Raw genomic sequence first — 284,238 nt, 5'->3', positions numbered from 1 at the left:
ATTGTCCCCCAAAACCATGAAAAATGAAGATTAATTAAATTAGACTTTGAATATGGTATTTTGTAGTTTTAATAAAGTTAATCACTTCTGTAGAAAACAAATCGAAAAAAATCATGTTTTCACTTATAAAATGACAAAATAAATGGTTAAATTCAACCAAAAATCTATTTTTTGCTTTAAATTACAGTTTTTTTCAGGTATATAATTTTTTTTTCGATCTAAATTTTTGTCAAAGTGGATAACTATTATCTGAAATTAAAATGGCATATTAAAAAAAAATGTAAAAATTATTTTTCAGGGGGACAATACATCTTTAATTTATAATATGAATGAATGTAAACATTTAAAAAAATAAATATTTCAATATTTCTCTTTTTTATCTTATTTTTATGCAACAATAAGTCTTTAAAAGATAGATTATTACTGAGAAAGAGAAAGGGCAAACTACTACTCCGTACAGATGATTTTTTTATTTCCGTATTGTTTTTCAAACAATTAATATATTATTTACAATTTCAAATTTTAACTACATAAGTAATTGATTTCAAGACAGGACAATATACATTGAATTGGTTGTTCAACCACATTAAGTATACTAACTGATAACTCTTAGTTTTTTTTGCACATTTCAGTTTTCTTTCTGTCGAATTTTAACACGTCACGTCAATGAACTAATGAAATCGCTAATTCGTTACTATTACATTAGCTATTACAGAGGCCAAATAAACTAATTAATTAAACCACATTATGATGTAATCCATGAACCTACAATTATAAGCAGACCAGAATTCGCCCATTAGGATCAGCTGTTGGAACTTAACAAACCAACAATTATACACAAATATCAACCATTATAGGCCTATACACAAATCAACCAACCAACTTTTCTTCCCATAAATCAATCATTCTACACGTGCACACAACATCGACATTTTCTACACATAGTCCATTCTATTGTTCTACCCACATACACCATTCTACAGTTGTATCCACATACACCATTCTATTGTTCTACCCACATACCATTCTACAGTTGTATCCACATACACCATTCTATTGTTCTACCCACATACCATTCTACAGTTGTATCCACATACACCATTCTATTGTTCTACCCACATACCATTCCACAGTTGTATCCACATACACCATTCTATTGTTCTACCCACATACCATTCTACAGTTGTATACACATACACCATTCTATTGTTCTACCCACATACCATTCTACAGTTGTATCCACATACACCATTCTATTGTTCTATCCACATACCATTCCACAGTTGTATCCATATACACCATTCTATTGTTCTATTCACATACCATTCTACAGTTGTATCCACATACACCATTCTATTGTTCTATCCACATACCATTCTACAGTTGTATCCACATACACCATTCTATTGTTCTATCCACATACCATTCTACAGTTGTATACACATACACCATTCTATTGTTCTACCCACATACACCATTCTATTGTTCTATCCACATACCATTCTACAGTTGTATCCACATACACCATTCTATTGTTCTAGCCACATACCATTCTATAGTTGTATCCACATACACCATTCTATTGTTCTATCCACATACCATTCCACAGTTGTATCCACATACACCATTCTATTGTTCTAGCCACATACCATTCCACAGTTGTATCCACATACACCATTCTATTGTTCTAGCCACATACCATTCTACAGTTGTATCCACATACACCATTCTATTGTTCTAGCCACACACCATTCTACAGTTGTATCCACATACACCATTCTATTGTTCTACCCACATACACCATTCTATTGTTCTATCCACATACACCATTCTATTGTTCTATCCACATACACCATTCTATTGTTCTATCAACATTAATCGCAAACCAGCTGTTCTATTCACATACACCATAAATTAAGTCAAGTCAAAAGTAATATTTATTTCTCTTTAAGTTCATAATACAATATAATAATTTGATTAAACTAAGAAAAGTAAAATCCCAAAAAAGCAAGGCAGCAGCGGCCCATAAAACAATCAACTATTCCACAAATGTGTGAGACATACTAACCACTCTACCTACAAAATCGATCCTTCAATGCACAACCAAACCAATCATCCAATGAATAATTTCTTCTTTTTTTATTTCTTTTAAATTTACTGCAGTAGGCCTATAACACTACATTTAAAGAGACAGAAACATGACGGTGATTTGTTTTGTTTTTTAAATACAGTTTTAATATTCACAAAAAATTATGCAATCAATGGAAAGTGTATTTAAAAAAATATTAATCCATAGAAGGTATTAGCATTTCTTTATGGGATTATATTGTCCTGAAGCAAAGTGAATATAAATACATTATTAACACATTAATCGAATAATTTATCCTAATAAGTTTAATATAAAATGCAATTTCAGTTAATATACGGCAATCGTATTTTCTAATGTCTTCTTAATTCCAATTTGAGTTTATAAATGTTTGTTACCAAAAAGAAAAATGAAATTAGCAAAAAAAAAATAACATCGTACTAATAAAAAGTATATACAGAGTAAAAATGTATATCGGTACGGATGCTGTACAAGCTTCTAATTTAGATGTGTCTGATAGAATCTGTGCTAATCTGTAAATGTTTAAATTGTATCAAATACTTGCCACTGGTTATATCGAACGAACATTTTTATAATGATTTACACAGCAATACGTTTCCTATTAGATTTATCAATATTGCTTTTGATTGCATTTACAGCTCAGAGAAGAAATAGGCATGTCTGTAAGAACATGAAAATAAATAGGCACGGTGTACACTCCAGTAGCAGTCACTAAAATACAGTAGAATCTACATAAATTGGAATACCATTTTGTGTATTACGTATATCTGTTTGCTACCCATCAACATTTGTTTTTCTAAGTGGGTCAACCAATCTAGAAATTAATAAAATATTATCATAAAAATAGTCATATTAAAATGCTTAAATGTAAACATTGTTTTGATTAAATTAGGACTACTATTGTAGAAAATTACGCAGAAAAACATTGTTAATAATTATTATTATTATTATATTGATGTTTATAATATTGCACCTTATTATTTATTAGAGCGCCATTATTATAATCATGCATTACTGAAAGTGCATATTGCAAGCTGCGCGAGCAGAGCCCTCCTAAAAACACAAACCGAATAATGGACTATGAAGTGTACAGTCGTCACTCTCAATATATTTCACCCGCAGTGACCAGAATTCGTAAACTTAGGAAAGTCATCTTAGGCCAATGTTTTGTAGTCAAACAATGAACTTTCGGATCTGACAAGCAATGAAGCGTGACAGTAAGAAGTATCAATGCAAAACTTACCTAAAATAACTACTCTCTCTATCAATTTGAATCTGGTAACTCAGTTTTCTAATAGTCTATTATTGGCATTGTCCTTACATCGTGTCCATACATCTTTAAAAAATGAAAGTATAACCACTTTGAACGCAATACGAAATTGTATAAAAGTGAATTGTACAGTCGTCGTATACTTTTATTGAAGACCAATAATCATGTGTTATGTTCATGTGTATCTGTATTAGGTTCGTACAGTTTGTTGGCCTACTTTTAAACGCACCTTTAGTGACTTTCTTAGTATCATAAGTTTAACTTTACATATAAACATTTTATAGCGGTATATAATTTGTTAAATGATGTTTCTGGCGTGTTCCCTTGTCCACGCTGTTGGTACAGATGGGATCAGTGTATAATGGCGTGTTCCATTGTCAACTCTGTTGGTACAGAGGGGATCAGTGTATGATGGTGTGTTCCCATTGTCCACGCTGTTGGTACAGATGGGATCAGTGTATAATGGCAGGTCCCCCTGGTCACTGTTGGTATGGGATCAGTGTATAATGGCAGGTTCCCTTGGTCACTGTCGGTACAGATGGGATCAGTGTATGATGGCGTGTTCCCTTGTTCAGTCTGTTGGTACAGATGGGGTCAGTGTTTGATACGTACAAGGTCATCGTTGATAAAATACGAATTAATTTAATGTATTTTCGGTACGGAAAGGACTCGCGTATATTATTCTCAAGAAGGCAATTGATTGAACCTGAAACATCGTCTATCATTATAGCATCACAGTAATGTAATACTTACGTTTAACTTCTGGTTCATTTATTGATTGATCTTCACCAAAAAGAAAACCTATAACAACTTCCATCACGCACATTTTGCTTTCTGCTTGTGAAGGCAATGGCTGATCTGTATAAGAAATAAAATGAATACAAAAATGAAAGAAGGAATATACTTTGATGTCATGATAATGAGTCTAGCGTTAACCTATTCCACCATTGCGGCACTGCATGACTGAACTAGGCCAGTTAGGTTGCATGGGAACTTGCATCCCAGAATATCTTGTTCCAGACAACTGTGGTGCAAATTACACATACTACAGTTTGTGTTCTAGCTTCACGCTTTATGTTACTTGTGGTCCATATAATATTCCAAACCTTCAGGTAATAATGGGCATTCTACATTCGTGAACAGTTATTGGTTGTTATTTTTTAATTAGGGTTTTTCATCCCATTCATTCAATACTAACCAAAAAATCTTTTCCCAATCATTCCTCGAAATGCATGTTTTCTGTTATTTCTTTTGTTTTCTTTGTCCTTGCCCTCTACCAAGATATAAAATGTAAATTTGGTGTAAAGGAATAAGAAAACAATTGGTAGTTGTTGTTGTTAGAGTTAGTGAGTTAACGATTTCAATCTATATTGTCGGGTCGGGTATTGTGCACTTTGAAAATTACAATTCTCTTCACCAACATATGTGTATGATCTACGTTAGGCTACATTTATAGTTTCTATTCTGATACCTTTTCATGCCTCAAACACATCTTGGTGTATTTTTTTTATGTTCAGCAATCTCTTTTGTTCCGGTATCAATCATATCCTTATAACTATTATTTACAGCGGTAAGTATTTAAGTTAATTAGTGAAATTCTACCATTTATCAAAACACATTTAGACTGCAAAAACTGTGTATTACAAGTCACTGAGAACATTTCTTAAGGCAAGAGTCTAAAAGGCAATATTCAAAATTGAACAAACTACACTCTCGGAAACATAAGTGCTATCACCATACTTCATTTTTACACATTAGATCATTTATACTTATCGCCTTAAGTCAAGTCACCTTAATTTTTCCCAACTTAAAGACAATATATAAATGATATATAATGTCATCATAAATGCGTTGACGTCATCGATGCGACTATATATCGCAGTTAGAGTACTTTTTTAAAAATCACTTTCGCTGAAAATTATAAGTGAATTAAATAAAATCATCAGTTGGAATTTTGCGTCAAAATAAAAGCATGGGTTTGTGCTAAGTCTAAGCTATACAGTAGATACCAATCAAATTGAAAATCAAATTCTTTGAAGTCGAATTTAATTTCAATTGTGAAACCCGTTTCATGGATTTCATATTTAAAAAAGTGTAAAAAGCCTTCCAAATAAAAGAAATTCATGAGAATTCAGTGGATTTTGCAGCAGACTAAGCACATTTTTAAAACAACAGTACAAAATTAATAATATTGTTTTTAGTTTGATTGATTAAACTGCATATTATGGTCTTCTATAAATAGTATTTTTTTAAACAGATATGATAAAGATGTGTACTAGAGTTATCTGTTTTCAATTTGTCATCACATCCGAAAGATTAAAATAATTTATCAATCTTATCTTTATTTATAAAAAGAATTATCTTTATAAACGGATTTAAGAAGACGGCACACGGGCAATAAACAGCATTAATAATTCCAAAATGCGATACACTGAGGCTGTAATTGAACCTTAATGACATTGCAACGCCAACGGGGTTGTCAATTTGTCAATAGTATAAAAATAGACGCAAAGTAGCTACTTGAAAACATAGTGTCGTACACAACTTCTAACGTAATTGGGTGACTGTACTAATGGTATGCGAAGGCGTTTGACCTCCTGGGTCATAGAATTTTTTTTGGAAACTTAACTGGTCCCTTAAAAAAAATACAAATGCCCTAACTTTGAAGATAATCTTAGATATCATAAACCATTCATTTTATTAACGGTAAAAAAAGTATTATACGATACTACTGTATTATGAAACAACATTTATGTTTTGCTATTGTCCTTGGTACGACTGTAGGCCTATACACTAATCACATTTCCCCCTTTACTCTCGTCTCGATACTATTCTGCGCATGTTCGTTAGTTTTTTTAGCGTGTTTAGAACATCGTTTAGACTCGATAGTTGTGTGTCTTATTTGTGTTACTAATACTACTAGATACGTCGTCACCACTGTAGTAATACTATTTAATGCTGCGTATGTAACATTCTTTAATGGTTGGTTTACCGTGTGATTGGTCTCGTTTCAGATCTGTCATGAGAACTGCCTTCTTTCGCCACCCATAATCACTTAATATGTTATTGCGGTATAAACTATCTTCTGAAACTTCTGAAATGAAAACAAAGATTATTGACTTTAATCCTTGGAGTTTACGATACCGATTTAAGTCCAATTTTGTGACAAATGTAAAAAGTCAAAGGTTACAACAAATCATTGACTTATGAATATTCAAATAGCATTTCTTTTAGTGAGTGAAGATGAATGAAAAATGATTAACAAAAATACATTTTTCGGTACAAAACAAGACAACAGACATCCGTGTAATACAATAAATACCGTACAGTATTGACGATGTATGCTCTAAATTTGGATAATTGTGGATTATAAGTAGCTCGTTTATGGTGTTCAGATCGTTTACTTACTCTTTTCCGTAAGAATAGGAACGCAATTAAATTCTTAATGAAGGATAGTTTTAGCTGACACTTCGTTAAAAGGGATTTGCTGGATAAATTATTAAATCTCATAGAGATTAAGCGCATTGTTTAATGTAATATGACGGATAAGGTGGATTATGAACCTAAGCAGACTACAACACTGAATTTATCATCAGTGCATCTAGTACAGTGTACTAAGATCCTAATTAGAATTTGGTGTTAATGAAATGCATTACATTTCTTGACAAACATGGAAAAACATGAGATTGATGATAATTCAGAGCCGAATTCAAGTTTTAACTTTCAACCTTCTTCCATCAATAACAAAATTAAAAATTAGAAATTAAAATTAAATTAGACACGGACACGAACAGAATAAAACAATAATAATCACTTTTTCAAAAGTACGTTTTTTTTAAATCAATTTTTATCGTCATTTTATTGCCATCGACATATTTTAACTAATTGTATTTTTAAAAATGTATATGAATGTAAATGTTTTTTTTTTAACATCAAAATAATCTTAGCCTATGTATATACTGTTTAAAATATATGTATTTTTTTAGCAATGCACCTTATAAATAAGAGAAATATATAAATGTGCATATATATAATATTATATTTATAACAGAGAACTATAATAAAAGTGGGACGAACCCACACAAGACAAAAAAAAGAAATTAAAATTAAAATTGTATAAACATTTCATTAAGCAGAAAACATCATCAAAGATTAGTAACATTAACGTTTTTTTAAAGTTAACAATTGATGTACAGATTTTGACTAGATTTAGAATAACATTGTTTTGATATATTGGATGTTTGATGAAGCATTTGATGTTGAGTGTTAATACATTTGCCACAAGACTTGTTTAAGTGTTGCTTTTAACATGCCAGCGAGTTGATGCATAGTCAGGTTAGTTTTGGATGATACAGCAAGGTGACATTCAGGAATAATGGTTAATTAAATGGTCTTTTTTTTCTACTGTATGTTTTTTTTTAAGTCGTAAGCAACATCTTTTTACTTCTTATTTTTGTAGGATAGGATAGACAGATGTCTTTTTCACTCGAGCTCCTGTGAATTCTGTTATGAAGAGCTCTCGTATCTTCAAAGTGCTAGAGAACGGAGTGGTGTAAATGATTTCGCTGTTTCTTTCTTTTGTTGGTATCTTGAGATATTTAATGGATCATTTTGTGTGTAAAGCGCTTAGAAACATTAGTATTAGGCGCTATATAGGCTAAGACTTCCATTATTAATATTACTATTTTAATTTAAAATTAAATTTACAAAGACAACAACGAAAAACAGGTCCAGTTATATTAATCATAAATACCCTGTATAAATAATATTTTTCCACATTATGTATTTTACTTTTGACGGTTTTCATCTTAAAACAGCTTTAAATGAATGTATTCCATGACTAAACTTCTTAATATTGAGCATTGTTATATGCAAATGTGCTGCATGTGGTTTAAAGTTAATGAATTTAAGATTCTATATTGTTGACATTTTTATATTACATTTGCATGATATATTTATATCTTCAAGTGCTGCTATTTGGGAAAAGAGGAACACTATTTCTTAAGCTCTGTATACACTATCAAACTGTATGTGACCAAAAAAAATGATGTGCCCATATTTGGACACAGTGACGTCATATCACTACCGCACATCACAATTTTTTGTCAAACTAGTTTGATAGTGACCTTTAGCATATGTATTCAGCTCCTTTCTCTTGCCAACTCACTTCGAGGTCTTTGTTGGTTTTCTTTTTTATTGGCAATAAAGAATAAATAAGAATTTGCTGTGACGTGATTTTTTTTTCATTTAAATTTGAATTAATGAAAGCTGTCATTTTAACGTCATTCTACGTAAAATATTCAAAATTTAATAGATGTTTTTATTTTTTCCCAACTAATACATGCATACGCCTACAACTCAAATAACAAAGTCAAGTTACATTACCTGGTTCGTCTAAAAATCCCTCGTATGATTTTTCTGGAGTCACCTGTAATGGAATATATCTTTATCAGTGTATAACGATTGACACCTCCTAAATGTTCTAAACGAGAGTAGATTGTCCTAAAATATTATCAGTTATGTTTTCTTACCAATTTTGCTTGTTCCTATTCACCTGCAAAATGCTAGGTAATCAAAACATTACAACTGTATAACATCCTCAAGAACCCGGCCACATGCGTTCTTTATTATTGAAACAATTTGTATTCAATATAATCTTAGGACGAATACTAAAATAATATTAACTTAAGAGAGCTTCAATGAAATAAAAATATTAAATTAGTTCATAGATGATTGTCACTACACATCAATCATACAGGGAAGTAGATACAAATCGTATAACATAAAATAATTTTTAAAAAACACGCTGATACTCGCGGAGGGCATATGCATACAGTTGATGCAAGACAATTGGATTGGTTGATTTTGATATAATCAGGAGGAAAAAAATCTCTATGGAATAACAAAAGAAAAGGGTTAAAAACCTTTCGATGTTTTAAAGTATACACTGCATTCTGACGTCACTAACTATAAGTGTACATGTTTGTTATAAGATAATAGGTTAATCATCTTAATCTTTGAAATATAATAAATGATATTATTTTCCTGAAAAAATGCTATTTTTGTGATGAAAATGATACTTTAAGGCTATATGTGTCTTGAAATAATTGCATATATCTTTAATGCAGTATTATTATTGCAAAATATTTGACTATTAAATAATGACAATGCTTGTATTGTATGGATGAATTATACGTCATTAACAAAAAGAAAAACATTGATGACGTAGGCTACTTAAAAATATATAAAACAACTAAAAATAAAACTTAATCTATACCTGATGTTTTAATGTTTTTATTTCAACAAAACCAGGTCAAAATACAGTAGATGACACCTTGTCTCATTTATTTTAAAAAATCGATTCTGCCTGAAATCGATTGGCTAGATACTTATCGTAATTTTGAATGAATTACAACTTTTTATAAAGTTGTAATTATAAGTATATTTGATTGATTGTTTGCTAAAAATATGAATTTTCACAAAAAAATATGAAATTTGTTTTAAAAAAATACAGCAAATTAAGTGAAACTGCTGTATTTTTTACAATTTTTCTGAGGTTTTCCAAAAAGCATGAACAATTTATTATGACAAAATAGGTAATAATTAGGTGATAATTTCATTTGAATTTGTATAGTGTTTCATACAGACTACATCCGTACCATGTAACGTCAATACCTGTCCCTCTCCCTAGAGTTAAAACCGAACGTTCGATAAGATTTATCACTAATTTTTGTCTTTTCAATTCTTGGTAGTTTATCCCTGACCCGAGTGCCCCGAGTCTTTATTTTGTCGTTTTCTTTTTTTGATGTCCCGTATTTGTAAATAATGTATTTTTATATTAATTATGTTTTTTGAAGATTGAAGATATATTTTTATACGTACAGTTTATATATATTTTCATAATTATTTTTTTTAAACTTAAATTTCAAATGTTTTATTTTAGATTGCAATAAACGTTCCTCCTATCGTATTGTATGCAACATTAATACATTCATGATCCGTTACTTTAATACGGAAGGAGTCGTATCCGATTTCGGTTTAACGGTATTTTGGCAAATTAAATCATGGAGAAAAAATCACGTTTTTACTCCATCGATTAACTGAGAAATGAGTGTACTGCATTACAAATCAAGTATGGCAATACTGTTTGGTAGATAATAATAATTAAGGCTGAATTGTATACGATCGTCCTGTAGACGATGCTTATATATAGTCTTGAATCATAACTTAACTACCCGATTTTCAATGCTGTATTAATAAATATATTATTATATAATAAAATAGGCTATCATCAGTTCTTTTCAAACTCAGTATCCGACGACTAAAGCTCTGTCTACACTATCAAACTAGTTTGACAAAAAAGTGTGATGTCCCCAAATATAGTATTGATGTTACCAAATATGGTAGTAATATGACATCATCATGTCACATTTTGTTGTCACATAACGATTGATAGTGTAGGCAGAGCTGTTATACGTCAACCCAGGTGGATGATGTAACACGCGGAAAGAAAAAAATTACAGTATTCATTTCTTACTATAGGCCTATATGATATCTAAAGTACCGTAACAGCATATTTTATATCTGAATTAAATAGTGTACGTTCAATGGGAGTAAAGTTATAGCCTTAATTATACTTATATAATCGAATTTATAAGGAGCATCGTAAGTAAAATCCGATCTCAAACAATAACGTGATTAATGAGGCGTACGCTAAACCGAGATTCGTCTTCTTTTTCAATTTTATTTCACATATGGATTATCATTACATTATTTGTCAATGATTATGCTTATATTTCTGTAATAAATGTAAATTTTTATAGGAATTATAATTGAAAAATAATTGCTTCATAGTCGACTGACCTTGACATTTCAAAAGAAACCCCGAATAATTTTGTCATTAATGTACCATCAATAAGTGAACTTTTACTTGTAATTAAACAGTCGTTTAAATGGGTTACAATTATTGTTGTCAGCAATGCACTACAAATTAATAATTAATTATTGTTTAGTTAATCGTGTGTTCTTGTATTCACGCAATAAAGTGTTGTTTGTATAGGTTAGACAAGATAGCTATTTCATTACAAAATCGACACAATTAATTAATATGGTGTCAAAGATCTTTGAAAAGTGGTCGTCTCTAAATGCCTTTATTTGTGATTTATTTGTTCTCTTTAAAAATAACATTCCAGCTTTAATGTATTCTCAGTCTTTTGGAAGGTATCATGTCTATCGAAGCTAAGACAAGTACGTGGGTATAGTAGGGTACACCATTTATACTTATTTATTTAGTTACCACAAATAAGTTTGATTGAACGATACTTATAATACTTTAATATATTCTCCTGTAGATTCTTAACATAAAGACATTATGGTTTAGAACGATGATATTATATTATACAAAGAATGGTTTTCACGCTGCTGCTCTAGCCCGCTACGTCACAAGAGAAGACTGATTTATTAGATGAAAGCAAGCAGCAGTTATAGTACTAGACACTGACATTTTTGCGAAAAACGATTCTCGACTATAATTTATAGGTACCAGCTGCTGGACCAAAAAAACGTCTGGGAAAAGAGTCTAACGGTTGAACGACAAATCCAAAAGCATTTCAGCTATTTATGAGTCCCATGATATTATATAATACTGTAATTGGCTGTCAGATTGAATTATTATCAAAACAGTCCATGATTGAAGTATCTAGGCGTGATGAAGACTTGACCTTAGCAATAAAATAAACTAAATTGAGTCTGTGTTTCATATCAAAGTTATCACTTCTGTAACAAAATTCACATATAGAAAGAGAAAAGAAACGTTTAATTATAACTAAAAAACCATTGTCTGACAGACAATTTAAGTATTTTTTGCTTTAAATTACATTTTTTTCAGGTAAAATAACTATTATGTGACAATAAAATGACACATTCAAAAACAAATTTGAAATAAGAAATATTTTTCAGAGGGACAATATATCTTTAAAACTGTTACGTCAATAAGCGAGCAGCGTTTATTGTAAGAAATATTTCTTTTTATGTTTGTTTCATTGGAGGTAAAGAATTCAGAAATTATAGTCACTCCATGTCATATTTCTATAGGATACGTCAGAATCATTGAGTTACTTCTTCACTACCGTTCCTTTTGAACACTATTCAAGGGATACCCTATTATTACGGAGATTTTTTATTGCTGCGGCCAACCCCTATTAGGGAGACACCCCTATATAATTAGAGGTTCCACTGATTGAATTGGTTACTCTCAAATCACAAATTGTATAAAGCCACCAGCAGTTAATCAATACAATTATAGAAAAGAGCAAAAAGACAAACTAAAATACTGGATACCAACATGTTTTATTTCACTTACTCTGCCATGTTGTAAGGGCAGCGCTCGACTTGATACCAATATAGAACTCAGTGTAATAAACAGGATAACGTCTACAGCAGACCTAATCATAGTAATCACGATTTTTTCTGAAAAAAAACCCACAAAAATTCAAACGTATAATAACAATGTCATTCGATTCATTTATTCATTAAATAAGAAGAAAATCGATAAATACAGATTAAAATACATTAAAAGATGTAAATGATCATAACAAAATCTACAGCTTGTACAAAGTTGATGACCAAAAACTTAATTACAAATTCATTTTTTGTTGTTGCAATCTGCTGTAAGTTTATTTATATAGTTCAAAAGTTAAAAGAAAAAATATGGTGTTAGTGTTTAATTTCGTATCACGTTCCTTCAGTATTTAGTTATATTGAAGTGTAAAAGTTCTATTCAATGGTTATATTACACGGTAGTAATTTTTATTTTGCACAAGGCGAGGATGGTTACGAGTTACGTGATGCTGTGTCTTGTGCATCATCTGTGACTTTCGCGGCCAATCAATCTTTTGACTCATGCTTACATTCAACCCATAAACATTCATTTTTTTTGTATACTTACCAAACACAGGGTCTGGAGTTCAACTCATGTCTCACGTCTAGCATGGTACCGGCACCCGGGACGATTGCTAAACATTATTGTTGCGCCTACCCCCATGATGCGACTTTAACCATTAGTTTAGTTTTTATCACGTGTGACTGATTGATTTCGTTTTCATGGAGAAACGATATTAGACTAATAGAATGTCATACTACTAATTTTATATTATACACACATCGCTCAATAACTAGAAATATCGATGAATTTAAGTTTTATATAACTAGTTTTAAAAAACGAACCAAACCGACCAATCAGATACATTCATCCTCCACTGGGACATGAATTAATAATGTTTTCACTCACAAATATTATGCTACTTTGCAAGATAGTCTTTTGTGGTTGAGGCATGTCAAAACAGGGCTTAGTGCCGCGATTTATCCTGGGAAATGAGCTAACCGAATGTGCTTGAAAAAGCTATTGATATTCGTCATCATGAGTCGATAGATTAAATAAAAAACTACAGTCCGCAGACATTAAATGACTAGTAATGCAAACAAGATGAGGTGAATTATGTAAATAAAAGATGTATAACTAATTTTAAACCTGCAAGATCTATGTATGTATCTGATAGTAACATAACCGTACTCTAATGCCCGGTTCCCGAAAACGTTGTGCTCAAAAGACCTTCGGAACACGCAATTGATTGAAATTGTCATATTGGTATCAGTGTCTCTTATCTGCTGTTGTACGTTGTTCTTTCATGTTTTGAAAAAAACATGTACTTAAGTTCCTTCCGTCTATCGTCCGTGAGGTAAGATTACGCACGGTACGTGTTCAGAAAGCGAACATTTTTGGTGGACCATAACCAGTCAGACGGCTACATTGTATGGTTCCAATTGTCTTTTTTTGTCTTTTGTGAGATACAGTACACTCACCTTTATTTCCATTTCAGTAGATTTAGAAAGAATAGATATCATTGTAAACATACTATATTTCAAACGTTTCTTGCAACCGACATTACTGTTATCTGTTTTTTTTTTCATATTTAACTTTTTTATATATAATAATTTTCATTCTTAGAATTATAATAAAATATATATGTACATCATCAATAATTATACATAAATAAAAGATTAAAATATAAAAAATAAAACATACAACTGAGGCTGATTGCATATTATACTGTAATATTAACATTTTAAGCGACATTTTTATAAATACTGAATGCGAATATTTGATTTATTTTTTATGTCTATCTAATTGTTACACTAATTTCATTTGACTTGTTTACATGTATTGACAACCACAAAGAAAGATGGGCAACAAAGATTGAATCTAATAACATTTGAAGTAGGAAATGAAATTACAAATTAATTTATAGAATGTCGAATAGACTGATAAAGATTGACTGTACATGAAACATATTTAACAAAAACACAAATTTTAGAAATTTTAACAAGAATGACAGTGTTTCTAATGGCAGTAATTTTAAAGTAATATAGGTAAATACAATTTGGCAAACATAACAAAAATAAGATAATATAATGTTAAGTTTACACAATATTTTAATCATACTTTATGAAGTCATCTTGAGGCGTCAAGTAGCATTTAAAACCAAGGTAAACGCATCAACAATGATGGTAGAGCATTAGAGTTCAATACATGAGTATTATTGTATTACTCCAAGGATGTACATAAACATAATTAGTGGAGTACTTTTTTTTCCGACACGAAGCCGAGTAAAGTGCAATGCCTTTATAGTATTACAGTTTAATTCATTGATATTGTAATATCAAAAGTCAAATTACTGAAAATGACAACGCTGTGGATATCAGTGACTGGATCTGAATGAAGATACATACAATAAGCAAACAGCTAAATCAAAACGATAAAGTAAATGGCCAGAAAGAAAATACAGCCTTTTCGATAACACTCTTCCTTAGTGCAAATTTGTCTTAGTTTTCTAAAGATATAACTTTATTGAAAAAAAAACACATTGTTTATCAATATGATATATGATAATAATAATTTCTACAATAAAGCAATCTGTTTTCCTATATGTTATTAACTAGTAAATAATTAGAGAATCTGATCTTCATTTTTCCTGTGATATCGTGCAAATACTTTGAAACAAACAAATTAAGTTAATGACAAATCTTTTTTTTAAATTGACAATACAATTACGTATCACCAGTAACATACTATTTCTTTAGGATTCACTGCAAAATGAAGAATGTTATGGTGAAGTAATGTTTACCTCAAATATTAAGTACAAATATACTTTATGGAAATAAGACGCCTGAGCTGATTATGTACAATTTTAAAATTACAATTTTCTTTCTGTACTTATTTGTTATTTGTACTACAGTTTTATAATTTAAACCTGCTTTATATTCTATGTTGTTTAAAGCTGTGCAACACATGTAAAAAGGTTTGGGACACTTTTTAACAATTGAAAAACGTAACGACACGGACCATTACGAACCAAACGGTTATTGCATAATAAGTACACAGTAGTAGATACATGCATGGTATTTTTTGTCATCAAAGACAAACAAATTGAGATAAAAAGGTTACAAAATATAAAAGAGAAACTTACCAGGTATAATATACCACGCTTGAAAAAACAGTACCCGAACAACGATTATGAATTATGTGTAGTAGTTGTAATTAAATACAATAAAATATACTGAAATGTCTCCAACCAGTCCGAAAGCGTCTAGGTAAGCGGCAAGACACAATTAAGATAGATTTTCACCGCTGTCGGTATTTTAAGTCACTGAAATGATGACGTAGATGGCCTGTTGAAATGCAGATAGTCTTTGATTGTATTGATGCCTTGAAAGAATGTGTTGGTATCGACAATCATTCTCTCTGAAGAACACTACATGTAAGTGAAAACAATTACATTAATGCAAATCAATCTCCAGTCAACCGGAAATGAAATTCATATTTAATGATTAATCAAGTAAAAATTGAATCACGCGTAGGTTTTATGTGTGTACCCCACTCGATTAAACTGAATGATGATTAAAAGAGAAGGGTTTGTACTCTGTATTATTAGAACAAATATATAATTTATAGTACGTTTTATTAACTTTAATTACTCTACGACTAAGTCGGTATGATAATAGTAGCTTTTACGTTTTGCATGATACTATAACATCAATGTTAATCCGAACGACTTAAGGTAAGGGAGATCGTGTTTCGTGTTTAGTGTCGCTCTCAGCTCATCCGATTAAGTAAAACTAAGGGAAATGGTTCGAAAGACACATTAATTACCCGAATGTTATTCCAAACAAACACTCATCAGATGATATAAAACGATGAAAAAATGTTGTGATAGTGGACCATCTGAAATACTCATCAATGTAAAACATAGTCTAAGTTCTAGCCTGTTCATGTTTCGACTTAGCAAAAAGATAAATATTTTGGCACACATACGTACAATAACTACAGAATAGGGGCTAGTCTATGTACAACAATGCACTCATGAAATCATGCGTCGTTCAAAAAGGAAAAAAATAATCACACAGCCAAATCAAATATTAGCATACTGTAGAATAAAAAAATCATATAAAAATTAAAAGTATACCTCTTTTGTCTTTTGTGGACTTCACTGATGTTTATTGCAATACGCCAGTTTAGCAAAATTATACTTTTGTCCTAATCATTTAAATATATGTTATACCTGTCAATATGTTCAGACTTTCTGCGTTTGGTAAAGTTTTATAAATCAGAATAAGCACAAATTAACATTCGTCGCAATTTTTAAAACATTATTATTTTCTCTTTTATACAAAATTAATAAATTCCTATGTAGTAAATAATTTAAACTGATTAAAAGTAAATAAATACTGGATATTAGCTTGGTAAAATGTTAATTAAATATAATACTATGATTGGAAAATGTTAAAATGTGATTTACTGCAAATGGCTCAGAAGGACTGAAGACAAAACGATGATACGCAGACTTGGTCTCCGAAGTTCTTTTCGCGTATGGTGTGACTATACGAGCTTATAACGATGTGTTATTTCCATTGGTGAAAATCTAAATACAGAGTTGTCTATACGTATTGGGCTTCAGGCGATCTACAGAAGAGATTGATTATAATCAGTATTGACAAATTAACAACCTGTTTTGCACATATCTATCAAGTAATTATACTTGTTTTGCTAATCTAAGTTAGTCTGTAATAAGTTAAACATAATTTCAATTCCAATATTTTTGAAATTCATATTACTGTGCATGCAAATAGTTACGTCCATTATCTTAAATTAATCGTGTTTTTGGTCTGGCGTGGTTGTAATTGAGTACGGTAAAGTTTGTAACACACACGTGGTGTCAATATTATTGGTAAAACGAGTGTTTTTCCTATTTAAACATGATAGAATTAAATTGATTACGATGGACTCATAATATTTGTTTTTTTAAAAAAATATTTCAATTTAAAAATTATATTTAATGGCCTTATTATTAAGTTATGCTAATAGACCAAAGTAAACTTTTACTATTTTCAATCATTAATCTTGCTACAGTAGTCTATTTTTAGCAACATAAATACGTTTTTTGTATTCTCGATGTCATCGGCATGGTGTCATGAAAAAACTTCAGGGACAGAAAAAAAGAAAAGGTATTAGACCTAAAAAAATGATGTTTTTTTACAATTGTAAATGCGTTTTATTATATTAACTATTATTATGCGAGAATTGTCTATGAAAAAAAATATCTTATCTTACTTCAAATTTGAGGTATTTATTTACTGTCTTTTAGTTTAGTTTTTAAGAAAGAAGATGATTCATTCTGATAATGAGCGGAGACGGTTTAGCAAACCCTTTTAGAAGTCATCCTCTGCTTATCACGCCAAACTTGGTCATTTTTTTCCCATCAATTTACTTTTTCAACCAAATTAAACAGTGGCAATGCGGCTAACGAGCGAAAAATCAGTTTGAAATCCGTAATTTCTTTAACTTGTCGATTTTGACACTCTAAGAAGTTGTTTTTTGATCAAAGGAGAAACAACTATTTAATACAATGAATCACTTACCTTACATGTATATCAATTGCCAGACAAGAACGTATTGGAATTTTACATAATGCAACTATTAAATTACATTTGATTTACGTTTATAAGACACAATCAATTAAAGCTACCGCGTCTCTTACAAAAAAATGATTATATTCTCAATTTATTCTCAATCATATCAAAGAACACCAACGTTATTAGGTTTTATCAAAACTATAGATCGAATTAAATCAGGTGATTTACGGATATTTAAAAGTATATCATCAATCAATGATAATAATCATCTTATTGGTTAAAGTTGCTACATTTTTCTTTTCATTTTATTATATTGAAACTTCAATTCTAGCCTAGCGCATATTTAAAATTGCGTATTAATTAGGCCTAACTATTAATTCATTATTTTACACAAAGTTCATAACATGATCGTGAAACAATTCAATAATGGTACCGTACAAGTGGAAATAGTAAAACCTGACAAATTCACTCTTCCTTGGTCAAGCTAATCGAGCTTAGCCCGATTTTACATTAAAACAAATGTATATTATTATAATATATGTTATAATAACCTGATTTTCTGTATACACGGCGCCAATGAAGAGGACATTAGGGACATCAAAAGTATAATTCGACAAATTTAACCTATTTTTTTCAATCTGAAATTGTGGCATTTCCCTTGTTAATCCATATAGTGTGGATCACTAACTACTGGTGTACATTTTACTCAATTAGAACAAATTAATTCCAATTTATGTATACGACTATTTTATGAAATTAAAACTAGTAATCGTATTAGATTTTTCGAAACAGAGAAACACAATACATAAATCAATAAGAAATTGAAGATTTGATGACCTTTTCACAAATAAGATAAGAATGTATCTCTTCTGGGCATAACGTGTCTTGATTGGCTAACGTAGGACAATAAAATAACTGATAATTAACGTATGTATTGATGCGATTCTGTGAATTTACTATTTTGATAATTTGATTTTATTGGAAAGAATGTTTCTCAGTGGAAAGTTCAGAAATCCAGGCTAACTGCCAACATTAATTAACAACGTTCTAATTAACAATGATTATCATTTCCATAACAACAATATTATCAAGGCCAGCACAATCAGGTTTAATTTTCATCATACGATATTTCCCATCTCGTGTAAAGAACCTTTCCTTTGGGACAACCACTCCTTTGAGGGACAACCACTCGGTCGGGACAACCCTTATTCACAGTGGTCAGTGTCACCCTGTTAAGTGGACATTTCCGGTGAAGAAAGAACGATGGGTAAAAGATCTGAGACACTTTATCCAGGGGACAACCCTATCAGTCCCAAAGATATCCACCTAATATGATTGCGCCTCAGACATGTGGTTAAACAGGTATGCAAGATGAATAATATAAAATTTACCAGAAAATCACTACAGACGGTCTCATGTATAAGATAATAAAAGTGATGGTCAATTTGTCTAATATACGTCACGTATCTACGTCATGGCAGCGTGAAGCACCGGGTCGGTCAATCGGTCAAAAAATAACGTGTTAGCGAGCCTTTCATTTAATAATATATAAATATTTATATACACAGCTATATAATGCAAGATAGTAGGAAGGAGAGGAAGTCGTGTCAGACGAGAGTGTCCATAGCACAGTGGCAAACATTCTTTATTTACGCTCCAATATCTACCGTACTCCTTGCAGTGCAGAGGATTTCTTACCAGAAACATTTCGTCTGCTTTCTCTGAGTACAATAACCTTTGATTAGAAATTTGGGAAACTACAAACTTAAGCTACCCAATGGAAGTTAACATCAAACAGAGCAATGAAACACTAACATATGCTGTTATGATTAAAGTATTTGAACATTCAATCAAGTACAAAACTTATAGTGCAACATTACACTTAGGCCTAAAAGTACAATAATTAGCTTTACGAAGAATGTTACAATAAGCCTAAAGATAGTTACGTGTTATTATCATAGATCCATTTTTCTTTACCATAAAAAATATCAATTTTGTTTTTTTTATTTGTTTGGATATAACGTACTTTAGTAGTATATATGACAGTAAAATCTAGGACATGACCTATGTAACCAGGCCAACGAGAAATCACAAAATATTACGGCGTAACCATTCTATTATATAAACAGAAAACATAATCATTGCTTTACCATCAAAACAACTCCTCATTTATACACACTAAACAAACTATTGAACGTTTACTTACCCTATATCTGTAGATGCAAAATGCTAAATGTATTCCTATTATTGGAATAAATGTAGTTATAATATTCACTATATTCATGAGTGTTGGGATATTTAGAAAACTGGTTAAAGAATACTTAGTGAACAAAAGAGAAAACCGGTAAATATATAGAATAAAATAATTTAAAATCATAATACAATACTACTACTTTGTAACTGAACGCTTTTTAATATTCTATTGTCTTTTTAATAACTTGTATTTTTAATGACTTTTTAACTATGGTACTGAACGGTATTCTGTTTTAATGCTGTCTTTTATGCCATTTTAAAACCATTTTAAAGCCATTTTTTACCATCATTTTTTCCTTCTTTTTAATTGTGAGTCTCAAGTTTTAACTTTCTGTATTGTTACATTGTTATGTAATCATGTATTGTATGTTGATTTTGACCGAATAAATGAATAAATGAATGAATGAACTACTGTAATTACATCCTCTAAGGTCGGTATAATTAATTACCGTCAACTCGCCTTTGGTTCTTTTCGTATTACTATATTATTTCTTCTAACGCTTCTAATTTATAAAATGTGGAAGATTTCTACATCCTTTAAAAAAAACCAACAATTTACCATAACAAAATGTATAGTCTGATATTTTGACAGATGTATTATTCCAATTTGGGAAGTAACTAATTCAAACCGTAGTAAAATAACAATTCAACAAACATAAGGAAACAAAATTCAATTCAATACAAAACAACGTAGTTAAAAACATCTCGACTTTTACCGGCATTTCTTAAAAGCAGGAACACAAAAGAAACCCCCTTGTACATGTCAATAAGATGGAAAGCTACCGGGAATTTACATAGTTTATAGTTTTGACTCTATGTTGAGTCAGTTTAATACAAAAGCATGTAGATTTATGTACGTTAGAAACCGCTGATTGCTGACAGTAGTGAATTACTACCGGTATAGTTTATACTATCGATTACTATTGTAGTAAGTTCACTAATATGTATAAATTAAGTGATTAGATTTCTAATGACGTAGTTTCTACGTCATCATTTAATGTCTATTACTACTTCTGTGGTGCGACTGATACTATTCATCCTATTATTACTATTGTGCTACTATTGTGTGCTACTATATTAATAATATTGTGCTGTGCTATACTATTAATATTGTAGTACAGTTAACAGTGTGCTATGCTATTACGTTTTATTATTCTACTATGTCTATACTATTGATGATGTTACTAATACTGTTCTCGTCAAGTGACATTTGTATGCCATTATTATGTCATTTTTAAATCATCGAATACTTCTGTAGGCCTACTTACTGTTGCTACTACTTGCTGTAACTAAATTATTGAATTGCGACCATTATGCTACTGATGCTACTAATTGTGGTAGTAGACTTAGTACAACAATTCGATAAATGGTAACATCTTTTACATTGAATCTTGATTTTCATTCTTATTCTTAATTATATTTTACTTTCAAATTCTTAAAAATGATTAATATAGATCAGAACGTCGAATTCTCATCATTGATTGCATCTTTTTATTTAAAGTTACCTTTGTTTTACATTATTCAGTTGATTTTCCGGTAGTCTATGATTACAATTATTGATTGGACAATCACATGTACTTTATAATTGTGATTTGAATGAATATAAAGTGTTTCATGTTATAGATCACTTTAAACAACCCGAAATGACAGTTGTTGACCTTAAGCAATGCTTCTCAGCTTCAACCTGATTAGATAAGTACATGATGATCCTGGGTAAGAGCGTGTCAAGTGAATTAGTATGTTCTACTTCAAAACGTTTAACCTATCGTAAAATTGCTATCACTAATAATAATAATACTTATGTACACGCATCCATAGACACTTACTTATGACGTAAGATTGAGCCCTCCAAAGGCACACAGTAGCCTAAACCATGACCAGCACATCGGACGATAACCCCATCCCGCCCCTTCTTTTCGTAGTATCTGAGTTAACCTATGCTTTCAAGGCATACATATTCACCACCAAGAACGATCGAAGCAATTATGAGGAAATGTTTGTCCATCGGTAGGGATAAAAACTGTTTTCTTTCAATAAAGATGTTTGCTTCCTCGTACAGAATTGCGGTAGACACCTCTGGGACACACTCGTATTTAGGGGACATACGCGCCAATGAGGACACTTTCTCGTAAAACGAACGAAAAGCAATATATGAGATTCATAAAATACCTATATCAAAGGGACACGTTATACAGTTGACATGAGCTGAATTTCATTTAGATAAATACGTTTCGTCTCTTGATCGAGTTCCAATGAGGCCATATCGTGAGTATTAATTATGGAGTACGATTTATATATACGAATATCACAAATTAGAAGAATAATTATTGTAACCATGGATTCATTGTAAAGCAAATACAACTCAATTTCCCTTCATTATCTCTTTTTAAGCTAATGGAAGCTTTTCTTTTTAAATAATTAATAACACTCTGAAAATTAAATGAGAGGTAATCAGGAATATCAGACCTCCAACTTGACTCCTCGGCAGATCACAGATTTCTCCACTACAAATTACATAATTATTTATGATACTGGATAAATATATCTAAGTATTTCATATGTTAATTGCTTTCAGATAAAAACAATGTTGATCAACTTTCTGGTAAAGAATCCGACACAACGTCTTAAAAAGGAATACATCAAAGATGTACGTACATAGGCCTAATTATACTCCAGATAAATTTGATTTGTTGAAAATTACTGAAATAATCAATTTTACGATTTCACATAGCCTTAAATTAATTTTAATGTTAGACCAAAACAAACTGATTAATGTACACGGACGCTGTTTGAATGATCGGTGTCAAAAGGGAAACAAGTGAAAATGTTCAATGAAAAAGCTTTCAGGTTATTGTACAATCATAACACAGGTAAGCAATGCTATAATAACAAAGCTATTGAGACGGAAAGTAGTCTTATAAATTACCTAGCTATCAACACAATACCAAGTACATTAACTAATCTAAATGATTTACTGTAAACACACCATTTTGTGTTCCGGAAGCCAATATAATGATTTAAACAAGAGAAAACAGCTACAGAAGCAAGTGTAATAAACACATTTTATTAAAGCTAATGTTTAACCCACGTGTGGATATTTATTGAGACGGGCGTGCGCATTAAGCTTAAAGTATTAGAGCCGCTTAGACGCATATAGGCCTACGCCTTTTTGTACGAACAAGGTTCTTTGGTCAATGTTATAATATGGTAGTTGTTTATTGTTGGAGCAATCCAACTATTATTATTATCGGCCATTAATTATTACTAAAATGTATTTTTCTGTTAATTCCGTTATAAACGAGACAGTTTCTTGACATATTTTTTCACTGACACTACAGTAGCATATATTGAAAATTTAATTTTAAATCTATAAGTAGCACAATTTGACGTTGACAACCAGACACAAGGATCTGTCCATTGACATTAAATAACATTCAATTGCTCTTAGGCCTAAATCCAGGAAGATATTCATCTTTTTGCATAATGTTTGTCTGCTTATTTATAAATGAGTGCAAATATTGTTATTTTTCTGCTAAAACTGCCGGGAAATGTTATGGCAAAGATTATGGCTCATTGTGGCGTAACACTTTATGTATACGATATGGATTAATGATGTGAGAGACATGGGTTCGAGACCTGTATGTGCAGTTGTATAAGGAAAGATGATGGTCCCATATACATACAATGGACCGTATTTGCATGATAAAGAAATTGGAAAATATTCGGAAAGAGTGTCTCTCGGTTTGCTGATCTTGATAGGCGCTTCGTCCGCCATGGGCGAGAGGGTCTAAATCGAATTTTCTCAACTATGAGACAATGATATAAATTGTATGAATATCTAACCCACCAATACAGATAATATTTTCATATTATGCCATACAAGTCAAAACTAATTTCTCATATGTGCTGAAATTTGGGTTTCACACAAATACTTTGATCTAATTTTTCTGACCATTCTTACACTGTACATCGTTGAGCAAATCTCTGTACAGGTGCAATCTTAACTAGACCGGCATGTCCTATATAATGTCGTATTTTAATATTGTTCACTTCTACCAAATAAATAAATAAGAAACTGTGCGTCTATCTTTCTTCTTCACTCTAGTTTTATTTGAATACAAAACAAATAAAGTTTCTAGTAATCAATATCAATGTATGATGGTCAATTATTCAAGCCAACACCTGGTAAATCGTTTAAGCGTTAACTTTACACATCACTAGCAAATGACTTCGACTGGAGTTAATGAACTGTACATGACCCGTTCGATTGTGTAAATGTTTTATTATATTTCTGATTTTATAACCCGCACACGATTTAAATTTAGTGTTGACGGACAGAATTATCGAGCCGAAATTTCTCATTGTGGTGTATTACGAATATAAACGCATTTAGTTCTACAATGTGTTACTCGCCAAATGTAAATAAATAACAGATTTCTGATAGACACAATTGATTTTTACTTGCCGTAATATTAAATACATTGTTTTCTTTCGTTAAACATTCACTGGATTATATATTTTGTATTGGTTTATGGCCCTCTCAAGCTGAATCAACCACTCGGTTCCCTTAGGGAGTTGATAGTAAAGGTTAATTAAGGAGTTAAGAAGCATTGTATTCTTTTTCCTAATCAAGAAAATGAAACTACCTCCAATACAATCACGATAATCAACACGACAAAAGACACAGACTTCCAAAGAGCTGTCTTCATTTCTGAGGACAATTTCAGACAAAACATTAACATTTATAGGAAATGCCTGAACGTGCGTGCTCCCGGGGGCTATCCATGACTGGAAATGTTACACCTCAGAGTCATTCAAAGTGAATTATCAAGCATTATATTATTATACAAGAAATATTTCTTACAAAAAACGCTGCTCGCTTATTGACCCTATGAAAAATGCTAAGGTCAAGTCTGGGGGTCACTTCATCACGCCTAGATACTTCAAGTGTGAAGTATCCTATTACAAACAAAAACTTCAATGGACTGTTTTGATAATAATTCAATGATTATCTGACAGCGAATTTCATGGGACTCATAAATACCAGAAATGCTTTGGGATTTGTCATTCAACCGTTAGACTCTTTCCCAGACGTTTTTTGGGTCCAGCAGCTGGTACCTATAAATTATAGTCGAGAATCCTTTTTCGCAAAACGTCAGTGTCTAGTACTAATACTACTGCTTGCTTTATATCTGAATGATTTATCTCTTGTGACGTAGCGGGCTAGAGAAGCAGCGTGAAAAAACTATAATAAAAGGTTTTTTAGTCAGAAATTAGAATTAAATAGTATAATAAATATTCGTAGGCTCTGTCCGGTATTATCAGTATAAATTTATTTTTAAAACATGGTCAATAAAGTTCGTTAAATTTATATTTGGTAAAAACTCCAAGTCATTGTTCTGTAACCCACCCATTGCTTAACACGTAATAACATGCACTTACATTGAGTCACCTGATATATTAAAATAATTGTCATAAAAATGCTAATATTTATGACTAAGACCGCTTTGTCGTTATTATATCGATATACTATTGTTGAAATAGCACCATTACGGCATTGGACACTCCTATTTATAGTGCTTAATGGTGTAAGCCTACTGACACATTGTTGGTCAGATGAAAATGTATAACAAGAAGTTGAGGTTGATTTAAATAATCGTAAACTAATTAAACAATACAGTAGAACTGCCATTAAGAGACCTTTGGAATCCAACAAAATGTTCCTTTATTAAAGATGTAATCGCCGAATGTGTAGGTCGTACTGTTAAAACATATGCCTATCGCATATTTCCCCTCGTTTCTTTTATTGTACTTACTGTAGGCCTATGTACATTTAGAAGAATTTAACATGTTTGTATTTGTGTCCACAATTACTCCATCAATAGCCCTTCATGTACGTCAATGTAATACACAAAATCTATAGAAAGACGACAATATTTAACATTTTATTTTAAAAACTGCCGAAGTTTTTTTTTCTGGATATTACAAATCAAAATTCCAATAATGTCACTTTTGCAATCGATAAGACAATCAACCAAATGCATTTTACTTCAATAGCTATTTTAGCAATTGGTATGATGATGATGATGATGATATCCAATTCTGTGTTTATAATTCTTGATTTGAATAACCTAATTTCAAAAACACGTGACAGAAAAAGACAATTCTAAGAAAGTAATGACTATAAATACACAATTAAATATCATTGGGAATATTTACTCAACAATTATCCGTCTTTGTAAATAGGTACCATATAGTATATAGACGGCTTCTATATTCATTTAATGTGGCCTAGAGTGGATAGTCGGCTCTCAAGATAGTTTGGTGTATTATTTGAGTGTTTTTGCTGGCAATACCAAACGATTGTTTGCTTTTATCACTGGATTAAATGTTGTTCTGTAGAAATACAGAGGTGTAGGCTGATATTGTTGGAAATGGCCCTCATAATTTTAAATATGAACAAAATATAAAGAGACTCCAGGACCTCAGCCCACCATGATTGGGGTTGTATAAAAGTATAAAACCTTTATGCACGGACTGTACCATTTTTCGGAACAGTTTTTAACACACAATCTTTAACTTTAAAATTAATACTAGAGTTGGCTAGGCGATTCTGCGAGCCTTGTTAACCTATTTCGAATATAGTGTATAGTGTTTATTTATAAACAAGCAGGTATTTTTATGAACTAATCAAGTTCTGCAAGTCGCTTCATTACATATTTTTCAGGCTATATGAGGCCAACCACACGATCGTAAATGTACCATTGGTTATACTGTATGCATTGCAATGAGTAAATAGCAAAAATATTGTGAAAAATAATAATTTGTTTTCAATTTCTATGATAAAAATTAGCTAGTTAATAAAATTTCGAGACATCAAATAAACAGTAATATATGTAGATATTCTGCTTATTAATAATTTATTGTTTTTTCACTTTTTCCTCAGTCAAAAGAAATAGTTTTGTTTAATGGTTCTGACGTATGCGGACGAAAATACGTTTACTCTAGAGATCGCATAGACTAAGCTACGATACTCTTAATTAATGTTCAAATGTTGTGTTTATTATAAACGGATTAGTATTATTCTTATTATAATACCGTATGAGATTAGACCATACAAGTCTGTATATTTTAATATTATACTTATACGCGGTTGATACTTAGTAACTCTCATTTTTAGACCATACGTGGTATTACTCTTACAACACAGTGTACCATTAATACGTACAACCACTACCGTATCCAGAACACAGACGATCACTAGCTCCACAATTCGTTAGGTAGCCCAACAAAAATCGCCATCCAATCCATTATTATATAGGCCTAATTGGACCCTCATTATCACACATTATCATGTTGTCATAGAGTGTTCCAAGCAACAATGATTAAACCCTTGGCGCATACCAAATATTATAGAACCAGCAACAAGTATTTCTTTTAATACAGTTTGATTTTTAGAATCAAAATGTGATTTTTATACATATAAAGAAAACGGAAAAAAGACTTTGTGTTACGCTAGCGACCGGACAGGACAACAAACAAACACAGATAAACCATCATTGGATGGAAATGTCATTTATTAAAATGACGAATATTAAAACGTGTATATTGGTAAAACATAGATGACATATCACTTCTAGTATAAAACTTAATTATATTACATAATATAAAAAGGGGTTACGCCCTATAGGTTATGTCATCTGAAACCATAAATCAAATACTGCATAACGGATATCAGTAATCAGAATATTTAAACAAGGTATAAATCAAAGTATTAAACTCTACTTACTAAACAGTACTTAATATTATGTTAACAAATTTGACTTAAGCATCAAATATATACATCTATAAATCTACTTGAGTCTGATTAAAATACAATAAAATATGAAATTGGCTGTAGATAAGACATGAGTCTGGGTGTCAGCGCCAAAAACCCAGCCTTGGATGGGTTCCCACCCAGACCAAACAAAAGACCACGGACCTGACCCTTAAGAACTGAACGATGAAATACGAATGTATTTCTTGAAAACAGAAGATTTCCATCTCCCAAATTGTTGAATGAGGCTATCTGACATGCCTAATGACGCAGCATGTGTTGCTGCCCCAATACGAAAACTGTGGCCCTTGTAATGGCTCGGATTCAACCCAATAAACGACACTGCCGCTCTCAGTCGGCACGCCACAAATTGTTGTGTAACTGCCTTGCCATCAAGGTGCTGAAACAAGGGACCTGTGGACTGTCGGCAATGTGCGAGGTAGTTTGTTAGTGCGGCCACTGGGCAGTACTTTTCTCTAACCCATGGTGCAAATGATACCGAAACGGGGGGTTTTCCAACTCCAGTTTTGTGGTGTCGTATTATGATTAAGGCCCCTGTTTCGTTCAGAGTTAAATCGTTGCGCTGTATTACGTTCGAATCTTTGGCTTTTGATGCCAATTCTCCGAGCCGAAAAAAACCCTGAAACGCTGTAAGAAATAATGCTTCAAGCAACAAACGATGGGGGAGTAATGGTTCTACAAACTGCAATGCATCGAGTAACCTAATCAAGATCCCTTTTGTTATGGGAAGCCGAGAGTCCACTTTTGCCGCCCTAGAATGAATTCCGCGGATAATTTTTTGAACGAGGAAAAACCCGCTAGGATCCGGTAGGCCTACTAACTTGTGTACGAACGAGATTGCAGACATATGTGAGGAAATTGTTCCTGGTGCCAGACCTTTGTCAAATAAATGAGACAGGAAATTACAAATTGTACCTACATCCAGTGGTAAGGATACTTGTTTTCCTGACCAGGATGCCAGCAGTTGCAGACTACGTCTGTAAGCCTTTCTGGTGGCTGGTGCAAGGGAGGATTCGATTAAGGAGACCGCTGTCGGTGTCAGAGCGGGATTGGCTGCTCCTTGCTGTGGGTCTATGGAGAAGCCTGTAAAATAAACTATACAAATTAATCTTGTTTAACGTAAGTAAGTTATTGAAGCAGCTCCCGGCTGGACTTCATGTTTTGTGCAAAGTAATTTAGAAGCAGCCCAAGCTGGACTTCATCGTTCGTGACTGAGTACTTAGAAGCAGCCCAAGCTGAACTTTTCGTACTGCATAATGATCCCAGACCATTTAAATGTGAAGCAGCTCATGCTGTACTTCTGTAGGATGAGCGCTAAGAGACTTATCCAATGACAATGCTTTGTTGATTTGGAGCCTAGACAGTAGGTCAGCCAACACATTTTCCTTGCCTGGAATGTGTTTTGCTTTGAACAAAATGTTGTGATTTAGGCAACAAAGCACCAAGCGTCGCAAAAGCCGCAGGAGGGTAGCGTCTTTCGCGGTTTTTTTGTTAAGTATTTCGCAAACTGCTTGGTTGTCAGACCGAAATAGGATCCTCTTATTCGCGAGCCTGGGTGCCCAAGTTTCCAACGCAATCACAATTGGAAACAATTCAAGTACAGCTATGGACCTGCCTAAAAATGAACACGGCCAAGGAAACGCAAACCAATCACTTCCTAAGATAGCCCCGCATCCGATTGAACCCGCCGCGTCGGTAAATAATCGGATCGTATCCGAGGTGATCCATTTTTCCGGAAGAATGAGGGCTTTGCCATTGAAATGTTTAATAAAGGTAAGCCACATGTACAGATCTTGTTTGGCTTCTAAAATAATCCTAATGAAATGGTTTGGGTGTTTTGCAAGAGAGAGGAGGTTGATGAGTCTTCGCAGAAAGGTTCGACCCGGTAGGACAACTGAACAAGCATAACTCAAGAGCCCTATTAACGATTGTAGTTCCCTTAAAGTAACTTTTTTCCTTGTTACGAATGTATCTAGAATTGATTTTATTTTCGTTACTTTTGCCTCCGGCAAGCGACATATCATGTTGATTGAATCAACTTCAATGCCGTAAATGATGATATTCGTTGTAGGAGCGACTGTCTTAGAATCTTTTATGGGTAGGCCCTACTCCAATTCTGCGACAAAGGAATATGAAACTGGCTAATGCTTCGCGACAGGTTTTCGAATGCGCCGGGCCTACGAACCAGAAATCGTCTAAAATGTGCGAAGACTCATGAACCTGGAATTTGTTCCCCATGATCCATATTATTGCCCGACTAAATGACTCAAATATTTGGCAGGATCTGCTAGCCCCCATTATTGGTAGACACTTGTCAAAGTAAAGTAGACCCTCCCAACTGAAACCTAACAGATGATAGTCGTCCGGATGGATCGGGACAATGCGAAAAGCATCTTCGATATCTGCCTTGGCCATAAGGCATCCTATTCCATTGCGGAGAACAAGCATTATTACCGAATCTATTGTATCGTATGACACGGCAGAGGCTTCGGAAGGGATACCGGAGTTTACAGAGACACCCCGCGGGTATGACAGGTCTTGTATAATACGGAATTTTCCCGCCTCCGCCTTTGGAATGACGCCCAACGGTGATGCGACAAAATCTGAGAAAGGTGGAGAGACAAACGGGCCTGCTAGCCTCTTGCGTTGGATACCAATCTTAATAAAGTTTGTGATTTGCTCCGGATGGTTAATGGCGCTAGGATGGTTGCGTGCGATTCCCGGCGGAGGGGGAGTGGTGCAACAAAGTCTGAACCCGGCTGAAAATCCCGAAATTAAATTTGTAAAGAGGCGTGGTGAATAACCGGTTAAGTACGAGGCCAGCACTTTAACTTTTACTGGTGTTGGTAATGTTGCCTTGCTTGGCTGTTTGATTTCTGGCCGTGGTATGTCCGAATCCAGAGGGGCGCTGTTTCCTACAGCGGATCTTGGGATGAGGGAGGTCGCACAAGGGACAGTTGTGTTTGAAAGTACAGGGCTGTGCTGTGCAGGTTTTTCCTGTATGGAAGGCAAAGCAGTAGTTACTTACAGAAACGAGGGAGAATGCGTAAAATACAGTTGAATTCTGAAGAAATCACGAATAGTTAGGATGTGATACGAAAAATTACTCTCCAAATCTATAATGACCACGATGAAATGGAATTTGAAAATTGAGTTTTGACGCAGGACGTAGGTTTAGTCTTAATTAAAACAAAGGAGAGGATTAAACCACATGCGCCGCCGCTTATAAAGCCCCTCCGGCGATATGTTATGCATGACTTGGCAAATGAAACACCCTCTATCAGGAATTACAATTATACCTGTCTGCTAAGTGACACAAAACTATTTTCCTATATGCTTCGGAAAATTCTCTACATGTTATTTTTTTTAAAGAATTATAAAGATAAAACCATTATGTATGTATTTAAAATATAAAGAATTATATGAATCAAGGTTAAAATATATTATGTTGTTAAACGTGTATTTTAAGAAAAAAATTTTAATATCTTCTGTTATTTTCTATTTTAAAAATTGTTCATTCTTATAGTCTGATTTGCAATTTTTATTACAATTTGTGCGCATTCAATCTACATTTTGTGCAAAATCTTTCGCCGAATCTGATAAACCATCTCGTACTTTTATAGTTATTATATTAATTTCATTAACAAATAATTAATAAATAAACAAATAAATTATACTGCTAGAAAATAAAAGAAAACATTTTAACCAGAGGTTGCAATTTTTATTACAATTTATGCGCATTCAATGTGCATTTTGTGCAAAATCTTTCACCAATCCAATAAACCATCTCGTATTTTAAAGTTATAACATTACTTGCAATAACTAATAATTAATAAATAAACAAATAAATTACAATGCTATAAAAGAAAACATTTTAACCAGAGGTTTGAAATGACTAAAAACATACTGTAATTTGTTCTATGGACATAATATTATTCTTCTACTTTCAGCGCTTTCAATTAAGCTTACATTTTCTGGAAAACTGTAAATTAACAACCTCGTTTAGAATATCAACACACTTTTATCTATTACATCAGCAACGTATCGGCAAATCTATTTGTAGAATTTAAATTATAATAGCAAATTTGAGATACTTAAACCGATGTGGGTTACGGAAAACTTCACTTATATAAGTATTTCATCATGGCCGAGATTTAAAGAAAATTAAATCGGGAAAAAGAGGACAGAACATAACCAAAGAGCCAACAATATCGGCAGGGGTTCGAGGCCGACTCGCTCCTAGTTCTGGTGGTAGAACAAGTTCTTCTCAGATAAGGACTATAATACATCATAGGTCAAGTAGTTTAAAAGTGTGTGCACTTTAAAGAACTAAGTTCATAATTTAAGGCGTTACCCCGGTAAAATGTGGGAGGGGATTACCTCCTATCTAATATGACAGTGATTAATTTAAAATAAATAAAACATGTCCCTTTATCATTATGCATTTTTACTTTCAAATTTTTACAACCTAATTTGGTAACAACTGATTTAAACGATCATTTGTTGTCTACAATAAGCATTTTTAATATGAATTGTATATCAAGTAGATTGTACAATTTATTTTAGGGGGCGGAGTTTAAAAATCGACTCAAAACCCATTTTGAATTCGTTATAGAGGGCTCCCTATGAGAATAATAATTCACTATCAAGGTTTACTTTGTAAATCATGCCTTTAATAATATTATACGTATTTGTGAGTTACTCTTTGTCATTTTGATACTGAATAACGTACAATGTTGTCTTATAATTTCGCTTATTCGACAACGTGGTGGTGGAAAACTTACAGAATGTATTGTAATATTGTTTTGGAAGAGGCTCTATTGAACATTTTGCTATACCCCCTCTAAATTTTACTTCTACCATAACATAGAGGGCAGTATTTTTCTTCGTACTTACAGGTATACAATTTTAAACTTAACGCATACATTCTAGAGGGTGTGCTCGCTTGGAGACTTTATCATAATGCTTCGGTTAAACTTTTAGGCATGTAAAATGATAGCGCCGAATAAATCAGAATAATAATTAAGTTCAATTCAATTCAATTCAACTTAACATTTATTTCTTTATTCAATAAAATGAGGTAAACTTAATAAATTCCAGTAAAATATATAACGAGTCAAGAATGAAAAAATTGATGATTAAAAAGTATACAGTGATCAATACAAGGAAGTAGGCAGGTAAGTTGAGCCTGTCACATATAGCCTACCATCAGCCAAAAACAATGAACTATGCCTATTCATAGTAAAATATGTACGTATTTATACATTCATATTGATACATTCGGCCCTGCTATTGCAACACATTTTCGAAAATACAATAATAGCAAAAAGGACACGATCAGTAATTTTAAAACAAAAATCCTTGTTGATGATCATTTTAAAATAATTCTACTGAAGTTACTGCAGTAACTATTTTTTTATGCAATAAGGTAGTTTTTAGAATTTAGAAGTTGACGGACCAATCACTGCCATAAACAGTGTGTATAATTATCTAAAACAGTTTTCTAAATAATACATAAACAGGTTAAAAGAAAACAAAATGTAGTTACTGCAGTTCGGTTCCTACATCGTTTTATAACATTCAAACAGCTTTTTGCTAATAGCTCATTTGGTATCGGCTTACCTCAGAGCCCAAACCAAATACGTAAATGTAAACCTAGCCGGATATCGAACGGAGACTTGTTCCGTTTGGAAAGTAATCCTAGGCCCGCTAGCTTTGTCCAGCTAAAAATGACTCACAAAGGTAAACACGCTTAATGCAATTTCTCGAAAAGAAATAGTGTATAAATTTGAACATTATTATAAACGTGTTATGCATTTGTTTGTCTATCACGACAGATGTATAATTTTCTATAATTGTGCGTATGTAATACTTTAGTCGAATTCTATACTTAGCTTATTGTTGTCAATTTCAATTCCCCAAAGATGTTTCAACATCTATCATAATTCTTGTTGTACATTCGGAAGCGAGGATTTTAGTATTACTTACATATCTATTGTGCTTTACACATGCCAAAAAACGTATTAAATTGAATCTAATAGCAGCGATTGATTAAACGGTAAACAGGATTAATAAACGCAAGAATTCTCATATATAACAATCCATGCCGCCCGCCCTCATTCGGTTACTGAAAGTATAGTTTTATAATTATGCATTTGTAAGCAGCAAGCACATGCGCGTACGTATACTTTATAACTGAATTGAAAAAAAAAAACACAAACCGAACCGAAGTAGGATGAGCGAAATAAACAATTTGTTACCGTCATAACATCAACATATTAATTGTAATTTTGCATGAACTACTATCTTCGCGAACGACAAAATAAAGGGTTTTCGGTCGCAATCTTTCAAATTTGTAACGCACACAACGAGTTACTTGGTAGAGTCGCTTCCAGTTTCATCGAGTCACTTCCGGTTTTGTCGTTGTCACTTCCGGATTCGCGCCCTCTTGTGGCAGCCAAAATAATAACATCATCCAATAATTACTATACGTACGACGTCGTCCGTCAAATAATCGTAAATGTAAATTAAACAAGAAATATTTCTTACAAAAAAAGCCGCTCGACATTTTAAAATTAATCATTTTTCTTTTGATTAATTTATGATTAATTATTAAAAAGATGTCCTTTAATCGCAAAGATACATACAAATCACAGATAGTTCTTTAATTATGAATCACATGCCCATTTTTTCACTAGTTAATTGTACAGTATACACAGCATTTGAAAGAAGACATGTGTTCCTTTCCAACAATGTATTATTTGCCAACAAATATTAATCTACTAATTCAAAAATAGCATTTAAAAATGGTCAATTTTGAACTTTAATGTGCTGTAGCCTGTTTGTCTATGACCTCAACCTGAACTGTAGGCATGCAACTGAATTCTTCCACTATCTGTTGATTCGCGTCAACCAATCAAAGGGCAACAATCCAAAATCGTTCAACCGTGAGCCCTCATAGACTCTTTTCCCAGACGTTTTTTGGGTCCAGCAGCTGGGACCTATAAATTATAGTCGAGTATGCATTTTAGCAAAAAATATCAGTCTCTAGTACTATAACTGCTGCTTGCTTTCAGCTTATAAATGAGTCATCTCTTGTGACGTAGCGGGCTAGAGCAGCAGCATGAAAACTTTTTTATCATGAATACTATCTACAGTACAATAAATGTGTATCAGTATACGATTTTAACCTTTTAAAGATTTGTAATGTTACTGTTCTGTACTTTTACACTTTTGTCATGTTTTAGTCCGTTTAAGTATATGTATCTTTTAATCGGATTTGCTGACAACCGACATTTCTTTGTTTTTTACGAAGACAAATACAGTTTTGTATCTTGTATCTCAAATCAGTTTTAACTGATTTAAAAACTGGACTTAATATGTCGATGTTGCTTCACGTTCTTCTTCCAACAAAAACGTGTCACAATCATATAGTAATTATATTATTAATAAAGATTTGTAATCGGTACTTCTAAACCAAAGGTGCTCAATCAAAGCGTCATATGCCTTTCTATATAAAAGCTGTGCCAATATCTACTTGTACATTTGTTACGTCATAGGAATAATATTTTTTGCGATACCTGCGAATCATTCAGTCAAAATAAGGCAAAATCAAACTCATGTGGTCATAATAATTTTTCCAATGAGATATTAACGAGAGCAATACTGTGATCGTTCTAGTTAACAACTGTCTGTTTAACGCAGTTTTATTTTCTGTTTGAAAATGAAGGAACGATATTATGACAACTATCGTCATAAACTGCAGGACGAAAAGCATGAAGGAAAGTTATATTGCTAAATTGTATATTTTTATTATCTTGACCATTTATTTACAGACAAATCGGTAATATTCACAGCATGTCACTAGAGATTTGATCACACTACACTGAGTAAGTATCAATTTAAATGAAGAAGAATGCGACTAAAAGACCACTTATAAGAGTTGTTTATTCTAACAAACCTATAAAATGCTTTAAAAACATTATTATTAGTATCATCATTATCAATACTGTGTTTAAATAAAGGTGCCACAAAAGAGAATAAAAACATACGAAATCGCAGCTTAAAACTCTGTCTACACTATCAAACTAATTTGACAAAAAATGGTAGTGATATTGTAAAATATGGTAGTGATGTGACATCATGTCCATATATGGGCACATCACATATGTGAAAATTACCACGTGTATATTTAACTTCTCATTAACGATTGTGACATATAGGTGATCTAATTGCTCTGACACTGATAACAAGCAATTAATGTGTTTAAAATGTATTTCAAAGTGATAGATATGACTTCTTAAAAGACCAGCATTGGAATATCAAGGCAATCTAACCACATTTGAGAGACACAATTGGTTTGGTTTGTTAATTTTAATTAAGACAGGGAGTCAAATTATGCACATTTCTATGGGACATTCGGTTTCTGATCTGAAAAAAACGTATTCACTGTCATTTTATTGTAGTCATGGAAACAGTTTGTAGTATACGTTTTATTCCATTTTGTCGATCGTGACTACGATTTTCTGAGAATTATATGAGTGTTTAAATTTGGTACTTCCGGTTCATTTAATCAAATCATTTCGAATACTTACGCTTACTAATACTGCGTCACATTCTTTGTGTTCCCACCCACCCAATTTCAATGTTTCCGGTACAGATCAAAAAATCGATCGTAACACCAGCAACTAATTGGGCTGCATAGATAATCCCCTGAGGCAAACGTCTCCAGAGTGTACCTACATATATCTTCCATTAAAAATGACCTAAGCTGATCGATTCGCTTTCGATTCGAAGTAATTACCAGTGATTGATTGACGAAAACGACTATTATGGTATCAAAGTAAAAAAAAGGGAGAATATTTCTGAAGCTTATAATGAACACTGACTAGGAATCTCTATTAACTGTAGCTTCAAAATAGCTTCAAGGCTCTTAGAGTTTCGATTACTTACTTGCTTTCTTAATAGAATTACATTTTTCTATAAAACGGGATGCATTGAACTGTTTCAATTACTTGTATCTTTTGTGGACGGAAGAAGCCATGATAAGATACGAAATTCTATACCTCAAATACTAAAGAGAAATTGTTACCAATTATAGAATAGTATCTAGAAGTCAAAGTGCTTATTATACTTCAAAAATGAAATACGTGCCATAGAATGGTATCAATCACAGGAACACTTTTCCACTCTGACTTTTATAAATCAGCTTGGGGAAGATACACGAAAGATATATTCACAGTGTATGAATCAATCTATCTTTCCCACATACAGTTACCAGGTTGTAAATGAATACACAAGTAAAATCAATTTATACTATTATACGGTCGGACATAGTCAAATCAATTTTGTATGTCCATAGGCTACTAAGAAGACTCGTTTTTGTCTGTATGTCAATGCTGAATGACTCATTTGAATACTTTCTATTCTCATTAGATTATTTGCCAAATTATAGTAAAATTAAATAAATTAAAAATAAAATGCATACCAGTTAATGTTTTCATCACATTAATTAGAACAAGGTGACCGAATTTAAATTAAAACAATTACATTTGTTGAAAGAGTATTGAGAGTATATAATAAGTGCATTTTGACCAACTAAAAACAAATGGAAGATCTGAAGTAGAGAAAACATACTACTATTTGGAAAAACTACACAACAAAAAAGTTTAAATTTAAACATTCGTGTTTTTAATCGAAATACAATACATATGACGATATTATACAGATAATGAATGCTTATGAGTGGAATAGTACAAATAATGGCATGAGGTGTTTGACGAAAGGTTATATTTAAACGAAGGGAAGCCAAGTAGAAATAAAACCTTTCATCATTCACCAAATGCCATTTTGTTTTATATAACTATCTAAATAGATTCCTGTCATTTGAATCAAATTTAATAAAATGTAGGCCTAGGTCTACATTTGATTGGGATCTTTTTTTTTATAGTACTATTGAACGACCGTCCACTAGTGCGTACCATTGTATTGACTATTAAATGACAGGAATTTATTTAGGTGTTATATAATAGGTTTTATTTGTACCATTCCACTCATAAACATTCATTATTTATGTAATAGTAAACAAAAAAAAGAAAATGGATAGAAATCGTCCAGCGTTGCAATAATACTGAAGCTAAGTGGAAATGTATGTAAAAATTTCGCAAAAAATTCATACTCAGTTTGTTTCCTTATCAAAATGTAGAAAGCTATATCGGTAAAACACTTAGTTGGTTCCAGCTTGGTTTGATGTCAATTATTTTCATCAGTGCAATACAAATTAATATCGTGTCTTAAAGACGTGTGTTACATCTTAAGTGACAAATGTTTCCTGAAATTAGCAACTTATTTCCATCTCTGTATACAATTGCATGACACCCATACATTACAATCGTCATTAAAAACGTCCAATTCTGACGCTTCTAGATATTTTACAGTTAAAACCCACTTTATAATTAGGCCTAGCGGAGGATACTTTATGTTATGTCAAAAACAAACTTTATAATAGACTAAATAGACTATTCTGAACCAATGGATTCTCTGAAGATAATAGTTTTATGAGACTACGAAGCATATACAACGTATCACTCTTTTCTATTTTTACATACTTTAGGAAGAAAGAAGACATGAATGCTGATTTCATTTGACTAATGTAAGTTTACCTAATTTAAATCAATCCATTTATCTTCAACTTTTGATCTATGCCTATAACAGCGTCTGAATGAAGACCTATTGATACACAAGGGTTTTAACCGAAACTGTTTTGACATTCTGATTACATCACGTGACATTGACGCATTTGATCAACTTTTGATATATATCACAACATTGATCCTTTCTAATGCGTCTAATATGCACTTACTATCTATTGCAGGGCACATTTTATAAGTGTGATGACATGGAAGTTTTCTCGTGCGAATACAAATAGGATTTTAACGCTGCACCGCATGCGTCTTTTCGAGGTATCACTGAATTACAATAAGGCCTAAAACAATGCTTTTTAATAGACTGGTCTAGTTATAGCGTGACTCTATATTTAAAGCCAGCCCACAGTACTCCCTAGGCTGACATACTGATAAATTTCAGATTAGTTTAATAAAACATCAATTTGGACAGATGTGGATAAAATATTTAGAAATAACGTTGATTAATATTGAATGGACTGTTTATTTCTTGTCGTAATTGATAAAGTCCTTACTATAAAATCAATCATTTGTAATGGAGAATTGCATTATGTCTTCCTTGAGTTAAACGCCTCTAAAGACAATCTACATTTTTTGGGTTAAATTAAAAGCCAATATCCTACACAGTCTGTTGTAATTATACTACTCTTCTTTAAACTATGACTTTTTATGTTCAAGTATTCAATTTTTAAAACATGACATTTAATATTATTATTTTCCTTCCTAAACATGGTTAAACCAAGTAATGTATCTTAAATTCCATAAGTTAATAGTGTGAGTTATTGACGAGATGTTGCCTAATTTCAATAAGAATTCATGGTAGCACGCAATCAAATATATTTGATGCTATCTAATGTTCATTTCAAAACATATAAGATATAAGAATCTTGTATTTTGACTTAAGTAGAATTACTAAATGGTGTTTATGTGTTATATATTATCTTATCTCTACTGTCTGCCTTTAGATATAATATATTATAGTTTATGGTTCCCATCTTGTGAATTTAAGCTGAAAATAAAGGCGTATAGATGTTATTTCTGTTGCGATAGGCCTACATTCAAGAACCGTTAACATTGGTGAGTTGAGCTGTTTTCAGTTCTACTAAGCAGAAGACAAACATTCGAGTATAGTTTGGGCGACCTCTTCTCAACGTTTTTCTAGAATTCAACACATATCTTTTACTGAAAGTTTCCATCTGCGGCTTTTTTAATGTATTAGATTACCTAGATTTTGATGTGTTTGAAAAACCTAATTACTATTGTCTTTTAAGTCAGTCTCTCTATTTTCCCCATGAAAATTATCATATGCATATTATTTGATTCTTTAATTCACTTATGTTCTCCTTGTAATATATTCTTACTGCAAAGGCCTTGATAGTTAGCCTGTGGCATATACGTATTCTTACTGGCGCAAAAGGTTAGGAATAATTAATCAACAACGTTCTCGCAGTATATAAGTAACAATTATTTTGTCCTAAATTAAGTCTTGGGGATAGATAAAATAATAGGAAGCTTTCGATTTTCGAATATAGGACTTATATAAATTATGCATCCAAGTCGTCGTCAAAATCGATTTCACCCAAAAGGTTGAAATGCGCATGTTTGTTAGACAGAATCGTCCCCTAGACCTAAAATCTGCGAAATTGGGTCCGGCGACTTTACGAAAATTGCCAAACCAAATTGCTCAACATTAACATGATGTCATACTGTACGTCATATAGGTTGCATGTCGTCGAAAATCGAAATATTGCCATGTGATGTTTAACATTTGGAATGCAAGAAATCAGTGAAATAAATATGTTTGATCGTCAGAGCAGGGATCAGAGTGAGCGATATTTTCCAAAATAACGTTTAATGATCACCATAGGCGGCGCTGTAGGGTCAACACTCCAAGAGTAGTCAAAACCCCCACTATGAATACAGTAGCCATCAAATTGCGTCATCAAATTGATTGGGTTTGTAAGTTTATAACGATGATCACTAAACATAACATTGAGTACATAATAAATTAAAGGAAAACGAGTAGAGAGGTTTATGGCACGGGGTAGAAACGCGTGTCAAAACACTGTGTGTGAATGCTATTATACTTTTAAAAAACCATCATATACTTAACGATCACCTACGTTATGATTAGTTATGGGTTAGACGGTGTTAATTAACCCTCTAGGGAACATACAGATGTTTACATGTACTTCAGTTTTCCTCCGTGAATGACATTAAACCCACAATACCAGAGCACATTTCTGAGGATGAATTGATTTGATATCTTCCCATTCGTTTGGGAATGGCGTCTCTCAAGTTACATGTACTTCGAGTCGATATAGCAAACAAGCTAAAAGCGTGCTTAAATTACAACTCTATAAAATTGTTCAGAATGCATGAGCGATTACGCTGAGATTATCTCCAAGATATACTCTATGTAGTTTACACTGTATGTGTAAGTCTTGAAAAATATTGAGATTCACCCATGACACATCATTATAAAAAAAGGCAGAAAATATAGAACACATTGTGGGAACAATATACAAGGACGTTCTTATGCTGAGATATAAAAAGTAACTTTAAAACATAAACATGACTAAAAAATGTGATTTTGTGTTTGTTGCTAAATAGCAACTTTAAGAATATCAAGTGGCCATTTTAAAACAGAACCAAGAGAAGTCGCTTCGAAATGTTGATATATTAGGCCTATTATTATATGAAATTATCTTAAGTGTATAACAGGGGTTTTAACTACTGTCCTTCACGGCGTGATTCAGGTTTTACCTTTAATTATAATATCGACATAAACTTTCAATGCACTTTGAAATCAAATACCACGCCATATAATATAAATTTGCCAGTATGGAATGAACCATAAATTTAAGTTAGAAAGATTATTATTATAAATATTATTATTACTTTACTATATATACTATACTTTTCTAATATTATGGATTACACTGGAGGAGTGAAATTAAACTCTTCCCCTTTCAACATTACGGAGATTTCGATTTGCAACGATCTAAACCTACGCATTTTATTGTCAGTGATGCCTAAATCTAGAATCTACAAAAGCCGTGTCGAGGAATCGTGAAAGAAAGCAAGTTCCAATGTCCCGCATGCGCTCAATGAATTAACATGGCGTAACTCCATGTTGCGAAAGATAATGAATAATAAATTAACAGATAGAGTGAGTAACGCGAAAATATTAAAAATAACAAATTAACAAGAAGGGAGTAAAAGAATCAAACGAAGAGGATTAAAATGGTATGGACACATAATTAGACTACCAGATGATCCACCAATTAAACAAACAATGAATGAAACTAGAAAGAAAGTATAAAGACCATCAGGAAGACCAGAGAACTAGATAATCCAAATAAAAAAGATTGTAAGGAAAGAATGTAGACTTTAGCACAATAATAAACCATCCTGCCAAAAAACAGAAAAATGGAAAAAATCGTGGAAAGCGTATGAATGACGGAAAAAGAGAAAGAACTAATAGTTCCATAGGTCATCGCATTGCTTTTTTACAATTGCTATCCATATTATTGTTACGATAACAATAATATTAATAACTGATAATAATAAAAAAAAAAAATAACCAGACAACAACATGTTATGATGTATCCGGTACAAATTACGTCAGAGTTTGGCAAAACACCTTTCAAAATGAATTATACTCTATGGTACAGTATAGAAAATTACTGAGAAAATGACATGCTGTAGATCAATGGCTGGATCTCAAAACGGTAAAGTAAAACAGCCAAGAAGTGGAAATAATATAGTGGTGATATAATAAATAACTTATTTAGATATGAACTATTTCAGTGATACAGACAATTGCAAATACAAACTATTATTAGAATAATTAATAATAAAATGTGATTTATATTAGAAAGTAATAATGGTTTTAAGAAAGTGAATTAACTTATTTACAGGTTTCAGTCATAATGATTATACTAATCACTGTAAGGTTATAATGACTAAGGTTACAGTCTGTTCACATTAGCATCGCCGGCCTACAGCTTTCTATGAAATATTCTCGTTTAAAGGTCTGGTTTTATTCAAATGATATTGGTTTGAAAGGTTATCTTTATCCTGGTAAACATTAACAGTGATTGAAATCGATCTTACATTAGTAGTTAATTTAATATGAAACATACTTAAACACTTATATTCAACCTTTGGTAATATAATAACAGATAAACCACTGTGCAATATTTGTATATTGTCATAATGAAATCAAAAGCGTACAAAGATGTATTAGAAAACTTCTATTCAAATACGAGAATTGTGGAAATTAAATATCTGTCTAAATGAAATAATTATCTAAGTATCAGGTATCATATAGAAAGTGGCATTAAACAATTCCGAACAAGAATTCAAGGCCTATAATTAGCAATCAGATACAAATACATGTATTCAGAAAGCATGGCTTAACAATAATATATCAGATATATTTTATTACACCATCGTCTAACCATTTCCACGGTTTCCATGGTATAAAAAACAATTATTGACTACAAAATAATTTGAATTTAATTTTAAATTATTTAATTTCCATGATTGTTGGATGCTTATATACGAGAGAAAAACATAAATAATTATCTATAGTTAATTTACAATTATGATTAAATATTTATACTAGTATTCAGTTTTTTAATTGTTGTGCAACAAACATGTGTTTTTTAAAAATGTTGATTTTTGTTCTATGTTTATTATTGAACGGCTGGATCTTAAAAGAGATACAAAATAAAATAAGCACTGAAAATGACAATGCTGTGGGTATCAGTGGCTGGATCTCAATGGAGATACAAAATAAAATTAGCAAAAAAGCTAAATCAAAACTATAAAATAAAACAGCCAGAAAATTAGCAGAGTTTTCGGGCAACACTAGCCCTTCATCATACTTAATCAATATATATTTTTGTTTCTGGTGGTGTTAAAGCTCTTTAAGCTTATTTAGTCTCCATACACAATGGCGAATATATTTACTGCATTATGTTTACCATACTTATGAATATTGCTTTGTGTGAATAAAAGGAACTTGAACTTGAACATAGAAAAAATAAATAAAAGATTCGGATCATAACAGTGTTAAACAAACAATATTGAATAATAATTAGTAGGCCTATTTGAATTACAGAATTGTTTCTAAAGTCATACAAGACAAAATAAACAATAACTGTAATGATTTTGACATTGTCAAGTCTGGTATACTTGGAAAACAGTAATATTATTTGAAAAATTATTTACTTATCAACTCGTATTAATACAATACTAGTTCATACAATAATGCAAAATCAATTTTATTATATCAAAGATCAAACTTACAAACCGACTGCACACACTTTGTTTTAATACGCTTTTGAAACTGAAAGATAAGTCATTGCACTATGTATTATTTATTTATCTATTTTACAAATGTAAATGTATATCTTGTACACCTAGGCGCCAGCCAAGCAAGATGCTCGCGTTAATATCTAATCTCATTAGATTTATGGATTAGATTTGGTGTGTCAAAAGATTTGAACCAATACCTTGGGATTGGAAGGTGAATTTTACTTAGCATTAAGGCTGTTCAACTCTACATGGCACACTTAATCCATATAATATTCTGTGAATGTTTTGAGTTTAGTTTTATGAATACTTCTATAATTAAAAATGAGGCCTAAGGTGGTCTAGAATTACCATTGAAATATGCAAGTCTGTCGATCTGTTGGTTTAACATATTATTATATTACTAAATACAAATATACATCTTTATTAATAAATGATTAGAGAACTTTTGATTTGCGGCGACCGACAACCAAACTACTCATGTTATTTCATTGTGCGCATTATGTGGAGATATTGGGACGTGTGTCCTCGTTTCCCACCTCGACACTGGTGTGATGGTGTCTATGTCCAGGCGACGATTGACGACACATCGATTGACCAGACCTACGTTGGTCGTCGATCTTTGTAAATCGAAAGCTTCCATATTTATTATATAACTTTTAACATTTTATTGGACTTCGTTCTGATTGAAAACTGTATGGGTCTTTCTAGACACAATAGTGCTGATGTTTGTAACAAGTAATGTTCCATCTTTCTATGAATATTTTAGAAAAACCTGTTATGAATAGAGTTACAAATAGTAACAATTTTCTCGTAAAGGTTGATGTACAATCTAGTATGTTTGGATCAAAAGTTTGTGCCACTTTAGCACTTAGTGTTTCAGTTTGTTTTTTCGTACTTCCCATTGTTTTATATGATATATATATATAAATCCAAAGGCAAATTACTGAAAAAATGACAATGCTGTGGGTATCAGTGGCTGGATCTCAATGGAGATACAAAATGACAATGCTGTGGGTATCAGTGGCTGGATCTCAATGGAGATACAAAATGACAATGCTGTGGGTATCAGTGGCTGGATCTCAATGGAGATACAAAAAAAAGCGAAAACCTAAATCAAAACGATAAAGTAAAACAGCCAGAAAAGTTAGCAGAGCTTTCGGGCAACACTAGCCCTTCATCAGTGCAAGTGAAGGAATTTATATATTTATTTATAAATATATATATATAGTTTGAATGTTTTGCTTGCTTTTTATATTTTTATGTAATGTATATGGAGAAATCTGAAATAATAGAAATAGAATATACCAACATTACGTTTTTATAACATTAGTAATGTTCCGAACCATGTACGATCCCTACCAAATCGATTAAATTTATTTAACTTCTCAATTTGCCCTTTGTCACATATATAACAATACAAAATAGAAAATAATAAATAAATACAAATGTCTAAAAAGTACATTTTCAATATCATAAAATGGGTAAACATACAGTACACTGGTAATACTGAATCAATTAAAAGAATATACAAATACAACATAACAACATAAGATCAATACAATATTATAAGACTGAGACGGTAAACATTCAATAACAAAGTTATCATTCGGTTATTTCTCAAATCGAAAGTATCGATCGTGTTTTCAATATTTAATAATTTAGATTTGTACAGTACATATTACCATAGTCTTTCGTGAGATCAATTCGTATCTTACTTTAAGCTCCGCCTACACTAACAAAAAAGTGTGATGTGCCCAAATGTTAGTGATGTGGACAAATTATAGTGATATGACATCATCATGTCCATATATGGGCACATCACATTTTGTTGTCACAAAATGTTTGATAGTGTAGAAAGAGCTTTACAGATATCCCGTGGATGTCCATATTATTGGTCGACATAATTATATTTCGGTGTTATTTTATTCAGTTTATAGGACAAACTTGCCACGAAGTGTTTTGTGTGTAAGGAGGTATAAAGCTCTGTCAACACTATCAAACTTCAAACAACACGATGACGTCATATCACAACCATATTTGGGCACATCACACTTTTTTTGTCAAACTAGTTTGATAGTGTAAACAGAGCTTAAGACCTACTATTGCAGCAGTTGCGTAGGCTTATCTTTGTTCATAAAACAAATAATAATTACTCAAACACTGACTAACGTTACGTTATTATTTGTTATTGGTATTTGGACAATTTCAACACAATACTTAGAACAAACATTTGCAAGATCAATGTATACTTTTATTTACTTTTTATTTAATTAAAATAATAACTTGTGTAAATTAAATGTGACGTATTTCTCAAGCATCTCAAGACGTTAATTAAAGAATCTTATGGTCCAAAGTAACCCAATATAATTCACTTGCAAAACTAATAACTATGCATATATTAGTTAAGCTCTGTCTACACTATCAACTTTTGTGGGACACAAAATTGTGATGTTCCCATGGACATGATAATGTCATATCACTACCATATTTGGGACTATCACTACCATATTCGGACATATCACTACCATATTTGGGCACATCACCCTTTTTTGTCAAAATAGTTTGATAGCATTTCAAAAGCCCATTTTGTAATAAATAAAAAAAGAAATTCCAATTAAAAATAAAGATTTTCTGATTTAAAAATTATCATGAACCACACTGTTTGGGTTGTTTCCTATTATTTGTTTATTCAATTAGGCCTACATACAAATTTGAGAGTTATTTTTATATTATTCATCATTACTGTTAGGCATATAATTAACTCTTTTGAAGAAGTAGTATGTTAACTAACGTTAATTGAGTTTTTATGAATTATGCACACTATCAGCCTCAAATTTGAATAGTAAAATAGATGAATAGAAAACAATATGTTAATATGTTAATATTAATAATAAGTTGATCAAGTTGGTTGAGAATCATGTTTATGCTAAGCCTATTAATAATTGCGCGTGACCATCTGTAGGCCTGTGTTATAACTAGATTCTAAAAATGAGAAATGTTCTAATTTGATTATTACTGTTCGTTAAGATATTCAAGATTATTAGAACACTGCGCTATAATGTCTTTTCACATGGTACAGATTTAACCGGAACTATCACTCAGCAGCTATTGCACCACATCAAAATTAACATCTAAAATTATAAATTACATTTTAATTGAAATTTAGCTATATATTGATTCATTATATAATAATAATATTATTTTTTTAGGAACACGATGAGATGTATATTTCTTCTTTATTTTCTCAAAGCAGTTAAATGCAACCCTGTTTTTAAATATTACATGTTACATACATGTTTTAAGCAATCTAATTTATGCATTTTATAATGATTCCCTTTGTTGTATTGTGGAACTGAAAGCGATAATGGTTTTCATTATAGCGCCGAATATGCCTATAATTGCAGGAATAACCATCACCTTTATAGCTGACCCATTATTCCAATATTAAATCCAACTTATTATTTTACATCGGTGTCTAATCAATGATCGACATACTTCATACCACGTGTATCATAATGACGACATAATAGCAATATGTTCGGGTTCTATTTTAGCGTTTGCGGAGTGATAGCAACATTGCTCTGGTTCAACTGACTGACAACTGCATTTCGCAATTTCTTTCTCTCTCTTCTTTTCTTACGCGTTGCTATGGGCTATAAGGTATATAATTCTGTTACTGTGTTCAAAATCATCAGAGTAGAGAATACATTGAGAAGCATCGGAGTGGAGCAGGCGACTTGGACCAACCTCTATATTTATAGTTTATAAAGGTAAAATATACGTTCAAATAATATTATCCGTAACTTAAGTTGAGTGTGAATAGTGATTATACGTGTATCGGTAAAAGATACAGAAGTATCGAAAGGCAACGTACATCTTTTAAGTTTCTTTCATCAATATTTATCTCAAATGTCAATACTTAATATGTCTAAGTACCGTAATAATATAAGTAATACACTGCATGGTCTATAAACTTAGTTATTCTTTGGTTGCTTTAACCATATATCGAATGTTTAGCCTTTGTACCGTATTCTTGTATGTTATATTATTTACGACATTTGTATTTACACATACTGTGTATATCACCTAAATAGTGTAACGTCTGGGCATTATTATGTCCAACAAAATATTGTCTGTATTTCGAAACGATTTTTGCAAGTTTCTAGAATAATGTGTTTACGTAAGCCATGAACAGGCACAAATCATGCAGCGTCCGCGTACAAAATCTGTATCAGTATTTAATTGAAAGCGCATGTCAATACTAAACGTTAAAACAAATAATTTTCAATCAATTTCATGCGCTTACTGTTTATGGTTGAATAAATATTTATCAAACATTAAATTAATATTATTTTAATAATGAAGTTTCTTTTACGAAATTAGGCGCTTACTCATCGTTATCGACAGCAGCGTATACGCACAAGTTAACGCACGTGCAATGCGTTCTATCTTTTGTGTGTCGACCGTACTGTACCTAAAGGTTATTCCACCCTTAATTCCAATTCTCTAGCACATATTAATCTTCCTAGCTCGTTGTAATCTCTCCTACTTTGCCACTTATTAAAATCATCATCCTCTACAATGGTTCTTATTCTGACACTTATCAATGTTTATAATCATTCACTTTTCACTATTTTTATGATAACATTTCACAATGTCGGCTTATGTTGTGTACAATATTGTACGTTATATAAATCAATATAGATTGAAAGTACTTGGAGAGGCAACGCCACTAGAAATGTATTTACTATTTTCAATTATTTTTACTAGGCTTATTTGTTATTTTGAAGAGAAAAAATACTTTAGTGATGGAAATTTGTGGAATTATAAACGCGTTTCAATATGTTAAAAACGTTTATTTAAAACGCATTGCAAACGCATTTAAAATTGTTGCTAATATTCATTTTATTCCAATTTATGCAAAGTATAAAAAAAGAGTAGCCTAATATTGTAAAAATCTGAGGTTGAATCAACATATAAAATCCATAAAAAGTAATTATTAATGCATTATTTATAAACGCGTTTTAGTATGTTCAAAACGTTATTTACGTTTAACGTTATGTTATTTTAAACGAATTTGAAACGCATTTAAAATTCTTGATTTTATCTTATTCCAATTAAAATCCATAAAACGTAAATTAATAATACATTATTCATAGACTCACGTTAACTGGAAAGATTACTAGATTTTGATAACTTTGATTAGTTTGGCTGTTCCTAAGCTGTAATAATAATGACACAGATGATAATTGCTCTCATGCACTTAACACTGTTTTGAGTCTTTTTAAACAACCGAATAATCACATTAACGGCTCAACGTTTTGCGGTACGTCATACCTTACCTAGCAAATCGACCATTATGAATAATTGAATCAATCAAGACATTAAATCTAATTCCGTTCTCTATAAACTAATAGACAATTTGATTTCACTTATACATTCCGTCACACAATCATTAAATCAAAACGATCTGTAAGACCATTTTACTTAATAAAAATGTTTTATAAATACATTTTGCGATTTATGACAACCAAAATGTAAAAAATTAAAAGTGAATTGTAAAATTTAATTTGGGTCGTTTAAACATAAACTGCAACGCGACTCTACAGCTCACTATGTCGGTCAGTTGGTTGGTCGGTTGGTCGATAAACACTAACTTGAGCACGCGACTGCAGCAGCCATGTATATGGCCTTGTTAAATATATATATATATTTACCGTATATAAAACATAATAATTGTAAAACAATTAGTTGTATCTTTATGAGTGCGCAGCCCCAAAGAAAGACAACCAGTTGATCTGGGCCTCTGTGGTACGGTAAATTTGAATTATTTAATAAGCTGCATGCTGAATAACTGTAAGCTTGAAGGAAAAAAACGAAAAGTAACTGTCTGTCATATATTTAGTGAAGGTACCTTGTTTCTAGTGAATGTCCATTATTTAGATTAAAAGTATTTACATATAGGCATACGGTATTCTAATTTTAACAAATTTGAACTAGAATCAAAGCGATTACAATAAGATAAATAAATAAATAAATAAATAATAATAATTAATAACCGTAGTTTTCTACATATGTATGTTAATAAGTTGTTTTTACGAACACGCAAGTCACTAGATGGATTTGATTTATGATTTGTTCATATTTTATAAAGTTATTAATTAGTTATTTATGAGCTAGTCATTATTCTTAAATCATATTTCCGATTAGGCAACTAAGTATTATAAATTTCTATTCAATTACGAATGCTGAAATATAGGTAAACTCCACACTCGGCGGACGCTTTCTAATATATGGCCAAAGTGAGATTACACTCCCAATAATATGAATAAACTTTATATAAGGCATGGTTTATATCTACTATTTCTTCAGAATTGGTGAGTTTGAACCTGATTGAAAGAGCAATAACTGAATAATAAATGATTATTATGCGCTCACTAATACATGAGTAATAATGATTATTATTATATTTTATTATTGCGCATATGCACCCAGAGCCCAAGGCACTCCAAGTATTGGCAATAAAACAAATCAAATATACGAATGTCACAATTCTCAAGTTAATAGGTATATTCAATTATTTACCAAGAACAAGTTGTTCAATGGAATCAAATCAAATATGTATACTATACAAAACATCTTCTGGCAAACTTTGACATGACAGCAAGAGATGTTGATGAACACGTAACAAACCCGATATTATTTTTGTACAAGTGCAGTAATACCAATATTCATGGTACGCCTTTTTGTACTGATGTGTAGTATATACTACCTATTCAATTCTATACGTATTTTTTTACGAGCGCGTGCACTCCCAATATTCCAGGTACGAGCGTTTAATACTACCAATACGCAAGGTACGCCTGTTTGGTACAAGCGCGTAACAATACCAATATTGTACGATTGTGTAGTACATCGATAATCAATGTACGCCTTTATGGCACTAGCGCGTGCACTACCGATACGCAAGGTACACCCTTTCGGTACGAGAGCGTATCGCACCAATATTCAAGTATCTGTTTTTGTATACGAGTGCGTCAAATATTTTGAATCTAATGATTTAATACCAGTAATAATGTCCATCTTGGTGATTAATTGAATACTATACAACTCAAGAATCTGACAAGCGCATTACGTATTTGATGTAATACCGTATGTATTTAGTATACCTCAGAAGCGCTATAAATATAGATCAAATGTTTTATACGTGCATGGCGTATGTGTTATTTCATTTATCGTATAATTAACGAATTTGATTATTCAAACTTGGCATGAAACCAGAACAAAAAAATTAATTTCATAGTAAGCTGACAAGGCGGTCGAATGAATGGATAGAGGCGACATTATCAAAATAGTATTACTTACTGGAAAAAAATGATTGTTGTAGGAAATGAAAACTTGTTTTGATAGAAGCAGATTTTTACATAACATCAGTTCCTAAATAATGATGTCTGTTCGTATCGTATCCCTTAAAACTAAACACTTACAGGTACAGGTGCACCGTACACTGGTCAGCATACACATACAACATCGGTATAGCCAATATACGACCTATCTTAAGATCCTAAAACTCGAAAACTAAGAAAGACTTGGACTGAATTATTATAATATCATTAGGTATTTGTAATTGATATTCTTTCTATTATCAACCCCTTCTTTTGTGACACCGCTATTCATGGGCAACTTTAATAATGAGACACATTTCTTTAAACTCTGTTGCTCTGTCTACACTATCAAACGTTATGTGGCAACTAAATGTGATGTGCCCATGTACACGATGACGCCATATTACTACAATATTTGAGCACAACACACACCCTTTTTTGGTCAAACGAGTGTAGACAGAGCTTAAGAACCGATTCTCAGTGCTGTATTGTATCTCCCACATACTACAGTATACAGTAGCGAGAATCGGGTGAATACTGAGGCCTACAATTTCTATTTCTTTTCACATCCACAATAAGTTCATCATCCCAGGGAAGAGTGTAAATTCACTCCCTGATCATCCATTGAATTGTTGGTGGTTGTGTCCCGTAGTTTATTTTGTAAACCTCTTAAGCCTTTGAGGTGGATCTTGGATAAAACTACTGTAGACGTAAAAAAAACTGTCGCCTCGAAACAAAATAGATAATAAGCAGCTTACAAAGAATATAATTAAAGAACACTTTTCTATGAAATAAAAGAAAAAAGTCAGAAAAGAATGTATCATTCTCCTTATAAAGTCTATTACATGAAAAAAAAACAAGCAATATAATATAGAATAATATTAATAAATAAAAATAATAATTCAAGACACTTGGAATAAAAAAAAATAAAATTGCTAAATAATCTCCCTGATCACCGATAACACAAATCATCATACTTAATCTAATTGTGAAAACCATGTTACTAAAAACCACTAAAAAACAGATCTTAAAATTGTCCGGTTTTATACATGTCACATGTAGACCTATTTCTATTTGTTTTTAAAAATAATTGAATTGATTTGTTTCTTTTGGGTTATTCCCACGTTCACTACAGTACATTGTTATAGCAAATGGCCTTTCGTTCGGCTTAGTATATTCACATGAGTTCAATGTACCACTAAAAAGAAACAACCAAAAAACACCAGAATGTAAACGATTTATGTTTTCACTGTAACAAACGCGTAAAACGATTTTGAAGCAAATAATTAAACTAAAGAGTGAATCATTCACAAGAAGGAGGTGTCGTTCACAGCGATAAATCAATGTCCATTGATTGCAATTCAAACAATTAACAATACTTGATATCCATTTGAATTCAACTTGTTGACTATTAAATATTTCCTTCGTAAATTTCTAACGCTATTGTTACATCGTATTAAAGAAGAAATATTTCTTACAAAAAACGCCGCTACCGTCTACATGCATCTCAATATTTATCATCAAATGCTTTCATAGACTCTATTTTCCCAGACGTGCTTTGGGGTGTGCGCATGCCCAGTCTGAGTTTTCAAATACCTATTTTTTCAGCCGTAGTAAACTATAAGCTACCGCATGGTAACTGTATCCTAATGCTTCCGTTCTCTTGACCTTAATTAGATCTAAAAAATGTAGTCATCAAAATGACTTATGACCCAGAATCTCAACGGAGGTTTGATCCATCGAGTAGTTCAAACATTTGATTTGAACCCGGAATCCAACCATTGCAAACTAAATGTATACCCATTATACCAAACTCATTCAATAGTTGGTAGTGCAATCATTTGAATTGATTGATTGATATAATTAATCAAAAAATAAAGGTGCAGATTATTAATTTACAGTAGAATATGCATGTACTTATAAAGAGGGCTCAATCCAAAGTTGTAAACTTTTAGCGAAATTCAGGTTATTTTATCTAGGCAAATACCGTACGAGAATAGGAGGATATCATATATACCTTTGATATCATAACATGATAATCTCATCTGCAAGTTTTGATTTAATCCGTTTAAAGGAAAGCATAAAACGGTGAAATATTATTATAAAATACGACAGTTCAATGTATTACCAAATTACGACAGAGGCTTATTACAAAAAATACAAGTTTGTTACAAAATACGAGGTAACACACTGAATATTGTCGTTTTCATTTAATAGATAGTAGGGTACGAAACACGACGGTTAGGGGAGGACGACGAATATCATGTGTTCGCTAGAGCGACAATATCTCTCTCCCTCCCCTGTCTCGCGGCGTGGGGCCCTTCTGAATCGCTTGGCTCTGGTGGAACAGCATAGGCCTTCCTAGCTAGCCTCGCATTCAAACGCCGCGCAGAATGTATTGCTTTTAACACAGCCATTTTAACCCCCAAAAAATGTTATATTCTTAAACAATTAAATTAGAAGTTCAAATATTATTTAGAGTTTTGAAATGTCCACATTTAAGTGTATGAACTGCATATTTAGGGTTATATGTACATTATTTCTATTCGTTCTCCGTAAACGGGGAAAATGGAAACTTTATCGTCCTCAAAAAGTTAAAACGACGGAATTCACACTAATCTCCGCCCATCTTGTTAAAGCTCATGCATAAATTATATGAGCACCGTCCTGTGGCTTCCCGTCGTGCTTCGTAAAGTCCCTAGTGACTGAATAATAAACCCCGATGTTGTGTATCCAGTGACGACTTTTTAGACATTTCTGCTACGTACAATTCATTATATATATTAGGCCTACCTGTGAACATTAACGCAGAAATTATCTACGCTTAAAACTTTTTCATTATTTCTATTTGTTAACCGATAAACCATTTCATAATATGCATGACTATAAATATAGTGAAATTCGTTATGACGGTGAAATTCGTGTGATGGTAAATCTCATAACTTACGAGATTTAACCGCACTGAGTACTGCAATGCTTCCTTCATCATTAGTCTGATGACGGCAGATAAATTATCAACTTACATGTTCAATTTTTGTTCCATTTGTAACAAAATTCAGAAACGACTATTAACGTTTAAATTGATTTTGTACTTATGCCTACACCTCATTTGTTTCTATTTAGCGTTTGTACGACAGAAGTCAACGTTTGTGTGCCAGAAGTCACCAGATGCCAGAAGTCATTAGACATTTTTAACACTAGAGTACAAGCCCTATAACTAAAATATAGAAATGTTATGTACTAGTTGCTTTTACCGTCGCTGTATACAATTCCCCGACCGACATCGACTTTTGTACGCGCACCACAGCCTGTAATGTTACGTTGCAGCGCGCGGACGTGCGTCACTGACAAGTCACCATGCTTTCACTATCAAAGTGGAGTCAACATGTACTTCTTTATTCTATACTTATGAACGAACATCATATCACTTTATGATGCAGACAACACTCTTTACGAGCGTTTACGTAATTGTATTTTCACGCTTACCATCCTATTATGAAAATTGTATTCATTTTACGCGCGTATCAATGCATTAATAACAACCAATTTGGTTAAGTTAAGTCAGTTTCACACAGGCCCTTAAAACAATATATGGCATGCATGATGGGAAATGTATATATGCATTACGTTAACTCGTCAAATCTACTTAAAGAACGTCAAAATTAAATCAAAATATCTTTGACGAGAACATCACTGTTACCTACTTATTGTATGTACAGCCTTTTGAAGAATCAGGTTACGGGTTTAGTTACGTTTTCTCGTATGAACGTTACAGTTTATGATATCGCGGTAACATATGGCGCACATAAATCATTTGTTCACTTAAATAGATACCGACTACTTTATTGCTCATTTCAAAAGTCTACTTAACAGAAATCGTTCCATAATTTACTCCCAATGTTTGTTAATGATATTTATCATAATCATAATTGTTATTTTCGATAATCCGTACACTATTGTTCAAAACCATTATATCCGTTTTTTAGACTACAACATTATTGGCTACTAATAATATTATTGTTATTATAGTAGGTTTATTAAACATAACTATGGGTATTAACTGTAGTCGTGTTTTAAATGTAGTATGACTATAAAACAATTTGGAAACACATTGTATGAAAAGTGGTAAACGTTTAAACTGTCGATAGTTTACCAATATTACGAGCATCGGGCATTCACGTTCATTTTGCCAATTATAATGTCCACCTCTCATAAGACAATATTACAAGTAAAAGATTAGAAATGTTATTCCCGGAGCCCACCTTTAATATTAGAATTATTACTAAAGTATAGCAATAATAATTATTATTATTATGGACATTTTGCGTTTTTTGTTTGATGTATTTTATGTTTATTTTATCTCTTTTCCATCATGATAAATATTCTAAAACATTGATTAATTATCCTACATGTTTACTATAATTGTAATTTGTAAATGCACTGTCAAATTAAAAGCTTATTTTGATACAGAATATTACTATTATTAATATTATTATTCCTGTAGTGTTTCTAGGGTTATTTATATTTCAATATAGGCCTAAACTAAATTATTCTTGGACTGTTTGAAAATCAACCGATTTTTAATGATAACTATTTCTAATTCATTATTCAAATCAACAACTACTGGACAGTTCGATCATAACAAATTGTTTACTGTATTTCATATTGAAACAATTATTTGAAAGTTATGAATAAATATAGGTATAATTGCTTTATTGATAAATTGTCATGGTAAATAAGTTTTCCGACATATTCAATTTAAATGAGACCTCCCATGGTTCCATAATGAGGCTATATTCAAGGATTTTAATTATATAGACCAAAATTTCATATTAAATGGTAGGCCTATCCGTTGATACTATTGATATTCCAATGGTTTCATAATGGTGAAAAATAAGGGATTCTAATTATAGACCAAAACTTCTATCAAATGATAGGCCTACCCGGTATAGTAATAACCAAATGGTTTCATAATGGTTAATAAGGGATTCTCATTATAGACCAAAATTTCATATCAAATGATATAATAATTTAGTTATCCCTCTTGCTTGTCTTCGTTCGGCTGATCAAAACCTACTGGTTGTTCCTAGAATTAACACCAAATCTTATGGACAAAGGTCTTTTATGTTCTCTGCTGCTTCTCTTTGGAATTCTCTCCCTCGACATTATTACTGAATCAACATCTATTGCTACTTTTAAAAAAATAATTGAAAACGCATCTTTTTAACATCCAATACAAGCTTTGATTTTTACTTCGGTTTAGTTGATACTGGCGCTATACAAATACCTAAATTATTATTACAAATGATATACCCATCCCTACAAGTAATAATTTTAATAATTCTATTTTGTTTTTCAGTTAAAATGGGCATCAGTAAGATATACATTGGTTTGTTAGTTGTGTTAATATTACAAAGTATATTAACATCTAAAGTATCGTCGAATCCTGTTCGCAAACTGAACGAACCACCTTCACTAAGCAGATGGGGTAAACGTGCAATGACAAGTAAGCCACCATAAGTCATCTTGTTACCTTTATTAATGTAATTACGTACATCAATATCAGACACTTTAAGGGGCCTATCATGTTAAGTATACCTAGTCGGAAACTGCATGGTATCCATTGGTTCAAAGAACTTACGTACCACAGGCAGTAATAATGGTAATATAGGCCTAGATCATAATATAATTCTAAATAAAATCATCAAATGACCTCTGACCAGTAAAAGATATTTGCCGAATCGTGGAGATATTTGTCTTCAGGTATGATACGTATTAGCGTATTGTAATGTAGCGTAGTGTTACGTACGCAGTAGGCATTAGCTATTCCTCACCATGCAAACTTGCTAATATCGACTTGATATCTTATTATTGATTGACCTATTTTGGTAAAACACATACATTATGTATTTAGAATCAATTGTAAGCTCTTCCGAGGTTATTATGATTTTGAATTTTAAAAGGTCCTCAAGCAAACAAGTTTGAGTTTACATAACTCTCCGAATAATTTTATCTATTTTTGTACTTGTTTGATTTGGCTACTGTAAACTATGATTGGCCTTTGGTATCGTATTGCTAATTGTATCATTCGTAATTTGAAACAATTAAAGTAGAAGAGAAAAAACTGATCAATTAAAGAATACGGTAGTTCTATTCGATGACAAATAGCATTTTCTTCAGTTTTTCCCAATTTGTCTTATTTGTTTATTGTCTGTTTAGTTTCAGAAGAAGAACCACAAGAATTAACCATAAAAATGTTCGGAGATGAAAACGCATTTTGTGTACACATAGCAGCTGGTGGAATATATAGATGTGTTACGACGTAAGTTTCATTTAAAAAAAGAATAATAATTCGTGGGATTGGGACTGATATATATCGAACGTCACATCATGGAAAAATAAAGGAGCTTTTTACTCATGGGTAAATCCGCTAAATACAGTTCTGATATTTAGAGTGTAGTATGTACGGTATTGGGTTTACGCATGCGCAGATTAATCGTTCCTCATTTTATGTAAATTAAAAGTCGGAATGTCGCTTCATCTCAATCTGGAATTGAAATCGGCTAATTATTCAATGTAAAAACTGTTTTGTGTGTTTGCAAATGTGAAGTTGAAACTTACATTGGAAGGCTGATATACATAAATGTAATGTCAGTAACATTGTGAAAACATTTGTCTTCTTTTGTCAGTGTACTTAACCTGCCATGTTCTACAAATATGCGTTTGAAGCTTCATAAGAATAACACAAATTGATCATTGATTGTTATGTTGAATCGTTAGAATAATAGATCTGTAGTAACTGGGGCGTTCGTAGTATTTGTAATAAACCTGTCATTCAAAGTACTTTAATCTTGCCGAGATTATTCATAAATTTATATTTCAACAAAAAAAGAAGTGATCCACAATTATAGTGATAGAAATATCCATTAATCATTATTTTGGATATTTTTCAAATAATCAAAAGGTAATGGTATTTCACTGATGAGTACTGGTACTACAGTATAATAACAGTGCTTTATTGCGTGGGAATAATACTTTAGCCGTGAGCGTGACCTTTTGTCTTTTGAACAAAAATATTAATTTCTTTTACAAATCGGAAAGGAAGACGCACTTTGTTTATTTTAGCAGCAACTACCAAAAACCACGAGTTATGTACAAATGCTTAGCGAGTACGTGACTAAGAATACAGTAGCCTTTGAATATCATTTAACTAAAAATATATCAATTTCCTGAGAGCGTTAGTTTACGTGTTCATAAAAAAATCAATTGAAATTCACTTGCAACCACTGCAGCCAGTTGTGTATCAAATTACAAAAGCAATGTATTGCTATTTAACCAGCTGAACATGGGGATCGTTAAATGAAATCGAACAGCTAATTACGACTAATGATGAGTCTGTGTGACATTTAGTCGTGTGATTATGTGAAAATTATTCAAAGTGGACATACAACTTTCTACGAAGCCTTTAGGCAACTTTGCATGTAATTTGTCTCGGGCGCTATTAGCTCGTCGACTGTTGCATGGAAATTGTCCTATATATACCTGTTCAGACTAATAAACTCTATATATAGTAACAGATAATATAGTACTGTTTAATAATAATTGTGTGACGTATACAAACGAGTCATGATTGACAATTCATTTTATTCTCGACAGTTTATGTAATTGATATATTGGGCTGATCTATGCTGTCAGTATTACTAAATCGTGTAACTCTAATGTTTCATTTAAGCACTAACGTCATTCAGAATAAATAACTGACAATAACAATTATAGCAGTTATGTGATAACTTGGTATTGGCAGCAATATCAGTGACAGTCACTGCATTTCCAGTACTTAGACCTATCACGCGATTCAATTGATCAACATTTGGGGTTTTTCATGCCTTATAGATAAATAGGCCTGCGATAGAAAGAATAAAATACTAAATTAAATGTTACTAAACCAAAACAAAAATAATTAGTTTGAGAAAGGGACATTCAGTGTGACATTATTAGATGTAAATCTTGGCATTACCCTCAACAAATTTGTTTTCAGTTCCATATTTGTCAATAACACTGAATGAACTTGGGAATATTATGTAAAATGTATACTAAGCTAATACTTTACCATAGCAATTATGTACCGATAACCAATTCAGTTTTTAATAGGCCTACATGAATTCATTAACGGCCTACTACGGTCATTTGTGGTGTAGTACACATACAGTAGGCCTACCGATCTGAAAACATACGAAAAAGTTAAAATAACACAACTTACCGCCGTCAGCATGGCTACAGTATATTCTATCGATACAAACACTGTGTCAGATCGTTAAATACTTCCTTTTTAGTGTACGGAACATCTCCAAAATTGGCCTGTTCTTTTCAATAGACCATATCTGACCTTCCTACCGTTATTTTTTATTTTTTTCAAACGTAAATACGTCATTTTCTGAAGCGCCCTCAAATTAACTAATTTGCATGCGTAACAATCGTTTTCACGTCTTGAGATAATTGCCACATTTATCAAATGTTTTCTTTTGTTTTTCACAGTAAAGACGAGCGATACAACAATTACAGAAAATAACGTAAATTAAAGTCAAGTAAGAAGAAGACGTCAACGAGGGGTTATAAAATTATACAACATATGTTCCAACTTCCAATACCAATTCTTATGAAGAAAATAAGTTTGACGGTGTCGATCATTGATAAGATATAGCATAATTATTTTAAGTTGTAGCAGACGTAGCTTCCTGCTAATATAATACACCACTTTTGTTATTATGATTTTGTATATTTTAAAATTTGAAATAAGGGAAATGAATTTCTTCAAACCGAATGTACAAATTGTATTACTAAAGGGTAAAATATGGAACAGGGAATTATTTTATTACGCTGTTTCCATAGCTTTCGATAATTTCAGGAACTTGGTTGGTGATTTTATTCCCGATTATCATATTTGCTTTACTAGAAATTTAATCAGATTTATTTGTAATCATTTTATATGTTGACATACTTACGGTGGTATGATATCCAAGTTGTAATCATTTGTAAAAATATGATATTACATCGTTGTACATAAATTATATGTAAACCTATTATATTGCTACTAATAGACTACGGTACTTTATTTCGTTTTCGTCGTAAGTTCCTGAATCTAAAGTTCTGTGACGTCAGATGAGTGGCAAAATGGAAATAGGCAGTATATTATAGATATGCGCACTAACTGTGAATACTGGGTATCCGTGGAACTAAGAATGTCAACTGTTATGTATTGTTTTTAATGCACCCTATCTTGCGCAAATTATCATTATTAGACTATTTTTGCGAGTTCATGCTACTTTACAGAGGTACAAGCGTTTTAATAATTATTTTTAAAAGCCGGAATCTTATCTTTCCTGGTTCTATTACATGTATATATTAATTTGTTTAATATTGTTTGCAGATAATTAGGCCTACGTATAGGCCTATAAAACAATTATAGCTAATAAATGATATATAAAGATATGTGGATAAACTGCATTGGTATTTCATTAATTAATCTAACGAAAGTGGTCTAAGGAACAAAATTGTCAAGCAGGTCTTGTTGTATCAACACAATAATTGTATTTTTTATCAAAATAAAATATAGCAATTTTAAGTTGGTCGTGTAAATTTGTCAATAATTTACTTCGTTTCACTTTACCAGCAAACAATAGTCACTACTACTGAATGTTATATTGATAATAATACTGTACCTTTATTTAATAATATCAACTTCTTTGCCGTCGTCATCTTGGAAGTCGTCATCTTGGTCGTCGACATCTTGGCCGTCGTCATCTTTGCCGTCGTCATCTTTGTTGTCGTCATCTTTGCCGTCGTCATCTTTGCCGTCGTCATCTTTGCCGTATTCATTTTCGTAACGTCATGTGCTTTTTTTAGGCATAATTGATACCAAATGATGATTGACCTCAAAGGTAAAGACTTCACTCAATATAGGCTGTGAACACTAGAATATTTAAATCTCTGTCTACACTATCAAACGTTGTGTTACAAAAAATGTGATTTGCCCATATATGAACACAATGATATCATATCACTACCACATTTGGAAACATCACATTTCTTTTTGTCAAAATATTTTGATAGTGTAGACAGAGCTTTATGTACGATAGAACATGGTTACATTGAGATGATATTAAAATACCATTACTGCCGGATGAGTTTTCTGAATTAGTGATTTTTACGCCGCGCATTTAGGCAGTTATATTCAGAAGGACGGAGGCATTACGAAACTGTATCACGCGCGGAAGCTTAACTACGGCTGAAAAAAATGGGTATTTCAGACTATATTTACGTCACACAAAATGTTTACTACTGATTTTTAAACAAAAATAATTGATAATATATCATTATTTCTTAAATTATTAAATAGAATATCGATAAAAAAGCATCATTTAATGAAGAAAGAACGATAATTAAAACTGTTGCGCCTACAAGTGGAGAGGCGTTTTTTGTAAGAAATATTTCTTGTTTAGGCATAATGTAGACCTATTATTAAAAAATATTCTTATAATTATTGTTTACTAAATAGGCATACTATTCAGAGACGTATACCGATTTGTTTTGTCTGGAGAGCAGATTGGCAACAACATTCGTATGACAGCAGACCTGTGAAATGTGTGTTTCGAAAGTTCTCCAAAGACCCCATCATTCAAAGTGAAATAATTAAGATAGTCGTCAAACAATTAAAAACGATGCCGTGTCAGTAGCCTAGGCCTAGATCATGTAGTCCTGTTTCACGTTTTACGGCATTTGCATTCAATTCCATAAATACATGAATTAGGCCTTACATTATTTTGGCTTAGATCATTATTGTGCATATAAAATATTTGTAATGACATGTTTGTTCATTCATTTCTATACTTGCTTTGTTTCATAATGTACCGATACACATTACATTCGACAGAACTCACATTATGTTTTGAAGACGTACGTTTTCGAGGCTGTTTTGCTAAAATGTCATTATGTTTCGACTTCAAATCTAATTCACTGTATCTCCATATGACATTATAATGTCCAGTATTGGCAAATTCTTTAACAGTGTCACATGCATCTTTACATATGATGCACATATGACACTGTATCATAGCATTATGCCTATGAAACTGTATCATAGCATTATGCCTATGATACTGCATCAATTATCAAATTATAGTACTGTACCGAGAACATCGAATTCCATGACTTCTACTATTCATACCGTAATTCTTCTAATCGTAACCCACACTCTAATAGTAATCACCCCCCACCCCCCCCCCCCCCCCCGCACCCTTCTAAAAGTACCCCACCTTATAAGTCAATCTATAATAATAACCCACTACTCTAATAGTAGTTAGAGTCACAAAAACTATTGACAAAATGACATTATGAAGATAATAATGGAGATAATGCATATTGATCTCGGGAGTGGGGGTGAATTGAGTGCTTTTGAGTTTATAAAATAAAGTTAGAGTTCAAACAAATTATTTATTCGTAGTGTTTTATTATTTTGCTACAAGAACTTGCAATTTTTTATATAGAACATTATTCTATTATTCCATTCCTTATACCTTGCATCATCGTTAATTTCCAATTGATATTATTGAACTTCTTGTTAAATGAAGAAGAATACGGTAATAAGGTCAGTGGTAACCAATTACACAAGAAAATAATCTGCTCAAACTAATTTGGTATGAAAATTCATTTTGATCAATGTGTATATTAGCTTGTGTATAGTATTACACACTAAGCAACATATCGAGGAAGTGGATAACTGTACCTCGATACTGCAAGGTTAGATGTAAATGGAAGATAATTATTGTAATTCAATAAGATATCTAAGAAATGTAATAATGTTTTCGATCAAATACTTCTATTAGTTAGGAGCTTGCGCGCAGTATATATACTGATTTAATTAGTTTATGTTATTAATTTAAAATCAAACAACAATATACATAGAAAGGTTGTTCTACTCATTCACGACTATGTATGAATATACTGATTAAGACCAAGTAATGTACCAATGTATTACTGATGAAGAAGAAGCTTTTAAAGTATATTTCAAAAGCTTTTTAAAAAATAATGTAATGATCTACGTATCCACTATAACAATCCATTGAATTGAACATATCGTATTATAGAAACTACTTTAATCAGCCAGCTAATTATTTACTGGTGTTTGTTCCCTGTTGACAGACTACTTCGATTTAAATTGATCAATAGTATTCCAAGACTTAAGGAATATAGGCCCTACATATTATTATCTACAATATAATACATTACATACCGATAAATCCAATTGCATACAGCTTACAAATAGATGTAACAGTAATGCCATGATAGAAAACAATAATTTGATAATAATAATACGAAAACAAAATAATATTTAGTTTCGAGCAAAAGTTTATTTTCCTTCTTTGTCCAAAAATAACAAATTTCTCCGTCACGTTAATACATTTTCAAAATTATAAATATACATGGTACCGTATTCTCTACCATAACGTAATAATTATCATCTATTATTACTCCATGATTCTACCAAATTAATGACAATTAAAAATCGTCTATTTTGTGTCGACGTGTTCTATTCACAATTTTAAATTGTAAGATCGGCGTTATATAAACAGAGAATATTTACAGCTAAAATTGCAATGACTGGTTGAACATCAGCGCGTCGACGACGTGGTGTACGCGTCGACGACGTTGTGTGCGCGTCGACGACGTGGTGTACGCGGGTGGCATCTCGAATCTGCCGTCATCTTGGTACGTTTTTTTTCAACTGGAGCATCAAGTTATTATTTTATTGTGTTACTTACTTGCCATATAGAAGCTAAAAAATTAACTTAGGCCTATTTCCAAATAGCAGTAAAGGGAAATATAAATGGGTGCGGCGCTGAATCGAAAACGCAACGGTGTTAATAATGAGGGCCTACTTAAGAAGACCAAACATGTTAATGACATTATTGTTTTGTGTAATTCTGTAATGAAATAAGCATCAACAATGAATTACGGGATGACGCCGATGATTTTTAAATATCTAGAACAGAGCAGTATTCAAACTTCTTGATTTGAGAGGTCAATGAAATGTGTCTGTGACGTAATATCTTGCGTGTGTCGTGATCTGAAATAAAACAAAATTATTATGGTAATGTCGAATCATTAATCAAACTGAACTTTTGATCCAAATTATCTGTAAAAGAACAAATTAATCATTCATCTGAGTCAATAAATAAAAATGTCAAAATTAGATGAATGAGGGAAAAAAATAAAAATTCATAGCTTGTCAATCATGATAAAAATGAAATAAAAATATTAATTACACAGCGTATTAAATTATTATTTAAATTTAAAGTAGAATCATTAGAATACAACAAGGAAGATTATTTTGTGACGTACGTGGGCACCAAGCTAAAATGCATAAAAGGCAGTCGCTTGTTCAGCTCCCGTCAGGAATGTTAGAGTAGGTCTTTGTTATTATTTATTTCTATAATACTAAAAGCTTATTTTCTAAAACGCCAAAGGGGGATACACAATTAAGACCTTTTTGGCGTGTCATATTTTAATTTTGGTAAAAATGTATTAATGAATATTAGGCCTATAATAATAACAACAGCGGCACAAACAAATCGCAAACATACAATTAATAAAATACAATTAAAAAATACAAAAAAAATTAAATCATTATATCAAATACTTATAAATTCATGCCTTTTTGATATGTCTTTTACAAAACTTATCAACTACATCATAAAGAAGATTAAACTTTGGGTCATTAATAAATTAGTCAGAGTTACCAAAAGTTAACATTAATTTTACACCAGAAATAAAAAGGTATCAATGATTAAACTACTCTTGTGAGAACATGGCACTTTCAAGATTAAACAACATTTTGATTCACGGATATTACATTCAGACATAGTATATAACCAAGAAATTTTTCTTACAAAAAACGCTGCTCGACATTTTAAAATTAATCATTGCTCTTTCTTCAGATATATTTATGATTAATTATTAAAATCAGACTTCTTTTCATCATTATCACTCCAGTATAACGTCCTTTAATCTCAAAAATACATACAGATCAAAGATAGTTCTTTATGAATCACATGCCCATTTAAAAATGGTCAATTTTGAACTTTAATGTGCTGTGTGTGTGTGTGACCTCAACCTGTAGGCATGCAACTGAATACCCTCTAGAAACAACGTGACTTCACGGTGGTAGAAGTGAGAAATATTTCCACAATCTGTTGATTCGCGTCAACCAATCAAAGGGCGAGAATCCAAAATCGTTCAACCGTGAGCCCTCATAGACTCTCTTTTCCCAGACGTTTTTGGGGTCCAGCAGCTAGGATCTATAAGTTATAGTCGATTTTACAAAGTCGCAAAACTGTCGGCCTTAGATACTATAACTGCTGCTTGCTTTAGCTTCTGAAGGAGTAGTCCTCATGGGACGTAGCTGGCTAGAGTAGCAGCGTGAAAAGAATGGATTATGAGAATGAGAGGTGAAATAATTGGGCCTTAGAGTATTTTACAAATGCGATTGATTAGAATCATTGTCCTACAATAAATACATTATTACTTTAATTAGTATTACATAAATATTCCTAAATTTTATCAATTTCGTGAATATAAAAATGCAATCTAAAATATATATACTTTAATTTATATACATATCAATCATATCGTGCTAGTTTGTTAACTTGAAATAATGGTAATGTTGACGTGGTATTAAAACGATTGCGACATAACGCGTTTTTAATACGTACAATAAACCAGAATCACTGTGTCATAAAAGTGTCATATCCGATATAAACATCTATAAAAATGACTGTATTTAGCTCTCAGCAGCACTACATTCAAATTTAAACGAGGATATAATATGACGACCGAGAAAAGAAAGCTTCTTGAATCCGATCATTTTACACCGATTGTAATTGTAGGTTTTGTTCAGTTGTCTTGGATTGTTGTAAATTATTATCCTATAATCACAACTAATATTATAAACACCATAATACTAAGTAGAACAATTTCCATCATCAAGTAAAATTACACCCATCACAATCATATTGGATGTAAGCCCGTGTTTCCGCAGCCAAAACAAAATGATCGGTTAATATTTTAAACAATAAAGTGCGCATGGTCAGTCATTACCAAACAACCAGATGCCCAACCACAACGCAACGTTAACAATTATCACATTTATCCGATAATTATCCGATTTAAATGAGATAATTATCGATTAATATTTCTCGAGTGAATCGAAAATTGGTTAAACCCCGTTTCCACAGGCAGTTTATCGGTTAATTATCGGTTAATTTTTATCGGTTAATTTTTGGCTGCTGACATACGGCCTATAAATAAACCGTTATCGTACAACCATGACTATTGGACTAGGTTATGTTGAGTCAAAACAAGAGAAAGCCATTCTATACAAAGAATATCTACCGACAGAATAGGCATTTTATGTCTAAAACTGCATACTCTTCAATCCACACCGACTGTTGTCGTCGGTGAAAAAATCATTCTTCATTACGCTACCAAATCTACGCGAATCTACTTATACCATGGTGTTAATATAATATAACATAAGTCGTTTCATTAATGTATTATTACATAGTATTGTAACAGGGCCGGGAAAGGGAAGCTCTAAACTATCAGGCGACAATACTGCAGGGAAAATAGAAGAGAAAGATAAATCGATGATAACAATACAAGTGCGTATTGTAAAAATGATTTAAAATTATGATCAGACTATACAATTCTAATTTGTTTTTAGAATAAGGAAACTGAAATATTCAACATTTATTCTAGTAATTAATTGTAAATCACAGAATCTTTATTAGGCAAACATAATAATACCGTCTAATCACTGTAGCATCTTATTCCAGTTAAGAAGATAAGCACCCATAATATATTTAATAGTATATTTCAAATCTTCAACGTGACGACGATATAACAAAACGATGCAATAGTCAATGTCATCATGTAAAAATGTAATATATTTTTTATTTTTTTAGAAAACAGGTCTGATAATTAGTGTTTCCTTAAGATGCTATTATGAATCTGGACTACGATGGTACCATTATCTACTTGCTGATTGTTATTATTTTCAAACACTTAGAATCCTAGTTATCGTTAGCAATTTCTCTTTAAATCGAAATCCCGGTTCAAAAGCCTCTACTTAATGAAAATCACAAAGGTAGTTCTACAGACTAGTACGTCTTTGTTAAATACATCCACCTACCTCACTAAAGAGCAGTTTTGACTGGTTTAATTTTGATTCATAACGTGCGCTATCAGGGCTATAAACAGATTAATCATAATTCTGTGGATGGCTAATGTCTATTGATTCATAATCCTTCTTAATTCGTTCGCAACTTCCATAACTCATTGATAGAATAGGACATTTGATCTACGAATCTATGCGGTAAGCTTTCATGTTCTATAGAAATATAATCGTGAAATACTCATCTGAAGCCTATGATGATATAATAGCAATTATATGCAGGCCTATATAAGGAGAGTTTTTAAATAGTAAAATACCAAGAACAAGACTAACATTAGTAATGTTTGAATGATGAATAAACGATGATGGTGATGATGATGATGAAAAATGATGATATTGTTGTTAATGATGATGATGATGATGAAGAAGAAGAGGATGAAAAATGACGATGTTGTTGATGATGATGATGATGATGATGATGAAGAAGAAGAAAAAGAGGATAAAAAATGATGTTGTTGCTGATGATGAAAGAAGATGATGATGAACAAGAAGATGATGATGATGATGAAGAAGAGGATGAAAAATGATGATGTTGTTGATGATGATGATGATGATGATGATGATGATGATGATGATGATGATAAAGTAGAGGATGAAAAATTATGATGTTGATGATGATGATGATGAAGAGGATGAAAAATTATGATGCTGATGATTATGATGATGATAAAGAGGATGAAAAATTATAAAGTTGATGTTGATGGTAATGATAAAGAAGAGGATGAAAAATGATGATGTTGATGATGATGATGATAAAGAAGAGGATGAAAAATGATGATGTTGATGATAAAGAAGAAGATGAACAATGATTATGTTGTTGATGATGATGATAAAGAAGACGATGAAAAATGATGATGTTGATGATAAAGAAGAAGATGAACAATGATGATGTTGATGATGATGATGATGATGATGATAAAAAAGAAGATGAACAATGATGATGTTGTTGATGATAATGATAAAGAAGACGATGAAAATGATGATGTTGATGATAAAGAAGAAGATGAACAATGATTATGTTGTTGATGATGATGATAAAGAAGACGATGAAAAATGATGATGATGATGAAGGGAATGAAAAATGATGATGTTGATGATGCTGAAGATGATAAAGAAGAGGTCGTTGTTGTTATTGATGATGGTGATGAAGATGAAGAAGAAGAAGAGGATGAAAAATGATGATGTTGATGATATTGATGATGATGATGAAGAAGAAGAGGATAACAATGATGATGTTGATTATGATAATGTTATAGAAGATGATGAAAAATGATGATGTTGATAATGAAGAAGAGAATGAACAATGATGAGGTTGATGATGATGAACAATGATGATGTTGATAATGAAGATTATGATTATGATGATGATGATGATGATGATGATGATGATGATGATGATAAAGAAGAGGATGAAAAATGATGTTGTTGATGATGAAGAAGAGAAAAAACGATGATGATGTTGATGATAAGGATGATGAAGAGGATGAAAAATGATGTTGATGATGATGATGGCTATAGGTAAGAAGGATGATAATGAATAGGATAATTACGACAAGGATGATGATGATGTTGATGATGATGATAATGATGGTGACAAGAGTTGATATCGATATACTTAAATAAACATGATGGCAATAACGGTCAATGATGACGTGTTAAACTGTTTTAAAATTATATTATACATACATATACATTACGTTCAATTGATTTTACTCTAAGGATACTCTAAAGCAATCAGAAATGTCACCTAAAATTGAATACTTGAAGTTGTTTACGTCTGCTTCAAAGAAGGGAAGATGATGTTTGATGTAAACACTTTTTAGTTTTTCTATTTAACTGAATATATTAGATATATACTCGAGTTTTTTTTATGGACAATTGTTATGTAAACCGCCACTTACCGGTGATATGTTGTGTGTAAGCCTAATCTAAAATTGTTTTTGTCTTTGTGCAACGACATAAATTTACAACACTGTTCGAAGTAAACAAGATTCATATGACATTATTATATTTAGTATTTTTATTCATTAGCATTATCAAGATTTGCCAAAAGCGAAATTAATCAGTTGTCTATGTCTGCAGCAATGACCATATTATTTTTCAAAAACCACAATACAGTGCATTTTCTCAAAAACAACGAGCTTCTGGCAGTGCGTTTTCCCTTTATTCTATACTTTGTAGATTCGGAGAACTGGCAAAATGTAATTATTCATTCATATTTAATAACAATATATTGGTTATTTTGATCTGTGATAAATATTTGATTAGATAATACTAAAATGTCGAAATTTTTAGATTTAAGTTAAAGGTATTCACAAATCCTGACCATTATGAATAATATATAAACGTATTTATATATTATTATATATTTAATATTGTTGAAGAACGATAATTTATTAATATAAATTATGTAAATCATTAGAGTTGCTGATCGATTCTTAGTGGGTTAACTATGCTTAAAAACTAATCTACTGATTGCTTCAATCAATAAATATTGGTTATCGATTAACGATTGTCTTAGAAATACTGTACACAGCTGCTGCATTCATATCTAAAACTATAGATCTAAAAAAGAACCACATGCAACTAAAATAAATAAATATATTTATCTGTTCAAGAAAGTTTCATCAGCGTTTCCAAACAACTAGCATTTTTAACTTGTATGGTGCATAGAAAGATTGTTTATTTATTTTAAACCTCATTAAATTAAGGGTAATAATAATGATTATTTGAAGAATATAGGCCATTTTATCATAATTACTGTATGTTACCGTATTGTTTGTAAATGGAATTTGTTTCCAAATTATTTGGCATAACTGCTTTTTCGGGTATATAGCCTACATTTCAATTATCTGAACAATTCATCAGATATGATAAACAGTCCAAGTTATCTAGAAAACAATACCGGGGATATACCATTTATCTACATATAATTAACTGATATTAAGAGTGTGATATTTTGCAATGTACAATATAAGGAATTCTCCTCAAAACTAGACATTAAATAAACAAATTATCAGTCCTAAAGCCTGTATTTAGATCTAGTAGATCAGATAAAATAGTTATAACTAAATAAGTCACCAAGATTGCAGCAAACTGAAAATATATAATGGATAATAGGATGTCTCTGAGAAGGCCAGTCATTATAATGAACCATTACATAGTAATATAGTGTTATTGAAAAATCTATAGAAAATTCAGTAGTCCAAGGTTTAGTAACAAAACAATCGAAAAATATCGTTTAAGAAAATCAGTATGAATGAAGAAAGAATAAATACACGCCTACTCTAAAAAGAGAAAACACAATGATTATAAAATGTTCGTTTACATCAAATCTTGTTTTAAAAAAACCTGAAGATACAAAGTATAAATATGCACTATAAATAAATGCACGTCAAACAAATATCTGGTCAATTAACATCCTTTTCTGGCGATTGTTTGTTTTGTATCAAAGCGATTATATCGAACTACTTTGACGACATATCACCTGGGTCGTATTGTAGCATAATTCTGTTTGTCCAATATGATAAATGTATGATGTTGCCTAAGTTGCTGTTGATAAATCATTCATTTTTTATCCTAACTTGCATCTGGGTGAATCATTCAGAAACCTAAACAAGTTCAATTTACTACTATTTTCTACTATAATATAGGCGCGGAATCCTTCAAAGCTGACTCTGATTCCATTGGCAGCGTCTTCAGAATAAAACGGTTAGCAGCGCAAAACAACTATACAATTCTTTTTACAACACAACACAAATACTTTTAAAGAGTTTCTACGACAGAATTGCTTCAAAAGACGAAAGCAAGTATTGGAATATTAATGTAAATGGTTAGCTGTATATTCATAATATAATATCTTCGCCGTTTTTAGTAAGTCAGTCAACATTACTCTTTAAAACGTCATATTCACATTGAAACTAAAGAACTTAAAGATTATGTTTTCGGGTAGCATTTTCCTTCACAGAACTATGAAACTCGAGAAAAAAGAAACATAGCCAACAGCAGTGAGTGATATCTATCAACAGGAATAATGGAACGAAATGTATATGTCTATATAGGACGTCAAATGTCGTAGTGCGACATTGTACGCGCGCTTCCTTCATGTTTAAGTATTAGCCTCTCGTCACGTTTGCATTTGGCAATAATCTAACATTTAACATTAAAATTGTGTTTAAAACAATAGGGAATAGCACTAATAGTGTGCCTAGATAAGTGAGGAATAAATACGACCAAAAAAGGGGAATCCACGTCTATTTTATTTATTTATTTTTTTTATTTTATGTCTTTAGGCAATGTGGCCAAGGATTACCAATAGTGAATTAATCACTGTCCTATCAGATAGGTGATATACCCTCTGATACAGGGGCTATTTTGTGAACCAGTTCACTTGCCCCTACTCTTTTCGAATAATGAACTGGGTTCTTTAAAGTGCACACAGGTTATAACTGTGTACACTGAACCTACGGTTTATAGTCCTTATACGAGAAGACTTGTTCCACCACCAGAACTAGGAGCGAGTCGGCCTCGAACCTTTGCCGAAGTTGTTGGCTATTTAGGTACGGTAAACGGCGCCCCTGCCTTAACCGCTCGGCCATTTGACTCAAGAGAAAATGACGTCATTTTACTAAAATAGTTCCTATATTCATAATAATATAAAACCACTACAATGACAAACTCTTGTCCATTATAAATATGACAGTATACCGATATCCAATCAAATATAACGTTGCTGAACAACCAAACACGGTTAATAAAATGATCAAATTGGAGGGGGAATTTTAATAATTTGCTCTTTGTCTAATCTATACGTTTTACTAGGCTGATTGCTGAATGTATGTAGGCTTCAAATTCAACAGTTTTACAAAAATAATAAAACATCGTACCTTATAATACACTTTAGTCTCTTTAGAAATGGCCCAGCACATACACCAGGTGTTTCTATAAAATCAGTGTTATCTTTATTGAAGAGAGTGCTAAGTGTCGTAGATATGTCTAATAAGTCTTCTTTAATATCAACCATGTCTTTATTGGATTCTGTAAAGAGATGAGTATACATTATAATAACAGTATATTGACATACGTCATCATGCATATTTTTTACTTTTATTTTGCAACTTTTGTTTGCGCGATTTCCTTGATAAAAATTGTCTTTGTCCATACTATGATTGACAATGCTACACACAAACTTACATTGATTGTCAATACTATCCAAACTTTTACATTTTTGATGTTTTAATACATTTAACGTTTAAAGTATACGTTAAATGTGTTAAAACATAAAAAAATGTAAAATATTGTTACAATTTTATTGCTGACTGGGTTTATTTTCTATTGAACATTGTGCCTCTAGTTAAAATTGTAATTGTGTATGTTCTCGGCTCAAGGAAAAAAAACAATCATGAATTTATCTGGATTTTCGTGGATAAATTGAATTAAAAAAAATGAAGTACAGTGGTATCCTTAGCTGATTGTTAAATGACAACTGAAGTCAATTGCCCTAGGTTCAATTCCCTATAGCTGCAACTATAGTAATGTAAAAACTGGAATCTATGACCTTTCGCGCGCATATCGTAAATGTTATAGAATTCGTAGCAGGTGTATAAAATTGCGTTATATATGACGTCATTAAAAATCAGAACAAGACACAATTATAAGGCAATTAAGCCGAGTAGTACAGCCCATTGGGACTATTCAACCTGGTTCTTTATTGAGTCTTTGATAGATAAAAAGATGTGATCACTAATCATCTTGACAACGTATTTAGAGTACAACGTTCTGACGCCGTATTCACATAAATTGTCGGTGACAGAGAGAGAAAACGATGATACATAAATCGACGCGCGCGTACAAATGATGATAATAATACATCACACACTAGCGTAAACGTTTGTGTTACTATTATTTATTTATTACTCAAGTATATATCTTTGTAAAATTAAAGCCAGTAAATTCCACAAAGCTTAAGAGGAAAGTTTAACTGATTTGATTTTGTAGAATAATGATATTGTTTTTCTCGGATTTGAGTACTTTAAAACTAAATCGTTCACAAACACAGCTTATGAAAATTTGTTTAAATCCAATTAAGTTGTACAAATTATAATTAACTAACAGTCATTATTAGTACAGTAGCTTGTTCTTCTCAAACACCCGTCTCTTTTGCGTTTAACCTTTTACCGTGATTTTCATTTATAGCCCTGTACTAATACGTAAATACATTTGATTATCGGTTGTTAAAATGTCAATAAACTACAGCAAAACGAGAAATAATAATAAATAGTTAGTAGAGGGATTATTTACGTTTGGTAAGGCCTGTATACGCGCAAGTTCAGTACATTATGGTGCTGTATGTAAAGATATGTCTACACTATCAAACTAGTTTGACAAATAAAATGTGATGTGCCCAAATATGGTAGTGATATGGCCAATTATGGTAGTGATATGACATCATCATGTCCATATATGGGTACGTCACATTTTTTTGTCACATAAAGTTTGATAGTGTAGACAAGGCTTAAGGCCAATTGTGGTGAAAACTCATCTTTATCTCCAGCTTGGTATACATTGGGTCCGCCTTGTGGTTCAATGAAAGCTCTTGAGTTTGGGAAGAACACCGTAAGAAAAACCTACTGACAACACGTCCTGCCAACGCATCAGTATATAGAATACAGCCTCAAGTACGGTAACGCAAATGCCAGATGCTAGAGGAGGAGGGCTACATTCCAGATAGGGAATGATGGAGCCGTTAGTAAGTATTTACATTTGATGTAAAACAAAATGTATACAAAAAATAAAATATTTTTTATTAAAATAATTATTATTTGATTTACATACCTGATAATGATGTGTACGTTCGTTTCCCCCATCTACTATGTTTTGGCGGGTGATTGAGGCGGCGTACTGCTTCGATCGGCGTTACAGTGGATAGAATTAAAACATACACAAGAATCATACATAATATCGACGTCACCGGACTGTTGTTGTTAATCATCTTAAACCTGTAATAGAAACAGAGCGAACTTACTGAGATGTGTGTTTACTGAACAAGTTGAACGTTTTGTAAAGCCTTCAAACAATGATTACGGATAACGTCACTAACATGTACAACTGAAACGCAACTCGATATTGGCATAGAAACAAAACATAGACATAAGCTATGATTATTATTTTCTAATTGTGATTTTTCTAATAAATTGTTATATTTATATGCAAATGAGAGCTACCAACAAAGTAAGCGGATTACAGTATTATATTTAGTTAATAATAATATTTAGAGTATCGTAAGCCAAAACTGCCTTAGATGTTCGACCTATTTTGTTAGTTATAACCAATAAAAAGAAAGAACGCTGTTTTTCATTTGTTAAAAATGAACCCAAAGACAAAATGTATACGGTATGCTGTTTGTATCTTGTGTGTGCCAAGATATCGCAATATCATTTTTAAAAATGGCAAAAGCAATTAGTATGTTCATTTTGAATGTTATAATATATCGAGCTATCAACGAAACATTCTCGGGGGATTCGAACCCGCAAAGGGCGAGTATCATAATAATCGTTACCACAATATCACCATACATATACAATATAATTTTTCTAATTACTGAAACGTTTGTATCTATTCTATATGACATTGATATTCAATTAGATATCAGTATGACCCAGGTTCAAATTTTTCTTGGAATTTAACCAAAATATACATTATATACACGATCATTCCAACGTGAAATAAGAAAACAAGAAATAACATATATATTTACTGTAAGCTGGGTTGATACCTTTAGATTTAAAACAAGAACAAAACGATGCTCATTATACGATTCTAATTTATGCCTTACAATGCATGGTAGGCCATATAATGACGAATTTAAAATACTTCAAAAAGTATCATTCATGAATCTTCACACAGCTAGGTCTTGAGTAAATAGAAAATAAATATATTCATAAACTCTAGCTCTACGAAACAAATAAGTATGGTTATTCATAATATATTTTGATAGGTTAAAACAATACAATAATAAATAAATATGTGATTATCTTACAGTCCTCATTGTGAAATATCAGTGGTTCTTCCTACACAACACAACATAGCCTATTGAACATGCTTGGCCTTCAAACCTTATAATACTGTATAATCACACCTATAATTAGCAACCATCAATTTCATATTAATCATTAATTACGGACAATTTCAATTCGGCACTTTGTCAAAATACGTAAATGACACGGCAAACGAGATTAATGACGTCATAAGATTGTATAAACCAAAGTAAAGCGAGAAAACATTGCATATTCATACAGTAGTATACTCGCGAGCATTGCACTCGCGTGTACTTTCAATAAATGAACTTTAAAAAATACATTTTCGCAATTTTAAATTCGTGAAAATAGGTGTAGAGTTTCGGCATTTTGTCTGATACGTAAATGACGGTATAACCAGGAATGATGACGTCATGAAAGAAGGACGAGAAAACATTACATTTTCGCTACAGCGGCGTAGTGCACCGTACTCGCGATTATATATAATAACGCGAGTTTTGTCTATAAACATAGCTAATTACTCCTGATTATTTGAATTACGGATATTTATCATAATTATAAGTACTAGTTGAACTAGTTGAACTGTAAAATCAACATGTTTCGAAAATCGTGAAAAATGGTTGTAGAGAATTGAATTAAATCCGTCTAGATGAACACTGTCTTATTCCCAGTCTGGCAATACGTTAAATAGACCAGGGAAGTAATATCGCTTCCCTGAATATACTATATCACAATCCTAGACAATCGCAATAAGAGTTTGAACAGGATTAATCACAAATCCACACAGAAAGGCTCGACACGCTACAGAGAGAAATTATTCTTTTAATATAATTTTGATATGACAAGCATTTTACTTTCAGAACGTCAAAGAAAAACAACATATTATATCACAACATGTACATAACAAATATTCTTATGATTAACTTTCTAGGCAAGGTGAATCAGTAGTAAGATCGTATTGACAGTGAGAATTATGTAGTAGGATAGACGACGTTAATGCCGTTAGTATTAGATATTGACTATGACAAACTAATCATGTGATGAGACTGAGCTGTTAGGTATAATTGTGTCTGAACTGGCGTATTCATGAACTTAGTAATTTACCAGTGGCATAACGGCTATGAGGTATTAAAATATGTCGAAAAAGGCTAAAAACGCCCGAAGGCGTTTGAGGGTCACGGGCCTCAGGCCTCTGCGTTACGCCATGGTAATTTACCCGTTTGTTACCTACCCACCAAAGTTAGTAAATTGGTCAAAGCATCCAACTTAGCGGGTAAATTAACTAAGCCCGAACGGGCCAAATAAGTTGGGCTTAATTCTGGGTTTTTTTCTACAAAAATAAACGCTTGTATAATACATTCGAGTTACAAAATTGTGAAGAAATGTAAATATGATATAAAGGCCTACACTTTTGATTTATAGAAAATCGAATATAGGCCTATAGATATCTTTAAATGGTAGGCCTATAACTTGATATGGTTTATTTCAGCTAAAACGGTTTATAAAATTAGGCCTAAAATGAAAAACAGATTTATGTATGGCTGATAAAAAAAAAATGTAAAAAAAATAAAATGAGCGATAACATGTCACTAAAATTTGAATAAATCAATTTATCATAATCATTCAACAATGACCTTAATATAGGCCTATACTTATTTAAATACTATTCATTAAATTTGTAATAGTCATCGGGAACAATTTCGACATTTCATAATTATTTCTCCGATGTGAAATAAATTAAACAATAAGTCAATCGTTCTCAATCCGTTCACACAAAAATCTGATCGCACAGTCGTAATAAATTCGAACGTAGTAGCATTCGACAAATAGGTGAATGTTGATGGAATACTTTTCATAAATTGAATTTAACAGAACACCCGACAGTCATACACAGTCTACGACTTATAATACTTACTGACGATTATATATAAATTTGAGGTGTCCAATATACATAATACGAATCGTGTTACTTCACTGCGATACCGACAGGATATTCGTTAGATGTGATGTGAATGTGAACAGCACTAGTGATATATATCTTTTGAATAATGCAAACTTTCTAACTATCCAGATATAATTCGATAATCAGTGATGTCACAACCGGTCATAATGTTGACGCGCGCGTACAAATTAGTTAGTATCAGTATTAACAAGCGCGCGTGATGTTATTGACGATATGTTCAATGACATCAAGGACACGCATAATACAGGGAGAATTCAACAAGTCATATACGCTTCTATCCATGTTTCTTTTTTAACAATTTAAGTTGTTGATGTTTTCGAAATAATATTTGCAATTCATTAGGGGAACATTTATCACTTAGTCACAATAAGATAAAACGGATTATGTTTCCCGATACATGATTAAATTTGCTTGTTGTTAAGGGTATCTTTCTACCAATCAACGTTATACTGAATGTATTCATATATAAATAATACTGCTTGAATTCTACATAGGGAGCGTACAAAGTGCGTTTTAGACGCCTTACTATGATTGAAGATTAAAGGAGCGAAAGATGACAGTGGGATAGCTACTTCACTGTCAAAATTTTGAATCACACAATTTCCATAAGCCTATAATAACGAGTTGAAAACCCTGTAACTTTAAATTGAAATCGACAATAATATTAATAATTCGGATAAGTTACAATGATAGTAACAATAATGATGACGATATTGATAATAATACTGATAAATATGATGGTATATTAATAGTCATAATCATTTAATTAATCAAGAATTTCACAGCACAACATAATATTGTTGAACGCGCGCGCACGACTTTCGATACTATCAACGTTGCATTATGCACAAGGTACGTTGACATATTATGTTCTATTCATGGTAATAATAATAATAATAGTAATAATAATAATATTGTAACACGAATCACGATAAGCATGAGGATTATGAGAAAGTATTAACAGCTAGGCTAGTGGGTTGCAACTCACGGCTCTTTCAACTCCACTCCCTAAGCCTCAAATGAGACTTAGTTTATAAGCACGATGAATTATAAAAATAATAGTTTATCCATCCTGTAATTGGCGAGTTGGATGCGTATAAAATAAACAAAATTCGATAAAAAAAACATTATTATTATAATAATTATGCGTTATTATAATAACACACAACATATATATCTATGTGATATGTTTTTTTTAAAGATAATCAAACAGATAAACCCTTTTTTATATACACATTTACAAAAAACTAACAAAATTATATTTTAATTTGGTTTCTAAAATAAACAATAAACGTCACTACGTAGTTGATTGATTGATGACCAATGAAACGGTTAATTCGTTTTACTATTAATTTATAAAAAAAAACAACAAATTATACATCAGAGCTTTTATCTGAAAATATGGACCAATTTAACTATGGTTATACGTGACAACCCATTGTTAGTAATGTTTAATTGAAGACTGACCCGGCCCAGATCATGTTTTAAATAATACACCGTTTACTCATCATTCGCATTGGATCTAATTAATTTACGTGAGAAAATAAAATAAAAATGATTTACATTTCACATTCATTTGTTTAGTAGGCAAAAAAATGTTGTATGCATCTTAGTTTTGCAATAGGCCTAAAGACAAGTTGAAATTTAACAAAGGAGAGAGAAAAAAGTTTACCTATACCATTTATGCTTAATCTTTCCCTACTGTACTAAGGAAGAATTTCCCACTAGCTAATTACAAAATATATGTTAGAGTAATATCACCTTTTATTCAAATCAGGTTCTTACCACCAGTAAACATTCTTTGATATTATAATAGCAATGAAAATACAATTATGTTCAGTCTAGACTATACATACCGTTTGAGATCTCTAAGTAGATTATTGGATGCGTTTGGTTTCAAATAAAACACAGATGAATGAATTCGTTGCTCGCTATTCTTAATAAAACTACAATAAAAAGGCAATTGCACTTAAGACTATAGTGTTATTCTTGTTTAACGAGGTAAACCCATCAGTCTCAGATTTAATAAAAGTGTAAACTTGTTTCAGCTCAGCTGGCGGATTTATAAAGCAACTGAGCTAGACTTTCAATCGTTTGGGGGCAGTATAGAAAAAAGGAATGCAAGGGGAGTCCCCCGGCGATGAATAAAAAAACACGCCCTCCAGTTAAGAATGACAACTTAAGATACCAGGAAATAGCCTAAAGACTATTGCTACTTTTATAGTTGATACAAGCTTATTTGTTGTCAATCAGTCTATTTCTCCAACCTACAAAATATCGTAATATAATAACCCGTGTACAGTAGGTACTAAATATATTTCAATTTCCGGTTATGAAAGTCTGAATGAGGGGTCTGTGGGTACCCAGTACAGCCAGACACGCATACCGTTGTGTGTCTGGCTGTTCTCCTGTTACAGTAATGACAGACGTTCAAAAAGAGTTGAAAAACAACTTGTGTCGTCAGATCACTAAATTAAAAAAAAATGTTTATGTAGGCAGGGCTTAGTGTAGGCAAGAAAGAAAGAGTGCATTTTAAATGACACAATATACAATTAGTAAGCCTCAAATTAAGTCTTTTTGTTAAATGAAAACCTACTATATAACAAATTTTTTTTTGCAATCATGCAAACAAAGAATACAATGCATTGCTGAACTCACCTGGTACGAGACGTGTAGTACAACACCTTCAATTAGAACTTGTTGTTTGTAGCTGACGTTCAGCCATTAATGCATTAATTAAGCTATATCCATTAGATAGTACACATAGAACAGCCAAAATATTATGACACGGTGTCCTCCCACGTTAAAGTTATTATATAAAAAATGTATATTGTACATCTTTCTTTGGATCTACAGTATTTCACAACAATAACAGTGTCCATGATGTAAACAAAGTTTGTGCTTGCACTTTTTATAATCAAATAATTATTCAGTATAGTATAATGATTCAGTTTAAAATAAATAAATTTACCAACGTCATCACACTTAATTTATAGATTACAACATTTTAAAAGAATTTTAGTCATTTAAATATTGTAGAGGAATGATCTGGTCTGTAAAATTACCACTTGCAATATCGATTGAGGGCGCTAAACTAAACTTCTGGTTTTATATTATTGTTTGTTTATTTTCTGAATTTTCGTGTGCCGTCATTATGTCAAATAAATCATCCTCAGAAAATGAACAACAGCAATTTACACTTTCAGAAACATTTGATCAGGCCTGGAAACATTTTGAGGACATCAAAGTATGTGAGGAAGCCACAAATTCTGTTAATTATCAGGTTCGTATGGCTCTTCACTAGCTAGGCCTGGTTAGTTGGAGACTGTCCATTTATAGTTAGTTACCGCGCCCGCTAGAATAGCATGGAGTCTGCGGGGTATATATGTAGCGGGTTTACCTACTTAAATAGCTAGGCCTACAATAAGCTTATTTTGTTTGATATATATCGTATGAATGGCTCATATCTGACGAATATTCAAGGCCACACACAAGGATTTAATTAAATGTTTGTGATAGAAGAGTGCTTGCCACAAAGTTTACTGTACATACAGACAGGTATTTATTTAGGCCTAGGCCTATATTAACTTTTATTTAACTATCTATTTTCTTTACAGCAACAAGTATCCAAGGCAATTGCAATTTTAGAGAAAGCTACATATATGGTCAATGATTTGGCCTTATTCAGTAGTAATGAACAAGTAGATGAAATATCAACTCAAGACCTACGGTAATATTTTCTGTGCTAAAAAAACCAAACATTATTATTAATTATTATTATTATGATTAAATAATATAATATATTGTCTTACTATTTATAGGTACTTACTTTTACCAAGCCTTCTAGGTGAACTTACACTTAAAGTAACAAGTGGTGATAGACTAGAGATGCTTGATTTAGGTGAAGCCTACTTCATTGACTACCTTAAACGATGTAAAGACTACAGTATTACAGAAGAGGTACTAAACAATTATTATAAATGATAAGTATTTGTCTTCTTTTTAATAATTGTGTTGTTAAAGATAATTCTATTGATCTCTTTTTTGACCGTTATAATTGTTTTTGTAATAAAATTAGAAAGATTGTATAACTTTGTATTGTATAGGTCTTAAGATATATATATATATTTTATTCCATTCTGTAAGGGGCGGGTTTCCTGCTGTTGAATGAGATTATGAACAAAATATTTAAAAAATAAAAAGTGTTTGGATGTTGTTGGTGTATGTGACAGTGAAAGCTGGATAGAAATGGAAGGACATTAATTATCAAATAAGTGATGGTGGTAGGCTAATAAAACAATATACTGATATCAATAAAGATGTTTATGAAATTTGTTAATATTATCAAAAAATATGTTTTAATTTTCAGAAAATTCCCACAACAGACAATTGTGTAGAGGGAAATGTGCAACCTACATTTTCTGGACCAGGGAGGCTAAATATGAAATCAATGCAAATGGAAAGAGAAGCAAAAATAAAAAAATATAAAGAACAAAAGGAAAGAGAAAAAAAAATTAAAGAAATGGGCACATGGTTACAAATTCGACAAAAAGATGATGAAATTCAGGTACCAATTGATTACATAGAGTAATATAGGTATTGACAGAGGGAGACAACAGATGTCGCTAGGTATAAACAACTGCACGCAAACGTTCAGATGAAACACCTTTTTTAGATTCTAATATTAGTAAAAAATAACTTCTGATGTACATATCTAGTCTTTTACATTAGTACAGTCGACTCTCCCAATACCGGACTCTCTGAAAACCAGAAACTCTCCCAATGCCAGACTTTTCTTGAGGTCCAAAAGATCCCAAATTCCTTTTTACCATTAAAAACACATTCCAAATACCAGACTTTCCAGAAAACCAAACATATTAGGCTAGCCCAAAGGTGGTATTGAGAAAATGACTGTACTAAAGACGTGAGAACTGATGAGAAAATAGTAAAACATAATTTAATTTTTTTTTTTTTATATATTTCAGAGAGATTACTATAAATTATTATTAGAAAGTTGTGTTAATGAAGCAATTGACCAAATAAAAAGCATTTCACAAGAAAAAGAAATATTACAGCATATGGCAAAATCAAAATCAGCTGGTTCGATAGCAATGACCGAGCCAAGTATACCTGCTAAAGAAAGGAAGGTAAATGATCCGGTCTTTGTATGGTCTATGTCATATTTTTGTGACAAATGTTTATTTTGAGCTCCTGAAAAGTTTGAAAAGAAATTTTAAAGACTCAAAATGTATGAACCCTGTTTTCAAAATACCATTTAAAGATGTTTTTCCCCTAAAAAAATGAAGATTAAAAATCAGACTTTAAATAGGCCATTTTTGAGTTATTCACTTGATAAATTTAAATTCCCATTGTCTGACAGACAATTTGACTATTTCTTTTTTTTTTCAGGTAAATAATTCATTTTTTTATCCAATTTTTGGTTAAACTTAAATAACTTTAGCATATTCAACAACAACATTTTAAAAAAATGTATTTTTTCAGGGGGACAATATACGTAGAATTTTAGATATCGGACACGGACACCATCATTTTTTTGTAATACTGTATATTCATTATTTTTCAGCCAATGAAGCCTTTTATAATTACAAGAGATTCAGTTCAAGCCAAAGTATTTGGAGCTGGTTATCCAAGCATACCAACTGTAACATTAGAAGAATTTTTCCAGAAAGAAGTTCGGGAAAGAAAGATACCACAAGAAGCTTTGTAAGTATGAAAATCCATTAAATTTGTTCCTGTAATTAACAGGCACACATTTACTGAAACCCTGTTCTGCAGAAAAAGTTACAAATGCAATTATATACAGGTGTCTAGAAAACTATATATCTTGGTTTTCTAAATGTAGAAATCTGAGAGATATCCAAGTTTCTTAGATCTAGAAAACCAAGATCCGAGTTTCCTAGATCTAGAAAACCAAGATATCCAAGTTTCCTAGATCTAGAAAACCAAGATATCCAAGTTTCTTAGATCTAGAAAACCAAGATATCCAAGTTTCCTAGATGTAGAAAACCAAGATATCCAAGTTTCCTAGATGTAGAAAACCAAGATATCCAAGTTTCCTAGATCTAGAAAACCAAGATATCCAAGTTTCCTAGATCTAGAAAACCAAGATATCCAAGTTTCCTAGATCTAGAAAACCAAGATATCCAAGTTTCCTAGATGTAGAAAACCAAGATATCCAAGTTTCCTAGATCTAGAAAACCAAGATATCCAAGTTTCCTAGATCTAGAAAACCAAGATATCCAAGTTTCCTAGATCTAGAAAACCAAGATATCCAAGTTTCCTAGATCTAGAAAACCAAAATCCGAGTTTCCTAGATCTAGAAAACCAAGATATCTGAGACACCCTTATATTATTTAATCGTAATTTAATTGTAAGTTAATTGTATTCATATAAATTAATTGTATTCATATTATCTTATTGAAGAAACCCATCAGCTGTTGTAGTTGAACACGGCCAACAAGATGATGAGCCAGAGGAGAAACCAGAAGTAGATGAGGATGACCCTGAGGAACTTAAAAGAGCAAGGGAGCTTGATGAATGGAAAGATGGTAATTTTTAACTGTTCTTTTTCGAAAATGCAAAGACTTCTTTTAAAAATTGTGTAAAAACATGCCATGTCACTTAATTGTATCAACAATTCTTATCTTTCAGACCATAAACGAGGCTGGGGAAATAGGTATAACCGTTCATAATACCTTTTCATACAGTTGCATACCGATAGGCTCGTCACCTTTGATGCATCTTAGTCAATTACAGTATTCTAAGAGGGAACTTTGTGGTAGACAAAATATCATATAATGGTCTATTGTAAAATAAAGATGTTACAAAACAAAAATGTATATAGATAGGCCTAATGCATTTATAAATAAAACGTACATATAAATAAATTGGAAAACATCTGTGATTGTATTGGACTGATCACTTAAAGTGATACGATTTACATTAAAATGTGTCCGACAATTGTTAATAGTAGTACGTTTTTACAGAGGGGCAGTGGTGTAATGGTTCCTAAACGAGGGGCCTCAGGCCCCTGCATTACGCCACTGCAGAGGGGTTGGGCTCCTCTTATCTCAGGTGTTGCTTGCTTCAATCTTGCCATTGCACCACTTTGCTGCAGCCTTGAGTTTTGGACACAAATAAATAACAAGAAAGAAGCAATACCTTGTTTAAAATAACATTTTATCATACTTGACCTCAGCAATACATCACATAATGGGCATCTCTGGCAGAAGAATTAGAAATTGAATATAAGTAAATGGCAGTTGCATTAGATTTTTCAAAGAAAAGCGATCAGAACATCTTTTGATCAATGATTAATTTAAACAGTTAGATCATCATGGCAGCAAGGAAACGTATGAACACTTTGACAGTTGAAAAGAGAATATCTTGTGTAAGATTAAGCGAAAAAGATACGGTTTTATGCAGATCACAATCGTACCCATAGGATACCACACCGAACAGATTAGTTTTCCATTTGAAACACACCTTCGCAATTCACACACAATTAAACTTGGACCCAAAAAACTGCTTAATCTTATACAAAATTTATTAACACCTACTTATTGAATGAATGCATGAGTAATCAGCAATTTAATTGAAATGATAAATTGTAATAAAAATAACATTTACACCTGAAGTTAGTTTAGTTAATCATTTGGTGTTTAAATATAATTTACATTGAAATTAGTCGAATCATGTTAGTGTTTCATGCATGTAATATACTTTTTATATTTTTAATAGTGTACCGACTGTATGGCTTTCCTCCATTAAACACATGAAAGTTTTCCAGCGTGCACGAGGAACACAATATAGTGGGTTCACCTTATCTCCACATGGATCAATTTACATGAAATTGTTCCAAATTTGGGCATACAATATCCTTATTACTGTAGTAAAAACAATTTAATTACATCACAAAAATTGCCAAAAAGATTGTTTTCACAACTGAAAATATAATACTTATTTAATGTTAGGAATATTTTAAATAAGTTAGTAAGAAAAAAATACTTTTAATTCAATTTTCTAAACGTATAAAATGCGCCATGTGTAACAGCGGCAAGTGTCACTAAATGAATGTGCTTAAAATCTATCATATACAATTGTCTCACAAATAAACCACTATCTTACACTACAGTACATACATAATTGTAATAATATGAATTTATGAAACACTTTCTCAATACCTAATAACGATTTTATATACAACAAACACTTGGGCAACATATAAACACTATATACAAGAGTGTTTGAACTGCAGCGCCAGTTCACAGAAATTACACACTAAACACTTTTAAACAGCAAATCTTTGGCTGTATATTCATCTCATCCACAAATCCCCCTTAGAATTTACAGCACATAAATTTATATATTTATAATATATACATAACGAAACAGTAAAAATTCTAAAATGTACACATTTAACGCTACAGTCAATGTTACAATGATTATTGGAAGATCATTATAGCAGACAATATGGACAAACATTTTTTCAACCCAACTATATAGCACATAAACTAATAATAATTCAAAAAATACTACATTTTAAATGTTTGTATAGTTTATTTCAGCCTTTTATATTGTCATGTATATAATAATCAACTGGAATATGATGCTATTATCAATTATGTCCATTGCAAATATTTATTTCCCTGTATTCATTGTTTAAAGTTGGCTTTGAAATGTTGGAAGTAATATATATTTGATTTTAAATTACTACTTAACTAGTGTTTAAATGAGGTAATTTTACCATTATTTTGTATCGTAGAGTGTCCATTAAAAAAAGAGTAATAATTGAGCTCCATAGTACAATGTTATGTAATAATGAGATAAATTTTTTAATGGATGAAATGAACATCATTTAATTTGAATACTATGCAGTACCAAAGACTATGCATGCATACCAATCAATATGTAGTGATATATTCCACAACAACCACAATTCTTAAATTTGGCATAGTCACAAAAGCTATCACAACAAAGGTTAATTTGTGATTGGATGTTTTATAAGCTAAATTTACACTGAGTCTGGTTTCCTGTCTGGTGGCACGATAACAATGTTGAATGGGTGTATGTTTAAGAATACAACCGTTCACACGTGTTCAGTGTGGACATGGCTTTATCTTTAACTAGTCTTTGGTATTACAGTGGAAAATACCTGATTGCTCATGGTGCAGATCTTATCTGCTATCTACCACTTTATTTCTCCTCCTTTTTAGTCTTAGTAATAATCAACTATCAACCTTTGACATTACATCATTAGTTTGACTCCTAACATTGCTCTTTAATCTTTCAAATAACACTTGCTTGTAATTTGTCAATGACAGTTTTATTTGGGGAACGACTTCCATGGTGCAGCGAACCGTTACTTGCTGCTTTTGGGAAAGTGTCTGGGCAACCATTGTTTAATAATACTTTAACGCAATCCTCTGCACCAACACTTCGTGCGTAGACGAGTGGAGTTCTGCCATCTGCATCAACTGCTGTCACATCAGCGTTGTACTAAAAAAACAAGACATGAAATATAAATGTGTTATGCTTTGTTCAATTTTTATATTTATTATTTATCAATCCTTACCTTTTTTTAAAATATCATTCAACCACCCACCCACCCACCTTGGATTAAAAAATGTTTATAATGCCAAACATTTCATAATAAATTCATTGCGGTATAAAAAGTTGTGGTCAATGCAATTTTCACTATCAGCATTAGTTAGCTTCGGCCAGCACAAATACTGTGCAACAAAATCCATCCTAAAGCAGATCACTGATATACAAGTGTATCTTAAGAAAAGCTGATAATGTTATGAAAGACCACACCCTCCATTGCTATACTGTTACAATTACCTGATATTTATTCATAATAAACAGTACGTATGTATGTTTAATTTACAATAAAACTTTAAATTAAAATTTAATTACAAATGCTTTTACAGATTATTAAAGCATAAAATATCGAAAGAATTTTGTGATAACCCTGTTACCGATCACTAACCCATATGAGAAGTTGCGTTAGTACAACATTTGCCAAAGCACAGCTGAGATGTAGAGCTGAGCGACCATCTCCTTCTCCATACTTGTGGTTTACTTCCAAAGGTGTCGCCTGTGCTAATAATAGAATCACTAATCGTATCTCTTCAATTGTGACTGCCTCTAATATTTGCTGAAATATAGGAAATATGATGATATAAATAACTATTTTTAGTTGAAATCAATGATATTAAGTCACTGGTTCTGTGTAAGTAAATAAAAGCATAATCTTGCATTTTGTTGATAGATCATGCAAGTGAGGGCGTGTGGCGCAGTGTGTTGGACGTTGGATTACTGATCGTGAGATTGTGGTTCGAATCCAAGTCTTGCCGCATTGCTTGTATCCTAAGGCAAAACACTTTACTTACATTTGCCTCTCTCCACCCAGGTGTATAAAATGGGTACCGGTTAGATCAAGACACAAATTTGCGCTGATTATTATGGAAGTATGTTTCCATACGTGTTTGATCCAAAATGACCAGGGTAATAATATGCAGCGCATTGAGAGCCTGGTTATGTGCAGTGCATTGAGAGCTTGCTTATATGCGCTATATAAGAATGAACTACTATTATTATTGAAGTATACATACACACTGTGCAAACTATACCAACCTGGCCAAGTGGTTTTTCTGGATTTGGTATGGGTGCTAGGTATTCCTTGCGTTCATATTTAGATCTAATCCAACGTTCTTTTTCTTCCCTACTGGAATTAGACGTTGGTTTTGTCCGGCTGTTCAAGGACACTTCCCAGATGTTGTTGACCATTGTGTTACCAATGCACATCATTACATACAGCAGTTCCGCCCTGAATAACAAAATCATTTAAAAATGTTTAAAGCTACCCTATCAAACTATTTTGACAAAAAAAGTGTGATGTGGCCAAATATGGTAGTGATATGACCAAAAATGGTAGTGATATGACATCATCATGTCCATATATGGGCACATCACATTTTTTTGTCACATCAAATTTGATAGTCTAGACAAATATGGTAGTGATATGACCAAATATGGTAGTGATATGACATCATCATGTCCATATATGGGCACATCACATTTTTTTGTCACATCAAGTTTGATAGTCTAGACAGAGCTTAAGTTCAATTCATTCAAGCAATAATACTAATAATAATAGTATTGTACATAATACTTACGGCCAATCATCAAGGTCTAATGACCTGACCTTTGACACATGCGTTCCTAAATTTCTATGAATACCAGAGCATTCGATACATATGAGGGCTCCTAAGTTAATGCTAGCCCAATCAGGATCTGTAAAAAACATAGGATAAATTATTAACATTTACTGAGATACATATATTTCTAAACCACATAATATTCAGTCAATATTGTTGAGGCATGTTATAAAAATAATATAACTGTTCATGATTTCTTATTTAACTATAATTACGTACTATTATCTTCACAATCAGCACAGAAGCCATTCCCATGTATTTTCCTGATCTCCTGGATTACAGCGGCTTTTTCTTGCGTTACAAGTTGATCTTTGCACTTTGACGTCATGTTAGTCTGAAGACTTAACATAATCTGGGCCTCAATTGCTTGTACCCACTCATCACGTTCCTGGAAAAATATTTTACAAATGCAAATAACATGTTTCTAGAAGGTTTTTTTTGACCATTTTTTTTTACTGTGATGTGATTGATTAAAACTTACCTCTGATGATGATGCTGAAAAATACCACTGTTTGTTTACCAGAGACACTATATGGAATTCATATTCTTCAGATTCTGAAAGTCAATTGTACATTTTTTTTGCTTAACATATAACACAATAATAATACCACTATTTTTTTGAGCAGAAAAGTTTATTTTATTGCAATACAGTTGGGTTGACCGTAGTGTTAAACATATTGCTCCTTAATGTAAAAAAAGTTTGATAGTGTAGCTTTAAACATTTAAAAATGATTTTGTTATTCAGGGCGGAACTGCTGTATGTAATGATGTGTATTGGTAACACAATGGTCAACAACATCTGGGAAGTGTCTTTGTATGCAAAAAATTATATAAAAAATGAAAGAGGCAAAAAAAAACCAAGAAGTATGAATCAATTGGAAAAAATGTCAATTGAAAAACTGTTTTGGGAAGCCATACAATAATAATAAATATACATTATTCTCTATTTGTTACATATAATTCGTACCATCATAGTCATTATTTGCAGAGTTTTTAGATCCACCAACACTACGCATTCGTTTATGCTTCTTCTTGTCCTTTGCACTACTTGAACCGAGTCCACTTCCTGCTGAACCGCACGATTCCAAGTCATTTGAAATTCCTAATTTTAGAGAAAGCAATCAAAATAATAATTATTTAAATGTATAGAAGGAAACAAATCCTCTTGTGTAAAACTAAAATGTAAAGTCTCTGTTTTGTATCTATCTTTTAGAAGAATTTATATTATTAGTATAATTTATTAATCAAAAAGCAAGTTACTGAAAACGACAATGCTGTGGTTGAATCTCAATGGAGATAAAGGAAATGAAAAAGCTAAACCAAAACGATAAAGTAAAAGAGCCAGAAATAAATTGCAGAGCTTTTGATTAACATTAACCCTTTCTCAGGGTAAGTAGGAGTATTGATACATTTAGCATTTCACTAATGATCTATCACTATCATACTATAATATTATTTATTTATTTTTATTTCTTAATGGCTACATTTATTCTGGTATAATCCATAGAGACTTAGGTGTAACACCAGCACATCAGCTTCAACACAGAAATTGGGTCAAGTTTGAAAATGGGAGAGTTGGCCTAAGCTAAACAAAAATACATTTTCATGGAACTTATGGAGCTCAACACAGTCCATGCTTATACCCCGATTAGTGTGTTAATTTTATAGCTTATATCTAAATTAACAACATAATACAGTAATCTTATAGTTATAAAATAAACAAGGTGTAAAAAAAAAGTTTCAAAGTGTAGGTGTGTGCAATAAATAGTGCAGCTTATAATTGTATCATGTAGGGATAGATATTAGCAGGTAAAAGTAATAGCAGTTTAGCATTTCAAAGCTAGGTTTAAAAAAATGTCTATGTAAAAAATTCTATACAGGTTCCCCTTCAATTAAAGACATGTCTGCCTCCATTAGAGACCACTAACTGAAGATCACCAAAGACAACACAGATTACTAAAATTCATAAAATTGTCTTTAATTGAAAGGACAACCATACATCTAAAGTACTAATATACTACATTACAAGGCTTCAAACTATTCTAAGGAAATCTAAAAGTAAAGCCATTAGTTGGAGAGACAAACCTTAACGGTGACATTGCTTTGTCTCTCCTTGGCATTGTATATTTATATATTTTATATTTTTGTATATCTGCCATAACTTAGATGGCATAGAATGATTAGTACTATTCCGAAAGTCATGTCATCACATGTCCTAATTGAACCTCTATACATTTAAATTGCAAGAAAGTAATAAAAAAGTATGTAAAATAATTTTAATAAAACTGAAATATGGTAATTTCAGGATTTAACTTAAAACATTATATTCGTTTTAACTGAAAGAATAAAACCATTTTAATTAAAAAAATATTTTATGATTTTAAAAAAATGAAAAATGTGTATATACAATAATAAAGATGGATTAAATATTATTATTATAATATTTACTATGATATAAATGATAATATGAGGTGGAAAATTACTGTATAACTATGTTTCACAAAAATAAAAAAAAATACATGAAATCTTACATGCTGTAAGTTGGTTAAACATACAATGCAAAGATTTAGTTAAAAATGAATATTTGTTAACATAATCACTAGTAGCTTACCGAGAGAGAGATAGTTGTCGATGATGATTTTGAGGTTGCCAGCACAATAGCAAAAGAAAACAGCATACAGTAATGTGTGAGAAAGTTAATAATGACATAAAATAAATGCATTAATCAACAGAAAATAATACAAAATCTGCACTGTCTGACACATATTTGAGAAAAGCAATTTAGCCTATGGCCATTGGAATTATTAATAGTCTTATCTTTGTCACTTTGAAATGAGAACTATTTTTATCACATTACAGTAGTAACACAAACCAATCCAATGTAACAAATATGTGGATTAAAAATACAATGCAAAAAATAACATTAAAGTTAAGTTTTAAAACAATGTTTAGGTCTTTGGGGAGCTATTTAAAATGTCTATATTCTCAACTGAATCCCCAGTAATATAGAGGAATATTCCTTTTTATTCCTTTTATGGTTCTACTATATTACCTTTCACATTTTATTGGAGAAAAACATCAGGTTTATATCAACTCAAATTTTAAAATAAAAATTTATACATAGGACGGACATTTACACAAAATTGAAATAATTTCAAATGATAGAAAGGAAAATTCCAGTGTTGACAAACAATGCAGACTTTGTTGTAAAATAAAATAATATTAAAAAGCATGCAGGATATAAATATTGACAAATAAATTTCCTTCACCATTATAATGTTCACCATTTGAAAAAAAAACATTAGTCAGTTTAGCTGTTTATATTGAGTAGCGTTCAGTTGCTTTAACATATTAAATTCATAAGGTCTATAAAGGTTGCTGGAGTTTTTATTAATAGTTGTACTGTAATTTATGATATATTCAGTGTTGTTGTCTAATCCCCAAAGCTCTGTCTACACTATCACACTTTATGTGACAACAAAGTGTGATGTGCCCATATATGGACATGATAATGTCATATCACTACCATATTTGGGAATATCACTACCATATTTGGGTACATCACACTTTCTTTGTCAAACTAGTTTGATAGTGTAGACAGAGCTTTAAAAATTGTTTTGTATGTTTATAAGTATTCAATACCTCAGCTTTGTATTTTAATTAACTAAAAAAGGAAAATATCCAATTCAAATAAAAGACCAAATGTTTATTTAGAAAAATCACTTGAATCCAAAACAGTTTTATTTACCCTTTATCGCTTTTAATTGAAAACATTTTGGTTCTTGCATAGTGAAAATAAAAGGTAGTATTAAAATATGGATTTGTAAAGTAAAGTTTAGGAGTTCAAACAACTTTAGACACATATTGCAAAAAGCATAGGCTTAGTAAGACAGTGCATTTGGAATTTCTTTACAATCAATTAATAGTGGTGAAATCACAAAAAAAAATAATCAAAATTAAAATAATTAAAAAGGTACAACAAAATTATATTTACGGAAATTTAAATGAAAGACAACGACGACGTGCAAATGATAAATATGTGAAGTTAGATAGAGTACATCAGGTTTATTATTAATAGTTATAGAGTATCACAGTGTGACGTCACAAAGATAGAGGGCGCTGCATGGTTGCTAGCCAACCAAAAAATTCATTCAGCGCTACTATGTTGATAAACAGTAAAGATCTGTATTTCTATCAAATTATGTATCTTTGCTTGATTTTTTTTAACTTAAACTGTAGTTGAATAATAAATAGATTATTAAAAACAAATATTTAGTGATCTTTTGAAATTTTAGTTTGTTTTTATTTATTGAAAATTATTAAGTTTTAAAATGACTACTTTAATAAGCCTATTCCAAACCATTGGTGATCTTGATCTAACGCATTTTTGGTTGCGCTAGCAACCACGCAGCGCCACCTACCGTCGTGACGTCAGCACCGTGATACTCTATATGCAATTTAATATTTCTTTAACATGGGTGTATAGTATTCCTTGGAATATGTATGTTCTTTTAATAAATATACAATTTAGTAATATAATAATATAATTAGATACTGTACTGTACCTGGTGTGACGGATGAGTTGGATATAATGACTGCTTCAAAGCCCATATCTCTTGGCAATGAACTGGACTTTTGGTTTGGTGTTAGATCTGGTCTGTGGGAAGACAAGCCACCTTCTCTGGCAATCGCACTGTGATTAGGGTGAACTGCAAAAAGAAATCATTGTTTTAAATATGATGTTGATTAAGATACACATATATAAAAAAAAAAGTTTCCCCTCATTAATGTCACCTGATTTGGGGGTTAGCAAACATACGGACTCTTGATCCTCATGGAAAAGTGACTACTTGATAAGGGGTTCTACATTAATTATATCATGGAAAAAAAAAAAGAAAAAGAAAAACTTGTTTCTCCATGATTATACACAGGTAAAAAGTTGTTTAAATGTTCGTTTAAAAAGGTGGCGCTGTTGGGTTCTAAAGTCTTAAAATTACTATTTAACGATCGGTAAATAGTGTGTACTATTGCCTGCCATGTGACCCACAATCGTCCAATCAAATGACAGGAATTTATTTCAGTGTTATATATATTGTAACAATATAGCATTATATTAATAAAAACAAACAAACCCAGTGACATATGCTTCATGTCATTAGTGACATCATTTGATGCTTGTTTATTATTATTCGTTGTTGAGGATCCCCTGGCAAGCTGCGGCCTTCTTCCTGGCACTTTAACCGTTGTTTTCATCAAGCGAATTTCTTTACCATGAGAATCACTCATGTAATCCTTGAAGAACAAAACCCAATATGATTTAATGTTCAATATTTAACAATAAATAAATTGATTGTACTTTATCACTATATAAATCAGATGGTATAGTAAACTTCATTACATTATATAACATAAATTTAATATAGCATGTTTCTATTCTAAGTTTCGGTGGCGCTTCAGACATTACAATGTATATATTATTTAAATATGCATTGTCCCCAAAAAATAAAGATTAATTAATTAAAAGTTTGAATAAGTTATTTTGTAGTTTTAATAAAAATTGCAATTAAAACAAAATGACAAATAAATGGTTAAATTCAAACAAAAACCCAGTCATTTTGATTTGTTAGTGTTTTTTTGTTGGTAAGTGGTAACTGTGACATTAAAATGGCATATTAAACAGAAAAGTTTTAAGAATTATTTTTTCAGGGGGACAATACATCTTTAAATAAATACATTTTGAGATAAGAAATGTAGTTTGGAAGATTTTGATCAACGTGGGCCAATGTAGCTAGATGACTGTGGACAAATTTATACCTATCTCTATATTTATACACCTATATAAATTCAAGACCACATTCATACATATTTACCTATCTTTGTATCACTTATTTATATGCAGCATGTTATAATACTTACATTTATAGTGGAATGGTACGTCAATTGGCCATTATTATTTAAGGCTACATACTTCTTTTTCCACTCTTTGTTCAACGCCTTATTGCTCCGCTTGTACAACCAGCCCTAAATCCAAACACAGTTTAAATATTAGTTTACTTTCTTATTTTGTATAATCAACATCAGATTTGTTGAGGTCATGGGTCAATCAAAAATATCTTCTTCTTGATCAAGTTATACACTCTTGTGGGCTAGCCTAAGGCTCTGTCTACATTATCAAACTAGTTTGACAAAAAAAGTGTGATATGTCGAAATATAGTAGTGATTCGCTCAAATATGGTAGTAATATGACATCATCATGACCATATGGGCACATCACATTTTTTTGTCAGATAAAGTTTGATAGTGTAGAGAGAGCTTAACACTGTAGCAACATGAATTATTGGGTAGTAACCACCACTAGTACAAAAAATATAAGCCCTGTTATACCTGTTTTACTGGAATTGCTCTTCCGCTGCCTAACTTATCAGGCTGAGTATGTTTTACATCCCCCCTCTTTGGCTAAAATAAAAGATAAATAGAATTTATAATCTATCTATTGTAAACTTCAGTAATGTAAAAGTAAGATGAGTATTCTGTATTAATTCTAAATGCAGAATGAGCTGTTATGCCTCGGCATAATAAGTGAAGTGTAGGATGGCCAGTTCCTTTCCACGCTGTCTTATCCTCCCTAGTATTTACTTATCTACAGCTGAGTGGACCGGAAGTTGTTCCTATCAGGCATTGAACCTGAGCCTTTCTAAACTAAGTGTCCTAACCACTTGGCTATCGCAACTTCTTTCAGTAATGATAGCTTATTGGTTTAGTTGACATATATTTCAATTAATAAAAAAAAAAGAGTTAATTGTAACTTTTTCCTGTCTTTTTCCGTAACATGAGTGAAAGATTATGTCATAGGAAAACACTTGAATATATTTCATACCATCAGTTTCATGCCATAATACTTTGATTACAAACTAAATGTGTAATGTGAGTTACAATAAAAATTGTTTTAACTACATATTCAAAATGAAACATAAACATCGTGGCAAAATCAAAAGATAATCAGTTAATAATTGCATTTAATGTATTAAAACTAGCCTGCACATTTTTGCATATCTTATCGAAACATCTCGCTATACATTAATTTATTGTGTGCAATTAACATAACTGTGTATGTTCTAACTAATGATATCAATTCACGAACACTAATAACCACTATAATCAAACTGTATTAAATAGAAAATGTACATATTTTTGTTTTCAAAAGACCAAAAGAAATATATTTGAATAATCATTACTTATACAGTATTATGAATTCAGAAAATAATGCACTAATAATATAGTATACTTATTTCCACACTTTATGGATAAATAGGCAATTTCATTTGGCAGATGAGACACAGTGGCTCCTAAATGTACACATGAATATATATGCACAATTTTTTACATTTATACCTTTGAAAAGAGATAGAAACACAATCTTTATGAACATTGATGAAAATATTGTAAACTAACCATAACAGTGAAAATCCCACTTGTTTGTTTTCTTCTTGACCTTCTGGTAAAGTTTGGTGTGCTGCTTGGACTTGGAAGTTGCGGATCTCGAGCCATAAAATCCTTTGCTATATCTCGTCTAGTATGTCCAGTTGGTGTGACAGGGAGCTGTGAAGGCTGTGGTTGCTGCTGCTGTTGTATTGGGTATGAGCCTTGTGGTTGTGTTATAGACTGGGTGCTACTTGAACTACTTCCTGGCCCACCCTGGTGTACATGCATCGATCCTGGAATCACAAAATTGTTACTTCTCGTCGCCTGAGGTGTGCTAGGAACAGAGTTGCTGTTATGCGCTAACGCAGTTGGGATATGTGTACAACTTCTTTTATCTGTTACTTTCTGGGCAACTGTAAAGATAGAAATAAACACATTAAAAATGACTCTCTCAAACATTAGCTCTGGGAAGGAAACAATGTAACATCTGAACATTCATTTTATCTTGCAAAAAACAACTATTATAGGACCAGATCTTTGAAATACAAGTGTACTTACTTTCATTAAAGACTCTATCTACATTTTGGCCATACATTGCACATGTTTCATAAAATGGACATCGTTTGAGGTCATGTGATAATTTCTTTGCTCGATTGTCATCAATAAGTCTAGGACTCTGGTCATTCACAGCATCTAGTAGAAGATAAACAAAAAAAGCATTATCTAAATGTTACGGGAATAAGGTAAACTCTGATAATCTCGCCTTTAGGTTGGTTTAAAACTAAAATCCAATCATGGAGCATTAATGATTACTTCATAATCTATTCAGGGGGTGGGGGTGGAGGATCTATTTAAGGTAAGCCTAAAGCTCTTTCTACACTATCAAACTGTAAATGTAATGTGATGTGCCTATGGAAACAATGACATCATATTTGCCACTTTTTTTGTCTAACTAGTAATAGTGTAGACAGAGCTTTAGTTAAAGTAATGGAGTAATGATTCCAAAATATAATAATACTGTACCTTGTGTGCCGACGAGAATCATAGGTAACTCGGCTGTATTTCTATGATGGGCAATTTTCGCATAGTAATGATACAGCATATTAAAACTAGTTTCATCTTCAACGCTAAACACGAGGATTACAGCGTCTACCCACGAACAGAACTGTAATTCAGGTGGACCTCCTTCATCTCGTATCAGTAGTAGATAACTTTGACCATCAACAACAATTTCTTTTTTGAACCGACCACCTGTTAAAACAAAACAAAATAATATAATTAAATTATTCCAGTTATTTGACTCTCCAATTATTGGACAAGTGCTTGTCCCAGAAGTTTTCAAAATCTTACCAGAATTTCCGGAAACTCAGATATATTAGGCTAGCCTAAAGGTACCTGGTATAAGGAGAGTTGACTTGCTACTACCTACTGTACACAAATCATTTTCTCTAGTGTTGTTTATGTAAAAGCCAATATTAAAAAGGGTTTATTTAAATTCACTTAAGAATTAAACCAGCAACTTTTATAAATATGGTAACTGTAGGTACCCTCAAAATAAAAAAGAAATAATATTAGGTCAAAAATCATACAATATTAATTCAATACCTAAAGCACTATGCATGCATTAATAAATTTGGTTTAAAGATGTACTGTCCCCTTGAAAAAAAAAATTTTTATTTTTTTGTTGAATATGCCATTTTAATGTCACATAATAATTATCCACTTTGACCAAAAATTGGATAAAAAAAAAATGTATTTACCTGAAAAAACTGTAATTTAAAGCGAAAAAATTATCAAATTGGATGCCAGCCAATGGTTTTTGGTGAAATTTAACCATTTATTTTGTCATTTTATAAGTGAAAACATTTTTTTTTTTTCTTTTTTTTTTCTACGGAAGTGATTAACTTTATTAAAACAACAAAATAACATATTCAAAGTCTGATTTAATTAATCTTCATTTTTCATGTTTTTGGGGGACAATACATCTTTAATATGTTTTGTTTTTCTTTCAAATAGTTCCTGCGCAGTTATTAAATATTATTGGTATATTATTAACAAATATAAATATCTAACTTTCTATTTAATTCAAAATTACTAGACATACATTAGTAAATTTAAAAAAAAAAATTAGTTCAAAGGGCATTTGTATTGACCTGCACACTTATTATTGATGTATCATGTATTGCAACATGAATTATCAAATATAAACATCTCAATTCTATTTCTAAGAAGCATCTAATTAGATTTTCTTAATTTTATTGTTTACACATTCATTATTACAAATGAGGGTATATTTATTGTAAATAATTATTTGTTTAAATAATGCTTGAAAAAGAACGGCCTGGAGTTTAAACGGCGTTATTTTTCTTTTAATTACATTCATTATTAATATTTAAATACACAAATAGATACTAAAGAAAGAAATCACAAGTCAGGTAAAGTTGTTGATACATGTAGATAGCACTTCAGACAAGTAAATAAGGAACTATGATACTGATCAAAGTCTAGACTTAGTTCAAATAGTTGTTTAAAGCTAATGCGTGAACAAAGTAATTAATCATCATTTTGAGTTTTTAATGAATAAATAATCATCATCATTGTAATAATACTGTACTCATTTATTTAACAGCTTTGCACCATATTTGTTTTAATGTTGGTACTACCACTAGCCATGAGCAAATGCTTTGACATTTTATTATGTAACAGTGATACAATGTAACTCAAGGCTGTGAAATTGCATTATGGATAGAAAAGATACTTTTTCAAACATCATCAGTACTATCCATGCAGATCCTCTTTGACTCATGAATATGTATTTCTGCAGTGCGTCTATGACATGCATTTATTTAAGCATACCCAGCTGACAAAATACAAAATGTATTTCTCTCGTACACATTCAGGTACTGTTTTTAAACAATAGGGAACAGGTAATCATTGGATGTGCTGTACATTTATAGGTGCAGTACAGGGACATGAGCGATGATAAGCTTCTCTCCCTGGCCCGGAAGGAGAGCACCTGATAAGGGCTCCACATTGGGTTACAGGACTGCTTATTTACTTAATATTGATTAATTACATAAATAAATAAAATTAAAAAATAAATATACATATGATGCACAGTTGCAGGTCTCTCTCTCACAAAGGCAATGCACATGTCAACCTCAGTCATTAACGGCCTGACGTTCTCAATCGAGAATGGCTAACCAAAAAAAGAAACAGATTGACATACGAATAATTAATTACCTTCAGGTGATTCTTCTTGCATGTAGGAACCAGTGAGGTAGCGATGAACAAGTGCTGATTTGCCACTGCAAGTACTCCCTATCACTCCCTATGTCAGAAAATGCAATTATATAAATTAATACATTAGTCATTACTTTAAAAGAAAGGGTTGTAATTATCATACAGATGTACCAGTACTCCAGTAGGCTTAAAAATCAAATTTTCATGCATTGTATTCTTGTTGGTAGGCCAGGCCAGGCCAATGGACATTTTCAGTGAGTAACCGACAAAAGTCTATTTTGGTGTGAGTTTTTTGTTGTTACAGTAAGTGTGGCAATAGAGTATATCAGTGAGATAATTTTGAACAACATGAGCCATGTTGTGGATCTATGCTTAATGTCTTTCACCAGATGAGCTGTTGCAGTACATTATGCGGTTTATGGTTGATCAAATATCACCATCAACTTTGAGAGAAAAGAGGATAATCTCAAAGAGTTGTATAAACTATACATACCACTTTTAATTCTGGTACTGTCCTGCTTAAAGTCCATTCTTGACTGTTTACAAAAGAATCTAGAAAAATAAAATTTCTTTCAAATCAATAAAAAAAACCTCAATAATCCATTAAAAAAACTACCACTAATTCCAATACATATTGAAATATAAATTGATGCATACCACACATCACACCCACTATACAAACCCTTCAGTACTCGTAATTGCTGTACCTTATGACTTTAGTACAATTATTTACCATATGTTTTGTTATTATATTCTTTAATATAAAACTGATCAAACCTATTATCATATAGTACAGAAACTAATTGGGACTTGGAAGGCAAGTTAGTACAGGCTGTTTTTTACAAATACGATATCAAGTTGCTTTGAAAGCATTTTTGTAAGCAATGCTTTAACCAACTATAAAATGTACTATACTGTAACAGTTTAAGTGTGTAATTATAATGGTGATAAAGTGTATATTACAATGTACAGGACTTGATCATGCCATGTTTACCAGTATACAGTACTGTAATAAGTGTAATATTATGACATGTTTAGTACCTTGATAATATCAAAATCTACTTGATACACTGTGTAAATTGGCTCTCTTGAGTGTGATATATTAAGCAAGAAACCTATATAAATTGACTAATGGCAGGTTGACAGGATGCAGGAAAGAGTAGACACTAATTAATGTGCTAATTACCCTACATCAAGTAAAACCAAACTACCAAAATATTATAATGAATTCCATGCTATTATACTACAGTATGAGTGACCTTTTGTTCTTCACTGGTACAGTATGATTACATACATAGAACTTAAAATATATTCCGATCTCATTGATTATATTATAATTATATTGTGGATGACATTTTGAGAGTCATAAATCATACAGTACACCTTTTACTAAATTATTGTTTATTATTTTAATGTATACATTACAATAATCAATTTATGATGGAATAAATATTAACTAGAATTTTGATATATTTGAAGTACATAGTGACTGACAGTACTATACGGATTAGGGGTTACTGTATGGAATACCTACAGTACTGTACCCTTCAAATGATATTTGCATAATAATTGTATTAAACATAAAAGGTAACTTTTACATCGACTACAACTATTATACTGTTAGTAGGTGACATTTTTAAAAGTCATCATTAGTGAACTACAAGTACAATATCTCTATGGTATAACTAACATTTATTATTAATCTTACTTAATATCAACGGAGCCAAAATTATTATTTATCACTTTAGTGTATAAAATCAATGTTTTTATGATGGCATTAGCATTTTTAATTATACAGTATAAAATTATGCACTCACAGTTCTTTACATTGGCGATATTAAATGAATATTGATCAAAATTTGCAACGGAAAGTAAACAAAATTAAGCAATGTAATGTTCTTCTTTGCAAAGCATCTAGAATTTTCTCTAAAAAGCAAACCAAATTTTAAATACTGGTTACCTTGCAAACAATTCTAAATAAACTAACCTGACCGCCGTCTACTTTTGTGATACTTGCGTTTACACCTTTCAAAACTACGTGTCCTCACAAATGGACTTCTCCGTATTTCCTTATAACTTTCCATTATTGAATAAGATTTTACAAAGTGTCAATTAGACAAGACCACACAAGCAAGACAACCATATGCAAATGTACTATCTCTTAGTCTTATTCACAAGAAATTCAAAGTACAAAATTAGACAAACATCCTCTAATTTCTCCATAATATACTAACTGTAACAGTTGAAAATCAGTAATGATGAACAGCACTAAAGATTACACCTCAAAATGTACCATATGCGTGTCATAAAAAGTAGGAAGAGTTTTCTACCATTTCTATCACCACCTAAACTAAAAGTATTATAACTATAAAAATCTGCTAAACCTACCTAAAATGAATCATCACAATGAACTTGTTTCAGAGTTCATAAAAAGTCTTTTGTTGATTGCAACAATTATAAAACCACAAAAATAGGCAGAAGAATACAACGTCAGAATAGGAATTATCCGATTTTGTTTAGTGACACAAAAGATTGGATCTGTGCACCGAGGAAAAACGTAAACTACATTGAAACCTTGACTTTAATATGGAGGTGATCAATTTATCTAAGTCTACAGGATCTTATTTTACCTTCACAAATTTCTAATTGTTTGTCAATAATATGACATTAAATTTATGTTTTGGTTGTCTGTAGTATGCAATAAAATGTTGAAATTTCAACTACTGTATATTATCATCATAAACTGATTTAATTGATATAGAAACTTTAAAAAATAAAGAAAATAAAAAATATTTTTGAGGGTTGTAAAATATAATCAAAAATTAAAAGACTACTTTACATGAATTGATATTCAGTACTGTATGTTTAAATATATTATTTTATTTATTTATTACAATACTTCCTGTAATTAATAATATTGAAATAAGCTGCAATAAAATTTAATTCTATTATTAGACATCATTTAATTTTGCCTCATTTTAATATTAGCAGTATAGTCGATTGAATTTTACTAATAAACCATATGTACAGTACCACCAATACCAAATTAACTGAAAGTTTTTTTAAAAACATACAAACCTGGTTTATAGAATATTAATTCAACATACCTAAACCACATTCACTTAAACACTTGGTACTTCGTCGTAAACGAAAACTTAAACTCCTTCTTGCACGCCTAAAACTCATACTACGACAACTACTATTGATACAGTAACCGCACAATATGTCAATGACTTTTCCCTGTATTCATAATATCCTATTCGTAAATAATTCCAGATCCCTTAGCTGGTAACAAGGAAATGCACTAATTGGTATAGCCACTGTTCAATACATAACTTAAAATTATTTGAATCTTCATGAGTTAAAGCCACACACAACCAGCTGTTTATTTTAAACGTGTACATTGTCACTTTGGCTATGATGCGTAGATTTTTAAATAAAATTTGCTCTTAATAGCAAAACCTTTGGATCCATCCATATAATCAACATCAACAGCGTGAAATGTGTGTATTTCTCCATGCTACATAAACAGATGACGTCATATTGAGTGACTAGTTAGTGATGAAGCAATGCGGATCAAAAGAGGATGTACTTCCAATTATAAACAACCATGAATATTAATGCTTGTGATAAGTATTGAAATTCGAAGAAGCATTCAAAAAAATTATGCATACTTTCTATGTTTTGAAAATACCCACAATTTGATTGATAGCATTTAGCAAACATTATTTTAGGCCTATCTACAGTAATTAAAACTGAACAATATTTACTTAAATTAGGAAGTAAATGAACAAAAGTATCTATCATGGCGGCAAGTCTACACCCAAATTTAGAATAATCTTCATGCAGAGAGTGATATGGTGAATTTGAGAGAGCATGTGACTGAGATGTACAGGTTCAAGTCTGTATCAGGCAGGAGACATAGGTCCTTGGTTTAGCACCCCTAAGGGGCTCTCTAACAAATGAACTGGTTGTGTGTGAACCTTAGTTAAATTATGGCTCCTCCCACTCTTCTGCTTTCTTTTTTTTTTATACAGAAATATTTCATAATAGAAATTTTGACTTTCTTTTTTGAAATTTTTGATTTGTACGTTACATTTTCTATTTTCAAACCTTATTACGTTTCATTGTTGTTATTGATTGTGTTTCTATCTTGTCTGCGTTTGGAGGAAATCAATTTTTACCAATAAAAAAAAACATGCTCTGGGGCCCCTCAAGCTCTGAGTCCCTGGGTTTAGCCAGTGAGTGCTCATAGACGTTACGCTACTGGCCTTCTTTGTCATATTGTCTGCATCTTTAATAGGCAAGATGCTAAAACACTTTTATTGCTTCATCCTCCGGATGGGATGTAAAGCTGTACAGTCCATGTTAATTTCCCAAGTAAAGAATGATTATTGCATTTACATTACAATTTTATATATATATATACAAATGATCTAAGAGACCCATTAAATTTTGGTTTGCATAATAATTCTCCAATTTACACCAATTTCAGACAAAAAACCATAATGCTTTCATTAAATTTATTAAGTAAATTTTATCATTCAAAAACAAGCTGTAGAATCCACTATGATATTATATAATATTAATGTATAGATTCACAGAGTACTGTATATGTCACACTGTATATAATCCTAAGTTTTGGTTAAATTTATATGAATTCAATATTTCACTTGAGATCATACTAATTGATCGGAGCAGCTTCCGTAACGTGTAAAATAACTTTAGTGCCTATGGCGAAACACAAATATCACCACAGAGATCTATTAAGTTTAGATGTGACCCAGATGAACGGAATAACTATTTGATATTCTGCCATGACAATTCATGCATGTTACTTTATACTTTATTTCCAGTTGAATTGCATTGTTGATTATTGGCTAAATATAAAAAGAGCATGTGACATTTGACATGCTGTGGTTCAAAATAATCCAATCAGAGAATGCAACGACGGAACAGGAACACTTGAATTGAAGCAATCTGAATTCCAGTGCTTAATAGCTTAATAATAATTGACATTTAATACTGTATTTGTACACCAAAAACATTGACTCCAGGATTTTGAAATAGGGAGAGGGGGCTGAGCTCCCCTTGTCTCTACCACGAATCTGCCTACTGTATGTAATTTTATTTTATTAGTTATTTATTTAATATACAAAATTAAATCATATTGATGAGAGTCTATCACCATACTGGTTCAATACAGTAAAACTTCTTATCTATTATTTTTTCCTTAATTTTTTGTTTTTGTTATTACTGCCCATCGTTAATTTAACATTTTGGTTATTGTAAATTATATAAATATTAATATATACATATTATATAAATATTATTGTAAAGTATCTATCTTTAAACTGTTTATATTGCTTTTTTTTATTTAATACAATGAAAATATCATTGTACAGTATGGGTACCGTAGTAATGAAAACCAGTACAATACACTTTTGCAGTTAGAGCATAGAGGGCGCCATCTATAAAAAAATAACTGAAACACTTGACATTCTATTGTGTTGATAATACTGTACTGTGAATAAATTTCATTTCTTAAAAAATGTATTATTAATTTAATACCATAGAGACAAATTCTACAATATTATATTATCATAATGTAGTATACTGTAGCTCCATGTGTTTAGAATAAATTAATTTCATATTTTCAATTATTAATATTAATGGACATGTTCAAAGATGCTATAGTATAACATCTTATAATATTAATCTTTCCTATTTGATTTGATTTATTCAATTTCGGCAAAAAAAAAATTACAGAAAAATACAAAGTTAAAAAAAAATTCAAGGATTGTCAGAAGTGAACATTTTAAGCTACACTATCAAATTGTATGTGACAAAAAAAATGTGTGACACTACTGTACCATGTTTGGGCATATATTTCACTACCATGTTTGGGCATATATTTCACTACCATGTTTGGGCATATATTTCACTACCATGTTTGGGCATATCACTACCATGTTTGGGCATATCACTACCATGTTTGGGCATATCACTACCATATTTGAGATATTAAACTAGTTTGATAGTGTAAGCAGAGCTTTAACAGATAATAAATGAACAAAACAGTACAGAAGTCTTTCCAACTAAAAATTAATTATTTTAGAACCTAATTTCCAATACTAAATGAATTATAATACAGAAAACGGCAAGAAACAATAAAAGGAAAAAGCTGATTGGTGGTAGTAGTATAACAGCCTTCAAAGTTCTTCCTCCGTAGTATTCAACGACTTCCGGAGTTACACATGGTAAAGACGACACTCCTTTATAGGTCTTCAGAATAATACTCAAATTGACCTACAGTATAGTATTGTTATTGAATAATCATATTGTCAGTCAAAAAATATTCAATGAGTATATTACACCTGTACTGTGTAGATCTCTATATGTCAAACATGAAGGCTCATCAAATATTGGAATACATACTGGCATATTTAATTATTGCTTTTTAAATTTTAACAGTTTGATTTTGCAAATCACTAGATCCCTATATCACCATTGGCCATAATTCACTATTCACACTTAGGAAGGTAAACACTTACCCTTAAAATAAGGACAAATCTCCTATCTACCGGTAAATGAATACAATTTAAGGGTTATATTTATTGAGTTAAGTGAATAAGTGAAAAATAATAATAATAAAAATATTTAAGGGAAACTTCTCACTTAAGTGTGATTGGTGAATACGGCCACTGGCCTTCATGAAGAAAAAATGGAATCTAGTTTAATGAATTAATACAAATTTTACAATTGTTTATGGTTTTCTTATTTTAAATACTGGATTTGACAGAATCATTGATTTCAATATGTAACTGAAATATGGGTAGTTAAAATATTGATACTGTACAGGTTTTCCGAAAAAGATCATACAATATTCAATTATTTAAAACAAATTTTAATATATCAAGGTTTGTGTGGTTTGGATTAGAAAAGATTTTACGACAAGCTCAGAGTTTTGAAGGATAAGATTAAGTACAGGTTTTAGTACACAGTACTTGAAATCCATTTCCTGAGTTGAAAGCTGTAAATATTATAGTAATATAAAATCATCTTAGAAGATGATATCAAGCACGGAAATGCCACACAGAAATGACAATTTATTAAACCATTAATTACAAACTTAAATTTCAATACACTCACTGAAACCATAATATTGGATGCTTATTACATAATACATGCTTATTTTTTGTTCTAAACTGTATTACGATGTAATAAATATTAAAAGCAACATGTAATTAATAATTTATCTGTCTAATAGGTCAAGACTGCCTTGAATAAAAATAATGTTTGAAGCAGATCAAGGAGATTGAAAGGTTTGATCGGATCGAGGCATTTGTGGAAAGCACGGGGTACCAAAATGATTTGAGAATGGTAGGGGGTGGGGAGGTTGATGGTGGGAGACAGTTGCTCTAAGCAAGAGCTGGATAAACTTCTGTCTGATGAAATATATTATAATACAATATAGAGTAGAGCCCTTCCTTTGAGACACTCCTATTCAGAGGACAACGTATTAGTTAGGAGACGAAAGGGAGGGAGTTACTGTTACTGTTCATGGCTGTCATTGACTTGACTGCTGGTGTACTAGGGATCTACGTTTATACCATGCTAGTTTTTTAACACTAAAAAGTATAATATGGCCACCAACGCTACCTTCGGGAACACCTCTATTGGGGGGACAGTTTGTTGGGTCTCGAAGGTATCTGTTTAATCTAGCTGTAAACTACTAATTATTAATTACTGTGAAACTCTTGATCTTGGTGTGGTTTATATAAACAATTTTCTAATCATAGCAGTAATACTGTATTATTACTTAATATCTGTGCTCAATTGAGTATTCTAATACTTTGATATCTATTCACTTGTGAATAAAATCATCAAACTGTTGACATACCTATGGTTGTTTCTTCTCCTATTACAGGTTAAAATATTATGTTGTATGACTCACAATTGAAAAATTCCATATATCATCAAGATTATTGAATGACTACAAATTACTGTTACAGATACGTAGTAATTGAGTAAAAAAACATTTTCAGTTTATCTGTGATTGTGAATAAAATTTGTTTTCATTAATTAGACAGTGCTTTATTTTTATATATTTTGTTATTCACTCCATAATGTATACTCTCAAACTACATTAGAGAGCTTTTTTATTGGAGACGGTATATTAAGGAAACGGTATTTTAACAGAAAGTGACGGTCGTGGAATACCGTATTTATTCAAATAAACGCCTTGTTTTATTCGAGGGAGGCGTTTATTTGAGGGAGGCATTTATTTTTTTGGGTGTAAAATTAATATGGTAAGCATGTATAATCAAATAAATTTTCCCTAGATATGAACAAATGCAACACAACACAAATATCAAAAAGTGATTAAATATGTCAAAATGCATAGTAAATTTTAGATTATATGGCAGTCAATGATTTCTACTACAATATTAATGTGATACAATATTGTGTATATTATTTTGTGGGGAATTTATTTGGGAAAAAACATAAACAGCCTGAGGCATTTATTCAAAGGTGTGGAAAGGCGGGCGTGTTAATTTTAACGAAAGCTCGCTTTTTGCAGTTTTATTCAAACAATTAATTCATTGTTCCTCTCTTGATCTTTATTGCACACATATTCTTAATAATTTAAAAACATTATAGTTAAAAATAAAATTTGTTTTTACTATTAAAGTTTGCTAATTTATATTAGAATAACACCAAAGTACAGAGCGCACCTGGTTACAGAATGGAATAGATACTCTTACACCTACCATCACTTTGACATGTAATTAAATTTGACCTACCTTGTATCCGACTAAACAGAGTAACTACATGATTGTCAGAACTATTTAATATGATCTTTGGTGTTTACTAACCTAATAATACCTTACAAGATATTTGACATCACATAACACAGGTTGTCCAGTTTAGATTCAAATGTTTATTTATTGTCAATTGAAAAAAAATTTAAAATTATAGTGTCTGCGAAAAATTCCTTTCAACTGTGTACAGTATAGTAATGCAATGATAAATCAAAATAAAAATTGCAAACCCATTATTGTTTCTATAAATAGGTTAAAGTTCAGGTACATTAAAACTAAATAAAACAGAAAAAGCGTACTTCCTGTGTCTATTTCCAGGACAAGTCTATAATACATTTTAAAATCCAAATACAGTACAAGAATAGTAAATTTTAAACCCATTTTTTGTTGTATATTTGAAGGTTCTGCTGCTTTATCAGGTAAAATAAAGCATTTAAAACAAAATTAATTTAAGATACATATTTCCATGCATCATCGTACACTGTTTAAAACAGCTGAGAAAGAAGGCTCTCCTCTAAAATGGTAATAATATTTCTATAATTCTGACCCAACGGCAATGATTAAAATATAAGCCTTGCAAAGCTTTAACATACATTTATAGCTCAAACACTGACCATAAATTTTGGAATATTGATAAAATAAAATCAATGAAAAACTATATACTTTTGGACATGATTTGCATATTACACTCATAGTAAAGTACTATACTGTAGTACAGAACTTATAATATATAACTGTATACTACTTTATAACCATGGAAGAATAATACTGTAATTATTCATTCTATACTGTATTGTATATATGTGTAAAGGTATCTTCTTTACATTTTCGGATACAGTTACTTGCGGTAACACATTTTATAGGAAAAATGACAAGTATCATCTAGTTGACAAACACTAGCAGGCATGCTGTTTTTAATTTAGCAAATTGTAGTTTAGTGTACAGCATGTGCCACCATAGCATACTTCACATCCTCGTTAGAGGAACAAAAAATGCTGGCAGGCCATTTTGTACTGGAATAAGCATGTATATCGCCTGAAGCCTGTATTCATGACCAAGGCTGATTGCAACAGCATGTGATGCTGCTTATAAACAGCTATTATAGTATCCTATGGCTTCAACCTGTGATACTCCTTTCCTAATAAATCTATTAATCCATGAAAATTTAAATTTTTAAATATTTAAATTTACCAAAAATGTTATGGATATTATTGAAAATATAAAACAAATCTTATGTCTTCTTCATTTTGTATGATTGTTTGACTAAAAGAAATCGCAAATTGAAAGTATCATACCACAGTATTAAAAGAATAAATAAAGGGTAGAATTGACATTCAAAATATTGATATAGGGTATGAAGAATGGTACTTTATGATTCACAGTGAACTGTTGACATTAATTAGTACTACTTGTTTGCATACACAAACAAGCTTCCCAGTAATAAACAACAGCCAGCCATCAGGGTGCTAGACCTTGGCCTTGACTGTGTAAATATGCTAAACCATTGTAAATTTACTTGATTTTAGTTACAGGTAGATATAAAATACATTTTTATTTCACTTTTCTGTCAATTTTGCACTGATGACCAGCGATTGAACTGTATTGATGAATAAAATAGATTAATTACATTTTATTTTAATTCTTATTTTATATTCCTCCACCATATGCAGCTTGGAAATGTTAGGCTCTAGAGGCTTTACTAATCAAGCGTAAAATACTCCAAAACAAAGAGCTTTAAATTTGGTGCACCTTTCGAAACAGTCTGTACAGTATAAATGGCACTAATTCCTACATTGGCTAATGAAACTACAGTACTACTTTATTTAATGTATAAGACAAATTCTAGGCCTATTCTTGGTATCACAGCATTCACAATGCGAGAGGCATAATTGTGTAATTACAGTATACATTGCCATGGTTAGTGTGAATCTGCTGTCTAAAGATACTTCGACCAATTGTCGTAATTGAGGTACTGTATAAAAACACGATTATAATAATAATTTATTTGGAAGCTACACTTTTGAAACAGTGGCACACTCTTGAATGAAGGTGCGTTCAGAGTAAGTAAAATAAAAGGTAGAGAAAAAAAAAATGATAAAAATGATTCATTACAGTACATACTGTAAGTACAGTATAATGAACATTTGCTTATAGTTATACTCAAATTATTGATTGTACAACATGAAAAATGAATTGAAATAAATGTTTACTCAAATGAATAAGAAACTTATGAATGATTGCAAAATGGGCTCGGAGAATTGAAGTATTAATATTTAAAAATAATGAAGATGATTCTGCAAGAAGCATGCATACTGTATCATACAGTAACATTAACTATCACTCCATGAATAAAACATACATACACAAAAGGTGATGAACAATTGTTCATTTCAGCATAGAATAATTCATCATTTTAGAAATTCCTAATATCTTGCAGCTACTGTGTTATTGATTACCTACATCTTTACATTATGCTTCGATTATCTGTCACAAGTCCTTCAAAACAAACACCTTTGTTTCCAGTCTCAAATTTCATACACACTATACAGTAGACAATATGTGATATATCATTTATGTCTAGGGAGCATCAGACAGTATGCCACGACGAATGTAATATTTCTCATTGTTGGAATAACTCAATGGATACAATAATTATTATAATGTTTGTTTATTATTACTTATTATTTAGAGTACTAATCGTACTACAGGTATACAAAAAGGACAACCTCACACATTTTATTTTTTTTTTTAACCATATTTAATGAGGGTGATCCATCCAGCAATTGCTGATCATTAGGGACCCTCACTAGATGCTCTACATTATAAACAAAGTCTTTTTACAAGTCTTTGGGAATGGAGTTGTAATTTTGCCCTTAGAAAAAATCCTGACATGTGACGGGACTTGAACCCAGGACCCTTGGAGTGGTAGCCAAGCATCATAACCACCAAGCCACAACTCCATTTCAAAAGCATCCAAATGTTTCGCGCCATTCAGTGACCTTCTGAGGTCTTGTTGAGACAGCGATTGCTTTGCAACTAAGAGTGTTACGCGGAAACTGTTTTAAAAACCGGTTTTGATAATCAAGACCGGAATCAATTGGGGTTTTTAAACTGTATTTAACTTAGATTGGTTCTTTTTAGGTTTTTTTTTAAGGGACCCGGGCCATTTCTGTTGGCAATAAAATACCGTTCTTTCAGAATAAAATAATAATAATAATAATGTTCAATTTACTATAGCGCAAAATGCAGGATGCCTCTAAGCGCTGAACAATCAACAGAAAAAAGAAGAGCAAAAACTAAAGAAAATGCAAATTAAAAAGGTGGGATTTCAGGAGCTGTTTGAATGTGGTGAGTGATTCAGCGATACGGTTTTAAATACTGTATTCTCTGGTCAATAGAAACAGGCCCATTATATTATAGATATAATTTACAAGCCTCCTGTAGTGTCATAGAGCAGTACAGTAGGCCTACAACAAGCTGTACAGTAGTACCAGCTGATATTACCTTGATCAAATTTATTGTTTCAATTTGATAATTGCATCAAACAGCTTTACTGTGTCATAAAGGGTTGTGTTTACATATAATTCTATTGATAAATTAGTAACACAACTATGAACAATTTGTATTATTCCACTCACTATTAAACAAAGACAAATGATTCGAGGGAGAAATGTGTTCAATATTGCCCTTTTCACACAAAGTAATCGGTAAAGATTGTATAAATTTCTAAATCAATTAATAATAATGACCAAAACAATACAATTTAATAATATTTTTCAAATAATTAATACAAATGTTAATCAAAAGATATAGTAATGGATATTTTTCAATGGGCCTAAATAAAAAAAAAAACATTTTAAAAAAAGGCTGAATTAAAAAAAATAACCAGTGTGCATCACCAAGCAGTTGACAGATTGCGCCAGAGATTATTTTAATAAAAAGAAAAAGATGTGAACTTTGTTTAATGATATTTAATTACAAATTTACTACTTTTTTATTGACTATTTTATGACAAATGTATCTTGTATTCTTTGTTTTTTAAATAACAAACATGTACAAGATTCTGAATAAATGTGTTAATAGCACTATATTCAGCTAAAGGTATTCATTTGCATACTGAATGGTCATGTGATCACATGAATCATAATTAACTAGAGTACTTGTACACAGTTGAATGGCAATTACATGATACATGCTTTAAATTATTTCTTTCAACAGAATTCACTGAATGCCTGACTGATGATTTTTGTTTTTGGCGATTACAGATATCTAGTCAGAGGAGATCTTTCATGTTATAGTATAGTATGGGGCCACATGAATGTAGCCTCCTATTTTGGACGCTTGCTTTAGTAAACTGTTGCCAAGTATTTTTTTTTCTTGAAACAATATTTTATAAGGGTGGTCGATTAGGGATCCTCACAAAGATTACAATATGATAAGACATAAAAATCCAACAATTAAAAATTAAATTAAAATATTAACAAAAGATTAACAAAATAAAATAATGTACAAAATAATTATTTAAAGAATCATTTTTTATAGTGTATTTTTATCACCACATGCCTCTTGGAAGTTGCTTTAATAAATTTTTGGTAAATATTGGTTTAAAATTTAATTTTCTATAGTGAATTTTTATCATGAAGACACCCAGCCAGAAAAAAAACAGCCTCAACCGCCCCGAGTAGTATAAAAGTACAGAGAGTAGAATAATGGTTGAGTCCATAACTACTATTTACTACGATACAATATGTACTGTGTACTGACATTAATGTATTACAAACACAGTAAATAATTTAATCTATCAACTGATTAGAAATACTTAATTTAATACTACAGTAGTACATAGAAAGACATTGTTATTCATGAATTATTTATCAATGACATCATCTCATTATAGTTAGTGAAATGAAAGATGACTGAATGACATTAAATGTAAAAGCATCAATTAAAACAGCTAATTACATTTTCCATACAGCCGTTTCTGGACCTCCATGAGCAGATTACAGAACAATGTCCAGTATTAAATATGCACATGTATCTCTGTACATACAGAGTAGAGCCCATCTGTATTCTCTATTGTACACGCACTAGTACATGATCTATCGTAAATTACTGAATATGAGTTACAGTAATGCTATGCTGCCTACAGTAATTAAAGAGATCCAGCTTCATCTTGTCTTTAACTGAACATTATAAACAGTGAAAAAAGCTTTGTCCCTGAAATACACAGGTTAACCTCTCTGATGTTCCTGAAAATCTGAATGGCAATATAAGGTTTATCGCAAATAGCTTGATTTTGCAAAGGACGTCATTGCACAATGCATGATGGGAAGGGTTTGGGAGCAAACATCACAAGGCGTACGCACAAACAACAAATCACGTATGTACGCGTTGTGATGTTTGCTCCCAAGTCCTTCCCACCATGCGTCGTGCACACTATTTACAGTACAATAAACCTTTATTGTATCTTCAAATGATCTACAGTAAATAATCTTTATCAAAAAGAATTACAGTAAATTTATCAAGAAATATTATATTCTCAGAATATAATTATTACAAAAACTGTAGTATTGACCAAAATATTTGTACTTTTGTTTTCCAATATATATTTAATAATGAAATAAAATTAGATCATTCCACTTTCTACATTCTATGTAAAATTAGTACAGTATGTCTAAAACACTTATCTGTAAAGTTATTTATTGTACTGTACAGTAACAGTACTGTACAGTAACAGTACTGTACAGTAGTAAATATTGTTCAAATTACAGTCAGGAATATTGGCATTTGAAATAGTAAATGAAGTACTGTAATATGTTAGTGTACGTTTATGTCGGTAAAAATTACATACTGTTCATACTGTAGTAACTAATAGTAATACCAACATCATTTCAAACACAATATTGAATATCATCATCATCATCAAATAAATAGTGTATCATCAAAAGTTTAAACGAATAGTGGTAATACGGCGTGTGAAATACTACTTGCCATCTCATACAACTATTATGCTGGCAAATTCTTGTAATGCCATTGTTTGACTATTGTAGTGCTGTATGGACTATTGTAAAATTGTACAAATCAAAATTTAAATACGCTTAAAATATTATTAAATAGATTAGGTAGAGTTCTGTTATCCGCAGATATACAGTATATACACCAATAAATGATATTTTTAAAACACTTAATTGGGTTACACTAAATGAAAGATGGAGAGAACATCTACTATTTACAACTTTCAAATGCATTAATGGCCATTCACCATCATATTTATCCTCAATGTTTAAGTTTTAATGACTCCCTCCACCCCAACCCGTAGCCAAAATTGTAAAACATTAATAACACCAAATTGGAAAAATGCTCAAGGTAAAAGAACCTTAAAATACAGAGCAACAAAAGAATGGAATCTTTTACCAACTGAAACTAGAACAAAATAACTGGGAACAATAAATTTATAAACTCAAAAATATAGCAACTCTAATGTCATCTAAGTGACTGTTCTATATACAGTATATCTTTTAAATTAGGCCTACTATGCTTTTATCTTTTTTATTTGTATATGTTATAATTTTTCTTTACTTTTAAACTTGTAACTGGACCATTTTGGAAAGCAGTACTGCGTTACTGAAAATGTAATCCAGTCAAAATAAATAAATAAAAATCAGTAGCCTATATTTGGTCTTTAAAATATTTAATCAATTTGAATACAGGATTAAATCAAAATGTTAATTACAATACATTGTTCACTATTGGTTATGATTCAACAACCAGACAGAACAAATTAATTCTTGAATGAGTCATGCAGATTGTATACCATTTGAATGAAATGAAGAAAAAACAACACTTCAAGTCGCCAACATGAAATAGCTAAGCTGACAATATTGTAGATCAATACAAATTGTGGTGTGATCTCTACACACCCTTATAATTGGATACCAATAAATTATGCAAATTATTCGTTCAATGGGTCATGTTTTTACAGAACTAATTGTTAAATGGTTACACAGTACTACAGTACTGTACAGTACTTACATTTAGTACTACATGTACAGTATGTTTATGGCACATTTAACATACAGTTTACTGTATCTACAGTATAACAAATTTAATAAGTTACCATTCCTTAAAATTATATTTTATATACTGTATTTTTTTAACAATTTAACCAATCTCAACGAAAAATTAAATGAAGTCATGTTGTTTATCTTTTTTCTCAAAGGCAGATTGGGCAGGTACAGTACTAATACAAAAGATGTGATTTGTTCTGATACAAAAAGTACCCTACAGTACTACAGTACTTTTTATAAAAAATTAACAGATGCGGTTAAATGGGACAGGCTACTGGATTGAACTCACTGGTGATGTTCGCAAAACTTCTAAATCATGAATGCTTACATTTGTTTTCAGTTAAAGATAATTTTCTTTTGTACTGTACGAAAAATAAATTTTGAACTGTTTCAGGAGTCACAATTTAAACATGCAATGTGGGATATAAATGGATTAATAAAACAAATGAGGGAGGGGGGGGGGGGTTTGGGTTGCAGCGTTTGGCAATACTATACCCTGAGACAATGTTTATTTATGATATTTGCTTCATAAAATAAAAACAAATATTGAACTAGATAATGATTGCGTTTTATTATTAGTTAGAGCCCTACAGGTATTTGTGCTAATGCTATAAAACTAAATTCTTAGAAGGCATGGATGAATCGTTAAATGGCATGTTTAATATTATTTAACACATCCATTCAACATGGACTATGTGGTGCAGTTTTTGGGATAATATAAACATGTTTGATAACATTTTAACAATTATAATATGTTTTCGGTCTCAAAGAAGAAATTCTCGGTCAAGATGTTTCAAATCTAAAAATAGATCAATTATCAGTAGTTGAGGACATGGTTCAAGGACAAGATAAGATGATCTTACTATACAGCATCAAGTTGTAATTAAAATAGCATTGTAAATGACATACAGCAGAATTTCTACAAAAAGCGTTATGCAAATCAGAATTTCATGATGATATGATGAACACAATACAAATATCATTCATTTATTATATAGCCATTTAATGATAGTTGGTTGATACCTACAACAATCAAAAATAAACCTGATCGGCAATCCATCAATTGACTAAAAAACCTTTGCACAGCACAGCATTACTGTAGGTGATCCTATTTTATGATCATGGTACAGTACAATCCTTTGCAGTACTCAACTATGTAGAGTACTGTTCGAAATTTACGAAATGCAGTGAATTAGGGACTCTTTTATCATCATTTTTACGCACTCAAGTTTCTATTTTTTTTGTGGGGGAGGAGGGTAAAGTTCAGCATGATATGTAATGTAATTGTATAAGTACCGTATGTGATTCTGTTTGAGTAATAACAATCATGTAGGGCAGGGCCAATCATCTGTCACCCAACTCACAACTGTCTGACATTTTACAACCTGGCTGGTTTGGCACGATCACCATGCTTTGCCATTGGCCATCCAATCGTATTGATGAGATAGGCCTGATCGTCCAAGCATGGATGGGCACCTGACAAATGTACATACTGTACAGGTGTTAAATTATACTTCATTCGCCATGGTTAGGATTTGTTAAAACACCATAGCGTTACAGAATTCGACACGCTGCGGCTATTGCGCATGCCCAGAGAGAATTAATCTGATAACTCTAGTGAACAATAGTTTATCGTCATCATCGTTCTACCCATCATCCATCATGACATAGCTCCTCCGTGGTGTAATATGGCTAGGCTAGCTATACTAGACCAGCAGACCTATATTTATTTCGTAATTAAAAAAGTGGTTGCTTCATATAATTATGAATTATTATTACATGACTAGCCTAGCTAGGCCTCTTTAGTTAGTATAGAATAGGCCTAGTTATAGTATATAGTAGGAAAGAGCTATAAAGTATCTAAGACTAAAAATAAATTATCATTATAAATAATCATCATCATCATGACATTATTTTATATATATTTATAATATAATATTATAATTATATATAAATACTTCATACTGTTATTGATTGAAAATAGTATTGAATCATCATCACAGAATCTACATCAGCAACTTACATCCTAAACTAGACCTAGGCAATAATAAGAAGATATTCTAGGCCTAGCTAGGCCTCCTATCCCTAGTAAAAGCTAGCCCCTCCCTTCACCGTTTTGAAATCTTGTTACCTTCGATAGACACAACATGCTCCCGTAACTGGTCTTGAAGTAACGGGTCGTCAATCTGTTCCAAAATATCATAGATGGCATAGATGTGTGGATGGACGCTTTCAAATCTGTGTATCTCGTCGCGAATAGCACACGCATTTCTTAAATCCCAATTATGAGTATTCATGGTTAATAATAAAATGTTCCATTAGCTATTTTATCAACTGCATTATTTTCTTCCAACAACACAAAATAGCTGACTAAATACAATCAAACCACAAAAACGTCTTGGCTGAAAATAAAAACAGAGTAAAACAGTTCTCATATACGCCCTCTTCGGTGGAGGATAGTTTGGCGCATGCTTACTAGGTCCATCAACCCGGAAGTAAGTTTGTTGTGCACCGGTAAATCTAAATTAAATTTGTTGCTGTTATATTTGACAAAGTAAGTTTGTTTAGATAAACATAAGCGTTTAGTTAATACAATAGAGTGTTAAAAAGCTGAATGTCGATACATTAATGAGCAAAAAAATTAACGTTACTAGTCAAAACGAAGCTGAATTAGCATAGCAATAAATATCACCACTTTTCGTTCTTGCTGAGACCATGGACTCTCTGGAGGTAAAGCTGATGCGCTGAGACTGAGAGCTGTGTGTGTGCTATCAAGAGATTAAAATCAAAAATTTGTTTTTTAAATCATTTGAACCATTGTGCGTTTTTAATAATAGTTTGATGTAATTTTACTTTCATTATCTAGAAATCAAACGAGTTTTGCAACATGAATGTTGAACATGAAATTGAGCTCCTGAAAGAAGAAATGAAAAGACTAGGCAGCAAAAGTAAGCACCATACCGTACTGTACCTGTTATAATAGGCCTACAAATAAATACTGTACAGCCAAATCAATTTTGTATTGAAAAAACAATCACTGTAATGACTCCGAGATTTTATTTATATATATAAAACTGTCGTAAACTAAATAATAAAGTTTAAACTAGTTTAGAAGGAAGGGTTCTAAAAACCACTAACCTATACATTATGTTCAATAGAGGGCACACTAATAATTTTGTTTCAAACTAAAATGTATCGACAAGGTTGTAAATTTTAATTAATCCTAAACTAAAAAGTATACATAAACCATTAACTTTTTTTGTATTTTGTTAGATGCTGATGGTAAAATAGTAGTGAAGTTTGGTGTACTCTTTGCTGATGATCGATGTGCTAATATATTTGAAGCTTTAGTTGGAACACTAAGAGCTGCAAAAAGGAAAAAGATTGTTAAATATGATGGTGAGCTGCTTCTACAAGGTGTTCATGACAATGTTGACATTGTACTATTAGAGGAAGCATAATATACTTAGTCTCGGCAGTAATTAAATTTGAATGGAGGATTATTAATTATCAAATTTATAACTTCAGTACCATATTTCTCCATCATTTTAATTCAATTGACTGAACATGAACACATTCCCAAGTTCATAACTTAACAAGAGATATAACTTAACAAGAGATATGATTTGATTAAGGACAAAACTTAACAATAGATTCAAAATTGTTGTACAGTACCATATTGCCAATAATAAAATTCTGCATCTATATTTGCAAACACATTGTTTTATATATTGCATGTGTAATACTGTATAATAGTATTGGTAACAAAGATGAAATAAATATTACTAAAAAAATACTCTTACCTGTTAGTATTATTATTGTCTTTTTTGAAGCATTGTAGGAGTGATCGCTCACCTAAAATTCCGCAGAGGTGTGCACTTAAATTTGGCAAGCTTTTATACACCATCAAACAGTACATACTATCTATCTCATCTCTGAATGTGTTTAGGAGTGCAATTTGTAGCACAATTCCTTACAATATTCAAAAGGCTTTCCTGCCAATCATATTGAAACTGAAGCATGTGACAGTAGAGTGATTATTCTGTGATTCAACCATGATTTTATTGTAAATGGCAGATATTAATCATCAGCAAAGCTACAGTAGTAGTTCAGTGTTTTATAAAACACAAGACTAGGTTGATGCATGAACATCTTCAGCAAACTTTGATGCGAGAAGATAATCATTAAATTTAAAGGCCAGGTGCGGGCAAAAAATTTCTATTGATCATACATTCCAATAATTATCGATCTATAGTTTCACGAGCTTCTTGAAAATAAGCACTTTCTTATCAATTTGATAGTTCAAATTACACAGTAAAATCTCTATTCTTTTGTACACAAATTGTGTAAAAAAGCTATGAAAAATATACCGTGTGGTAAAAAATGTTATCAGATGACTAAATATAGGTAATATAACTGGAATTTTACATTTCTGATATTTTTAATCAACTTCAGATTTTCATTTTCATGCCATAGCAAAAATTATCCACCGTATATCCACCATCTTTTTTCACCTTCTAGGGAGTCACCAGACATGTTATTGCATTAGGTTAAACTACCTAACTACTGAAAAAAGTCTTCCTGGTTTTTATGGCAGAATTTTGGCAAATTTTGTATTTGACCATATTAAGGGAAATTCATGTTTTTTCGTCTTGATTTCTGTTACAAATATTTGATTTATGTACAATTAATTCGATATTATATTTAAAATTCATGCCTATACCTGAGCTTTAAATCCACTGTCAAAACACTGCGACACACAAATGAAAACAAGATTGTACAAATTAATGACATCATTCATGACCCTTTATTCATTATCTTACCAAATCTGTTACATTTAATCTATATTCATGATTTCAGACTAGTTTCTCAAAATAGATAGGTATAAGCAGTGAACTGTTTGCAGTAAACATGAAGCTATTTTATAGTTCCATGTAGTAAGCACACAAACATGTTGAGCAATATGTCTCATTCTGAATCTAGAACAGTATAGTATACTGAAACAAAATGTTGGAAAGAATAAATAATTAAAGTAATAATAATACTGCAGTAGGATTGTCACAATAAAATGATTATAGAAATAGTCAATAAAAGAAACTTTCCCAAAGGCAATTCAATTAAGTCACAGTTATCACCGCAAGCAAATTAACTTTTCATTGTTAAGGGAAGACAATACACTTCCATTCTGTAAAATTCCAGGACACATAATTGTCATCCATTCTATTTTTTCTTTCAAATTTAATACATTACTTATTTTAATATAATTCTATGTGTTCCTGTTTTCTTTATTAATAAATTGATATATCGATTAAATTCAATCGCTTTTGAGTTTACTTAAAAGTGCATCACATGTTTTCTTAGCATCGCCTAACAACATGGATGTATTTGGTTTGTAAAATATTGGGTTATCCACAGCAGCATAGCCTACGCCAAGAGACCTCTTCATTACAATAACCTGCTTAGATTTCCATACCTGCAAAACAGGCATACCGGCTATTATAGAGTTAGGATCTTCTTCTGCTGCCGAGTTAACCGTATCATTGGCACCGATAACCAGGACAAGATCGTTATCTGGAAAGTCATCATTAATTTCATCCATCTCTAAAACAACATCATAAGACACACCAGCTTCTGCAAGAAGTACATTGAGTTGTCCAGGCATACGTCCAGCAACTGGATGGATTCCGAATCGAACTTCTTTACCTAAATCTTTAAGGTGGTTTACCATGTCTGCAATAGGATACTGAGCCTTGGCAACACATAGACCATATCCTGGAACAATAATGATTTTCTGGGCATCATTGATGATATCAACTGCTCCACTGACATCTACTTCTGTGTGTGTACCTGTTATTTCCATAGGCTTGCCAGTTCCAGTTGATGATGTACCATATCCACCCAAAATAACATTTGGCAGCGATCTATTCATAGCAACACACATAATGTAGGAAAGAATGGCACCAGAGGAGCCGATCAATGCACCCACAATTGTCATCAAATTGTTGTTCAACATAAAACCTTCTGCACACAATGCCCAACCACTATAGCTATTAAGAACAGTGATTACGACAGGCATATCTGCACCACCGATTGCCATTGTTAAGGTAACACCCATAGCAGATGACAAAACGCTAGTGGCCGTCAAACTACTTAAATCAGCAAAGTATCCTGGATTTGTCATGTAATAACCCAGTAAACCAACATTTGCAGCAAGCAGCCCAGAGTTCAATGCATTTCGCCCAGGTAACAGAAGGGGTTCACTTTTCAGAAGACCTTGCAACTTGCCATATGCTACCAATGACCCGGTAAATGTCACACCACCAATGTAGGTTCCAAGGAACAGAAATAGCTTAGTCATAGCAGCATGGGCTGGATCAGCAGCAAAGGTTGAGGCTTCACCCATGTAAGTTGATACGCAAGTCAAAACAGCAGCCAAGCCAACAAAACTATGAAAAGCAGCAACTAGCTGAGGGAGGTCTGTGATGGCAACACGTTTCGCAATAACTGATCCAATTAAACCACCAACACCAATCATTCCAGCCATTTGTGTATATAATTCTGGCGAGGCTTTGAGGCTCAAAAGGGTGGCAACCATACCAGTAGAAACACCCATAATGCCAAGAGCATTTCCAAGTCTGCTGGTCTTCTGTGATGCTAGGCCTTGGAGAGCACCGACACAACATAATCCTCCTGCAAGGTAACCCATCTGCTGTACATCATAACCACTAAAATGACCCGCAGCATATGCACCCAAGGCTGCCAATCCAGGAACGGTATAAAGATAGTTGTATTCTGGAGGATCAGTAGGACGACGGAACATATCTAACATCCTTTGTGTTACAAGGAAGCCACCAAAGATGTTAATAGATGAGATAAAAGTAGCAGCTGCCGCTAAAGAACCGGCTGTAGAATTTGGCATGTAACCACCATTCATACACAAGAGTCCTCCAACTGCTGTTATACCGGAGATTGCATTTGTTACCGACATCAAAGGAGAATGAAGGGCAGGAGTAACACCCCAGACAGTATGATAACCAACAATACCAGATAAGCCAAATATGGTTACCATTGTATTAAAAGCTGGTCCTGGAGATACTGCGCCAATACCAATAATAGAAGCTAAACCAGTCGAGTAGAGTGCAGCAGTTTTTGCTGTGTCAACAAATGGGTTTGGGGGTGGGGGTTCCACTTTGGCAACAGCTTGAGGAGCTGCTTGCTGGATAGCTTGTTCCTTTGGAGGTGGAGGTGGCCACATCATTTTTCCATCTTGAAGAACTAAAGAACCTCTGGTAACTTCATCTTCGTGGTCAAGGTAAAATTGGCCCTTTGGTCCAAGAGACACTAACAACTTTGAGATGTTGTTAGCATATAATGTACTTGCTTGTGTTGGTAATCTGCTGGGAAGGTCAGTGTACCCAATATGTGTAACACCTTTGTACTTGTACAACTCGTTGGGCTTAGTAGTTTCAATATTACCACCCATTTCTGCAGCAAGATCCACAACAACTGATCCTTCATGCATGCTTTCAACCATTTCACGAGAGATTAGCTTTGGTGCTGGTTTGCCAGGAATAAGAGCAGTTGATATTAAAATATCTACTTCTCGGCATTGTTTGGCAAACAATTCCATCTCTGCTTTTATAAATTCTGGTGACATTTCTTTTGCATAACCTCCAGTACCTTCTCCAGATTCTTCAATTTCAACTTCAAGGAATTCCGCTCCAAGAGACTGAACTTGTTCTTTCACAGCGGCTCGTGTATCAAAGCCTCTGACAACTGCTCCCATGCTCTTTGCAGTTCCGATTGCAGACAATCCTGCTACTCCACCACCAATGACCAAAACTTTTGCAGGAGGGACCTTACCAGCAGCTGTAATTTGACCAGTAAAGAAACGACCAAAGTTATTAGCAGCTTCAACAACTGCTTTGTACCCTGCAATATTTGCCATTGAACTTAGAGCATCAAACACCTGGGCTCTGCTGATTCTAGGCACACAGTCCATTGCTAAAACTGTCAGTTTTTTATCAGACAGTTTCTTGAGAATTTCTTCATTCTGTGCAGGAAAAACAAAGCTGATAAGATTACCATGATCTTTGAAATAATCTGCTTCTTGTATTGTTGGCACTCTAACCTTTAAAACAATATCAGATTTAAAGGCTTCTTGTTTCCCTGTGATTGTTGCACCTGCATCTTGATAATCTTTGTTTGTGAAGTTAGCAAGAGCTCCAGCATTTTCTTCTATATTAACATTGTATCCTTCTTTCTTAAGTAATTTTACAGCAGCTGGGGACATGGCAACTCTGGATTCTTTTGCAAAGGATTCTTTAGGAACTCCAATGGTTAAGTTTTCACATGGAATTCCTTTGAGAGGAGGAGCAGGATCTCCTGAAGAATTTCTCTTGGTTGTGGTGGTGAACCTTTGTCGTTGACCAATAAGAACATTACGTATATGTGACGTTGGCAAGCCATTAACATGGCAGACATTTGGCAAAAGACGGAACATCTTGAGTTATTCTGCAAAAAATCATGAAAAAAATTACCGTATCACTTTTGTAATTTTAATTTATATCATAATCAAGTAATTATATAGGTATGCAGTCTACTAATTGTGTCAATAGTTACCATGAAATTAAATACAAACATAACAAAATGTTAATATACCAAATAAATGAAGAGAGTATGGAAATAAACACCACTACAGACAGGCGTCAATGCTTGGGTGGCTTTTTTATTTATCCTACAAAACAAAAAAGAATTATATTATTATATTATTTCTATCCTTTAATTACCCATTATTAATTAGGCTACACATACAATACATCAGTCTGGTGATGACGCGTTTCCCGCGTTTGGTAGGTCGCACAAAAATTAAACTGTTCTATCCTAACCTAGATTGGCCTAGCATACACTACTATACTGTACAGTCAGTATTTCCACGATGCTTAAAACACTTAACAGAAAGTTAAAATCTAACCTTTGTTGAATAAAATTCTCCCACCAGCTTTCTTGAAAGAAACTCTGGCTGGAGATCAACCACTTATCTCCATAAGGTATGTTGAAAATCAATAAAACAAGAGCTGTTCACAACGTGTACACCGGCGTAATGGCGGCGCCGGTTTCGATATGACAGGAAGGTCTAGCATACCAAATTGGATGTGTTCGATGTGCGACTGTTCCGGAACTGATAGTCTCGCTTTCGAGTACAGTACTATCGTATAGATTTTTATAACCATGAAGCATAGAAACAAATATCCCCAAGAAAGTTTATATAGTATATTATTAAAAATTATGTCATTCATTTTATGATTGAAAACTAAAAAGTACATTATATTACATATTATAAATATAAGACATATTAATATTATTCTGCCTGCTGAAGATTGAACATGTCTAAAGTCCCTTTTGGTACGCTGAATATAACTCAACATTTTAACCAATCAGTGGCGTAGGTTTGAGACTACTACTCACCATGTGTCAATCCAAATTTTAATCTGCCATACTTTGTCCTTTCGGTTGTAGCTGTCTGCAGAGTAATACTTCTAACAAAATGGCAAGCAAATTAGCCAATATTTTCAGGACTGTTGGAGGTCTTCCAAGAATTCTGAATACAAGATGTACTATAGGGGTATGCAATGCATCAAATAATAGAGAATGTAAGTTTAAATACATGCTTCGTTTATGTTATTATGAATGAATTGCTAGGCCTCCTATGCTTATTTGTGTAGGTAAACTGTAGGCCTTTTTTAGTCTAGCTAGGCTTACCAATACCGGGGACAAAGGCCCCACACGCACGGCGTCCTACGAAATCAAGGGGGCCGCATGATTTTTTGATTTTTTTGAGTGAAAAATTGTGATTATTAGGTTTAAACAATTACATAGACCTAATCCTTCAAACGTTACATGATTTTAAAATTAAACCCTGAAATCAAAGAAAAACAAATCTCTGTTGATAGCCTATAAGTATAATATAAGAGGTGGCCTGGATAGTTAGTGGAAGTGAGTAATAAGATCACAGTCACAGAATGCATCATGATATCCTCTACATCCTAAAATAATTACATCAAATTTAAAAAGCGTTGTATAGTTAGTATCCTACTTGTTATACATTTTTCAAGGCATGAATATTGATCCCCAAACATTTATTTTATTGGACATTACAATTGTTGCATTCACCCCAGTCCTATTTTACGGTGAAGATAGCAAGCGTGTGTGTTGAGAATTTTGTAAAAATACATATGTACAGTAGTATCTCAAAATATGAATGACCTTCACTGTTTTTACAGATAATTAATGCAATTAATTTTAACACTGCAGACCTTGGTTTGGAAACTCTGGATTTAACTTGCGAACATTAAGCAACTTAATTTAATCAAGAAAAAACTGTGATATATGATTACTTATATAAGATAATCAACTTGACTCCTTAATAGATGGAACCTAATACTCTCTATGTATGATTTATGCTTCATAGTAATGATAAATGTTGTTCATTAAATTTAATATTACAAAGGAATTTATTAAATTCAATGATTTTATCTTAACTTTAGACTCAACAAACAAACGTATTGAAGTAGCAAAGCCTGTTGTAGAACTTGATGGCGATGAAATGACCAGAGTCATCTGGGAAAAAATCAAGGAAACTGTAAGAGCATGCCATGATTTTGTAAACAATTATTTTTCAATTGCTGATACAGTATTTTTGTAATATATTGTAGCATATTGATATTAATATTAATTGAATATGTTTGTGTACTTTCAGCTTATCTTCCCCTATTTGAAAGTAGATTGCTTGTATTATGATCTTGGATTACCGTACAGAGACCAAACTGATGATCAAGTAACTATTGATGCTGCTTTGGCTATTAAAGAACACAATGTTGGTATTAAGTGCGCTACAATCACCCCAGACGAGGAGCGTGTTGAAGGTATAGTCTTTAAGCTGTAAATTGTACACATGGTGCAAGTTGCCTCTTTTCTTGTATGTTGTTCCTGGCGTAGTTGAAATTTTAGCCCAAGTGTGTGTATGTACTCAGGAACATAGATTGTGATTGAGTTGGGAGTTGACACCTACCATGAAAGTCTAAATCTTTTTTTCACACTTACCGTTAACTTGTTGAGACCTACTACCTCTCGGAGCCGTAGCCACCAGTATGGTTGATAAAGTTTCAACCTCACGACTTTTCACAGAGGCCTTTGACAACCCAGTGGCTTGAACAGAGATTGTTCCCCTTTTCTTGCGAAAACCGGACCACTTTATTTTTCGTGGCTACATCACTACCTCTAGCTCCATATCATGAATACTCTATGAAGGGAATAAGATTTATTTATTATTACAAACTTATGCTAAATATTTGTTGTCATTTCTGGTTTGTTTTGTCAGAATTTAAGTTGAAGAAGATGTGGCTGAGTCCAAATGGCACTATACGTAACATCCTTGGCGGTACAGTTTTCCGCGAACCAATCATTTGCAAGGCAGTTCCCCGTCTTGTTCCGGGATGGGAAAAGGCAATTGTTATCGGTCGTCATGCATTTGGAGATCAGGTTAGAAATATACACCGCATTAAAATGCATACATGTCAAGTTTGAGCTTGCTGCTAAATTTCCCATTTATGAAAACATCTCGGCTGATTGTGTCGAAACAACCACAGCCGAAAAGTTCATGGCATGAAACTTCCAAAAAATATTTTTATGTTGTTTTCGGTGATTCTACGCATGATAAACAGAATTTTTACATTTTCAAGTAATTTTAAATAAAAATTTAGATTTGAGAAAAAGCATGAGATTTTAGTTTCGTGGTGTGAGAGGTCAGAAAGTGTGAGCCTCACGTCAGATGCGTGGGACTTTACATATATGAAAATGATAATTACATTATGGTACATATAAACACAGAAACAGACATATGTTAGTATTTGAGGTAATATGTTTGGTGAGCTGATATAAATTTGTTTTTAATGCATAAAAATATTTTGTTTTTTCAGTACAAAGCGACCGATTTCGTTGCTCCTGGACCTGGAAAGTTTGAAATGACATTTACTCCATCAGACGGTGGTGACAAGCAGACTTGGGAAGTGTACAACTTCACCGGTGCTGGAGGATGTGGCATGGGAATGTACAATACAGATGAGTCCATCGCTGGCTTTGCACACGCATGCTTCCAGTATTCACTCATGAAGAAATGGCCTCTTTACATGAGCACTAAGAACACCATTTTGAAGAGATATGATGGCCGTTTCAAGGACATCTTTCAGGAAATATATGAAAAGTTAGTTATTAAAATGTATTCCTGCTTTTTCAAAAATTATGTAAAAAAGAGGAGCATTTATTTCTGTAAAGCTTTGTCTACACTATCAAACTAGTTTGACAAATAAAATCTGATGTGCCCAAATATTAGCATGTCCATTAGCTTAACGGTTGTTTTCTTTTACCACAATTATACATAGAAAACTTATGTTATGAATTATGAGACAGTCTAAAATAGTAAATTGATTAATTCAATACATATATACTTTGTATTAATAATAATATTATTATTAATAATATTATTTCATAAATGTTTCAGAGACTATGTAAAGCAATTTGAAGCTGCCAACATTTGGTATGAGCATCGATTGATTGATGATATGGTTGCCCAGGCAGTGAAGTCATCCGGAGCATTTGTGTGGGCATGCAAGAATTATGATGGAGATGTACAGTCGGATATTGTTGCTCAAGGTAAAACAAAAAACAAATTCAGACATGTTGTGCTTTTGATTTATATACTGTTGTACTATTTTTTTAAATAGTTGAAGTATAAATTTAACAAGAGAGGATGAAACGGAATACATTTGAGGGACCTGTTAACTGTTTTTGCACATTCTGAAGTACTGTATCAAAATCTCGGCCCACAACAGATTGTTGTCTAAAGCTCTGTCTACACTATCAAACTAATTTGACAAAATGTGTCCAAATATGGCAGTGATATGACATCATCATGTCCATATATGGGCACATCACATTTGTTTTTCAAATAAAGTTTGATAGTGTAGACAGAGCTTTAGACAGTGAATGTCATTAAACTTTTAAAACATGGTACACAATAATAGGTACAGCATATTACATGGATCACACTAACATTGAATTGCATTGTTTTAGGTTATGGATCTCTTGGCCTAATGACTAGTGTGCTAGTGTGTCCAGATGGTAAGACAATTGAATCAGAGGCAGCTCATGGTACAGTCACCAGGCATTACAGGGAACATCAAAAGGTTTGTATAAACTAATAACTAATAGTGGTATAATAGAGAATTTTGGAAAACTCGCGTATACATATCTGCTTTTTTCACTTAGTCAAAATCATTTTATGTACTGTTAAAGTGCAAAACGTATAGGAGGTAGGCCTAGCCTAGTTTCATCTAGCCTAGGCCAAGGCAACATGTTATACTTCTATGTCGTTTTCTTGAAACATTGTTATACTAATAACTAACTGTCTGAATTTTCTTGAATAATTTTGCTGGTAAAATTTGATTTGTGCCACATTTAACAACTTCATTTTCAATTAATAATTCTTCAATGTGTGAAATGCAATCTGCACGTTGAAACGAATAAAAAATCGGTATTAAATACGGTATTGATGTCAAGCTACACAGAATGTGTGACGTACTACCCAAATTTTACCCATACGTATACGGAGGTTGCTCAAACTGCCTATTAAATACTGGCCATATTTGGCATTATGAACCTCTATACATGCAAATTTAATATTGTATATTCCTTGTATGTATATTCAGGGTAACTCAACTAGTACTAATCCAGTAGCCAGTATTTTTGCCTGGACTAGAGGATTGGAACACCGTGCTAAACTAGATGGCAATGATGACCTGAAACACTTCTGCCAAACATTGGAGAAGGTGTGTGTAGATACAATAGATTCTGGCAAGATGACCAAAGATTTAGCTGGGTGCATCCATGGAATTAAGAAGTAAGTGCCATATTTTAGTTTAACAAGTTTAAGCCTTTGTTAATATAATTCAATTTGTTAACTTGTTCAAATTGTTAAAATTCAGTGAAACCTGACTGAATTGGGAAAGTTGGCAGGTCTGATAATTTACATGGTTTAGTGTGTGTTATTTTTGTCTTTGTTTTGGATTCAGTCTATTCTCACATTTTATTGTGAAACCTAGCTTTGGTAAACAAAATAGAACACATTCAATGGAAATCATCAAATCATTAATTGAATCACTTTTAATAAATTAATATTCACATCAGATGAATTCTGTATCATCCAACTTTAAAATAAGAATACCAGAAATAAGCATGTGACTGTTTTGTTTAAATTGCTCGTCCCATTTAATATAATAAATAATATAAATAATGTAATAATAATACGGAGTAATGTAAATTTAAATTATGTTTACATTTGTTTTGCAGTGTCAAACCTGAGCATTTTCTTCAAACAATGGACTTTTTAGCTGCTATTGCAGAGAACCTTAATAAACAACTGAAATAAATGACCAGATTGCCAGGAGTAAAATGCAACTGAATTTGTAAAATAAATGTGTATATTTTTAATAAATATGTAAAACGTGGGTACAATTAATTAATTAAAACTAAGAATAATTTCTATTTTACTGAGTAATAATTCTGTCAGCTAATTGAGGCTTTATTTTAAAAATTAAAATTGATCTAAGTATGTGTAAACCTAACTTTGGACTATTCTAAGCCCAGAGTAGTAAAAACATGCGATTTCTTCATACCCTAATTTCTGCCAAATTGGCCATTTGGGTAATTGGATTTAAATTTATTTAAAATGTTCACATTTATTTACCAACTTTCCTTTGTATTTTACAAACAGACTTTTGCAGCTTATGTTATGAACAAGTTTGATTAATTGTTGTGTCTAGAATTTAAACTAAAGCTTTTGATCTAGTTTTCTGTAATTTATCACATTGGTACAGTACTATCTTCTTAAGTTGCTTTGTCATTTTATTTGACTTAAGTTGCTTTGTCATTTTATATGACTTAAGTTGCTTTGTCATTTTATATGACTTAAGTTGCTTTGTCATTTTATATGACTTAAGTTGCTTTGTCATTTTATATGACTTTGTCATTTCCTATTTATTACATATGCATTTATGCGCAAATAAATATGAAATTTTTACTTTATTTTCATATAATTTGACAATTGCGCAAGTTCTTTATAAATAATTTCACATAAAAGCACTTAAAGTATTGAATAGTTACGTAAATGTTTGTATAAATAAGACAATAGCCAACTTAAGTTAGACAACTAATTTCAATGCTTCAGTAACAAAGATACGCATATTATCATTTAGTTTGTGTGAAATATAAAACTCGCATAAATCATGTAATTTACAATCTACTTAAATAGTATTATTGTCCATGTCCATTCAATACATTTATAGAGGACAAAATGCTTAATATGCCAATGACTGATATAATTAGTCCTAATACAGTATTATTAATTATTATGATGGTCACATAGTGTGCTTAAGAAGATAATGTAATAAATTGCTGTGGAAAATGTCCAGTTCAGTGTGTTATATTTAGTTTGCTAATTTAGAATACTAGAGGGTGAGCTCGCTTCGCTCGCTCCCCCTCTAGGAAGTGTAGACGATGGTTCTCGGAATGATAATGTTCTTCTTTTACGTTTTCTGTCGGTTACCATTATTGAAAATGCTTGACATTCGTAAAACTAAACTATTCTGTTTCACAGTGTCTTGATAATGATTAATAACATTTTAAAGTATAGTCTTTATTATTTGGTAGGGCCCTTACAGGGCGGAGGTGGGGAGGCGGAGTTCATTTGACTCAAGGGAGGGGCTTATTCGAGGGATATATCTTAAATTTTTTAGTTTTAATAATATGGTAAAATTTATAATCAAATGAAATCCTCTATCTAATAGATATGAAAAGTGGTAAAAAAGAATAACAAATGCTTGGTAAATTGTAGATAACAGTGCGATGAATGTGGTGATTATTATTCAAAGTGATGTTTTATTGGAGAGGCGTTTATTCAAATAAATATCATCCTAATAAGTACAGTATTAATACATTATTTAATTTAAACATCTTTTGAAACTAACTGCCGTGACAGAGTGGGCCATTTCGGTCCTAACAGGACACAGATAGCCTACAGTTATTCCTGCCAGCTTACTTAATAAAACTCAGCTATCGAGATTTCACTCGATTAATGTCTTATCATCAAATCTCCCTATGTAATTTTATAATACTATTCCCCACAATATATTCCGATTCTTTATGGCGTATATTTAATTTGATCTTTATTAATTTGCAGTATAATTTTATATTATATATATATATTTTATTTTATATTTATATGTTTTAACTACTGTACCTTTCACACGCGCGGTCCGTTCCTAAAATAAACAAAAAGCTAAAATGGCTATGACTAATGGCCAACTTAAGCTCCAGTCCTACTATATTATCTATTTTTTTCTTCCGTCTTCCAAAGGGACACTGTATTGATTGATTGATGGAAAGTGCCTGTTTCCAGTCACCCTTAGGGTCAAATCTATTATTTTAACTGCTGCCTTGTGTATAAAAGAGAGAAAATAGTTGAAACCAAGTTGCTGCAAGGTGAACTTATCATAAACCCGGAAATAACTTGACCGCCAAGAATTGAAATTGAGTAGAAAATCTACTGTTGAAATCATAAATGTTGTTAAAAAACTCTTTATAATATCTTGCTAAGATAGAAATATGGAAAAATAGCGTCGAACTGCACATTAATGTTATCAAATCTACGTTTCGCGGTACATCTGAGATAGATAAGGTAGGTATCCAAGGCGGAGATTTGTACCGAAGTTTTTGCATTGTGCTCGCCTATGTCAGAATTAACCATAATTTATATATAGATGTCTATTAAATAAACAATTTACTTTTCTTTATACAATAATACAATTTGAAGACATTCCCGTACAGACTGTACTTGGTCTTTCTGAATCTATCATTCAGAATGCATCCTATTAGTTGACAGTCATAGTGCATATGTATTCAAGATTTGAAAATTAAATAACATTTAAAGATGTATTGTCCCCCAAAAACATGAAAAAATAAACAGACTTTCAATAGGCAAAAACAAACAATATTATTTCACTGAAAGTAAATTTTTTTCCGATCCAGTTTTGGTTAATAACTATTACGTGACATGAAAATGGCATATTCAACAAAAAATGTCCCAAAAGACGGAAAATATATATGTATTTTGTTTACATTTCTGGTTACCATGACTACATACCATGATGATTATACTCCCTCGGCAAAAGTTCTCTCGACCATTTGAAATCTTGGATACGAACGGGCTATAAACCCTAATGGAGACCGCAATAAATTGTAAAAATATTTCACTTTTTTTAAATACTGAAATTAAACTTATTTATCCAAAACCAATTTATGGCAAATATGTCTATCATCATTAATACTGTATAGCATTACCTTAATTAGTTCAGACATACTACTTAACCTATTAAATTGATTAAACCATTATTGCATTCAGTTGATGTATATTTTATAACTAAGCCAATACAATTATAATTTACTAAAGATTAATATTTCTTTTTATAGATTGCTGATGGAGTAAATGTACACAAATACATAACTATACCCAAGTACAATAGAGGCACACTTACTTAAATGACTGCTCTTTTTGTTGTTGTTAAAACTGCAACAATAAGCTACGCATTAGTGAAATGCATATTAGAAGTAATAATAAATTTTACATTATAACCTTTACCATTAAAACGTATAATAAAGTATAATATTTATGATTCTCATTAATTATCGGCAAATGACATTTACGCATTTTGGTAATATCTTTAATTGTATTTTTTTTAAACATGACTAAAATGTCGGAAAAGAAGAGTCAACATTTGCAAATTGTTTGACTAAATATATATACTACTGTACATGCATTTTCTGTAAACATCCATATGAATATGATAATTAATTACTTAATTGATCAGTTCGGTTTCTCTTACTATGACTGCATCATCATAAAGATGATAACGTAATACATGCGCATCTTGCAATACTATCGCCAAAATAATTGAATTTTAAATGATATTTTTGCTCTTTTATTTTTAGTGTTCATGAAATTTTTCTTTTATATTCCAGGTACATCATAATAGCTAATAGATATTAGCAAGACAAATTGCCATTTCTTGACTACATCATATGTGATCTGAATGCAAAGTTTTCACAGGTAAGTTTAAACAAGAAATAGGCCTATTTCTTACAAAAAACGCTGCTCGCTTATTGTTATTGCTAAGGTCAAGTCTGGGGGTCACTTCATCACGCCTAGATACTTCAAGTATCCTATTACAAACAAAAACTTCAGTGGACTGTTTTAATAATAATGATTCAATGATTATCTGACAGCGAATTACAGTAATATTATGGGACTCATAAATACCAGAAATGCTTTGGGATTTGTCGTTCAACCGTTAGACTCTTTTCCCAGACGTTTTTTAGGGCCAGCAGCTGGTACCTATAAATTATAGTCGAGAATCCTTTTTCGCAAAAATGTCAGTGTCTAGTACTATAACTGCTGCTTGCTTTATATCTGAATGATTTATCTCTTGTGACGTAGCGGGCTAGAGCAACAGCGTGAAAACTAGTTACGACTTCATAATACGATGATAACGCAAATATGCCAAATCATAACAATCATAATGATTGACTTTTGAAAATAACATATTTTGCAAAATTGCAAAATGTCGACCCTTTTATTTTTTTGACATAACTGAAGATGATACAGTATATACCAATAGGCCTGCATAGCAATTGCATTTTGAAAAGGTTCATATTTTGCCAATTTTTTCAAACGTCTCTGTACTATAATAATTCAAGGATTTTTTGTCGCTACAGCTGACAATGTCGGATGGTAAACACTAACTCAAATTTGAGCACGCGACTGCAGCCATGTATATGGCCTTGTTTTCCAAAAAATAACGTGATTTTGACCCATTATTTTTTGACATAACTGGTTGCGATGCGTCTATAAGACGATAATAACGCAATACCGTATACGCTCATATATACCAATATTATTGCATAACAATATAGTACTGGGATTTGGCTAATGGCCACTCTAAACTATCAAGGTATATATAAAATATAAGGGTCGAAATTACTATAGTATAGGAATTTTTTCTAAAAATGGCGAAAATATCGAACTTTCCGAAAATGTCGCTGTACTATACTATAGTACAGGGACATGCGCAGAAAACAATATATTAGTATATGTTACATTATGATATAGTAACCAATTATGTACACAGAAAGGTCGACATTTGGCCATTTTTTTAATTTTCGAAAAATGGTCAAATTTCGACCTTTCTATTTTTCGTCATAACAATTAACATGCGCAGAGCATATTATATGATTCTGGGTAACCAGTTATATAAAAAAATAAAATGGTCGAAATTTGGCAATTTTTCGAAAATTTTCCTGTACTATAGTACAAGAATTTTTTCAAAAAAATTGCCAAATTTCGACCTTTTTATTTTTCGTCAAAACTGGTTACTATATCATAATTAACTTGCGCCTTAGGCCTATATGCGCATATCAATTATGATATAGTAACCATTTATGTCAAAAAAATAAAAGGATCGAAATTTTCCCTATAGGTACTATAGTACAGGGATTTTAAAAAAACCGCCAAATTTCGACATTTTTATTTCGTCGTAACTGTTACTATATCATAATTAACATGCGCAGAACACATTATATGATTCTGCGCATATCAATTATGAGATAGTAACCAGTTATATAAAAAAAATAATACGGTCGAAATTTGGCAATTTTTCGAAATTTTCACATAGTTTCCCACTTGCATCACTCTTTTTACATTTACAAACAAACTTGTACCTGTCTATTTACACTTATTCTTTAACACTCATATCATTACTATATCATAATTAACATGCGCAGAACACATTATATGATTCTGCGCATATCAATTATGATATTGTAACCAGTTATGTCAAAGGGATTTTTTCAAAAATTGCCAAATTTCGACCTTTTTATTTTTCGGCATAATTTGTTACTATATCATAATTAACATGCGCAGAACACATTATATGATTCTGCGCATATCAATTATGATATAGTAACCAGTTATATCAAAAATTAAAAGGGACAAAATTTGGCAATTTTTTTGAAAAAAATCCTTATACTATAGTACAGGGATTTTTCAAAAATTGCCAAATTTCGAACTTTTTATTTTTCGTCATAACTGGTTACTATATAATAATTAACATGCGCAGAACACATTATATGATTCTGCGAATATCATTTATGATATAGTAACCAGTTATATAAAAAAATGAAATGGTCGAAATTTGGCAATTTTTCGAAAATTTCCCTGTAGGCATACTATAGTACAAGGATTTTTTCCAAAAAATTGCCAAATTTCGACCTTTTTATTTTTCGGCATAACTGGTTACTATTATCATTATTAACATGCGCAGAACACATTATATGATTCTGCGCATATCAATTATAATATAGTAACCAGTTATATCAACAATTGAAAGGGACAAAATTTGGCAATTTTTTTGAAAAAAATCCTTATACTATAGTACAGGGATTATTCAAAAATTGCCAAATTTCGACCTTTTTATTTTTCGGCATAACTGGTTACTATATCATAATTAACATGCGCAGAACACATTATATGATTCTGCGCATATCAATTATGATATAGTAACCAGTTATATCAACAAATAAAAGAGACAAAATTTGGCAATTTTTTTGAAAAAAATCCTTGTACTATAGTACAGGGATTTTTTCAAAAATTGCCAAATTTCGACCTTTTTATTTTTCGGCATAACTGGTTACTATATCATAATTAACATGCGCAGAACACATTATATGATTCTGCGCATATCAATTATGATATAGTAACCAGATATATCAAAAAATAAAAAGGACAAAATTTGGCAATTTTTTGACCTTTTTATTTTTCGGCATAACTGGTTACTATATCATAATTAACATGCGCAGAACACATTATATGATTCTGCGCATATCAATTATGATATAGTAACCAGTTACATACAAAAATAAAAGGGACAAAATTTGGCAATTTTTGTGAAAAAAATCCTTGTACTATAGTACAGGGATTTTTTCAAAAAATGCCAAATTTCGACCTTTTTATTTTTCGGCATAACTGGTTACTATTATCATAATTAACATGCGCAGAACACATTATATGATTCTGCGCATATCAATTATGATATAGTAACCAGTTATATCAAAAAATAAAAGGGACAAAATTTGGCAATTTTGTTGAAAATTGCCAAATTTCGACCTTTTTATGTTTCGGCATAACTGGTTACTATATCATAATTAACATGCGCAGAACACATTATATGATTCTGCGCATATCAATTATGATATAGTAACCAGTTTTATCAAAAAATAAAAGGGACAAAATTTGGCAATTTTTGAAAAAAATCCTTATACTATAGTACAGGGATTATTCAAAAATTGCCAAATTTCGACCTTTTTATTTTTCGGCATAACTGGTTACTATATCATAATTAACATGCGCAGAACACATTATATGATTCTGCGCATATCAATTATGATATAGTAACCAGTTATATCAACAAATAAAAGAGACAAAATTTGGCAATTTTTTTGAAAAAAATCCTTGTACTATAGTACAGGGATTTTTTCAAAAATTGCCAAATTTCGACCTTTTTATTTTTCGGCATAACTGGTTACTATATCATAATTAACATGCGCAGAACACATTATATGATTCTGCGCATATCAATTATGATATAGTAACCAGATATATCAAAAAATAAAAAGGACAAAATTTGGCAATTTTTTGACCTTTTTATTTTTCGGCATAACTGGTTACTATATCATAATTAACATGCGCAGAACACATTATATGATTCTGCGCATATCAATTATGATATAGTAACCAGTTACATACAAAAATAAAAGGGACAAAATTTGGCAATTTTTGTGAAAAAAATCCTTGTACTATAGTACAGGGATTTTTTCAAAAAATGCCAAATTTCGACCTTTTTATTTTTCGGCATAACTGGTTACTATTATCATAATTAACATGCGCAGAACACATTATATGATTCTGCGCATATCAATTATGATATAGTAACCAGTTATATCAAAAAATAAAAGGGACAAAATTTGGCAATTTTGTTGAAAATTGCCAAATTTCGACCTTTTTATGTTTCGGCATAACTGGTTACTATATCATAATTAACATGCGCAGAACACATTATATGATTCTGCGCATATCAATTATGATATAGTAACCAGTTTTATCAAAAAATAAAAGGGACAAAATTTGGCAATTTTTGAAAAAAATCCTTATATTATAGTACAGGGATTTTTAAAAAATTGCCAAATTTTGACCTTTCTATTTTTGGTCATAACTGGTTACTATATCATAATTAACATGCGCAGAACACATTATTTGATTCTGAGCATATCAATTATGATATGGTAACCAGTTATGTCAACAAACAAAATTGCCCAATTTCGACCTTTCTGTATTTTGTCATAACTGGTTACTATATCATTATTATTTGATTCTGCGCATATCAATTATGATAGTAACCATTATGTAAAAAAAAGGGTCGAAAATTGGCAATTTTTAAAAAATCTCCCTACAGGATTTTTTCAACAATTTAGCAAATTTCGACCTTTCTATTTTTGGTCAAAACTGGTTACTATATCATAATTAACATGCGCAGAACACATTATGTGATTCTGCGCATATCAATCATGATAGTAACCATATGGTAACCAGTTATGTCAACAAATAAAAGTGTCAAAATTGCCCAATTTCGACCTTTCTGTGTTTCGTCATAACTGGTTACTATATCATTATTATTTGATTCTGCGCATATCAATTATGATAGTAACCATTTATGTAAAAAAAAAGGGTCGGAAATTGGCAATTTTTCACAAATCTCCCTACAGGACTTTTTCAAAAATTTACCAAATTTCGACCCTATTATTTTTTTATATAACTGGTTACTATATCATAATTAACATGCGCAGAACACATTATATGATTCTGCGCATATCAATTATGATATAGTAACCAGTTACATACAAAAATAAAAGGGACAAAATTTGGCAATTTTTGTGAAAAAAATCCTTGTACTATAGTACAGGGATTTTTTCAAAAAATGCCAAATTTCGACCTTTTTATTTTTCGGCATAACTGGTTACTATTATCATAATTAACATGCGCAGAACACATTATATGATTCTGCGCATATCAATTATGATATAGTAACCAGTTATATCAAAAAATAAAAGGGACAAAATTTGGCAATTTTGTTGAAAATTGCCAAATTTCGACCTTTTTATGTTTCGGCATAACTGGTTACTATATCATAATTAACATGCGCAGAACACATTATATGATTCTGCGCATATCAATTATGATATAGTAACCAGTTTTATCAAAAAATAAAAGGGACAAAATTTGGCAATTTTTGAAAAAAATCCTTATATTATAGTACAGGGATTTTTAAAAAATTGCCAAATTTTGACCTTTCTATTTTTGGTCATAACTGGTTACTATATCATAATTAACATGCGCAGAACACATTATTTGATTCTGAGCATATCAATTATGATATGGTAACCAGTTATGTCAACAAACAAAATTGCCCAATTTCGACCTTTCTGTATTTTGTCATAACTGGTTACTATATCATTATTATTTGATTCTGCGCATATCAATTATGATAGTAACCATTATGTAAAAAAAAGGGTCGAAAATTGGCAATTTTTAAAAAATCTCCCTACAGGATTTTTTCAACAATTTAGCAAATTTCGACCTTTCTATTTTTGGTCAAAACTGGTTACTATATCATAATTAACATGCGCAGAACACATTATGTGATTCTGCGCATATCAATCATGATAGTAACCATATGGTAACCAGTTATGTCAACAAATAAAAGTGTCAAAATTGCCCAATTTCGACCTTTCTGTGTTTCGTCATAACTGGTTACTATATCATTATTATTTGATTCTGCGCATATCAATTATGATAGTAACCATTTATGTAAAAAAAAAGGGTCGGAAATTGGCAATTTTTCACAAATCTCCCTACAGGACTTTTTCAAAAATTTACCAAATTTCGACCCTATTATTTTTTTATATAACTGGTTACTATATCATAATTAACATGCGCAGAACACTAAATATGAGTCTGCGCATATCAATTATGATATAGTAACCAGTTATATACAAAAATAATAGGGTCGAAATTTGGCAATTTTTCGAAAATTTCCCTGTAGGCATACTATAGTACAGGGATTTTTTCAAAAATTGCCAAATTTCGACCTTTTTATTTTTCGGCATAACTGGTTACTATATCATAATTAACATGCGCAGAACACATTATATGATTCTGCGCATATCAATTATGATATAGTAACCAGATATATCAAAAAATAAAAAGGACAAAATTTGGCAATTTTTTGACCTTTTTATTTTTCGGCATAACTGGTTACTATATCATAATTAACATGCGCAGAACACATTATATGATTCTGCGCATATCAATCATGATATGGTAACCAGTTATGTCAACAAATAAAAGTGTCAAAATTGCCCAATTTCGACCTTTCTGTGTTTCGTCATAACTGGTTACTATATCATTATTATTTGATTCTGCGCATATCAATTATGATAGTAACCATTATGTAAAAAAAAGGGTCGAAAATTGGCAATTTTTAAAAAATCTCCCTACAGGATTTTTTCAACAATTTAGCAAATTTCGACCTTTCTATTTTTGGTAAAAACTGGTTACTATATCATAATTAACATGCGCAGAAAACATTATATGATTCTGCGCATATCAATCATGATATGGTAACCAGTTATGTCAACAAATAAAAGTGTCAAAATAGCCCAATTTCGACCTTTCTGTGTTTCGTCATAACTGGTTACTATATCATTATTATTTGATTCTGCGCATATCAATTATGATAGTAACCATTTATGTAAAAAAAAAGGGTCGGAAATTGGCAATTTTTCACTACAGGACTTTTTCAAAAATTTACCAAATTTCGACCCTATTATTTTTTTATATAACTGGTTACTATATCATAATTAACATGCGCAGAACACTAAATATGAGTCTGCGCATATCAATTATGATATAGTAACCAGTTATATAAAAAAATAATAGGGTCGAAATTTGGCAATTTTTCGAAACAATTTTTTTTGTCAAAATAATTTCCAAATTTCGACCTTTTTATTTTTTGTCATAACTGGTCACTATAATAATAATAAACATGCGCAGAACACATTATATGATTCTGCGCATATAAATTATGATATAGTAACCAGTTAAATATCAAAAAATAAAAGGGTCGAAATTTGGCAATATTTCCCTCTTACAGGGATTTTTTACAAAATGGCCAAATTTCGACCCTTTTATTTTTTGACATAACATGCGCAAAACACATTACGAGATTCAGCGCATTTCCCAGTACATTTATGTGACACGCGCAGAATTCTGCGCATATTACCTCAAAACATTGGTTACTAATCATTTATTTATTGGTAATATTGTATGTATGTATTTTTATGATGATTTTCCTAATAAATTCAAATCAATGTGACATGCGCAAAATCATAAAATGTGATAGCAAGTTTATCGCAAAATTGAAACACATTAACAGATATACATTTAATTTAATTGGAAATTTATAGTACAAATGTGTTGATCCACCAATATTAGAACATTCATTTAATAAATTTAGGTTCGCGGTATGTTATTATTTCCTTTTGGAAACAAATGTGTATCGCAAACCTAGTTTTCATTCGCCATGTCATTCGCCAAACTTCAAACAATATAACATTCACTCAAATTTAGTAGTATTTTCTTTCAACGGAATAAAAATATACAATTTAAATTTCATTTGACAAATCGAAACATGTAAATAGTTCAATGATTCAAAACGATGCATTGTTGCATCAATTCTATTGCTTCTAGCCTACTTGTCAATGGTGCTTGAAACCGTAACGGCAGATGAAGATTTCATCGAATTGATTGATCTTCCCGATTTGGGTTTCTCATCTGGAGAAACACCGATCAATTTCAAGAAACCTTGTCTGTAAGCTTTGTTTGAAGCATTGTAAATTATCGGATTGATGGCTGAATTTATGAAAGCAAGAAATCTAAAAATATTAAAAATCCAAATGACAATGCCAATATCAGCGGCATCAAAATAATAGAAAATGTACATAATATTTAGTGGCGCGGTAAGTAGAACGTAGACTGAAACGGTAATGATCACCGTTCGCAACGCTTTCATTTCGTAGTTGACGCGGTTACTGGCTGATGACGCTTCCTTCTGTGATTTCTTAAACGGTCCGCGCACAGACAAGAACACCATACCGTACATCGGAATCATTAATACAAGGTAAAGAATAGACAGACAGACATCGAATAGAGTTATATAACCATTGATATCACATATCTCAGGGGTAGATTCAAAATCACAGAGTGTACATACAGTTGTCGCGTTTGGTACGTCATTTGTCATATCTGGCCAAGGAAACTCCGACGGCGTTTTAGTAGTTAAAAATAGCAAACGAGACTGCCATAGCAATGTAAGAGACCATATTGCACAGCATATTTTGATCGTGCGCTTCTTGGACACGTACGCGCGATATTTCAACGGTTTTGTAATCGCTAAAAACCGTTCGATAGAAATCGCCATAGTAATAGTACCGGATAGCTGGTAGGTTGTATCCACGGCAACCGAGTTGAACTTACAATATTCCACCGGGAACCAGCTGCTATCGTAGTAAAGGTGAAGGGGGCTCTCAGTGACGGTTACCCACATAAAAATTGGCGCAATTACTAGAAATAAACAGTCCGACATCGCTAGGTTTATCAAGTAGATATTCAACGAATTCCACAAACGTGGGTTGGTACTTAGGACGACGATAGTTAACACGTTGCCTATGATCCCAATCAACACCACAGTTGGTACAAAATAGAGTATAGCGTAGACTTGCCAATCGGCAAACAAAAATGGTTCCATCACTTCCTCCCAATTGTATTCTTGGTACGCGTTGCTGCTACTGTTGATCTCCATTTTCTTTTAAAACAGGAAATAACAAACGCATTAGATAATATTTAAATATCATTCTCTTTGAAAAAAAATTAAGTACAACTCACTACCGCTAAGAAGTGCATAAAGGTTGGTTTTGGTTGCCATCGCTGGACGCAAAACAAGGACGTAGGCGAAGAAAAGTCGTTTAAGCCTACTGGTTAGTAAATATAATTGAGAAACTTACCTCCGGCCGTCCGTTGTCAGTACGTTATGGTGGTTACCTCACTTTGCGCTACCCAGAAACAGGTTAATTAAGTAGGCTTGAACTGTAACAAAAACATTCACAAAAAATAAGTATACGTTAGAAAATGATGCCACAAATAAAGTTGGTCGCCAAAGTTCGTAAGTAATTAGAAATACTTTTGTACGCGGGCACCACATGAATTCAGTTACTACTTAACTAATATTTGTAATCTACGGATCGGTTAAAACGTAATAGGCACTTACTTGTACAGAGCTTCAAGGTGATCTGATATTCCAAAGCAGAGGATAAATTTTATTTAATAGACAAAACCATTATTTAAAGTATTATGCGAGAAGATAAGGTGGTGCTCTTGCGCATTCAGCAAACTACGCATCGCCTGTTATTTTATTTGCCTATAATAATGTAAGTGAAGCAAACATCAGTAACAATTGTGAAGTAAATATCATGAATTTAACCAATGATGGATGGTTTTCAGTACTCGGGCATCTGGCATGCGCAAAAATCATTTATAAATTTAATGACGACTAATTAAAATTGATTATAGTCCGTTGTGCGTGCTGGGATCACCAACCGACGTGTTAAGAGAAAGAAATGTATATGGAAATAAAAGTGGGAAGAACCCACGTAAGTTAAGACTTAAGTTAAAATGTTATGCTGACCGTAAAAATACAACATGGTTAAGCAAAATCCATAAACACATTTTTAAAATGCATTTTTCGCAAAGCTCGGTCATCAGAACATGGTTGTTTCAGGGCCCATGTAATATTCGTTTTCTGATCTGTTTTTTTTATTCTTTTGGAAATTAATAAATAATTTTTGTTTTTTTGCCTATAAGTTAAATTACTCGCATAACGGAGAATACGTGTTATACTAAAAAGTGGTCTGTGCACCTGAACTGGTAAACGGAATGCATTTATGTGGTTTTTACCTAGATTTGGTAGTTTTTTTTAGGTTTACGGATTTCACAACTTTCAGAAACTATTCCGATAAGTTTTGCAAAAATGTTTTGTTGAAATGTTTGCCTCTTTCTAAACAGAAAGAGAAATAATCATTTCTGGAAAACCTGGATTTGTCATATTCCCTATCCTTTGTGTAAAATGTATTAGATGTCTTAACACAGTTTATGTTAAATGTTAGTTGGTTACATGGGCAAATTTTATGATTAGTCAGTATTTAGATTTGATACTTAATCGCAAAAATATTTGGTGGCTGAAATGGATACCTATAATCATAAAAATGTAATAAAAGACAAAATTGTGCTTCAATAAATTGGTTAAAATACATAATTAATATTTACTAATGCTTAATTAATACATTGTTATACAGTAATTAGTCAACTTTAAACTTTGACCCCTTATATCTCGAAAACGCTTCTTACCCTGATAGATTAGCCTACCTTCCAGATTTGTAATCTACGGACAATTCTGGTCTAGAAAAGATAGATGGAAATTTGTCCCCTTTCGGGTGCCACTGGACTATTAGAGGTATAGTTATAAAATTGAATTATGTGATCGAATGAAGTTAGGAGAGAAAAAACCCAATTTCACTTACCTAAAGTTGTGTCCTGCAACAACTTCTGTAAATGTTTCTTTAACCAATTTCATTTTAAATGAACGTTTTAGGTCTATATTCTCGACGCATCGATATGTTGCTATACTTTCCATGTACAGTTGAACATTCATGCCAATATCAAGTATTTTGCCGGACTTTTGTTCGAATTTGGACTAGTTGCAATGTGTATATAATATTTTAGCAGCTACATGTATTTTATTTTTTATTTAAAATGATAGATGGCGCCATTTTAAATTTGATGATGACACAATTAAAATTTTCATCAGCAAAATATTACACACATTTGTATCTTAAATTAAATAAATTAACCGAAAAAAAGAAGAAAATAGCGGTAGGCCTATCAACAACCGGAACGAACATTATTTTAAATTTCAAACATGATAACGAAACTACTCCATATACAGGCCTACAAACATTACGATAAAATAATATTACTGTAACATTGATATAAATAACTAAACACGTTGTGTTCTAGTTCAGCAGCACGACTACGAATACTTGCGCAGAAAGAAGGTACGATTCTTCCTCCTTCTCATATATATAAGTTCAGAAAGTCTGCTCTCAAGTATTATACGTATAAAATGCCAAAATATTTATCTTTTCACTAACATTAATTGAAAAACAGTCTAGAACCTATTAACCACTCGGCTACACAGCTATTTAGTAAACACATCATTGCGCATGCTTGTATGTTTCTAAGCGTGAAAACGAAAATCCATTTATTACAATATAACACGAATTAGAACTTTCACAACGAAGTACTGGTTGATATCGTGTTAATACCGAAGTTTCTTTTCCTCTTTGTCTTTTTCGATGAAAAACCATAAAATTCCAAAAATGCCTGTTTGAACGAATCATTCGCAATATTGTAAATTATTGGATTAATAGAGGAGTTAATAAAAGCTAAATATCTAAAAATATTTGAAAACCTCACAACTAAATCCCAATTAACGACAGGGCTTTTGAAAGAGTACATCCAAAGTGCATTATGGGGTGCCGTGAGAATGACATAAACAAAAACAGTCGCAATGACGGTGGTTAACGCTTTCCGCTCATAATTTCTTCGATTACTTGCTGCTGAAATCTCGGTTTTCTTTTTAGAACATGGTTTAAACAGAGAAAAGCATATCGCCAGATATAGCGGCATCATTACGACTAGGTATGCCAAATATAGCCCAAACTCTACCTCAACAATCCGCTTCATAGCATCGCATACTTTATAGTCAGTATCGGGACTACAGAACACACACACGGACGTAGTCTGTGGTGCCCCCTTCCACATGTCCGGCCAGGGCCAGGTTATAGATTCTTTACCAGCGGTCACACTATTTCTACTTTGCAATATGAAAGAAATGACCCATATAGCGCAGCATATTTTAATTGTACGTTTCTTTGAAATATATGACCGATATTTCAGTGGCATTGTTGTCGCTAAAAAGCGTTCGAATGAAATTGCCAAAATCAGGGTTGCCGAAACCATGTAGGCCGAATCTACAAAAAAAGAATTAACAATGCAATACTGTACGGGAATAATACTATTATCGTAAAAAATATGTATCGGACTATAAATAATATTAATCCATATATAAACTGGAGCAACGAATAAAAAAATACAGTCTGCAGTTGCAAGATTTAGAAGGTACATATTCACTGAACTTTGCATGTGTTTATTTTTCGCAATAATGATGATAGTAGATATGTTACCGACAAGTCCAACAAACACGACGATTGGAAGAAATATATAGATTGAATATCTTTCCAAGTCAGTGTATAAAAATGGCTGAATGATCGAATCCCAATCCTCTTCTTCAAACAAGCTACTGTTGTTTGCCATCACTAGAAACAAAAAATAATTAACAATTAGTGAGGGGATGATATATAGGTAAGGCCTACATAATTTTCATTAGGTGTTTATTTTATTTATTTTTTCTATCTTTCAAAGGGTCTAATACATTACGGTACAAAACATTAATAAATAATCAATTCTCCTATATGCGGAAATAGCATAACATACAGAGTGATACAGGTATTTGATTACAGTATAAGGAAATATTCGGTGTTTATGGATGTTTATTTTTTCCGTTACTTTTCTAGAGGATGCAGTACAAATAATTTATCGACTACCTACAATTATTCACGGGTCTTATTACGCATACGTAGACGGTATGTCTGTGTTTCTCCGTGGTTTGGTGAAATCTAAGGGTTTAATTTGTCCATTAAATTATATGTTTGATTTTTGTTCAAAAATAGCTTTGAGGGCGCAATTGTGTTTTCCATAATAAAGGATTTATTCTCCTTTATATAACACCTAAATAAATTCATGTCATTTGATTAGACGATTCGCTAATTATTCTTTTTAAATTTTTTTTTCGTGTACCGAAAAAAATCTTCTCGCGTACGAAAAATATATTTAAACAGCGCCGCCTATTTTTTTTTTTAAACAATAACAAACTTTGAACTCTCGTCGTGTCGCGACGGAATTACAGAGAGAGATATACTGTACATACACATTAAAGATGTATTGTCCCTTTGACTAATTAAGAAAAAAAAATTTCGAAAAAAGGTAGGTAATTTTGATGTATCATAATAGTTATTAACATTCACCAAAAATTAGTCGAACAAAAAATAATATAACTGAAATACAGACGTTTTTTTGTTCGAAAAATAACTTTGACTTCCAGTCAAAGTTTTCGATCAAAACATTATCTCATAATGCAACACGTTGTACTCTGTATGCATAATCATTAAACTTCCTACTACTCGCGATCTGTGTGAAAACACCTTCTCAACCGTGACGAGTTGTAAACAATACTAATTAGCATCATGCATACTCGTGGTTTGAAATCTTTGTTTACTTTCGATCGCGACGATTTTCCAGACGAAATGTAATAAAATTAATTTACCTGTTAATTACGTAAACTTGTTGTTTTTGGCTATAATTTTCGACTTAAAGTGAATATTACTTTGATATGGCCAATTTAAATTTAGAATATTTTGACCTTCATTTTTTGTGTTTCAAGGGACAATACATCTTTAAGGCCAAAAAAAGCATGTCAATTTGCTTCATTGGATCGTTTGTATGATTTTTTATTGATTAATGGGAACAAAGACGTGGAATCGACACAAAAAAAATAACTTAGATCAGTTTCAGTTGCCCGTCGAGGGTTTGTAATGCTATCTAGCCTAGAATTGTTTGGTCGTTCGGTGACATAATTAACACTATACAGTAGGTGTGTTTATAAATCCAAATAAATAAATATATATATAATTGTTTTGCAATGTAAATATGTTAAATTTAATGAATTGAATGTGAATCAAATGTAGGCCAGGTTTATTCAATCTAATTCAAATGACAGGAATCTATTTAGATGATATAAAATATTTATATTCGTGGAATGGTACAAATATAACCTTTCATTATTCACTTCATGGTATTATTTGCACCATTCCACTCATAAACATTTATTATTTGTTTAAAAATAAGAGGCTAGGTATTAGTAGGGTTGTGACGCGCCCTCAAAGCCCTTCTGATGGACAGTTCTTAAATAGAAATCCCCTATTGTGGACAACATACACAATGGACAAATACATTCCATATGGACAGATTTCCCAACACCGGCTTCTTCCTTCCATCATTTAAGGATTTAGGATTACCACATTTCAAGTTATCTGCAAAGGTACCGGTCTTTTAGTACGATTTTTTCCGTGCGTTCAAACATACTAAAGTGGTAATCGATATACATTATTAACGTCAGATTGATGACTCCAATTAACTTGTTAAAAGTCGTCGTCCTTTCTGAACTGTAAAATTGCCAATGCCACATTCCGTCGTGTCGTTATATTGTAATATTGATTAAAATATCTTTTCATTTTGTTTACTGCATTTTTGCAAACGTACAGGTAATAAACACAAAATTTATATTACGCAAGTCTATAAACATAATTTCAAACACGAATTTATGAAATAATAATATAATGTTCTAAAAATGTAATTACAGGGAAATTACCTTCACGAACAAATAAAACGATATTATTTTGTGAAGATAAATTGCGATGACAAATCGTCACAAAATTAAGTAAAGTATTCAACGTTTGGTGCATATATTAATTTAACTATAACTTACTACTTTTCCAAAAGTTGTTTAAATACTTTGTCCTTCAAATTCTGAAGTTAAATGCAATTCGTTCAGTCCAATTATTGGTTTCTACAGACTTATTTATTCATAAATATATTATAAATTGTGTTTTTCAAATTACATATTATTTTCTTTCGATTACAGTATTCACTTCAATGTACGGTTACAATTTACTTACTTAATTTATTTACGCTAATATGCTCTTTTTTTATTTATAAACTTATTTTACATGGATGACATTTTATTAAAAATAATGTTCTTACAAATGGTCCATGATTAAAAAAATGCATGCATAATAATGAACAGTCATAAGTTACAAAAGTTTTTTAAAAAAAATAGATTATAGAAAGACATACAAGTACAATAACATTATAAATACAGATAAAGAATTAATAATAATAACAAGTTTAGTAAGTACATCACAATTACACAGGTTCTCAAGTTGAAGTTTCTATTTACATTTTTTTCTAGAAATCAGTTGAAATGTCGGGATTTTGATTTTTAAATGTTGATGTTTATTATATTATTATACTGACTTACTTTGAAACTGGAGATGATGTTGATCACCAGAATGACGTCAGTGAAGCTTTTACCACTGGAGAGATAGAGGCCAGTGGAAAATTCAAACAAACAGTTTCAATGGCTGACAACTGAAAAAAGAACATAATTTAACGGTTAGCATGGACCAAGATTTTCAAATCACAAAAAAAATTCTTTAATTGGCAATTTGCGAAATTAGCGCCGAATGCTAAATGTACCAAATATATATATATATATATAGGCCTAGGTTTATTATTCAGAAGCAGAAATAAATCTAATTCAGCTTTTACAACTAATAAAATGAGGAATGTGCGGAATCATCCCATATCTATTCTATTGAATTTGACCAGTCTAAATGTAAATGGTCACACTTTCTATTATTAGGTCAAATATTGTTTGAAGGTTTGCATGGCGAAATCAAATGTTGATATAAAGTTTGCGGTACACCACGTATATTAGTTATGAAAAGAACTGTTGAGTTTCTCGACGTTTCGATCAATATGCTTTGATCGTCCTCAGGAGTGAGAAACTTTATATCAACATATTATTAGGTCCTTACCATATTGCATAGAGCACATGAACCACGACAAATGCAAAAACAAAGAAGAAAAAACTAAACGTACACATAATAGGCCTAGTTCTAATTCAGAAAAAACTATCTCTAAAAACAGCATCAACATCAATTTTTACCACTCTTTTTTAAACAAAGTAAATGGTTATTAAAATAAACCTTATCACGGAATATTAATAACAGAAAATAAAATTACCTTTTTGGGCAATCGGACAATCAATGACGACGATACTAACGTTTTGGCGGGAAGTGGTAAACTGCGATTCCAAAGACAATACGAACTGTCATTCGTCTAACTGGTATACAAACGCATAGATTTCGGCCAACTAGATTGCTTCACTGATAAGTAATTAATTATGAATTCGCACAACTGGTACTTTCTTTCAGTAATAGGCGTGAGTCTAATGGTATAATAATTTGCGTTCATCTCATGAAACGTTAAGGCCAATTTACACAGACGAGCGGTAACCGTGAGCGGTAAAGTTGAGCGGAAAACGCAAAAATAGAATATATTTCTTATGACCATTTACACAGAACGCAGAGTGGACGAGCGGTTGAGCGAAAATCCGCTCAGGATCGAAACAGATTCGATTTTGTGAAAATACCGCGCGGTAATTATAGATTCTGGCCAACCAACGACATGATTGAAATGACGTCATCTATCAACAACTTTTTTTTTGCGTCCGTCGAGTCAAAGACGACATGATAAATACGAGTGCCGTAGTAGGCCTAGCCTAGTTTTGCAACTTCTTTTTATTCAGAAATACAAACACCTACGACGTGAATAATTGTTCGTATAAGGATAGTGAAAAGAAAATATACATTTTAGTACGTTATTAGGCAACAAGTCCCTCTAAAACTTAGGTCTGTGTGTGCTAGGCCTACTGACAGTCATTCACATCCAGGCCAGCAGTGACTGTAACATGCATTAGCCTCGAGGCCTACACGCACCTACTTTCCACCACTCAGTTCGCGAAGCTCCGCGCGCTGTGTAAATGGGAAAAGCCACGCGGTTTTTCGCTTATAATTACCGCTTACCGTTACCGCTCGTCTGTGTAAATTGGCCTTTAGACTTAATGTGTTCTTCATAATTGGTGTTTCATATTTATTTTAAATATTGTCGAATACATGTTTTGCAATAATAGCCTTAAACCTAATATTAATAAAACATCAATAATTATATAAGTAATAATAATAAGTATATTGGCCTATTTCTAATATATCAAATATTAGCCGTTTAAATGGAAATACAACCACTCAATTCAGATGGTTTATTACTAAAATACTTAAAATATTACTAAAATATATCACTAAGTACAGCCTTTGAAATTATGATTATTTATGAATAAAGGATTATATTACAATAACACAATCATTTTATCACGGTATACTATTAAAACAATATGTTTATATTATATTAAAACTACAGTATTGCATTTATTGACAAAATAATCAAACTGTATTTCAATTTCAATCTCAACAATCGTATTCGATTAGGTTAATTACTTAGGCCTACATAACGGATAACATTGTTTGCGTTAAAAGAGCGTTACTCTAAAAATCGATCAAAATATGAAAACTAAAAACTCGTTTTAGTTCCTGTTTACTATCTAGTAAATTACAATCATGCAGGTATGTTTATCGTGCGTACGTGCACAATTTGCACGTAAAATGCGCGCTTGTTTTTGATTGATTTTTAGTCGATTAATCACTAAATTCATCACTAAAGTCATAACTAAATCATTTTAAACCAGATTCTAGAATATACAAGATATGTATGTACTGTATATACACTATAGGCATATCCAATATAAATATAAATAATATGCCTAATCTAAATTAAATAACCACGTCGTCATACGTAAGAATGATACGCGGAAAATTCATTGAGTTCAGAAAGTTCACACACTACTCGCTAAAATATGAAAACATTTATTAAGTCAATTCACCGCGCCGCCTTCAATACGCACTGAATTTACAATGCGGTACCGGTTGATATCGTATTAATACCCGAGTTTCTTCTCTTTGTCTTTTTTGATGAAAACCCATACAATTCCAAAAATGCCTGTTTGAACGAATCATTCGCAATATTGTAAATTATTGGATTAATAGAGGAGTTAATAAAAGCTAAATATCTAAAAATATTAGAAAATCTCACAAGTAAATCCCAGTTAACGTCAGGGCTTCTGAACGAGTAAACCCCAAGGGCATTATGGGGTGCCGTGAGAATGACATAAACAAAAACAGTCGCAATGACGGTGGTTAACGCTTTCCGCTCATAATTTCTTCGATTACTTGCTGCTGAAATCTCGGTTTTCTTTTTAGAACATGGTTTAAACAGAGAAAAGCATATCGCCAGATATAGCGGCATCATTATGATTAGGTATACTAAAAACAACCAGAATTCAAATTCTGTAACCATATACATAGCACTGCATACTTTATAGTCAATATCGGGACTACACAACACACACACGGACGAAGTCTGTGGTGCCCCCTTCCACATGTCCGGCCAGGGCCAGGTTATAGATTCTTTACCAGCGGTCACAATATTTCTACTTTGCAACATTAAAGAAATGACCCATATAGCGCAGCATATTTTAATTGTACGTTTCTTTGAAATATATGACCGATATTTCAGTGGCATTGTTATCGCTAAAAAGCGTTCGAATGAAATTGCCATAATCAGGGTTGCCGAAGCCATGTAGGCCGAATCTACAAAAAAATAAGTACAAATGCAATACTCTGCGGGAATAATGCTATTATCGTAAAAAAGATGTAGCGGACTATAAATAATATTAACCCACATAAAAATTGAAGAAAACAAAAGCACAAGACAGTCTGAAATCGCAAGATTTAGAAGGTAAATATTCACTGAACTTTGCATGTGTTTATTTTTCGCAATAATGATGATAGTAGATATGTTACCGACAAGTCCAACAAACACGACGATTGGAAGAAATATATAGATTGAATATCTTTCCAAGTCAGTGTATAAAAATGGCTGAATGATCGAATCCCAATCCTCCTCTTCTTCTAACAAACTACTGTTGTTTGCCATTGCTGAAAAAAATATATAAAATAATAGAGTAGAGAAATACGTATAGTTTGTTCGTCCCTCTAATTAATAAAAAGTCTGGTTGAAGGTCTTTACACGTGTTGCTAGGCTCAAGACTGGTATTTTAGGAAGTTACAGTAGAACTCCTATTAAGGGGATACTCTCCGGAGGATACTCTCAGGATAGAAAGTGTCAGCTTAATAGGAAATAACAACAAATATATGTATATATTTATATATAAATCCAAAGGCAAATTACTGAAAAAATGACAATGCTGTGGGTATCAGTGGCTGGATCTCAATGGAGATTGACAATCAAACTTGTCTCCGTCCACTTAATAGGGATGTACCCTGCCGTTGTGTTAAAACATATACTTATTTTCCCCTCGTTTCGCGGGAAAGTTTCCCCCTGAATAAAGGTGTCCCAAAGTAGGGGTTCTACTGTATCATAATAGTTTTAATTGATTGAGCCATTCATTATATAATAAAAAAAATACATAATTATTTCAACGAATAAACGATTAGAACGCTGACGTCATAACTTTAAACAATTCAATTCGATTCTTCTGAGTTACAAATTACTATACGATTCTTATCTTTTAGATTCTTGAGGTACGGTACAAATTCCAAATTATGTTTAGGGCTTTTCTTGAAAATCGATATATACTGCGATATCTGTACCGGATGCCTCTCATTTCGAAAATTATCCAAAACCAGGACGACTATTCTCTTTTCGTTATGTCTCAATTTGTTTACTTTAACGATGTATTGTCCCACAAACCATGAAAAATCAGACTTTGAATAAGCCATTTTGCAGTTTTAATGTTATTCACAATCCGTAGAAAAAAATATTACTTATAAAAAGACAAAGTAAACGTTTTTGTGTGATAGATAATTTGACTCAGTTTATTTCTGATAATTTTTTTCTTTTCCTCTGTCCAATTTTTGGTCAAAGTGAATAACTATTGAAATGCCATATTCAACAACAAAAATATTTTTTCCAAGCCCACAATATCTTCAATAAACCTTAGATTGTGTAATAGGCCTAATATAATAAACGAACTAACTTACTTTGACATTGGATTGATATGTTGTTGAGAAGAAAAAAAACCGCCAAAATAACGATTATGATGATGGACAGATAGACCACGGGAACTTCAAATGACCACTTCAATGAGCTGAAAACAAAATATCACACGTGAGTTGGTTTTTTAAAATTGTTATCAAAAGTTATCCGGTATCGATGATATACATGTAGGCATATAAACAATCGGGAAAACAATCCTCAAAATATATAATTCAGGAGAAAAAATACCCGTAACAATATCACACAATCAATATTCTCCGATTGTGTTAATGGATAAAAAGTTAAAGGATAAATTAAATGTTACCTTCTTAGCGTAATATGTTCAGGGGAGTAACAGAACTTTGCGTACCTGTGATTCACAATAGACTATGCGATCAGGAACCACCTGTACCGCAACTGTGGACGTAAGACGCAATGTACTTACTTATACTGTTTGTGCTTCATATTTACACTCTATAAGAAAGAAAACACAATAGGCATAACTATAAAATACTCAACTGAATAGAACTATTGATTCAAGTAGTAAATTAATAACATGCCTAATATAAACAAACTCATTACACAATAATTGATCAATAAATACCAATGCAAAATCTCATTTATGACTATAATAAAATTTTAAAAATAGCAATAGTATATTCAAGAAAATGGTACAAAAATAATAACATATTTTTATTTTGCAATAATCGTATTTGATCTTCTAAAGAAATTTTGATTGATCTCATGAATTACGTCCAACCCAATCAAAATGTAATTATTGTATACACGTGCCAATAAAATACTTATTAGATTTATTGTTATTATTATACTTATTTAGAGTTTTTAAATAACACTGTGTTAAAGCACCTATTTGATCGTTTACGGTTTAAAGTAGGCGTAATTAACGTATCTTATATAAGCTACGGTAACTAAGCTGAAGTATGATACTATAGAATATACAGCGGCGTAACCATGTTAGTCGAAGTAAAAAGAAAAATCACTTACATCGGTTTATACCCGAGTAAATAGGATGCAGGACGAACGCTCGCTTATTATCCACATCGAAATTGTCAAAGCTCTTATTTCGTTGGATCCTTGTCCAGAATTTTCGCAAACTACATTCGAAACTATTTAGCGAGCTCTCGGTCACAATTTTACAAAAGGTACTTGTACCCCTGTCCTAAATAACTTTAGGGAATTACCTATCGCGTTCGTATTAGGGACCGTTTCTGTTGCGCAAGTTAATTCAGATTAAATATCCCTCCCCCATAGAACATCATTTTGAATAAGCTCCCCCGGTGCGTTTATTTATTTCCTCGAATAAACGCCCCGCCACATGCATATATACCGGTACAAAATACACATTTGTATTTGTAGAATTCATTGATTGACAATTTTTTGTACAATTTTTAATGTATTTCATCACTACTCGATATTGATTATGTTGTATTTTTCCATATCTAGAGGGGTAATTGATTAAACATGTTACCATATTACACCCAAAAGAATAAACGACCCCCCTCCCCCTCCCCCACTAAAAAATAGTACCTCTCATGAACAATAAACGCCTCGGGGTGTTTGTTCGAATAGTACGGTATATGTAATTGCGCTGTATAAATGAATACATTATTCATTAATATTATTAATTACAAAACTTTACACGCGATCCAGAGTAATCTCAAATCAATCTACTTACTTAAAGATGTAGCCCTATTGTCCCACAAAAACATGAAAAATGAAGATTAATTAAATCAGACTTTGAATAAATTATTTTGTAGTTTTAATAAGGTTAATCACTTTCATGGGAAAAACGAAAAAAAAAAATTTTTTCACTAATAAAATGACAAAACAAATGACTGGCAGCCAATTTTACTATTTTTGCTTTTAATTACTGTTTTTCAGGTAAATAATTTTTTTTTTCCGATCCAATTTTTGGTCAAAGTGAATAACTATTATGTGACAGTTAAATGGCATATTCAAACAAAAATTAAAGAATTATTTTTTCAGACGGACAATACATCTTTAAATTAAAACGACTATTTTTTTTCTTCAATTAAATATTCTTTAATTGAAAAATATACAAAATATGTATGAGGTTGTACTTGGATGTATAAGAATTTACCTAACAGGCAATATATTTTCTTTAAATAAATTTTTTAATATTCCATAAACGAGGAAAATTAAATTTGTTACGCCACATGTTACGCCATCCTGTGTATAAATGTGTAGCTGGTAGGTCAACGTACCAACTGCGCTGATTACTGGCTGCAACATTTTGGAAGTATGTTTCCATACGTGTTTGATCAAAATAACTGGGGTAATAATGTGGAAGAATTTCAACATGGAATTTGCGCTATATAAATAATACATTACTGTAAATTACATTGATATTAGTATCATTAATTACAAAACTTGAAAAAGTATTAGCTAATCAAAACGGTGATTCTACTTAAATTATTACTTTAAAGTCTCATCATTTATTCTCAACAATTATGTGAGAAATAACTACTCGGTCTAGGCTATCAAACGTGTCATAGCCTTGATAAAAGATCGCATACAGCATATTTATGAGGTTGTACAATGGAATATAAATTAAAAACAGACAATACATTGTTTCCATCAACGAGAACAATTATAATAATTTTTTATAAATTGTCTTTGTATTATATTTGTAACCATTGGCAATGTGCTTATAATTATTAATAAACACAACAAAATATTCCTTTCTAATACCATTTCATTTAATATAAAAGATAAGCTAAACACATTATTTTAGTAGGCCTACTACCAATAGTAAAAACATATATTTAAAAAAAATGTTGTAAAAAAGAATAGAAATTACAGGATAAGAAAATATAGTTTTGAGTGGAAGGTACTGTGCTGTGATTGGTTGAAACTTTTATTCATTTGATAATTAATTAGGTCAGTTTATAATTTTGTATAATTAATAGATATAGAAGTGATAGAGAGAAAAGCAATAAAAGGGAAACAAATCAAAAAGAGTACTTGAGAAAATTAACTTTCCTGAAGTATAACCAACTTAACACCCAAGACATTTCTATATAAAATTATCTATTTTATACTAGGTATGTATACAAAATAATGAATATATATATATGCACAAATTGAAAGATTGACTTTTGTGTGTAGGACAGTCAGGCTTTGAATGAAAAAATTCTCCGTATTTAACACACATAAAACATTTTGTTTTATAATACGCCATCCTCCATAAGTGGGTATTAGTGTGTGTCATTTTTTTTTACAGTGAAAGGATAGGAGTGGGATTTTTTTTTTTTGAACAAACAACTTACTAACTCTCTTAAATAATTAATACTAACATAATCTCTTAAGTTGGCATTTTCATTTTTGAAATAAAAATTAATTGTACAGTTTTTAAATAAAAATTAATTTAAATTAAGTCCGACTTAAGTCTAATAGCCATACAGATATAAATATGTAACTTGTTGTGGTTGAAAGACACACATCAATATTAAAATTAATTAGAAAAAAATTATATTATATACTTAAATTATTACTTAGCCTGGAAAAGTCTTTGTCTAGGCTATCAAATGTGTCATAGCCTTGATAAAAGATTGTATACAACATATTTATGAGGTTGTACAATGATGTGGAATATAAATTTGTCTTCTACAGACAATACATTGTTTCCATCAACAAGCACAATTATAATAATTTTTTATAAATTGTATTTGTATTATATTTGTAACCATTGGCAACGTGCTTATAATTAATAATAAACACAACAAAATATTCCTTTCTAATACCATGTCATTTAATATAAAAGATAAGCTAAACATAATATTTTAGTAGGCCTACTACTGACGGTAAAAAATATTTTTAAAAATGTTAAAAAAACGAACAGAACTCAACAGAAATTACAGGATAAGAAAATATTGTTTTGAGTGGCTGGTACTGTACTGTGATTGGTTGAAACTTTTATTCATTTGATAATTAATTATGTCAGTTTATAATTTTGTATAATTAATAGATATAGAAGTAATAGAGAAGAAAAGCAATAAAAGGGAAACAAATCAAAAAGAGTACTTGAGAAAATTAACTGTCCTGAAGGAGTGGGTGTTTTTTTTCCATTTTAACAATTGAACAAACAACTTACTAACTCTGGGTTTTAAATAATTAATACTAACATAATCTCTTAGGTTGGCATTTACATTTTTTAAATAAAAATTATCATTTTTTTTTCCATTTTAACAATTGAACAAACCACTTACCAACTCTGGGTTTTAAATAATTAATACTAACATAATCTTGGTAAAGTTGGCAATTACATTTTAAAAATAAAAATTAATTAATTAGTTAAGTCCGACTTAAGCCTAATAGCCATACAGATTTAAATATGTAACTTGTAATAAATATTAAAATTAATTAGATAAAATTATATTATATATATATCATATGTTTTAAACAGATGCTAAAAGCAGAAGTACTAAAATTGCACAGAATAGGACAAAACGTTTAAATACTAATTTCATGTTGTTTGGCACAACCCACTTTGTAACGGTCATCGTGATAGTCATTATTTCATGGGCGATACAAACAAAAATGAACGAACTGACTATCTTGTTTAGGGTTGGGTAATGAGGTATGAACACTAGAATTCCCTTTGTGTCATTGGCTAACCAGATGTGATACTGAGCAATAAAAAGCTACAAGACAAAATATAAACATTAAATTAATGTATGAAAATAGACTAAATTACTTTTCTATTGTTTTTTTATTAATTATCAAAATGTAAAAAAAAATCTTGTTGAGATTGGAGAAAATACCATTAGATATACATATAGAATATGTATGCATATATATATACATGTATATAAAACAATTGTATGTTCATGTGACTACATAATAAAATATTGTATGTTCATGTGACTACATAATACAATATTGTATGTTCATGTGACTACATAATAAAATATTGTATGTTCATCTGACTACATAATACAATATTGTATGTTCATGTGACAACATAATAAAATGATATTGTATGTTCATGTGACAACATAATAAAATGATATTGTATGTTCATGTGACAACATAATAAAATGATAATGTATGTTCGTGTGACAACAAGTGATTGTAATACTTGCAAACTCTTTTGCTTACCTCAAGTGACATCTTGCCAAACCATGCAAAGAAAGTACTGTATTTGCTTCTGAAGTAACCAGGAACATTACGTATTAAAATGAAACCAGTAACCTACCAAAATAAACCAAAAATGTGATATTTCCTACCAAAGAGTAGTAGAAAGAGTAACCCTCTTAACTGAATGTACTTGTAATACCTTTTACTACTTTTTTAATCCATTATGTAAATAACGTAGCGCCTTGAGCACTTTTAGTGGATATGTGTGCTATATAAATTATTATTATAATGTGTTCCCGCTGATTATATAGTTTAAATATTATATTGTTAAGTGGTCGAACCTCATCACCAAAGAAGAGCACCAATGCATTATTATTTTATTACTGAGGCTGATATAAATTTGGCCTATTTAAAAAAAACCAAATGATAACATTTTGCCTCACTTTCATATGGTGAACTGTCAGTGTTGACGTGATTATGTGAGGAATATTGAATGCAAAGTAAAGTACTAAACAATACAGATAATAAATACGCTATAACTACGAAAATCAAATTATAGATATCTTCCAGTGAATTTCTGTGTTACTATAAATAAAATAAATAAAACACTTACCGGTAATAAACTAAGTAAAGTATGAACTTCATTACATTCTGGCTTGTTAGGACAAGTAAATGAATGATAAGTATACACCTAAAAAAATAGCCAATTTTAGATTAGTATTCAATCAGAATGGGTTTTCTCAAACAGCAGCAGCAGTAGCAGCAGTAGAAGTAGCAGCAGTAGTATCAGCAGCAGTAGTAGTAGTATCAGTAGTAGTATTAGCAGCAGTAGTAGCAGCAGTAGAAGTAGCAGCAGTAGTAGCAGTAGTATCAGCAGCATTAGTAGTAGTATCAGTAGTAGTAGTAGCAGCAGTAGTATCAGCAGCAGTAGTAGTAGTAGCAGTTATAGCAGCAGTAGTTATAGCAGCAGCAGCAGTTATAGCAGCAGTAGTATCAGCAGCAGTAGTAGTAGTAGTAGCAGCAGTAGTAGCAGCAGCAGTAGTAGTAGCAGCAGTAGTATCAGCAGCAGTAGTAGTAGCAGCATTAGTAGTAGCAGCAGCAGTAGTGGTAGCAGCAGTAGTATCAGCAGCAGTAGTAGTAGCAGCAGTAGTATCAGCAGCAGTAGTAGTAGCAGCATTAGTAGTAGTATCAGTAGTAGTAGTAGCAGCAGTAGTATCAGCAGCAGTAGTAGCAGCAGCAGTAGAAGTAGCAGCAGTATAGATATAAGTAGCAGCAGAAGTAGCAGTAGTAGCAGCAATATTAGCAACAGCAGCAGTAGAAGTAGCAGCAGCAACAATAGTAGTAGCAGCAGTAGAAATAAAAGTAGCAGTAGTAGCAGCAGTTATAGCAGCAGTACTATCAGCAGCAGTAGTAGTAGCAGCAGCAGTAGTAGTAGCAGCAGTAGTAGTAGCAGAAATAATAGTAGTAGCAATATTAGTAGTAGTACTTAACCTTAGCCGTGGATGGACTATAGAGTGCTGGACTGCAAATGGAGAGGTGTGTGGAATAGACAAATATTATACAGGCCCCTGGCTAGCCTGGTCTAACAGGCTATTTACTCAGTAAATAGATGCAACAAGTTTTATGGATTTTCTTCTTCCAGAGTAAAGTAAACATTAGCCTATTTATAACCTAAAAGCTAACATTTTAGATATAAATAAATTGATACTTACTGTTATTGATAATATGCTTGCTATTATTACAATAATTGTTAATATTGAGTTGAATAAGTTGGTGGGATTGTTATCCTTAATTTTGCCCATTGAAATCAGTGAAATGTATCCAAAAGCAAACAGCATGCCATATCCTACAATCTGAAATAGCAAGAAGAATGTTTTTACTTATGTGGATTGTAATTGTTTGTCTTTAAAAAAATAACTACTTTCATTTCTGATGATGATTACATATGGCTCGTCATTTGGAGTCAGTTTTATACTATGTTATCAAACCTACTATTTATTTGTTTATTTTTATACGATCAAAATAATAAACCTTTGAGGCTCTAAAAGATTGTCTTGTCCACAGAATGCAAACGAATAGAATTAATAAAATTGTTTCAGTATTCTTAAACGTTTCTAAAGGTAGTGATATTATGTCATCATGCTCATATATGGGCACATCACATTTTGTTGTCACATAAAGTTTGATAGTGTAAACAGAGTTTTAGAATTAAAAAACTTACATATCTATCTAGTTGCCAACGGAACCACCATTCGTGTAATGAAGTGCCTGGCCATGCAAATAACTTTAACATTGGCCACCAATCAAACAGACTCTGAAATAAAACCTACCAGAAACAAACAAGCAAAGTTTAGTCAAGTTACAAACAATTTTCAAGTTATACTGTAATTTTTGTGAGCTAGAAGAAAGCTATATTACTGGTGCAATAATGTAAACAATTATGTACCTCTGAAAATCCAATTAAAGTACATACAACAAAGAAGCCAATAATCTTGAAAGTCATCAGTAAATAGTGTGATTGGTGTTCTGAAATAAAATAACAAAACATTAAAGATGTATTGTCCCCAAAAACATAAAAAATGAAGATTAATTAAATCAGACTTTGAATAGATTATTTTGTAGTTTTAAAAAATGTAATCACAATCAAATAATGGGAAAAAACAATGTTTTCACTTATAAAATGACAAAATAAATGGTTAAATTCAAACTAAAATCCATTGTCTGGCAGCAAATTTGACTATTTTTTTGCATTAAATTACACTTTTTTCAGGTAAATACATTTTTTTTTCGATCACATTTTTGGTCAAAGTGGATAAATATTATGTAATATTAAAATGGCATATTCAACAAAAAAAATGTTTAAGAATTATTTTTTCAGGGAGACAATACACCTTTAAGAGCCCTTTTGCGGTGTTTTAATATTGTATTCTAGTCTCTGAGGTGCCTTAAAGCTAAGGTTTGTAAAACCCCATTACAGAATGAAATATATACATCCATCCTTTATCAGCTCACCAAACATATTACGTCAAAGATGCTCTCCAGGTACATCCTGAGATGAGTTAGTATGTGGCTTAGGTAAATTGTTTTTTTTTCAATGTGAACATTCTAGAACTGAAGTCAGAAAGTTTACCCAGTGATTGTAAGCACCACCCACCATGCAACAGTGCCATCATTTTATTCTAGCTATTTAATAAATTAATGAATGTACCAGCTGCGGTTTTGACAGTCATTCTAGGTGGTATGATCATGACAACATAAACTACCAGGAACCAGAATGAGACGAGAGGAACAAAGTAGTAGAACTGGTAGGGTCTATCCATCGTCAAGCAAAGAAAAAACACCAGGAAATTCAAACGGAACATAACCTTTAAGAACAAAAGTAGTACACAAGAGTTTAAAATTCAGTACCAAGGTAAACTTTTACACCCTAAAGCCTTGTCTAAAAAATGTGATGTGCCCATATATGGACATGATGATGTCATATCACTACCATATTTGGTCACATCACATTTTTTTTGTCAAACTAGTTTGATAGTGTAGACAGAGCTTAACAGACTTTAATTCTTGTCGCCCATAAAAGGTATTTATTAGTCTCACCTGACAAACACGGACAATACCAAATTCTCCTTTCTTCCAGAAGAAGCTGAAATGGCCATATCCCGTTTGAAACAGATACATTGCAACAAGTACACGAACATGCATATAGATAGGTATAACCTGTAAAATACAACATATATATATGTGTTTGACTGATTGGTAGATATATAAATACTGTATATGATGCCATTTAATAGAATGACTTGCATTGGATCTGCTAAAAAATTAGGCAGTACAATGGGACTATCAGTTGAGTAATACATTCTTTAATTTGTATGGCACTGGTTAAAAATTACCTAATAATTGCTCCTTTCGATTCTGAACCATACACAAAGAAGCAATTAATTATAATTAGGTTATATGCATGATATGCATATAACCTCTTGATTCTGTCAGGATCTTTATTTATTTATTTATTCTTTCCTTAGCACTATTTTGTCCGTGAATTATCTTGGCATCAGTTTCATCTAGCTAAGTCAATTTTTCAGAGTATATTCCTTATGGCCAGGAATCGATGTGGTCATGTTTTCACGGTGCGCAATCATAAATTACGCGGTCTACGCGCGATTTAATGAAATCACGTTTGTAATCATATCTTCACAAGCATGAATCACTTTTAAACAAAATTTGGTACTCATAAATTTCAGGTCATATTTCATCATATGGCAATATAATTACGTGCGTAGCGCATATAACGCATGCGTACGCGCGCTTAAAAGTTTTAAAATTGTCAAAATTTATTTTCGATGAAATTAGAGTACGTTTCAGGCAATTTTAAGCGTTTAAAAAATTGCCACGAGTGCGCAGAATTTTGCACGCGCACTGCGCGTTAAACGTTAATGCGCACTATTTTTTCCCGATTTCTGTTTTACAACCTTTCTTTAATAATATCATCATATTTGATTCACTTTTCAACTCGAAATTGCGTTATACGAGCACGTCAAAAGTGACAGGCTACGCACGTATAAGTTAACAAAATAGTGAAAATATGCTAAATTTTAAAATTAATATGTATCGTCAGAATGCTGGGGAACACCTATTTTTTATTTCATTTTCTTGAAGTGTATGTATCATATGTATGATTTATTATCAAATTAAGAGAACAAAAGTTGATTAAGTCATCATTAATTGCATATTGAATTAAAAAAAATTAATTTCGACAATCAAACACATTTTGACAATTTCTTAGGCCGAAATAACAAACTTAACATTAACTTTCTTTCTTAAGAAGTTCATATATTAAAGTTAAAAGTATATAGTTTGACAGTGCATCATTTTTTTTAATTTTTAAAGATGTCATCATAGTAATAAATTATAATTCATTGCGGTATGTAATAATCTATCTGCACCAAAGTGGCTACTGAATAGTAAATACACGGAGGAATCTTTCTACATGTTTTAGTAAGTTGTGTATGGCTCGGTGGTCTGTGCTCGTGTTTATGGCATTCAAGGTACCGAGATCGAGCCTCACCTTGGGTAACGAAACGAAATAAGATTTTTTTTTATTATTTGTATTGTTTGTTCAATTTTATTTCTTAGTGTATAGATTATACACATGATTTATAATGAAATTTAGATATAAAGAAACTTATGTCTTTATTATTATGTAACAAATATGGTTTATGACATTATACGCAGAGGGATCTTTGATCGGATTGCGATACCGGCTATTGTATTTGCCTTAGCAAGATCTTAGCATATATTATAAATAATTAAAGATTCTGAGAAAATCAATCAATCAATATATCTTTTACAAATCAATTATCTTTATTTTAATCAAATGCATATAACCTATAATTCGTCATAGTGACGAATTAAATCTAGTAATAAAATTATAATTTTAGTTTAAAAAAAAAAACAATTTTCTTTTTAAGGCTTAAATATCTAAATAAAAATATAAGTAAAATTTAATACTTTGAGAAGCTTACCGCACTAGCGCCGGTGATATGATACACTAGGATAACAAGCTGCATCCATCCTTTCCACTCATCTGTTTGGTCGCGGTTCAACACGGTGGGCTGTGTAATAACAAATGTATATATAACAAATATAGTGAACTCGTTCAAAATGCCCTATTTAAATGTTATACTGAATTGTTTCATTCATGAAATGGATATAACATTTCCATTGAAAGATAAAATGTTTTTTTTTTTGCTCATAAACATTTATCATTTAAAAAAAAATATATTTTTGTTCATAACTGTATTAATGATACGCAACGCAGCATGTTAAGCGTATTAACTCGAACGCATTCTATATGATCCTCGTGTATATATATTATCAGACAATATTTAGTGGCCATGTTTTTGTTAATATATTTACAATCGAAATTGTATCAATATGATTTATACTGCAATTGAAATGTACATTTGAAGATTCGTTTTCTGTTTCATTTTGCCTGTTTTGTTAATGGCGTCCCGGACACAAGCATTTGCTTTCTAGGTGACGCCACCATTTTTTGGCAATAAATGTTTATGATTGATAGCATAAAAACAAAAAAATATCAATAAACCTTACTTGTTTGGTTTCTCGACCAAAGAAAAATCCCAAGCTGAGATAACCAAAAAGCACAAAGAATTGGATGTAACTAAAGTGTTTCTGTTCTTTCGGGAGAAGGTCAGTCCTGCAAAATATATGTTAAACAAATTACATTGTTAAACTTTAATTGTATAGAAATGATTCAATTCAATTTATCTTTTATAGTCATAAAAAAAATGTTGAGTCTTATGTTTGTTTGGTCGATATTTATTTGGTGTTGTAAGACTGTCAAAACTTGTTATTTTGTTTGATGTTTTATCTTTATCTTTTTTAATTGCTAAAAAGCCAGAATTGGCTGGTCTTTTTGTAAAGAGTGTGATTAAATAAATAAAAATAAATATAAATTAGAAACTCTTTGTAAATACACTGCAGCAGTTAAAAATACATTTGAAAAAAGTTAAAATAGAAAGTTTTTAAAAGTTATAAAATATAATTCATTACATACAATATAAAATGTATATACAATTTATAAAATATTTATTTTATGATCCAGATAGGCTATGTATATTGAAACACAACTTGTTATAACTTTTGGTACAACTAAGATGTTGAACATGAAACAATAAACTGTCCTCTACCCAAAAGGAAAAAAATCACATGATTGGCCACGCTAGAGAAGCAAAACTTGAATGGCCAGATCTAGAGCAAGAGAAAAATTATTTTTTTTTTTGTCAGTCCAATTAAAAATTACTAACAGGATTATGAGTATGGTAATACAAGCTTAATATTGTTTTTCAGCAGAGACAATTTAAGAAAATTGTAAATATAAATAAGTAAGTAAGTGAGTAAGAACTCTTAAGCTTAGATTAAAGAAAAAGTGAACAATATAAAAAAAATGTATACCTATCACAAAGATAGAAATATAACATAATAACACCAAACTTCGTAAGAGCTAACAGCACGTTATATAACTCTTCATCATCATTTAAAACATTTGGTCGTCTTGGTTCCAATTCCGGAACATGTCCATTAGGTAAGTGACCATTAGCCACTTGACCAGCACCTTCTTCGCACATTGCAGGATTCGGCTGTACCGTTTTTTTCCTCCAAATGCGTATATACATAAACAGTGTGCCAAAAAAGCTGAAAAGACAAAGACATAAGAATAGTTTACTATATTGGTTGTTGATTCTAAAAATGTAATAAAGATTGTGTGGACAGATTATTACACACAAGATCTATCTATTACAATTACTGAAAATATACTTATATGTGCGTAAATGAGGTACTTTGGTAGTACATAATTGTTTTTCACTTTTTATCGTAATCAACCATAAAACGTACATTTAAGAAAAGGAATGACTTTCTAAAGTATTATATATGCATTGTATTTAAAACGTCAACAATTGTAGGGAAAGTGTCTTTAAATATAAGAGTTCTTGCTGTAGTCAACATTAATTGTTTAAAAAATCCTTACCAAAAGGTAAAAAAGGGAATCAATGATTTTTGTTGAAACGTAAGAGGAAACGGCAAGCCTTTACAACAAGTGGCATCTGCTGGATCAACATCCTTGTTACAGATCCAATTCAACAGCAGATGGCAATTCTATTAATAAAAATGAATGTTTTACTATTTGAAAAATCTTAAATTACAACATATGGTTTACAATGTAAACACCAGATAAATTCACAGTACACAATATCTATGCTTAATTATTTTGTACCAATTACATTGTAACAGAAAGTCTGTTTGTACAGTAATGGGTACTTAAAACTAGTAAAATGAAAATAAAATTGAATCCTATAAAATGTGCACAATGGGAAATTGAGATATAATTGTTTATGTAAACTAAGAAAAGTTAAGGTACTGTATAATGCAATCCATATGAATTATAAATACAAAAACCTTTTAACCTAACAGGATGAGAATTACATTACAATTATTGGTTTATGATTTAATACCCCTTTTTTCACACCAAAAGCAAAACTCCGGAGACACTCCGGAGTTGACGCCCCGCTGTTTTGGTGTGAAAGGTAAAATCAAGCAACTCCGGAGTTTAAAACTGCGGGATTGAACAGCTGAACATTCTCCGGAGAGCGAACTGCGGGGACACCCCAGTGTTTTGGTGTGAAAGGTACAAACATCAAAACTCCGGAGTTTTAGGTCAAAAGGTCATCCTCACACGATCACTCATTGCTTTACTTTTATTTCAAAATACTTTATATATTTGTACAAAATATATAGCGGGTTTAAAAAATAATAAGTAGTATCAAGAAAACACTATATTACTTCTGAGACTTTTGAAAGTAATTATTAAATTAACAATATTATTAATTAAAATGATTCTAATGATCGTCGCTATGTAAACAAACAAAATAATTTTATAAACCCCGGTGTTGCTAGGTTGGTGTGAAAGGGGTATCTCCGGAGTTTCTTGACGTTTTGAATGGTCATAAACCCTGGGGTGTCTCCGGAGATCACTCCAGAGTTTTGGTGTGAAAGGGGTATTAGTTGAACAAAATAACTTACAATGTCAACAACAAGAGCAGGAAAGTGAAGTCCGTCCTTTGATGGTATTGGAGAAAAATATGCTGTTTTCCTAACAGATTGCCAAAGTTTAATGTCTGATTCATGACTGAAAATTATTAAATGTATTTAAATTTACAACTCTTTCAATTTTCATTACATAATTTTGCCAGTTTAGCATAGCAAAAATCTATACAAAACTACCTTTCTGTTACACATTTCTAAAATTGTGTAGCAAAAAATTACAAAACTATGTTTCTAGACTCAAAATTCAGGTTGATTTAGCAATATTGCCAACAAAATATTAAAATGAAAATTTTCCCTGACATGTCCATATTATTATGGATTTCTATGCAAGTCTTACAATTTCATGTGGTACACACCAGTCATTTGTGAAGGTACATTACACTTTTTTCCTATATTGTTAATCAAATTTCAATGCTAAGAAAAAACAATAATCGTATTGTAATAACAATAAAAGCTGAAAACTATATTTTAATTTGTGGAAACAAATTAGATGATATGCATCTATGCTTAGAAGAGGAAGTTTAATTTTAAATACCAGTCTTACGGCGTCAAAATGGTTTGTAGGAAATAATCCATAACAACTTGGCAAGGCAAAACATGCATGCATATGCCATGGTTTAAGTAACTGTACTCAGTATTTGTTCAATTCGGGCTATTCATATGAAGCTATGATTGCATATATAATGTAGTGTAGATAATGAAAATTTATGAAATGGATTTGGATATAAATCAAAGATAAATTAGAAGACAACCCAATACTGACAATATGAAATATTACACAAAAAGTGAAAGTTATACTAACAATACTTCAAATGCTATATCATTGTACATATCAATTTGACTGTTTGTAATGGACTTTCTTTCTTCAGATAATAGCATATACTCTACTGGACCTGAAATATGTAATACGTTTCATGTTATTATAGTTTCATTAAAATAATTGTAGAATGCGAACTGCCTGAGCTGATCATATGACTCAAACACAACAGAATATATTTAACTAACTTTTGAAATTGCCAATAGGACCACTACACGACAGAAATGGAACCCAATGTCAATTAGCAATGGTGCTCTCCAACTAGGCTGTGTTCGGACTTTAAATCAGTTTATAGGTGTAACTGTGGAATACCCTTGAGAGCTAAAACAATGATCGTTCAGACAATGACAAATTTACACATGTCAACTAAAAAATGTACCCAGCAAAGTCATATTCATGCATCTTTTTACACTAGCAAGATCAAATTGCTTCTTATCTTGTGATTAATAAATGAGCTTGCAGTTTAAGGTGTAATATTGAACAATCCACCTCATGAGTTAGGTTTTTGGGTCTGTTTCTGCTGCGTTGCAACTGAAAATTTTTTCCGACATTAATCGGTTATCTGGTAATCGCTTTTTAAAAATCACGTCATCCATACCCACAACGCAGTTTAAGTTATGGAAGGCCAATGAGAGTTGGTTTGTTTACATCCTATCGCTGCCTAAAACTCTCACATGTAGGATTAAAAATTAAAAATTGCACTCTTATGTAAAGCTATATTATTTGTAAAATAAACATCTAGGCCTACTACCGTACCACATACAACAGAATAATGATGTTATATTAATAAGGGCACGTTGGCGAGAAAGTTCATTTCACCGTTGTTTCTACTCTAGGGCCTAGCTGGGCTATAATTTCTACAGAAAACAACAGGCCTAAAAAAGGACATGCAAAACATTGTTAGTCTGGACTGGTGGGATGTAATGGTGTACTTGTAACGCAGAATCCTGGAGTCTCTCGGTATAATTCTCCCCACAAAATAATAACAATCAAAGCTAAGAACTGAATAAGAATAATTGGTTAAAACAAGAAATAATAGGATTAAAACACGCAATGGATTGAGTGTTTTTAATCGGTTATTTCATTTTGCGCCGTTTCTGCTGCCCAAAAATAAGCTGGTTTATCTAAAAATTTACACCACACGCGACCATTGCATGTGTAAATTGTTATGTTCAAACGGGCTCATAGTTGTTAAAAAATGAAAAGCATCAGTGAAAGAAACCCACAAACAACAAAATATTTAAAAACATTACCTTGTAACATCCACAACATGTTTACATCTGGCTGTTTAACTAATTTGTCCATTTCAGTAGCAACTTTTGTTAAATTTACTAAATAATTAGATGGATAAAACAGTTTTTAAACTTTGAACTTCATTATTTACTACAAATTAACTAGTGTTGTGATTTTGGTAGTGATGTTAGTAATGCTGATTATAATAAAGATAATACTACTGACAATACTGTTAATAATTTCATTTCATTTATTTGACCAAAAAAAACAATAAAAAAGGAAAAACAAAGCCACCTAGCCAGCCACTATGACTCAGTAATTCCTTTATACAATATAACAATATATACATTTTGTAATTATGAAAAGCGCTATTTACTAATATTTAATAAAATCCAATATAATAAAAATACAGAATTGAAAAATAGCAGTATTGTTTTGACTGTATTTAGTGAAGTGTTTAGAGATGAAAGACTGTAGAATCTTTAATAATGTTCATTACAATGATGATGAAGCTGATAATAATGATGAATGATGTTAAAAGATTATGATGAAGCTGATAGTAATGATGATGAATGATGTTAAAAGATTATGATGAAGCTGATAATAATGATGATGATTGGTGTTAAGGATGATGATGAAGCTGATAATAATGATGAATGATGTTAAAAGATTATGATGAAGCTGATAATAATGATGAATGATGTTAAAAGATTATGATGAAGCTGATAATAATGATGAATGATGTTAAAAGATTATGATGAAGCTGATAGTAATGATGAATGATGTTAAAAGATTATGATGAAGCTGATAATAATGATGATGATTGTTGTTAAGGATGATGATGAAGCTGATAGTAATGATGATGAATGGTGTTAAAAGATGATGATGAAGCTGATAGTAATGATGATGAATGGTGTTAAAAGATGATGATGAAGCTGATAGTAATGATGATGAATGGTGTTAAAAGATGATGATGAAGCTGATAGTAATGATGATGAATGGTGTTAAAAGATGATGATGAAGCTGATAGTAATGATGATGAATGGTGCTAAGGATGATGATGAATGGTGTTAAAGATGATGATGAAGCTGATAGTAATGATGATGAATGTGTTAAAGATGATGATGAAGCTGATAGTAATGTTGTTGATGATAGTGATGATATTGTGATTACAGTGATTATATTGTGATGATGACAATGATATTGTGATGACAGTGATTATATTGTGATGATGATAGTGATGATGAAAATGATATTGTGATTACAGTGATTATATTGTATTGACGAATTTGAAGCCACAATTTCCAAATTCAAAGTCGATATAGCTGTGTTAACAGAGACTTGGCTGAATGATGCTACTATTGATTTTGTGAATTGTTCCGGTTGATGATTTTGCCTGTGAATCTTGCATTGCACATGGTAGCTGTAATTTCGAATGCTTTTGGATAAAGACAACTATTCCAGGCAAGTCAAATCAAGGTAGTCACTTTTATATTGGAGCTATTTATTATCCACCGTCTGCCGCTAATGCGGATTTGTTGATTGAGCACATTGTTGATACAATTGATAACATTCGTTGTATGGATTTCGCTGCTCCTATTGCTATTTTGGGTGACTTTAATGACCTAGATCTAGCTGAGCTGGAAGTGAATGTTGGACTGTCGCAAGTTGTTAACTTTGCTACGCGAAAGGATGCCCTGTTGGACAAGATATTTTTGAGTCGTGCTGATCTTTACCATCTTCCGGAACGCTTAGCGCCACTGGGTCGGAGTGACCATAATGCCATCCTATTGGAACCACTGATTGAATTACCTCAGCACAAGCGTCTATCAGTGTGTTCTCAGCCATATCGTGACTCCTCTGTTTTGTCCTTTGGTCAATGGGTTACAACCCATGAGTGGAATGATGTGCTGAATATTGAGGACATCAATCGAAAAACCAAAATGTTCTCTTCAATTTTGAATGGTGCTTTTAACAAGATCTTTCCTGTGCTGATTAGGAACAAGCGCACTGCTGACAAGCCATGGATGTCCGACAAGATTCGAAGATTAATTGACTCTAGACAAACTTTGTTTCGTAGGTTTGGTAGAACGGATGAGTGGCGTTCAATTCGCAACTTAGTCCAAGATTGTATTAGAAAGGCAAAAAACAAATATTATTGTAATTCCTTATTAAGTCTTAAACGTAACAACCCTGCCATGTGGCATAAAGGTATTAAACAACTATGTAATCTTAAGACTAAAAATTCTAATTTCTCCTTGCCTGGGCTGTCCAAAGTTGAAACTGCCTCTGAGATTAATGCCCATTTCTCTAGTGTTTGTAATGCCATCCCTCCTCTTAATTTAAACGATTTGCCTGCTTATCTCCCAGCCCCTGGGCCACCACCTTTAATATATGCTGGTCAGGTCCTAAAAGCCCTTTGTAATCTTAAGCCTAACAAAGCTGGCCATCCAGATGAACCCCCTATTAAATTATATCGAGATTTTGCTCCTGAACTTGCTGAACCTGTTGCGGATATCTTCAATCATGCATTGAAGGATGGTGTTTTCCCCGACCTTTGGAAAAGGGCTACTGCAGTTCCCATTCCTAAAACTGTGAATGCTAGTTCTGTCTCTGACCTTAGACCTATTTCCCTTTCCTATATTCTTGCCAGGGTATTTGAATCTTTTATTGTTAAGTGGATTCTTGAAGATATTAAGGGTAAATTAGATTCTCGTCAATTTGGTAGTAGGAAAAAGGCTTCCTCAACTCACTATCTTGTTAGTCTTATTGACTCTACACTCAAAGATGTTGAGAAGGGTAAATGTTATGTGAACCTATGTGCCACTGACTTTACTAATGCTTTTGATCGTGTTGATCATAATGTTATTATTATAAAGTTGATTGAACTGGGTGTGAGGTCGTCCATAATTCCCATCGTCTGCAGCTTTCTCACTTCCCGTTCTCTCAACACCAAGTTTGCTGGGACTTTGTCATCTTCCAAGTCACTGACTTGTGGTGTCCCACAGGGGACATTGCTTGGCCCTGTACTTTTCCTAGTACTTATTAACGATGCTTGTGTTGATTGCTGCAGACGATGGAAATATGTGGATGACCTCACACTTGGGGAGGTCGTTCGCAAAGGTGATTTGCCTTCCATGCAATCCCTGTTAGATGATCTGAGTGTTTGGTGTTCATCCAATAACATGATACCCAAACCATCCAAATGCCATATCTTGGTTGTCAATTTTCTTAAGGACAAGTCGGACGATATTATATCGCCTTCTTTTAGTCTGAGTGGTTCCATTTTACAAGTAGTTGATCACATGACGCTTCTTGGTGTAATCATTCAAAATGACCTGAAATGGGAACTTAACACTAATAATATTGTGTCTAGAGCTTCTAGACGTTTATTTTCCTTGTGCATTTTGAAAAAAGTTGGAATCTTAATTAATGATCTGTTGACTGTTTATATGGCTTATATAAGACCTATTTTAGAATATGCTGCCCCTGTTTGGCATGGTGCTATCACTAAGAATATGTCCAAGTCTATTGAAAAGGTACAAAAGAGAGCATTGCGAATCATGCTAGGTAACAACTATTTGTGCTATGATCATGCATTGTCTGTTACTGGTTTACCTACTCTTGTTGAGAGAAGAAACAAACTGGTGTTGTCTTTCGGGGAAGGCTTACTAAAATCTGAGCTGTTTAGAGAAATAATTCCCCCTCTTCATAAGCCAGCTCGGTCTCTCAGATTCAACCGATTTCTAGAAGTACCTCATTGTAAAACCAGCAGACTTAGGTCGTCTCCAGTTCCCACCATGGTGGATATAATTAATAGGCATCACTAGCTCTTTTTTTAGATATGTAATAAGTGAATGTTTTAAGGTTTTTTTATTCATGTATGGTTTATAATTTTATGGTACGATTTCTAATTTTAATAAGATGTTTCTATTTTTATAGCAATTTTAACTAATTTTTATTTATTTGTAATACAATTCATTTCAGTCTTTGACTGTCGTTTTGTAATATATTTTTATATACCGATTAAATAAATAAAAAAATGATGATAGTTATGATGAAAATGATATTGTGATGACAGTAATTATATTACGATGATGATAGTGATGTTGGTAAATAATGTGAATGATATGGTAATTAGTAAAAAGGATAAGATTTAAATACCAGTGGCAAATGGTGAAAAAAGATGAACTTGTAAATGATGAATTTACCTTTGTATTGTTGAATTGCCTCAAAATCTCCTTGGAATTTTTTGATAGTCCACGTAGCAGCACCATGAACAATCAAATTTGGCTTTGGTTTAGTACCCTACAACAAAATAGTAGATTCCAAAATAGGTTTAAATTAGTGCTTTGTTTCCTGGTATGCTTTTTGGCACTGGGGAAACTACCGTAAAACCTTGAAAAGGTCTGCAAAAGTAAAAGAAGCCCATCTTAAAAGAAGCCCACCCGCTTCTTTTCGAGGTTTTACTGTATTTTAATAGTATACGGTCTTATATCATAGAAGATTTGCAGGAAAAAAATGTATAAATTGAAACATTTTTTCAGTGAGAATAGTATACACATTGAAATGATTAATAACTTCAGAAGTATTATATCCATATTCAACCATATTTCTATCACTAATACAGAAATAACATATAGTATACAGAGCTTAAATGCATATACTTCGAAATATTACACAACTAGAGAGTCAGCTGAAAAAGCGATCAAATATTGTATTTGCATAATTCTTGTATAATATCTCTATGGGTAAAAATAGATAAAACATAATTGAAGGTTCATAACTTACTTTAATCCAGGATTTATATAATTCAACAGTAGAATCATTTACATTAGGTTGCCAAAAGAACTCCTGTGAATAAAAAAAGAAATATCATTTAAATTTGTTTATCAAAAGGAAGACTTCACAAGGGAGACAAGAAAACTGTAACACATCAAAGACAAATTTTATGGCTGACCATGAGATATTTATTTGGTAGCTGACAAAACTATGTACAAAACCAAAAATGTTTCGGTAGACCTTCTTCAGTGATGAATTTAAATTATAGAAAAAATTTAAAAAAATGTTAATAAAATTAGGAATGAATGGAATCTCTTTTCAGACTGTAAATTTAAATGATAAGATTTAATAAAGATTGATATATCCTCTTGATACATTTAGTAATAATGATGACTTCAAAATGACATAGCTGCAGTGTGTCTATTGTTTCATAACGGAAGTTGTGACTCAGCTTACTGTATGAGTACAGCATATTTTATTTAGATGGGTACATTGTATTATAGTATTAGTAATAAACATGCTAAAATAGTACACTATTGTTATAAATACTTACAATAAATGTATTAGTAGACGGATCTGTGTGTGAAAGATCTGAATGCTGAAAATAGAAATACATTGTTGTACTGTAATGTAATACCCCTTTCAGAAGTAAATATAAAGACACCTGGCGTTTGCCATTTCTATGGTGTATGCCCCAGGTTGCGTTGTGGAAGGCGTTCATAAAAGATTTATTTTAAAGGTCAGGTACGCGTTTTTATTGTGCCACACAATTTTGTTGAAAATAAGCACTTTCTTATCATTGAAGGGATAGTTCAAATTACAAATTAATATCCCTATTCTTATAAAAAAATAAAGTGTGGTAAAAAAAAAATTCAGATGACTAAATATAGGTAATATACTGTACCTTGAATTTTACGTTTCTGGTGTTCAGATTTTTATTTTTCGTGCTATATACAATAATTATCCACCATATACTCACCAACTTTTTTTTTGCACTTTTTAAGGAATCACCAGATATGGTATTACATTGGTTAAACTATCTAACTACTGGAAAAACTATGGTGAATATTTGGCAAATTTTGTCTTGGGCAAGTTTAAGGGTTTCGTCGTGATTTCTATTAATACACATATCTGATTTTATGTATATATCTTTCCATTTCTATTGTTTCAACTTTTCACATACTCCAAAATTAGAATAACTTACAATAACAACATCGTCCACTGCATGACCAGTTAACTGGCTCACTAGTGAGTAGTACAATTGTCTCATCCTGGAATCACCAACGATTGCTACACGTTGATTCTGAAAACATTGTCCGATTTCTCTAAAAAAGTATTTAAAAACATGTCAACACATGGATAACAATTGACATAAACTGATAATTTGTTATACTTGTACAGTAATTCTAGCCAAAAATCACTCAATAAGGCATACTGTATTTTGTGCAGCTGGACAAACGTCCAGTTTGCCACTGTAATTGACCAGCATAAAGGTCAACACTTACCCTGGTTTGTATTTGTGCATCATACATCCTTTAGGTTGCCATTGGTCAGCTGTTAAATAGTAGCCACTCGTCAAAAGTACATCACATGTATCATGTCCTAGAAAATAAAAAATATTGCAATACAGTTAATATTTGAAAGGACATGCTTTGGTCAGGAAATAATTGTTATGTTGGATATAGCATGTAAACAATATGTTATCACACACACACTTTGACCTGCACTGACTTTTTGTTTCATTTTTATATTCCACTCAAAATCTAATATAGCACTGAAGTGAAACTTTTTAGAAAATTAAAAATGTATATTCCAGGAATTATCAACTTTACATAAATATCGAAAAGACACTGTGATATATGCTCTGCACAGTTTATACAGGTATTTATAAACAATTGAATACATCTGTCAAGCATTTCCTTATATTGGGGTTAGGAAACTGATCAATAGCACAGAAATGACTGAATGTCCTTTTTAAGCTATGAATATAATATTAATGGTAATATTTTTTTTTAATATTCCACAAACAATGGCGTCTTAATGTGCTATGGACTTAGATGTTACACTTTTCAACCATTGAGGAGGGTTGGCCATTGTTGGGAGAAAAATATCTTAAAAATAAACCATTACCCTACTGAGTGTGCCCATCAAGGATTTTCATCTTTAAAAGTGACTAAAACTTAAATGTCTAATATCGTCAGAACTTTAGGAGGTTTTTCGCATAGTGCTACCACTGATTTCAACTACATGGTTCTCCCTGAAGGATCACATTATGTCGGTGCTGCCAAATAGTTCTAGTGAACTAGTACACCAGTGTAACCCAGTACACCGGTGTAACCCCCCTACTCATGCACATCATATGAGCCATGAGCCGCTCGGCCACTAATTCAGATACTGTACGATAATTGCTATTGAGAATAAGAATAATAAATGATGAAATTTAATCTATAGAAAGTATTTAACAATGGAACTTATGTTACACAAAGCAGGCCTTGCATTTCAATAACAATTGTGAATTTTTGTTTACACAATTGGAACTGATTTATACTAGTTATTTTTAAGATTCTGAATCTATGTGATGTCATGGTTGACTGCTATGTATTATAAAGATCAATCAATATCCAGGTATTAGGCTAGACACCAACTAGACAATGGTTCTTCTGTAGCTGGTTTTGCCAGCAAGATTTTTTTTAAATGACCAAAAATGGTTTAAAGAAAATATAACATACAGTAATATACACATTTCAGTGTCTAATAGTAAATGAGATATTAATAAAGACATTAAACAAGAGCAAAGGGTATGTTCCCTAATAAAAAAATGTTCTACACAATTCTATAGAACATTTTATAGAGCTCTAGGGTACTCTTATAGAAGTACAACATTTCTATAAACATATTTCAATTTCTATAGAATGTTTATTATAATCTATAATTTTAAAGAATTTCTATAGAATTTATTTATGAATTTAAATGTGATCTATTTGACTATTTCAAAACATGAAATAACTAGTACTACCATGTTGTTTATATCTTGTGATTGGTAAAACCATGATTGAACTTTGCTAATCAGCGCCTATAGAATTTGTTGTCCATCAAATTCTGTGGTGATCGGGAGCAATACAGATTGGATAAAACTGTTTGATATATTGATTACTGTTGTTTAGTTTTCTCATGCAATTGAACATTGTGAATGGGTTCAAATGTACAACTGAATAGAGTATTAACTACATTCAAAGATCTGCTGATAAGAAGTCTTCCAACAAGCCTTATTTCAACCATGGAGGAAATATTTCCTCCATGTTTCAACACATTTATTTTCTCCTCACCATATACAGTACTTAAAGTAAGGACCACACATGAACATTTTAGTGTGTATGCTTTTGTGCTAGATGACATTATGAATATGAGTCAAATGATTTAAATTGACCTATGGGTTGCAGAGGTACAGGATTTTTATAATTCAATTCTATATTTTTTACTATTATATGGTTTTCAATGGAGAAACTTTGTAAGATGAATATGATATAGTTTATTATACCTCATTATATATTCATAAAAGGTAAACAACTTCAGATCTATAAAATTGTCATAAATAATCCTTTTACTTCATATTTTGTTTGCAGGTACTTCACAAGGTTATAAATCAAGTTTATTGTAATGGTTTGAGGCAGTTACTTTCCGGTTACCATACCCAATTTATAGGATAAACAATGACAAGTAACTCAGTAAATAGTGAGGATTTGCAATATCATGTTATTATTATTATTATGTTTTTCGTACCTGTAGTTACATGATATTTTGTATAAAAGTAGTCATAGTGCATATCGTCATAATGTAATCAATCAATCAGATTTATATAGCGCCAGTATCCATAATAATGTTCAAAGGCGCTTGACAAAGTTAAGCAGGAAATGCCTCTGTGTAAAAATGGGTTTTTAGTCGTGTTTTAAAAGTGTTGATGTTTTCAGATGTCTTTATGTCGATTGGCAATTTATTCCACAAAATGGGTGCTGCACAGGAAAATGCACGATGGCCATTTAGGAACATGAAGGAGAAGTTTATTAGATGAACGCAGTGAACGAGACGAAGTGTAAAGAACAAGAAGATCAGCAATATACTGAGGTGCAATGTATACTGAGGTGTAATGTCATATAGCAACAGCTTATTTAAACATTTTATTTAGTAAATAAAAAAACAATACTAAAAGTTTTATATTGCAATAAAAATACATTTTCTATTTTGTTTACAGGTACTAAGATTATAAATCGGCCTAGGCTACCAATACCCATTGAAATGCCTTGCGCTTGCTTGCGATCGCCATTTGCAAGAATTTTAAAGTGTATTAAACTAATTTAATAATAATATGGTATTTCTTTTTTTAGACCTTCATTCTATATACCCTAAAATTTGAAATTTATCCACAGAAAAGACTGCTATAGGCCAAAATTATTGGATTTGAGCTGGAATCATTACCAGTTCAAGATTAAACGTTCATGTTGACGATATAAAGCGTCAACATAGATTCAGTGTCAACATAGATTCAGTGGCAATGTTAAATTGGTAAAAATTGTTTCAAATGTTACACCCGTGACTCAAACCATGTTTTTGCATTGCACCGCAATGTTGAACGTCAGAGATGCGCACTCGTCCGTGTGCAGTTCTTAAAAGACGTTCCATGTATTTTAGGATGAGTTTAAAATATATAAAATATGTTAGATGCGTCAAATTCATTAAAACTTCCCTAAATTGTTATAGTTAGATGAACGAAAACAATCAAGAAACAAATCATGAGATACAATCAATATTGTTTCAAAGAAATAGCAACTTTAAGCTGAGGTATAGGCCTAGCCTAGCTAGTAGGCCTCCTACTAGGGCCTAGGCCTAGCTAGGTCCAGCCTAGCCTCCTACTACTGTAGGCCATAGCCTAGCTAGGCAAGCTAGGCCTACTGTAGCCGGCGCCCTGTAGCCTACTATTAGGCAAGCTAGGGCATATGCTTCACAAAAGAAAACTACAATATTTTAAAATATGCTAGGCCCAAACAAGGACGTATTTTAGGTATGCCACGTACCCTCAAGATAATAACCAACACCATGTAGAACAAGAATCACTGCGAGAAGTGGGAAGGCTAGCCTTTTGGCGTTCTTCATTGAGCATTTTTCAGTTAACTCTCTTGTGGACTGTTCAAGAACACCACCAGCCATCTTCAAACTATAATCAAGATGAAATGTAAACGGTAGAAATTGACGTTTAGCAAACAATATAGTTCGTAATCCGCTGGGCTAGCCTAACTAAGCTGCTGCTCTACAACCGAACCTGTCACGTTCCTCGCCTCGAGTACACGCTCTGTGTACGTAAACATCATCGACGACGACACACGCGGCGGCCTAGTTTTTGAACGATAAAAATCACACACGCCACCTATCGACCATTAGAAGTGGTCAGCATTATATGGCAAAGACTGTATACTTCTTCTACATTTATCTTTGTTTCTGGTTATAGGCCTATGTCTATTTACTTCGTTTAACTTTATCTAGAATTGAAATAAGAATAGATTAATTCAAGTTGAGGAGAATAAAATGGAAAAGTAAATTAAAGCAAAAATACCATAACTTGTCACACAAAAAATGTTCTGATAAAAATCGAATAACATTTTATTAACACTGAAATATTGCATACAATATGTGAATCAATTATTAATATAAAAATGAAAAAAAAAGATAAACTATATATAAATCATCAACATCATTTGCATGTTACTATATACAATAAAATATGCAGTTGGATATTCGTGAATATTTCTCTTTGGTTTTTCATAGAAACACATACAAATAAACCTTACTATATAATTGTATACAAAAATAAATCAACAATTTTATTTTACATGTCATCATCAAATAAACAATCTTTTTAAATGAATAATAGAACAAAAAAAACTTCAATTTCAATATATTTTTTTGTAGGGTACTGATAATTACATTAATCTCTAGTATATTTCAGTATATCCTTGTTATGGTCAGGGAGAATTACAATATATAAATACAGTACAGTCTATATATTTGGGATATTATCTAAAATAAAAAAAATAATCCAAAATCTGAACCATAAATAAGTGCCCAATTGTGTAGCCAATTTTAGTTTAAAATTTACTAGAAATTTATGATATAAATTCCATATTGAGCTGCTGTGTGGTAACATTAAGCAACATTAAAATCCAACAACCAACGACGACCAAACTACATCATGTTAATTCATTGTGCGAATGCAGATATTTTGGGACGCGTGTCCTCACTCCCTCGACATAGTTTTGATGGTTCCTAGTTCCAGGTAACGACCGACAACCATCGATTGACCTGACTTAGTTATTGTCATTTTTATTAATATAAAGAATCTATAGAAATCAAAATGGAATGGAGTATGTACTGTACTCTATAAATACAATAAAGTTATACATTCAAAAACATATCATGGAATACATTCAACATGGAACTACATATAAAAAGGGAATATAATGGAATAAAGTATATTTAAGTATTGTTCAATATATAATATATTCTATATATGTAGACAAGTAATAAACAATCCATTTTGTACATAATATAATTTACACAGTACTGTATAATCTTAATATAAGAACATGAAAACAGATACTAACAACAGTAGATAGGAAAGTCAAAGCTAAAGAGTGTTGTTGAATTTGTTTAGTACACAATACAGAGTAAATGCTACTTATTCTAAAATATGAGCAGCAACCTTTATAAGTGGTTATCTTGGAAGGAAAATAGTAAGTTCTCTAGTAATAGGATTGTCATACTATTCTGCTAAAGCGTGGTTCCCACTAGCGACGCAACGCAAGGACGTAAACGCAACGCAAGCGTTTAACCAATGACAAGCGAAGTTATAGACAGTTAGCAATCACAAGCGAATAAGCCATCGCTTGTGATTGGTCAATTCACTTGCGTTGCGTTACGTCCTTGCGTTGCGTCGCTAGTGGGAACCACGCTTTACATAAAAATCATGTTTTAGTCATTCATACATAACCCATAATACATGAGGCATAGGCCCTGTTTTAGCACTCCTAAGGGGTCTTCTTCATGCTTGGTGCCCCCTAAACCACTCATAGCCGTTAAGCCACTGCATTCACATCTCCAAGTAGTATGAAAATATTGGTCTTAACAATAATAGTAATAAAATTATTTTACATTGTGCAAAGAGTATCGTTGACTGTATTCCACATAATGAGCACCAAACCTTTTTTGAATAACTGAATATTTTTGTAACAATAAAACTGTTAATATTACACAATAATACTAATTTGGCAATTGAAAACATTATAAACATTGTAGTATAATTAGCACCATTCTTTTATTACTAGGAATCAGAGTTGAGTAACGTTTTAGAAACATACATATGTTATGTTGATATTCTATGGACTGGAAATTATTGATAGTAAATACTGTTTAATACAATTGCATTGGAACTATTTGTGTAAATAAATTGCTCTGCCTTTTCATCTTTTTCACATTCATTGATTGTAATTTAGTAACATTGTTCTTTGTAGAGATACACTTGGTATCTCTGCTATGTGACAAATCAATTGGTTGGTACACTATGAAATATCAGTATCAATGTTCCATATGTACTGATAGCTGTTAATGATGGTACTGTCACATGACCCAGCTGTCATCCATTTCTGTAATCACCTGATCCTAACACTAGTGATTTGAAATCACCTGCAAATTGGATTAACTACCTACACAATTAAATTGGCATGTATGTTTCCCAATACTCATCTTCCTTTTCTGTGACTTCCTGCTCTTCATTATCAAGCTGTATTTATGAAAAAAAATACTAATTAATACCTAAAATATCATATAAATATAAATATGTGCATCTATTTGTGCATAGACAATCTATGGCACAAATACCGTGAAATATAGAAAACAAAAGGCATTTACTGTATCACTGGCAGACTAAAAATATTCTGTGATACTGAGCCTGATTAAAGCTCTGTCTACACTATCAAACTAATTTGACAAAAAAAAGTGTGATATGCCCAAAAATGGTAGTGATATGACATCATCATGTCCATATATGGGCACATCACATTTGTTTGATCCTTGCTTACAGTACATTTCTGTTACTATTGACCAATATGTATCTGAAGAAAACCTACATTATAGGTTTCTGTAAAAATCAACTCTGTGTATGGACCCGATTGAACTTTACCAATCTGAATGCGACATTTCTTCAGCGACATCTTACGATTTAGCAATAGTCGTAATGAAAATGCTGCAGCGAAAGTGTAGCTGTATATCAGTCTTAACAGAACATGACATTTTTCCTAAATAAATATCTAATGTATTGCAGAGAAATAAACTTTATTAAACTTACCGCTTCCAGTTCTGATGGTGAAAAAATTCTTCCAACAGCAGAGCGTACCGGAACCAAAAGAATAAGGAAGAAAGGGAACGCCAATGCTGCTGGTGTGACTTTGATTATCCAAAGCATTAGCAGACAAACAACTTGAATAAAAGTATACATATGCATCCGCCACGTCCTCACCTGCAAACATACAAATACAAAATTCTTTTATTGTCCAACATATGAAAATAACATAGCTCATGACAAAAAACATAACCTTAAGTACTTTAAATAATAATCTTTCTCCCTACTAGACAGAACAAGTATTTGTATTCGTTGATCGTGTGCATTTAATGTCCTCATTCTACCACTCTTGAAGGTATAATTGTTTCATTTTTTTTAAAGGTGCATATTAGCTTATAAAAGATATGTGGTCTGCATAGCACAGATCTTTAAATATGCGTCATCCAGCATATGTATAATGTGGTGTACGGTATGTGGAATTAAAGAATAATTAAATTGAATTAAAATGAAAGGTCTGTATTCTTGAGATATTCTGAAAGAGCTTTGTAATTTTTTGTTATAGTAGACCAGTTCAGCAACTGAACACACGACCTAAGTACTTTTCCCGCCCTACTCAGCACCCAATCAGTTCTGTACAGTATGTTATCTCATTTCCTGGACAGACCAGTACACAATATTCCAAAGAGAAATTGAATTAATCAGTCGTGGCAATACAGCTAATTGGAATAGATAAAATGAAATGCTTCATCTTACCTGGCGAACAAACATAGCATCTGGATGGTGCTTTACTGGCATGAACCAACATTCTATTCTTTCTACCAGTTGAATACCACTAAGTGAACTAATTCCCATATACAAAAAGACACCAAATAGTACTGCTAAAGGCACTTGACTGAGAACAGGCCCCAGTAATATTGATAATCCTATAAAATAACACAAATTATCATTATACAATAATAATGAAATGAAATTAGCTTGATTATTATATTAAAATTCTTCATTGGATCTTAGTTACATACATTATCTTCAAAATATGTAGATATTCATAAGGCCTGTGGCACAGTGTGTGAGATCGCGAGTTTGAATCAAACGTTTGTCACATTGCTTGTATCCTTTACTTATTGCTCTGTCTACACTATTAAACTAGTTTGACAAATATGCCCAAAAATCAATATATAAATAATAAATATACAGGCAAATCACATTTTTTTGACACATAAAGTTTGATAGTGTAGACAGAGCTTTTCGTTTTCCTGTCTCTAACCAGGTGTACAAATGGGTACCTGGTAAGACCTAAAACACATTTTTGCTGATTATTAGCATTATGTTTCCATACGTGTTTGATCCAAAAAATGACTGGGGTAGTAATGTGAACTTTGTGCAATGAACGCAATATAAGAACGAGGATTATTACTATTAATATTAATAATGTAGATATTACAATAAAGCTTGAGGAATTACCTATCAAGGCGTTTACTAACAAGTTAGTAACTCGTTGTTCATAAATTTTATCCAATTTTGGTTTAACACCAGGAGCGGTCGTCTTGCTGAAAGTCGATACGCTACCAATGTGAGTGACCGAACGAACAGTTGCCGCTGTCATCCAGGGAAGACCTAAGAGGGCGCACACAAACGCCAATATGCCGATAAGAAACATGTCCAAATGATATCCAGAACCCTTCTTAAGCTTGTTATCCTTTTTGTTAACAATCAACCTTAAAAACACAAAATAATGATTTGAAATAATAATGTTTTAAATATAATGCTCTCAAAAGCCTCTGAAGGGCGCTGAAACTGCATGATGGATTGAAATGATACTTTATATTTATACATATATTTATATAAATAGAACATGTTGAGGAGTATGTTTCTTTTAATTTAAAATATATGCAATACATAAAGTATGTCCATGTCCATATATAATTTTCTGGTAGTGACAAGGACGGAATGCAAAGGCTTGGTTTATAGAGAGTCAGGAGAGTTTTGTGTAGGATTATGATACCAGATGCAACATTAAAAGACTAAGCAGTCTTCAAATACAAGTGGGTGAAGTTAGTAGAACCCAAATTGCCAGCTAAAGTATGGGTACGCTTCTACTTTTCCCATCAACTTACGATGTGATAAGCGCTTCCATAAATAGCAAGATGAAGACCAGGCCTGCTGGTACTGCAGCAGCAAGCACAAATACTAAATCAAGTCGGCCATCTTGAAGTGGTTTGATAGGATTCACAAACCATGACGTGCGTTTACATGGGTCAGTCGGATTAAAACCACCACGTACTTGAAGTTTCTATTCACATAAAAAAAAATACTTTACACTTAATTCAATATTTATTTAGAATTTATTAGAATGCACTCAGGCATTTAAAGATGTATTGTCCCCCAAAAACATGAAAAATGAAGATTAATTAAATCAGACTTTGAATATGTTATTTTGTACTTTTAATAAAGTTAATCACTTCCATAGAAAAAAAACGAATAAAAAAAATGTTTTCACTTATAAAATTACAAAATAAATGGTTAAATTCAACCAAAAATCCATTGGCTGGCAGCCAATTTGACCATTTTTTGCTTTAAATTACATTTTTTTCAGGTAAATACATTTTTTTTCCGATCCAATTTTTGGTCAAAGTGGCTAACTATTGTGTTACATTAAAATGGAATATTCAACAAAAATTTGTATAAGAATTATTTTTTCAGGGGGACAATACATCTTTAATGTCAATTGCATGATTGGAAGCCCATTATGAATGTTATGAGATTTGATACTAGTAGCATGGAACAATGATAAACACTAGTGAAGTAAGGTTTGTGTTACACCATGTCTCAAGACAGATACTGGTATGCAGAGAGATGAACTGGCTGTCACAATGGCATATACAAAGTTATGGAGGAATCTAGTCATATCAGCTTGGGTATGTCTTGGACTAAGTAAAGTAAGTGATGGGTCTCCAAATAGAAATTAAATTAAAGTTGAGAATGTCTTGATGTTTCTGAAGCAAGAAGCATTTTACTACAAAAGACATAACAACAAAATCTTATCTTCATCTTATAACTGTAATAAATATATATTCTTTTTTTCCTTTTTTTTAGGGCACCACTAGTTATCGCCATGCAAATCTAAACAAAGATAAAGTATTAAATTCTTACCTCTGTGTAGACATAAGGCACGACATAATCAAATACACACATCATTAAAATACCAATAGGAACACCAAAATCACCTAGCATCTTGCGTCCCTGGAAGATTAATAGTGACATTTTCTATTTCTATACCACATCTCTAAGCTCAGCAAAAAAGACGCATTGTAATTTTATTTTATTTTTATTTCAACAGTATTTAGTAATATCTAGTAATGTATACTAGGCCTACAGTTGTAATCCTACCGTGGACAGTGTATAAAAACATGTTAACCTTTGGTGTGACTATTGTCTTAAAGGACAACTTGACCGAGGACCATATTTCTACAACGTATTAAGGATGTACATATGATTTCAGAACAATTGCGAGATTAAGGATATCGCCGCACGCGCTCGCTGTACAGCCGTCACCATAAATTGCTGTGAAATCATATATACATCCCTAATACGTTGTTAAAATATGGTCCTCGGCCAAGTTGTCCTTTAATAAGACTATTAGATCACTTTTAATGTATGCTACAATAATGCTCTGCTAATACTCTACTAAATATCTCTAGAAGCAGTAGTGCTTGCATGTTCATTTTCTAAATCTATTATAGTTTTATGCAACATATGTTGAATAATTGTAATATTCTTGTTGCCTGTGTTTGCAAATATATGTATACAATATATTTAACAATTTTTATTTTGATATGGATGAAATATTTCTGAAATAAAGAAACTGAATTACGTATATGATTTAGTATATGGGCACTTACATGTTTTCCTAAAAATCTGCTATTGCGAAATATACGCAAAAAGTATGCGATGAAGAAAGTCCCAAATGTTAAGATAACAGACATGAATGCCGTATTTGGTTCACCATATTTTTCTTCAGAAAATGTTGTGCAATCGGAGGTATTACTAGATGATGTAAGCGACGTAGTATTTTCATAGTACATGTCTGTAGATAGCATATACGGTGACTCTGTCGTTGATGCATTGTCGTAATGTTCACAGTATAAGTCTAACGATAGTAGTGGATTTTTGCTGAATATCTATGAAAAGAATTATAAATATTTTTTATATCATTTTGATTTAGCTTTTTGCTATCATCTACCAAACTATCTTCATTATTTTGTACTCATACTCTTTGAGCCCTCTATTCACCAGCCTGTGTCTCCATTGTTTTTATTTCTTTTATTCCAGTCCAACCAGGCAGTGCTTGTCTCAATTTTGTCTCACTTGTACTGATAAAAGGTGTTGCCCGAAAGCTTTGCAAATTGTTCTGGCTTTATCGTTTTAATTTAGTTTTTGCTTATTTTATTTTGTATCTCAGTTGAGATCCAGTCACTGTACCCACAGCACTGTCATTTTTTCAGTAATTTGCCTTTGGATTTATATTATATACTGTAAATTCTAATTCTAATAAAGGATAACAATTTGGAACATCATAATTCAATATCAGTCATAGAAAAAATATCTGCATACATAACTTATTAGAAATACACATTTTTCACAAATTAATTTTTATTATATTGTCTTAAATATTTATATCTAAAAAAACACAAATCATAACTTACTTTACTAAGTTTTTTAAAGACTTCATATATAAATATAAGCGAGATTAGAAGAGCAAAAATTTCTTCAGTAAATCGAGTAAAAAATCGCACCATTACACTGCCCTCAAACGCAATAACAAATATTGTGATGATGAGAATCCAGATTCCAATCCAACCCCGAAACTCAAGATATAGATCCTCAATGTCACTGCTTTTGCAAAACTATGAAAACAACAATAGACAATCAATTCAATTCAATTCAATTTCTTTATTGCTGCAAATGCCATCAAGGGCTAATATCCGCTAAAACATACTACATCAAACAAACAAATACATATTTACATTTAAAATTGTTGTTATCATTACAATAGTTATTATTGTAGCCCCGTCTACACTATCAAACTAGTGTGATGTGCCCAAATATGGTAGTGATATTCTCAAATATGACATCATCATATCCATATATGGGCAAATCACATTTGTTGTCGCATAAAGTTTGATAGTGTAGACAGAGCTTAAGTAATAAGTTCAGTAGGCCTAGAATTTTAGTCAATAATCATCAATGGATTGTGAATAGGAAATTCGCATTGAAGATATTGTAGCACAGTGCTGTATTTTAGTCCGTTTAAGATAACATGTTCTAAACTCTTTTGTCAAGAGTAACTAAAGTTTTTGATTAATTCTATGGTTTTTATTTTCTTTCTTTCTTGTATTTTTTGTTTGTTATTGATATAAATAACGTATTGCTTTTTTTAAGGATTTCAACTTAAAAGCTTTGCTTATTTTGAGTTCCTTTTTCCACAACTTTTTGATGACATATTTGTACATATCTTTAGTTTTATGGAATAAATTGATTTTGATTGATTGATTGATTAATTAATCTGTTATAATAATATCAATGTTTTATTTTGTTACCTACAATTGAACGATTTATTATTATAAATAAATTCTATTTGCACATAAAGCATATGTTTTTAATAATTTTATTTGGACAAAATGAATGACTAATGAATAAACATATATTATGTTACTTACTGAATACAGATTCTCTTCAAATATAAGCACAGGACCTGTAGCACCAATAATCATCAGAGGTTGGCCGGAAAACAAAGCAAACACAATGCCACACAAAGCAGTTCCAAATATCATCTCAGACACACCCATCCAATTATTCGTTTTCTCACCTTCAAACATAACGTTTGTAAATTTAGAGGTTTTTTTTTATGAAGACATGAAATTATACATGAAATTGACAAGCTAAATATTAAAATGTTAAACACTAACCAGATTGGGATAATGCTTAGGAATAAAAAAATCTAGGAATGGAAACAATAGTGACACAGTAATTAAAACAATTAACATGATAAAATATGATAATGGGGAATAATAATAGGAAGATAATAAGAAGAAATAAAGTAAAGATATTTCTCCATACATAGTTGCTTCATTGTGTATGGTATACAAACTTAAGCTCTGTCTACAAAAAAAATGTGATCATATATGGACATGGTGATGTTTATATCACTACCATATTTGGGCTTTTTTTTTTGTCAAACTAGATTGATAGTGTTTTTTTAGCTTTATGATGGCTATCTATAAGAAAAAGTTTTTTGATCAATCAATAAGATATGATTTATTTATATTTTTTTAAATATTTGTTAAGCGTTTAGGAAACTGATCTGTGAACCCAAAAGCTACCCAATTCAGAACAAAACCCACACAACTGCATTCCTTTTACCAGCAATTTAAGGTACATAGACAATTACAATCATAAATAGACCACCAAAACAATGATAACATATGAGAATAGAAAGACTTACCTAATAGACCACCAAATGTAATAGCAGGGGACAAACAGGCAAAGAATATGAAAATAAAGGCAGCACAACACTGTACATTAAATGCATCCGTGATGTCACTCAAGTAGAAAGGGTACCGACGCTTAATATCATTATAAAGCCCACCAAACAGTATCCCTGTCCTTTCCAGTGGGTCAATCTGCTGCACTAACTCCCCTTTATCTGTAGCTGTCAATCAAAATGTAAAACAAATATCAATTTAACATATTCATTTTCTCAATACATTATAAAAATTAATTAAAGATGTATTGTCCACCAAAAACATGAAAAATGAAGATTAATAAATACAGATTTTAAATAGGCCAATTTGTAGTTTTAATAAAGTTATCACTTTCGTTTAAAAAAATATATATTTTCACTTCAGAAAATGGCAGCCTATTTTACTATTTTTTTGCTTTAATTCAGTCAAATAATTTGTTTCTCATTTATTTTTCAAAGTGAGTACAGTAACTATTATGTGACATCAAAATGAAGTATAATAAACAGACTTTAAATAGGCCATTTTGTAGTTTTTTTTAATAAAGTTATTCACTTCCGTAAATATATATATATATATATATAAATATAAAATACTGAAAGATGAGGGCGTATCAATTTGATCTCTGGTGCGCGTGCGTACAACTGAGGACTAGTGCTGTTCCGCCGTACCACGCCGAGAATGTTAAAGAGTCGCTATCCAATCGAGTTCGAACAATACCATGAAAGCCCCAGTGGTCTAATGGTTAGGACATCTGCATATCAAGCAGGCGGTCCGAGTTCGAGTCTCGGTTGGGGCGACTTTTTCTCATTCTCACAGATTTCCTCATCTTTATCGTTTCAAATTAATTAATTAAATTTCAGTATATCACCGGGCGGTTTCGAATTAATGTTCTTTGCCTGAATTGTTTATATATATAAAAGTATCTCTTCGGAGATCCCGCCTCGTGAATAAAAATACTGAAAGATGAGGGCGTATCAATTTGATCTCTGGTGCGCGTGCGTACAACTGAGGACTAGTGCTGTTCCGCCGTACCACGCCGAGAATGTTAAAGAGTCGCTATCCAATCGAGTTCGAACAATACCATGAAAGCCCCAGTGGTCTAATGGTTAGGACATCTGCATATCAAGCAGGCGGTCCGAGTTCGAGTCTCGGTTGGGGCGACTTTTTCTCATTCTCACAGATTTCCTCATCTTTATCGTTTCAAATTAATTAATTAAATTTCAGTATATCACCGGGCGGTTTCGAATTAATGTTCTTTGCCTGAATTGTTTATATATATAAAAGTATCTCTTCGGAGATCCCGCCTCGTGAATAAAAATACTGAAAGATGAGGGCGTATCAATTTGATCTCTGGTGCGCGTGCGTACAACTGAGGACTAGTGCTGTTCCGCCGTACCACGCCGAGAATGTTAAAGAGTCGCTATCCAATCGAGTTCGAACAATACCATGAAAGCCCCAGTGGTCTAATGGTTAGGACATCTGCATATCAAGCAGGCGGTCCGAGTTCGAGTCTCGGTTGGGGCGACTTTTTCTCATTCTCACAGATTTCCTCATCTTTATCGTTTCAAATTAATTAATTAAATTTCAGTATATCACCGGGCGGTTTCGAATTAATGTTCTTTGCCTGAATTGTTTATATATATATATATATATATATTCACTTAAAACATTTTTCTCAGTCGAATAATATATAACAATATATTTTTAAAATTACCAGTTTCTTCCTCCTTTTTACGCCGGGCTTCTTGCCTTTTTTTAACCTTTCGGTTTTGATGTCGTAAGATGGGCAGCAATAGGTCTTTGTCCCATTCCCCAGGGGGGAGTACAATACTGTCATCAATAAATTCATTAATAGCACCTAGAAGATCTTGACGGCAGTCTGCTTTGTAAGCGACTTCATGGAAATTCTAAATAAAATAGACATACAGTGTAAATATAAGAAACTAGAATATGGTCACATCACAAAAGAAATAACATTGTTTTATCCAATAAAGTAGCAAAAGTAAACTACAGAATACTCTATCTATATTAAAAGATGAGTGTTGTTTATGTGTTATACATCATCTATAGAGTTAAAGTTTTTATTTATTATTTTTTTTATTTTAGTCCACCCGTCAGCATTTTCGATTTTTTTCTGGAAATGAGCTCAAGTATTACATGAGAGAAAGACCAAAAGACCAAAAGGAAGACCAAAAACAATATGGATGGCAAACATAAAAAAAGAAAACAGAACTTTTCACATGCGGACATATACACATGCTTGCTCAAAAACGTACTGAGTGGCGAACACAAGTAACGCCATATGTGCCAACATGTTTATCGTTTTACTAATTACGGTCTAGAAACTAGACTACACCGCCAAATGGCAAAACATACAAATTAAACACAAACTGAAATTTGAAATGTTTATCTACCTCATTTGACATAAGAGTTGAGATAGATCTTCCAATCTCTAGATAGTCCATGTCACCACTTGGTCCCAATAGCACAAAGATAAAACGAACTGGCACAGGAACCTCTGTGAAGTTATCTAAAATAGTACCGGTGGCAAGGCGGATAAATGACATCGCTGGCTGGTCTAAGAAGTCAACCTCACCAACAAGAACTGTTGTAGCTTCAGCATCTTTTGGGATTCGTTTCATGATGCCTTCTGACTTGTCTTCTTTCGGTTTTCTTTTACCAAGTTTGAAGTGTACTGAAGGTTTCTGACTTAACTCCTGATCTTCAGGAATGTCATTTAGATTTTCCATACTAATTGAAAATGTCTTGAGCATCGGTGCCTTCACTTCATCCTGTACAATTAAAAGTTTAGAGTAGACAATGAAAACATCACCCAATGTGTCTCAACAAATTGTATTTCTCAAAATAGATAAAGCTTATCTGTTGACAACCACATCTAGCAATAAACGTGACTAAAATGAACAACTAAACAAATCAAACTTACGGCATGGTTATTTGCTTCAGTGATGAGGTCATTAGGTTCGGTCTGAATCTTCTTCATGTCAACCGGATTCAGACTTGACGTCGAGATGTTCTTTAATAAGCCCTGACGTTCTTTCATATGCCTGTTATATAAATAATTCACTATAATAAATACTAATATTTTGTGATGTGATACGATGGGAATTAAAATAATGTAATTCATAATAATATTGTCACTCATTATAATAATGCTGATGATTATGATTTTTTATGAAATTGATGAAGCTTAATGATGAATTAAAAAAATAAAAATGTATTATAACACATCAAACAATACAACACATGTAGAACACCCCCAAGAAAACATAAAATGTAACATAAGCTTTGTATTACAACCACAATTACAGTAACAGATAGGTAGAATGCCGTACGCATGTAAATTTTTTTTATCACTATCACTAAGCATAAGGGTGATCAGTACTTACCCTTATAGGAAAGTTTTAAACTGAAGTAAATTTAAATGAAACACACTTTAAACAATCAATAAAGATAAATATTTTGAAAATGTGCAACTATAAATATGCAATGGTGTACGCTAAGTGCCTTTTTGATCTACTTCCAAAATTAGGGTGATAGGAGTGTCTTTATTAGCATGAGTACGGTAACTAAAGCTCTGTCTACACTATCAAACTAGTTTGACAAAAAAAGTGTGATGTGCCCAAATATGGTAGTCATATGTGGCTTGGTGGTTATGATGCTTGGCTACCACTCCAAGGGTCCTGGGTTCAAGTCCCGTCACATGTCAGGATTTTTTCTAAGGACAAAATGACAACTCCACTCCCAAAGACTTGTAATAAGACTTTGTTTATGTAGAGCATCTTGTGTATATGTTTGTCTTGTGAACCTTTGAGGGTCCCTAATGATCAGCAATTGCTGGATGGATCACCCTCAATAAATATGGTACAAAAAAAACAACAAAAAAAACATGGTAGTGATATGACATCATCATGTCCATATATGGGGACATCACATTTTTTTGTCATATAAATTTGATAGTGTAGACAGAGCTTAAACATGCCTGAAATTAGCTTCAGAATGATACTGTCTGTCTACTGGCATCAGAGAACCGAGATTAACGGAAGACAGATTCTTCATCAAACTTTGTCTTCTCGTTATGTGTCTAAACAAATCAAATTATAATGTGCTCAAATAAAATTCAAATTAAAAATATACTGCAATATAATACTATATAAAAAAAAATATTGAGATAGAAAATGATTTTTCATTCAAAAGTGTCTACATGCTATATAAAAAACCTATCCATGCTTTGATAGAATTAAATAAATTTGAAATAATGAATAAAAATAATAATAAACAATCGCTACAAAACCAGTTTAATATTCATGATTATACACAATAAGAGTCAGGCTACAGTACTTTATTAAAGACATTCAATACTATGGGCCTGTTCAGGCTTATTTAACCGGGTTGGTTGGTGGCTTGCCTATCAAAGTTAGCCTAGCAATAACTGGTCTATGAAGCCAACTTATCCAGGTAAATAAGTCTGAACGGTCCCTATGTCACCTGTGTCTGTATTGGAAGTAGGATTTCAATAATTGCATATATAAGTGTAAAATGTTTGTTGCAATGTGGTAGCTTCTATTTTGCAATCAAATAAACAAGCGCCCTCTATTGCTTTGTGTATAAATGATAAATTTTTTTAAATTATTCAAATGGTAAAAAACAGCAACTAAAGTGATAAAGTCTTGAAGGTCTAGCTAACCACATCACGTCAAACATACCAAAAAGTGCAATACAAATTAAAAATGTGTAATATCATTACACGCGTTGGAAGAGTCTTAAACCTCTTACTTGTGTTTTAGCAGCAATGCCCGCATTACATCGCCGCTGTTCTCTGGCTTTATCTGATCAGCCGTGATCATGTTTTCTACGATTCGATGAAATATATCTGATTGTTTTGTTTCTTCCATGTCAAGCATCAAGGAACCTGAAATATACAATGTATTTTTTCCATATTTTATTTATTTTTCAAAATGTATTTATTTATTCTTTAAAACTTCATATACATACAATACCGAGAAACTTACCAATTACAGGATGAATAAACAATATATGTTTATAAACTCTCACTTGATGTATAGAGAGAAGAGTTAATACCAGGAACCTGACATTAGGATTGAACCCTGGACTTTGGGATTGAAAGGCAAGCATGTTAACCACCAAGCTACAGCTTTACTACTTTTATAAACCATTTTAATTGGTGGTGAATTGGCGCATATTAATATATACAGTATGCATTATCATTAAATTATCTTTACCTTTTTCTAGACCTCTTCTAAGTTCCAATAAACTATGAAATGACAATGAGGCTACGTGGGGTTTACCCCATCTGTCGCCCCCTTCCTCCACATCTTCTTCAAACTTAATCCAACGTGCTTTCTCTTTCCATTGCATCTCATTATCCTCTCCTCTATGAAGTTCATCCAATTCAACAAACACCTAGAAATGTTATCAAGCATAACTTACTATACAAGACTATAATGAAAGATATCAAAGATAGGGGAATTTATTATGATACACTATTATTGTTATTATTATTATCACACTTATGTATTAGGCCTATCATCTCTCTTTTCTTTACGGCATTGTTATAAGACAGCAACACAATTTCCCAAGTTGGGATGAATAAAGTTTCCTTGTATCCTTGTATCCTTGTGATTGTAGGTAGTCTATTAAAGGGTATCCTTCACTATGCTACACTATCAAACTAGTTTGACAAAAGGAGTATGGTGTGCCCAAATATGATAGTGATATGATATCATCAAGGATTAAATAATTGAATAAAACAATATTTCATAGAGTAGAAGCTTCCTTTGGGACACCCCTATTTAAAGGACAACTTGACTGAGGAACATAATTTTACAACGTATTAGGGATGTACATTTCAGAACAATCGCGAGATTAAGGATATCGTAGCACGCGCTCACCGTACAGCCGTCGCCATAAATTGTTGTGACGTCACAGGTGCACCGCAAAATCTACTTAATGAGTCCAGATAAGCAAAAGAAACAATAAAAAAAATCAACATTTATATTTTTTAAGATTTATTTACAAAGTGTGTTTACTAGAAATTTTTGCGATTTGCCAGACTTTGCCAGAAAATTCATGACGTAAATTTTGCGATGCACCTGTGACGTCACAGCAATTTACTGCGACGGCTGTACGGCGGCGATATCCTTAATCTTGCGAAGGTTCTGAAATCATACGTACATCCCTAATACGTTGATACGTTAATAAGTTGTCCTTTAAGGAACACTTTTGGGTCACCAATATGTCACCTTCGCTTAGTTCTAATATACTCCCTATTAATATAAATCTATAAAAATTACTACATAAAAAAAAATTGAATGACAAATAATACCTCATGAGGTTTATGATCATATTTGTTATATTTTTCTTTTGTTTTTGACTTTTTGTAAGAACCCGTTCCTCCGTGGATGATAGAACTTCGTCTTCGACGTTGCACTCTGTGTCTCCTTTTCCCAGTATCCTCAAACCTATGGGCTGATAAGAAAATACAGTACACTTGGAATTAGTCTATAAGAATATACTATAGGAGCTAAAATAACTTGTATAACTTTAATGTATTATTTATATTTAAAATTATCACATACATATCTGCAAAAAAACAATAATAATTGAAAATAATTTTACTGGCCATATCTTCTAAATCTGCTTTGTTGAGCATAATTGCCTCATCCATTTCAGTTGGAATTATTTCTGCTGTATCCATCCCCTTTAGATTCACCTGACTACCAATACATGTCCTCAATCCCATATCAGTGCGACGATGGTGGTGATGCCGATGACCCACACTAGTTTGTCAAAAAACAAAGAAATTTAACTGATAATTGGTGTCTGTTTTTAGTAATTATGCATATACGTTGTTTGGTCGATGTTTGGTAGAAGACATTGGTCAATTTATTAACTTAAATATACAACAGAACCTGCATTTTACATATGGTACAGGACTGAAAGACGTGTGTAAAATCGTAAAATCCAGGTTGACCTTAATTGACCCCCAAATACGTAGCTAAAAAGGCTGCCATGTTTGCCTACTTTACAGCATGTAGCTGTCACTAGCTAGGCCTAGAATACTAGAAAAAAGGCTGCCATGTTTGCCTACTTTACAGCATGTAGAAAATGTTAAAATTACTAAAAACGATGACTTCATCGGTCATTTTATGTGTACGTAAAATCCAGGGAATGTAAAATCAGGGTACGTAAAATGAAGGTTGTACTGTATAGGATATTTATTTTAACCCAAAGGAACAATTCTACATATTATTATAAAATCTTGCTGCATCACATCGCTAACTAGAAGTACATGTCGTACCTATGCCGTGCTGCTTTACTGTGTTGAGTAACGTCCTCATCTTTACTATCATCATCTTCATCTGGAGAACCTATTGTAAACTACAAAAAACAACAACAATCATCAAAAGATTAGAGAAAAACGAACAAAGAGGATTATGGAATTGTTTACATTTTGTTGTCGGTGAATGTTAGAGATCACGCATGTACAATAATTATTTTGTAAAAGGAAAATGCTGGAGCATGTGTAAAGCCGCTGGAGCATGTGCAAAACCGCTGTTGTCGGCAGCTGTCTGTCTCGAGAGACAATAGTTATGCGCCCTCTATCCGTCATTCGGTGCAGGGTCACAGTGCCTGCTGCATTGTTGTTATGCTGTTGTTAAGGGGTTTCACTGTCCGGGCTTAAGCTAATAAAAGTAGGAATATGTCGCGCTATGTGAAACGCATTGAAAGGGCACTTTTTTCTTATCATGTGACACACAATCGTCCAATCAAATTAATTTATTTAGGTGTTATATATATATAATGGTGAACAAATGATCAATAATAGAATAGCATTCTTAGTAAACAAAAAAGGTTCGTACTTTCGGAACAGGTCTATCTGAATCCCCGTCAGTATCCTCGTACGGAACTTCTTCAATCACTGATATTGATTTCCTTGGCTGTTGTGATGCTATACTTTTTTTGGAACCAGTGTATGGCAGGCCTTCTGCTCCAAGACTTTTTGAGGAAGCTTTCCTAAGTAGTGGACTTAAGGTGTGATGTGTTTGATGGGATAACCTTCGATGTGCTATAATGGGAGACATGACAGTAACAATTTATTATCATATAATTTATCTATCATCATAAAAACTATTATCTTCATACAAGAAAAGCCCAAAATCAGCTATACAGCATGTATACTATGCTAGCCCTTTAATCAGAGGCCCATAATGCCAGGTTATTATTGCAAGCATCAAATATTGGTATTACTATATCATATAACCATTCAAATTGACAGACTGTTTTTAGTAAGTCTAAGCCTACCGGGGTCTCTATTTCAGTAAAGATACAGTACTGATGTTGAAGTGAACAGAGAACAGAAACTAATATATAAAATCATTTATGTAGAATTGTTATGACATATTTCCTGTATCATATTGTGGATAATATTCCCTGTGATATTCATTGCCAAGTGGTCTGACTGATATAGGCAGCAAGGATGACCTTTTCAGATAGGCAAACATAGTATATATCCAGCTCTGTAAAGGCATGATGGGTATAGACAGATTCTATGGCCATCTTCCAATCGTTAAATTTTTGAAGATATACACTTTTAAAATTAATTCTTACAAGTGTAATCTTTTTCACCAAACTGGCCCCGTTGAGCCATTTCTGGTTGCATGGAATCTCCAAATTGAAATGAAGCCTGGGTTGAGACCTCAGGGCTAGACATTGTCCGGAACATTTCAAGATCAAGTTTTTCCAACGGTTCAAAGATCTTATTGATGTCTGCATCCAATTCGGCATTGTGAGACTTCTCATCTTCATCCTTTTGCACAGACTTTCCTTCTTCTTCTTTTGGGTCATCTTTAATATCTGCCATTTCAATCTGGAAGAACAACAATAAATACATTTAGATGATGTATCTCTTCTCCATATTTGTCAAATTAACTGTGTTATTGCATATTACGTTCATTGCAAAATGAGATCCCAAACCGGCACATGTGCATTACCCAGTCATCACGAAAATAATAAACAATATTTAATAAAGTTTTTCACAAGTTTTGCTGACAGTTTACAATTATTCGTTTTCGTGCTTAACTGGAAACTGGCGAAATTTAATCCCTCTACTGACCGAGGACTGCCAGCTATGCAGAGCATATCATGATGGTATTTTAATGCAGTATGGCTGTATATCATATCATAGCTACAGTCTAACATCATTCTAACATTTAAAAAAATATTCTTTTAATATTACAACAAAGCTCTACAACTTTGTAAAGCTGTCTACACTATCAAACTAGTTTGACAAAAAAAGTTTGATGTGCCCAAATATGGTAGTGATATTCCCAAATATGGTAGTGATATTCCCAAATATGGTAGTGATATGACATCCTGATGTCCACATCACATTTTTTGTCACATAAAGTTTGATAGTGTAGACAGATCTTTAAGGTTTCAACTCACTGAGATACTTGGGATATCTTTACTTGTTGAACTTTTATCATCCATAACCACAGTTTGATATCTGCAAAATTAAAAGTTAAAAAAATATTCAAATTTTATAATCAAATTCATGAATTAATTCTATAAATAATAATTTGTAGATATTTTTGTTTACTACTATATTACATTAAGAATAATAAGGTAAAAAATACTGTAATATAGTATTATTATCATTATCGTTCGTTTTATAATTTAATTCAGTACGTTCATTAAATTAATGGCTTCCAGAAATATTACTTTAATTGAAAATATGTCTACATTTATTTTTGCATTAAAAAAAGAAATAATTCATTTAGCATCTAATTTTTGTATTTAATATATATATTCAGGCTTCTGGCCTATGTGCTGTGTTGATAAATGCCCTAGACCAGGTGTAGAAGAAGTATAACAAAAAATTCTTAAGTCACAAATAATTACCAGTATTTAAGATTAGTAACAATATAAAAATCATAGTTATAAAAATAATAATTAATGTATCTTTTAAGTAAAGTTTATTAATACTGTACCTTGATCAGAAATACCACATTAACCAATTTTCCTTCTGTGCTAGTTATTCCCGTACTGTCCTGGTAGAGAGTGAACAAAATGAGGCGTAATTGAAAACTATATTGTAACAATACTACAATGCATGTCTGTTAAGTTCACCCGCAGATTAAAAGCCAAAGTAAAACCATAAACATAAAACAATAGAGTTTTGTTTTTAGGTTGTTCCTGGTCTATCCTAGGGCCCAACCAGAAGGAAACAACCAGGAAAACACTAGGAAATGATAGATATCAAATATGCTTTACACACTCATCATCATCATCAATAAGGTTGTGAGTCATACTAAATTATTGTTTCTTACAGTTTCTATTAGCTATCAATAATTAACTTGCTTTTTAATATTGAGAACTTCATTCAATTTACCATTGATATTTTCTTTAGTAATGACAAGCTGTGGATATCAGTGGCTAGATCTCAATGGAGAAGTACAAGTTATCTTTTAAATTAAGAAATGTTTGTAGTAGGTTTAAGTGTGCTTGTCAATTTTCTTGTTGTCTTGTTGCTTCATGTAGAGTGTGAATTGAAATAAAATAAAAATAATACTGTACAATACAGTATATAAAATATAAAGCAGCCACTGTGCAACAATCACTATCAATTTATGCTGAATTATTTTTAACAGTTTTAAATAAACAAGTTTTATTAGTAATTTGTTATAATATAACAAAGATCATGTTGCAGCCTATTTTTAGGAAAATTAGAAAAAACCACATATTTTTCATTGGTGATCATTTGTGGTTGGTTGTGTGATGATGTCATTATTATTATCCAGAGAGTAAAATGTTCAAAAGTAAGGTCAAATTGAGACCACAATTGTGTTGGAGCTAAAAATTGCTCCACGGAAACTGAGATCCCAATCAATTGTTTTTAAAACAATTTTGTTAGAAATATGAACAAAATCGATTTTTTTTTTTCAGAAACAGTCCCTTATATAGGTTAAATAAAAACATTTCATTCACAATCACTACAGACAGTGTATACACATTTAAATTGAGGCTACCCATTTATTTATTGTGCTACTGTGACAGGGTAAACATTAGTGAAAAGGTTCTATTCATCTGGATCTCTGTATAATAAATAATAAAATTTTACTAGTTTATTATAACAATAAATTGAGATTGACCTACAGTATTTTATGTTCAGTCTGCTAAAGTACTCAATAGGCCCATTGGTAATACACAAATTAACAATTTCTCTATGAACAATTAACATTAACATCATCAATTATTACATTGGCGCCATTAGCATTTACTGTTGGAACTGAGCCATATTAATTTTAAAAACATTAACAATATGTTATGAATTTCCCTAAAAACAAAATACATTTCATGCGAGTAACATGTGACTGACACCACTGCTCATTCAGTTAATTATTAATCAGAAATATATTTAATTATACATGTATATTTGAATTGATATCTGTTAAGTCTGTTGACATTGATACTATTAGGTCGAACAAATTAGTACAAGCAATAACAATATTCACCAAATATTCTCAAACCATAATCACTGGTCTTCTATCTGAGAGAGAAAGACTTATTTTATTAGAATACTTGTTGAATATACATCAACTTTTATTTTACACTGCCAGCAAAATGTTGAAATCATTATAATGTGTATGACAAAAACATATGGTGAGCACAGGCATACATGCCAAAATTGAAGTTTAAAAAACGGGAGGTGGTGTTTTTTAGGTTAAAAGCGCCCTCTATCTAATATCGAGACCAGGTGAGGTGAGGTAAGGAGTGCAGTGTGTGGCGTGACGTCACATGGTGGCTATGTGTGAGGGGTATCCCTTTTCCGTTCAGAAAAAAATCAGATAATCGTACAATGGTTTAAATATCATAAATTTGCTTGTGTGTATAAGTTTTTTTATTAATGCAGAAAACAACACACATAATTATATATCAAAATTCAGTTACCTTTGTAATGCGGGAGAAAATGTGGAAAACAAGGAGCATGATGTTATACCGGGAGATGTGTCTAAAATACGGGAGTCTACCAGCCAATACAGAAGTGTTGGCATGTATGAAACAGGGAAAATGTTTGTTTTCACTATTAAATAGGCCTACTGTAGGCTAGAACTAAATAGGTTTATTCTCGTGAAACCCCTCGTAAACTCATAATGTGCAAATCTTCCAAATCGTGCAGAACAAACCTTTTGAAAAATAACAATTAAACTTAAAGATATTGACCTACACCAACATTCTTAAAAAATATAATGCACTTGTCAATTGTATGAGCCACTATACAACCCCCGGTAGGGGTGCATGATGGAAACATCCATTACGAATAAATGGTAGGCCTACGTCATATCAATAAACAATGGTGTGTCAATTTCCGTCACTTAATACCACCCACCTATGTTTTTTGACGCACCCCTGCGTCAATAATTATTTGTAAATAAATGACGCACCTCTGCCGGGGGCCGTATAGTGGGTCATACAATTGACAAGTGCATTAATTTAAAAAGTTAGGTCTCTAGGTAGGTCTCGTCTGTACTGGCCTAGGCCTACCCCCTCATTGAAATTGTTCTACTAGGCTAGGCCTAGCCTAGACTAGGACTCGGAATCCTGCCCCAGTCCCTCACCTCAGCATAGGCCTACTCTATATAAAAAAGAGCTCGCCTAACTCTTACTCTAGGCCTAGCTAGGCCTACTAGTTACTACCAGTTACTACCATGTCATGCCATGCCATCCATCATGGATGGAACATAGTGGCTGACTACAGTAGCTTACCTGGGCCTAGGCTAGTTAGAGGGCCTAGGCCTAGCCTAGCTAGCTAGCCTAAAGAAAGACATAGGCCTAGCTAGGCCTAGCTAGGTAGAGTAGACTAGCCTACTCACCTCTTTAATAATATGAATTTCGGTAGCCTATGATGATGTAATTTACATTATGCTGCACAACCTAACTATGATACGTTAGGCTATTCAATGTTCGGCCGTTAATGACTTGTTTTATTTCCTGTTGGCTTGGCCTCCTCCTCTCCCCTGAGTGAAAATCCTAGCTGGCTCTCTCTGCACGTACTTAGTTGTTTGTTGATACACACAGAAAAAAAATGTGGTCATAGACCTTTGACCTTTTTACTTTGAACCAATGAAAATTCTTCATCATATCTGAATCTGGATAATTTAATAAACTCAAGTGTACATCCTTATAAACATAATGTAATGATTAGTTTACTCATGGAGGATGGTCTACTTTATTTTCTTCACCTTGTTATTGTTCGCCACATAACTATCAAGAACAAGATAATTATCGGAAAATTTTATCTCTTGTCATATTGTATTTTTGTGAGGGTCCCTAATGATCAGCTTCAGCTGGATGGACCACTCTCATAAAATATTGTTGAAATAAAAAAAAAACTAAACCTAAATAACAAACAAAATGAAAACAACATCCTTTTGATCCTTTTATTTATTTACTATTCAAGGAGAATTGCTACAACTGCTCATACTTTTCCTTATATAGCATCTTTATGAAGGAATAAGAGTTTCAACGGAAACATAGATTTCTTTGGTTTCATTAGATAACAACAAAAAATAAAAACACAACAATGAAAAACAATTGTTATAGGAACTACAAGTAAACACAATGTTTTATATGTGAATTCTTTAGATTTCTCCTTTTACTATGCCATGGTTGTATTTAATATTCATATATATAATAAGCCATGAAACAGTATATACGTATTTAACTCAACTTGGTAATTTTATCAGAAAGTAAATATGAATTAGTCAATTTATACTTGACTATTGATGTTGGTAACACAATCACAGTTTAGTGGCATTGTGGTTTGGTTTTGAACATACAGGCCTTTAACCTCAAATTACTTGGTTCAATCAATTTTCTGCAAAGCACAGATAAATCATAGTAAGTATTGGTAGTAGTAAATCAATACTTTTTCCAATGATAATATAATAATAACTATGGTTCAAAGTTCATTCTAAATATAACACAACAAATAATATATATAATAAACATTCATATATTGAGACAATCAACCAAATTGGTTGACATTTAATTTTTGTATTCAATTATACTTTTTTTTATGGCGTGGCATTATGAACTCCATCTCGGATGCGTCCACATAATGATGATGATAACTTTAATGTTTGTGGGAAGCTAAACGTTATGCCTTTGCTGGTGATTTCCTATGAGAAATGTGCCTAAGGAAATTTGTTCTAACTTATGAATTTTTCTTTATACAATTCTGAAATTAAATATAACATATAAATTGAACTCTTTTTCTGCAAACTTCTGTCAAACAACTTTACAAGAACATGTGTTTGACATTATTTTACTCAAACATAATTATATTAACAATGTATTAGTTTCTCTTATACGGAAATGAATTATCATTATATTAATTATCTATTCCGACATTTTTTAATTCAAGTAAAAAACAATTTGAATGAATCTAATCAGCTGAAACGTCTCCAAAAAAACCATTGCACTAAACATATTTATCATCATTCCAATTTGATAAATGATTACATTGGCAAAGACCACTGTTCAATAGCTACACAATATCAAAGAATATCTGTTTTCAACAACAAATAGTGGGATTATGAAGTCACATACACAAACCAACAGTGGTGTGTTGGTAATCTATATGAGTGTTGCTTACCTGGATAAACCTACAAAATCTTTTCTTTTCGTAAATGTAATCCTCTCTTCAGAGAGAGGGGCTATTTTCGGTTTATCCCGGTAAGTTAAGCACACAATAAACTGAAACACCATCAAATTTTAAAATCTATACACACAAATCCCATTACTTAAAAAATCTGAATTAACGTCAAACATGTAGGGATTTATTATTCCTTGATGAAACATGTTTATGATAAAAATCAATTGTTTCACCAATAATCTATTTAATAAATAGAGTAGTTATCACAATTTTAATCTGGTAAACTAACCCAAATAAAAACAATTATTTGAAGACAGAGGCACAATCATTGTGTATTACTATATTAGTGATTTCAAAGGGTTGCAATTTAAAATAGTGTTTAAACTAGAAATATCAAATTCTTTGCAAAAAAAATGTTTTTAAATGGAACTAATTTATTAAAATAAAGCCATATTTGGACAGAAACCCTGTTACGCATATACTGTAATTAAGAAATGTCTTAGTTAAAGATGTATTGTCCCCCAAAAACATGAAAATTAAAGATTAATCAAATCAGACTTTGAATAGATTATTTTGTAGCTTTAATAAAGTTAATCATTTCTGTAGAAAAAAAAATGGGGAAAATTAATGTTTTCACTTATAAAATTACAAAATAAATGGTTAAATTCAACCAAAAACCCATTGGCTGGCAGCCAATTTGACTATTTTTTGCTTTAAATTGCATTTTTTTAGGTAAATACTTTTTTTTTTCGATCCAATTTTTGGTCAAAGTGGATAACTATTTGGTGACATTAAAATGGCATATTCAACAGAAAAATGTTTAAGAATTAATTTTTCAGGGGGGCAATACATCTTTAAGGAAAAAGAAAGCAAAGATTTATGGGTAGCGAGAATAAATTAAGAAATAATGTTTTAAAATTAGGCAAATGAATATAAGTATTTGAATGAAAAAAAAACGTTCCAAAATTGAGGGCAAGAATAAAAACAATGTTTGCGGATCTAAGTCCTTTTAAAGGCATATTTCTAGGAGCATTGAATGTTAAATATCAAATTAACAAAAAAAAAGACAAACATTAATATGTAAAAATTCTCTTTGCATAATAAAAACAGGCGATAATTAATATTTTCCACATCAACAAAGCCTATGCTATATAAATAAATATAAACGAGTATACGGTCATATACAATAAACTGGAGCACTTCATTTCAATATTATAAACATATATATCTTTGATAAAATCCATACAAATAAACAGAAAAGAATTGTAAATGTACACAAAATAAAATGTTAAAACATAAAGGATACCATTGTTTTAAGACTCGGTTTCAGAGTCTAAACTTAAAATTTAAAAATGTACTAAATTAGAACACAAAACTCTTTGTTATACAATTTATAGCATTGTACATTACTATTGATGAGAAAAAAAATATAAATATATTACTATATTGCATGCAACTGTACTCAGCAGTGAAGAATACGTAATTCAGTGTAGAACAAACATGGCATCACAAAATACTGTGTTGATTTTTGTATGACTAATCAGTGTAACATATGACATCATACCACAATAAGTAAAACTAGTATGACATCATGAAGTACATTATAATAACAAAATATATATCTTGACATACAGTGTAAACAACCATTTGCCTATGCCTATGACATCATATGAAATACAGTGTAAAATATGTATGGCATCATACAGTACACACAAGTATGACATCATAACATGCAGTGTACACAAAAGTATGACATAACATACAGTGTACAAAAAGTATGACATCTTAACAGAGTGTACAAAAAAGTATAACATCATAACAGTGTATATGTATATTATAACATACAGTGTACACAAAAGTATGACATCATAACAGTGTATATGTATACTATAACATACAGTGTACACAAAAGTATGACATCATAACATAGTGTGTATAAAAGATAATTACATAACATACAGTGTACACATAAATATGACATCATAACATACAGTGTAAATATGAAATATGATATCATAATTAAACACTGTACCCAAAATTTTCATGTCTTCAAAAAATATTCATATTGGGCATATAGTCTCATCAGTGTAGAATATATTTAGTTTAAACAAAAAGCACACTGTAACATATTCAGCTGCTGAGTTGGTGAATGTGCTTGTTACATACCATGTAAAAGGTTGGTTTCCATGAAGGAGGTACTGTATGTAACGCAAATAATGTAACCAATCACAAGTGATTCTTCCGAACTGTGCCATTAAAGATGTTTTATGCTTTCAATATACAATTATAGGCTTAAAAATAGTATAATAATACTACAAAATATATCTATACATAATTAATATAGACAATAGATTCAAAGGGAAAGAATTTGTATATCAGTAATTTATCAATTTGTTTTCAAAATAATATATGTACTGCCCTCTAGAGGTATAAATTTGCATTTTGATATAATACAGACAATAAAGCAAACTGGTTCAGAAATGTTTTTTGTTGTTTCCAAGTCAAACATATTTCTCTTATTTTTTGTGTATGTTTAAAGAAAAATAGCATTTTTATGTTAAATAATTTTTTTTTTCATAATAAATACTACAAATCTATTTTTCTTATGACTCTACAATTATGTCTATAATGTGATTGTATAATGACCATTGAGACATTAAAAAGTCAAAATTGACAATCAAAATACACTCCTTTCACAATCAATTACCAACCAACGTCCAGTCTGCGTATTTACTTGAATCTGCCACACATTTCAACGTAATGATCACATTATTGAAGACACAACTCATTTGGTTAATGCATGTAGATAATAGTGAACCACTTCGCCAATTGTATCTGCTGTCCTCTAGAATGAAATCTTTCCTTCTACCGTTGGTAAGCAAGTAATGTTTCTGCATGGCGTTCATTCAGAATTCTAAGGCCCCAGAGTATTTGTATACAAGAAGGGAACACAGTAAACTCCTTTGGATGACTGTGTGACAATAGGTGTTCCAAGCTGGCTAAAATGTCTGTCTGAAGGATCTTAATTATCTCACAATTCTTTAAGCCTGGACGGTCTGAAAATAAAATTACATACAATATGTGTATTAACAAAATCAACAAATTAAAAATCCTTTAAAAAACAGGTTTCTGTGAAAGTTTTTACAAACAGTTGATCACAATTACAACTTTCTATATAATGGCTATTTTAACCGATTCTTCTCTGTATCTATAACTTTTACAGAATTATTTAAAGGAAAACTCTGTGATACAGTGCAACATATCATGTGAACCCCATATCATAGGTCATAAGCAAACCTATTATAATAGGTTACCACATGTGACAATGTATTATAGAATTTGCCTATGATCCTGGACACATAATACTATATGTGGAGATACAGTTTAAAGAGAATCATGTGGCCATTCGATGGAGACACTAACTGACCTACAGCGATTCTTCCATTGTTTACCCTGAATATACACAAGTACATGAATTACAATGAAGTGATTACAATTCAAAATATTGTTATTCTTACCACTAGCAATCATGACGGCTGTTTGTAGCATTATCATTTCTTCCTTTGTTAATTTTAACCGATTCACTTGAGTTGCAAAGTCGAACATCGCATTCATTAAGATGTCAAGACCTAAAGTGGATAATTTTACATTAATTATAACAATTTTAATATGTTATTAGCATTGTTTAGAACTAGCAATATGAAAAGTTTACACATAATTTCTGCACAATTATACTCCATTAAAAAAAAAATACTGCAAAGAATCACTAATCCTTTACATCTCAACGGATGACAAGTAATGCGATGTTTTCCAATTGATTCCATCCTACAGACGGACATACAATACAAAATGAAGCCATCTTGAGTTTTATTAATACTAATCCCATGTTGACCGTCCAATGACCCTTATTTGACCTCAAGCCACAATACATTCTACTAACGAGCATGTTATTAATGGGGAAATACAATCCATTTCAGCAAATCGCACTGTTTATTACATTTCAAATGACCGTTATAGAGATGGAGCAAGCAAAAAAACATTTGAATCTGCATCTACTATACAATCCTTTTGTTCTATGTTACTTTTACAAATACTGATCTAAAACTGAATTTAAATATATAATATGAATTTACATGCATAGAGAAACGCTAAATAGCCAAGTGATATTCTGGAAATTAAATATTTAATTTATTATGAAAATGAAAAAAAGCCACCTAAACTAAGATTTGAACCTGGCATCTCCTGCTTGATATGCAGACACCTGGTATTGTTTTTTGATTTGCATATTGATGAATTGATTAAATAGTAAATTATTAATAATAGTTGAATATTATAGAAAAAAATCCAAAAATTAGTAGATTCCTATTATTGACATACATACCCATGTGAGCGAAATCATCACGCGTATAGACCGTTCCATTTAATGTCAGTGTAAAATTACTAGTATCAAACAGGTAGCAGAGTTGTAGAAGAACTACTTCAAAACAACCAGTTTTTAATAAACAAACCTAGAAAAAGAAATAAAAGTAATAAATTATCATGTATGAATTATGTCACAAAAAGAATTGAACACAACATAATTCTTCTTAAAAAATCAAACAAATCTACTACACAAAACGGATTGAACACAACTCATCAACTTAAAAATCATATTTTTTAAACCTTTTTGAGAGAAAATCCTTGGGTTCTGATCAGAATTGGAGTTGAACACAGGATTGCAAGAATAGAAGGTTGGCACTAACTGTTTGCATGCTGCTTAAGTAGCTATCATAGTTATACCTAATCTCAGTTTTACTTAAATGTAGATTTCCTGCAATATGAGCTCATTACATGCTTTGAAATAGTAATGATGATAGTTTTTCTTCTAATCATAACAGGAAATATGAAATATAGCCCACAGAAATAAAATGAGAAAGGCGATTAAAAATATCTTTCGTAAAATAAGTTAATTAAGGTTTGTATTTAGCATTTAGCAAGAAATGATACCATTCTATTCACTTTAAGACTTTTAAAAAACCAATGAATCTCTTACGTTAATGTTTCAATGGGTATTTTCACAAATAATATCAATCAAAATGCAAACAAAAGAAGGCACAATTTGCTATAAAAGCAAAACTAGATTGTTAATAAACCAATGATTATATAACATAGATAGAGTGCATGGGAAATACAGTAGTTGACGGAAGACTATCGTTTTTATATTATTAGTATAAGGATTTGGCTAAATGGTACAAAAGTAATCAAAACAACACCTGCATATTACAAACTGTCAGAAAACCTACCAACTGCTTAATGTGTATAATTACACTTTAAATAGTTTTAGCAGCCAATTCTAATCATAGCTAATTGTTGTAACTGTATATGAATTCAAACAGAAGTACGGATAAAAAATAGTTTGATATAATTCAATTGAAAACTAAATACTTCTTATTTAATGACATTACTCATTAATAGCAAAAAAGAAAAGAAAGAAATATTTTATTGTATTATTTAGGCTCATCATTTTAATAGTTTTACGAAAAAACAATTTTGCACTAAGGATCGCTCCTTGTCTCTTAAACAAGGAAGATATTTTACATTTCCCTGCTTAAACATTGAAATCATTCAAGTAGAGAGAAATAGGAAAAAAAAGTGAAATTAAAATCTCCCTAAAGGCACAGTAGGTAGTTCAAATAGCCGTTTAAATAGCTACTATATTATTGTAAAAAATAGTTCACTGCCAGCCTAGTTTCCAGGAAGGACCAGCCATAATGTAGGCCATGTTAACAAGATCCCCTGGGCACTATCAATTTAAAGATGATAGTTTTGTTTAAGTAGCAAACCAGGTCAGACTTATGGAGATAAAAAACCTGTAACATGAGTACATTTACATGTAATCACATATTTATTAAAGACTCAGGAAGTAAAGTGTGAAGAATTGTTGTTTACTTCAGTTATATTTATCAGTATGTGAACCTTTGGTAAATTGATTACATACTCCTCTGGTGTAACCCTCACAGTAGGACTAAAATTAATATATTGTAAGAAACTAGGGCGCATTTAGAAGGGTGCAAATATTACGTGCAAATGTTTTTGGGTACCTTATTGTGCAAATACATTCATATCAAAGAGTGCCATACAAGTCAATGTTGTGCTTACTATATTCATTGCTGGGATACTGTAGAACTAGAAAATTGTTTCTTCACTACTGTAGTATTATATAATATGCCCCAGACTGCTTGATTTAAAATGTGGCATGTATGATTTTGTCTGTACATTAATAGTAACAGTTTAAAATGCCATTTGAATGGGCACTACAGTAATCACAAAATAGTTTAAATAAAAATGAGGTATTTACTTAATACTACATCATATCTAAATTGAATAACAATGTTGAAACTGTGTATTCTTTTTAAAATGATCATTCAAATAAGATTTATACTATGTAATAAATGTTGTAAAAAATCATGAAACGCAACATTGATGCAGTAAAATTAGGGGATTAGACAAAAGTAGCAGGATTGTCATGGCTATGCGCTATTAACATTGAATTAATGGTGAAAAACTAGATAGAAGCTGTAAACCTTATTCCCTATATAAGATAAACAGACAGCTTAAAATGAATTACGAAACCTAGTTCCAGTAAACAATTTAGGTTATTACATCATAAATAAATAATGATAAATATACTTGTCCGATATAATATAGAGTCAAGCTTTTTATACCCTAGAGTATACAACAACCTATTAATGGGCTAAATTAATTGGGCCAAGCATTTTAAATACTAAAAAGGGAGAGAAAAAAGTGACAGCTATTATAATGCCTACAGTAGGCCTCCTGCAAATTAAAATCCTCAATATAAGTTGCTATTTTTACTCTTTTAATGTAGTCAAGAGAAAAGGTGGAAAAAGACGGTAAAAAGGTTAGAAAGAGAAGGAAATTATGGTGAAAAAGGAAAAAAACAGTAGAAGGAAAAACACAATCAATATTGTACCAAAAATGAATAAACCAGAGAAATGATTAGTTATACAGTAGTAGAAATTATACAGTTAGGTGAAATTAAATTGAAGAGCAAAAAAACATGGACAAAAAACAGTAGAAATAAAGAAAAACATAATCAATATTGTACAAAAAATAATTAAACTAGAGCAATGATCAGTTATAGCAGAAACTATACAGTTAGGTGAAATTAAATTGATACTTTTAGAACTTTTTAATTAAAATTCACATATACAGTTCAGTGGGAAATAAATGTTGCGAAATAAATAATGTTTTAAATAAGCAACACACTTTACAGATGAATAAATGTATGATTTTTTTGTGTATGTTAGAATTATGACACGTATACAAATTATTCTAAAATTAAATATTAATGTCAATATTTTTGTTTAATCATAATTTTAAAATTTACCCTTGAGAACGAATTTTTACACAGAATTCAAAATCAAATATTAAATTTAAAATGATGTGTCATAATCGCATTGGCTTTCTTCAGACACAAAATTAAAATTAAACAGTTTTGAATCGGTTAAAAAGTAAACGATAAAAACGGACAAATAAATTCTGTCAGGTTGCAAGAGCATTCGATGACATCACCCTAGGGATACGTTTTGCGGTAGGGGAGATTCATCCTATTAAATTTACTGTCATGAAATGTCGTAACAACAATGCATTTTTAAAATATATTAGGTTGTTTTAATTCAAAAATGCATTTATACATAATATGTCCATACAATTGGGAAATATATTTTCAGATGAGATATTTTATTATATACAATCTTAGAAACTGTGTTTGCAATTTAACAATTTAAACAATTCTTGGCTTTCTAACTTAAACACAAACATGTTTGCATTTAGTTAGCATGAAAGACTACTCTAGCCTAGTCATAGAACCAGTGGCATAACAATTATGAGCTCTCACTGGCTAAACCCAGGGGCCCAGATCTTGAGGGGCCCCTGAGCAGGGCCAAGAGTAAGAAAACGGGCATTAAATTATGTCGAAAAAGGATAAATATGCCAGAGGCCTCCAGTGTTGGATGGCCACTAGGGTCCCTAAACAAGTCTTGGGAATACGCCACTGCATAGAACCAGAAAAAAAAAACCTGAATAAAGGGTAGAAGGGTTGCATGTGGATTATACTATAGCTTTTCTTTTTTAATATAATTACCTGGTCGTCATGCTGTAGAGATGCATATCCAGGAATCCCTTTGGAGAAAGCAATTATTTGGTTGATTGCTGGCGAAAACCTATCACTAAAATCTTCATCTTCATCATTGTTACCAGAACCCTATACAAAACAAATTCATTGATGTGTTATTAAATTGAAACGAAAATATAATGGGTTTAAATCTGTGTAAAAAAAGCCTTGTTTCCCTCTTGTTACTGTATAAGGCCAGTAAAATAAATTTCATATGTGCAGAAATCACATAGGATTGTAGTATTCAACTTAATTAGATTTTATAGGGGAAAATGTAAAAGGTGCCTGAAATTTCATTTTTTGTTTTAATTTTTAAATACATATACTGTATAATGTCATGTAATAAGGGATGCTAAACTGTAGGTGAATATTATATAAATATAGTCTTCCTAGATGCATCTTGTTATATTTTGCACATAAAAATTAAGTAACTACTACTAAATGTATCATTACTGCCATAATGTATTGGAAATCAATTGTACGTGGATAAAGCAAATAGTTTGGTCTTGAACCTAGGACCTTTATTTCGACCAAAGGCATGATAAATGGACAGTCCAATCCACGAGTTAGGTAACATTTCCGGTTTTATATCACCTTCTGGCAAAATTTAGAATAACAAGCCGCAATATCATTCAATTTAGCAAGCTTGGTTAAGAATAATTAATTTGTGCAATCAATTTTAGTTTGAGAAAAATGGTATTATGATGAAGTACATGTCTTGTAGTGACACTAATAGTCTTTCAAGGTTAACCAATAAATAATGACAATAGTACGCCGAGAACGATATTAGTACGCCGTGAATGATAATAGTACGCCGAGAATGATAATAGAACGCTTAAAATAATGTCAATGATGAAACAAATTAAGAATTTTTATGTTTTATGTTTTGTCAGTGTGGTATTAGGAATCTAAAATATTCTAGTTACTTAGCAATGATATTGAAAACAAAATGTAAACAAAAGTAAATAGAAAATTATGGTAATAAGTTGACCATGGATGTTGATGCTATAATATGATGATAACATTGCTGTTGGTGGTACAATAATTCTTGGTGGTGGTGGTGGTGGTGGTGTAGATGATGTTACTGGTAATGACAATGAGGTGGTATTTGGATAGAGGATACTGATGCAGAGTTAAGTGTTTTCGTACTTCTACAGTAGATATGATCCCAACTACATGTAATTTGTTTTTCTTCATATGAACAAATTTCCTTTTTTTTACCCATTTAATTTATCAGTCGAAATAAATGTTGAGAAAATGCAAATTTCGTTAATTGAAAATGTTGGTAGTTTTACACATCTCATCAGTCATTCTGCACATGCGCAATGTTTATTGGGCATGTGCAGAATGAATTCCCGCCATAAACCGAAAAGTCAGCCACCCAGTTGGGGGAAATCAAGAATCAGGGCTTTTCATGGTGTGAGTCGTTGATTTGTCTATAATTGTTACTTTTTTGTTTTACTAGGGGTTTCCTGTAATTTTAGGCCAAAACAAAACTGTTTATAGGTTGTATGTAATTCTGTAGTATTTATCTCCATCTCCACAAGTTTTAATGTCCAATGGTGAAAACTGAGTGTTGAAAAAAGTCAGTCAGTAATAACAACAACATTTATCATGTTGGCAAAAGATTTAAAAATAGAAATAAGACACATTCACCATTTGTCAAAGTAGGCTTAAAAATTTTAAGTCAAAATATCTTGGTAACCAATGATGTTGACATTGAACAATAATGTTTAAATAGATCATCAAAAAATGTGGTATATGAGTTAAACATAAAAGTGGCTGGGTATTATAATACTGTTTAAAATGACAAATTACATAATTATTAAATCCTCATTTCCTTCTTTCTGTACAATATTTAATGAAAACACCACCACAAAAATAATAAATCTTATTTTTCAGTTGAAGTTGTGGTTAATGACCCCACTAGGTATTAATGATCTATAATGAATCAAGGTTGTCCAAAGTGGATCAATAACAAAGACTTTAATAGGATCTTTAATCTGTATTGCATCAAAATACTTGGATGAATTTGGTTGGTACAATTGAAAGTTTAGCATTCGCTCGTGACAAATAGCATTCGCAACACCTGCAGGATACAATATCGTATATGTTAAAACTCATTTCTTATATGAGTTTTTTTTATAATATAATCCCATAAACCTTATTGTTTTAATGACTAAGTTTTAATATTTTAAAAATAGCATTCACAATAATTTTCTCTTTATTTAATACGCTTTAATATAAGATAACCTTACCATAAGGATGGTACAGTTCTCTCTCTACTTGTGAGAGCCTCCAATTAAAAGATAATATAAGATATGATGGTACCCAACCCAATACTATGGTTGGGGTAAAATTATCAACCATGAGATACTTTCACTGATTCAGACACCCTTTTTCAAGGTAAATGCAAAGCATTTTTTAAATTGTGCTAGAAAAAACTACACTATATTATAATACACATACAAAAACAGTGAATGTGAAATGCTAAAATGGGTAAAATATAGCAACTTATTGTGAGAATCATTGATATACCTTTACTGCAGGATGTTTCGGCATGTTCCTTGTGTTATGATGTATTGCGGCAAGAAGAATGCGTTCTAAATTCTCGAGTTGATTGACAGATGTCACTGAATGCACGTCACACAAACTCGTTGTCAACTGTACACACTGTTCATGTAGTTCCTTGTTTCCGCACAAATCAGATTCTTTTAATCGTTTTAATAATTGTAACTGACTGTTCTCTGTGTAATGTAATATACGACTAGGTTTTGCAGTCTTTGTTTCATTAAATATATTGTTAAAAGTTTGTTCAGGCTTTGAAATGTGATTTCCGTCTGTCGTTTCCTGCTTAATGTCTACTGTATTGGATCCGTTGTTGTTCCAAAGTGGGACATATCGTTTTTTTGGGTGTATAGCATCATGCGTATTATTTTCTTGGCTAACAATAACAGAAGGTTTCACTACATCTTCTCCTGACGTTGGGGAGTTTTGATAATCTTTACCGTTTAAATTTGAATCACAGTGGCCTAAATTGTTTAATCTATTAACTCCTAGCCCAAATATTGGTAAAAAAGGAGACACACTCGTATAATCACTAGCTGGGACATGTCCATTACTGTATGCGTGTTTAACCTTACTGGCAGTGGTTGACGGGAGATTGCAGGCTGCTTGCGAAATCGGCACCACCTGTTGGTTTTCCCGAGAGGTTAGAGTCATTGGTCTTACCCCATTAGCCTCTGCAATGTCCAAATATGGAATGGCAATAGGTATATTCAGACCCGCACTAGTTGTCAAACCAATTTTGGTCATAGGGTTAAACTGATGAGGAACATATGAGCCATTCATGTGACCACTCTCGCTATGCAGACGATTCATCAATGCTATGTTTCCTTCCATCTTATCACGTTTACAGCTTAAATCAAGCGGTTGGTCAGGTTGCGAAGAACCCGATGATCTTCCGTTTTGATCTGGTTGCCTTGAATGATCCCCGGCCTCTTGCATCACGGCAATCATTTTAAGCTTCTCTTTTTTTGGCACTCTTCCAAATCGCACAGCTGCGAAAAAAAAAAGAGAAAAGGAAATCAAACACTTGACCTAAATATTCAAAGTCTAGTAATGCATCACAACTGACAGAAAAGATGGCTGTGTATAGGTCATAGCGTAAAAACACTTCATTGCAAGGATGTAACGGTACTTATGGCAAAGAACTCAATACTATTCATATATACTTTGCCAGTAAATTAATTCACTGGATTACACTAGACCTGGCGTAACCTACTTTTGCTATCCTACTATTTGACTTCTAATATCTTGACACGACACCGTACCGTGTGCTTTGAAACGAGGTCAGATATTGTTAATGCGAAATAAATTTGACTACCTTTCCAAATAGTTAGGACGTTGAAAATATTGTTTGGTCTAGTTTATTTAACCAACGGACCTTGCCATAACATGAACAAGTTGTTATTGCACTCATTATGTTTTTGTTATTATTATATTATTTATTTTTCTTTGAATCTAATGTTTCTTCATTATGTGTTTGTTATCAAATACATGCTGTAATATGCTTACAGTATAAGACATTTCCTATAGAATTTTTGCTACTATGACAGTGATGAAGAGGATGATGAAGAAACTATTAAGTGGAAATAAGGACCCAGCTTGCAAACAAGGTATTTTCAGGTTCAATTCTGGTGAAGGGCATCACACCTATTGTACAGATTTTCTCAATGTTTCCATCAATGATGCCAAGAAGGTTGAAAAAGACCTAACATATTAAGCTAGTACAATACTTAATATTTTATGTTTAAAGATGTATTGGCCCCCAAAATTATGAAAAATAAAGATATAAAATCAGACTTTTGAATAGGCCAATTTGTAGTTTTAATAAAGTTATTCACTTCCCAACAAATACAATGATTTCACAATATAAAAAGACAAAATAAACATTTAAATTTAACTAAAAACCCATTGTCTTACAGACAATTTGACTATTCTTTTCTTCAAATTACAGTTTTTTCAGGTAACTATATTTTTTGTAATTATTTTCTAACTATAAGCGACATTAAAATGACATATTCAACAAAAAAAAGGTTTTAATTATCTTTTATCTTGCTTTTTAGAATACCAAATAAATAACAAACATGCCCAAGCACTCAGTTCAATAAATACGGCTTTGAAATCTAGAAAATTAAGTTTAGCATCAATAGTAATCTGAATCATGCAACTGTCTCTATCATTTTAATGTAACAACGGGTTCATAACTTTCTTCATTTTTAGGACATCATGTTTTGTACTGGTTTGCTTTACAACCGCACTTGTTTAGCTCAGAAACATAACTAGGTACGCAGCCCATAAATCATACTGAACTCTAGATAAAGCAATCAAATATAGCAGGCTGTCTTTGATGTGATCCAGACCGAAATGAAATAAAATAGAAACTAACCTATATTGAAAGATAGTTAGTTCAAATATAGGATATTCATCATGGCTTATGATTTTCCATTACAGGTTTTGTCATACAAGCTTTGTCTAAATTTATTTAAGACAATCAAAGTCTTGAAACAAATTGATTTAGAATATTTTCTTTTTTCATCTCTTCTTTTCTTAGGTCATTCGCCTGATGAGATATCATTTAATAACGACAGAAGATGACAGAGCAGGAAGCTTACTGCCGTTCACAATATACATTTTAAATAGATATCTACTTTTATACTACTTACAATATTTTTTCTCATAAACTATACCATAGTATTGCAACATATATTATTTAAAACAATTTTATTATACTTTCAAGCATAAAACTATTTCATTCAAATTAAAAAGGTATAGTATTGAAAAATAAGCAGGCAGAATAAAAATTTGTAGGCCAATAAAAAATCCTTCTTTCACGAGATTGCTATAAGAGATGCTCTTGTTCTTAGGGTTGTTCCCATAGTACAAGTACTGTAATTTAATACTTTTGTTCTTTTCTATTTATTGGAAATGCGTAGAGCAATAAAAACATTTACAATTTATTTCTAATAATCGATGCATGCATAAAGCTTTTTCCTTCTGAAATGTATACTTGATGGACGGTAATACATGCAGTCTGACCAGTTAGCCGCTAGACATTTCATGTAATATTATTACATATTATTGCAGTCTACTAGCCTAGAGTCGTTTTAAACTATAAGTTTCATATCATGGTCACTAAATGATTGACACTAAACAATACCCAATATAGGCCTTCACTTAACGTTCTGTTACAGTGTATGGAAGTTATCAGGAAATTATAATAGCATTTTGTAGGCTAGTTGAACTAGAAATCTGAACCCCGAAAATGGGTTAATAGTTACTATACACAACATACTAGAACACACAAATGGGTTTGAGTTTTGGTGTATGGGTTGATACTTGCGGCACTGAGAACACTGTGGACAGTCCACAGTGTTTCGCCAGTCTGACCTATTCATTTTGCAGCAATGGATTACTAATCTCTCCTTTATTGTCCTGCTATATTTGATGTTTAATTAATCAATATTTGTTCATCTTCTGGATTCAAATCTGTCTCTTGCAATTTTAGCAAAATAAATTGACTTTGAACCTTGGGCGAGCTTACTGTACATCCAGGCCAAGAGAAACTTTAATAGAAATTAAAACTAAAGGTTAATCCATCTAGTTTAACAATACTTCTTTTAGCAATAAAAGATACAGCCTTCTGTTTGTCAGTCACTTAATACTGTAAAATAATACTAATTATTATATCATATCTAATTTTAGAAGCAGATAGGAATGATTGACACATGTATCAATAATTTAGAGCACTAAGAATTTCCCAATGAGAAAACTTCTTCACATTAATACAATTTATTCCACTCTCAAAATTTTGAAAGAGCTTACTGTATAAATCGAAAATATGTTTTGATGTTTATACCAAATTATCTACTATTACTAATTATATGTTGATTACTACTACGTATATAAATATGTGTTGCTTAGTGGTCTTTACAACTGATGACGCCCTAATGATGACGCCAACATCGATGATGAAAACGTTCCAGCAGGAAAATAAATAATAATAAACATAAAAACAAAAGAGATGTGTTTTCCATTAATCCACTTGGAGGCGTGTTGAACCCACAAATGTGAAAACGCCCACAAATGTGAAAACAACCACAAATGTGAAAACGTATCACCCACAAATGTGAAAACAACCACAAATGTGAAAACGCATCACCCACAAATGTGAAAACAACCACAAATGTAAAAACGCATCACCCACAAATGTGAAAACAGCGCCCACAAATGTAAAAAAAAAAAAAACCTTTTCACCCACAAATGTAAAAAAAATCCCAAACAAATTTAGTGCTAGGCCCAAACAATTTTGATCGAGTTAATGTTAATGTATTTATGTACATTGTATTGATACGTCTGTTAGGGTCGTCGTTAACGCGTTGGATTATTACCATTTGCTGCTTGTGCGCGCGATATTTGCATGTTAACTCGTTGGTTTAATGTACGTATAGTTCAAGACGATATTTGTTTTTTGCGCATGCACGATACTTCAAGGTCAAGGTCATGTTATATCATTGTTTTACTTGTAGTGTGTAGTTAACAAATAACAAATATCATCTTGAACTATTACGTACATTAAACCAACGAGTTAAGCGTGGTCGACGCAACGCAAGGACGTAACGCAACGTAAGTGATTTGACCAATCACAAGCCATGGATTATTCGAACAGTGGCTTGTCTTTGTTCAACTCGCTTGCGTCGCGTCTACGTCCTTGCTATGCGTCCTAGTGGGAACCACGATTAACATGCAAATATCGTGCGCACGAGCAGCAAATGCGTTAACGACGACCCTAACAACAGACGTATTGTAAATACACAATTATTGAAACAACTCAATACAATCATGATATAATGTATTGACTCGATCAAAATTGCACTAGCACTAAATTTGATTTTTTTTTTTTTTTACATTTGTGGGCGATGGTCATTTTCACATTTGTGGGCGCTGTTTATTACATTTGTGGGTGATGCGTTTTCACATTTGTGGTTGTTTTCACATTTGTGGGTGATGCGTTTTCACATTTGTGGTTGTTTTCACATTTGTGGGCGTTTTCACATTTGTGGGTTCAACAGGCGTCAGCTAGCAAAAGATCCTGGTCTGGTCTATCAAGAACAATAGAAAACTATCCGGAAACAACTTGCTTATTACTCTTTGTATATCATTGGCGAAAAAAAAACAGTAAGGTTCACACAACATGGATAACATTGTATGATAAAGTAGGTCAGATGAATTAACAATTAATGACCTAGCTTTTATTAGTTATTTTCAAGCTGTTATTGTGTTCAACATTAATATGAGCAATGTACTTTAAATTTATAAGCAGACATTTGTTTTCATGCATAAGTCTACCAGGATATTATTAAACCAGTAAAGAAAATCCAAAAGGCTGCCACATTAAATTTTAATAATGCTAATTGAATTTCATTTTGATTATTCAGTTTTTTCTTATACATGTATCAAATATGTTGTACTATTTTAAATATACAGAAGAGCCCTTTTAAGTCGAGACCCCCAAAAGTGTCCCTGAATAGTGGTTGGCTGATAGTGTTACAAGATACAGTATATTGCTCCTTGTTTGGTTCACAGGAAAGTGTCCCCTTAATAGGGTGTGTCCCCTTAATAGGGTGTGTCCCCTGAATAGGGTGTGTCCCCTTAATAGGGTGTGTCCCCTGAATAGGTGTCCCAAATGAGGGGTTTTTCTATAATCAACTTCAATCAAATTAGGAAAAATAAATCGGTTAGCAATCAAAAAATCAATCCATGGCATTTTATATTTTAAAAAATTTTCAGATGTTTAATATCCAATATCCAATCAAATCAGAGCCTAATAAAATATAAAAAGTGTAACATAATTTTAGAATGATATACTAAAAAGTCTCAATTTTTTAATTTAATTTTTTTTGGTGCTAAATTTCTTTTTACAAACTTTAGATAATAGTACCTTTATTTCAAAAGGCTATCAGGTTTAGGATATTCTATGAAAAAAGAATTGTTTACATACAGTAGGGTTTTAAATATAATAATAACTATAAAAAATGAACCTAATTTTTATTTCAACTGAAATTATTTTAAGAAATTATATTAAGATCTTAAATTATGATTCTGCTAAAAAGCACCATTAAAAATTATTTTATTGCAGCGATTTCACATTTTCAAAATTTCAAATTACATCATGAAAATTAGCATAAGTAGTACAAGGTTGTGATTATATGTGATTTATATTTATTTTATTAACTGCTATCAATTTGAATAAAATATTATGAACCTGTAATTTCTGGTGCTTTAACCAATCACTTTTGCCTTGGGAATACAGGTAAAATAGCATATTTAGGGTACACACTGATTACAGCTTTTTCCAAGGACAACAATCCATTTTATATTAATATTATCAATACTCTTAAATGATGCCATATAACCTTGAATAATGCATCATCATCAGCAGACAACAATCATATTACTGTTTAACATTTGTATTTCCAATGTAATATTTATCAGCTTTAGGCTATTATTAATTACAGATCTCAACTCTCCTGAAAATCAAGCAAATCCAATGTTTTAGGTCATTTCTCATCTTCCCAAAAACAATTTTTCTCCTGCTTTTAATCTCAAAGCTGAATTCTTTTCTTAAAATTATTAAATTAAATTTTATAATTATTAATAGAAATGAATGATGATGTATATAATATAAATAATAGAATCGGCCATGTTTGTTTAATACGAAATACTTCTAAATCCAAGATTTAAATATTGTTAGCTTTATTCTTTTCTTAAACGTTTTAAATTAAATTTTATATTAAATAGACATGATGATGTATATATAATAGAATCGCCCATATTTGTTTACTGCGAAATACTTCTAAATTCAAGATTTAAGTATTGTTAGCTTAATTCTTTTCCTAAGAGATTTAAATTAAATTTTATAATAGACATGATGACGTATAGAATCGGCCATGTTTGTTTACTGTGAAATAATTCTATGCATCCAAGTTTTGAATATTGTTATTGGCCAGTAAACTATTAAAAAAAGTTATATTCAAAAAATATTTTACTTTCTCTATGCATAATTATCATAATCCAGAGAGTTGATAATTATATGCCTATAATTGGGAATTTAAAAACCAAATTATGTAAATATGTCAGACAAATTGAAATAGCTTTGGCAACTCCTCAGTGTAAATGTAAAACTTTCCGGATACAACTCAAGTATACTTAGAAAAAGAAACTACTTCACGTTCGTTCGTGTACTTCTAAATTCCAACGATGACGATGACGATGACCTGACCCAGGTTGGTACAGAAATATCAACACCTGTTGATTGGTAGATGTCTGAATTACTTCTTACATTTGTCAAAAACATGCTATCTTATAAATGCAGTACAACGAAATTATATTATATTATTTAAAAATATTAATAAACTTTCTTTGAAAAATGCATTTCTATTTTAAATTTAAAGATTAACATGAGTGATAATATGTATCCTTTTCCTTTAAATTTGCCAATTTAATCATTTGGATAAGCAAAAATGCTGGCAAATATGAAGAATCTGAATTTCATACTAAAAATATAATTTTTTAAACAAAAGTTCTAAATACTTCACAATCAAACTATAATAAATAATATATACTCAATGTTACAGTATCATAAGGACTACTGGGCTTTATAACTGGAAGACTTACAAGGAATGACATATAATTAAACACACACATACCATATAACATAGTCAATTTCTATTACTTACATTAGGGTGTAGATGACTTGATCTAATTCATCTAGTAGCCACACAAACAGGGAAACACATGGTTGTGAGCTAGGTTAGTTTCGCATATTTATCATCACTACTGCTGGTTTTAGTTTAAGAAGGGCACTTCAGGAAAAAAAAGGGAGGGCCCGAACTCTCTTGACTATGGGCTTGACATCCTACTGTACATACAATCCTATGTAATATCTGATATTATGTAAAAAGATATTTATTATAACAAGTTATTCAATCAAATAAGATTTTGATTTTAAACAAAGTCAACTATCAACACTACTTCCTATGACTGTCACCGATCAATCATCCAGTACGCTAGAAGCATCCCTTGACGACGACCTGCCCGGTTACACTATGTAGGTCGCGGTTTATCTCCTGCCTCCATCTACCAGCTTCTTTACTAAACCCATTGTAATGCTACACTTCCTCATTTATGCTGCCAATTTTCAGACATCCTACTTATTAATGTCATTAGTTATTTTAAAATAATAATTATCAGATAATAGATAATTTTTAAATGCCAATTTTCCAAATAGTCTCTCAATGTGTTATCTGAACCTAATTGGAGTAGTTTCATTATTACAAAGATAATGATATGATAATTTGGTAAAACCAATATATTTTGAACAGCTAAAAATATTTATCACTGCTAATAATAATATAATAAGTGCAAGGTACTATGTATTTATAAACACATCAGGCACAGAACATGAATTCTAAACCGCCCGGTGATATACTGAAATTTAATTAATTAATTTGAAACGATAAAGATGAGGAAATCTGTGAGATCCCGCTTCGTGAATAAAAAATACTGAAAAGATGAGGGCGTATAAATTTGATCTGTGGTGCGCGTACGTACAATTAAGACTAGTGCTGTTCCACTGAGAGTGTTACATAGCCGCTATATAGTTTCAACAATACCATGAAAGCCTCAGTGGTCTAATAGTTAGGACATCTGCATATAAAGCAGAAGGTTCCGGGTTCGAATCTTGGTTGGGGGCGACTTTTTCTCATTCTCACAGATTTCCTTATCTTTATCATTTCAAATTGTGTATTTCTAGTATCTTGTTTGAATAGCTGCTTTATTTATTTATTTTTCGTCGTCAGAAACCATGATTTCATTGTCTTTGTTGGGATTTGAACCCACTCCTTCAAATATAAAAAGATAATCAGAGTAAAGTAATATAATATAAAAAAAGCTTTACCACTTCGTGACATGCCGACTTGAAGGCACCTTTGCAGCCTGCAGTATTGACATCGATTACGATTCACTTTCTGGATGGAACACTGACCACTACATGGCTTGTACGATACTTTGTTCTGAATACTTCGCCGGAAAAACCCCTGAAAAAGCAAAGAAAGAAATGATAACTCAAAAATCCACAAATGTTTTTATAATTTATGCCAAAGAAACCCCACTCAATTTGATTGCTCCATTGGTGATAAAAAGGACAAGAATATTGAATGTTGAACTTATCAGATCTCAAACCATGATATTTGGCATACATGGCTCAACACCAATGCATTGAAGCAATACAAAAAATAATACAAGTAGTTTTGCTGTTCAGGCCGCTCCTTTAGGCAGTTATATTCAAGAGAACGGAAGCATTAGGAAACAGTTACCATGTGGTAGAAAAAATGCATATTTGGAAACTCGGACTGGGCACACACACACCCCAAAGCATGTGTGGGAAAAGAGAGTCTATGAAAAAAACTCGGACTGGGCACACACACACCCCAAAGCATGTGTGGGAAAAGAGAGTCTATGAAAAAAACTCGGACTGGGCACACACACCCTCCAAAGCATGTGATGGAAAAGAGAGTCTATGAAAACATTTGCTGATAAATATTGAGATGAATGTAGACTGTAGTTATTCATAACATTTAAAACATGTAAAATACCAAATTTTAAAGACTTTAATGTTGTACGAAAAGGTACAGTAGCAACATAAATTTGAAAGTAAAAATGAAGTCTCTGTGTAATGAATTTGTATAATTATGATTGTAATGTAGCGGTTGCTCTTTCTCACTTTGTATTGTATTTTAAATTACGTATGTTTTTTGTATTTATTTGTGTAATTTGTCAATAATGTTAATCATTTTTGTACTAATAATACAATTCAGAATTATGCGGCAATGTATTTTTTTTATGAATATGCTTATGATTGAATAAAGATACCGAACATATAATATTTTATTTTTATATAATAAAATACATTGAAACTTGCACTATATTATTCAAAATGGTTAAACAAGAGTTCATTTTGTGTCTAAAATCACAAAAGTACATAATTTATCCATTTATGATGACTATTGAAACTATAAAATTCACAACAAACATCGTGAATTATTGGAATATTTTTAAGGAACATGACATTAACAACTCATAAATCAAAAAGATCAAAAACAACCGACTTTTCATTGTTTTTACAATAATTTTATGTTCACAGTTATATAAAGCAGTTAAAATACAATTATTCTAATCATATGCTGGTATTATTCACTGAATATGCTCGTAAAAAAAACAGTGAAAAGCCAACGAACAAGTTAAATAAACCAACAGTCAACAATCATGTCTGCAGATCCTGAATCGGATAAAAACAGTGAAAGAATGAAAACAATCCCAAGTAGCATAATTGAATATTGGTAATACAGTACAAAGTATTGAACTATATATTGATACTTGTACGTAATACTAGCCGCAATTTGAACGTCTATAGTTGTGACCCACATTTCAAGCTTTTTACAGTAAATCTTCCCTTCTTCTGCAAATTCACACAAACAAGAAGAGAGAATAGCGTTTTTCAGATTCTCGTATTACACTCCTGGCGACATCTATTCATATGGCTAACCGGTCCGACAGTAACATGAGAGAGTGTTATTTACATAGTGTGCACAGAGTTTAATCTTTAAAACTAATTACTACAGACTTCTAAAATGATCTTATCAAATTCAATGTAACAAATTTACATAAGACTAAAGTCTACACTATAAACATAGTTTGACAAAAAGTGTGATGTTTTCTGCAGGGACAGGAATGGTCTTGCTTCTTTCCAAATAATTATAATAATATTATTATTATTATTGTACAAATATTGTACTGGGTTCTTTAAATTGCACATGAGTTAGATGTGTACGTTGGACCTACGGTTAGTCCTTATCTGTGAAGACTTACTCTACCACCAGAACCGTGGAGCAAGTACTGTAAGTCTCTCTAACCCTTGCCGATGTTATGGCTACGTAATTACGGTTCCACTGTCTTAACCACTCGACCACTCACTTGGCCGAATATAATGATTTAAAAAACCTATGTACAGTACACTATATGTCTTGTGAATGGTTTCATCAGTAATGATTACTTATGAGCTAACATTTGTATAGTATGTGATTTTGTTTTGGATTTAATAGTGTTCATCTAATGGGATACTTAGAAGAAGATTTAGTTTTAATATCTAACATGTAACAATCAAAAGAAGGTTTATTTAGTTCCTTGTACTTTAGAAAGTGCAAGTTGTGTGAGGTGACGACAAAGAAAATGAATTAGCACGTTACTGGTCATCAATAAATTATACTGGACTTTATTAATGTACTGGACTGCACTTTTCTTTAAGTGCACTTGAAATACAGTGCACAAATTATGTTACCATTTATAAAAATGATAGTTCACTAGAGCTCATAAAGAACATAAAGAACATTCAGAGATGGACTACAGTAGCTACAAAAAGGCTTAAAGTTTATTAAAACAGAATTTTTAATCAAGTTTGTACAGGGCAGAAACACATTTTGACAGAGTACCAATTTTTTAGTATCAAAATATATAAAAACAGTTTTAGAAAACTTTTAATTTGTTTAAAAGTACTGTAAATCACTTTTTAATCACCTTTACTCATTGATTTTGAGGGGAGACAGAATTCGTTTTTTTAAATACAATATTATTGATAACAGTATTGAATTTCAAAAATACTTCATAGGTAAATTTGTTTCTCTGAACAATAGGACACAAGTAATTTTCAGAAATGAATACTTTTGTATTCTAATTTAATAATACAAATAAAAAGAAAACTACACAACTTGAAATTACAATGTTCATCATCCATCAATCAATCATTTCAAACAATGAAATTATTTTACAAATTCTTTGCAAAAAAAACTCTTTGTATCTTAAATTGCTTTTAATTTCTGCTACCGACACCAAAAATAGTACACCCACATTAAAGCATCTATGCTTAATTACTGGTGACATAGAACACGTACATATAATAATCCAATACCATATTGCTGGGCTTTAGTTTATATTTTCCACATGGCTTCACTTTCGATTGACATACACGCAATGTAACAGAGATGTATAAATTAACATAATGTGTTCCATCTCAATCGGTCACACCGTCCTACATATTACAGTAAAGTACATTCCCTTTGTCTCTCGCCGTCGACACTCTCGTAGCTCTTACAAGCCCGAATTAGTCTCAAGGTCAAAGAAGTATTGATTTTTCTACCAACGTTAATTTGACTTAGTTTTCATGGAGTCAATATTAAAGATGTTTTAAGAATTCTGCCAATAGCAATTATGTCCCCAGTAACTCTACACCCTTCTTAGACAATTCTCATCTTCAAATTGCATTGCATGTAATACTCTGGCCTTGGAGAAATCAATGCAACCACTGTAATATTAGAAAATATCACTACTACTACATTACAATAACAATTTCTGATTTCATATCAGCACTTACAGAAAATACAGCACAAAAACTGAGTGTATGTAAACATACTTTTACTAGATATTGCTACCTGCAGTATATAATACAGTATATTAAAAATTGATTTGTTCGTGGTTCAATTTTTAAAGTTTAGAAAATGTTAAATTAGTTTTGAGCTACACTTGATTATAGAGTATCATATTATTTTGTATCTTTTTAACTTCATTAAATTATTATTCACAATTTTATTTAAATGGAAATATACTGAGATGGATACAGTTTGCCAAATGTGAATTCAGAATAAGCTATCAGGTCTAATTTTCTATCTTATATTTATATTTTTATATATGATTTGTAAATGTAATCTATAAAAAAATGTTGTGCCGCAATTCAATTCCTTCTGCGATGGCCAATTGTTATGAATATGTAATTGTTTATGTGAATATAAGAACCAGAATATAACAGTCTGTGCACACTCAGAACCATACAGTACATCTATGCTATAAGCTTGTCTTTTAAATTTAATAGCTGGGTAATCTGTGAATTTAAATCTTAAGTCTCTAATCAGATATCAGATTAATTAGAACAACTCCCTCCAATAAAGATTGAAGGAGAAAATACAAAGGGTAGCGTAAACATTCAGTAACTATGCCAGTAAATTCAAATACATTCGTAGAAAATGAAAGGAGTGAGTTGAATAGTTGATTCAATTGTTAAGTATGTTGGTACATACATTCTGTATACTCTTCCTCATTCCATAGAGAATAATTAACATTGTTTCTTCGGAGTTATAAACACTACACAGCACAGATTAAAACCATGTTATTCATTTGTAAACAACAGAGGCAGCAAATTGCATTCTGTCTGGAATATAAAACATGTTTACATTCATCATTTGACAGATGTGTGAGATCATCACGAATATTTACTGGTAACAGTACTCTTTAATTACATTGAACAAAAGGTGCAATTTTCAAATTTCAGAAGCAGGCAATTGTGTTTGCATTTTAGTATCATCGTTACCCATACCGGTAAAATAGATAAAACACGATGATACTACTTTTGACAGGGTCAAGACTGGATTTAGGCCGTCTATACTGAGAAGATTAACACCATATCCTCTATACACATCAGCCAGATATAAACTAGGTCATGTATTAATAATTTAATAAGTTACTGATGTTTCTATTTTAGCGGCAGCTTTCAATTGTTGCGTTACATGATTTGACACAAACATTTAACAAAAATAGTTTTCTTAAAAAGATCTTGAGTAAATACACACAGTTATATTATGGGTACGATACACTCATAATCTGGAGTAACTGCTATTAACTGTATTGTTTGTCGTTTCTTGAATGTTATTTTTAATAATTTTTTAAAACAATTTATATACAATTTGTATTTAAAATCATAGTTTTTTTATGTCTTGGATTATTGATTTTTAATTTCTTCTTTAAATAATTTGTATAGGGAACTGTGCAATAAGTTTTCCATGTTCTGAACCCCAATGGAATTAAGTATTTTACTTTTTGGGATATCCATTTTAAACTTTAGTCTTACTGTACTGAATTTGTAATGTTTTTATGTTTATCTTGTATGTATTTGTGTGACTCTGGTTAATAAAGTAAATCAATCAATCAATAAAAGTTTAGTAATAGTAGTACCCTCCCCTTTCCCAGTGAATTATGAAACTGCTGTTTTGAGAAGTATTGTCATTTTTACAGGATAAAGTGTCATTAAAATTTGCTGCACTAGTGCCATAACATGTGACTTTTCTCAATTTAATTATATAATATTACTAGAGTGTTGTTATTGATTTCCACCATGTATTCAAACAACTTGTGAGTTAATGTAACAAATAAAAAAATTGTACAAAAAACAATGATTTTGTGTTCAAATCAGATACAATATTATATAACCTGTAAAATAAAAATAGTTTAGTAAATTTTAATCAAAATAGAACACATATTTACTACTACTTATATTTTCAGAGTTGTTTTTATCACGTCAGGTCTAGTTCAATATTGAATAACGAAACTAGTAGGCTAGAATATAAAATCCTTATGAAGACGAAAAGATTATTACTGTGAAATACACAAGATATTATAATGTACATATTTATAAAATTAATACTTGAAATATTTTTAGGTAGTACAGAAACGTTTGTTACATGAACTCTGGGCTTGCTAGTATCAGATGTAAAGGCTATGTGGCAATGTAAGTTTCCTGCAGCAACTGTCGACATAGTCTTCATCACTGACCTTCTTACATTATACTGAACTACATTTGAAAGTAGGCCGAGTCGATACTGGACAAAAAAAATAACCGTGGCGATTGACGATTGAGTTATGTTGAATAGCTCGCTTTCAGGCAGCTGTACAGGCCATGTAATGTCCGTGGTTCTAGTATGTCATAAAACAGCGGCAATATTCTACTCTATTGGAACATTAGTCGTCGTCGTTTCCATTTTCTTGTTCATTACATTAAACTCAAATATTTAATCTCTGGCTGCGTTATACTTTCTGAATGTCACATTGTCTGACCTATAAGCTTTCATTAATGTTTATGAAATTTAAACTAAATGAATGTTTTCAACTTCACATCTGGAGGAAGAAGTCATACAAAACAAAAGGTTGTGTTATTTTAACATACATGTATAAATTGTCAATGCACACAGTACTGATAATTTATTATAATATACCCTGTATATGTATTATAAAAAACAAATATTTCAAGTATTTCAATATAAAGTAAAATGTTTTTACATTGTTCATTCATTTTCATTTGCTTTTAAACTGTTCATTGAAAAATTATATTTTAGAAATAAATAAATAATACTTTTATTTAAATGTGTATGCTTCCAAGCTCAGTAAATGTTTTGCTCATTATTTAATATTACTAATGTATCCAGTACTTAATAATAATTTTTGTTTTTAAATGTTTTTATTGTATTATCTAATAATATTTTATGTTGCTTGGACCCCACAATTAATGCTACAGTATGCTTTTCTCAAGATTTATTTATTTTTTTTTTGTAATTTTTGGATGAAATTGAATTGAATTAAAAGTGTTTTTCTTTTTTACTGTTCATACAATGTGTTTTAAAATAAATTATAGCTTCCTAGGGCTTGTACTAATTTGATTTTATTTCTAGATTACTGTCAGTGTAATGAAAATATTTTGTAGAAAGATTAAATTAAAGTGTTTTAGATTTCTGGAAAAAAAAATCATGTTGAATCTGTGAAGTATTTATAAATGGTAAATTTTAATCTAGTTTTTTGATATATCGACTTTTAAAAAATTATGTAGAATATAGGTCATGAAATAGAATAAATAACATTGACGGATCACTAACGGAAATCTATCTTAATACATTTATTTATTAATAATTCTTGACTTTTGAAATTATTTGTTATTAATCCAAAATTTCCTCATTCTGTAAAATCAGCGGCATTAATTTTAAAGTTGATTAATTCAATATGTTTATAAATCACTAGAAACAGTATATATCCCAGAGCAGTTTATCTTAACTTGATATTTATTTATCTAATTATGAAAGTCAGAATAAGAAGATCCATAAATTTAATATTGATTTTGTAATTATATCAGGGAAAAATCTTTAATTTCTGTAAATACAATATAGAAAGAAATTATTAAAAGACATTATTTACAGTACATTATATACAGTATATTAATCAATAAAATGCCTGAAAGGAAATATTTTATCGATACTACACCATGGCTTTGAAGAACTAATGTGTACATAAAGGTATGCACTGGGCTTAACGGTCGGACAACTACTGTATGAAACTAATGTTACAAAATGCGGCGTACTTGTACCTAAATGACAATAATCAGTTGATTATCATCAGATGGATGTAAAAGAATCTGGGTGGGGTTACTCTGTCTAAAGTACACTTTATTTGTCTCATCATGACTATAATTAAACACATCTACTGTATAAGCAAAATATAAAATATAAAAATATATAAATAAGAAAAAAGGCAAAGAACAGAAAATATACTAACATTTTAATCTCTTTAGCATAGATATTATCAGTTCTATCTCAGTTCACCATTCTAATTTTTTTTTTAAGTCATCAATTACATCACTTACTGATATTGATAAGAACATATGAAAAGTAGCAAGTAACTAAAACTAACCAAACACACATTGAAGAGTTCAGTTATTTTTAAACATATCAAAAAGTTTAAAGAGAAATCTCCTTAACTTTTAACTCAAACATATTTTTGTTTAGTACGGCTGTAATTTATTATGCCGATGTTATATAAATTGTTTACTCATAGTAGTACATGTTAGAAATATTACATAATCAAAATCAAGCAACCTCTCATTTTTCAAAACCTCCATAAAATTGTGATAAACTATAGTTAAATAAAAATAAAGTAATTTATTTCACATAATTTCTAAAAATTTGTATTTTTCTTATATTTAAAAAAACTGCTGTAAAAAGCAAAGAAAACAAAACTTGGACTAACTGTTTTATGTAGTGTTGCTATTTAAAAATACAGTAGGACCCTATTAAGGAGACACCTTTCGGGACCAAACATAGTGTGTCCCCTTAGATATGGCTTCCGATCATTGTAGTGTTAACACATATACCCCTTCATTTAATTCACAAAGCAAAAAGCTATACAAAACAACCTTCTTGCTACACATTTCTACAATTGTGAAGCAAAAAATACGATAGAAAACTATGATTCTCGACTCAAAAATCAGTTTGATTAGCAATATTGCTAAACAAAATTTTAAAATGAAATTTTTCCCCGAGTCCCAAAGAAGGAATTTACTGTATGTTCAATTTGTTGCTGTATCTCTATATTGTACATTGTAATGAAAGAGAACATGTGAATATTTTAAAAGATAAAATCAAAGCGGATATAATGACTAGAATAGAACAAAATAGAAGTTTAAAACTCAGAAATTCAATTTAATTTAAAATATATCAACAATATATATTGATTAAATTGTAAATCTTGAGTAAAGAGTGTCCCTTCAGGAATATTGCATATTACAATTCCCCCTTCCTATTAGCACGTTCGTTCTCCCTCCGGAAAATGCTTTCAAAGTGTCATTTATACTAGAGATCAATGAATATTAGATACAAAGTTCATAAAACGAGCCTAAAGACAGACAAAATTATAGTGTGATATAGTTTTTGTATTAATTTGCCCGCATGGACAGGTAAGGGTGAAATATGTAGGTGTCAAGGATAAAGTAAAGTTTAACTGTTGTACTACATTGACGCAATATACATATTAAGCATGTACAGTATCCATCTATTTAAGGATTTAAATGACAGTTTAGGCTCCAATTAGGTGTTTAATCATTTACTTTTGTAATTAGTTTAGGGACGAGACTATTAAACAAAATTAATTTAGTATTCATAAGTACAATACTAGAGGAAAATGTAAACTTTGACCTCTCTTTGAAGACAACAGTACTTTCTAGAAGTTATAGTATTGAGTGAGTGAGTCTCACTCCAAAGGACGATCAAAGCTTATTGATAGAAACGTTGAGAAACTCAACAGTTCTTTCTAGAATTAATATACATGGTGTACCTGCAAACTTTATATCAACATTTGATATCGCCATGCAAACCTTCAAACAATATATTGAATCTATTCTCAAGTTCTGCAGATGCTACTGTAACTTCTTCATAAGTATTTTTAAGCTATATTTATATTATTGTATAAACAGTTTTATGGCTGTTTAGTAAGTTTTTTAGGTTATCAACTACATACAAGCTTTTAGCTCTTTGTTGATGGACTATCCAATCTTTTAATGTATGTTAGTCTATTTTTTTTAATGATATTTTTCATTTCTCTTTGGATGAATAAAATTAATAAAATGATTTAAACAAACCTTGAGTAATCCACATTTGAGATTGGTTTTATACTGTACACATCCCTTTAGTGACTATATTTTATACAACATCGATCTGATTGTGGAGAAATTGGTTTTTGATGTTCTAAGAAAGATGTCTAGTTCACAACACATGCTAAACATTGTAACACAAGATATTTATTTAATTCATATAAATCCCCATTTTTATCATTTTTACGAATATTATTATTACACCAAATTTGTTACAACATAATAATTCACATAATTTTCAAAAACAATGAAAATGTCATGTATATTTCTGTTACATAGCAAACGTGTTAAACTGGTTTTCAACTTTGCGGATTTGTTGTAGTAGTGCAAACAATCACAATGGTGATGCTGCGAAAATCAGCCTTTATTCTTCACATGATTCCCATAATAATTCGTAGCCTCATTATCACCATCATCAATCATAATTTGTAGCAATAACTCAACTTCTTCCCTACTAATTCATCCAACATTCAGGTGCCCTTTCATGCAACTAATTTCAAAGAATACATTCAACAGAAATTACGATTTACAGAAATTGAAGAACATTAATAATGGTACTAAGCCCTATGGTTGTATTCTTAAGACTGCAGTAATATCAACATTAATACAGTTGAAATTACTTGGTATAATTTAATCAACCAACATGCGTCGAAATTGTAAAATGGACTATTCAACCTACAGTATAACTTTCACTATATTAATTCTTACAAAAAGTATATTTGATCTACAGTATGAAACCTTTCAAAACCGTTCAGCTATTTATTATCAATACTGTAGTTATTAACATTTGAGATTCAAACTCAGACTCTCATACTTCTTTAATAAGCCCTACCACTGAGCACAAGACAAGCAAGCAATCTCGTCTTCTTTTGTAGATTTCTCATTGTATCAAGTTTTACATTTTTCAGTTTATCAAAAATACTCTAACATGATTAGTACACCATGTTTCCTGTCCTGCAAAATGGCATACTTTATTAGTCAGTTTGAAATAAATAACAAATAAAACGTTTGTATCAATGCTAGCAGCAGATTAATATGTCCATTTTGGAAGAGTAACATTACACTAGAGAACATTAAATAAAATGAGTTAATGGATATGTTTTAAATTTACAAATTAATGTATATTTTCAGCTTTAGGAAATTATGGTGCGGAAAAACATTTACGTAGGAAGCTTGATAAAAATAGCTTTCCTGAAACGGAATTAAATAAGCCACTTTTCTACCCGCAATACATTCGACTTTAAACAACACATAGACTACATAAGAAGTAGAAAAGATAATAATGTCGAGAAGCAGTCATGCATTCGTGATAAGTAGAATGGACGCTGACCTTAACAGAAACTATGAAAACGTGACATTGAAATCATTGAATCGTTTACACCACGATTCCTAACGACCGTCAGAGAGAGAGAACGGTTTCATTTGCCATGGATGTAGGCCAGTTAATACAAATGTAGTGCAATAAATACGGCCGTTAATTGGTTGGTCAACTGTCTGGGTGCGATGGATTCACTAACGTCGTAAGATAATATGTATGTTAGGTAACTGCGAATATAAAATGTAGATCCCTACCTTGTAATGGAATATTGTATGTTACAGTAGGTGATTATAAAAACGTACAGTATGTAATTATTTCTCTCTCTTGCCTAGTAACTTACCTAGTAAAAGAATATGAATTGTGAAAATGAAAAACAAAGATGGATTGGCTGAATAGCAAGGGACTAAAGGTGGCTGAATTAATGCAGTAGCAAGAGACTAAAGGTGATAGCAAAAAACATTGGACAAAATATCTTGCTAAATGTATGTAATTATTGATATACAAGTGTTAATCCATGTTAATCCAGCAAAAGAATTTGAATACAAATTTAATGACTGCAACACAGTTACAAGTGATAATCAATGGATACAGTAACCTACTTTCTATTGCAATATATAGGTTTACCAGAATAAATATCTACATGTTCACTTGTTTATAATCAAAATAATTCTAGGTTTTCTTTCAAAACATTTTCTCTCTTCAAATGCATCATTTTTTTGTCAGTAAGTTCATACTTAAATGATGGTGTAATGAAAAGGGTGAAATATTTTCATAAAGGATTTTTGTAAATTGATATTTTATATAGACTTTAAAAAATAGGTCATGCGAACTAACAATAAGCCACTCCAAAGTTTAGCCTATTTCCTACTGTAGTTAAAAAACACACCTGTCAATCAAAGTAACTGTAAGGTGTGTCTATGTTTTTTGGTCAATGTGTCGGCATCCTTTCAAACTGCCCTTTAAACATGTAATGATTGTTCTCCGCTTAAAGTATTGGGCGTGGCTACCATACTCATGAATAATTAAAATTAATCAGGTCCAATTTAGTTGACCTACTTCAATGAAACCATGTATTCACTTCCAATGTAACTGTGGTACATTGTACTTTTTTAAGCAGGGCAGATATGAAAACAATGCTATTGAATAAAAAGGCAGCATTTATGCAAACAGGTTTTCACTACTAAATCTGTACTGTGTTTTTAAGCAAGGCAGGTACAGTATGAAGACAATACTATTGAGTATTAAATGCAACATCTCAATGCAAGATGTAAACAGGTTTGCACTACAATATCTAGCCCTACAATGTACATTCAGTTGATGGGTTAAACCTATCCAACCCTGATAAAAGGGTCTGGTGGAGCTTTATCATTACACTACTATCTATTCTTAGATCCGATAAAGTCACTAGTACATACTGTATAGTAATGTACTACACAGAAGCAATGAAATAAAATTATTGTGATAATGCAAGCTGGAAATATCACATTTCAGCTGTGTTAATCGCACATGATTTATATATTCAATCTAAGAAACACACAAAGCTGACGATTTTTCATTGAGGAAATTAAATTGTTCTGAATCATTGAAAATTGAGAGGAAAAATAAAGTGACTGATTTATCCTGGTTCTGACCTATATAATTCATAACACAATTTTATATAAGTTTCATATTTGTTGTTTAATAAAAATGAATATACTAAAATCAGACATTACGCAATTTTGCAGAAATCGGACAATAACCACCCGGACAATACCCACCCATTATGGACTGTACCATTGTTTAGAGTGAGGGTGTATGACAAAGTTAGGTGTTGGCTTAGGTTTTTTTATCAATCTCTATAATAGAATACTTCCTATTATATGCCTTTGAATTCTTTGAAAATTTAACCTAGTAGGGTGTTTGCAGTATAAAAGTTAAATATCTTTCTTATTTTTGCAGTTTTAAAAAGTTATTTAGTTTTTAAACATGATTTCACTTATAAAAAGACAAAATAAACGGTTTTAAAAATGTAACCGAAAACTACTGTCTGTTTGTTTCTAAATACTATTTTATTTTTTTATAATACAAGAAAATACAGTATATTATAGAAAAGTAATAAAATGTTATATGTACAGAATAATGCAATAAAAGCACCATTTTCTGACAGACAATCTCACCATTTTTTACTTTAAATTACAGTTTTCTCAGGTAAATAATTTCTCCCGATCCAATTTTTAGTCGAACGAAGTCAATAACTAATATGTGAGATTAAAAATAGCATTTAACTAATTTTTTTCAAATAATGTTTTCATAGAAACAATACTGTACAGTATATCTTTAATCTACGGTACGAACTAAGCAATACAAGTTAATGATGCTAAATTAAGCTATCTGCAATAAAGGGCATCTTTATCTGATTCTGTGCACACACCTTAATTATTTTTATTCTCAGAAATCAGTGCTCGAAAGCAGCCAACTCAAGGAAATAAATCAATCAGATTTGCTTGTGTCATTATTCACAATTAGGTGTTCCAATAACGACAGATTTCCTTTCTATTTTCGTACAATGCACATTTTTTTTTTATTATCCGGTTTAATATTACCTTTAATACAATGAGTAATTTATGTCAATATTGTACATCAAGTACAATATGAATGTCAGTTTGTGACACTAACTATTTGAATGTTTAACTTATTAGTTTATATTATCTTTTCCAATTTACTTAATATTTACAAGAATTCAATTCAATATCTTTTATCGTTCTGTCAGATCACACTAAAAGTAAATCAAATATAATTTTCATTTAATACCAGGAAATTTTGAGCACTTATAATTACAGATAAATTTAGTTTTTGAAAAATAACTATTACACTGTCTAATAATAAAGTACTGAGCCAAATGAACATAAAGTTAGTATTTTTATTTGTTATTGCATTAAATTCACTTGAATCATCTGTACTGTAAACAAAACATCAATGGGACAAAAATAATTAGGAAAATATTGATTACCAACTTTAACTAGACTTTAATGTATTCATTTCAATAACAAAATAATTAATGATTATTGATCATTTTAAAATCAAAAGGTGTGTGTTAAATAAAATCATAGTTTAACAGATGGTATGTTGTTGTTTTCATTTTGGATTGCTTCCTTTTAAAACATAAGGAGCTGGTTTCCAAAGAAATGTAGACTATGACCTTTGAACTACATTACCTCAATCTGACAATAATAAAGTTGAGAGTCTATTAGTATTACCAGGCATCATAGAAGAGTGACCTAGATTTTCTTAATAACATCTACATAATTTCTTGGTTCTTCAATGTTTGACCAGCATAATTAACGATGGTATTCTTTATGATGCTTCTTTAATAAATATCTGGGTACTACCACCAGCAGTAAATCGTAGTAAAACTAAATGTCATATCTTTTGCATTGTAATTTTAGGGGAGGGGTTGAGGCTTTTCGATGGGACCTCCCTTGGATCTGCCTATGTTCAAGGTACTTTAATTGTAATACCCGACACAGTGACAGGGAATATATATACAGTACTAGTGTATTTTGTACTCTAGCACAAAATATGGCGCCATAGATTGTAAAAAACATACAGTAAAGTAAGCTTAAAAACAATCTGCCAAAATATATTGATGGATGCTACATGCACATACCATTATTGTTTGTGGGCATGTGTTCTATTGATTCTTATATGGTCAAAGGTGAATCATAGACCAATCAAATTAAAGTTTGGTAGTATACAATATTGGGTATCTCCACTACATATTACTACTTTAATCTTTAGAATTAATACTAAATTTCAAAAAGAAGATGCAGACATCCTTAGATTAAATATTTCCCCTTTTTTATCCTACTCATTGGCTTGACCAATTTACTTGTGGTCACTTTCAAACCACAAGTCCAATTTAGTTATTTAGGCCACATCAAGGACACATCAATCTTGGACTTATAAACTTGTTTTACAGCCAAATACTATTAATAATTTATTTTTATTTACTAATGCCATCAATATAAAGACTTTTTATAAAACTCTGTCTACACTATTTGACAAAAAAAAAAGTCTAATGTGCCCAAATATGGTAGGGATATGACATCACCATGTCTATATATGGGCACATCACATTTTTTGTCACATAAAATTTAAAAAATAAATAAACTTTCCCTATATTTCTTTTTCGTATTGCAAACATCTCTCATTGTGACTAGCTTCTGTAACTATAGGAGTTTCTTCTATGCTGTAACTATGCAGTGCTTTTGTTTTCATTAATCAAATTAATGATTTTTTTAAATTAATTAATTGTTTTATAGTTGTTTTTAATCAATAAAATAATATTTTAAAATTTTACTCCAGCCTCAATTTGTTTTTGTTCAATTTAATTTTGTTTATGTTCTCTTATATAAAATAAAAATGTGCTAAACAGCAATTTTGTACAAAATCCCATTAGTGAGAGCAGATTAAACCAAGGCTTATATTCAATTCACACTATTGTTGGACAAGAGCAGTGTTTGTTTCAGTGTAAACCTACTGTCAACTAAACACACTAGAGTTCAGGTGAAGCCTATGGCCAGGTTATTAGCCAACGAGTATCATATGAATAATTCAACGAGCAAGAAGAAGAGTCGCATCGATCGCTGGTTTATACTAACTCGTTTATCAATTGTGTGAGAAACCATCGTTACACGATTGTCCTGTGAGAATCAATCCATCACAGGGGCGGATCCATGGCATTTTGGATGTCAAAAGTGGGAAGCAAACACATGCTCCAGGATCTGCCCTTGCATCACAGATTTGTTTTTTAAAAACGTAAAATTGATTACAAAGATGATCAAACAGTGATTATGAATTGTATCAACAAATAATTAGTATTATAAAGATGTGATGATGTTAATACTGTATATTATGTTGCATACTGTGATAAAAATAATAATAATGGTATTAAATAGCGCCTAACATAATGTTTCTAAGTGCTTTACAGTACACACAAAAATGATCCATAAAATCCTAAAATAATTAAAAAAGGAAGAAAAGCAGAGGAACCATTTACACCGCTCAGTGTAACTGTTTAGTATAGTATGTAGAAAAGACAGATACAGTAGCATATAGACAACACACACTAGGAAAGGCATATGTACCAATCTTCAGCCTTCAAAATGGATGAAGGGAAAAGTGCTCTATTCTGGTTAGGCCTATTTAGTGGCACTCTATTGTTTGAAAAGGGCACTTTGGGAAAACAATATCAGAAGAAATTAACAAAGAGAAGAGGGGCAATACACACAAGGGGAAAGATACACCAAGCTTACCTTGCAACCTTCACACGTGTGAACACCATAATGAAACCCAGAAGCTTTGTCACTGCAAACCTTACATAAAATGTTCATATCTGCTATAACAATCTGAAATAGAAAATACAATTATTCATTTTTAAAAAAATGTATTCAGTGTAGTTAAGTGACTGTAAATGAAATAGATATGGGAGTATAGTGTTCTTGGTAACATACAGTTACTGTAGCATCCATATGTAATAAATTATTATATTACATATTCCTCTGACAACAGTACTACAATTCAAACTGCACAGAACCATTGTCAAATACCAAAGTGACATACTACATACACACTGTAGGAACAATTCTCTAAAAACATACTGCATGAACTGTATAAATGATGAGATACTACTGTATAAGTCATACTCACTTGTGTCAACTAGCTCTGACCACTCCAACAACAAACCCAACATGTAAAACTTAGTAATAATAGTGGTTTAATTATCCAAGTTGCTCATGTTTAATAATCAATCCTCCCTCCCTTCCTCTTTAAATGATCTGTCCATTCTGATTGGTTAAGTTCATATTAACATGATAGTCTCATTTAAATCTCTAGTACTGTACTCGAGTTCACCAACAGTTCGAAAAACGTTTACTTTAACTGCGAGACGGTCGGTAACGAGACATTGCAAGAGAGATTGTTGCATGTTATTGATTGATGACAATCTGGTAAAATTCTGATGAATTCAAGATATGTATTATAGGAATTGATAACCTCAATCAAAGAAACTCTGATACAGGAAATGAATTGAAATGCCCATGAAATTTCCCCTGCTTATCTGGACAGCGCAAAATCTAACTTAATGCGACATAACCATTAAAGTTTTAAATGGATTCGGAAATCGGTTCTCCAGGGTAAGAGACATAGAGATTGCCCTCTGACACAAGATGAAGTTTTAGCCACGTATAAATATTTGATCCAATAAAAAATGGCCAACAAATTACTCTGCACATGAAATAATCACTCAAATGACATTTCATAATAGACTACAACTGTAAAACATAAACATTAACATAATGTCAATGCTACTGCACGACATAATGGATTCAGACAAAACCGTGAACTTTAAACCTCTCGTTCTATTCTTTGTTTGATACTATTAATAAAAAAAAGTTCAGTTATCACTGTAAACTGTCATGAAGTGAAAGTTTATTCAAAATTCTTTCCTACGCCACAGCCAAAAAAATATATATTTTTAATTTTTGTACAGATTCATTTATAGTTCAATGTTGCCTTAATAATGAGTTTCTAGCAAGAAATTTTTAATCATTTGTAATGAAATGAGATAAAACATGTTTGGAAATCCCCAGGCACTGTGTAAAAAATTGTAGTAGGACTGAAACAAAAACAAAATATATTCAGATTAATAACTACATTTCTTACCCTGTAAAGTTGATTAAACTCGCCTCCTGGCAAAATTAAAAACGTGACCCCTAGTATTAACAACGAATAATTAACTATCTCTGAGCAACACTATTGAACTCATATAAAAAGATATAAATATTTACATTAACTCATACAGTAGCTGTGTAAAAGTAATATAAAACAACATAACAATATTCTAAAATCTTCATAAAAAAAAACCCACTACAGACTCTAAACAATCGGTATGCTACTTTCATTTTTTTTAGTTTAACAGAGGAGGCATCATTCAATGTCGTGCTAAAAAAAATTATTTAATAATTGAAAACATGAACATTCATTTTAAAATTCATTGCAGTTAACAGGTAGTGGCAATTCTAACATAATCTATATATTGCAATTCTGCATTTCTCTCCATTTCTGACAGGTTATGAAATTTTATGTTTTTACTGACTTCAATAATTATTGTTTCCGTAAGTTTGTGAGACTATAATATAGTAGCTTCATAATCATAATAGGGCATTATTGGTGTTTCTCGAGCTAGCCAACTACTGTATGTTTACAAGCCCGTAGCCAGGGGTGCCCTTTTCAAACTAGAAACAAGCAGAAAAGCAAAAAAAATATCCATTCCAAGCATAATCTTACCCCATAATTATCTATGTAATTATTGGGACTCAGGAGATTTTAGAGGTCTAAAAAGTAAAGTGCATTGTTCTGTTGGACGCAAAATGAAAGTTTACAGAAGAAAATGGTGTTAATTACCTAATGCTATACAGTTCAGTAGCATTAAGTGGCTATTATAGCCTGGAATTAGAACACTATATACTGCACAAGGAATTTGCTGGTACAATTGATAAAGACTAATCAAGGACTATATTTTTGTAGCAGTGCCAACATTTATTACTAGCAAGAACATTCTGGAATACTGTAAAAGTTCAATAACAACTGTGCTATGTTTAATAATTCAAGGTAGGCCTACTGTACAGTATAATAAAACCCCTTTTTTTTCCCAGATTTGCAATTTGATGGATGAAAAAGTTGTTTTTATATTTTTACCTATTACTAAATATTTATGAAATATAACCATTTAATTTAAAATAGCATTTTGTTGCATTGACTTGAGTTTTTCTAAATTAAATACTATAGTAAGTTGGAACAAAATTGGATACTGAGGCACATACTTGAAAACTAAGGGCGAGAACAGATGAACTTAATATTAAATTTAAACTAAAATTATGTTGCCAACTGAGACACATGGTTTAAGATTGTCTGAATGATAGCGAAAAGGATAAAAACTGTTTTTACAATAAATCCCCCATTTACGAAGAATTCGCTGCTGCAGAACACTTTGCTCGTGTAATATTATTTACTTTAGATATTGATCACATGACAATATACAGCAAAAGTGTCATATTGACAGCATTATGAAGTCTGATTTCATTTGGAGAACTTGATAGTATATTTGCTAGAAGGTTAGAAATAGCAGTGTGGAATGTAGGTCAGATGAAAGAGCTTCTAGTAACCAAGTACCTAGTGAAATTGACACAGTATATACTATTAACTGTATACCACTACAATATGACATCTTATTATCTATTGTACAATGTACCATTTATTCTAGAATAAACATTCATTAAAATACAACAAAGGGAAGGGGGAAATGTATAGTATTTATATAGCCAATGTGTAATCTTGAAAGAGAATAAACCTTTTATTTGTTATTTCTATTACATATTCCTTTAGGGTAAATATGGGTCAAGAAATATGAACTGAAATCAGCTCTGGTATAGAGGGGCCAGCACTGAAAAAAACAGGGTAATTTCCTCACTCTTTTAAAGGTATAATTTCATCATAGACTTGTTTATCTTCCTAGAACTAGTAGTGAGAAAGTGATGTATTATTATAAAGTCATTATATACATTGTATGAACAGAAATGTTTATATTTTAATATGTATGTATACAATAGATGACGAGTACAGTATTTGTATCTGTAAGGTTAGTACAGTATGTACTTTGAATTAATACAGAAAACGAGCATATAATTACCAACCTATCACATAAAGACACATGCACATCTGTGTTATTAACTAGAATACAAAATAATCAACTTGGGTTTTTCATTTAAATCAGATTTTGAGTATAGATTATCAGGGAATCTCCAGTGTATGTCCGATATATTATTAACCTCAATTTTCCGAAACTAGGTCAAGTTATAATCTCAATTTTGAAACCATACGGGACACAACCACTACTTAAAAGTTTCTGCAAACTTTGCTTCGTAGAATACAATATGGACACTGTACGGCTAATAGTAATAAACATAATTTAATTACTGTATATGTGCAAATATTAAATGATTAAGGTACAGAATTGTTTGCAATGTACTGGTAACACTGCAGCAGGTCATGAAATCAACCAATCAGAGCCTGTGGAATCCTATTGTGAAGTTATCCACTTGTAATGATGGCTGTAAAGACTTTTAGCACTCAATCGCAACCTGTATTTAACATGGGCCAGATGTTCATATTTACGACAATGGGTGTCGCTATTTGCTATCTGTGTACTTAACAGTGCACGTTAAAGAACTTGGTACACTATTCGAAAAGAGTAGGGGATCGTCTCCCGGTGTACTGATCTGGTAGGCGCTGCACTGCTGGCTGCCATGGGTCCGTGGAGGGCCTAATCCGAATTTCCTCAGTTTCCAGTTAAGCTTGAGGACAAATATAAATACCTTTACCTTTACAGTTTTACAACTGGTCAACATTTGATGTTTGTAGGAATACAGTAAACTCATTGAGCAACTCAGTATAAATATAAATAATAAAGATAGGTCTGTTAATAATTAATACTTTTCCTACTACTGTACGTACACATATGAAATATTTTCTCTGTACTTATTTTCTATTGAAAAACTACAAAGAACATAACTTTGGTTTCCTTACAGTTGTTTGTTTACAAAGATCATGTTGAACCTTAATTTTCTAAAGCCTAGTTTGGTGGTCATTGTGTAATAACTCATTGGTGGTTTTGCTGATAGAGAACGAAATGAAAATCATTTTTTGATTGGATGTTTTTTTGGTAAGAAAATACACTCTTGAAAAAATATAGTGTTCAAACTATTCTTTTCTTCTTAATAGAAATGGGGCCCTAAAGTACTGTACAGTGGTGTAAGATTAATTTCAAGCTAATGTGCCTTTCAACTTTGTTTTAAGTGACCTAGATTCTCTGTACAGTACGTTAGCTTGTTGAATTATTAAATGCATAAAACTTCATTGTACTGTACAATATGATATTCTGTACAGAATGACCTACAAAAGTGCAAGCCTTTATTATTAGTATATTACATTGATACCACTAATTACATTGTTAAAGTTTCATATGATAATTTCAATGGGTTATTTGATGAGATTAGATTTGTATCTTTTACTTTTTATATCATCTTTGGATTTGCATAGACACTTTAGAGTAGTGTATTGTTTTCTATTGTTATAAAAAGATAAAGAAAGTAGATCTGTTTAAAATATAAAGTAAAAAATATTGCTCAGTTGTTCCGGAAAACCAGCCCAAATTTAGGTTGAGTCCTCCAGCCACGGAACAATTACTGATGGTAAATGAAGGACTTTTGGATGGATTTACAGACAGACCAAAAAAAAAATATAATTATAAATCTATTAATAGGTGTGGTGTCAAGTGCCTATATACCTCCTCCTTCCTTTATAAAAAAAAAGTCTGGATAAGAAACATATTTTTTTATTACTTATTTTTATTACCAGCTATTTTGGTCAGATACTGTACAAACTGCTTAGAATAACCAAACTGAAAACAATTCCTATATCAACACAGATAAAGAAAATAGTTTTATCATATGAGACAATATACTAATGTAGAGCACTGTGTTTGTAAGTTAACAGAAACCATGGATATTTAAAATTCTACTTTAAAACAATCTACAAATTTAACATAATATTTCTGGGCAGTACACCGGAAGACGATTCCCTACTCTTTAAAAAAAAATGTACTGCATTTTTAACGTCAATAGCTTAACGTCTCATCTGAAAGACGGTGCACTATTCCAATCCGCCATACGGAGAGCGATGATGGGATCCGCATCATTATGGACCAAAGAAAACCTATGGTCTTTCACCGTTCACCTCACAACACAGTGAATTTTAGGGAGTTTAGCCGACTGCTCTTTTAGTTTTAAATGTGTTTTATGTGTAAAAAAGTGTACAAATATGATGAAAAACAAACAACTTAATAATTATACTGGTTCACAAAGAGGGAAATATTATAGTTTATGTTAAAGAGGTTAGAAATTTCCATGTTGTGCCAAGGTAGTAAATCAATCTAATGTCTACCATAGACTGTAGTCCAAGCAATCAAAGGTTCACTTGTATAGACTGACCTAGATTACAAGCTATATGTTGAATGATAGCATTTTATGAAAAGTAATTTATAGGCTAAATAGCTAGCTAGCTATTTCATTACAAAAACTTATGTAATATTAATAAATACTGTACTGTATTATTAATAATATTACACATGGTGTTCACTTTAATGTTGGCATACAGGACAATATAAATATGAGTTTAAACAACATATATATAACAACAATACACTATGATTAAGGGGATAAATCTTAAAATTAAAAGTACCTGTTAATTACCAGTAATTGCTAGTATCATTGTAACCATTAAAAAAAAAAATCTCTGTTTGCAATTTGTTTCACTCAAAATGCTAGATTGACTAGCTTATGGTCAAAATAATTTTATAGTACATACCTTACACTTTACAGCCAGTTCCAAAGGATACGCAACAATCTCACAGCTGAGCCAGTGCTTGGATTAGAGACGTGGTGTATTGCACAAAAGACAAGACCCAATTGTCATATTAAGTTCCACTTTTTCAAACAATTTTCAAACTATTTTACACAATACAATCTTATAGAGTTTCTACAAGGAAGTCCGAGTAGACAAGACCCAATTATACTTGTACTAAGACCCACTTTGTGAAAAGCACAGACCTACTTGTAAAGCGATCGATTGCCCTTGTGTTTATATCACCATTCTCTCATTAATTCAGTTCACGCTTCAATGACCCCTGACCCACTTTCCTGCCGTGCAGTTAAAGTCTTTCTCCCGCTGTTACACCCGTTCCCCACAAGTATCACATACCAGTGGAACAAAAAAAATACACTTGTGTTAACATTAGGTGATTGTCCAGGGAGTGAGTTATTTATAGTAGTGAATATCAGACAATGGTAACCGGACGAAAGAGCACATACAACCTCCAATGAACTCTCGTATCTGACATACTTTATAAAAAGAAGGTAATTCATAACTATAATAGGCAAACATAGGCTATCTGCGTCAGGCCTACTTTCATTGCCAAAACAACATAGAAGGTATAGTGTCCTATATTAATAACCTGGTTGTCTAAAGGGAGGCTGATTGAATATTTGGTCATAATAAGTCCCATATGGCGTTTAAAATTTATTAATGAAGATAAAACCACATGTATTACAAATTTCAGTTAGAAAACACAAATGACTCCACTGTAAAAAACATATTTTCTGTATCAAAAACGTAAATAAGCAATTTTAATTTGTATTCTACAGTAGGATTAGGCTGTTTGCCAGAATGTCTGTAGTAGACAAACGTTCTGCAAACTACTGTATGTAACAAACATCAATCTTCGTCCATTCATAGGCAACAGTTGATTTTTCAGTGGCTACAACTGTATAATATATGCATACAGTATATATTGTTTTATAGGCCTAAGTACGACAAAAGGAATTCAACCGACTTTGTCGTTATAATCAACTTGGTCACTCACGTGATATGGTGGTGAAAGCAATACATGATTTTTACTAGTTATAATTGTGATAATGCATAGTGTAAAATATTACATCCATATGTGTCTACTGTCATGTGCGTTTTAAAGGGGAAACCCCGGTCTGTGCTGAATTTCCTTGACATTGCCTAGTGGAACATGACCTCGATCCAATCGCGCTTCCGCCTAACGAACTGCATTTTGGTGTATATAATGACGTCATTCATAACGAACGCACATGGACGGAACCGGTTTTATTGGAGTAAAAATTGAGCTGCAACGCGATCTTTATTGATAAACTGCCGAAACCGATTTCCAAAAAACCGTTCTTTTTTATTTTTCAATAGAAACAGGCCCTTAGTGAACCAATTGCTTTTAAATAATTTTCCCCAGAAATTTGAGTCAAAACATTTTTACGAACAAGCCTTTCTTTCATTATAGAAGCTACAGTTACTACTAATAAATCATGAACGGTACTGCTATTCTCTAGGCTAATCAGAAGTTGAGCATCAACTTGCTTCTTAAAGCAAACTATCACCTGCTTTGAAAGTGTAAATTGGATAAGAAAGGTATACAATACAAAACACAGCCTTAGGTACAGATGTGTTATGTCTGAATCATACTTTTAATATTCTAAATAATTGCACTGGGTTGCCAAATTTTCCTTGATTTATATTCTGTCTTTAAATGGGATATCCGTTCTTTTGTATTTGTTGTTGTAATTGTTATGTCATTGTCGCATTGATATAGTGAATAATTATTTATAAATGACATTAAATTCTACTAACTTTCAATTGTGCAATTGTAAAATTATTGTACTGTGTATACTCTTTGTACGGTATTTTAGACATCATCTATAGTGTCATTTAAATCATATCATACTCAAATTGGCTACAATTATTTCTAACAACCACCCAACACCAAATCAAATTTATTCAACTTATGGAATCTTTCAATTTAACAAATTTTTCTGTTTCTATGATATAATATAAATATGCCATAAATAACAATTGATTATAAATTAAGAGTTGATATTATATTAGTCATGAGATTAGCTTTCAAGATAGTTGAGTTATAAGACCTTTGGGATCAGAACTGTAATAAGCTGGACAGGCCAGAGGCAGATTTGCTATTAAACTGGTGAGGATGGTCATCTACTGATAGAATGACCTGCTATAATTGTGACATGTGTATGCAGATTGAAAGCAAGAGGAAAAATAATTGTTACATTAACTGTCAATGGTGTTCAAAAGGAACTGGATAAGATGACCTTCCTTCAGGTGTCCTAAATCTTTAAATGAATGAGTAAAGGTTACACATTAAAACATTCCAATACAAAAGAGCCAAAGGTAGACAAATAGTCGTCACCAATTATAATTCGAAAGTAAATATAGTACAATAGGTGTATTGTTATACCCAAAAAGGAAATGCTTACAGATACAAACACAAGTAAAATGGGGTACATCCTATTGCACAAAATAAGCCCGTAGTCAACAGAAGGTTCAAACTATGTAGGCCTACAGTAGCCTTTGTTTTCTATACCAACAGTGGAAAGATTGATAGAAAAATGGGCCTAAACTAGCCTACCATATCTCAGTTTTATTCAAAATTAAATAAAGACAAATTAAAAATGAATGCATTACTTAGTTAAATCATAATACTTATGTACTGTATTTACATGGTATTTAAAGACAAAAAGACAATAACAATTGTTTATACTTTGTTTAATAATTTATGTATTTGCTGTACAATTTCTAAAAAATTAATTTAGGAAACAAGCAAACACTCCTTGTGTCCATTTAAATTGCCACCTTACATTACAGTAATTTGTCAGATTTGGTTTTCCAAGAGAAATAAGGTTTTCAAAACCATTTAAAAATAAAACGGTTTTAATTTAGTAATTTACCACAGTACAAAGATTATTAATTTAATTTCGAAACAACTAAAAATTAAATTATTAAAAACATTGTAAAACCAAAATCCCAACAATAGCTATTATTTAAAGTCTGCAAAATAACCTTATTTCAATTTAGGATAGAATTGATAGGTTATTTAGAACAAGACAGCCTGTCCTATATATACTCCTATATGTAGAGTATTACACACACTTCAGTAGTTGATGTTAGCACAAGGCTACCCTAATATGTCTATGCACTTTCAATTAAATTTCATTTCTCTTCATTTCTATTCAGAGATAAGAGACATAAGTAGGTCAAATCTATGAAGGTCATTCTGTAAAAAGGTCAATCAACCTTCAAAGGTATAGCTTCTGCAGATACAATCTCTGTGGTAGTTTTTTTTTTGTATTATAAATAATATTATTATACTTTTACTATTTGTTTTGTAACTAGCATTATAAAGAATATATTAGGCCACAACCCTATATGATTTTTTCAATTAAATTTAGGGGAATCAATTGCAGTTTCCTGAACTTGTATTCAACATGTACATTATTGAATTTATTAAATCAAAATAATAAGAAAGGCAATGATTAGTATGCCCTTGCTTCTAGATATTCCTTGTACAGTAACTTGACATAAATTAATGAATGAAAGTAAATTACAGCATCAATTTCTTTTAAAAAGAAAAAAGACATACATTTATACATTTTTTTCTTCTGAAACCTGTAATATTTTTCCCCAAGCTCCGATGCCCTTAAATACTTTCTGTTTTAATTTTGTTTCACACAACTTGAGTATTATGCTTTCAAACATTAAATGGATCTACTGGGACTCTAGTGAACTCAACTATACAGTCCTATGGAATTTCTAACAATAAAGATGATTGATGTTCAAAAATGTTTTTTTTTATAGTTGTTAATTTTATATATGTTCTTAAATATATTCACAACTAAGTAGTTTTTTGTTACTATTTTGGTCTGGCTTCTTCCTTGCGACTTTTTTTCTTATTTTGTGCTGCATAAGTTTATAATCACTACCATAAATTAGTTTTGTGCTACTGTACACTCTAAAGGTAAAATGTTTTTAATGAATACATGAATACTTATTATTATTTAAATGTAATACCTGCACTTTATGAACTAATAATTTATGTAATTAACAGATAAAGAAAGTATAAAGTTAGGTTATAACAGTACAGTTATATGACCTAATTCTCGATTTATTTATAAATTTGCCAGACATCTTAACCTACATATAAAGAACTAATAAACAAACGTAATAGTTTATTCTTTAGTCTGATCATGGAGAAATAATATTTCTCCATGGTCTGATAGTGTTTATGACCATTCAGTACTGTATGTTGATGAACTTTTTCTTATGCCAATAAATTTTGCACAGACATGTTTTAATTTTCTGTTGGTTATTAGCTTCCTTTTATGCCTCAAAATATTTCCTATTACTGTAAAATTAATGTAATTCTCATGTCATACATTTAATTTTCTTTGTTGTTGGTACACTATGTTTTATACTATGAATCAATTATAACAGTTTGCATTTCCATACAGTATGGAGAGTAGAGTAGAGGTTCTCTAATTCCAACTCTTTTCTTGTTTTGATTACTGGCAGGCAGTGATCTAATAGCCGAAGGCTGGATGACAATCTTTTAATTTTATCGCAGTTCAAAAGTGATTCTCCATGGAGAGGGAACCAACAAGATGGCGACTGCAATTGACCAATCAGATATGCCCTACGCAGTACGCACTACTACGCCTGTGTTGAGCCTATCTGCGTGAGAACGATACGCAACGCAGCGCGTTAAGTGTATAAACGCGAACGCATTCTATATGATCATTCTATTCTATTGCGATTAACAATAATTATATTTAATTTTATAAAAACTGTGCTTTTACAAGAATATGTGTTTATTATGTATGTGATTATTATTTTTTATATTAAATAATGTTTTTGAACACATTTACGGCCGCCATCTTGTTGGTTCCTGTTGGAATCACTTTTTAGTCTGGAGTGCGTCCTCTAGCCTTCGGCTTACAGCTCACTGGATTACTGTCAGTAATCAAAACAAGAATGTAGAAACTAATGAAATATAAAAATAAAGTTCTTTTTGAACTGTTTAAATCAGGAATGAGGGGTTACAGTTAGATACATTGAATACAGTACATCATATTGTTTTACTAGCAGTTCTACTCTTTTCCAAGTATTAATTTTCTAGCTTCAAAATGTTCTATTTTATGGTTACCGTACTCAAACTTTAAATAATATTTTGGTATGTTTTTGTTTTAAGAGGATTACTGTACTACCTTTGAAATATTTTAAAAATTATTACTGACTAAATGTGCTCTTATTTCGTTCATCAACAGATATGTTCTTATAAAAGGAATAAGGGTAATGTTCAGTTCCATGGAGGTAAATGCTTTTTTATCGCAAGCAATGCCATATTATAATTAGCATCGGAACAGAAAAGTGTTCAGATTTACTTAACTAACGCTTTCATTTGTAACTGAAGTGTCACCGATTTGCGCAAATATCTGGTATGCAGGAGTAAATTTGATTGGTTAGAGGATCGTTGATGCATGATTTTCGTATCGTAAGCATCGTTCACTAATCTCGTACCTCAAACTGTCGTAACGAACGAAAGATCAGTGTCGTACAGTAAGAGGTGGCTTCCACTAATCTATTTCGGGTTCAGAACTACAATATCATGGAGTTGTACACCGCGTGTGATAGAAAACCTTCGTAGGTCTGAACAGGCGCTTAGTTTAGGTTTAATTTAAAGGCATAACAAACCTTGGATAAATCTTACCTCAAGGATAACAATCTCTAAAACTTCTTTAGGACTAACAAACTTAAAATGGTCTCATCAACAACTATTGTGAATAACATTATGGCAATACTAATGATAACACTTACTTTCACCTTTCTATCTTGCTATACTGTAATAAAGGTGAATTTGAAGCATAAGGCTGTTTGCTTATAGCAAGGTTGCTGAATAATAATTACCACAATTTGTTTCAAGGTTGAATCCCCTTTTATTATTAGAGGAAATTCATGTACACCTTTCTCGATTTCTTCTATCATGTCACCTTTGAGAATGTGACTTAACAGGAAAATTTGTATGTGGAGAGTTGTGAATAGACCCATTAGGCTAATTCGAAAAAATATACTTGTTTAGCAAATTACCAACAATTTGGCTAGAGAACAAAAGTAAATGCTAATTGAAAAAGATAAAATTAAAACATTGAATTACTTTAAGGGAGAAAGGCACAATAATATTGTGCAAATAAATAACACAATCAAATTTGTTAATATTATCAAAACATCTTGTACTGTACTACTGTATACTACTGAAATTCTATGTGTTGTTTTTTATTCATTACTAAATAACAATTTATAAAATAAGGTTTTAAGACTGCAAAAAAGTCATACCTTTAAAAAACATAAGTAAATTTCACTGTACTGTAATATTGGTAGTGGGACAAGTCGGCCCGGGATGAATTGGAATGGTGGTTCGTCCAATGCTGTATAGGCCTGCATTTTATAAACATAACACTAACACTAACAGATTCTTCGATAACGTTTAATTTGTGGTTTTGTTTTATTTTCAGGGAAATTGTTGGGGTATTGATGCAATAAAGCAAAAATCTGACTTGTTTTAAAAATGTAGGGCGTAATAAAACATTGCCAAATCATCCTCGATTCATATTGACCTAAGGATAAAAATTCAATTTGGAAACTAAATTTAAGCACATACAGTATGGAGAGAGTTTGGAGGGTGTGGACCTAATACTATGCTCAGCATTACTGAGCTTACGATCAGGATCACAGACGATCGGCAGCAAGACGATAGAGGGCCCAGTTTTTAATCAAGGCCTAGAATTTGTATGAATTTTGTAGAAGAGATTATTAGAGGGTTGCTGTAGGTTCAGTTTATTCAGAGGTTAAGTTGATTATTCAGCAGTTAAGCTAGGTTGATTATTTAGGGGTTAGGTTTATTACAGTTAATGTTCATTTTGTTATTTATGGGCAAATCATCTTGAGTCCTGATTGTATTTATATTTAAATACTTTCTTTTAATGTATATTACTTTTAAATATCACATTTAAAACAGACATAATTAAAACAAATTAAAGGCTTTTGAAATTATTGTCACTTTTTTTTCAATAAAAAAAAAGCCAGTATAATTATAACTTAAGAAATCTAGGTCACCAGATACACTTATGATTTATTAATATCCTGGATAAAATATTTATAAATAGAATAAACGCCTTGAAAGTTTAATACTATTTTATTCATAAACATAAGATAGCAAGCTTAAATCATATAAAAAAATAATTAAAATTAAGACCTAAAATTGGTCAGTGACCTAGAATAACGTTTTTTCCTTGAAATGCTGGTAGTATACAGTAGCTCTTCAAATATACTGTAAATGGTCAGTTTGTGATTTGTGTGTAGAAAAGATTGTCCTTAATACTCACAATATAGAACTCTTTACTATAGAAGATTACATATTTCTATTTATTAATAATAATGCTACCATGATATTTGAAAATATGGATAAACAATTAAGATATTAAATATAGACCGCAAAGTATCTAGGACATTAAAATTGACACATATTCAACAGGAGGTCATAAAGTAGAAGATTAGATATTGTATGGAGGAATTAGGTGAGATACATGTTCAGTTACTATATTGTCAATTACAAATATTTTACATCATGAGTATTGTATGCAGAAAAGATTTGCTCAAATGTGGATCCTTTAGATTTCTATTATAAAAATATTGGAATTAAACTACTGTAATTTTACTAATTTTGACAAAATGATGTTGAAAAGTATACTACACTACCATCCCCAAAGACAGTGGTTGGTAATGCATGTACAGTATCTGAATACACCTAGGCCCCAAACCATGGGTGTGGTCTCACCATCACTAAATTCCTGCTACTGTACACTACTGTTTGATCAACTGTAAATGCCTAGCCATGGCAGGTATTCTTTGTTGTTCCAGATATAAAACACATTTACCCTACATCTGGAAGTTGAAATACCAAATTAAGTTTAATGTTAATATTTATACTGGCAGTGTATGTTATATCCATAGATATAAAATGTACTAGATTGTCAACTGTATACAGTACAGTGGACAGGAAGTAATTGCAACATGAGGGGGTGGGGGGAAACTCAACATGGCTGCTGTAGTTCAAATATTTTTTAGTATAAAAATAGAAATAATCTAAAATGATAATACTTTAAAATGTATTAAACTTAAAGCAGTGAAATGTTTATAAAGATAATCATTAATTGTAATGAAATGAATCATTTTTGCGTACAGTACAACTTGGTCTTTTAGAATACGTTTTCGCGTTGTAATGAAGGCGTACTTCGTGATTGTGTAGTGGGCACAGTGTATTGTATGGTCAATCACAGCCACCATATGGTGTGGTCTAGCCACTATATTGTGTGGTCCTCCTCCATGAAGAATCACTTTTTGAACTGCGACAGTACATTTCCCCCTTTTTTATTTTATCCATTTTTCACAATACTTTTTACATAATTCCTTCATTGCTCTTTACAACATTTTACAGATGGTGTTGTTACTACTGTGTTGGGTTCAATACAGTATGTTGTTTATGTGTACACTGTTCAAATTCACTGAGTTAAGCACATGCATATTAAGCATGTTCAACTGATAAAGGTATCATATCAGACTTTCATCTGTGTTGTTACTGTAACTCATAATAATGTGGTAGGCCTACATCTGCCTACTACAGCAAGCAATACAAATAGAGGGCGAGTTCTTGGCCTACACATTGTATTACAATTAAAATACTCAAGAATACAATAAAATAATGTTTAATTAATAATACTTCAATTAAGATGGATTCTAAAAATTGTAAAAGTTTAATCTTTAGAACACTTTATATCTCTTTTACTATCAATATTGTTTGAATTGGAAGAATACAGTAGTTCATAGTTAATTAAAAGTAAAGTCTTCATTTGGAATCGTACTACATAGGCCTAAGTACTACACATCACAGTAGAGTAGTACCTAGCCTAGGATATAGAATAAAATAATCTCCATTGTTACACAATACAAATTTCAAATAATACAAAGGGGCCATTGTCAGTCATTTCACTAAGTAAACATGTTTCAGATAAGCAGACTGGTGTGATGTCCATTGACTGAAAAAACAATAACTCGTCCTGACTGACAAAATAAATCTAGGCCTACCTCGTAGGCTAGGAAAACTAGATAGGGGTCTAACAGGGCCTGTGCATGCCGGCCCTGGCTAGCTAGCCTAGGCCTAGCTAGTAAGACTAAGAAGTATTTATTTCTTCTTCCTCAGTCTTAGCCTACTCTCTACCACTGTTTTAATTTACAAAAAATACGCGAAATTAAGATTGCCTAGGCCTACACCGGTTATTCACCTCCGGCAGACAACAGAACAGACTTTATTAAACCTGCGGCGATTTCGGTAAATTAGCAAATGGGGAAGCCCAGCATGATTTCTTAATACACGCGAAAGAAGCAGACACGATGATGATGAGGTCTGTTTTGTTTATTAGGCTCTTCGTCGTTCGTTAAACACACTCTCCTCTCCGCATTTCGGAGAGGCTAGCAAACAGATTTAAGCAAACCTTTTAATATCATACGTATTCTTAATATCTATGTTTTAGTTGGTTAGTACAAATAAATGAAATAAGTTTTATAAAAATTGCTTACTTCTTCCTGTGGTTTAAGTGTCTTTTCCTAATGAAATTTGCAGTTACGAGAGGAGATCCCACCACCGGCGTTTCACGCGATTCCACTGCTGTCAAAGAAAAAAGTATTATGCTGTGCTGTGGCGCTCTCTCCAGTTTCCAGACAAAAACATGCATAGTTCCCGTCGTCGTCGTACACAAAAGAAAGGTGACTGACCATGACCCATTGACCTACTTAATGATTGTCACACGTTTTAGTCGCGTATAGAATGATTCGATTGGCTCAAACCGTCCAACACGTCATTATATGTCAACTAATTACATTTTGCTAAAAAAAAAACGAGTTACTGTACTGTTTTAGCTATAATTCTCATTCACATATTGTAGTACTATTAGTAAGAATAGATACTTCCCCTTCTAACACCTTTAAACCTAATTTCTCCCCTGCTCAGATTGCTGTTGATAACACTTACTTAGAACATATTTTTCCTTATTGACAATCAATGTATTCATGAATTAATCACATGCACCTGTAAATTGTGACGAATATAAATGAATGTCCACAGTTCAATTAATTTTTTCAATTAATAAGGTAGTACTTAATACATGGTCTTCGTAATAAATCATAATAGTAATGATTAATATTGCTCCTTTATAATTTGATTTGGTGCAATTGAATAATGGGAGAATATGTATGTACTGTTTAGCAAATATTTCATTTAAATGTAGATAGCAAACACTCATATAAATCAACAGGCTCGGAAACAAATTTTAAGCCACTGGTGATATACTGAGTGTTAATTAATTTGAAATAATAGGAAATCTGTGAGAAAATAATATCAAGAATAAGTGCAGATATAATTTAGAGATCATGAGCTTGCAGTTTTTAAATTGTTATATTTTCTTGTTCTTAATTAAGGACACAAATGAAAATAAGTTTTATATAATTTTAAACATTCTTTTGTTATCCTGATTCAATTAGTTTCGTTTTTACTGTTCCATTTTTTGTGTCATTTTATTCATGTTTTGAACCAAATAAATCAAATCAAAAATGACATTTTTAGATTTTTAGATTTTACAATAAACCGAAATACCAAAAATGGATTTGTGATGTTGGTTCAGGTACAAACAACATTTATTTTTATCACTAGATTAAAAAAAAAAATTATCAACAGAAACAAAAAAGGCGACTGATTTATGGTTTCAGTACAATATTTAGCTTTACACAAAATAGCTGAATTTAGTTTATTTTTAAAAATGATACAAAGTATTTCATATAAACTCAAATAAGCAGATATACTTAACTATAGAATGTAAAATTTGCTATAATCTATATATAATACTTACAATTTATGTATTTAAAACATTTCTATAAAATATGTTAAATTTGTTTATATTCAAGCGATCTCATTATTCAGTAGCTGCATCTAACTACAAAATTTATTCAAATAGTTTTAAACCATCAATTAAATTATATAAATAATAAATTTGATTATAAACAATTTTATAGCAAAGAAACAAATTTACACTAGGCTCGGGCATTGTCTTTTGAGGTGTGGGAGTGCGATCATTCACCTACCTAACACACTCCTAAAATGCCCTTGAGGAATGCGAATTACAACACACTTAAATTTGGTAAATATCTACAATACAGAAATATACCCCTTTTACACTGCCGTAAAAAATATGGAGATGATCCGGAATTGGGTCCTACCCAGGTTACTGAATTGGGTGTAAAAGGGAAATTTATCCTGACACGACACAGGTTTGTTTTAAGCTTCTGTGGTGTAAAAGGGGTAAAGAACTGTAGATACATAGGTCTTGGAAGACAATCAACTTCTTGTACAAATAAAGCTAGTATATAAAATATAAAAAATTCTCCTTCATATCCTATACTTCTATATATCAATTCTTATCAAACATTTAATTATGTATATTTTTTCCAATATTTTAAAATATTAAATTAATACTATATGTATATAAGCATAGAGATATTATCTATATAAAAAAGAGGTTTAATTATTATTAACTCTACCAATAGGTGGCAGTATTCAAGTATAAAAGAATCCGGCAAGGAGGTTATGTAGTCGATCCTGTGTGTTTGTCTGTTTGTTAGCAGGATTACTCAAAAGGTTATTGCCAGATCTTTACCAAATTGAAACCACAGATAGATATATGGTCATGGACCACTCCATTACATTTTGGAGGCAATCTAGATAAGGATCCTAATTATGGACCACTTTTATTATTATTTTCTGACCTGCTAGTGTTAACAGAGACAATTTTCAAAAGCCTGCGATCAAGTACTGAGCAGTCTTAACGTAACGTTAGGTTTATAGTAAAAAATATATAACATTTTATTAAGAATAAAAAATGATAACAAAATATAAATAAAAATAAGGATGATGAAAAAAAAAAGATCCTTAACAGGAATTGAACCGGGGATTTCAATCTCAACTTGAAGGCTGGATATATAAGCATTACACCAAAGGTTGTAGTACAATTAGCCTAATCACACTCAGCACTAACACACAAACATAAAAAAAATGTTGAGGAAATCATATGTAGGGGAATTATACTTCTAGGCCTTCTAGTTTAACATGTATTTATAGTTTTTATGATGCTAATGCAATATTCAATTTTTAGAGCTTTGTCTTCAACTAATATTTTATAGCTAATCTCTCTATGCAACAATTGACAAGGGGGTTCTCCTCCTTTCCATTTTTACAAAGTTTAAAAAAAAAGTAAAGAACAGTTTATTGAATTAGCTGTATATTAATTTTAAATTCATTTAAATTAAATTTTGGAATGTACAAAATATCACACAAATATTAAATTTCATGGAAATTAAAATATGAAAATCATCATTATGTCACAGCTATGTACACATCCCAACAAATAAAAAAAAATTGAAGGGCGGATTCAAAGGAAATAAATCAAATTGTGTCATTTTATGCCCTAGGCCACCTCCATTTTAAAATCCTGGATCCACCCCTGAATTGTTAGCTATGATTTATTGTTACTATCTAATCTCAGTACTTCTTTCATTAAAGGTGTTGGTTCAATTGGCAGCTTCCCATCATGCAAATCACGTATGGCTTTTATCGTGCGAATCTGAGTTGGAATAAGTCCTCGTAATTCTATCAGCACGCAAACAATCTTGGCAAATCGAGTGCTCTCGTTCGGTGAGCTCCTTTTCACCTCCTTTTCAAGAGCTGATGATAGTTTCTGCTGAAACTCTTCAATTTTATTGTATTCAATAAGGCCTTCTCGATCTGAAAGTAAACAGATATACTTTTGTTCATTTTTTCTTCTACAAGAAATTAATTTTCCAATTTCACAAACCTTGTATCATGAAATGGAAACAAAACTTCATGGTCTCACAAATGCCAATTAATCAATTAAACATTTATTTCTTTTTTGGAGACGTACCAAACACTTATTGAGTCTGTAGTCGAACTTAGTTGTAGTTAAAAATAATAATAAATGAAAATTTATATACCATATATCCTCTAGTATAATCCCACCCATCTAGAACAGAAAATTGGGCCGACTTTGTGGGGTGGTACTATACCCGGGGTAACCTTGGTTCGGAAAAAAAGTGATAAGCATCTAAACTTACTAGAGAGGCCTACATACATCCGGACCAAAAGTCAATACTGGGACTATACACTATCAGGAGATATGCCTGTTTGTGAAATCAGACCTAAAGTAAGGGTTGGGATTATACCCAAAGTATCCTCAAGCCAGTGGCGCCCACGGCATTAACAACTCGTAAAAACTGGTAAGCTATTCCATACACTTGCAAAAGCAACATGATCTCCGACCCCACTGATTATTTGCCCTACACAATGTCATTTGAAAAGCGTGCTGTCTAAAGGGTTTTTTACTTACCTGGTGAGGCAATTATTAGTGCACATACAAGCGCCATTTCTTTGGCAGTAATACCAATACTGTTTACACGTCTTGAAAATTTAAATCGGTACTGAGGAGTATCAAGTCCATCTTTCAATAAGCAGTGATGAACACATGTCACGGATCGAAAATAAGTGTTATTTTCGGGAAAGCGCACGACTCCACCTTCATATCGATAAGCCTGAATAACCGACACAATCTCTAATACAGCTTCTCTAAAAAGCGTCATCTGATCGACAAGTTGTAAACTGCGAAAGACATCCAATTTTTTGGCAAACTTAGCTGCTTTTTGTACAAATATTTCTGTGAGGCTACTGTTGTGTTTAATTATTCCTTGCATAGTTGTGATCTCTCGTGGTAGAGCATGGTTGGAATCGCAGTTTTTTAAACTGATGTCAGTTGGATCCTGTGTTTAAAAAAACAGAATTAGAAACAGTACCTTTTTATGATCTACACACTTTAAGATGTATATAATCAGTAGGGTTCTGAAATTTATACTCTATCTTAACTTTACCTTGGCTGATAGATCAGGGCTATTTTTAAAGATTTACAGTGTAAGAGGCATTTTAGGACAACTAGAATTTGCTATTGAAAACAAATATTGTACCCACTACAGACATTCCAACCCCAGGACGTTCAAAAGAGGGACATCATTTTGATTTACATAAATACACTCTGTCTTTGATGAATAGGGACTTTACGAAACACGACGGGAAGCCACAGAATAATTTATAACAAAGTGGGCGGAGCTTAGCGTGAAATTCCGTCGTCGATAAAGTTGCCATTTTCCCATTTACAAATAGAAATAATGTACATATAACCATAAATATACAGTTCAAATTACACTTAAATGTGGACATTTCAAAAGTCTAAATAATATTTGAACTTCTAATTTAACGATATAACATTCTTATTGGGTTAAAATGGCTGTGTTAAAAGCAATACATTCTGTGCTGCGTTTCAATGCGAGGTTAGGAAGGCTAGGCCTATGCTGTTCAACCAGAGCCAAGCGTTTCAGAAGTGCCCATGCCGCGAGACAGGGGAGGGAGAGAGATACTATCGGTCGTAGTCGTCTTCGCGGAAAGGGTGCGTAACTAATAAAACGGCTATGTTGACTGTATATGATTTTACGCTCTAGCGAACAAAGGATATTCGTCGTCCTCCCCTAACCGTCGTAAAGTCCCTAATGATGTGTTCAAGACCTCAGCCCTAACCATCGTGGTAAGAAAACGTTGGTTCCCAGAAATTGCACTTATACTTTTAAAATAGTTTACTTTTTAAACATTTAGTTTAACAATTTAGATATTGCAGGCAACCAATGCAGTACTGTTTATCAAGCTACGCCTACACTTTAGCAGTAGTTAACATTGTTAATGCCATAAAGCTGAAGATATAGTATGTAAATTGTTTAGTTCGGTAATTTGGAAAAGCAGACAATTCAGAGTTTGGCAAGACAATGGGAAACAATCATAAAAAAAAAACGGACAATCCGCCAAAATCAGGACAGTTGTAATCTATAGTATGCCACTACCACAAAAAGTCTCAGCCAATCAGTATATACTTTTTCCTATTTTGTTATGATTGAAAATTATAAAACAAGCTCAATAAACTTTTTTTTTTTTAAATGGTGACCATGCCTTAAAGTTTGTCTTCAAACTTATTTTGGTCTCCATCCACACACACTATACTTGACTTGGTTTATTATAAGACATTTAACTAGTTTGTCTGTTTTTTTTCTTTTACCTAAATGATGTTTATTACCAATACTATGTTATATATTTTGTGTGTGGAAAATAAATAATAAACAAATAAACAAAAACTTTAACGTATTGAAAAGTCAACCTACATCAACGTATGGTGCGCAATACTGGCGAAAACAATTGATCTCATCGTCTTGGAATTCTGTTAAGGTCTCTTTGTATGCATCACAAATATATTTTACAAACTGATCATGCTCCAAATCAACACTTGACTTTTTATTTTCGACATCAATTTCTTTCATGATCTTCACCTTCTCTGCTGTTGGTACACGACCCATGCGTACAGCTAAAAACGTATATTTGTATATAATTAATTAAAATAATATTTATTTATTAACAATATTTAACCAGGGTGGCCCAATCAGTCAAAAAGACTGATCTCCCTTGGGGCCCTGGGTACAATACTTTTTAAACTAAAATATAAAAATAACAGTGACATAATAGAACTTAAACTACAGTAATGCCTTAAAGTTACTTTTGAAAACATTTAAATTACTTGACGATTTTAATAATAAAGGATCTTGTATGATATACAATATGATCTATCAGTAGCAATACTGACAAGAAGAGGTAGGGTGAATTATTTGATCCTTTGTTGATTGATATAGATTTAAAATAGTTGAAAAAAAGATATATTGTCACCCAAACAAGAAAAATAAAGATGACTTATATGTTTTAAAATAGCGATTTCTCTTATAAAAAGTCACTCTACTTTTAGCCATTATTTACTATTATTTCATCCTAAACAATTAATACGCATTCAGATCAAAGAGCAGCTAAATAGGTTGTTTTATCAGAAATCTGTTTATAACAATCTGATTTTTTTCCTGATGTGTTTCTTCTACTTTTGCCTTCTTATTTTAAAGACACCTTCCCTACAATTTGTGACGTTTGTAAAAACAATACATATATATTACTTTAAAAACATTAAACCAGGTCATTCCTTGTCTTAAATGTACGTTTTTTTATGGTAAATTATGATAAAAAGTTAGAAACAATGCACTACCTAAGTAGCTTGCGGCGAACGACCTCTTGTGGACGGTCTTTAGGCTTAGTTTTGTAGGCCTAGCTGGTAAATATCGGTAACGTACGAACATCGTACGCTAGCTATATACCTAGCCTATACCATACCTATACCTATATTTGAAATAAAGGATGCTTTTATTTATTCATTACTGTTCATTATGTACAAAAACATTGGTAAATATCTTGAAATAAGGTCAAAATTATGTGGCGTTATATAAAATGGGGTACAGTATGTAGCTGTCGTATAATGCCAAGGACATGGCGTAGTGAGTGGAGTTAACAATGTCACTGCCTAGTTCATAAGCAAAGGCGTAGGCTATGCAAGATGTATATGTACGTCAGCTTTGCGCCGTATGTGTACCCTTACCTGCAGCACACATTCCAAGGCTCAAGCATTTGTTATATCTACAATAACGACACTTGTTGCGATTTGAAACATTGATGTCACATGGAACGGTATCCCAAAACGGACAAACTTTATATTGTAAGTTCAACCGCTGTGTTCTTCGAAAGAAACCCTGTAAAACATAAAAACGCAATTTGATCAGATTGTACATCATTAACTTAAAATAATAATTTCTTTCGTATCAATAACACGGAATTAATCTACCAATATAACTACTTTAAAATTTGGTGTACACTAGGCATAAAACATAGGTTTCGGAACTTAAATGTAAAGGGACTTACTTTGCACCCCTCACAGGAATAAACTCCATAGTGAAGTCCTGACGAATGGTCACCACAAATCTGGCACTTCAACATAGCTAAACAAAAGTTAAAATTTTAACATATTACTCACATTTCAAATAAGGTTAATTGGCCCAGCGACATAACTCATGGGCTGAGAGTAAATAAATAGAATATATCATTCTGTCCATTCTAAAAAAGTTACCGATTAAGGAATTGTTCTATACTATTGGAAACCACTTACCGTATTGTTTCTAATAAACGCCCCGCCCCTAATAAACGCCCCCTCTGAGATTTTTCCATAATGTAACGAGTGCTCAAATAGACTTGCATGTGTATCCAGTCCTTAGATTGGTATTAACACTTTGACTGCCAGAGGTTTTTCCAGTTAGGAACTGCCACCGCCAGCGTTTTTAGCCCAATTCGATGTTTTTATTAAAGCTGATTGAAACCATGTATGTGATCTGATTTATATGTAATTTAGACTAAAATAATCATAAAGATTTTAGCTTTACAATGGTACCAAGAACGATTTTTAAATCGCAATATGTAAATCGCAATATTAAAATGAAAGTAACCCACTTTTTGAGTTTTTCGTAGTTTCGCGCAAGAAAGTCGAGATATTCGCGATTTTGTGCAAGGCATCACAATATGAAAATATCGCCCGGTGAGATCAACAAACAACAAAAAAGTTACTTACACGGCACCGATAGGCCTATAAAAACAAGTTATCACTATCGAAAAATGTATTACATTTTATAAATCATAAATCTTACATCAATGTTTCGCCAAAATCCACATAGTATTGACACCAGTCCTAGTTAACCAGGCCTAAAGTTGGTCTGGAACCGTTTTACGACTAGGCTAGGCCTAGCCTAGCCTAGATAGTAAACTGATGATAATATCCATACCATTTCTAAACAAGTTTGTTGCGTGAAACTCGGTCACTTTCAGTAAAACACCAAAACAATTAGGGTATACATACAATAATAAAATTAAATACTTGACTCCATTATTTTTTATTCAGATAACGAACAAACATGTCAATCCACAATGCCACCTTTGTAATGCTTCGGCGGCATAGCTAGCGCGCGACCGATACACAATGCGCCAAGCCATCGCTCTACGCGCTACTGTGATGCGCGGTGTTTGTTATTTCGACAGGTACCATTTTGACAGTCGTTCGTAACCAGATTAGTTACTTTCAAATTGTAAAATATTGACGTTCCAGACCGAATATATTGTTCATATTTATAGTATATACCAATAATTAACCTATCTACCGGATTTCGTAAAAAAACGCGAAAAACGAAGATCTTCGTGTTTGGCAGTCAAGCGTTTTGTTTCCAAAAACGAAGATCTTCGTGTTTGGCAGTCAAAGTGTTAAAGGGAAATATATTTATTTCACCCACTAGCGATGGACTTATTGCTGTTCAAATAACTAGCAAACAGGATATGGCCTAGATATAGCTTGCACATTAACTTGTTATTCAACAAATAACAAACTTTTTAACTGTTTTAAAGCAGCCTGTTTAGGTAATTTTGGGTGTTAAAATTTACCTCCAATAAACGCCCCCACCCCTTTTTGAATAAATGCAACGCTCCCGGGGCGTTTATTAGAAACAATACGGTATATACAATTGTTAACTAAACATTTTGGTATTAAAAAGGATGAGCTTCATAACAGAGATAATACACAATGTACTGTATAGAGCTTACCAAAGTATACAGTAATGTATATTCCATTGTTTTCTGTGCTGTGGTACAGTAAACAATAACCTTCTTCAAATATCATTTTTAATGAAACCTTCATTAAGGCCAATTTACACAGACGAGCGGAAACGGTAATAACAAATATATAATCTATATTATTCCTTATGACCATTTACACACAACGCGGAGTGAACCGGCGGGTTCCGCTCAGGAAAGATATATATTCTACGTGGACAAGCTACGCGGTTTTCCGCTTACCGCTACCGCTCGTTTGTGTAAATTGGCCTTTAAGCGTAGTGTAGAGCTGAGAATAATAATTTAGATCATTTTGAAACTCAAATTGCAGTTAATTATTGTAAAGTTTTAGGTACAGTATACATTAATCTTGTTCAAATAGCAATGCATTTCCTTTACACTACAGTAGCTTTGGATTTCATCATTCTTTTCTGGGTCAATTCCTATTCTAAGCCTTCCTTCTTCAGTCAAGGTGACAAAGATAAATTCTTTATATCAGGTTTTGAAATATTCCAAGAAACATAAGCAATAACTTATTTACTTATGACTTATGACTTACTTTTTTACTTATCTTTTAAAATAGTTAATAAATATCTGAACTAGTATATTTCAGTACTGCTTAAAATATAATAAATTGATTAGCTTAAAATAATTAACCAGAATAAGGTAAAAGAAGAAACTTTAATATTTGAATGACTGTTTTCCAAAAGTATTTTACCAATGCCAATCAGAATTTTTCAGCGAAACAATAAAAATATAATATCGTACAGTACATACAGTAGGACAAGAATTTTGTATAGTATAATACACTATTTTTATTATGAATCTACTGTATGACGATTGAATAAAAAATATCTTACCAGAATATGTTGATGTGTTTTCAGATTGCGGAGAATCCATTTTAAATTCAATCTATAGTACCTGTATAAACTATAATTAAAAACATAGCACAATTAAAACTGATTATAATGAATAAAATCAATATGTATTTAATAAATGTTTGAACATTACATTACTGTCTGTTATTTAATCAAAAGAGAACTTAGATAAAAGTAGATATTAGTAATACAGTACAGTACTGTATATCATGCAATAGCAACAGCAATATCATTTGTATATTGTAAGTTCACCATTATTTGGAGTACATATGCACAGTATAAATACCTGATTGTTTTTTATAGTACAGTATATTTCTTAATAGAGAACCAACCTATCCTAACTGGTGCTCTACTGTACCACTGTTTTAATAATGGTGGTCTCAATGGGGTAAACCTTTGTTTACCTAATACTCAAGTTTTATTTACATAGTATAGTAGTGTACAGCATAAATAAACATTGGCAGAAAAAAGTAGGTGAATGCCTGTAATAAAATAATGGCATGATTGATTGATGACTAATAATCATTAACAAGTAATTAAATAAGAGCATCAGTACTGGTACCACTGTAGTACTAAACATCACCACACTCAACTAAAATCATTGATTTAAATTTCAACTTTAGTAACATACTTTATTCCCAAAATAGCTCATGATGGTTAGCAAGTATTTTCACATGGTAGTGATGTGCACATGGTAGCAAGTGGTTATGTATAGTATAGTAGCAAGTAGCTGGTGCCTGATAAAGCCAGTATTTTTTTTTATTTTTAGCAAGTGGTTTCAGGTGGTAACCAGAGTTTCAGGTGGTAAAGTAGAAAGTATTTCTGCTTGGTTAACAAGTGGTTGCGGGTGGTAGAAAGTGGTTGCGGGTGGTAGAAAGTGGTTGCGGGTGGTAGAAAGTAGTTGCACATGTTATTGAATGGTTTTAATTGGTGTTTAGTTAGTTACATTTAAGGCTAATAACATAGTAATCAATTTAATTTATCTAGCCCAATAATCAATAATAATATTGAATCTAGATGTTGTCAATTCAAAACCTTACCTAAAAACATAGCACAATTAAAACTGATTATAATGAATAAAATCAATATGTATTTAATAAATGTTTGAACATTGCATTATTGTCTGTTATTTAATCAAAAGAGATCTTAGATAAAAGTAGATATTAGTAATACAGTACAGTACTGTATATCATGCAAAAGCAGCAATTATCATTTGTATATTGTAAGTTTTTTTTTTTTTGGTTTTTTTTTTGTTGCACATGTTAGTGAATGGTCTTACATGTAGGCTAATAACATAGTAATCAATTTAATTTATCTAGCCCAATAATTAATAATAATATTGACTGTAGATGTTGTCAATTCAAAACCTTACCTAAATAGTAAATTTACAAATACCCTTAATTAAAACCAAATGATTTTCATCAAAGCTGAAATCCTTTATTTTATTTTAATGACTTGTGTCCTGGATTATGTGATATGGAACATTTGCCTAGGGCATTTAATTCTACATTATACCGAAACAAATTTGAGAAAGCTTAGTACAAGGGTCATGCTAATATTCCGGCCGATATAGTATCGGCAGGTGAAATGTTATCAAGTACACGCTAACATAATATTAAATGTTATTGTGATATTTAATAATTAATTTAATTGTACATTTATACAATTTTTAATATAAGAAATTGTTAAAATACTGATTATGTTTTTTCCGAAACTGAAGCCCACACTCTCTGTGAAGTGTGATAAGTGATGTTTTGTTATATTGCGTTATGACGAATGAAAATTGTAACAATATTAACTGATTTTAACTTGTTTCTGGGAAGAAAAATATATATAAAATAAAAGTTAAATTTATGACTAAAGCATCGTAATAACATTTACGGGCGAAGTTTGGCATGACCGTAGTACAATGTCATTGTCACCTATCTATATTATAGGACCAGTGGGACCAGGGTGGATCCAGCTAGGCTAGGACCTAGCTTGTCTACTTAGAGAGGCCCTCTAACAACTAACCCTTGTCCCTGTCTCTGGACTGAAAATTAATTGAATAATTACAAATAAAGAGGCCTGACATTTGGCTGATCAAAAACTACTTAACAAGAACAAAGCAATGTTACTTACTAACACACAAGACGGCGGTTATTCATGTAATTGGATTCTGTCTAATTTTTATTCTGATATTGTATCTGGAAGATTTTTAGGACAGTTTTTTTTATCTAATCACGCGCTAGTTTCGACGACGGAAACGATGTATTATAAAAAGTTGCTGGTAAACTATGTTAAAGGCCATCACGTAGTTTCCTTTTACAGTCGGCTCATATTAATGCATGAATGGTTGCGGCTGTAACTATAAGGCTATTGGTAAATATTGCCATTATTATTGATCCAGCAGAAGATTCACAACAAAAAAACATCGCTAAAACGACGTAATCTTTCAAGGACGTCCAAAATATTTTACAGAATGAGGACCAACATTTTTGTTCATTAATTCAATCATTAAGTATTATGTTTTTTATAAAGAATTATGCAGTCTAGGCCTACTACTATACTAGCTAGGCCAGAGAGTTACTTTACTATACACTTTCTTATTAATATTATATTACAAGCTAGGCGAGAGGAGGGAATAGCCACTAAACAAAGCTCTTGCCTGTCCCACCATCATGGCCAACCAGAGCAGACCAGAGGCTTGGCAACAATGAGCCATGAATAAGTCCTTCTAAAGCAGCATAGGCCTAGTCTACACTGTATGAATTGTGTCTAGGCCTAGACCAGCTATGTACAAATCCAATCAATAAATAGCAATAAAATATAACTTATATAAAGTATTAAATATACATTAATCAACGGTCATACTAATCTACTATGGCCGGTATACCTCGCCAGATAGGGGCCCGGTATCGCCTGGTGGGGTTTTAAACCAATGAACACTATTTTACCTATATAATTACAATATAATTCTTCTAAATGCGTTAAATAATACATAACTTTTTACTTTCATTACAGATTCTGACAAGATAAAAAAAATTATGTAAAGCAAACACAAATTCATTGCGAATGGCATCCTTTGAGAATACAAGAGAAAGGTCATCAAGTTTAGGATGCATTCAGAAGCAGCCACTGAAGCGTGTAGAACATGCTGTGATGAAATTCACTAAGATCATTGTGCCAGCTGATTTAGAGCGTTTAAACCAGCACAAAGTGAATATCGATAGGGTTAGTAGTGCTTCAAAGCAAAACCATCGTAATGCACCATTTAATTGTGTTGAACATTTGTACATTACTCAGTAGATGGTATCCTTTAAACTCAATCATACTATCTTAGAGAGGGACAAAAATGATTGTAATTATTACGATTGTTTTACTTCTTTTTTCCAGTATCAACAGCAACTTGATTGGGACAAAGTTAACAATGAACAAATAAATGCCAGCCGAACAGTACAGGTAATATCAATGGATATTTAAATGTTTAAATAATTGATATTAATAACCTATATTGTGCAGGTGAAAATGAACATCAAAGTTTGATATTTGAGGTTTAAAAAATCTTTTTTTTTTTCAATGAACCAGCAACTCAAGTCAAACATTAAGGAGATGCAGAAACTGCGTAATCAAATATCAGAATCAGACCTGGAGGAATTTGACCAACGTGTACAACCCACACAAATACAAGCCATTGAAGCTGTGATCAATTTCATGGGTGAAAATGAAGAGCTAGAGTGTTTATTTAAGGAAAATGAGGGCGACAAATTTGGTGTTTTCGGTCAAGAAGAAAGCAGTACCAGGCTAAGATTAAGTATTGAAGGTTAGTTTAGTGGTGGATCTATGATTTATGGCCTTTTGTTGCAAACATGATAGGTTGTCAGTGGCGTAACGGCTATGAACGCTCACTGGCTAAACCCAGGGGCCCCAGAGCTTACAGGGGCCTCTGAGCAGCACCCAGAGGAAAGGACAGACATTAAGATATGTTGAAAAAGGCTAAAATGTCCGAGGCCTCGAAAGTGGGAGGGTCACTTGGGGTCCTTAAACCAGGGGCCTCAGGCCTCTGTGTTACGTCACTGTAGGTTGTTGAACCTAAATCAGAAGCAGTTCAATGAGAAGAGTATCAGAACAAATGATTACATAATTGTAAGAGGCTTGTGAATACTAATAATCTATTATTTGTGTTAGCAGAGAATGTAGGTAGCTATGAAAATAGTGTTGCAGAAACACGATTTACAACACAGGCACAAGAGGAGAAGAAAGAAGGAAAAGAGGCATCACAAGAATCTTGGAAACATTTACAACAAGGCCTGATGGAACTTAACTCTGCCATACAAGACTTTGCTTTGTTGGTTAAGGTACATTTGGAAATTGGTGTTACCACTAAAATACATTAGAAACATTACATAACATATTCCAAATTCAAGTTCCAGGACCTTTTTCAAATATCTGTTGATATAAAGTTTGTAGTACACCACGTTTGTTCGTTCTAAAAAGAAGTGTTTGAGTTTCTCGCCGTTTTGATCAATATGCTTCGATCATCCTCCCATCAACATATTGATTTTCGCCATGCAAACCTTCAAATGTTAATACTAAATTAAGGTTAAAATTAAATGCTATATAAAATAAATTGACGTTTGTAAAGAAGTAGATTAATTAGTTATTTTAATTTTAGGGTCAGAAAGAACAAGTTTCAAGTATAGAAGACCACATTGACAGCGCACAAGCCAACGTTAAAAAAGGAGCCATGCACCTGCTAAAGGTTAGTAGGGAGAAAGATGTAAGAGGCAATATCAGGTGGATGTTTATACAACATGCTAATTCAACACATTTCTCGGTTAGGGTGTAGTATAAATGGAACAGAAAAAGCTGGAAAGGCTACTCGAGGACTGGCAAAATTTGACCAGTTGGAGAGCTGAAGTAGCCTTTTTAGGTAGCCTCAGGGGATAAGTTGCCCTCTGTATGTAATAGAGAACATAGCAGCAGACGTTTGGCTGTGACTTACCTTCCTGTTCACAATACAGCAGTTAAAATTTATGTATGAACGGCTCAGTTTAGGAGATTAAACTTGGTCTGTGAAAACCTGCATATGCAGAGTAAGGATGTTGTATAAACACAGCCTTAGACCAGGGTTGGATGTGGCTTTTTGTGCATTTGTTCCTGGATTTAAAAGGAAGAAAATATGTTTTTGTTGGACTATGAAATAATGAGGAAATGCTTATTTAGATTTTGGGTCGGGTATCTAATTCAAGCGATAGCCTTGTAAAATTATGATCAATATTTTTATGCTTTCTTCAGGAAATGGAATGAGCTATTACCGTATAGCTGCCTTTTTAAAACTTATTTTTAATGTACTATTACAATAATGGACATAACCTGATGGGTAGAATACTAAACAAATTGAAAATAGAATTTAAGTACATTTATATTACGAAAATGTAATCAAAGGCAATTATAAGTTTAAAAAAAAATGTTAAATCAAATCAACTGGACTTATGTTTTCTTTTACAGGCAACCCGATTTAAAACAGCAATATTACCATTAAGCGGGGCCATTGTTGGTGGTTTGGTTGGTGGACCTATTGGACTGTACGCTGGCGCAAAAATAGGTCTGCTAGCGACCGGTGGTGGCGCTCTTGTAGGGTACGCAGGAGGGCGTGTTTTAAAAACGAATATCAACAAAGGCAATGACATAGAAATGGTAGATATGGAGGAGCGACAAGCACTTAATTCTCACTTAGATTAAGTTATTTATAATAAATAGCAAGGGTTACAGTATTATAACAACCAAAAGGGGTTTTTTGTAGTGAAATAACAATCTGAACAAACGGAACTCTCCTATTCCACTAAATGAATGTATGCCATCAACAAAATATGATTTAATATAGTATCCTTGCCATTTCATTGGTTGATTTCGTATCACGTGCCATGCATTATTTTCTCCCATTAAAACGATTGGGTAGGTTCTATTACACAGACAGCTTTTGAATTGTTAGGCCTGAATTTTGTATGGCCTAGCCTTCGAAAATTCAAATGGAAGTGGCCAATTGAGAGAAGTCACATACTTATGGTTATAAAACATTAAGTTAAAAAAGTTTTCAAAATGAAAGGTCTACAAAAAAAGCATAGAGAATATGCATTTTCTGATATTTCTACTATAGGTAGACACCAATTTCTTTTGTCTTAAAGGTTTTCAAAATGTTTTAATTCATATCTTAATTTTTCTAAAATTCAATGTGAATATTAAACTATATTGTATATAAAGCATATTGTGTTAATATTTTGAGCATTTTTTACATTTTAACTTTGAATTGAACTTACCTTACCATAGATGGATAGAACCTAAAAATATTCTTCCAGACAAAACTCATAAATAGAAGATAGCAAAATTGCGAAATTTAAAATATTCAGAGAGTAGAGAGCAAAATATTTAATTTGTGATGTCCCGTTTTTCTCTCTCTTCAGATACACACATTCAAGTAATGTGAGTAATACTTTGCAAAACAACATAAATATGTTGAATCATTTTCTGAAGCTACACGCATACAATCTGTCAGATGCGAATTTTTCTCATTTTCATACTTTCCGACACGACACACTGGTTCTTGTTGCTTTCTGACACACAGGCAGTTTTTTTTATTTGCTTACATTTGACATATTGTTTAAAAACATCCAAATAAATCGCTTTATACAACACTTGGATTTTTCTTTACAATAAAAAAAATTTAGAAATGTAAATTCATGAAATACAACAATTAACAGTAACACACATATAGATTAGAAGATGGATTAGATTTATTCTTTTGATTTCAATAAATTTGTATTTTAAACATATTTTGATCATTGAGTTTCATAGTTTGTGAACCAAAAGCATGATGGGAACTGTATATTGCTATCTGTCTATAAAAGAACTTTGATGATGATTTTTTTTTTGCACAATTGATTTTATTCAATCAATTCTCCATCCTATACGCTATAAATCTTTGTTCTCACTTGGATGCCACGTAACAACGTAGGAAAAACGCAAAAGTAGGTTGACCAATGTCAAGTGACAGAATGATCCATCACATCATGATTGGTCAAATGTTTTACCGTGTGAATTGTAAAAAGACAAAATATAGATAGTTTGTTTCAAATGAATATTTGAAATTGTACTACAGTATGATATCTTGGTGGTGTACACAATGAAATAGGATTGTTGAGACCCCATACGATTAAAAAATGTGTAAAACTTGGGCTCAAAAAGTGAGAGACAGAATACAACTGGACTCCCTGCCTGTGTGAGAGAGCCGCAATGTGTAAACCCATGTTACAATATTCATGACCAACTATAAACACAACAGAAACACAATTCATTAAAAGCAGCATTGTCAAAATTTGAAATTCAAATTTAAAGTCTAGTTAGAATATAAATATCAAAGTAATAAATGAAAAAGGCAAAGCAAAACAATAGAAAACAATTAAATCTGTATCCGATAAATTAACTATTTTACACAAATGTATTCCTAGATATATTTAAATTTTGTATACAAAATAAACTAAATTGCATTACTCTCTGATTAGGTCAGGTAGACAATTGTCACAAGACCAAATCATTTTTTAATTTTTAAGACTATTTTAATAAGATTAGTTTTCAGTGACATAAAATGAGCATTTACAGATTTTGTAAATTATCTGCATTATGACAGGCTACACAACAGCATCGAACAGAAGAAGTGCTTTGCATAGCGTGCAGAAACTCAGAACTCAGAATACTTTTCTATAACGTAGCCTTACCCTGACTGAATTGTTGAACATCACACACAATGTAAAGTTATAGATACACATTATGTACATATTCAAACAAATACTCATCAGTGAAGAGGTTACCAAAGTTGGGTCAAAATATTGCATCCAATAATAAAGTTTGTACTGTATAACAAAAACAAATGTTGTGAGTAAGGTATTGGCATGTTTTATTATTGTATGTTTGGAATCAGAATTAGTGTTGATCGATATAGCCTTCTATCTAGCAAAATTTAGTAAATGAGCCTACACATGCATGGTTCATTTACGCATGCAAATGTCTCCATTTAGAACTAAGGTGGGTTTATATTTCATAAATACAGTAAAAGAAATAAAATGTTGTAGTGAGAAAAAAATCAGTACCTTGTCTGGATTTAAACTAAAGACGTTTTTATTAAACAAATTAAACGGCAAAGAAATTTTAAAGCACAAGGAATTATAATTAAATCTAGTTAAAAAGTAGAAAACTTTACTTTCACCAATGTTGGCCATACAAATTAAAAACAAATTCAATAAGAAAAAACATGTATCTACACATGATATTGCGTGTAAACTATGCATAAAATGGTATCTACTCAAAGCTCATCGCGAGCCATAGAGTATCGCTGAGAACTTGGTTTTAATTTTACAAAAGTACTTTCAGGAGGGGTTTCGGGTGCGTCACGTTTGACAACATTATCAACAGGGGCAGTATCGGTCTTTCCTTTTGTTGGCGGTTGCGTCTGCGTTGTCTGATCTGGTCCGTGGTGAAATTCACGATGTAGTTTTCCTGAATGCAGATCTTTTATAAACTGTCGTAATTTTCCGGGTTCACTGAGAGTAAGAAAAAAAAAATTATTTTTAATTTAAACAATGGTCTTCAAATTAAAAACGGACCTGAAGTACTGTAAAAAAGATTATACAGTATAGATTAAATAATTTCAATATTATATGCCTAAATATATATGGCACTGGCATGCATCATATACCACACAGAGACCATTAATACAGAACAGTATAATAAACACTAGTAAAGAAGACAACCAAAACATTAAGATATTCTCAACCATACTTGTGCCGAAGTGTGTTGTCAGATCATTTACTGATCGTGAGATCCTGGTTCACTTTAGACACTTTACTTACATTTGTCTGTCTCCACCCAGGTGTATAAAATGGGTTAGATCAAGACACAACTTTGCGCTGATTACTGGCTGCATTATTATGGGAGTATGTTTCCATACGTGTATGATTAAAAAAATGACCGGGGGAATAATGTGCAGCGCATTGAGAGTTTGCTTATATGTGCTATATAAGAATGAACTATTATTATTATACTTTATTTCCTTTTGGCAACACATGGTGTACCACAAACCTAACTTTTATAAATGTTGTGTTGTATTGTATTCTCCAGTTTTTAGCCAACTCACTGATAATTATATGTAATATTACACATGTTTTCAAAAACATAATACTACTCACTTCATTACTTTAATATTTGGGAATAGATACATATGTCTAAAACTATCAATGGCTAACACTGGTAGATCCTTTGTGCTTTTACCAAGGTGAGATAAAGGATGGCTAAATTTGGTTCCATCTGCTGTTAAGAAATTCACACTTTCTGTAAAGACAAAAAAAATCCAGTATAATATAATTATAGTACAACCATTACAGAGTCCAAATTTGAACAAACATAATTTCGGGTAAACAACAGAGGGCATGCTATAATAATTAAAAATTATATAGAGGTCCCTATAATATAGGCTAATATTAATTAAGTTTTTCTAGCCTGTCTGTCTGTCTGTTAGTCTAGCCTGTCTGTCCTGTCTGTCTAGCCTGTCTGGCCTGTCTGTCTAGCCTGTCTAGATACAAAAAATCTCAATATCTGGGATATCCAATACCAAATTAACTAGGCCTACCAACCTACCTACGTTCAGTAATAAACAATTGGTACACTTTTTAAGCCTAGCCACCTAGGCCTACTTTGAATCAATGCCCTTATACAGGGAAAAGTGGGCCTGCAAGGCCTGATATACTTTCACCCATTGATTTCACAAGAAAGTGACCCTTAATGTGGGTGTACTTGGAAAAGTGCTGTTCCAAAGGAGGAGGGGTTCTACTGTATACTATTATTTGAAGGTGAGCATCTACAGTCTCTTAAATGATCCTGTAGAATCTTAAATGGATGAACCTTGAATCAAAACTTTCTTACAATTAATTTATTACTATGTTTAAGATTTTCCATAACTTAGCACCTTCATATCTTGGAAACAGATTTACCTTAAGAGATACCCAATATAACACAAGATCAAAGGATCCATTATATGTTGAAAAACCAAAAACTGAATACAAAAAAAAGGGGTTTAACCTAAGCTATGGAATAACCTAAACATAGAATCTAGAAATGCGACAAGTCTTGCTAAATTCAAAGAGCATATTTTAATTTAAATGCACAATACTTGTAGGCAGGTTAATTTCTGATGATTTCTATGATGTATCTTTTTTAGATAAAACAGTACTTGAATTTCCATCTTTTTAATTTAATTTTAAATTGTTTTTCTTTTTTATAAATTCTGTTCATTCATTAATCTTTTTTACTTTTAAATCAAATTATTATTACTTGCTTGAATGTATTGTGTACTGTAGCTTACAGTATGTTAAAATTGTTTTTATGTTTTTATCATGGGAAAATTTTCTCTATGGTTTTTATACCACACTGTATATACCTTTTTTGTTAATTTTAAGAATAATTGACGAAAAACACCTTTTGGTGATCAAGTTCTCCGTGTTGAAATAAAGCATTTATTATTATTATTATTATTATTACAGTAGTGTACTATGTACATATTCCCCAAAACGCAGTGTCTTTTAACCAAACATTTAAGGAAGCCAATTGGTCTATCGAAAATCAGTCAAAAATTTTAGTTTAGATAAACACTTTGATCTCCAGAGCTCAGCATCCTGTTGTTAGATTGCCTTGTTTCAAGTTATATAGCCATGTTATTGTTACTTACCTCTTTCAGGAACAAGTTCCCTAGCAACTATATCATTATATTTCTGTACAATTTCTGCATCATTTGGATCGTGGAATAAAATAAGGAAAGGCAATCCTTCTTCTGTCAATTCCTAGAAAACATTCAAATTGTAATATATAACAATACATATACTGTACTGATAAAAACATAATACATAGAATATACACAAAATTTGGATGATAATGATTACATTAAACTCTTGGAATAGCTTGAGAATCTTTGTTTAAAAATAGATTTTTCTTAGGTCTTGTGAATTTGTTATTAGGGACTTTTAGATTTTCACGTCGACTGCTACCCTATGATTAATTTGTATGATATGCGCATGCGCTAGGTGACTGGCACGTTGACTGGGAAAATTTGAGCACTTGTTCAGAGGCATTTTGCCATTCACTCTTTGATGTGAGTACGAGTGGACGTATGACGTCATAACACAAAAAAATCACGCAAAATCACTCAAATTTAAAAGTCTCTATTAGGAAATTAGTCAACTAACTCGACTCGATGAAAAAAACAATTTTTAATCACTGCATATTTAAGGGCTCATTTTCAGAATTAAGTACTGTACCTCTCCATTTTCAAAAGTTATTTCTCTGACTAAAGGCATACACTTGTCATTACTCCAAGTATGTAAAAGGTCGAAGTTCGTCAATGGGCCAAGATACAGCATATCTCGATCTTTTGTCTGTACCAAAAAAAAAAACACAACATTTTAAAGAATGTACATTCAATCAATGTGTTCTTAAAAATGTCAAAAAGGAGATGGCTATTAATAGTGATACATTAATTCCCTTTGTGAATTGTTTTTTTTTTGGGGTTGTTATGGTTGGTTATAATGTAGTATTCTGGCAACAATGTTTTTAATTTTATTGTGTTGGAGCACTTTTTTACGGTCATTGAAAGTTTTGTTTTGTGGTTTACCGGGGCCACAAGTAAAGATAAGTCAGATCTACAACGTGTTAAGTACACATCATGTATCACTGGAATTGAGCAGAGCTCTATTGAATGCGTTTTTGAAAATCGATGAATTAAGAAAACACATTCTATATTGCAAGACTCTACTCATCCCATGCATAATGTATTTGAGATGTTACGTAGCGGTAGATGTTACTGGTCCATCATCTCTCGTACAGGTTTCGTAACAGCTGCTGCCATTCAGGCACTGAATGCTTGTCAGTATACCGTACGAGAGTGACACTTTGTAATTGTTTTTGTTTTTCATTTATCTGTTTTTGTCTCTCACATAATATCTGTATATTTTATATGCAAATGACAATAAATGGAAGTAATTTTCCACTGATGGATGAATGAATGTATTATACAATTAAGACATGTTGTCAGTACTTACCCTTGGTGGCCTAAACATAACACTAGGTCCTGCAACAAGCTCGGATTTGAAGCTGTCACTGTTTAAAAAATAAATAAAATTGTATTTAAATAAAGTATTTATTCAATTATTATTTGGTTTTTGCAGTCATCCTCTTGGTATAATTGGGAGAAACTTGCATTAGGTTATTTTTTGTACCACATTGACCCATTGCATGGCACAACGAAAGTTCTATTTTACCCATAGATAATAAGTAGTAGAACGTCAACTGTATACAGGAAGTGACTCCATAGGCGAGGAGGGGCCACTCAAGATGGCCAACATAGTTGAAATAGTATTTCAAATTTTAATATAAATAATCTAAAATGATATATAAATCACTGGTGGTAAATTATCTAGCATTTTTCCATACAAGGATCGTTCCTAATACTATGATAATATGTTCTCGTGTTAATACGCTCTACACGCATGAGTAGTGCATGACTGCGTATGGCGGGTACCTAGCGTATTGCATGGTCGATCGCAGCAGCCATATTGTGTGGTTCCCCCTCCATGAAGAATCACTGAGATAACATTGGAGTCCGCCCTATAGCCGATCTATATAGAAACTTTCTGATTTTACCCAATTTATAAGTAACATTCATGTAAATTCACAATTTAAGTGAAAGATACATACAATATTTCATTCTGTACAATCCTGTTTCTTGTTTTCCTATGTATTCAGATTTTGTAAATAAATGTTTATTGAATTGAATTGAACTGTTCTCTTTTAATACAATGATGATACTTACCCTACTCCTGCATAAAAGTTACAGTCGTCTCTTAGTATATTTGCTACTTTTGCAAAGGTTTCATAATTATTATCTTGTGTAGCAAAGTATGCTATCACTGACCGTTTTTTATCCTATAAAAGACAAAAAGAAATGAATTATAAAATATTACTATTAGTAAAATGAAAAATTACAAAAAATACATTTTTACTACTGTAGAAGGGAACTGCCTGTCTAGGCATTTGAAAATTTAATGACATGTTCCCATACAGCTATGTGAAACCCTCCTTTAAACTCTTATGAAAATCGGACAATAACCTTTTGAGTAATCCTGATAACTAACAAATATAGAAAGAGACAAACACACATGCATGAAAATATAACCTCTTTGGTAATTAAAAAACAATTATTAAATTATCTAATAAATAAGTTATACAAAGAAAATTCATTTTACAGTATATTCGTTGATTTAAATTACTTTTACTTATTTTGATTTCCATAACAGAGACTGATGACAATTTATAGATTAGCTATACAGAATAATTAATATCAATTATTTTCCTGCTAGAACACGAGTAGCCTTAACAGGTAAACATTAATATTCATATAAACAATATTAAATATTCAGTTAAGATTCTAAGAATTGCCATCACTGATATTTACAAAGCACTCTATTCTGCATTTTGTTTTCTCATTTGAATTCATGTTTTCTCATTTGAATTCATGTGTACAAATATTGCTATAATAAACCATGGGCCTATAAATCTAATTTATAGGTCCATGAATAAACAATACCACAATGTTATGATACTTCCTGTACCACTACTGGGAAAATAATAGCCTACTATTAGTAGTATACTGTAACTGTGTGGGAATATAGCTTCAACTGCTTCAATAGACAAAGTCCCATATGTTTCATTGTTTTGCATTTTCAATTGTTACTGTTACTATATTGAATTTATACCTTCACGGATAAGATAGGATTTAAACTGCAAATGCACACACAAAATCTGTACTAACATATGTTTTATAGTGTTCCTTTCATACACCCAAATTAGTACTGTACCACATGTTGCATACAGTATTATTCACAATATGTAAATAGCAGTCTTTTTCACAATACATAATCTCAATATGTTACATACTTACTAATTCAACACAAGGTAATTATCTTAGTAATAAAGTAATTGTGTAAAGCATTTTAACATTAGTGTATTGTTTGTTACACTAGCTTTTGTTCCATAAATCTGATTTAAAATGCACATTATATACTGTACATAAATTGTATAATAATAATAATACTAAAATTGTACTGTATAACTTCAATATAATATGTTAATAATATTCGACCTATTCAGCTCACACATTGATAATATTAATTCACAAGTTTATGACTATGGTGATGCCTTAATTTAACCTTATTGTGGATATTATAGCATCTTGAACTGTACTAATCACCTCTTAACTGGTCAATATTAATGCATCTAATGTCCCTGTATATGAGCATAATTTACTACACTTTGAAAACCTCAAAATAGTTTTGTTTTCAGAATGTACTTTGGTACTATTCTGAACTTTTTCACACATGTATATACATGTTAATAAAGTTATTTAAATAACAAAGATAGTTTTAAAAACTGTACAATCAAAATATAAATAATTCATTAAATTAAATTTAATCCATATCTAAAATAACCAATTACAAAATATTTATCATTAAATTATAAAACAAAAATGATGATTATGAATAATTTATATTTGAAAAATTGTGTGACAATATAGATATGTCTATCCCCTTTTTTTTTTACAAAAGAATTGATTTTTGACAACTTACATCAATGTTATCAATATCAGCTGGGGTGTTCCACCTAACGATTGGATCCATCATTTGTTCTCTAACAAATTTAACGAACGCATCCTTTGAACGCTGCGCACGGTATTCACGCTTGGCGATGCGTCCGTTGCGGAATAATTTCAAGGTAGGGTATTTTGTTATATGGTACTTTGATGCAATGTCACCTAAAAGAACAAAAAAATAAATTAGTTAAGAAAATCTTTCCCAAAATGTATAGTATGTTATTCTAGTTTCAATATTTGTTTTTACTTTGTTCTTATTTTCTTAAAATTTTACATGTGGTGAACATCAATTTATTTAAAATGAAAAAAAAAACAAGCAGAGTGTTGACAGAGCTTAATACAGTCAAGTCAACTTGCATTTTGGGATATTTGTCAATCACCACATGAATATACAGAAAAGTGCCATTTTAATTCATCACACTTCCATTGTAAACAACATCCAGTAGAAAGTCATTATAATGCAATGTTTCACACAAATATGACAGTGATGTTATTTTTAAAGCTGCACTTAATTAATGGCTAGGATATTAATATTACCTTCACTTTCGCTATTTACTGATGCTAACACTACATCTCCTGGCTTATCATACTGTTGTTTTAATTCTACTGCAGCCGACTCAAATATAGGCTTCAACATTTGACTAAATCGGCACCTAAAAACGATAAGATAACAAATTAATTATATCTAAAGGTTAATAATACCCATAACAACATCCCGGGACAATTAAAAAATCATATTTATTAATTCAACTTTGTTTTACAAGGGTGACAGCTGTACTACAGCAGTACAGCTGACTTGAAGAGACCCTCTTAAAAACAGTACAAAAATATACAGATAGCATTCAAACATAAAGATACAAGGGAATTCATAAAAGTTAAAATATGTACTCAAACAGATTAAAACAATGTTAAAATGAATCATGTACAATAAATTTTAAAATTCATGTCGGGCATTTTTAGAATTTCTTTACCTGTGTGTTCCAAACTTTTAATAAAGTTGATTGGCGGTCAATGACAATATATAACATATAACAAATTAAGTAATAATATTTTTATAATAATATCAATATCAAAGTTCTTACCAATCTGCATAAAAATTAACAAAAACAACTTTATGTCCATTTAAAATCTGATCAATGTTTCCCTGATTCAAAGTGACAACTGACTGAGTACTTTCAGGACATGCGAACATGGCCAGCTGAAAAAAAAAATTGTGATTATCTAATGAGATTTGATACAGTACACTGAGTTTCTAAGTTTTTATGGTGAGCTGGGGAGTGATGAAGGTACAGTACTGTAGGAGAGTGCGATAAAGTAGGGATTTTTTTAATGTTTTTGGGCTACTTAGGGAGGGCAGAATGAGTTACTTGATATGGCATTGGTAATAGTACTGTAGTTGTGTTCAATGGAGATTTGAAGTTACTTTCTGTACAAAAGAACTATTATGTGTATATGTATATATATAAAAATAAATCACTAAATCAAACATTGCAAGTGTGGTAAGGAAAGTATTATGCAAGTGGATACTAATGTGTTTAACAGGTAGTGGTAACGTATTGTTTTAATTATTAATAATTTAATTATTAACATGTTTATCAGGGATGCGATGACATCAAAACATAATTATCAAAACAGGATAATGTAAATAAAATAATTTTAGATTACTTTATTATTTAAAATTATTGCTGGCATCATGGACTTTCTAGATAAGCACAACGAAAAGGAATTAAAATACAATAAAAGACAATAAGGTATTGTTTTAAAAGTCAGTAGAACTTGAAAGTTCAGGAAGTCAATTTATTATGCCACGCCTACCCTTAACTTTTCCCAATTTCCTTAAATCACAAAGACTTTTTTTAAAGCCACAATTTGATAATTTATGACTAGGAAATCAAAGTTATCACAATTCAAAGCTTTTAAACAAATAATCATTAATTGGACAATAGTCAAATATATCTTTCTAATTCTAAGTGCATAGAAACAGTGATGTACCAGCTGGTGGCTATAGTAACAATAACTTGTTGCCACATGCTACTACACTGTATAATTTGCTCAATACTACTGTGAGTTAACATCTCTTTTCAGCTATGACAATGAAACAAGTAACATTATAGTTTAATTAATAAATTGGCCTACAATCAATGTGTTGATTTTATAGCTCCATGATGTAATGTAAGCCTAATAATACTTAAATATAGGCCTAGGCCTAGCCTAGTAGTATTTATATTTAAAAACTTACTAGCTAGGCTAGGGCCTGGGCCTAGAGGCCTAGCTAGTTTAAAAAAGTAAACATTTAAATATTAATTACATTTATCATTTTATTATAAAATAAAACAAACAATATTCGAAAAACCTTTTTACATTAAATTATAGACTGTTGGGGCCGCCAATTCAGTCATTGGATAGGCATATAGGCTAGGCCTTACAGTATTTCCGAATACACACTCAAACAACAAGACAGCGACTCAAAATGACTTCCCCTCCTCTCTGCAGCTCAGAACAGAAGCGGCGCCTACTGACTGTAGCCTAGGCGGCCTAGGCCTAGACTAAATTAACAGCAGGACTTCATACACTACTACTCTAGAGATCATTATCAAGACCTAGGCCTAATGCTTCAAAACAACTACCTATTTATAAATCAGTTAATAATTATATAAAAACCGTAAACTCACCAAAATACAACATAGAAATATCATATTTCCAGGTATCTGTAGTAACATGTTAGCCATGACTAACAAAACCGGACCGACTTTCAGCGAATGAAAATTATCCACGATGTCAAACGTAACGTAATATTTTGCCGGTGTGGCTCTATGACATGACCTCGTATTGTCGTAAATATAATAAAACAAAACTATTTTAAAAGATATATTTGTTATTACTTAAAACTAGTTTAAAATATTGGATTGCTTGAATAAAAATTCAAAATATTTAGAAAAGTTTATAACAGGAACATAAAATAAAACAATAAGCAAATTGATTTGTTCTGATATCATATTCATACAAATTAATGTAATATGCCTAGTTTTAAAAAAGAGGGCGGCACACACATTTTGTTTAATGTCAGAGAGCCAAATGTATGGCTGTATAATGTAAACACCCGCAGATATCATAAAGCCGGCTATTTTATCGCTATGGCTAAAACATTTAACAATATTATTCCCCAGCTTTGCACTCTATATATTTAGGCATATACCATAAACTGCAATATACAGTTTCAGTTTTATTCTCCATTTTAGATATAATATGGATATAACAATGGAAAAGGAGACCAGAATAAAGATGAATTTTCGGTCACCCGAAAAATAATATAATTTAAATATAGGATAATTCATTACATAGGACAGACAAAAATAAAGTAAATATGAATATGGATGATAACGATTAAGATGAGATCAGAGTTCATATTAATCGATTGGGAGAAACAAACACAACATTGGACCACGTTCCTCTATGGTTGTCTGGCTCCCACCTGACAAAATTGCATGGACGATATCAGGATCTGATATCATAGTTAATTGAATTTACTTTACCAAAATAATAATAGAAAATAGGAGGGACAAA

At 31.7% G+C, this 284,238-nt stretch overlaps 14 protein-coding genes and 1 long non-coding RNA gene across 34 annotated transcripts; 5 read left to right on the top strand and 10 right to left on the bottom strand.

The window, feature by feature from the left end:
- Positions 1-407: 407 nt before the first annotated feature.
- LOC144847570 (uncharacterized) lies at positions 408-60,223 on the bottom strand. Of its 4 annotated transcripts, none has more exons than XM_078704018.1 (9): positions 60,090-60,223; positions 15,902-16,186; positions 12,739-12,845; positions 8,763-8,805; positions 6,370-6,468; positions 4,576-4,650; positions 4,131-4,235; positions 3,351-3,443; positions 408-2,921 (listed from the first exon to the last, which is right to left on the bottom strand). In XM_078704018.1, the coding sequence occupies exons 3-8, from the start codon at positions 12,826-12,828 to the stop codon at positions 3,391-3,393; spliced, it is 465 nt and encodes a 154-aa protein (XP_078560144.1). In that variant the 5' UTR covers positions 12,829-12,845; positions 15,902-16,186; positions 60,090-60,223; the 3' UTR covers positions 408-2,921; positions 3,351-3,390. The 4 variants fall into 4 exon arrangements, with proteins under 4 accessions (XP_078560144.1, XP_078560128.1, XP_078560137.1 ...); XM_078704002.1 differs by having other exon boundaries at positions 6,370-6,471; positions 60,090-60,215; XM_078704011.1 differs by lacking the exon at positions 15,902-16,186 and having other exon boundaries at positions 6,370-6,471; positions 60,090-60,215.
- On the top strand, positions 48,125-61,451 carry LOC144847631 (uncharacterized). Its single transcript, XR_013613762.1, has 4 exons — positions 48,125-48,214; positions 57,189-57,335; positions 58,049-58,151; positions 60,365-61,451. It is a non-coding gene; the product is annotated as an uncharacterized LOC144847631 (long non-coding RNA).
- A 2,765-nt stretch (positions 61,452-64,216) lies between these two features.
- LOC144847594 (uncharacterized) lies at positions 64,217-80,926 on the bottom strand. Of its 3 annotated transcripts, none has more exons than XM_078704054.1 (4): positions 80,775-80,926; positions 74,952-75,115; positions 73,004-73,154; positions 64,217-64,952 (listed from the first exon to the last, which is right to left on the bottom strand). In XM_078704054.1, exons 2-4 carry the CDS (start codon positions 75,106-75,108, stop codon positions 64,886-64,888), a joined length of 375 nt encoding a protein of 124 aa, XP_078560180.1. In that variant the 5' UTR covers positions 75,109-75,115; positions 80,775-80,926; the 3' UTR covers positions 64,217-64,885. The 3 variants fall into 3 exon arrangements, with proteins under 3 accessions (XP_078560180.1, XP_078560172.1, XP_078560164.1); XM_078704046.1 differs by lacking the exon at positions 80,775-80,926 and adding an exon at positions 79,973-80,185; XM_078704038.1 differs by lacking the exon at positions 80,775-80,926 and adding an exon at positions 79,969-80,182 and having other exon boundaries at positions 74,952-75,108.
- On the top strand, positions 80,281-85,104 carry LOC144847436 (immunoglobulin-binding protein 1-like). 4 transcript variants are annotated; one of them, XM_078703821.1, is made up of 9 exons: positions 80,281-80,421; positions 81,323-81,399; positions 81,734-81,846; positions 81,938-82,076; positions 82,486-82,683; positions 83,102-83,263; positions 83,701-83,840; positions 84,561-84,685; positions 84,789-85,097. In XM_078703821.1, exons 3-9 carry the CDS (start codon positions 81,779-81,781, stop codon positions 84,827-84,829), a joined length of 873 nt encoding a protein of 290 aa, XP_078559947.1. In that variant the 5' UTR covers positions 80,281-80,421; positions 81,323-81,399; positions 81,734-81,778; the 3' UTR covers positions 84,830-85,097. The 4 variants fall into 4 exon arrangements, with proteins under 4 accessions (XP_078559947.1, XP_078559954.1, XP_078559938.1 ...); XM_078703828.1 differs by having other exon boundaries at positions 80,289-80,417; XM_078703812.1 differs by lacking the exon at positions 80,281-80,421 and adding an exon at positions 80,638-80,671.
- Positions 85,105-85,299: 195 nt separating this feature from the next.
- LOC144847033 (arf-GAP with GTPase, ANK repeat and PH domain-containing protein 1-like) lies at positions 85,300-118,319 on the bottom strand. Of its 5 annotated transcripts, XM_078703595.1 has the most exons (18): positions 118,048-118,319; positions 100,518-100,576; positions 100,025-100,112; positions 97,805-98,032; positions 97,340-97,474; positions 96,812-97,194; positions 95,744-95,815; positions 95,276-95,380; positions 94,492-94,651; positions 93,925-94,068; positions 93,108-93,140; positions 90,327-90,425; positions 89,841-89,914; positions 89,579-89,747; positions 89,318-89,435; positions 88,776-88,968; positions 88,129-88,296; positions 85,300-87,635 (listed from the first exon to the last, which is right to left on the bottom strand). In XM_078703595.1, exons 1-18 carry the CDS (start codon positions 118,211-118,213, stop codon positions 87,426-87,428), a joined length of 2,604 nt encoding a protein of 867 aa, XP_078559721.1. In that variant the 5' UTR covers positions 118,214-118,319; the 3' UTR covers positions 85,300-87,425. The 5 variants fall into 5 exon arrangements, with proteins under 5 accessions (XP_078559721.1, XP_078559719.1, XP_078559722.1 ...); XM_078703593.1 differs by lacking the exon at positions 93,108-93,140 and having other exon boundaries at positions 90,327-90,461; XM_078703596.1 differs by lacking the exon at positions 93,108-93,140.
- Positions 118,320-118,395: 76 nt separating this feature from the next.
- Positions 118,396-119,631, top strand: LOC144847637 (costars family protein ABRACL-like). The gene is made up of 3 exons (XM_078704112.1): positions 118,396-118,470; positions 118,783-118,864; positions 119,190-119,631. The coding sequence occupies exons 2-3, from the start codon at positions 118,804-118,806 to the stop codon at positions 119,375-119,377; spliced, it is 249 nt and encodes an 82-aa protein (XP_078560238.1). The 5' UTR covers positions 118,396-118,470; positions 118,783-118,803; the 3' UTR covers positions 119,378-119,631.
- Positions 119,632-120,704: 1,073 nt separating this feature from the next.
- LOC144846586 (NAD(P) transhydrogenase, mitochondrial-like) lies at positions 120,705-125,038 on the bottom strand. 2 transcript variants are annotated; one of them, XM_078703558.1, is made up of 3 exons: positions 124,891-125,038; positions 124,578-124,653; positions 120,705-124,430 (listed from the first exon to the last, which is right to left on the bottom strand). In XM_078703558.1, the coding sequence occupies exon 3, from the start codon at positions 124,417-124,419 to the stop codon at positions 121,231-121,233; it is 3,189 nt and encodes a 1,062-aa protein (XP_078559684.1). In that variant the 5' UTR covers positions 124,420-124,430; positions 124,578-124,653; positions 124,891-125,038; the 3' UTR covers positions 120,705-121,230. The 2 variants fall into 2 exon arrangements, with proteins under 2 accessions (XP_078559684.1, XP_078559685.1); XM_078703559.1 differs by lacking the exon at positions 124,578-124,653 and having other exon boundaries at positions 124,915-125,029.
- Positions 125,039-125,407: 369 nt separating this feature from the next.
- Positions 125,408-131,442, top strand: LOC144847388 (isocitrate dehydrogenase [NADP], mitochondrial-like). Its single transcript, XM_078703715.1, has 9 exons — positions 125,408-125,569; positions 126,464-126,558; positions 126,676-126,841; positions 127,297-127,457; positions 127,895-128,178; positions 128,476-128,627; positions 129,048-129,160; positions 129,683-129,873; positions 130,323-131,442. The coding sequence occupies exons 1-9, from the start codon at positions 125,464-125,466 to the stop codon at positions 130,399-130,401; spliced, it is 1,347 nt and encodes a 448-aa protein (XP_078559841.1). The 5' UTR covers positions 125,408-125,463; the 3' UTR covers positions 130,402-131,442.
- A 20,552-nt stretch (positions 131,443-151,994) lies between these two features.
- Positions 151,995-154,311, bottom strand: LOC144851584 (neurotensin receptor type 1-like). Its single transcript, XM_078709151.1, has 2 exons — positions 154,227-154,311; positions 151,995-153,161 (listed from the first exon to the last, which is right to left on the bottom strand). The coding sequence occupies exon 2, from the start codon at positions 153,157-153,159 to the stop codon at positions 152,074-152,076; it is 1,086 nt and encodes a 361-aa protein (XP_078565277.1). The 5' UTR covers positions 153,160-153,161; positions 154,227-154,311; the 3' UTR covers positions 151,995-152,073.
- Positions 154,312-157,136: 2,825 nt separating this feature from the next.
- On the bottom strand, positions 157,137-180,060 carry LOC144847136 (N-acetylneuraminate (7)9-O-acetyltransferase-like). The gene is made up of 21 exons (XM_078703603.1): positions 179,872-180,060; positions 176,308-176,404; positions 176,007-176,127; positions 175,356-175,400; positions 174,812-174,874; positions 174,232-174,328; positions 170,041-170,118; positions 168,773-168,863; positions 167,947-168,052; positions 166,895-167,022; positions 166,321-166,560; positions 165,457-165,562; positions 164,868-164,957; positions 162,940-163,059; positions 162,551-162,707; positions 161,789-161,868; positions 161,564-161,668; positions 161,055-161,195; positions 159,956-160,033; positions 159,364-159,456; positions 157,137-158,906 (listed from the first exon to the last, which is right to left on the bottom strand). Exons 1-21 carry the CDS (start codon positions 180,002-180,004, stop codon positions 158,661-158,663), a joined length of 2,415 nt encoding a protein of 804 aa, XP_078559729.1. The 5' UTR covers positions 180,005-180,060; the 3' UTR covers positions 157,137-158,660.
- Positions 180,061-180,430: 370 nt separating this feature from the next.
- Positions 180,431-202,761, bottom strand: LOC144846809 (band 3 anion transport protein-like). Of its 3 annotated transcripts, XR_013613406.1 has the most exons (25): positions 202,624-202,761; positions 199,741-199,800; positions 199,196-199,256; positions 198,359-198,617; positions 197,611-197,816; positions 197,049-197,128; positions 196,367-196,527; positions 196,074-196,216; positions 194,971-195,151; positions 194,504-194,639; positions 193,710-193,811; positions 192,654-192,774; positions 192,124-192,501; positions 191,424-191,616; positions 189,691-189,897; positions 188,906-189,054; positions 187,892-188,092; positions 187,088-187,366; positions 186,339-186,428; positions 185,303-185,478; positions 184,650-184,903; positions 183,942-184,111; positions 183,195-183,365; positions 181,799-182,630; positions 180,431-181,591 (listed from the first exon to the last, which is right to left on the bottom strand). XR_013613406.1 is itself a non-coding variant. In XM_078703574.1 (24 exons), the coding sequence occupies exons 3-24, from the start codon at positions 199,238-199,240 to the stop codon at positions 182,562-182,564; spliced, it is 3,771 nt and encodes a 1,256-aa protein (XP_078559700.1). In that variant the 5' UTR covers positions 199,241-199,256; positions 199,741-199,800; positions 202,624-202,761; the 3' UTR covers positions 180,431-182,561. The 3 variants fall into 3 exon arrangements, 2 of the variants coding, with proteins under 2 accessions (XP_078559700.1, XP_078559701.1); XM_078703574.1 differs by having other exon boundaries at positions 180,431-182,630; XM_078703575.1 differs by lacking the exon at positions 193,710-193,811 and having other exon boundaries at positions 180,431-182,630.
- Positions 202,762-203,179: 418 nt separating this feature from the next.
- Positions 203,180-256,062, bottom strand: LOC144847321 (nuclear receptor subfamily 1 group D member 2-like). 2 transcript variants are annotated; one of them, XM_078703618.1, is made up of 8 exons: positions 255,975-256,062; positions 240,110-240,202; positions 224,105-224,243; positions 215,122-216,143; positions 212,554-212,673; positions 208,789-208,915; positions 207,926-208,036; positions 203,180-207,463 (listed from the first exon to the last, which is right to left on the bottom strand). In XM_078703618.1, the coding sequence occupies exons 2-8, from the start codon at positions 240,185-240,187 to the stop codon at positions 207,273-207,275; spliced, it is 1,788 nt and encodes a 595-aa protein (XP_078559744.1). In that variant the 5' UTR covers positions 240,188-240,202; positions 255,975-256,062; the 3' UTR covers positions 203,180-207,272. The 2 variants fall into 2 exon arrangements, with proteins under 2 accessions (XP_078559744.1, XP_078559749.1); XM_078703623.1 differs by lacking the exon at positions 255,975-256,062 and adding an exon at positions 246,279-246,684.
- A 1,312-nt stretch (positions 256,063-257,374) lies between these two features.
- LOC144847412 (peroxisome proliferator-activated receptor gamma-like) lies at positions 257,375-268,180 on the bottom strand. 2 transcript variants are annotated; one of them, XM_078703764.1, is made up of 7 exons: positions 268,068-268,180; positions 265,929-265,980; positions 263,341-263,417; positions 263,021-263,171; positions 261,714-261,913; positions 259,847-260,273; positions 257,375-259,227 (listed from the first exon to the last, which is right to left on the bottom strand). In XM_078703764.1, exons 2-7 carry the CDS (start codon positions 265,966-265,968, stop codon positions 258,959-258,961), a joined length of 1,164 nt encoding a protein of 387 aa, XP_078559890.1. In that variant the 5' UTR covers positions 265,969-265,980; positions 268,068-268,180; the 3' UTR covers positions 257,375-258,958. The 2 variants fall into 2 exon arrangements, with proteins under 2 accessions (XP_078559890.1, XP_078559898.1); XM_078703772.1 differs by having other exon boundaries at positions 265,929-265,989; positions 268,068-268,174.
- A 138-nt stretch (positions 268,181-268,318) lies between these two features.
- Positions 268,319-273,091, top strand: LOC144846550 (syntaxin-17-like). Of its 3 annotated transcripts, none has more exons than XM_078703556.1 (7): positions 268,319-268,442; positions 268,950-269,159; positions 269,322-269,387; positions 269,514-269,748; positions 270,114-270,283; positions 270,601-270,687; positions 271,437-273,091. In XM_078703556.1, the coding sequence occupies exons 2-7, from the start codon at positions 269,001-269,003 to the stop codon at positions 271,668-271,670; spliced, it is 951 nt and encodes a 316-aa protein (XP_078559682.1). In that variant the 5' UTR covers positions 268,319-268,442; positions 268,950-269,000; the 3' UTR covers positions 271,671-273,091. The 3 variants fall into 3 exon arrangements, with proteins under 3 accessions (XP_078559682.1, XP_078559683.1, XP_078559681.1); XM_078703557.1 differs by having other exon boundaries at positions 268,319-268,446; positions 270,117-270,283; XM_078703555.1 differs by having other exon boundaries at positions 268,319-268,446.
- Positions 273,092-273,395: 304 nt separating this feature from the next.
- On the bottom strand, positions 273,396-283,474 carry LOC144846534 (endoplasmic reticulum resident protein 44-like). The gene is made up of 10 exons (XM_078703554.1): positions 283,347-283,474; positions 281,757-281,872; positions 281,212-281,327; positions 280,652-280,836; positions 278,839-278,951; positions 278,069-278,126; positions 277,289-277,405; positions 276,703-276,814; positions 275,168-275,309; positions 273,396-274,522 (listed from the first exon to the last, which is right to left on the bottom strand). The coding sequence occupies exons 1-10, from the start codon at positions 283,401-283,403 to the stop codon at positions 274,285-274,287; spliced, it is 1,254 nt and encodes a 417-aa protein (XP_078559680.1). The 5' UTR covers positions 283,404-283,474; the 3' UTR covers positions 273,396-274,284.
- Positions 283,475-284,238: the final 764 nt, after the last annotated feature.

The sequence above is a fragment of the Antedon bifida genome, chromosome 1 (assembly GCF_963402885.1).
Source record: "Antedon bifida chromosome 1, ecAntBifi1.1, whole genome shotgun sequence".
NCBI classification, from domain to species: Eukaryota; Metazoa; Echinodermata; class Crinoidea; order Comatulida; family Antedonidae; genus Antedon; species Antedon bifida.
Note: the sequence above shows the minus strand (reverse complement) of the source record. Positions and strands in the feature narration are given on the sequence as shown.

Excerpts from the sequence above, each read along its gene's own strand:
- LOC144847570 (XM_078704002.1), bottom strand. The coding sequence starts at position 12,828 with ATGATTAGGTCTGCTGTAGACGTTATCCTGTTTATTACACTGAGTTCT. Across the intron at positions 8,806-12,738 it reads TGCCCTTACAACATGGCAGA|GTGACTCCAGAAAAATCATA; the intron begins GTAAGTGAAATA and ends ATTCCATTACAG. Across the intron at positions 4,651-6,369 it reads GAAACGAGACCAATCACACG|AGGGCAAGGACAAAGAAAAC; the intron begins GTAAACCAACCA and ends ATATCTTGGTAG.
- LOC144847594 (XM_078704054.1), bottom strand. The coding sequence starts at position 75,108 with ATGATTAACAACAACAGTCCGGTGACGTCGATATTATGTATGATTCTT. Across the intron at positions 73,155-74,951 it reads AACGTACACATCATTATCAG|AATCCAATAAAGACATGGTT; the intron begins GTATGTAAATCA and ends ATCTCTTTACAG. Across the intron at positions 64,953-73,003 it reads AGACTAAAGTGTATTATAAG|ATCACGACACACGCAAGATA; the intron begins GTACGATGTTTT and ends GTTTTATTTCAG.
- LOC144847436 (XM_078703803.1), top strand. The coding sequence starts at position 81,271 with ATGTCAAATAAATCATCCTCAGAAAATGAACAACAGCAATTTACACTT. Across the intron at positions 83,264-83,700 it reads TACCTGCTAAAGAAAGGAAG|CCAATGAAGCCTTTTATAAT; the intron begins GTAAATGATCCG and ends ATTATTTTTCAG. Across the intron at positions 84,686-84,788 it reads GCTTGATGAATGGAAAGATG|ACCATAAACGAGGCTGGGGA; the intron begins GTAATTTTTAAC and ends CTTATCTTTCAG.
- LOC144847033 (XM_078703593.1), bottom strand. The coding sequence starts at position 118,213 with ATGAATACTCATAATTGGGATTTAAGAAATGCGTGTGCTATTCGCGAC. Across the intron at positions 98,033-100,024 it reads GCAAGAAGAATCACCTGAAG|GTGGTCGGTTCAAAAAAGAA; the intron begins GTAATTAATTAT and ends TTGTTTTAACAG. Across the intron at positions 89,748-89,840 it reads TTTCAGCATCATCATCAGAG|GAACGTGATGAGTGGGTACA; the intron begins GTAAGTTTTAAT and ends ATATTTTTCCAG.
- LOC144847637 (XM_078704112.1), top strand. The coding sequence starts at position 118,804 with ATGAATGTTGAACATGAAATTGAGCTCCTGAAAGAAGAAATGAAAAGA. Across the intron at positions 118,865-119,189 it reads GAAAAGACTAGGCAGCAAAA|ATGCTGATGGTAAAATAGTA; the intron begins GTAAGCACCATA and ends GTATTTTGTTAG.
- LOC144846586 (XM_078703558.1), bottom strand. The coding sequence starts at position 124,419 with ATGTTCCGTCTTTTGCCAAATGTCTGCCATGTTAATGGCTTGCCAACG.
- LOC144847388 (XM_078703715.1), top strand. The coding sequence starts at position 125,464 with ATGGCAAGCAAATTAGCCAATATTTTCAGGACTGTTGGAGGTCTTCCA. Across the intron at positions 125,570-126,463 it reads TGCATCAAATAATAGAGAAT|ACTCAACAAACAAACGTATT; the intron begins GTAAGTTTAAAT and ends TCTTAACTTTAG. Across the intron at positions 129,161-129,682 it reads ATTACAGGGAACATCAAAAG|GGTAACTCAACTAGTACTAA; the intron begins GTTTGTATAAAC and ends ATGTATATTCAG.
- LOC144851584 (XM_078709151.1), bottom strand. The coding sequence starts at position 153,159 with ATGGCAAACAACAGTAGTTTGTTAGAAGAAGAGGAGGATTGGGATTCG.
- LOC144847136 (XM_078703603.1), bottom strand. The coding sequence starts at position 180,004 with ATGGCTGGTGGTGTTCTTGAACAGTCCACAAGAGAGTTAACTGAAAAA. Across the intron at positions 174,329-174,811 it reads TATATAAATCCTGGATTAAA|GGTACTAAACCAAAGCCAAA; the intron begins GTAAGTTATGAA and ends ATTTTGTTGTAG. Across the intron at positions 158,907-159,363 it reads TTGGCAAGATGTCACTTGAG|CTTTTTATTGCTCAGTATCA; the intron begins GTAAGCAAAAGA and ends TTTGTCTTGTAG.
- LOC144846809 (XM_078703574.1), bottom strand. The coding sequence starts at position 199,240 with ATGGATGATAAAAGTTCAACAAGTAAAGATATCCCAAGTATCTCA. Across the intron at positions 192,775-193,709 it reads CATTCTGAAGCTAATTTCAG|GCATATGAAAGAACGTCAGG; the intron begins GCATGTTTAAGC and ends TTTATATAACAG. Across the intron at positions 189,898-191,423 it reads TAAAAAGGAGGAAGAAACTG|CTACAGATAAAGGGGAGTTA; the intron begins GTAATTTTAAAA and ends TTTGATTGACAG.
- LOC144847321 (XM_078703618.1), bottom strand. The coding sequence starts at position 240,187 with ATGAACATTTTATGTAAGGTTTGCAGTGACAAAGCTTCTGGGTTTCAT. Across the intron at positions 212,674-215,121 it reads CGAAACATCCTGCAGTAAAG|GGTTCTGGTAACAATGATGA; the intron begins GTATATCAATGA and ends TGTTTTGTATAG. Across the intron at positions 208,916-212,553 it reads CTCTACAGCATGACGACCAG|GTTTGTTTATTAAAAACTGG; the intron begins GTAATTATATTA and ends TTCTTTTTCTAG.
- LOC144847412 (XM_078703764.1), bottom strand. The coding sequence starts at position 265,968 with ATGGATTCTCCGCAATCTGAAAACACATCAACATATTCTG. Across the intron at positions 263,418-265,928 it reads AAACACATCAACATATTCTG|CTATGTTGAAGTGCCAGATT; the intron begins GTAAGATATTTT and ends ACTTTTGTTTAG. Across the intron at positions 259,228-259,846 it reads ACTAATAATTGCCTCACCAG|ATCGAGAAGGCCTTATTGAA; the intron begins GTAAGTAAAAAA and ends GTTTACTTTCAG.
- LOC144846550 (XM_078703556.1), top strand. The coding sequence starts at position 269,001 with ATGGCATCCTTTGAGAATACAAGAGAAAGGTCATCAAGTTTAGGATGC. Across the intron at positions 269,388-269,513 it reads ATGCCAGCCGAACAGTACAG|CAACTCAAGTCAAACATTAA; the intron begins GTAATATCAATG and ends TCAATGAACCAG. Across the intron at positions 269,749-270,113 it reads GCTAAGATTAAGTATTGAAG|CAGAGAATGTAGGTAGCTAT; the intron begins GTTAGTTTAGTG and ends TATTTGTGTTAG.
- LOC144846534 (XM_078703554.1), bottom strand. The coding sequence starts at position 283,403 with ATGGCTAACATGTTACTACAGATACCTGGAAATATGATATTTCTATGT. Across the intron at positions 281,328-281,756 it reads GTTAATTTTTATGCAGATTG|GTGCCGATTTAGTCAAATGT; the intron begins GTAAGAACTTTG and ends TATCGTTTTTAG. Across the intron at positions 275,310-276,702 it reads GGAACTTGTTCCTGAAAGAG|AAAGTGTGAATTTCTTAACA; the intron begins GTAAGTAACAAT and ends TTGTCTTTACAG.